This window comes from Ambystoma mexicanum, chromosome 2p (genome assembly GCF_040938575.1).
Source record: "Ambystoma mexicanum isolate Mex_15411 chromosome 2p, UKY_AmexF1_1, whole genome shotgun sequence".
NCBI lineage: Eukaryota > Metazoa > Chordata > Amphibia > Caudata > Ambystomatidae > Ambystoma > Ambystoma mexicanum.
The window spans coordinates 155,077,463-155,365,820 of NC_090923.1; the positions used below are offsets into that span (position 1 = coordinate 155,077,463).

Genomic DNA, 288,358 nt, shown 5'->3' on the forward strand with positions numbered 1-288,358 from the left:
CTGTGAGCCGTCCTATTTCATATACAGGTTCGGTCCATTGTATACCTGTGGGTTTCCCCCATCTGAATTAGTGCCCTGAGACACTTGCGGCAGGGTCTTCTGGGGTTGCCCTTGTGGTACATTCCCCATGTTCAGTGGTTGGACCACTTGCTGTGCACCTTGCTGCAAGCCAGCTGCCTGCTGCTGCACGGTATAGTTTTGTGCATTGCCCTGTTGCGGGGTAGCAGGTTGATTCACCATGCCTGTCCCCATCCCTTGGTTGTTCTGCCACATGCCTTGGCTTCTGCACATGTGCGCCACATGTCCTGTCACTTCACATAGCCAGCACACTGGCGGTGGTCGGGCCATCTGTCCATCTGACATAGTTGGACTGCCCATTGGTGTGCTCTGGATACCACCTTCAACATTTTGAAAACCTCCTTGGTTACCTTAAAGCCTCCCTGATTGCTCTGCCATCCTCTTCCTCCAAATCCCCTTCCTCTCGGGTAATATCCTGCTTTACCCTGATTGGTCTGCGGCGGGTTAGTTGCACGTTGTGCATTTGATTCGGCTGGGCTTGTTAGCATGGCTCCCTCGAGAGCATACTTTGAGAGCTTCCTTTGCACTAGCTTCGCCTCCTCTCCCTTACGTGTTGCCTCTTTCTTCTGATTCTTTTCTTGCAACAATCTACAATAATGGGCAATCGTCAACTGGATTTCGGCCCATGGTTTAGCTTCTACTCCTACCAATTTTTTTAGCTGTTTCTGCGCTGGTTCAGGCAACCCTTGGCACAATATACGGTACAATACAGGGATAGATTTTGTACAAGACTCATGCGTTTCGAGCACCCATGCGTCTTGTGAATTCTGGATATAAAGCAAATGATCCTCTGACTCCTTCATTTTTTGAGTCATTATAGCTCCCATATCAGATGTGTCTGGATATAGCGTACGCAGCGCTTTCCACACTGCTGCTCTACAGTTGTTAAATGGCGCTCTGTCATGGGAGGTGTTAGTTATGGTTACCCTGGGGTATCCTGCCCTTTTCCACACGTCGTCTGCTCTTTCACCAAGTATAGCAATTAGAAGACTCTTAATGTCCCCTATGGCTAGAGTGACGCCCCCGTCATTTTCTCTAGCTCATGTATCCACTTCCCGGCTCCGAGGTCAGCATTGGAAGCTTATTTTTAAGATTCTCTCGGTCCATGTGTGGCCATGGAATATACTGCGGTCTTGCTCCCCCCTTTTGTAACAGTGGGAGTTGGAATGCACAATCCTCCTTTTCCTTCTCTATCCCTCCTCGGTCTGTTGCCTGGGCGGCGTTCCCGCCTTGCCTTCTTCCTGGCAATGCCCTTAGCCTATCTGTATAGGGAGGTACCGACGCCCCCCTCTGACTGTGGGGTGTCTCTTCATGTCGGCTGGACTGTCCAGTGGACTTCGGTGTCCTATCTATGGACCCGCTTGCATCTGACCATCATATCTCTCGGTTCCCTGGGTGCTGCTTTTCGCACCGCCTCCCTTCGTCATACGCCACTTCCTCCGCTTCTCCATCGGAGTCTGACTCTGAATACTCCCAGTTTACACAGCTTCTTGCATCAACTTCATTCTGCCCAACTTCTAGTCTATCTAGGGAACGTCTCCTACTCCCACTACTTTGGGTGACATCCTCAGTGTCATATAGCTGAGTGCTCTCTGAGCGCTCATCTTCCCTTCTCTCTTTGGAGATTCGTTCTAGTCCCATCTCAACATATATTTTATCAATCACTTCCCCGATGCTTCTGGTGTCGAAGTCATCATCAGTATTGTCCCGCTTGTACCTGGTACCGCATCGCTTGCAGGGAAGAACTCTTCTATGTCTTCCCTGTCTATAATAGGATTGGGTTTTTTCACTTCCCGTTGCAAATATTCTAAATCTCGCGCCCTTTGCCTGCGTTTACGTTCTGCTTCCTCATCCATTTCTCTTCGCTTCTTCACTTCCTTTCTAGCCTTATCACCTTCCCTCATCCGTTCATCTCTACGTTACTTTGTCCTTCTATTTTCCTCGTCTTCTCGCTTTTTTACCTTTATTTCGTGCACTCTCTTCTGTTCCTCTAACCTAAGCATGTTCTGCCTGTACTTTTCATAGGCTGCATATTGCGGGCCACTGAGCGGTATACCTTGCTCTTCGCGATATAGTTGTTCTTGCCGCAACCTATCCTTCTTTCTTGCCCTTTCGTTTCTTGTGTCCACTTCTTTTTCCCTTTCCTTTCTTTGCGCCTCATTAGACCATTCACTCGGCCTTGCACCATCACTTCCTTTTCCATCTAACTTCAACAGTATCTGCTCTCCCATCCATTCGTCCTTTGTACATGTTAACTCATCGGTTCCTTTCCGCTTCTTTCCCTCTCTCTCCCTATCTAGACGTTCACTTGTTTGTGTCTGGTCCTTCCTTTCCTCACCTTGCCTCTCTTTTCCCCATGGGACTGTGGAGGACGAGTCAATTTCCTGTTCCTTCTCTTTCGTCTCGTCACTGCTACACGCAGGTGACTCATATGCAGGGTTGCTATAACCTGTGGCTGCCTTAAGCTCTCTTAGTGGGTAAAGACCCTCCGACGTACTTTCATCAACAACTGGTTCCGGTGGGGCAGGTGGCGCAGTAGGCGTCTCACCTCCCTCCGTACATACATTTAATACCCAGTCTGCGGGGGGTTCTTCTTCTTTTGCTTGTTCAAACATTTTCCAAGCTCGAGAACAGCAAGGCGTTTTTTGAGCTTCTTCCCGCTATATGTGGCATGTAGGAAGGTGGTCATGTGCTGTAAAACAGCCTTTGACAATGACCCATTTTGGGGCCACGGAATAAACATTTTATTTGCGGTGCCCTTAACCCACTCCTGGCTATATTTCTTCAATTTTGTTGCGTGCTTTGGCAACTGCTTGCATAAGTGTGCAAGAGGGGTAACTTCCTCCATTCTTAGTTTTGTCATCAACAATGTTCATACAGTTTTTCAACTTTACGCTATTATGAGCAAGCACCACATACGCGAGCTCCAATCCAATTTTCCCGCAAAATTTTATACCAACATTTTTACTCAAAACACATCAATTCAGTGGCGATTCCCTCTCATTTACAGAATCGCGTAAAGCAAAAATACATTGCCATCAATTAATAACACAATTATTCCACATTCAGCATACACAGGACATTTAGGACAGACGTTTGACAGACTAGACGGACACCAGCTGGTCATACGTATACCTGCCTTCTAATTGTTACCCCGTCATGGGATTTGAACTAACCCCTTTATGACGTCTTTAAACGTCATCGTAGCCTAAAGTCCCCCCTCTGTGGGCTCTGGGTTCAAGTTCCTTCTGACCACTCTTTAAAGCGCAGGAACAAGGCGAATTTTACAGTTTCTCTTGGGTGCCCCCCGGTATTCCTTACAGTTTTAATCTCAGGTGCCCCCCTGATTTACAGTTTTTCTGTAGGGTGCCCCCCCGGTATTCCTTACAGTTTTAATCTCAGGTGCCCCCCTGATTTACAGTTTTTCTCTCGGGTGCCCCCCCGGTATCCTTTACAGTTTTAATCTCAGGTGCCCCCCTGATTTACAGTTTTTCTCTCGGGTGCCTCCCTGGTATCCTTTACATTTTACTTTCAGGTGCCCCCCTGGTTTACAGTTTTTCCCTGCTTTTAGCTGCTTTATTTTTTCTCCGCTACCCTCCGTTACCTTTCCCCTTCTTACTCTAAGGCCTATAAGACCTTTGCCAGGATAACAAGTTTTCGTTGTTTCACTCACCGATCGCCTCTTTTCCTCTCTGGAGCTTCAGGATCACCGCCCCTTTCTCTTCCTGCTTTTAGGGTTTTCGTCCGATCCGCTGCCTGTGGGAATGAGAAGGGTTGTGGAAATGCGGGTTCCTTCAGACCTACTGCAGATTTTTGGGAGTTTTACACTATCATTGTCCAAGCGGAGCTTCTCAGCTTACTCAGCCGGAATGGCGAAAGGACTCGTGATGTAACCGAAGTCCCAGAGTTACTTTGTGCCGTCGGTTTAACGGTGTCTTATAACTATATTAATCGATTATCACTAATCGATGGTCGAAACCATCCTCACGCTACCAAGTGTTGACGAGGAGAGGAAATTACTGACGGGCCGATTGGTCAGTACTCACCCTCGAAAACTAGTAATACAAGATAGCTGCACCATGCGAGGACAGAGTGCAGGATTCACATACTCCAGCAAGGTTCAATAATCAGGACTCAATAAATTGGCAAAGGGAAGTCTGTTTAATGATACATACATCAGCTTATGGAAATCAGCAGCATCACGAACACCTGTGCTGTCTTTCCTCCACAATCCGTCAGAGGGGTTTAAAGAACACCTTTGACGCTTCCATACATTTTTCTCCTTCTGAGGTGCCTCCCCCTGGAGCTCCATCAATTGAGACTGCCCCATATTGCTATAGGCTTCTGGAGTGTATATAGTTTGTATATAGTCAAACCAATCAATGGAGCTCAAAAATTGATCATTGGCATCGATATATCGATGACATTATTTTCATTTGGACTGGTGATGAGACATCTCTTAAAGAATTCTGGGAATGGCTCAACACATGTAACAATAATATCCAATTCACACTGGAATACAGCAATACGCTAGTACACTTTTTGGATTTACAGATTTTGTGGAATAGGGACAAACTCATGTGCAACCTGTTTAGGAAAGCTACTGATCGGAACACCCTCCTGCATTACCAAAGCAATCATCCGCAACATATCAAACACAATCTCCTGTATGGCCAGTTTCTATGGCTACGCAGGAACTGCTCTTCTCTAGAAGATTTTTATGACAATGCAAGTGCCCTAGAAACAAGACTACGGGCACAAGGCTATCCCAAGAGATTGGTAAAGAACGCAAGCAAAAGAGCCAGGTTCACCAACCGTGACCTACTCTTAACACCGCGGGCTAACACCAACCAGCCCAGAGAAGAGAGAGTTACTTGTGTGATCACACATGGCCCTAATTCTTTTGACCTCAAGAGAGTGATCCGCCAACACTGGCCTATAGTGAGACTACACCTCCCGGATGAACCCCTACCAAGATTTTCCTTTAAGAGAGCAAAGAATATTAAGGATCATCTGGTACACTCAGCATTCACTCGAGACACACCTCGCACAGGGCTTTGGAATTTAGGGAAGGTCACGGGCCACTATCCATGTGGTTCGTGCTCTTCATGTAAATTTACAAAAAAGATTCAAACATTCGAGATTGGCAATACACAATGGACTCTCAAACATCAATCAAACTACAAGAGCAACCAAGTGGTCTATTGCAGCGAGTGCCCATGTGGCCTCCGCTATGTAGGCCAAACAATGCGTAGTGTTGGCACCCGCATTTCAGAACATCGGTCCAGAATCCGATGCAAAAATGCCACAGTCCCTCTGGTAACACACTTCCTGAACCAACATCACACACCAGATGATATACTTTGGTGGGTTCTGGATAAAATCCAAAAGGGCTCCAACATACAGAACAAACTACTCAATATGGAAAAGAGATGGATACATAGACTAGATTACTTTGAAAATGGACTGAATGAACAATCTTCTCTTGGTTAATAGACACATGGGCCCAACATGTGATTCATTCACATATAGCCCTCATCGTTAGGAACATCTGGTTGCCGGCCTCTACATTCCATGCACTATATGCACCAAGGCCACAGAACCCCTACGGTGCTCCCCCAGAGGGGGGTCTCTTCCTGAAGTAACCTTTTGAGTGGCTTAGCATGCACTGTACACGGAATGACCTGGACCTCCATTACTGGGTATCTCCTGTGAGCACACACCGTAACATTGAGATACACGGTGGGAGTTCGTGCTTATAATCCGCCGATCTCCCCCACAGAGACTAAGGCATGGCCCAATGTTCCCCTGTGACAGTTGGGGGTCACACTCAGCCCCATACCTTTGGCCACTGCCACTCTAAAGACAGTGCTCCTCCGTTGCTCTCTGTTGTCCCGGCCCACCATTAGAGATGTGGCCGTGCCTCTGGGCTACTCGTTTTTGTCAGAAAACAAAACATTTCGCTTCATCCGCAGCGGCACACGCCGGCACTCCTCTGTATCATTTCCTTATGCAGAAGGGTCGAGATTGCACCATCCACACCACTGCCCTTGGCAGCCTTGCATCTTTTACTCTGCACGCTGCTGTATTTTCCTTACCTGGTTACCACGGCAACCCTTTGTGTACTTTCATACATGCGAGACACCACGACCTATGGACACCGGGCTTCCCCGGCTCCGCCTGCAGTGCTGCCGACGCCTACCAATCATTTGTCACAACGTCACCTACACGTGACCTTGTTAATGTAGCAACCCCTTTATTTACTTCCGCATACCACAATATGCCGTATCTCTGCGGCTTTTCATTTTCCCGGCCAGAGACCGGTTTAGAGCTTGGAGGTATGAGTTCCATACATGGCATTTTTACTGGTGTAGGTATATTTTTGTCCCGCAGAGAGCCGCTCCAGAGCACGGGTCCAAAGCACAGGCTTTCCGAAAGCTCGGTTTCTGGACTCGGATCGGAGATCTGTTGTTGCTCTCTTACAGTTACCTTTAGACATGTCCAGAAGCATGAGAAAGTTTAGAGATCATGCATTTATTCACATGTCGGTCTACTTAGGGGTATTCTGCACGCCATCATTTTAAACGATTCTTTCATATCGACCCTGCTTCGTAGGTGCATCACACTGAGAGCAGCCCGAGCCTGCTACCATTCATGGTCCCGTTTGAGACGCCGCGTTAAACATAGCAGGCGACCGCTGAGCAAAATCTTCTCTCCTGCTACCCAGGTACAAAAGCACTCTATATTTATAAAATATGGGACCTATCCACTCCATAGGCCATTGACACTGATACTCTTCAATTCTAGGTACCTTAGACTGTGTGTAGCAGCTGGCTATGTATGACGACTCGACATCTAAGCGTCCACAGACTCCTATTGCAATGTGAACTTTTCTTCCTGCATCACATGCTGATACTTGGATATTTTGTAAGGTGAGACATCTCTCGCCATTTTTATCCCTGCAGATCCAACTGTTCTAAATATTTAATGCGGCAACTATCAACTTGTGACAAATTGATAAGGGGCTCAATCTGGAATCCTTGTGGTTGTGCTTGAAAAGGGCTCCCATAGCTAGGATTTTTTTTTCCGTTTGGTGGTATTCATTCTATGCTGTCAGAATGCCACCGTTCAGGGATATCAACATATAGCTTTTTAGTTGTCCCAATTAATAAAATACAAATAGAGATATTTTTAAGGTATATCTCTGTACTTGTAGATTTTCACATCCCCCACACAGGTCAACCTGCTTCGAGGCAAGCGGTGATCCCCTTCCGCCTTCCACACCCTCTCATTAGTCTTTTCTCCCTTTTTTCTTTCTCTTTTTTCTCTCCACAATCACAGGGTCCTGTTTACCACTGCCCTGATGAATGCGGATCTTCCTGACCAAGGACTTGAACGCACATGTTCATACCGCCGAAACGTATGGTTATGAGAGGGGACTGAAGATCCTTGCACTAGACCTTAACATAAGTGTGGGCCACCAGTAATAACGGGTACAAACAATTGAAGGATTATTTCTTCCTTTGCCCCCCTCCTGTGTTGGCAGACCCGATTTCAGTTCAAGAACCTTCTTGGCTCTGGAAAACTAAAGAGGACTGATTTATCTTTTTCTCTCCATCTTAAACCTTTTTCATTTGAATGTACAACAACGTTTGGGTTTAAGAAACTTCCTGTTTAACTAGTAACTGAACAGACTTTGTAGACATAAGCTTTATGCTATGTGCATTTTTTTGTTAATAACGGCCAACTGTAGCCGATGATGCTCACAATTTTTTTTAAGCAAAATGTATAATTATGTTTGTTCTTTCTTCTCTCGCTCATGAATGAGTTTTTTTTTTCTTGACTCATTTGTTTTGTTCTATATATATATTTGTATTTATATGTTTTTGTAAATGTCAAAGTGCCCCCGTGAGTTGGGGCTTATATTTATCTCTCACATTTTTTTGGTTTGATTATCACATTGTATAATTTTTGTGTATTGTATTGTGTTGAAAATAAGATATGACATAATTTATGGTTGACATTGTGTTGTTCTTCATATGAGGGGATATGAATTTAATTCAATTGGGTTGCACTAGGACATTTGATTCAAATGATCTGATCTAGTGACCTACCTCTCCATGTAACAGTCCCCCCCTTTGTGATATAGTATACCTTTGACCCAGACTGTTACATTTTCCCATGGGCAGACCGACGCCACAAGGTAGTGGCCCAGTTTTTGTAGTTTAAGAAAAGAGGAACGCCACCCGTGAATATCAAAGTTACACTGCAGTTGTAACCCTTCACGCAGTGTACCCCATTTCTTTAGGGAAAATATTTTATTTAATCAAAATATCAGTAATGACTTATGACCTATGCAGAACAAAAGGAAAATAGGAAAGTGGCGCTAACGCTGGGAAATTCAATGACAGGGTGCACAGAGAATTCTAACAGTTTTAACAAGTTACCATGGTAGGGATAGGATTGCTTAGAGAGTGAAACAAAGACAAACAGGTCAAGATGGGGTAGACTATGTGTTATGAGATGTGGAAGACTCACAGTTCACGCTTGGGAATTTTGAAACATTCAACAGGGGTTCTGGTCACTGCACCGCTCGGGTCACCAGATAGTGGTCTCTCCTGGCAAAAGACAGACATTCCCCTTTTTAATGAGATTTCAGTGGGATTTTCCTAATCTAGGCCTTTGCTGAAGTAGAGTCAGCTATGCTTTGGCCTAGCAGTGAAATCTGGTCAGCTTTGCTTTGACCTTGTAGTAGAATCTGGAGTCTGGCAGGATGAATCTAGAAGATCGGGAACGCAGGGATTGGAAATTCAGGAGAGAGTGTCTCTGGAGCTCTGTCAACCACTCTTGTTTATAGAGCATGGTAACATCAGAGAATTATTGGTGGGCAGAACTGAGCTAGGCCTACCTCCAAGAAGCGGATAGGACAATCAATGTTGGTTGCCTCCTCAAGGAGGAGTCCCAGTTCATGAGGTTGCATTTTATGAGGTAAAAATCTATCACACAGTGCTTTTTGCCAAAAATCAGTCATTACCTAATTTACACATTTATACATTTATGGCACTTTAACCAATCACATGGGCAGATTACATATTGTAAGTAGAGCACAGCAGTCAAATTCTCACGGTTGTGGGACCTTGTTTTGCCATTCTACCAGTTTTTTGCGCTTTACAGTGAGAATTATATTACTTAAAATTCTATAACTTTATACCTGGGTGTGGATTATCATTAGGCATGTAAGTATTAACATTTGCAATGACATCATGGATACTTTCCTGATAATACTCAATTCTCTGCCATTTCTATTCCCCATGTGTCAGTGAAGCCTATGACATCTTAAATGAAAGCCCCTAAAAGCACATTTGAACTGTTAACTTTTCACATTTTTGCAAAGTCCTGTGGCAAAGATAAAAGTCTTACAAGTTTTATTTATAAAATAGTCTTTGGAAACAAATGTTCAGTATTGTTCCCATATAGGGGCATAGCTTCAAAGCTACTCCCCCCCAAATCCAGGGTTGTCACAGAGATTTCCCTTCGCACATTGTGTCCTGGAAGTTCCATTGTAAGATGGCTTATCCCAGACCCAAGTCTGATTAGTATGTGAAGTTTCTTTGTCTTGGTCAGTGAAAGTTTTCCAACCTAGCAATTATCACTTTCGTGTCGTGGAAGTTTATGGTGGTTCCCTTTTGGGGGAAGCCTTATCTCTGCCAACAGGAATAACGCGTTTTGGGAGCTTGCAAAATCCAGCCCATGCGGTTTAACAGTTTTCTATTATTTTTTGCTGAATGAAAACAAGCCTGTTTAATAAACATCCCATATAGGTTTCCCGAGCAACAAACCCCTTTACATTGCTAGGCACGGACAAGCTTTCATGCTTTCATTGTACTTATTAAAACAGGCATTTTTCTTTTTTTTTTTGGTTTGCACGAGCCCATTTTGACACATGGTAAATGTTGCTGGGATTTCTCTTCCATTTACTCCCTAATATTGTTCTGGATATGCAGCCAGCTTATTTTACACAACAGTTTGTACAAGGCAAAAGTTTTTATGAAATGGACATGTGCACAGAAAGCTATGATTTTCTTTTCAAGCAGTGATTTTTGACATTTTGTAGCAACATTTTAAGCTTTTCCTGTGTAGCTGAAGGAAAGCTTTTGTTGATTTTCTCAGGTTTGATTGGCACAGCCTCTCTTTCAGGAATGAGGCTCTTTTCTGATGGAGCAGAATGTGACTATGGCTTGGCATGACAGGGTCTTTTTGATAAAGGTAGTGTGATGCAGAACAGGGACAAATAGCATCAGAGCGGCATCATTTTAAAGTTGAAATATTCCCCTTTTCAATGGGAATTTTGGGCTTGCATCAAAACAGCGCTGCTTTTTCACTCCATTTCTTTAAAACAGACAAGAACACACCCTAGTAGCCTTTCTCAGGGTGCTCCCTGTTCCATCTTGCCCAATGACACTTGCAAAACAGTGCAGCCATCCTTTTGGCACTGCAAAACGCAGTTTGGGTGCAATGGTGCTCACAGGATCCAGCACAGCCATTTCACTGTTTCTGTTGAAATGCAGCTTGGTGATGTGGGGAAGTACTGCTGAGTGGGTAAATATATTCCACAAGGTTGTTGAGCTGAGAGATAGAGGGAAATCAGCCTTAGTCCTGCTCCTTGATATCTCGGCAGCGTTTGACCTGGTGAATCACAAGGTCCTATGTAATCACCTTGTCTCAGCAGCACACTGCTCTCATAGTCTGGATTCAATCAATTTGAGCAACAGGACTATGAGAGTCTTCTCCCCATCAGCAGCAGCAGATCCTATTCCCATCACTTGTGGAGTGCTTCAAGGTTCATGTGTTTCCCCCACAATGTATAACATATTCACTAAGCCCCTTTTCGATGATCTGGATTGTCTTGGTGTCACCTACACTAACTATACAGATGATACCCAGATTCTCATACCACTTAGTGGGCATTATGATAAGGATTTGGCCTTGGTAAATAAAATGTACCTCATCACCCAGGCATGGATGGTGGCCCATGGTATATGCCTGAATGATGGCACAACTGAACTCATCATATTAGGAACCACATCCAATCTCAACAAACCTGGTCACAAATACACCTCCTTTATTTTTGATGGTAACACTATCAAGGTCTCCAAAGAGGTAAAAACATTAGGATTTTACATAGACTCCACCCTAACATTTACCAAACAGGTTAACTCCATTGCCTCTGCCTCAGTTTATACTTGCAAGCTGATCAGAGCTGGCAAACCATTTCTATCCATAAACAGCTGTATTACTCTGGCCAGAGCTCTGCTCCTGTCCAAATGGGACTACCTAGGAGCTAATAAGTATATTGTCAGAAAAATCCAGACTCTTCAAAATAACGCTCTCAGAGCAGCATTGGGCATAGCAGGAAAGAGCACATTTCCGAATTAAGAAGACAGAACAATTTGCTTTCCACTAGTGACAAAATCCAGCTCAAAACTGCTTCACTAACTCACAAGTGCCTAAACAATGCTGCATCCCGTTATCTCATAGAAAGATTTAACAGAAAATCTTCCAACCGACCTACCAGAACTGCTAATACAAACGGCTTGGCTGTACCAAGATACAAACTGATTAAAGCTGGGGGAGGCAGCTTCCCAGTCAAAGCTGCACAGCTCTGGAACTCCCTGCCCCCCGCTTTGAGGGCAGACCAAACGTACTTGAAATTCAGACAAAACATCATCAACTGGTTTAAAGAAAACGGCCACTAAATGAACCATAAGCTGAAAATATTCCTGTACCTTGGGCCCTGATACCTTCGCGTCTGGCGCGCATTACAAATAAACAAATAAACCTAAAAATGATTGCCTCCTTCAAACCTACTATAATTCCAGCCTCCACCATTAAACAAGTGACGGGCCTCACTGTGTTCCTCAGTATCATCAATGCCTCCCTTGCAGAAGGATCATTCCCGGATACCCTTAAGACTGGTCTCATACGTCCTCTTTTGAAAAAAAACAACCCTACATCCAGATGACCTGGCCAACTACAGGCCCATTATGAACCACCCGTTTATAGACAAAATCTTGTAAAAAGTAGTTGCTACACAACTACTCGCAAGAATCGAACAACTCCACTTCCTAAATGATTATCAGCCAGTGTTCCACCCAAAGTGTAGCATCGAGACAGTCACCACCCAGGTGGTGGATGATGCTCTCCAAATCTTGCATAACGGCGACTCATGCCTCCTCATCCTCCTTGACCTCTCGGCTGCATTCGGCACCGTTGACCACTGCATCCTTCTCTCCTTTCTTGCTGACAGGTTGGGATCCTCTGGCACTGTCCTGAATTGGTTTACATCCTACCTCTAAGGCAGACTCCAGGCTGTCCAGATGAACACGTTGCATCCTAATCGACACTATGTCTCTTGCAGAGTCCCCCAAGGCTGCATTCTCTCACCAATCCTTTTTAACCTTTACATGGAGCCTCTGGGCACTCTCCTCAAAGATCCCAATACAGCCTTCCACCAATGCACAGATGATACTCAGTTGTACTTCAAAGTAAATAGCATGTATGACGCAATTCATCCCAGTGATTACTTAGCCATCATCCAGTTCTTGATGTTAACTGCCTCCCTCAAACGAAACCCAAACAAGACTGAATTTTTCCTCATTGTTCTGCCTGCTAAAAAAAATAACTTGTCCAACATTGGCTCAATGAAATGCACCAAGAAAGATTTCATCCATATTGCTCAGACTCAACAAAATCCTTAGTCTTCTCCATTGATAGTAATCTTTCCTTCCAGAAACACATAGCCAAGAAGGCCCAAATATCCTGGCTCAGAACCTCTACCCTTCAAAAAATCTAACCCTTCATTCCGCCGCAGGACTTTCGGACCATAGTGCAGGCCCTTGTGGTCTCGCACTTCAATGGGGGAAATACTCTCCTGACAGGGCTCTCAACTGCTCACTTGGCTCCCCCAAAAGCAGTCCACCATGCTGCAGCATGTCTTTTTATGGGAGCACGCTAATTTGACTGAATTAACCCCCACCCTATGCGAACTACATTGGCTTCCACTCCAAGCCAGTATACTGTTCAAGACTGCAGGTATCATCTAGCAATGTGATAAGCAGCCACGAGTAGCACACCAGTGTTCCTGGCGGCTAAGCTCCATACATCTGGTGGTGCATGCTCCTTGTGCAGCAAATCAACCAACCAGCTTGAATCACATTTGGTCTGCAAAGAGAAGACCCGCAAACAATCCTTCTCTTGTCATGCATCCATACTATGCAACTCAATCCTGGTATCGGCCTCGGAATGCCCTCACAATTCTCCAATTGAGCAAGTCTCTGAAAACAACACCTGACCAAGGACTCGTTTCAATGGACGCACGTAAAGATGCACAGACCTCACACTACTGCACTACTGTTAAACAATGCCAGCCCAAATGCTGGCTCCCCAAACTCGAGTTAGGTCCGCCCATTAAACAATAAAATACAATAAATAAATAATAACTCCTCCCATTTCTAAGCGCTACACCAATAGTTGTTTATATTACCCAATTGAATAGTAATCCATTCACCAACCTTAAATGGCTGAGTCGGCCTTGCTGAGGTGGAACTTTCTATGTGCATGACAACTCAGTGTCTGAGGCCAACGCTTAACCTGTTAGCAGTCTACCCTCCTGATAACCTCCCCGTTCTTGCAGGAACAGCCTGTCTATGGCAATAAATACCCTTTCAGAGTATGTATTTGGGCATGGAGGGTGGCCACAAAATCAGTGAAAGTTAAAGGAGGCGGGATCAATTCCTGTTGTATCCATATTGCAAATGTTGGTCTCCCAGGAGTTTCTGTACTGACCAACAAACGGTGGATTAAAACGTCTGATTCACTGACCACCAAAGTTGTAGGAGGCAGTCGGGTATTCATCATATCCACAGAATTATGCATTGAAGAATGTACATGCATTTCATTTAGTTGGAAATTCTTAGAAGACTTTCTTGGTCTTTCGGTAAGGTCAAATTAATCTGATTCTTTGGTGAGCCACCAACTCATTTTTTACGCAGCATCACTGGTCATGTGGATCGCAGGACAGCGAATTTGTCCAGGACATGTATGTGGGGGCCAATATTTACCTACCTCCATCTCATGTATGTGTCCTCAGAACTCAGTTTGGTGGATAGCAGGAAGAACGAGGAATGAGGAGGCTGGAAGAGAAGGACACATTGGGCCTCATTACGAGTGCGCCGTTGCCGGTAAAACCATATCGGCACCGTATATCGGACCGGTCAATTCCGACCTTTGATCACAGAAACACCATCACCTCGAAGCCACCCCCGTGGTGACAGCGCACCCTGAATTTGCATCGACAGAAACAGTGCAACGACTCACCGACACACCCCCATTCACCTGCAATGCGTAACAACGTGCCCATTACGAGTAGCACGGACACGGAAACACCGCCCTGAAAATGGCGGAAACACCATGCCCATTGGGGTGGTACCACCGGCACCGTGGAGATGGCGTTAAACAGTGGCAGATGAGCCAAATCAGGCCACAAGTGCACAGAATGAGGCCAGCTGCAGCATGTAGCAACTGGGAGCCTACAAAAGGGTCACACCCACACCCAGGCCACCTTCAGACACAACCATGCTGGCAGCCGCAGTAGCAGCATTTGGGCTAGTTGACCTACAGGCTGCAGTGCACATTGTGGCAGCAGTGGGGCAGAGGAGGAGGAGGAGGTGGCCAGACAGCAAATCCCAAGCCTGGTACCCATATCAAACATAAATGTGCAGCCGGCACAAACTGGCAGGCAGCCTGCAAAACCCTGCATCAGGGCCTCATCCTGGAACCTGACCCCAGGGCAGATCCACACATTATACCAGCTTGACCGTCCATCAATCATGTCCATCGTCTCCCTGATCGAGGAGGACATCAGCAGCCGCACTGGCATCTGGACTGCAATTCCCCCCCTGCTGAAGGTTGTCTCGGTACTGCATTTCCTTGGAACTGGAATATATCAGCACACTGTTGGTGAGCTGCACGGGCTGTCACAACCCTGTTTTTCCAGAATACTTGGAGGCACTGCTGATCCATGCGGCAGAGTACATTGCCCTACCCCGTACCCTTGCCCAGGTCATTGCCACCAAGTTGGCCTTCCATGCCTTTGCAGGCATGCCAAATTGCATAGGTGCATTAGACTGCACCCACAATGAGTTGACAGTTCCACATGCAATGGAGGCGGTGTACCGCAATAGGAAACAATTCCATTCACTGAATGTACAGATGGTATGTGATGCTGGACAAGTAATCACCCATTGCTGTGCACGTGTCCCTGGGTCAACACATGACTCCATGGTCTTGCAGAATTCGACATTGTCACGCTACATGGAAAGCTATGCAGGACAAAGCACATGGCTGTTGGGTAAGTACAGCTGCCAATGCATGACCCATGTGCAAGGGTGGGGTGGCGAATGCACACATGTCCCGTGCATTTGGGTGCGCAAAAATGCCAATGCATGACCCCTGCCCAATGCCATAGTCACCCACCACACATGAACTCATGGGCATCGACCTGTGTGCAACAAGACGTTGCCCATTTCCAATGCACTAAAGTGACCATCAATGTCCCCTGCATGGTTTGTCCTCCAAGTATGATCATAAGATGCCCCATGTAACAGATTCACAAATGGCCCATAATTGTACTGCATCTGATTTGGACAGTGAAACCACAAGCACTAACATGTGCTCTTGCTTTCACTCCCATGCAGGTGATGCAGGATATGCACTCACACCATGGCTGATGACGCCCATACGAAGGCCGAGGAACAGGCATGAGGAGGCCTACAACTGGGCACACACACACACACGTGGCATGATAAGAGCATACCTTTGGATTAATCAAGGCCAGGTTCCACTGCTTGAGCCGATCTGGATGCTCATTGCTGTACAGCCCTGCCAAGACAGGGAAAATAGTGCTGGCATGTGCCATGTTGCACAATCTGTGCATACACAGGAACATTCCGCTGCCCCGGACACAGAGGATGAAGATGATGATGCTGACGACGACGGTGAGCATGATGATGGGGATGGGATGGGTGCACTCCCTAGCAGGGGTGGCCAGGATGGACAACATGCATGGGCAGAACTCATACACAGTTTTTTATTTAAAAGACTTCACATGCACATCATGTCCCGCATGTTATTGCACAACATTGAATCGTCTGAATGCACATGAAATAAAGGATGTCCACTCATCACTTGCATTTTCAAAATAGTTTATTTACAACAAAACGGGGGTGTGGGGACTTATTGGAAAAGAAGTACACAACCCCATCCCAACTGTGCGGACGACAGTCCAATTTTCATCACACTATTTGCGACCACGCTTGTGGGCGTATGAGTTCTTCCCGGAGGGTCCGGTCAGCCGGGAGGACGGCCACCGAACTTGAGGGGGTGATGCTTCTAGATAGCACTGGTGGTGTTGCAGCTGGCACATTGCCCATGAAGGCCTGTTGGGCCACTTGCATAGACTCCGCTATGGTCGACATTACATTGTTCCCCTCCCTCCCCCGCCATGACAGGACCATGTTAGTGGTTGCGAATTTGCCTATTGCCCGAGACAGCCTATGCACAGAGGTGGCAGTGCTCTCCCTCTGCATCCTGGCTTCCTCGCTCTGCAGCCTGGCCTCCTCACGTTGCACCCTGGATTCCTGTAGTTGTTGCTCTACTAGCTGCGTGAGGCTGGCCTGGTGTTGCTCAATGCGCACAGGCGGCCGCTGAGAGTATTGATTGAGGGTGTGGGTGAACGCATCGGGCTGTGGAGTCCTGTCAGACTGAATACTAAGTCCTGTAGGGGAGTGATGTCTCCCCCGTCATCCTGATCCTGTGGTGCATCAGCACACTGTTCAACCGGTGCATTATTGCCGCTACATGCATCCTCCTTAGTGGTTTCTGGACGGGCACTGATGGGTGCGGAAGATGTGGCTGCAGGTGTTGTATCTGTGGCAACATGCTGCTCTGGGGGGGCAATGTGGATGGGGGTGTCCATAGCCACTGTTCGCGGTGCCGATGATTGTGTTTCAGAGGTGCTGGCAGTAGCATCCTGCGATGGACGGATACGTTGGCTCCGTGTGGTGGTACGTGGTGTGGCCTGTTACACTGAATCACTGTCACTTGATGTGCCTGTGGAGGGCATGCTGTTAGTTGTGTGGCAGGTTGTGAATGGGTCCATCAAATGCAACGCAGTCCCCATACTTTGTCCACTTGCATGTACACACATTTGATGGGTGATGCACTCAGGTGTGTGTATCTCGCTTGCACTCAGTTGCACACTGTCTGCCTGTCCTGGGGTGCATGTCTCATGTGCGTGTGGAGTGTGGTGTGGGTCATTGGTGGATGCGTTGGGTCACTCTGGGCTTGGCCGGGGGGGGGGGCAACATTCACACTCATGGTTTTGAACTCTGCGTACTTACCAGCATCATCGCCAGGTGGGCTGACTCCGGCCTCTGCTTCACCTGGCTCCCTTCAAGGAGTAGGACACTATTGCACCTCTCCTCCCATGTCTGGAGATTCAGGGGTGATGCAGGCCCTCCTCCTGCGCTGGTGCTGTGTTGGCGGTGTTCGTCCCACCACTCGTGGAAGTCTGTGCGTGCAGTCACACCTACTGCAGTGCACTTCTGTGCTGCTGCCACCCAGATCTCTTTGCGGTGCTGCTGAGTGCTGCGCCTTTGGTCAGCACTAAACAGCATAGGGGCGTTTTCTACAATGTGGTCCACCAGCACTGTCAATTCAGGCTCACTGAAGCGTGGCTTCCACTGGCGGTTGGCTGGATGCGCGATGCCATCTTCCTTGTGGTGTGTAGCAAGTCCCAGTGGAGCTAGGCCCTGTGGTTGCAGAGGATGGTAGTGGATTGTGGTTTAAGTAATGGCCCCCACTCTCCTACTGGTTTTCGCGATCACGGTGTTTCAGGAACCGGTATTTCCGTTTCCGTGAAGGCAGAAGCGGATATGTATGTACCGCTGCCATGTTTCACTGTGCTTCCGTGTCCGTGGGTGTTTGCGCCCCGGCGGTGACACGGTTTCCGTGTTCGTCTGGTGCGGCATTGCTTAGGAATCATTCCCCAAGCTCATCGACTGAATGTCTGAACTCTCCCTGTAAAACACCTGAATGCCGGCACTCCCCCAGTAAAGCGACTGAATCCCTCCACCCCCAGCTCAGCGAATGAATGCCTGAACTCCCTCACCACAGCCGCTGAATCCCTGAAGTCACCTAGCTCAGCAAGTGACTGAATGCTTGAACTTCCCCACCAAAGTGACTGAATGTCTGTACTCTCCAGCTCAGTAAATGAATGCATGATCTCCCTCTTCTCAGTCACTGAACGCCTAGTTTCAAATGCCCAGCAACTGAAGGCCTGAACTCCCCAGCTCTGCGACTGTGTACCTTAACTCCTCAAGGTCATTGACTGAATGCCTGAAGTCCACCAGCTTAGCAAATGAATGCCTCAACTGCTCAAGCTCAGTGACTGAATGACTGAACACCTCCAGAAAAGAGACTGAATGACTGCACTCCCAAGCTCATTGACTGAACACCTGAACTCCCCCATCCCAGTCACTAAATGCCTGAAATTCCCTTGCTCAGCAACAGAAGGTCTGAACTCACCTAGCTCAGCGAATGAATGCTTGAATTCATACTAGTGCATCACAGCACTTTCTGCCAGAGATTGAATGAAGCGATTCAAAAAGTTGTTTGGGCATGTGCTTTTCCAAGAAAGGATTTGATATGTTGTGAGCTGAGATACGTTTCATTGGTGTTTTTGGAGATCATCTTGTATTGTGGTGCAGTGCATTTTGGCCCGAGATGCTTGGTAACTGCACAGGCCAGAGTCATCCGAGAAACATCTGCGTTTCCTGTTATGCTGCAACATCTGATGCCATCATCGCTTTGCTTCACTCATGCTTTAGGCATTTACAGTGCGACCCACCTGCTGCTGGCTTTTCACAGGAGTAGTGGAGGCCAGTGCCTTCCTTTCGCCAAGGCCTGACCATGGCGATAGTCTTCATATTGGGCGAGCAAAGGCACCCACTGAGCACTCACAAGCCACTTGCCGCCTAATCTGCTTAAATGGGAAAACAACTTAAGATGTGTATTATTTCAACTGGTGAGCACCTGTACAAATAGACCATTAACAACTGATTGCGGAAGCCAGAAAGTCATTAGCTCTGCAGAGACTACATTTCCTATTACCAGATGTCATCATTATATACCTTCCAAGCAGGCCCCGCAACAGGAATTTTCATCGGTTTGGGCCCTGTTTGTGATCAGGGAGGCCAAATTTCCATTGGGTGTGGGTGTAGGAGCACCATAAACACATTGAGCCATATGTCCATGATCCATGAGCCAGCAGGAAATGTTTTCTGGATCAGGAACAAGCCATTTGCACCCTTCTATTGGCTTAGTCTGTTGGACTGCTTTAAGCAGCCTGGATTCAAACCCAGGTTGTTAGGACCATGGGTGAGACACTTACCCCTAAGACTACTTGAATGTCTGATCAGGATGTATTTACTTCTAACGCGCCGGTAGCCCGCAGGCATTAGGGTGTGACACAAACACAAGAGGACAAACAAATAACACGGGATAGGTTCAATGGCAGCTCTACAGGGGTTCCATGTGTTAATATCCCCTAAAAAATATCACACAAGAATATTGCCATATTTTTGCAGCGATATTAACCCATGGAACCTACGGGGGACAACCCTGCAACCCCCGGTCCCATCTACCTCATAAATTATCCCCACTAATAATATCACTTATGGCCTTACCCACCAACCATATGTATGGCGATATTATTGGTGGGGATAATTTTACCTGATACCGTGTACAGGGACCAAAAATTTACTTGAGTAGCAAGGTTTTTAAGGATTTTTTTAAAGTCTGAATATTGTGTTTTCGTGTCATAGGAAGAGGGAGGGAGTTCCAAAATTTGGCAGCTTTGACCTGGAAACATCTTCCCAATCCCTATTCTCTTTTCAACCTGGGACAGGTAATGTGCCCTTTACTGGATGAACTCAGTGCTCTGACTGGGCAGTACTGCAGAATCAATGTTTTCAAATAGGATGGGGCCTCTCCATACACACCTTTGTGAAGAATGGTGGCCACTTTGAAGTTAATGCGCTCTTGAATGGGTAGCCAATGCAGCTCCCGTCTATAGGGAGCAATATGCTCACGCCTAGAGAGATTGTTGACGACGCGCACTGCACTGTTCTGTAGTACTTAACATCTCATAAGGTTCTTTGCAGAGACTCCTATCAATAAGGCGTTACAATAGTCCAGTCTTGCCAGAACAGTGGCCGGGTGACAGTAACAGTATTAACTTTGGAGATGTGTGGCATTAAGTTTTTTAAAAGGTGAAGAGAGTAATAACAGCCCTTAGCAGGTCGAAATGGACATTAGAATTTAAAGACACCTCTAGAAAGGTGCCCAGTGTTTTTACTCCGCTGAGGACAAGAATACTGTTTCTGTGAATTAGAAAACTGAAGTATTCAGGGAAAAGTTTGGCTTGTGCTGCCTTTGGACCGCAAATCAATAATTCGATCTTATTGCTGTTTAAACAGAGCCAGTTAGAGGACATCCAGTCAACGATCAGATGGTAAATAGTGGAGAAAGTGGTGGAGTCTGACAAATAGTCTCCAGACACCTCAATGACTGGTTGGAAATTGTCTGCATAGCTGGTAAAAAACACCCCTTGATTATGTAAAAGGGTGGAGAGGGGACGGATGTAAAGATAGGATTGCACTCAGGGGCAGAATGAAGGAGGGCCCTGTGTTGGCTGGCTATGGGGGTAGAGCTTAGGGTGGGAGTAGTTAATGGCTGTCACTAGTGCAACACATGTTCCATGCTTTTAAGTGGTTTTGCTGACAAAGTGAGTTCCCCAGGATCACTCAATTTATTAAAATGGAAATCTTTCCCGCCTCATCGGTGCATCAATTCCAACATCAAATGCTCTCCAGTACCCTTACAGTGGTTTTCTCTCCTCTTCGATCTACTCCTTTCTTCCCTTTCATAAACTCCCACACTACTTTCACTTTTCATTTGCAAATCACTTCAACTTCCCTCCATTCCCCCTTCTCCATAAGGAAAGCTGTTGACAAAGCATGACACATTAACAACTGTATACTGCAGACTCCTGAACAACAGCCTAGGAGGTGAATCACAATTACTCATGCCCTATGAACAAATGTTATGTTTTTTTTTTATTTTAAATGATATAAATGCGTTATAAAAATCAGTACAGAGAGAAGGAGAAGCAAGCACAATAGTGTGGCAACAACAATTTACCTATCTTCCCTTCCTTTCCCATCGCGTCTTCCCTTTCTATTATATCCACTTCTCTTTCACCTTTCACCCTCAGTCACCTTCCATGAGCTCTCAGTGATCACCAATCAGAACTACTGCTACTCCCATCTTCCCCCACCATACCCTCTTGCCTGGCTCAGAGAATCAAGGATGATGCCTCATCCTTCTCTGTGATGGCAGAGCAACAAAGCCAGCAGTACCTATTCAATCTCAGATGGTGTTCCCTCAACAATGCCTCCCTGAACACTGTGGCGACTCCCAGCAGGCCACAGAGGAGGTGCTTGTGATCTCACCATCTTTTTGTGAAACACAGAACCCCCTCCAGAATACTGAAGCAAGGCACAGGACATTTGATTTCTTCCAAAATTACATTTTGCAGAACAACCTTTTATTTTTTGATGCATTTTTGCAACACATTTTAATGTAGTTGAGGGTGTGTGGGAGTGTTAGCATGCATGAGAGAGAGCCTGGGCAGGGGGAGCAGGTTCAGGAGGCAGATGTTGCAGGTTGAGGGGTGTCTAGCCTCCGGGTATAGCTCCAGGTGTGGCGTCGCAGGGAGGATGGGAGATATATGTAATTGTCTGGTACATACTGTCTATAATATGCAATTGTCCATGATGAATTCTTGTTTGACGTGTTTGCTTTGATTTTATGTGGAATGTCACAATTGTGTTTAATAAATCCAGCCTTATAGTTTCCAAAGAAAGATGTGTGTGTGTGTCCTTGGCAGCCACTGACACTTGCACTGACCATCTATTAAAGCATGAGTGAGGCTTTATTTGGAATAGATTTTACTGCCAACTGAATCAATTCTAGGGGCACCACGGTTTGGCAGGTGAGGCACAGTGGCATTGAATGATTTGCCCATGATCATACACTTTGGTTAAGTAGTAAAGCCAGACTTTGAGACTAACCTTTCATTTAGGTGCTTGATCACTCATCTTTCCAACTCAAGTTGGTACAAAAAGTATGGTTTTGAATACATCAAATAATACTCAGTTGTATACATATTGCTTTACAAATGCACAAATCAACCTAACAACGCATCACTGTAGAAACATGTTGATGAAAGAGTAAGGGGGACATTTTGTTTTTAATCCTGAATTGGACGGAGGGGAAGGACCACTCCTGTTAGCACATGGTTACAAAAGGGCAGCTGCATGCAATTTTAATTGTTTGCACCAAGTACTGGAAAAGTAATTAGTAAAACGCAGGCAAAATTGCCTTTTTTGCCAGGTATATAAGTGGGGCAGTTTTCATGGGAATCCATTGATTTTCCACCAGCATAAAAAACAGGCTGATGGATAACCAATCACATTTGGCAGGGGACCTGTAAGAGCAGGCAAAACGTGTTAAGTGAGCTCTCCTCTCCAACATCGCCTGCTAAATCATACAAAATTCTGCTCCACATGAAAATTGTTGGTAAACTCATTTAGCATCACTTTGACCACTCCGCTTGACTTGAAAAATGACCCCCTATGATTGTAGCTCTGGAAGCCTACAAGCTCCTGCAAGCAAGTTAATGAGAATTTACAGAAAATCTCATAGAGACACAAAGTGAACTGAAATGCATGTCGAGGTTATGGTTTCACACAGTTTGTTCAGTACCCCATAATTTATATTCAGACAAAAATCACACTTAAATAGCTTATAAAAATCTGGTAACTGGTAAAGTAAGTTATCTTTTCCAATCTCAAATCACTTCCTGTTGTAAATAATCTGCTGCTAAGGCACATTAAAACGATAAGACCTCAATGGGAGTGCCTGTTCAGCTCTGGCTGTTTGTTTTTGAGGGAAGAGAGGCAGAGCAGCAGGGCCACCTTGGGCATGTGTCCCTGGACTTTTGAATTACCTCTGATTGCACTCTGGGTACTATTTAATTTTTGCTTTTTAGGTTTAGAAGATGTGCCCGTTTGATACTTTACCAACTCCATCGCTTCGTTATTGTGTCTTTTTCCAGGAAGTCATGATTCATCTTCTGAAAGGCAAATGTTTATTTGAGGGTGGGATCTATCCTCCCATCTCTCACCTCCCTCCTTTAATTGGTGGGATACACAGTAAACAACTTCCATTTACAACACTGCCTAAACACCCAGCTCCCAGCACATAATACCTTCTAAACACGATGGACAATAAACACGATGGACCTCATTAACGATAATGATGTGTGAAAATATAGCACTTACACTTAAGTGCTCCGTATAGAACAAATATACATACAATATCACCCAACCTGGGACCTTGCCAGGAGTCCAACCTGCAACCTGCAGATCACACACACATTGCAGCAGCGAGCGTTCTACCCACTGAGCTATCTTACCAGCTATAGCTACCAGAAAACCAGCCACTCCAGAAACAAAGAGCCACATGCTGCTGGCCACAGCACAGGAACCTAAATTACAAACATAAAATAAAATGTTTTTTTAAAAAAATGAATTTTTAGGGTAGCAAGGGAGACCACAGGGGTAGCAAGCGAGACTTCAGGGGTCACAGTTGCGACCCCTGGCAACCCTTAAATGAAATCCCTGCTACAGAAACACACGTTTAGGAGATTTGTATTACATCAGGAGCTCCTTTACAGTGGTATTTAAGTCATTACACACTGCTGCGCAATTTAGCGGACACATTGATGTTACTTTGTGATAGATCTTACTCAGAGTTCCCAGTAGGGTATGTTTCATCAGGGAGGGGCAGATAGTTAGTGGGAATGCCATAAGGCTTAACATGGCAATGGTTATTCAATGAGTTTTTAAATGACCAAATGCACCCATAAGACGTGTGTCCCACCGCACATCCCATCTCCCTCCTATCTGTGTTTCAGTGTAAGATCTTTGGCTTACACCTAACTGCCAAAACTAAAGAAATATGGATGTAAGTCTCTGAATCAATCATAACCACTGGCCTTGTTTTGGTTAACCTTCCAGGCCATTGTTTGCAATCAGCCCTCGCCCTGCCACTAATGAGAAACGCTCTGCCGAAACTGCTAACCCACAAGGCCTAAAAATGCCTGCCATGGCTTGTGTACCAGGTATGGCCTAGCAGTTGAGGTTGCACTGCACTTTATTGTGGTGGAACCACCAAGACTCATTTGCTAATGGGTCATCCCCTTTTTAATGGCAAAGACATACTAATGACTTATGGCATGGAAGGCTTCCAAGAGGACTCTCTACACTCTCTCCTGGGAGCAGTCACATCACCTGCCATTTATTGTTTGTTAGAGTTAACCATTTTATTAAGCATGACGGGAATTACTGTGATATTCCAACAAAAAAAACATACTTTAAATAACAGAAATACATTTGTGGTTCTAGGTTTGAGAAAATAGCTATCTTGTAACTGAGATGGTGGGAATGTAGGTAATATGTATTTTACAGTTAAAAACAAAAGCAACACCGAATCTTGCTAGATAGTTGTAGGAAGCCTGCTTGAGCAAGTAGGTGTAAATGGTCCCGTCTCCCTGTTCATTTGTGCTTTCATGGCTGTGGGGCATACATCACTGTCCAGGTCAATTAAACAAACCCTGGTCAATCACACTGACGTTTCTGCAGCATGTTTAGAGTGAAATCCCCCTTGCCGCCCCACTTCCCCCCTGACAGTGGGGTTTAACACCACTGGTAAGGGCTCCATTCTAGGGGGTGCAGGGTAGGCCTTAGGGGGGGCCTGGCCCTCCTATGCCCCCTGCTGGAGCCGGGCCTTCTTCCTCAACCCTTGAATTTGTAGCTGGGAGGTTGATGACTAAACTGGTCCCATCTCTGGCCCCAGGGGGAGAGAGCCTCATCTCTGGATGCAGCCCTCCTCCTCGTCAACATCAGACTTGCCCCCTGCTTCTACAGTTCAGGAAGAACCTCTTTGTCAAGGAATGTGTCCTCTCTAACAGGTCCACACACCCTCTGTGCTACCCTCTGCTTCCTCCACTGGTTGCTTGTAGATCCCTTGCTGACAAATTGCTTGCCCCACCCCCATTATTAGCTCACTGCTCCCTTATTTCACTGCTTCCGCACCATGTTCTACACCTTATGATTGTAAATTGCTCCGTTTCAGAAGAGACTGCTATGAAATGCCAAAACATAACATAGCATAAGGTACCACAACATAACAAAACATGCCATCAGGTATGTGTAATTCTTCTTTAAGGACGTCTATGCAGGTAAGGCTGAGCATGCATACAGCACAATATACTGCTGAGGCCTGCATCCTCTTTCAGCCCTTTTCCTCCTTAAATATTATGGCCAAGTAGGATGGCAAGCCCCCATTTTATCCTTACATCCAAAAGCTGAGAATGTCAGAATAAATGTAGATAGTCCGTATTTACAAACACTTTAATGTTAGGATGAATGGTGAAAAGTTAAATGAGTCCCTTGCCCAGAATGCATTATGTTCTTGGAGATTCAAGCATATAATCCTTTTATTACAGATTTACTTATCATATACAAAGATCTTTGGTTCTTCTTATGTTGCCAAAAGATGCTTCGATTTTATGCTACACGGCCAGACGCCTTCACCGGTGCCATTTCTCCCCTTCCCCTTCTCATAGAGGTATTTCTCAAAATAGTACAATAGGAGTCTGATAGACATTATACGCATTAGCTAACAACCTTTTTCCTAATGCATCTAAATCCAAGATGTTAGTTTCTCAAAGGGCAACAAAATGAAAACTAGATACTGGGTGATGGGTCCTGAAAAGGTGGAACAGGTACTTTCAGTGAGCTATTTGGGATACAATCTCACTAATAAGGTTACTGTGGAAATGTGGAAAACTCTTCTATATGCTAAGGTTAGGCAACTGGCCCCCCAAATGAATTGTTTCCTGTCTAGACTGTGTACATTTTCCATCTTGCCAATACACCTTTTTTATTTAGCTAAGATAGAACCAGTGATCCACAACGGCCTATATATGTGTCTTTATGACCTGGGGAACTTGCTAAACATCATACAAGGCAAGCTGTGGAAGGAAGACTTGGGTCTTTCTTTGGTTTTACCAAACACAGTTATCAGACACAAACTATGCCTATCCTCTCTGAAGGGCCGTTGTGTGTGGAAACAACTATCGACATGCAAGAAAGTCCTCGATCCTCTTGAGAATTCACTCTATGAGAACATAAACAAAGTCATGAAGTATGAATCTACCATCTTAATAAATTCCTTCGGATTGAGGATGCATGACATACTATGTTCAATTGGGGTGTCCGAGCTAGACCTAATACAGCGACCTGGAGTCGTAAAAAGGTGTTTGCTTAGGTCGGACTGGGCTGAGACTATCGACAGTATTGGAACCTATGCTACATACGGGGATTATTCATACTTTATTGACTCTAGAGAATTTATTCGTCAGTACTTGCAACGCTTTCCCTGCGACAAGATACATGCCAACTACATGCGTTTTAGGTTAAGCCAGTTTCATACTAGGGAAAGGATCAAGCACTGGAAAGATTCCATGCTAAGTGGTAATTCTTTTTTACATTGTAGATTGTGTGGCAATACAAACACAAAAGAAACAATGAAACATTAGGTCACCGTATGTGCGCATTGTGCCACTACTAGGTTGTCCTTTCTTAAGGGCAAACGTGGTGACAACTCTATTTTAGATGAATTGAAAATCAATGTATGATTTTATGTTTAATTGTTATGAACTGTATGTAATTCTTTCTTTTTTAAACATATATGTTGTGTTGTGTTGTTTAAGGTTTCCTGTAAGCCATATATGCAACAATAAAGATTGCAGCCATTGTTCTCTGGATCTGTACAAAGTGCCTGGCCGAGACGCGGCTTGCTTTTTCCCACTTTTTTATTCAATTGAAGCCATCCTATTGATCTTGCAGTCCATTGGGGCTGGTGCTCCTGTTGAGGCCTGAGCATCTTCATCATGGCGGTCGCCATTTCCTGGAGGGGTGTCCCTCCACAGCCAGCCAGGCCTATGCTCTGATTGGGCAACAGAGCAGCCTTTAGGCCAATCAGACAGCTGGCAGGCTAAGCCACACCCTCACCAAGGGCCACCTCTAAGGCCCCGTCTGTGCCTGTATAGCCCTAGAGGGGCCCCCGACCTCTTCCCCTCTTCAAACTATGAAGCAGCCTCCTGATATTCTTCTTGCTGCCCCACCAATTTGGACCACAGCACTTCTATGGTCTCTGCTGATCAACCAGTGGGTGAATGCTGAACTTTTTAATTTCCTCCTCCACTAACAACTTCAAACAAAAACTGTGCCTACCTCATTCTGCCTTCCTTGCCTCACCTATTCTACTCCTTCTTTCAGTGCATTTTGTGTCCTTTTTGAAATTCAAATTTATATCTGTTTTTTTAACATCTTTGCCTCCCATTTTGCATTGCATTTTGTGTCCCTTTCTAAATTTGAATTTAAGTGTGTGTTTTTTAACATCCTTGCACCTCATTTTGCATAGCATTTTGAGTCCTTTTTGCAACTACTAGGCCGCCTGGTGAGTTTGTGCTAGAACTGTGTTGTGCAGCCATTCCTCTTTCCTTCAACTATCCTCTGTCACTCCTATGGCACTCACCATCTCACCTGTCTTCTCTAACTCCTACACTATCAACTATCCTCCCTGTCTCATGAAGTCCGTAAGAAAAAAGCATAAAAAAGACATCCTGACCACAAACCTTCAGTGCAACTTCCAGACAGGTCTTCACTGACATTCTCTTCTCTGCGCCTTCCCCAGATCTATGGACTCCTCATCTAATCTCTACACTCTCGCCTTACACATCCTCTATCATTAATGGTAGCCCCAAATGGGAAGTCCTCTTGGTGGGATTCGCATCATCCAGGTGCATCATTAATGTCTATAGTACGGGCACTATCTTGGTTCAGGGTCCTCAATCCAACCTCCTTCTCTTTGACCGGCGCCTGCCATCCCTCATCAACATCCTTCCCACCCCTGCTACTTCGTCTTCCACTCTCTCTGTCCCCCCTCCTCTGACTGGTGTACCACACCCTGTACCGCTCCTCGGAAATCCTTCAAAGGTGGAAACCTCCTGCATCATGCCACACTTAATGCTCGTTCTGCCATCAAACACTCTGACAACATCTGCCTCCTTCTTGAAGACATTGACCTTGATATCCTTGCTCTTACCAAAACGTAGTTCAATGCCAGCTCAGTCACTGCTTTTGACTCCCTTGTCTCCAATGGCTTTAAGATCATCTCCAAACCTGACCCTAACCGTGCTGGTGGTGGAGTTGCTCTGATCTTCCCTGAGTGGGTCCCTTCTTCCTTCATACCCACACAGGCCTACTCTTCCTTTGAGAGCCTGGTCTGCCAGCTAGTCATCTCTCCTTCCCACTCTCTGACCATTGCCACTATCTACAGGCCTCCTGGCTCCACCAACCTGTTCCTCTCTGAATGGGATGACTTCTCCTCCTCTCCCTTCGCAACCACTTCTAAACTCCTTCTTGTGGGAAATTTCAACATCCACCTTGACTCATCAATCACTTCATCTACTCTCTTCCGGGACCTCTGAACCTCGCTCTCCCACTCCATCCTTCCCTCTGGTCCTACCTACTCGACTGGACACACTCTTGATGCCTTCATTCACACTGATTATTCACTCTCCTCTCCACTGATACTCCCAGTCTCCTGGTCAGACCACTCTCTCCCCTACACTCACCTGGGTACTCTTGGCCCTCTGACCACTCCCCTTACCAACCTCGTTCACGAACATCCACCTGAAGAAACGAGTGTCGGCTGCTGCCTTCGCATCTATTTTCATCCCCTGCTCTCTCCCTACTACATACACTACTTCTGACTCTGCTCTCAGCAACCTCCAACTTGTCATTACTAATACCCTTGACATTCTTGCCCCAGTCCTGAGGATCCGCCTCAAACATGTCTCCAATCTGGTACGACTCTGAACTTGCAGACCTAAAACACAAGTGCAGAGCCACAGAACGGAAGTAGCAGACCTCAGGCTCACCCCCTGACAAACTGGCCTGTCGCCTGCTGAAGAGGCAATACAGGCTCTCTATCCGTGCCCAGAAAAGCCCCCATCCAGGCTCGTGTCTCTGGTGCATCTAACTACATGGCTGAACTCTTTAAAATCTGCAGGGAACTAGCCAAATCTTCTGCAATGTCCTCCTCACCTCTTCCCTCCGAGGCCCTCTGCAATTTATTGGCCTCACACTTCCCTGCAAAAATTCAGGTCATCCTAAGCATCCTTGCATCCTTCCGCCTTCCCGTTCTACCACCATTGCCTGGTACGGCCTCGCATCCTCCCTCTGCTTTTCTCTCGTCCTTCTCTCCTGTCACACCTGATGAGGTCACCAGAGTTGTCCGCTCCTTGAAGGTCTCCTCCAAACAGGTCTCCCCCTGCTCCTCCAGGATCATTCAGGACAACGTTGGCTCTCTTGCCCCTGCACTTGCTGATTTCTGCAACCACTCTATTTCTACTTGATTTTTCCCCTCCTCCCTCAAGCACTTGCTTGTGTGCCCCCCCCTGAAAAGACCTTCTGCAGAACAGTCTTGTCCAGCCAACTACTGTCCCATATCTATCACCCCCTTGCTTTTGAAACTCTTGGAGAAATTGGTCTTTCCCTGAGTTACACAACACACTGAACTCGTTGGTTGCCTACACAACCATCAATCTGGATTCTGAGCATCCAGTGGCATAGAACCTGCTCTTCTGAACACCTGTGAGGAACTGATTGCAACTCTCCAGCTGTTCTCATCTTACTTGATCTCTCCTCTGCATTTGATATGGTCAACTACTCCACCCTCATAAAACGGCTCCAAGATACTCTAGGTATCTCGGAGCGGGCACTGGATTAGCTGACCTCATTCCCTTAGTGACTGTCTATCCCAGGCCATACTGAGATCTTTCTCCGCCCACACGTGTGTCTCCACCTGCAGTGTCCCCCATAGATCTAACCTTTCTCCTTGGCTTTTTAACAACTATCTTGCCCCACCTGAAAACATCATTTCCACCTTCTCCCCAAACTTTCAGTGTTATGCAGAATGCACACAACTCTTCTTAAAACGTCCCTCTGATCTTCTTCAAATGTGCCATCCAGTCCTGGTGTTCTTTCAATGATCTCTGGCTCAACGTCAGCAAGACTGATATCCTTCTTATCAGGACTCCTACTCCCTCTTTCTCTCCCTTACTCTGTAAATACTAAACAACACAAATTGATCAGGGCGGACCAGAATAAATTATGACACCAGAACAATATTTTTGATTGAGTTGTACTAATAGAGTAGTTAGAAAGTAGAGATCACAATTGCATATTTCATATCAGTACCCGACGAGAGTCAAGCGGAATGTAACACACATTCTGATTGGCTCTCGCCGCGTCGTTACTCAACCGGGAATCCCTTAGCAGGGATTCCACCACCATTGTTCCTGGTGGGGTATAGGGGGCGTGGCAGCTCCTCAGCCAATGAGAAGGCTCAAAGCGGGACTATCCCCGCTCCGAGCCTCCACACGGCTGAGAAGGTGCCATCGCCCCCTGCTGGGGAATCAGGTATGTTTTTTTCTTTATTCCCTTTCCTCCGACATCCCCACCCTCCCCGCACTCCCAACCCCACTTACCTTCTGACTGCTTTGTCCCTGGATGGGGACGATGCCAGCCTCCAGCCATGTGGAGACTCGAAGTAGGGCCATCCCTGCTCCGATCCTCCACATGGCTGGAGGTTTCCATCGTCCCCTGCCGGGACCCAGGTACGTTTTTGTTTCGTTTTTTCCCCCTCTCTCCCTCCTCCTCCCAGCCTCCCAACCCCACTTACCTTCTTCTCTTTATTTTTCCGGGAGCGGACATGCTGGGAACAGAAATGTTCCCAGCGTGTCCGCTCCCGATGGCCACCATGGAAAGGTTTTCCCTTCCCCGGCAGCCAGTTTCCCAGTCATTATTTTTTTTTTGTGTTCTGAAACGCTGCAGCGTTTCAGGGCCAAAAAACTGGTTTTAGTACCCCTGTCTCGCAGATCTTGCAGGCTGGGGTACTAATAGCAATATGCCCCTCGTGGCAGGGGCATTACCGAGTCGGGGAACTATGGTATCGGTAAGCTTGCCGGTACCTTGGTTCCCGGACCAGCAAACTATAAGTTCTGTGGGCGGATGCCTTCCCGACCGCCAGGTCTGACCTGGCGGGCGGAATGGCACCCGCCCACAGACCATGTCGGATGCTCCCCATTCCCATTGAGTCCTATGGGGCTCGAATGGGAAAATGGGAGCATTTTTTTCCGGCGCCCCAGAATGGGCGATTACCGGGTCCGGCAAGGCTGTAATGACCCGGTAATTGGCCATAAACTGGGCACCGGAAAACAAATGATACCGACGCCCACCGTGCCTGTATTACAGGCATGGCTACCACCTGTCTTGTAATGAGGCCCAATGGTTATATCTATTTTACTGCCATGTTCCCTCCCTGTTACCCTGTGGATGCTTTGAAACACAATTTACTTGTATAAGCGCCTTACAACGGCCCAACAAATAAATAAATAAATAAAAGGTAGCCGAGGAGCTGATATGCGATACGTATCTTTGAGCAAGTGCTGAGGGGAAATTGAGTAATGCAGCACAACATGACACTTGACACCACTGTTGTTACTGAGAAGCACAGGTAGCATTTGCATGTTTAGGAGGACAAAAGAAGTGTGTTGTCCCTCATTGAGATTTTAACAAGCGTTTTGTTAGCGCAGTGTTTGTCATGCAGGCTCTACAAAGCCGACGAACAGGGTGTGCTTGCAGAGTTCATCAAAGCTTCAGTACGAATGATGCAGTGGCGAGCGTGATAAAACTGCATGGAGATTTTAACAGCCATGAAAGTGTACAACAGGTTTACTGTTTCCCGATTTACTTCCCATGCTTTGGCACATTAATGAGCTGATTCTGAGTTCAAGCAAACGTATCATTCTGTAACACAATGACACTTTCCCAAATGTTTTCATGTTATGTGCTTATAGTTATATAGTTAAAGAATATGGAGCAAATAAAACATTGTCCTTCCATCCCTGAAGACACTTTCCCTATACAGGAAAGGCCTCATTAACATACGCACCAGAAATGAGCATATAACAAATTTAATTCCCCAGGCTTTGTTAAACTGAACCAAGCGGACAGGACGAATGGGCGTTTGGCTTTCATAAAAAAGAACACACAAAAAATAACCCACGAGAAGATTGATGATATGCACGTTTCAAACCCAAAAATGAACGCTGTAGTCCCTGGAGAGCACAGTCCCAATATGAGACATTTAACTTACAATAGGTTTTATTCTAATAATAAAAATAATAATAATAATTGTTCCTGTATAACACGCATAATACCAGCGAGTTGCGCTATGTTGCCTTGCTTCCAAGATAAACGCATTGCCCTCAAGCTATCCTTTCTCCCCAAGTCATCTAGTCATGTGGCGTAATCGAGCAGCTCCTGACCTGAAAACTTGGCTACCATGGTTCGATTCACGAATTCCCCACTGCAAACACGGATTATGCTGTAAGAATTCAAAAACTTGGAGCAAAATATCTCTTTTTACTCAAAGCCTCTAAAATATCCAGATGCAGAACACTCTTGTGTACGCCCATCTTGAGCCCAGCTATTGGCTAAAGCAAGTGCGCTGTGATTGAAAGATCCTGCATGGATAGAAAAAGAAAAGTCTGTGGGTAGCCAGCCGTGCTCGTTACAGGGAACAGTTGGGATCTGAAGTTCTTTTCTAGCTTGATTTTGCACATGAGAGAAAGTTGGTACTAAGCCTGTCCATTTCACAACGATAATCTTCTCTCAGGAAATAATTTGTATGTTTACTCTAGGTTTTCATAATGTGCTTTGCTTAGTATGAAAAATGTAGCATTCTTATTAGCACCCTTCTGGAGTGGATGGGGGATCCAACCAATCAGGAGGCTAGGAACATGGCAGAAACTGCCGATCTAGCCCACGTTCCAAACCACCTGATGGCCAGTTTCCCCGTCTGCCATCTTCCCCTAACCTCTGCACCCTTTATTTCAAACCCCCTCCCCACTTGCCTCACTGCGGCAGTCGTGGCAAGTGCCGCCACCGCAACTGCTGCTCCTTACCGCCTTGCTCCATTATGTCGCCATTTGAATGGAGGAAGGGCTCTGTACGGAGCCCTGCCTTCCCAATCCATGGAAGCCATCTTGGTACAGTATTTTCTTTCCGTGAACGGCAATCTGCAAGGCGACCTGTTCACGAAATGAAAATACTCATAAATTAGCCCCGTTCAGCCCGTGGAACGGGTGCTAATAGCGTTAAGTCCCTGTTCCATGGGCTGTACTTGGTGGTATCATCCCGGGGCCCTCATGAAACGCCCTCGCTACACTCAGGTCTTTAACTCAGACCTGTGCTGATACCACCCAGTACAGCCCTTGGAATGGGTACTTAACGCTTAATTATAACACTGGAAGTGATCATTATAAAGGAAAACGTGATATTCAACAGTTTCTAATGTAGTATAATTCTTTTTTTTATTGTTATATGGCAAATCAGCTTTATCACAGAATAGGAATAAACATTTGTAAAATATAAGTTGAACAATCAAACAATAAAATAAATATTTAACAATTTGTTCCAAAACAGATGATATAGTAAAGTAACCACTGCAAACACCATTGAAAAGGTCCGACTAGGCAGGCAGTCCTTGCAGAAACAGTCACTTTCAATTAGATTGTACATATTAACAAATTTACTAAAATGCCCCGTGCGTTTTCCCATAAGGGCTGGACAAACAGTAACCAGATGCTTTAAATCTTTATATTCTGTACCACCACAAAATCTACAGGTAGCAGATTCAGCTGAGCATAGACCATATCTTGACATGATCTGTTTGGTTTGGATGAGATTCCAGCAAAATTTTAGGAAGAATCTCCTCCCAAAACGATTGTGATGAATCGACAAGTAAGGTGCCAGCGTTCCACAATTTTTGTGTTCGTTAACAAGGTGTCACACAGATTTATAAGTGTGAATTGTATCCTCTATGTCAACCCAGTCTTGGGTATAAAGTGTTAATTTCACTTTCACTGGATTGCCAACCAAGTCCTCTTGTGACATCTCCATATCGTTCAGAAAACATCTACAGTACTAGGACTATTCATTCAAAATTTCCAGGTTTTTTGGCACTAGGCAAAATGGTAAGGTCGGACTATAGTGACTTTGGGGCCAGATCAATGATGTTCCTAAATAGAGAAAGGAGCCTCCTCTTTGCCCTTCTCAACAGGAAATGAATACCAAGTTCATATTGGATTGCCACAAGAGGAACAGAATTCTGGATTTTAAGAACACTGCGCCAGAAATGACCCTCTAGAGTGTGAAGAGTTTCATGTACCAGGAAGTAATGGACCTCTATCCCATAAAAAACTCTGGGAAGGATTTTTCCCTTATAGAATTGTATAATGGGGATTAGGAAGAATTTAACAAAGCGAGCTTCTAGCCGCATCATCCGATTTATCATACCAGAAGTACGAGTATTCAACCATTCTCTAATTTGTCGTTTATGCCGTCTGGACACAATGGGAAATCTGAGGTACCAAACGCTATTCAACCTTTCCAGAACTTCATTTTGTACTGGCCATTTAAAAGAGCCCAGCTTCCTCTTTAAAGTGCATTGCATAATGTTAGTCTTTGATTCATTAATATTTAAAAAATGTGTTAGAAGTCTTTAAAATACATTGGGGACCAATCTCAGTGCAATCAAAAAACAATCAGCATAGCTCAGTCAAGCGACTTTCATGTTTCCCAATTTAGGTGAGGCAAGTTGGGAATGCACCCATGTCGGACACTCTCACAAGTGGGAATTTGTGCAGACAATTCCCCATCAATGTTTAATCTAACCTGCATTACTGTCTGTTCATGCAAGCCTACAGAGCATAGGGTAGCCCCCGTTTACGCAATTTAGTCCATAGCAAATTTCTGTTTACTGCATCAAAGGTAGCCAGTGGGTCAATTGTAGCAATGAAAATGGAATTGTACTTTTTGTTTTACCAAACCAACGATTGTACACAATTAATCACTAAACCATTAAAGTGATGAGCTCATTTGTTTATGAAAACCTTTCTGCTACCTGTGAAGATGATCTGTTTCAGCAGCCAATAATTTCAGATGCTCAAGCAGCAAAGCGGCAAAAACATTGCTGTCATGAAGTATGGATATTGGTCGATCATTTCCTGGGTTGCTTCTTGCACCTCTTTTGTAGATAGGAACTATGTGTGTCACACGCCATGACCCAGGAAATTGATCATCGTCACAGATCTGCCGAACAGTATTGATGAAATTAAGGACCAATCCTGTAGAGCATTCTTGAACAGGATATTAGACAATGTATTGGGACCAGAGGCTCAAGAAGAGCTAATATTACTCAAAATGCGTTCAACTGATTATTCACGGGCAAAAGCATAGAAATGCACCTTTTTGCTGCCTTACAAAACTAACAGACACATCTGGGTTTTTCTCTCAAAAGACTTGTGTAAATAGGGACACTCAGTCTGACTCTGAGACAGAATTCAACTTAGCACTGGCTTCTCTGTTTACATCATCATTGATGATTTTCCAGAATTCAGTCAAATTTGTATTTTTAAATTTTTCTAACATGTTCTCATAATCTTTTTGGACCAACAGTGCTCGATTCTTCAGCCAGTCCCTATAATATATTTTTGCTTTCTTAATTTCTGTGAATCTGGCAATCAAGTCCAAATAATTTCTGCATTTTAAGATTTTAATACAAGCTCTCATAAGATGTTTACTGTTCGCAGATATGGGATATGGGTATGATTTTGATGAGCCATATGACAAGAGGAGGACACTATTTAAAAAGGGGTCAAACAAATCCACTGAGGAGGTCATCAAATTCCAACGTAGAGGGGTTGTTACTAAACAGTGGGAGACCACCTCATTCACCAGACCAATATTCCGAGGATTATATGAGATTTGGAGAGGTCACGCGGGCCGGTCTGGACTATGCGCATGACCCCTAGGTCAATTTCTACGAGTTGCATACAGTGAGCGCTCAACGTAGTTGGCAGTACTGTTGATGAAATACATCAATTAAAGACCCAGTTCCCAGCGAAAATATAATCAATGGTAGAAGAGGAGATGGAGTTGCTCCAATTGAACATGGGAGGAATGTCAATAGGAACCACACCATTGAACATTTTAAGATTAAGCCAGCATAGTAGTAAGCCTGCCTATGCAGGGTAATTGAGTCAATATCAATTTGCATACAATATGGATTGAAGTCGCCCAGTAACACGAGATGCCTCCTCTCAAGGTATTACAAGTGCTTAGAAAGGCACTAGGTTTCCCCAACACAATCGCATAATCTATGATCCTGTTGTGTCATTATACATTTATACATAAGAAATCAAATGTCTGGTTACCTTTGGTCAATCTGACATGGGAAGCCAGAATACCACTACAAATCTAAAAGGAATTTAAAGCAACAATTCTCTCATTGGATTTAATTAAAATTACCAGACCCCCTAAGGGTCGACCAAGAGCACCTTTACATGCTGCTAGAAAATGTGAAATGTACTCATCAGACGAGGGTTCTACCATAAGCCATGTTCCTTGTAAAAGAAATGAGGTGCTGTGATTTTAACAATTCCCCCAAAACAGGGATGGTGAACAAATTACTGAGGCCTCTGGAATTCCAAGACCAAGAAAAGATCTTCCACAACTAAAGCATCATTTAGCCAAGACCAGTCATAGTTACTATCTAGACTATGAGTATTCGCCTTGGCCAAAGAGACACCCCTCCCCACATTCCCTCTGAGATCAGTAAAAACTGGAATCGCACATGCTAAGTTGGCAAACTTGAAGGTGCTGCAATTAGAACTTAAGAGAGCATGATAAACTGCCACACCACCTCTGCTGATAGCAATTCATATTTCTGCAGCCGTTGTCCAAAATAAAAGTCTCTACGATCTTTCAGTGCTTGGCAGTATAATAACATGTGTTTCAAAGTTTCCAATTGGTCAATACTTCAGCAGAACCTGCAAGTCCTTTGAACTTGCAGTGTCTTATGTCTGATTCCAAGGATGTCACGCGTCAATACCAAATGTAATATTAATCGCATTGCCTGAGCACGCCAGAAAGCACTTGGAGACTTAATCAAGTAAGCCAAACAAACTTCAATAGGTCTCACTTCAAGGAGTAAGTCAACATATAAATGATATAGTCTGACCTTTCTCTTTGCTTTTCAGTGGGGTTCGGTATAACCTATGACTCAATATACTGTATTCAGAGCTTTTCTAACACTCTTTGACCCATGCAGATAATGAAGGCCAGTAATCTTTCTCCATTAACACTTTAATAATCTGTAATATCCATGCAATTCTACCTGATTCCGAAGTTTGAACGAACGTATCCCCAATACAAAAAATGTGGGACACATTCCAGTTTTACTTTTCACAGAAACCACTGAAAGTCTCTATATTTTGGTTTCATTCCAGGTCTAAAGTGGGATCATTTCGATTTAGTGCCATTTATTAACATATCATTGGCCCTAGTGTAGGAGTCCAGTGCCTCCAACTTGTATTGCAAACCAATCGCGGTGTAGTCGAACATTGCTAATCGCCCTCGTATAATAGGTAATTCAAGCTTGAATTTGCAAAGCGTGCAGGAAAGAATTAACATTTTCAAAAACATAATTGACATCCGAAATGAACAAACTAAAAAGAAGCGGGCCCAAAATGCAGCATTGATAAAGGGCACAACTTGTAGCAATCAATGATAACTTTCCCCAGTTGTTCAACCTAACACGCACAGAAGTATTCGAATGCAATGCCACGATTATCTGCAATAGGCTAGCTGGACAACCCCAAAATTGCAGTTTATTCCATAGAAGGCTCCTGTTCACACTGTCAAAGGCTATGGTGAAGTCAATAAACAATATATAAACAAGTTTAGACTTAACCATCGCCTCTTGTTTCAACAAACCCAAAAGAAAGGCATTTACATGAATCCTGGTCCCCTTCCTAAACCCTGTTTGCAATCAATGAAGTCTCCTTGCTCTTTTAGCCCACTGAGACAAATCTTTTAAGAGGAGAGAGCCAAATATTTTACCTGGAATATCCAATAAGGCTATTGGACGATACTTACCTGCTACGGTCCTTAACCCCTTCTTATGTATAGGTTCTATAATTGACTCAGACCAGGATTCACGAAGGCACTGAGTTGATAAGATCACATCAAATATACTACCCAGTAGACAGGCCCAAAGATTCAGATTTTCCTTCAGGGCCACGTTCGATAGTCCGTCTGGGCATGGAGGCTGTGCATTCTTCCTACAGTTAATCACCAACCTGATGTCATCTTCGTCAAAGTTTAACTTCCAGGATTCAGTGATGAACTCAGTTGTAATCTGCCCATCATTGTCACTCCCCAAGTACACTGACCCAAAGTGCTCAATTCATGCTGTTCCAGATATCAGATTGACCTGAGTGTATGATAGCGATGTTGTTGCTTGGTTAATCGATCTCCAGAACAGCCGGGAATCCCGGGTCACTATCTGCTGCAGAATGTTATGAGAATCTTTCAACACCATTGCGTAATGATGACACCGCACCCACTCCCTATATGCAAAGTTAAGTGTCCTCACTTCATTTAACCCTTTATTCTTACAACGTTGTTTCCTCAACTCCTTCTTCTTCAATTGCACCTTGTGGTCCTACTCATGGTTCTGCACCACACAGACTTTCAACTCCTTCTTCTTCAATTGCACCTTGTGGTCCTACTCATGGTTCTGCACCACACAGACTTTCAACTCCTTCTTCTTCAATTGCACCTTGTGGTCCTACTCATGGTTCTGCACCACACAGACTTTCAACTCCTTCTTCTTCAATTGCACCTTGTGGTCCTACTCATGGTTCTGCACCACACAGACTTTCAACTCCTTCTTCTTCAATTGCACCTTGTGGTCCTACTCATGGTTCTGCACCACACAGACTTTCAACTCCTTCTTCTTCAATTGCACCTTGTGGTCCTACTCATGGTTCTGCACCACACAGACTTTCAACTCCTTCTTCTTCAATTGCACCTTGTGGTCCTACTCATGGTTCTGCACCACACAGACTTTTGCCTGTTGCTGTGACATTAATGAATAGATCTGATCCAAAACTTGTGGTAAGGAATCCGGAGCAATATGGCCTCAAGGACTTCGAGTGAATACAGGTTATCTAAAATACAATAAAATGATTTCATACTGGGTCTATTCCAAGCCACCCGGTTTTTAATCATTGTGTAACAGGGATGAGAATGTCCAATTCAATAGGAGGGGAAAATCATCACTCATATTCAAGGGTAAGACTGAGAGATGGATAATGTCCTGAAAGATTTCCCCTGAAACGAAGAAATAGTCCAGGATACGTTTCGAGTCACCTATCTGCCATGTATGCCTTGGTGGACAGTCCCCAGCCACTATTCCATTCCAAATGCTAAGCCCCCATGCACCTATTAGCACTAACCAAGCTTTCCTTGATGCAATAAACTCCAGATTATGTTTGGTATTTGCACTTTGTGCTGCTAACTGGAGGCAGGCTGCATTTCTGTCCCCACAAATTGGCACAGAGTTAGTGTTCCTCGTAATTTGCCACGAGAGGATTACCTCCTCGACAGTCTCAAAGAACGTGGGTTGCTCCATTGCCCCTGGGTTCCAGTACAGATTTAATATTAAAGTTAAACTCATTTCTGGGTACACTCCTCTATCCCACTCTAGTTCTACTGCTTGCATAAAGGGGTTATACGGAGCCAGAGTCATTGCAGATACACCGATGTCATTCCTCACACCAAAAAGCAACCCTGATGCACGATGCCCCTTACCTGCCTTATAAGTTGAAGAAAGCAGAGGCATATACCCATCCATAGCCAAAGAGTTGGGTCACCAAGTCTCTCGGAGACATAAAATATCCACACCAAGAAACATAGAAGTTGACTCTGCAAACAAATGGGAATGGCCCCTACTATTCCATGAAACGAATTTGAGAGTATGGGAGCTGTTTCCTTGAGGGGAGACTGGAGGCTAATATTTATGCGAGTGTAATGTTGCAGCCAACCAACTCCAATCATCTCTCCTTCTCATTTCATGCCTACCATCCATAGGATCTGCTACTTGCCTTTTAGTAGAACCATCTAACAGACACCTTATCATTAAGGATGCTAGTTGGGGAGGACCACAATTCGCAGCTCTCTGCACTTTAGGTTCTGGTGCGGAGCTAGGAATAGTTTTCTTAACACCACTTAAGGTGACACAGAAATCCAACAACCTCAAGTGTGGAGCAGCCTGAAGCACTTGTTCCATTACCAACCGGGAGTTAAGATGCAAAAATATTTTGTCCAATCGTACAATATTCCACAATTCCACCAAGTTAATGTCAGCAGAAGTAATGTGTGTTAAAATTGGCACTTTCTTTAACAGATTCACAACACAGGATCTATTTAAGGTCAATTGCACTCTAGCCTCCAACAACCGTTCAAGAATAAGACTCAAGTTGGAGATCTCCACCCTAGGGCAATTTTTTATCTCATATTGACCAATCTGTCTTCTTCTTTCCTCCAGCATAAGGAACACTGGGTCCTTAGATGCCACATCATTTAGAGTTAAAGCCCCCCCCTCCCCTTAGCCACATGAAAATCTACCTGTCGAGGGGGCCTACACCGAAATGACTGCTCGTGTGCTCTCTCTTCCTTGTTGGTTGCTCCCTACAATCTCCCCCGTTAGAGCAAAATCAGTTTGAGAAGGCCCCTCACCCACAGTCAATGTACCATCAGAGTGGTGTGGGCCAAACTTTTTGTTCACCTCAGCTTTACTTGAAGACCTTTTATGATTTATGTTGGATTTATGGGATGGAAAGAGATTTTGGGGGAGCACCAGATTACGCAAAAAGGCTCTAGGACCCTTGGAAGCATACCTTTGCGAATTCTTCCGGGTTTTGGAATTTTTGTTTACAGGATGTAGGCAGTTCAGGTTCTTTTTGATTAACTTTTTATTCTTTGGCCTTTCTGGGTCAAAGATCACAAGGTTCCCTGGTTCGGTCGGCACACTGTCTAGAGCATCTGCTTCTATATATAAATCTTCCACCCCCCCATCCACCAACAATTCTTCAGCTACCAAGATTACACTTGGATGAATGGGGGGGGGGGTTGCTCCACCAACCCCAAAGGGAGATCATCAAAAAAGCTTATGGCCTCCTTGGCAGGTAACTGAGAGCCACTACCCCTTCCCCCTGTTGTCTCCTGATCCAGAACCTCTATAACTGCCAGTCCATGTGGAGCTACAGACCCTTTGCTTTCAGCAGAACAGGAGGGTGGGTCTGTAATAGTTCTACAATACAGCCCTTTCAAAAAACCCTCTACAGATGACAACTTTTCATTTAAAATGGTAAGAAGATTCGTATTTGCTCTAACTGCACAAGACACCAGTTCCTGCTGGTCATATAGTGCTGTGAGCTCTTTAATTCTGACATGATAACCCAACGGAGGAGCGCAGACACCCTGTATTAATGAATCAAGAGTTTCTTTTAAAGCAGGAGAGGGAACACTCATGCTGGAAGATGATTCAAAGTTCACCTCCAGCTGGCCACTCAGGTTGGTCGGGCTTCCAACTGGCTGAGCCTCCATTTGCTGAGGAAAGTAGGTTGAATTGTGTTGACGTTCAATTATCTCTACCATAGGTGGAAAATGGTGAGGGCTCAAACCAGATTGTTCAGCCAAATCAGTTTTATCATGTTTTGTCCGTTGTAGCAAACATTCGTCCTCGCAGCAGGAAATGATCTCCAAGTGCGTAATTTCCTTTAAGATTTCATGGCTTTCTGTCAGAAGCATCATGAAAGAGTCGTTTATGAGAGCCTGCTTTCCTGCGACTTCAGAGGTTACTGTAGATTCAGTATGCCCTCCTATTGCTACATTACTTCTTGCAATGTGGTGTAAGGGAACCTTATAACACTGATCATCCAAGCATGAGTCCTGGTAGTTAAATTAATGGGATTGCACTGATCCAATCTGAAAGATACCGGCCTCCTTTCGGCTGCACGAGGCCCGCAGCGGGGACGACTCAGAAACTCAGCTGTTGCCGACAGCAATTCGGGAGTAGAGACAAACAAGGAGGCATGAAATCGCACCTGTTTTAAATGCAGAGAGAGTAAAGGTGCAGCGAGCAAATTATGAAGCTGGTGATAAAACCTCAGGCATAAAAGACCCAGGCTGGTCGATGCTTTCGTTCAAAAACTCTTTGCTCACTTCACATTCTTGGGGACTGCTGACAGCAGGAGCCAACAAACACACCGCCGTGGTCACCTCTGCCATTCTTCCCCAGCGGTGTTATAAGATTAAAAACCATGTTTAAGTTTGCAGACAGAGAAACATTTGTTTTCAACTTCGACTTAAGGTTTAGTTTCAAAATCTTTAATGAGAATGGCAAAAGCGGGATGTAGGAAGCTCGCAAGATGCGTAACCGCCGTATGCTCATGAAATCCTGTCCCGGAAGTGCGCTGAGTTGCACAAATCGGCTAACAAGCAGTGCAAGGCGCCAGAGATACAGAGCTGACGTGCTCCTGGCGCTCCTCCTATTTAGGGGTCCATAGACTGCCACAAGGCCACCAGAACATCCTGGGGATCCAGAGACTGCATCCAGCATCCAAGCAGCGTACCAATACTTTATGGACCCATTTCCAGTGATGTCAGTTGCTGCATGTATGTGAGTTGAATAAAGCTTGTTGCTCCAAGTTACTTGAGATCTGATTATTATACCACTTGTTTAGCTATGAGGACGGGATCCTGACACCCACACATCATCATGCAAGGAGCAACGCCTCCCCCACCGTTCCTGAAAATACCAGGTAGAACTGCCATCCCATGGCCACAATGGGAACCCCTATTCACGACGTAAGTGGAGGCACTAGGAGGTGCGGGCTATACGCATGCGCGACTCAGAGCGAACTAGGAGGTGCGGGCTATACGCATGAGAGATGCAGAGCGATGTTATTGAATGCCCTGTGAGTAGAAGGATAACATGTCTTCTCTGGCCTTACGCCTGAAGCAAGTGCAGATGAGAACGACAATGTGTACAGGGAGGCAGTGAGGAGAATCGTGAAGCGGTTTGCCAGCAAGGAAAACACAGTGCTGCACAGAATTAGATGTTATGGGCGCAAACAAGAAGCATCAGAACCCGTGAACGATTATGTAACCAAGTTGCAAGAATTAGCTGCCCTATGCAACTTTGGCAACAATGCTGAAGGAGTGACCTGCAACATGTTAACGGTTCACACCAACAGCAGAAAGGTGCAAGATAAGTTTATATTGGAGAAGCAACTTCAACTCGATAAAGCTGTAGAGATAGCGAGGGGCCTAGAAGAGACTGGAGGGTGACGGAAAGAGTTCACAGGAAGCTATGTGTCAGCAGAAGTCCAGGCGATAACGTTTAGAAACAGAAAAAAATAACAAGTGGCCGATGCAAGAGAAGGGAAGTGGGGAAGAAACGAACCACTAAAGTGTCACAGATGCACAAGCCCAAAACATCTAGCCAATAGCAGAGAATGCCTGGCAAGGGACAAGGAGTGCTGTGTGTGGAAGAAAATTGGACATTTTGTATTAGTCTGCAAGTGGCGCAACAAAAAAGTGATGACCACTGTTATGATTAGCTCTGCCTGCAAGAGAGTGGAATGTTGAGATGGAAGGCAGAGCGCAGAATGTTTACCCATGAGTGAGTGTTCCAGGGTGGTCAGTTGAAAGATGTAAGCCCTGAGAGAGGATGCCGGTGGGTGTCCTATTTTCCCCATGACTTATCTGACATAAGAACTGTAACTAATAAGCCCAAACTAAGTAAAGAACTTATAGTTAACAAGAAGTTGTCAGAGTCATTTGTAACCGGACCCAGAACTTAACAGTGGCGACGAGGATGATGCTGATTTTGCTGAGGGGACAGCAGCACCAAGGAAGGACACCCACCGGCACCCCCAAGAGAAGAAATCCTCTCTCAGGTAAGGGCGCAAATTGGCAGAAAGGGCGCTGTGATGTGAGGTGTAGTGAGAGCAGCTTTGACCAATAGTGAAGGGCTAAAAATGTATTGGAAGCTGCAGATGCCCATTAAAGTGCTCCAACAGCGTGTGAGACCAGAGAAAGCCAGCGCTATAGAGACAAGGCAAAGTGGCGCTGCAGGTCCATTGAGAACAAAGGTTTCAGAAGCATTTTGCTACTCAGAGCTGCCTGTTGTTTTAAGTGGCATTTATGTCAAGGAGCGCAAGAATTGGCAAAATGACAGTCAGGGAAGCACTTTCAGTTTCAACATATGCCACACCTACCAGCATGATTATATGACTGGTGAGACTGTAGCCGGCCTGTGGGGAGAGCGCTTTTCAGGCGAGTTGTAGGTGGCCCTGAAAGGACAAGTGGGCGTTCGTCAGCAGAGTTTGTTGGTTCAGAGAGCTCTGTTTCCCTCAGCTTCCCAGTCTGACTGATGACGTCGGGTGGAATGCTGGAGGAGTTTGTGATGGTGCTGGCATTGATTGGCTGCGAGTTTAGCTGCTGTTCTGGAGCGTAGGAAAGGAGAACACAGCAACGTGCAACACAGAGGTCCGATCACGTACAACGTTGCGCAGCGTTATTTGTTTGTTTCTCTGCAAGGTGCGCAGAATTAAGTAAACAACATGAGAACGACTGCCGTATAATAGGAAAGGGAGCCAGACATTGAAGTGGTTTCTCTCTGTGCCGTTTGAGGAGAGAGCAGAGCCAATGGCAACTTGAAAGAAGCATGTTGCATTTCAGTTTGATGTTCGGCATTTTTATGGGACTTTGGAGCAATTAATCATTTGGCTGCGCAATGAGGAAAACATGTTGGGAGTGGCTGCAGTTCACTGACAGCAGTGATTTATGCAGGCAGAGAGGGCCGTGCGCCCCACATCAGGTACCTTTTGTCTAACGTTAGTGCCAGCATGGAGCAGGAGGAATGCCATTGAACTTCCCATATCTATGGCATAGAGGTTTTCCATCATGACAGTTTTGAACACGTTTTAACAGTTGTTCACTAATTTGTGAAATGGAAAGTGAAAGTGATTTTACAGAGGAACTCATGAAATGAAATATGTTCTCATGTAATGCTGCATATTTTAGTGTTAATGTACTGTGGTTGCATTACAGGTGTCAGAAACAACGTTTACAAAGCGCAGCTGTGATGTGAGGCCTGTCTGAGTTACTGTAATGGAATTAAAGTATTTGCTGTGTACTGGTGTGCGCTGGGTTCGTATGTGCAAGCGCTATGGCCTTTGTTGAGTTATGGTGTGAGAGTTTTAAGTGGATGTCGTGGCCTCTGTTGATAGGGAAATGCAGTGGAGTTTTTTTTTTTTGGAACACCAGGAAATGTTGTGTAGTTTCGTTTTCTTAGAACATCCCAATTGCACAATTGTGGTTAATGTTTTTTTACAGGTAACATCACAAAGGACTTTGTAGCCAAATATGATGAACTCAATTGATGTTTGTACACTTGGGTTTCAAATATTTTGTGCGCAAATTGCCAAGTGTGTGATGTGACTCTGTGAGAGAGTGGAGGTGTGCAAATGGAAGGAGGGATGAGACTCCCGACACTTTTGGTGTCAAATCTTTGGGGGATTGTGATTCCCGACACTGGTGGTGTCAAACTTTTGGGGGATGTAGAATCCCGACACTGGTGGTGTCAAATCTTTGGGGGATGGAGAATCCCGACACTGGTGGTGTCAAATCTTTGGGGGATGGAGAATCCCGACACTGGTGGTGTCAAATTTTTGGGGGATGGAGAATCCCGACACTGGTGGTGTCAAATTCTTGGGGGATGGAGAATCCCGACACTGTTTGTGTCAAATATTGTGGGGGATGGAGAATCCCGACATTGTGGTGTCAAATATTGTGGGGATGGAGAATCCCGACACTGGTGGTGCCAAATCCTTGGGGGATGGAGAATCCCGACACTGTTTGTGTCAAATATTGTGGGGGATGGAGAATCCCGACGTTGTGGTGTCAAATATTGTGGGGATGGAGAATCCCGACACTGTTGGTGTCAAATATTGTGGGGGATGGAGAATCCCGACACTAGAGGTGTCAAATGATGGTAGGGATTTAGATTCCTGGCATTAGCGGTGCAAAAGTTTGAGTAATGCTATCATAGCTTTAGGCTGCGTGGGGGGTTAAGAACCCTGAATTGTGTTTTTTTTTGTGCACATTTTGTTGATGGTGGATGGAGGAAGATGGTTGTGAGTGCAGTATGTTTGTTTTGGATGATAGTTGGATTGTGGGCTGGTTCCCTGGTGTCGAAATTCATGGTAGGCCAGCTATGAAATAGTTGTTTTGTCCTGGTGGGAGTGTAGCTATGTGTTAGCTAGTATATGGTTCAGTGAAGGGAGAGCTTTTGCTCGGAGCGTTAGCTTGGTAGCAGTGGTTTTAGAAGGCCAGTTAATTATTTTATTATTTATGCTCTTTGAGCCTTCCCCTCTTCTGATATTTCCCACTAGTTACATCTTGGTATTTAATGTGGTTGGTTGTCCCTATAGGGGGAAGATGTGTTATGATTAGCTCTGCCTGCAAGAGAGTGGAATGTTGAGATGGAAGGCAGAGCGCAGAATGTTTACCCATGAGTGAGTGTTCCAGGGTGGTCAGTTGAAAGATGTAAGCCCTGAGAGAGGATGCCGGTGGGTGTCCTATTTTCCCCATGACTTATCTGACATAAGAACTGTAACTAATAAGCCCAAACTAAGTAAAGAACTTATAGTTAACAAGAAGTTGTCAGAGTCATTTGTAACCGGACCCAGAACTTAACAACCACCAATACAGAAAACAACTTGGAAGCAGAATCCTCTTCGGAAGAAGAAGGGAGACCAACTGTTTTAATGGTGAACAGTTCAACAGCCAGAAGAGAGAAAACCCATTGCATGATCAGGGTGAACAGCATGAGGACAAGAGTGATGGTTGACTCAGGATCAGATTTGACCATAGTAACCTTAGACACGTACAAGAAAATGATGGGAACCAACAGAGTGGTAGCACTCAGCACGCCCCAGAAACCCACCGTGTTTGAAGGTGCATCAATGAATCTTTTAGGGTATATTAATGGCGTTGTGGAGTTCAAAGGAAGAGAGACCACAACAAGAATGTACCTGTCCAAAGAAGGTCCGGCGGCCCTAGGATGGGACGAACAAGCCAAAGTCAAAATCAAACTGGACCCCAGCACGGAATATCAGGTATTCGCAGTCATTACAGGAGGAGGGCTGGTGGTGAAAGGAGACTTCCCTAAACGTCCAGGGAAAATTCAAAAGGTTGTCTACAAAATTATGCTCAAGCATAAAGTAAAGCATAAAGTGCGGCCAGTACGAGTGACCGCCAGGGACATACTCAAAAGCCAACTCAACAAAATGGTGGAAGAGGGGACCATCGAGGAAGTGGAAGCCTCAGAGTGGCTGATCCTGGTCAAGCTGATCAAAAAGCAAAACTCAGAGGACTTGAGAGTTTGCATAGACCTTCACAGCCTCAACCTGCAGGTCATTTCAGGCAGCTCCCCTCTCCCCAGTATGAATCAATTAATCTTCATGATGAAGGAGGCCAAAGTGTTTTCAAAGCTGGACATGAGGGATGCATATCAACAAATCCACCTTCACAAACACTACAGGCCCCTCACAGCGTTTATCACCCCATTTGGGACATATTAGTTCACAAAGATGCCGTTCGGCCTGTCATCTGCAGCTTCGGCATTCCAGCTCATGATGGACTCACTACTGTGAGACATAGGAAACGTCTCCTATTTACAGAATGATATTCTGGTGTACGTAGATGACGAGCACACAAACAACATCACATTGAGAAAAGTACTCAACAAATTACAGGATGCTGCAGTAAAGCTGAGGTATGAGAAGTGCATTTTAAGGGCACAAAAAGTTGAATACCTGGGGTACAAGATATCCGCCAGATTAATTAGCCCCAGGCAAAACCTTGTGCGGGCTATAGTAAAGGCTCCAGAGCCTGCCAACAAGGATAAAGTAAGATAATTTCTGGGACTTGCAGAATATTACGCCAAATTCATCCCAAACCTTTCACGAGTCACTGTACCGCTGAGACAGCTACTCAAAAAGGGAGCAGAGTTCACCTGGTCCGAAGCCAAGAAGGAGGCTGTAGAAAGCATGAAAGGACGGATAGTGGAAGCACCATGCATACACCTGTTTAATCCCACATGGGTCACGGTCATCACCACGGTAGCCAGCGCATGCAGATTAGGGGCCGTGCTCATCCAGAAGAAAGGCGATACAGAGCATGTGGTGGCATTTGCCTCCAAAGCCCTATCTAATGCTGAGCGGAACTACTCAACTGTAGAAAAGAAAATATTAGCATGTGCGTGGGCAGTAGAGCACTTCAGGACTTACGTATGGGGCACCAAATTCAAATTCGTTATGGATCATAAGCCCCTTATCCACATGTTCAGTCCAGGAGGAACAAAGTCATACACACCCCGCCTGGCATGCACTGCAGTAAAACTTCAAGAATATACGTTCGAGATGATTCACATAGCCGGATGGAGGAATGCCCAAGCGGACTGAATGGCCAGGCTTCCGAGAAACAAAGAGAGAGCCACCACATTCCTGCAGGATGAATGTATTGTCGCATCCATCCAAGACCTGAGACATCCAGAGTTCTTAGAGATGAGTAAAGGTCACTGGAACGAGGAGGACTCCGCCATGGTGAGACTCAGAGACTGGGTCAGGAGTGGGTGGCCAGAAGAAAGATCCATCCCAGAAGGCATGAGGCCTTACTGGAAGGTGGCAAAAGAAGTATTAGAGGCAGAAGGTCGGATCCCCAAGGGAAACCAAGTAATACCCCCAGTAGGAATGAGAAGAGTCATCCTGTGCAGAGCCCACTCAGGGCATTTGGGAAACACCATGATGCGCCGGCGAGTAAGAGAGGCATTCTGGTGGCCCCAAATGGATCAAGACATCTGCTCTATGATTGAGAGATGCCATGAGTGTATGAACAGTGAGAAACGTTTGAAGACCAGACAAGCCCTGATGATTCCCTCAGAAATCCACAAAGCAGTATGGTTCAAAGTTGGACTGGATGTCATTGGTCCATTAGAAGCGATGACTCCCGAGCATCAGTAAGCTCACCGGCATCATTGTATCCGGACCGGCACACTACAACTCTGCGGTTGGGTGCCGCCCCGCCCGACAGGTTAAACCTTCTTGGCGAGACGGCACGCGCCGGCAGAGTTTTCAGGGGAGCACCAGCACTGTTAGCAACAGTGCCAGTGCTCCTGTGTCCCCATTCCCATGGAATCCTATGGGACTCTATGAGAATGGGGACTAACGAAATTACCGGCACCTGACTTCCCGGCCGCTGGACTTGGAATAGCCCGTGGCACTGGGAAGTAGGGTGCCGGTCAGTGTTTGGAGGTCTGGCGGCAACCCGCCGGTAGCACCAGCAATGTTACCACCAGACCTGGCCCATTGTCACAGACAACGGGGTCCAATTAGTGTCACGCAAGATGGAGTCATTTATGCACAGACACAACATAAAGCAGAGAAAGGCCATGTTGTACCACCCCCCCTGTGAATGGATTGGTTGAGAGGGCGAATAGATTTATCAAAGGGATGATTCAGCTAGCAACGGCTTCAGGAATGGATCCCCTAAAAACTGTCAAGGAAGACGAAGCGGCTCACAGATTAACCCCCAATGTCGTCACCCAAGTGTCACTGTTTCTCATGCTGAGGGGGAGTAGAGTGGAGTCCACACTGATACCACCATGTTTTGATCAAAGTAAAAGAAGATGATGAAGTAAACATGGAAGAGGTTGTGTGGAGATTGGAAAATAACAAAGCGTGAATGAAGAAGTGGAGCGACCAGAGAAGAGCGACCCAAGGTTGTGAAGTCAGAGAAGGAGACTGGATAAAAATTCATCTACTATGTAAAGACCAAACAACAGGGTCAACGTTCAGCAAGCCCATAAAAGTCATACACAGAGGGACCAATCACATCCGCACAGAAGATGGCCGCATGTGGAACATGGATCATGTGGCAATGTTTGAAAGGCCTCAAACCACAAAGAGAATGCAAGACGAGTTCAATCCCTGCAACCACCAAGACAGCGATACAACAAGAGAACAAGAACTAGAGGCATCGATGAGGGATGTCGTAGAAAATGAGATCGAAAACGAATCCGGAAGTGTCCCATGAAACGATGCAAGCACCGGACGCAAGGAGTGCAAAGGAGAGTCGTCCAAGGTGAGAGCACAGAAGATTTTCTGTGAAGTATGATGATTTTGTTATGGAATAGACATCATTGTTGTTCGAAGGTGGGTGTCTAGGAAGCACGCGAGAGGCGGCACCGCCGTAGTCTCGTGAGATGCTGTCCTGGAAGCACGCTGAGCCATGCAAAGCAGCAAACAGGCGGTGTAAGGTACCAGAGACACGAGGCTGACATTCTCCTGGCGCTCCTCCTGTTTATGGACCCATAGACCATAGACTGCCACAAAGCCAGCACAACACCCTGGGGTCCCTGAGTCTGCATCCAGCATCCAAGAAGTGTATCAATACTTTATAGACCCATTTCCAGTGATTTCAGTTGCTGCATGTATGTGAGTTGGATAAAGCCTGTTGCTCCAAATTACTTGTGACCTAATTATTATACTACACGGGACCAGACGATTTCTCAAATCGTAGCTGCGTCCAATTCCCGATTACACAGTTTGAAAAAAGGACGGCACACAGCATAGCAATACTGAGGCTTACTGGTTAAGAGTCTACAAAACACACACGTATAAACTCACCCCCTTTGCTTCAATTAGAGGTTGGCATCAGGCTTCCAACTCGTGTGCATATCACTGTACTCACCACGGACCATCGCATACCACTCTCACTCTACGCTCTGCACAGGGAGTGGGATTATTTTTCTTCCACACACAGCTCATCCTACTCCAACATGGAAAGTGAAAAAAGACTCTAGGTTTCTTTGTTTCAATTCAGCAGCAAGGTGTCACAGCCACCGCAGACCATACTCCCCTTACATTCTCAATTATAAACAAATGTGAACTGCAGAATGTGGGTAACTTAACAGGCTAATATGTCCTGCACGGTATCTGGCAAGTGAGTCCTGTCCAAATGCCAAAGCTGTCAAACTGCTAAACGGAAACGCACAAGTTTCACACCGCACACGCTCCACACACTGTGTTGCAGGTTTTGTGTGCTGAAGTCCTCACAAAGCCCATCCTCCAGGTAGGTGCAAGAAAAAACAGACTGCATGATCTCGGTCCGCTCTCAGAAAATCTGTGGGGCTTCTGCTCCTGTTCAACTGCAAGGCACACGCTGCACACTGCAACCTTAGTATAATTACATAATTTCCTTTTTTTGTTAGATTCTTTTGCCAAAAATACACATTTTGTTTCTCGAAATGTACTTCATACTTAGTATAAAACCAATTATGCACTTCTCCAATGAAACCTTGCAAAGTTTAATTGTGCATGAACGCCATTCATTAGTAGTGCTGCTGAACCAGTGATTTGTTACATTATGAAACACTAGTAATTAACAAAATATAGAATGCTGAAGCCTGGCCGTTACAAGTTCTGATAGGGCCACAGCAACCCCCTCAGAGACTATCCATGTCTACATTTAACCATAAAAACATCCGTCCCCCGCCCTCCTTCAAGATGTCTATGTTTGTCTGTGGTCTAATTCCTGTGAGGAATGGCTGGAACGGTGCTTGAAAACAGGCTCCTGACACCACGACTTCGGCTTAGAGAGAGATGGGAGCCCGAGGCATACAGTGAGAGTGAAAGAACAACAGAGAGAAAGAGAAAGACAGAAAGAAAGGTTGAGCATAGAAAGGGTGCGCTTGATACACAGGGTACATAGAATCCTATAACATGGCATTCCCTCCCCTACAAGAGTAGAGCATATCATACTATAAGATGTGATACTATAACGGAGCAGGAATAACATAAAATAACAGTATAGAATGTAATTTATTGTATTAAATAGCATAACATAACATAGCACCGCATAGCATAACACCCATAAACTGCCTAGCACCCCATATCATACAAAACATAAAACAATTTAGCATATCATTGGTTTGCATATTCTGACATACGCCCAGCATGGTATAGCACAGCATTGCCTATCAAATGAAAACATATAGTGTTCCAAATTTGCCTTCATTACACAAAAGGCCCTTGTATATCTGGCAATGTGGCCCCGCTCCCCGCTCCAGCGATTCTGTATGCTGATTTGGTATTATGACCTGTAATCTAATTTAACATTGGCCGTTTCTTTTTTGCCAGAGGAATCCGGATTTCCCTCGCAGACTGTGGCATACGGGAAGCTCCATTGGCACACCTCGCAGTGGTCGAAGTGGGCGGGAGCGGCTGGGAGCGTTGCTCCTCTACTTTTTTTTTAATGAACTATTACTGTTCCAGTGCTTTTATTTTAAGAAGAAACTGTTCGAAATGGTTTAGTTTTAAAATAAAAGTGTATTAAGCAATTGAGCCTTGCACTTCAGTGTGCTGCACTGAGCGTTCCCTTAAACAGCAGGCGCATTTGTTTGGGGGTTTGCATTGAGCGTGGGAGGGGCTCAGCTGTGGGGTTTGTGAGGAGCCGGGCAGGCCAGCGGGGGACATAGTTCCACTACTTCTTTTCATACACTTCGACCACTGAACACCTGGCATTTTTGGAGAGACACCACAGAAATCTCGCTCAGTTAGAGAGTAAAGTAATATCCCGTGAACCACGGTGGCAACATTTTAGGGTGCACAGAAAAGACCATTTTCTCACCCACTCTTTTGGAATGGAATTACTTTTTGTAACAACAACCTACCCAGTATTTATTTACTGGACAGGCATATGATCTGCCTTCGCAGAGAAGTTATTCTTCTGTAGGGAGAGAACATATCATAATAGATCATGGCATAGCATACTGTAACATTGCATAGCACACAAAAGACATGTCAAGGTGGTATTGCACGTTAGCCTTAGAAATTATGGCCCTCATTCCGAGTTTGGTGGTATCCCGCTGGTAATTCCAGCGGGATGCCACCAAAACAGAATTAGCATTCACGCCGCCTGATATTCTGGTATTACCAGCATATTATAGACAGCGGGAATGAGGGTAACTCCCCATCCCATGGAGTCCGATAAGACTTCATTGGGGGAATGTTCACAATTACCGCAGCGGTAATACCGGTGCTGGTAATTGCAGCATTTTATTTGCTGGTGGGGGACTGATCTACCGGCAGGCCAGTCCTAGAAGTCGATCCGTGTCCCCCATCTGCAAACTTGCGTTTCACCAGCCAGTAAAAGTGCTGGTGCCGGAATTACCAGCATTTTTACCAGTATTTTTTCGAGACCGGGGAAACTGTAATGAGCCGTATCTGGCTCCTGGGCAGATGCAGGCACTCCTGACCTGAAGAAGTTACCATGAGTAACTCTGATTTACTCCTTACTTAAAGAAGTTAGCATGAGTAACTCTCATTTTCTCCTTACCAAATCAAGTTACCAAGAATAGTTCTGACTTACTCCTGACCTAAAGAAGTTGCCTTGAGTAACTCTGAATTACTCCTGACCTCATGAAGTCAACCATGAGTAACTCTGATTCACTCCTGACCTAAAGATGTTACCATGTGTAATTTTGACTTACTCCTTACCTAAAGAAATTACTATGAGTAACTCATATGCACTACTGCCCTAAAGAAGGTATTATGAGTACCTTCAACTTAATACTTACCTATAGAAGTTACCATGAGTAGCCCTGATTTACTCCTAACCTAAAGAAATTACCTGGAGTAACTCTGAATAACTCCTTCCCTAATTAAGTTACCATGAGTAACTCTGAATTACTCCTTACCTAAAAAAGTTGCTATGCAGGATTCTGACTTACATCTTACGTATAGAAGTTAATATGAGTAGCCCTGAGTTACTCCTGACACAAAGAAGTCACCTTGAGTAACTCTGAATTACTCCTTACCTAATGAATTTACCTTGAGTAACTCTGATTTACTCCTTACCGAAAGATGTTAGTAACACAAATGTACTACTGACCTAAAAAAGTTACCTTGTGTAACTGTGATTTACTCCAGACCATGCATAATTCTGACATACTCTGTTCCTAAATAAGTTACTATGAGTACCCCTCACTTACTCTTGACCTAAAGAAGGTATTATGAGTAACTCTAATTTACTACTTACCTAAATAAGTTACAATGAGTAACTCTGAGTTCCTCCTTACCTGAGGAAGTTACCATGCGTTACTTGAATGTACTAGTGACCTAAATAAGTTACCATGAGTAACTGTGATTTACTCCTGACCTAAAGAAGTTACCATACATAATGCTGACTTACTACTTAACTGAAGAAATTACTATGAGTAACTCAGAAGCACAACTTACTTAAAGAAATTACCAGGAGAACCTCCAGCTAACTACTTACCTAATGAAGTAACCATGAGTAATTCCAACGTATTCTGCACCTAAAGAAGTTACTATGAGATAACCCTGACTTACTCCTGACCTAAAGAAGGTATTATGAGTAACTCCAGCTTACTAGTTAACTGAAGATGTTACCAAGAGTAGCTCTGATGTATTCCTGACATAAAGAAGTTATCTTGAGTAACTCTGAGTTACTACTTACTTAATGAAGTTACCACAAGTAGCTCTGACTTACTCCTTAACTAAGGAAGTTACCATACGTAATGCTGACTTACTCCTTATCTAAAGAAGTTACTATGAGTAACTCAGATGCACTACTTGACAAAAGAAATTACCATGGGTACCTCCAGTTAACTACTTACCTAAAGAATTTACCATGAGTAAACCTTTTTTACTCCTGAACTAAGGAAACTACCTTGAATAACTCGTAATTACTCCTTACCTAATGAAGTAACTCTGACTTATTCTTGACCTAAAGAAGTTACCTTGAGTAACTCTTAGTTACTCCTTAACTAACTAAGCTATCATGAGTACCTCTGACTTATTCCTGACATAATGAAGTTACCATTGATGGCTCTGAATTACTTATTAGCTAATGAAGTTACCACGAGTAGCTCTGACTTAATGCCTTATCACGAGTTGGGCGGTATCCCGGCGGTATTACCACTGGGATCTTGCCTGGGCTAATAGCATTATCACCACCCGGTCCAGCGCTATTGGCGCCGGATCAAGGGTTGGGCAGTAATGGGTATCCCCATTGGGTCCATTGGAACCAATGGTGCATTTTTGGCACAATTAGTTCACACTAATAGAGCAGTGATAATTGTGTCTGAAAATTGGTGTTAACTTGCTGCATTTACCCCCAGCTTACAGCTGGGGGTAAATGCTGCCAGACTTGTGATTGGGCAGACCATTAAATGCGGCAGTAATAGCGTTACTGCCGCATTTAAGTGCTACCGCCCAACTCGTGATGAGACCTTTACTCCTTAACTAAAGAATTTTATGTGAGTTACTTAAATGTACTACTGACCTAAAGAAGTTACTATGAGTAATTCAGATGCACTACTGACCTAAAGAAGTTATTTTGAGTACTTCCAACTCACTACTACCTAAAGAAGTTACCATGAGTAACCATGACTTACACCTGACCTAAAGAAGTTACTATGAGTACCTCCAACTTACTACTTAACTACAGAATTGACCATGAGTAACTCTGCATTACTCCATACCTAATGCAGATACCATGAGTAACTCTGATGTACACATAACCTAAATAAGTTACTATGAGTAACTCTGGCTCAATTGAGACCTGAATAAGGTACTCTGAGTAACTTACTTGTTATTGATATGAAAAAAAATACCCTGGTTAGCTCTGAGTTACTCCTGACATAAAGTAGTTACCAAGAGTAATAACTACTGTTGACTTAGTAAGAGTAAATCAGGAGTAGGTCAGAGTTGCTCATAGTAACTCTTTGTGTGACTCCAATAGCCTGCTACAAGTTTAAGTTAAGGGTAGGTCAGTGAACGCTCTTTGTAAATCGCCACGAGGAGTTTGGCAGGAGCAAGCTACAGGCACCTATCAACCTTTGGCCATAAGATGTTACATGTTTACTTGACGCTCGAGGAAGTGAGGACGGTCTTGCATTCTGCCTCCTCTTTTAGGTGAGATCACGCGTTCACCTCCCGCCTTCTTTTTTTTTTAAGCTTCTCTTTGGGTTGTTTATTTATAACCTTTGCTCTCGCCTCAGGAGGCGGGGAGTGGCTGAAAATAAGTGAGTACTTCTGGTGACAGGATAGACTCGTGTGAATGGATGGCAGCCAGCATGGAAAGCATGCTGTCACGTGGCCAAGCACTGTGGAGTCAAGCCCTTGGCAAGGTCCTGTTGCTTCTCACTGAGTAGCCAGGTATTTATGTCCCTGCATGTGCTGAACTAAGGAAGACATGGTGTCACTTACATTCAAGGGACACTTAATCCCTATTTTCACTCCTAGTGGTGGATGTCATGGTTTCATTAACTGTTCCTTTTTGTGCTGTTTCTCTAAAGCATATCATATACATTTGTTCATAGATGTTGTTCCGATTTGTGAAATTATTGTGTGCAATATGCACCTATATTCAGACATGCCAGATCAATATACAGATAACTCGACGGGAAACATGGCCTCATTACGACTAGTGCGGAATGGGTTTAACTGCGCTGGTAATGGTGCCGGCACCGTTAAAGCCACTCCGCGCTATTATGAGGTCCCCTCCCGGGACCCGCTCTGGACGTCTGGTTTTTCCAGACGTCCATAGAGGGTCCTGCGAGGGGGCCCGGGAGCTAACAACAGGCCCGTAATTAACGGGCCCGTTGTTAGCTCCCTCCCCATTCCCATTGAGTACTATGGGGGCTCGGATGGGAATGGGGAAGGACCGGGCCCGGGTTCTCTGAAGGAGGATATACCGGGCCCTCCGATGTCGGAAGGGCCCGGTATTTCCCCATTCAGGGAGCTCGGACCCAGACACGATTTTGGAGGCAGCCACGGTGCTAATAGCACCATGGCTACCTCCAAAGTGGTAATGAGGCCCGTACCTCTGTTAATACCACCACTCTGAATTACCATCTCTGTCAATGGAGATTACATTTCACCGCCTGATTATGCATTTTAGACACTCCCCAGTGTGAGTGGGTGTGGTAGTGGTAGTGGCGTGGAGGTAATAGTTTTACCTGACGCATGCGCCTGCAGCAGTCTTGCCCACGCGAACATCTGACGTACATCAAGCTTGGCTGGAGGACTTATAGGCAGGTGCTGCCCATTTCCATCGGATCCTCGCTCGGTATACAGCCACCGATATGGGCCCAGTCACTCAACCAGGCATTCTCCGGAGCACTCCCTGGATTGACCCATTATCATTCTCAAAAACCTTTTATGGAAGCAGTGGGCAGAGTTTGCAAATGGACATAGCCACGACCCCTCGACACACCTGCTCAACAGCAAAAAGCTCCTAAGAATGGCTGGCGGGGGTGCTATGAAATTTGTTTAAAGTGCAGACCTAGCCTTGAGAGCAGCGGAGCACTGTACATGGATTGGGAAGCCAGTGCTTGAGCTGGTGTCTTTTAAAATTATCTCAGTACAGTGAGTAACAGTCTTCGCGTCAGTCTGTGCCTCCATTGGGATTAGTCCTGTGTTGAAAAAAAAGTCACGTTATGAAAGATTTGTGAAAGAGAAGAATTGTAGTAGCCTTTCATGCTGATAAAGGGATTAAGTTCCAGAGGGTGGATGCATGACATGAGAAGGATTGTTTGCAAGTCCTCTCTTTGTAGGTGAGTTGCGATTCAAGCCTGTTTGTCAATTTGCAGCTCAAGGGGTGTGTGCCACCAGATGTGGAGGTTATCCAGCAGGTATGCTGGTGTGCTACTTGTTACTGCTTTGTAAATGATGCATACAGTCTTGACAAGAATCCTGGCCTGAAGAGGGAGCCAATGTAGTTTGCATAGGACATGGGTGATTCTGTCATATTTCTGCATGCTGTGGCATGGTGGACTGCTTTTAAAGGAGCAAAGTGAAAAGCTGTGATCCCCGTCAGGAGGGCGTTTCACCCATCGATGTGCAAGACTACAAGGGCCTGCACTACGGCCTGGAAGTCCTACGCCCGGCTGAAGGGTTTGACTTTGTGAAGGGTGGCGATTTGGAGCCATGCCGTTTGGGCCTTCTTGGCTATATATTTCTGGAAGGACAGGCTGATGTCGATAGTGAAGCCTAGGGATTTTGTTGAATCCGAGAGTTGCAGAACAAATCGTTCTAGGCACATATCATTGAGCCAGTGTTCGACGATATTGTTGTTTAGCAAGGGGATCAAGGAGGACAAACTCATTCATATCCATATTTCCAAAGTTGCAAACACTGCAACATGTCTTCGACCTGCAGTTTCTTATTCATACATTTATTTTGATGCAAAGTGCAACACGTAAGAAAACACATTGCATTGGCCTCGCCCCGCCATTCCGCCGAAACAAAATGACCAGTCTGCCTGCCCCTTTGTGCTATGAATCTCCCATCCCAAACCACCCTCCACAAGTAATAACATTCCTCATGTTAGCTTCGACCAAAATAGCAGCCATGCCCGTGCCTGTGCCCCAGCCATGCGCACACACATTAATATCCATTCGCTTAGCAGCCAGTCATCCACTGGGTTTGAGGGACGTTTTCTTACCTCCACCAAATCCTGCTTTAGCCAGACAAAGGGCCTCATTACGACTTCAGCGGTTGCCATGCCGGTGTAACCGGCACGGCTGCCACTGGAGTCATTCTTTTTCTGCCGACCTGGTATTACAACCCTGGTGGACCCGGTAATTGCCCATTCCCGGGAGTCGGAAATAATTGATCCCCATTCCTATTTGAGTCCCATTGGACTCAATGGGAATGGGGAGGCCGGACGCACCGGCACCATTCGTGAATGGTGCCGGTGCATCCCACATGGTCTGCTCGTGGTTGTCGGTCAGACCTGATGGGGTGAAAGGCACCTGCAAGCAAAACTCGTAGTTTGCCTGTCTGGTAACAACGGTGCCGGTAGCTTCCCGGCACTGCTGTTACCGGACCAGCAAATTTGTAATGAGGCCCAAAATGTTTTTACTAATGAGTTAAACTGGTGCATTATGCAGCACATTTCAGTGAAAAAAACACCAGACAGTTTGCAAATGGTTTTATAAGGTATATCCAACAGATGCAACTCACCAACAGTTGACAGGTGCATTTCCCAATGCATTTTCATGATGCCTTTACCCACAAAATATACTGTGCCCGTGCATGTCCATAATTCCTGCACCGATATCTGCCACTATTCCCATATAAGGACATACTCATGTTTGCTTTGTGCATAATACAAAATAAAGATCCAGGGTTGCTCTTGGAAGGTGTCCAGTCATTTGGTCGAATTAAAACTGGTCGAATGACATTTGGTCGACGCAATTTGGTCGAAAACCAAATGGTCAAATTTTTTTTTTAAATTATATATTTATTTTTCGGGTTTTCGTTTTTAAAAAAAGGGTTTTTTAGAAAAAAAAAGGGGTTGGGGGGTACCCCCCCCCAAAAAAAGGAGTGAAAATAATAAAAAAAAAAATCGACCATTTGGTTTTGGACGAAATTGGTTCGACCATTTGTCTGGTCGACCAATTTTTTTCGACCAAATGTCTGGTAACCCTCTTGGAACAACCATATGCTCTTGCGTGTCTCTAAAATAGCAGTATTTATATTTCTATGTCTTTCATCCAGTTCACAAATTTGTTTCAATTGACATTTTGCTTGAGTACTAGTTACCACAGTGATTTTTTAATTCATAATATGAGGCCGTGTTTATACAGAGGTTCTCATTAGCCAATGCAGTTCAGACCTCGTCCGTCCTCAGGGCTGAGCACTACAGATATTCTAAGTATAAACAAATAACACATAAACATAAAAGCAATGATCCAAATAATAAAAAAACAAACCAAATGAAAGACAAAAAAAATAGAAAATAACTAAATTAGTTACATAATCATGTATTGAAATCGGAGAACCTTCCCCCTTTCAGCTCAACATTAGTTTTCCTGTGTAAGCACACTCAGATTTTAAAAACTAAACATGAACAATTGGAGAACCCGTACTTGTGACACACAAGATGAACATCTATTTTGCGAGCTTCTTGCATTTGCATACAAGCTCAGTACAAATATAAAAGACCATTTGCTCAACACTAGACAAATGGTTAAAGAACCCATAACCAAGAAAACTGGCATGTTTCGATGCCTGCATTGCTCTAACTGTGGGTTTGTAACCAAAGGCAACACAGTGAACCACCCGAGATCAGGAGAAAAGATTAAGGAACACAGTTTTACAACATGTGACACAAGTAATGTAATTAACACCATCAAATGCCCCTGCGGAATGTATTACATTGGGCAATCCAAGAGACAGTGTAAACAATGGCGGAATGAGCAGCAAGCATGCTTTTGGACTAAGAATGTGGGCCTCATTAGGATCCAGGCGGTAAGGGGTTTACGGCGGCGTAAACAGCGCCGACCCTTACCGCCTGATTCCAAGGTCCCTTAGCGCCATGGAGGTTTTAACACCTGCCTTTAGCAGGTGTTAAAATCCATAGCGCTAAGGGACCTTGTTGTTAATTACGCCACCGTAATTTACGGTGGCGTAATTAACGCCTTCCCCACTCCCATTATGCCCTATGGGGCAAAAATGGGAATGGGGAAGGGTAAATGGGTTAATGGGGACTTACCGCCCCACTCACCTCGGAATGGGGCGGTAAGTCCGCCAACCACCATGGCGTAAACATAGTTTACGCCATGGTGGTAAAGGTACGACCCAGGCGGTAACTTACCGCCTGGGTCGTAATGAGGCCCTATGAATTCAGCAGTAGCACGTCACTGGATTGAAATGAGAAAGGAAATCTCCGAGATCAGATTCCAATTGGTGCATGTGGTTAAAAGGAGAAACAAGATAGGATCAGAGAGAGACTTTATGGATTGAAAGGCTTGATGCTATGCATGACTCTAATGCAATTAACGAGGAGATCAACTTTATGGGCTTTCTGTAATTATCATGGCCTTTTTTAGGTCTACTCATAATGGTTGGTTTGATTCCCGCCACAGGTTCTACTACAGCATTTTGTTGAGTGCGAGATAATGGTGTTGTGTGTATGTGTGTGTGTATATATATATATATATATACGGTAGTGGCTGTGTAGTTGTGCTTAAGTTGCTGTTTCCATAGGAAGAGCACTTTTTGGTCGGTTTATAACTTCGCTCCCCCTGGACGAATCCTCACCAAACTTTGCAAAAAAAGTATATGGCCCACTCTGAATTTTTTTTCCAAAGTTTGGTGAGGATTCGTCCAGGGGGGCAAAGTTATAGGGATATATATATATATATATATATATATATATATATATATATATATATATATATATATATATATAATGATTATTATTAGGGAGTCCTCTTAAATTGGGGTTCTAGTCATTCATTGGTGACGGTTCTACATTAATATATTTTTCATGTAGTCAGATGATCGGAACACTTAGGGCCCGATTCATGTGATATTTGCCCGGTTCAAAGTGAATTTGGCACTGCTGAAAAGTGACTTTGCACTGCCGACACAAACCCTGATTCGTGGTGTATTTTTGTCTTGCAAAGTCATTTTGTACTGCAGAAATTACTATGTGCTGACTTTTCACGGTTCCAGAAATCAGGTTTGGTGTCGGCAGTGCAAAGTCACTTTTCAGCTGTGAAAACTAACTTTGAACCGGGCAAATATTCCATGAATCGGGCCCACTGTTTTCACACGTTCCCTAAAAATAATAGCCTGCAGAGCTGTATTTATTCATTGCATTTCAAAATATATACCACTGTGAGCACAATAATGTCACCTGCCTTTTTAATCACTCGGAGAACCGCCTCATGTATGATTAAATATAGCGTGACTCCAGTTCAAGCAGGTGGTTAAGTATGTGCACAGTGTGTTCTTTGCGAGTCAGAAAGTTCCAACTGCGGACGCACTCGCGGGATGTTGTGTATCTGTTTCACGGGGGTGGGGAAGTAAAAACTGTCCACGCCAAGTGCATCCTTATTGATAGACAAAAACGATCGTTTTTCCCCATGGACTAAACGAAATTGCTACTTTTAAGAACGGACGGTTTTCCACTACGTTTTAATCAATATTGCAACTATGATTATGTGATGGCAGTGGCATATCTAGTAAAGGAAATAATGGCTTACGTTGTGGGTACATATATGAATTGTTCCAAAAGACATGGCCCTTGCCCAAACTACCATCAGCAGAAGTATGCAGCCTTTTTGACTCACAGAGAAACGGCTTGTAAACGGTGGTACAAATCCCCTTTGCCCTTTTGCCTGCATGCACATTGCAGAGAATGTGCAAAAGTGATAAAATATTATAATGAACACCCAGCATGAAAAAGAAGAGAATTGTGTAGTTCTATGAGTGGCTGGTTTTCAAGTCAAAGAGGTACAGAGCCCCGCCCTCTTTTCACCACTCTAGGTGGACAGCCCTTACCCAGGTACCGCTCTCATGTAGTTCAGGACTTCTCTCCCGTTGGCCTCAGGGAGTCCCTGTTCAATTGTAGATGTGGCGCAGGCGCAGTGCTTAGTTTGTGAAAAATTAAGTGCCAGGGCCCAAATATTTTCTAGCACTCCTGTGACACTATGGGTGGGCAGTTTCCTACCACTGCTGCCACCACCCATAGCTTCTCCCCACAGTGTGGACATATTTGGGGTTACATTACAGCGCGAGCCTGCTCATTGTTGTTGATAGATGCACTGACTATCACCACTTCAAAATTAAAGTGAGTCTGAGAGAAAAAGTGCCAGGGCTCAAATATAAGTCCCTGGGCTGTGCCCTAGGAAACAACCCTACAGATTAAGCAATGTGCAGGGCAATGCTGCCTTGGCCACTTGGCTCCATCATGTTGGTTTCCTGGTCCTGCACAAGGGGACCACAGTCTGGGTTTAGCACAGGTGCGATTGCCAGGTCCTTGGCGACTGCCCCCACATTGGCTCATTCCTGCTTCCCCACCAGCGCAGAATGCCAATGCAACTCCAGTGTGGGCAGTGCATCTCAATGTGCTCCTTTCTGCACACCAATCTCTTTGCTTAAGTTCCTCGTTAGGGCTTAGTTCCTTCTGTCTTGTGCCCCTGTTTTGCATCTGCCTTATTCATTCTGTTCACATGTTGTTCCCCTCTTCCTTTAAATTTTCCTGTGGCCACTACTTTTCCTGGCCTTTCTCTTAGCATTTCCATTGCTGCCTTTGTTTTGTGTGATCTTTTACCATCCATTGTTTCTGGGCAGTATTTCCACCATGCTACACCCGTCTATACGCAGTTTCTCCACTGGTCCTACTCCACCCACGCTACGCGCGTCTAGCTAAAGCCCGTGAGTGGGGAGTGAATGGGGTAACTGGTGTCCCTATCTGTTCTGTGCTGAAGAGAGTCCACCAGAAACTTCCTTCACACTTGTACCATTCTCTTCAGAATCCTCCATCATGAGGAAAACTACATCCAGCAGCCTCCGAGATGCCCCTCGTGAAAACGCAGGTATTTAGTGGAAGGGCAGTGTAGTGTTTGCTAGACACCTTTGGGGTTATGCACGCCCCAAGGGGGGCTATACAAGAACTACGAGATGAATTAAGAGCTTAGAGGTGACAGCTTGTAACCAAGAAATCAAGACCCTTAAGGAGACTCCAGGCCATGACCCAACAGCTGCAATCAAGGAGAGTGGCATCGCTGCCAGGAGCTGGGTTCTCAGGTGGACTGAATGACTTCTTTCAATCTTCACTGCATTAACCAGACGATTGGGCAAAAGGAAGTGAGGCACACCGAGCTGCAAAGGAAGCCTACAGAGTCTTTGCAAAACTGAAACAGATACACCACCTAAAGAAACCCCCCAAGGAATAGTCCCCCTTGTAAATATATGGTTTGTTTGATACAGGAAGGAGGTGTGCTCCTAGGAGTTGCATAGGGATGAAGGAAAGCTGCACTGCAGTAATGTGAGCGCCACAAAAGAGGAGTTGGGTGGAAGCCAAAGTTGTGATGAGCCCAAAACTGCTGCAGCCAACATTCCAGAAGTGTAATCCAGGGGCAAGTTTGAAAGTTCCAAACTGCAATAACAGCAAAGCAGAAAAAGGGAAATCCAAGTCGACTCCAGTAACCCAGGCCGAGTCCACAACACCAAGGACTACAAACAGGTAATACCAGGTACTAAGACACAATACGTGAAGACAACGAAATACAGGAGAAAGAAGCTGAGGTCAAAAAATGCACACGAATCCAACAAAGTCAGGATCCAAACGCCACTCGAAAGACTATAGCCAGTTTGAGAAGAGCCGGGTCTCTAGAGGGCCAGGTTTAAATCCATGTACCCCAACACAGTTTATTAACATGGCAGGCAGTGTTATAGGGGAGTCATAGGCTGTACATCTTTGATCAGAAGGTCTTTTGGTGGTGTTTGGGGCACTCCTGTAACCTTCTGTTCAGACAGCAGGTCTGTCAGTTTCCTATCGACTTAGTAGAAAGATGGGACAAGATCCCAGTAATAGCCTGCTTCTCAGCATTACAGGCAGAGCCCATTTGCCCTTTGTTTCCATGTTTCAGCTTCTGGAAATGTGCCTGCGGGGCTCCTAGTTGCACGGGTTGTCCATTTCCATCCCTTGCCAGGATCGTTCATATAGTGGTCGGAACTAGGGCCAATGGCCTCATTGGACAACCCCAGGAATTGTCCTGTATTTGTTTCTTGCTTCAGTTTTCCATGATTCGATGCGACCAAGCATGAATCGCTGATGGTCTTTCCCCTTTCTGTAATGGCTTGGCAGGCGAAGAACGATGGTCTGGAGGGTTGCCCAGAGCATTTGCCAGACGTTTGAGAGTAATTCTAAACCTTCCAGCCATCCCCTCTTTGTTTTACCTGTCTCTTACCACCATTCTCCTCTGCAACCTACTCCAATTTGGATCTTTGGACATTTGGAGTATGAGGTTAATGACATCTTCCTCGTCATTCTTTCTGTTGTCAGTAGTCTTCCTGGTCTTACTCTCCCAATGTTCCCAGCAGCCTTTGTGTTGTCAGATCTCTTACCATCAATGATCTGCGGGCAGCATATCCCACTTGCCACAGCCACCCATACACAGTGCCTGCATGGACAGCTGGAGACCCTAGAGTGGGGTAACTGGTGGCCATATCTCTTAACTTCTGAAAACGAGCAACAAGAACCTTGCTTAATTGCATCAATCGCTCCAGAAGGCGCAAGCTGGATGAAAACATCACATCCACCAGCATCCGAGACACCCATTGTGAAAAATCAAGTATTCAGTGCTAGAGGGATGCACTGCTTGATAACTTGTTCGAAAAATGAGTAACAATTAATACATTTTCACTTGATATAAAGTACATCGATTTGTAAGCAGATTATGTAATTTATTTTATTTATTTCACATTTATAAAGCGCTCACACAGCCCGCAGGCATCGAGGCGCTGTTACAGGAATTGTCTTTTTTTTTTTTCTTAGTTGCGTAATTGTGTGTTTTTTTGTTTTCTTAGTTACGTATTTTTATAACGCGCTTAAACACCCAAAGGAAGCGCGGACCCGGGGATCGAACCTGTTGTTGCTCCGTGTCGTCTTGCTTCCAAGACGAGCACGCTGCCGCTGAGCTATCCTCCCGGGACTGTGATGCATGATCTGGCGACATGTGTCCCTGGCTAAATTGATAGAAAATTTAAGCAACTGTGGTTCAATGTGGTTTGACCATATTCACAAGTTCAATCGATACTGTGTACCTTGTGATGCACACTCTAATTATATCACTGACTTGTTTCTCTTCTAGTCAGTTATATCGCCCATTCAATTGTCAGAAATCATTTGATATCATGAAATCAAAGACATAAAAAAATACTTTTGTGCATGCCCATTAGGATTACAAATAGGATATGGAATGTTCCAAGTGTCCAGCATGAACTCCAAATAATAATATAGTATGTGATCAATTAAATCTCCAACCAAAATTGGAGTTCATGGTAATTAGTATTCCCCCTTTAACATTCAGTATTCAATAGGTACCTCTATATCAATGATATCCAGTCATCCTTTTGCAGGAATGAGTGAGGAGGTAGTGGTGAAGCAGGTTGAGTCCGCCGCGCCTCCACTCGTCGCGCCAGCAACAGCGGCGCACAGTCCTTTTCAATATCACAGAATCACATATTTGGTTAGGTTTGAGGGCATTTCTCTCAGTATCTAGGCGCTTGTGAAACTTCTTGGAGTATGTCAGACTTCTAAGGCTCTAAGCACTTTGCCAGGCTCAAGGCACTTTGCCAGGTTTCTCAGCAACGCTTGCAGCCTACAGATGCATTTAGGGCTCCAAGCACACTCTCATTCTATGGGCACATTTCCGGGTTCTCAATGCTGCTCTCATGCTCTGGGCGCTTCCCAATGTTCTCAGGGGACTCAAATATTAGCCCCCAGAGCAGCAACTAAGTACTGGGAGTCAGCATCTGTATCAACAGCCTGATGCCTACTCTACCTGCTCCAGACAATAGTAATGTCCCCATAATGTCCTTTGCTCTCTGATTTGTAGGGAGCCCCTCCCAACCCCCGCCCTTGCTATCGCATTTCATTGGCTCTGGGAGGTTTATCTATGCCCCTTTTCCCAACATGCTCTGCTTTTTGGCTCCTACCACAAATCTGTGGTAGGTTAGGCGATATACACTAGGTTTTCCAGCTTGTATTCCTGATGTATTATTGTTGAAACTGCTAGGTGAAGCTGAAACGTTGTGGGAACTCACCTTTTCCTCTTCTGGGACTATTGACACTTTGTCACATAAACCTTCCTCTGTTAACTTCGACATCTTCATGGGGTCTACAAATGGAGTGCTGAAGACTTCCAGCCTATACATAGGTCTCCTTTTTAAGTTTTGAAATTCTAAAAGGGTTCATTTCTTGTCCGCCATCTTGAAAATACCTGTGAGAGGCAAACCCTGGTGCTGTTTGATGGTGGAGAAGGAGATCACCAATGAAACTAATATTCCATTCCGTGGCCACACGTCGCCTTCTAATAGCACTAAAAACCTGTGGTACATATTAACAATGCGCAAATGGCTTACGCCTGTGTTTTACACTTTCGTTTACAATCCAGAGGACTATAAAATGACCCCACTGGTTATTCCTTTTTTTGTTCTTCACTTCGAATGTCGTACCAGGCAATCTTAGTATGATAGTGTATTTGGAGTGCGCAAGAAGAGTTTTAATTATACTTCTTATTTCCCCAATGACTGGACTACAACTCCCACAATGCGTGGTGGGTGTTTGAGATGCAACTCCAATACTCTCCAAACAATTTCTTCATGATTACCTGGGTTTAGCTGGTAGCGAAGCTAAATCAAGACCACGTAAGTCTAATATTTCTCCAGCTGCCTGGGTGCGTCGGCCTGGCAGTCTAAACAGACATCAAGTGGGGTGCTGAAAAACGGAGCCAGGAAGGCGCGTGCAGCAGAGCAAAACCTCTGGCAACCGCGCAGCGCTTGGACGCTCACTTGGCAGAGAATTGAATTAAATGAAGATGAATTCTCCAGTGCATTTCCTGGCATCTCAGTGTCCTTCAGGTTATATGTACCAGGCCTTGTTGCTATCAACAATATGTGGGCATCACAGAAGAGATGTTGTAAAGTCAGGACCTAATTTATTGAGTGTGGCAAGTATACACAAAAGAGAAGGCAAAGGGAGCAGAGTTCACAAAAAGCAACTTGCCTGCGTCAAGAGCCAGTTTCATGCCACCCGTGCGATTTGCATAATAGCTGAATACCGTGGCAATGCCAGGAGTGGTATGTCAGAAACTTTGCATAAGTGCAATTAGCAGAAGGAACACTATTAAACGAGGCGCAGGTTGTCACAAAATGCAACCTCCCTGTGCAAATATGCAGGATTTTGCCACCCAATGGAACTTGGAACATGCAAGCATATGCAGGGGTTTATTGCAGAAGGGCTGCGTTCCAGGTTGTGCCAGGCCCTGCCCTTTGTCCTCTGCATGTATTTATTCATTTATTGTTTGCTTGTTAGGCTCTTATACGGGAAATACATTCTGTTTGAAAGCGCCCACAGGGCAGGGCGGGAAGATGAGATAGCAGTGCAATTAAATACTAAAAATACAGAGGGGGAAGGGACGGCCGAACCCACTATGCCGTGTGTGCATGTGCAATGGCACTTCTACAGGGGAAATGTGGCGCACGCAGGGATCTTGCAAGTCCCTGCATTTCTCTGCCCAAGAGGAAAATGCTCAAGCCACGTGTTATTCCCACTCCCACACGCGTTCCAGAGATGGAAAACACACACACACCTTTGCTGAGTGCACATGCATATATTAGGGAATGCACTCAATACTTGCAATGCATAGAACAGGAAGGTGCGCTGATCGCTTGTACCCACAGCCGGTACCTTATTCTGAGCACATTTCCCCCGGAAAGAATCTGAGAACTTGTCTGTGGCGATGTGGAAGCAGAAAGGAGGGCACGTTCCCAGTGCTGCACAACCCTGGCAAATGTTCTGCAAACTGGGGGCAGGACCTCATGACGAATATGGCGTGGCGGTAACAGAATTAGCGCCACTTTTCCCGCTCTGCCATACTACGAGTGGATCATTTACCTCCAGCATCATGCCGGAGGCAAATCCTACCACTTACTGCTGAACAATCCGTGAAATTGATGGAAGTAGCGTGCCAGTAATTCCACCGGTCGTAATTTCGCCAAAATCCCCAATGGACTCCAAATTAATGGTGACTAATAACACAGCCGGACCAACTGGTGGTAACGGTAATTCCATTGTGCGGTATTCCGGCTGATTTACCGCCAGAATACTGACCAATTTATAATGAGGGTCAAGGTGGCTTGTTTAATTTACAGAGCATTAACTAAAAGGTTGCTGTGCATTTTTTAAGTATTATGGCTCTCATTAAGAGTTTGGAGGTTCGATAAAAAGAGACAGCAATTGTGCGGGTAAACGATTCAACCCCATCAAAATGCCGCAGGTAAACCTTCTACCTTACCTCGAAATTTTGCAGATTTACTGCACAGAAGAACCACTCATGGTAAATCGGCCACAAATCCCTGTTTAGTCCTATAGTAAGGCAATAGCGTCAAGTTGCGGTAACGGTACATGACTTTGGCGGTAAGTCGGCAGCTTTACTGCTGATTTACCTTCAAAGTCATACAGAGGCGTGAGATCGCATGTGTGCTCACGGGATTATGTGTATGTATGAATTTTTGGGATTTTACCTGTAAACATGTACGTTTTGCATCAAATATTGTGCCAGCACCAACCAGAATAACTCTTAGATAAGGTCCACTATGATACAATGACCTTTGTGGGTCTGATTTTGGAAAGACTGTCATTGGTTTTCTCGAAAGAAAATATAATGCCTGCTGTGGTTGGAAGTATTTTATTTCCAGACCTTTTATTAGTGAACAGAAAGCACTCAATAAAAAAAAAAGTTAGTTATAAATTCTCTCTTGCGTTTGGTGACTACACCAAATTTCTGGTTGCAATATGGAGCGATTTGAGGGGGCACTTGGAATAAGTTTGCATCACCTGTATATAAGGGGATGTTATATCTGGTTTACGATGCATTATTGGGCATTTGAGGCTGTGTTTCCATTTGATGCTGTGACTTACCACACACATTAAATTATTATTTGCTGTTAAGGCTAGTGTTTTCATTGAGATCACGTCAATAATATACTTGTTTTTTCTTCTCTCTCTTGCTTCTCCTCTCCCCATCCATTTTCCAGTTTTACTTCACGTGTATAATATTAAGTCTAAATTGATGACATGATGTAAACTTTATTTTGCGTCATACTTAGTTTGATCTTCTATGTTTATTTGAATCAGCCTTGACAAAGCTGTGGTAATGGTAAAACACAAGGACATGCAAGAGTGTAGGCTAGATCTTCATTTGAAATAATTCAAACAATTAATCATTAAAATGTGTAACAATTTTCATCAATATTTTCTTTTCCTTTTTATGTTTTGAAACAACACAGCATGGTTAGTCCTATTCAACACATTGCTACCCTCAAGCATTCTTTACAGTTTGACACGTATTGGTTGCCTGGTGAAGATAACCACCCACATTGTTACGTGCTGTAGAGAGTCAATTATGTTTAGATATAATGCTCTTTACTTTCTTTCTTGCTAAATAATTTCTTGAAAATCTGGAACAGGCATGCCGTTTAATGCTCTTTACTTTCTTTCTTGCTAAATAATTTCTTGAAAATCTGGAACAGGCATGCCGTTCACCACTTAACATATCTTTTTATAGTCATGTCAGCAACTCTAGCAGCCGCACATTGCAGGTCAAAAGGACCACTTACAAACTAAATAGAGATGATGATACTAATGTGCTGCTTGCCCCAGGATGTAGCACTAGAGATGCTTTTAGACCCAATATCACCATACATCAAACACTAGGAGAATGATTTGTTGGACTTCAGCCCTTATCAATAAAAGAAATTAAAACGTATTATGAGAAAGCTAAGATGTTCAACTACCTGGAAAATTAACAAATCCATAGAGGTTTATATATTCTTTAAAAATGTCAACAATCCAGAGGATTTTGATCTTGCAGAACAATGGGAAGGTAATCTTAATAACAGCTCCAAAAGAATGATAGAACGTTTAATCAATATGCAGATAGAAAACACAGTAGGACAGAAATAGAGATTGAAAAAGTGACTTAAGAAATCCATGATATGGATGTTCCAGAATCTACAAAAAGGAAAACACTTTAGAATAGTAGATGGCATATTGATATTACATCAAGATGAGGTAACACTCAGGAAATTGAGAAACGTTTTTAAAGATGACCATGACTATAGAGAAGGTAGGGATTACACATATCAGCTGAAATATGATGAATCGAAACATCTCCTTCTGGAGATAGTACATCCGGTACATCACCAACTAGTTCTGATGTTGACAGTGCTATTGATAAACACAGAGAATCACGATCTTCAACCGTGAATGCATCAACTAACAATGTATCAACAGGTACAGATACCAGCAGAAAGAGCAGTTTTGAATACAAAATCTGGAGGTTTCACAAGCAAACAAAACAGACCACAAAAAGTCAGATATCAGGAGCCAATCCATTCAGCTATCTCAATACAACGATCAGATTTAGAGGAAGAGGGAAGAGGCCATAGGATACCTCACATGGGAAGAAGAATCCAAAGTGAACACACTGTCAGGATACAGGAAAGAGAGAGAAGAGAGCGTTTGTAAATCTCCTTCTTAATTTATCTGAAAGGTTACTTGACAATATGAGATTAATGTACTCAATCATGGTTTATCTTTTGCTCTGAAAAACAATTGCATATATATTCAAATGAAATTTTTGAAATTTATTAGTAAACTGAAAATCAAAAAAGACTTTCATTACTTGTAACTCTGACATCGGACAAGAAACATACCTTCAGAGAATTATTGAACTCACTATTAAAGATTTAGTAGATACAATGCTGTTTATGACTTTGTGTGCACAATAGAACAATTTATAAAAGACCTTGGGCCTCATTACGACCCAGGCGGTAAGGGGTTTACGGCAGCGTAAACAGCGCCGACCCTTACCGCCTGAGTACGAGGTCCCTTAGCGCCATGGAGCTTTTAACACCTGCTTTTAGCAGGTGTTAAAATCCATGGCGCTAAGGGACCATGGAGTTAATTACGCCACCGTAATTTACGGTGGCGTAATTAACGCCTTCCCCACTCCCATTATGCCCTATGGGGCAAAAATGGGAATGGGGAAGGGTAAATGGGGATTGGGGACTTACCGCCCCGCCAAGGTCGGAATGGGGCGGTAAGTCCGCCAACCACCATGGCGTAAACGTAGTTTACGCCATGGTGGTAAAGTCACGGCCCAGGCGGTAACTTACCACCTGGGTCGTAATGAGGCCCCTTGAAATCGATTCACATACCATCATGGACAACAAATTAAAAATCAAATCCAAATTTGGGCCTCAGATGCCGAACAAGAATTTGATAGATACTTTCCATAATTCAGTGATTAGGGATAACCATTGTATTATGGATTCAACAAAAAACATAAAACTAGAAGAGTCAATAATTAAAGTCCCTTGGAAGTAAAAACACTACCACGACTATCTAGCTAGGACAATATCATAATTAAACAAACTGATAATAGCAATATCATTATTCTCATTAAAAATGAATACATCTCATTACCAAGTGAACACCTTCAGACACCTAATTGTTACACAAAAATCAGCAAGAATAAAATACCTCAGATCATATCTCAGGTTAAGGACCTAGTTCTTTTTTAGTTCAAAAAAGGACTTTTAACATATAAGGACATTCCATTCTTATTACAGACCATCCCACCATACCAACTATATACTTCCTTTCAAAAAGTACATAAGGCATTTGAAAAACTACTGATTGTAAGTGGTATTGGCTGGGCTACTGAACACCTACATATATTAACACAATCCTCAGACCTAACGTATATAGATTTGACCCATATACTCGGGACACCATGCATGTGATGTCCCTGAGATATTTAACAACACAATATGGCAAAAAGATCTCTTAGTAGTGACTATGGAAGTCAAATCCTTGTACACATCAATCGTTTACCACTTTGCTCTCTATACTCAAGATTTTGTCTTCAAATCAGCCTACCACTATTTCTGTGTCAAAATGTTAAAAACATTTCTGAAAATCACACTTCAGAACACATTTTTATCTTTAATGGTGATCTCTGCAGTCAAACAAAGTGCTTAGCCATATTTTTTATTTGCACCCCCACATGCAAACCTATTCATGGACGAAGTTTAAACAACCCATGCTTCCTCTAATACAACATACACCCAACACATCACCAAAAGGATGAGACACATTGATAATATGTTGTTAATTTAGCAATGTACAACAATGGAACAAAATGACTTTGCATTATGTATTAATGCAAATAGTTTTGGTCTAGAAATAACATGCCAATATAACTACAAAAGTACTACCTTGTTGGGCCTAGTTATCTACTTTAACTAGGACCAAGTACAAACCAGGACAAATAGAAACCTGCAGAAGTTAACTCTATTCTCCATGTCAAGAGTTGTTATCTCAATAACACTATTAAGAACATACCATGAGGAGAATGTATACAACCTGTAGAAATTATAGTGATACAGAGGAATATGAATCATAAAGATTAGCAATATCTAACACATTCAAACAGAAGTGCTATTAAACTGGGTCAATCAGCCACTGTCTTAGCTTAAACTAGACCATGCAACAAACGTCTAACTCACAAAATCAAGACCACTAGCATCAACGAACCAATCAGAATGATAGCGCAATATAGTTATTACACTAACAAGATATATAAAATACTTAAAACAGTGGTATTTACTGGAAAAGGAACCAATCTTAAATATCATATACATAATAAACCTACGATAGTTTATACTAAGGCCCCAACACTTAGAAATATTCCCAGCCTTAGTTTTATGTGAGAAAGCCCCAACTCGCTCAAATACAACACTTTAGTGACATATGGGTATAAGGTTTTTACAAAGGTGACACTTGTAGCATGTGTAAATACGCAATAAACAATGTTCATGTTCAAACTTTCAAGTACAGTGATAATGAAGAACTTTGTATTGATCAACATGTGAACTGTAGAACCAAGTATGTCATTTACATTATTCAGTATGTCTGTGATAAGCTCTACATCAGCAGAACAATCAGAGACCATCTAATATGTATCAGAGAATATTTTAGTACAATTAGAACTAAGGACAGAAAACTACAGTGGTGTTTTGTCCTTCCTGGATGCCTGAGCGAATGCTGTCACTGGAAGAATGTTGAGTGAGTGCTGAGAATGTTTGTATGTGAAAGGGGTAACACAGCCAGGCAATTGGAGATGGGAGCCTGAGTGGTGGGAGCCAGTGGGCTCTTGTCCTGTATCCTCTTACCCTGAAGTGTACCTGACTTGATCTTAACCTCATGTGGCCTGACCCTGAATAATGAACTTACCTGCTGCCTCCAGGAGTCTCACTTCATTGCAACTACCTTCAGCTTTCCATTGGCAACAAGAGCGTCAACTCAACAATAAAGATGGAATCAGCTACGTGGGAATAAAACACATAGAAGCCGACCCCAGAGGAAGAAATCGTGAAGCCACATTGTGGAAAATGGAAGCACGTATTATATGTAAGTTGCGGACTATACAACATGGATGTATGTTGCAGTAGTCCAGCCTAGAGAGAACCAGAGCTCTGGAGACAGTGAGTTTCTGGGGGAAGGAGAGGAAAGGAAGAATACCTCTGAGGAGGTGCAGCTGGTAATGTGACTTCTTAGAGACGTCAGAGATGTGAGGAGGGAAGGAGAGTGTGGTGTCGAAGATGACCCCAAGGATTTTAGCCTCACAGGTGGCAGCAGGAAACGGGCCAAGAGAGGCCAGCCAGAGAGTAACAGGAAAGGAGGGAGCGGGTGTGTCGATGAGGAGAATCTCTGGCTTACTGGCATAAGGCAGAGAACATTGGCGGCACACCACTCTTGGATGGCAGACTGACAGTCAGAGATGAGAGAAGGAGAAGAAATGGCAGAAGGGAGCCTGAAAATGAGTTGAGTGTCATCCGCATAGCACTGAAAGTTGAGGCAGAGAGTGGCAATGTGGTGGGCAAGAAGTGCCAGGTATTGGTTGAACAGCCAGGGAGAGAGGTTATACCCCTGGGGAACACCACACGTAGAGAAAGAGCTGGAGGAGAGGACGGACCTGGGAGGGTCGATCAGAGAGGAAAGAGGTCAGCCAAGGCAGGGCCTGATCAGTGATACCGAGGTTATCACAGAGACGGTTGAGCAGGATGGCATGGTTGACTGTGTCAAAGGCAGAAGAGCGATCAAGTAAGGTGAGGACGCAGGGAGTGTTGGAATCGAGGTTGGAGAGCAGGTCTTCACGTATGTTCAGAAGAGCAGTTTCTGTGCTTCTGGCAGCTCTGAAGCCAGACTGATGGTCATGAGACTACCAACAGATTCAGTGTGAAATTAAGCTAGGAGATGGGCAGCTTTTCCAGGAGTTTGCACAGGAAAGGAGTGGTGGAGATAGGGCGATAGTTAGCCGGGCAGGACGTGCCCAACGAGGGTTTCTTAAGAAGAGAGTGCACAAGGGAGTGCTTCAGGCGGAAGGTGTCATGATCTCTGCTTCCAAAAGGTCAGGGTTTTCCCAACTCCCTTGGAAGCAGATCCATAACCCAGGTTCCGAGTGCCAACCAGTCCCAATTGGGACCTTTTGGACCCAGTCCTGGCGCCAGTGGCACCAGGCTCATAAATATGCCCAGTCCCAGCGCTGGAAGCGCCGGGCTCATAATGCTTGGGTGGACTTACCTGCAGCAGACCATGCTGCTTACTTGCCTGCCAGTTGAGCCTCTGATCCTCTTCTGTTTGGAACTACTTTTCCTGTTGGGTGGGGTAGGAGCCACTCCCTAGATTCAGAACACTGGAACTCTTCTGGAAAGCAGGAACTCTTTTCTTACTAGGCGTGGCTGTGGAAGGAGACACCTAAGCACTACAGGAGGCTATTTAAACCACACCCGATGGATGAATCTTGCTTTGCGTTATTCTGCATCCTCTGCAGCAGAACGCTCATCGTGTCTTCTGCATCTGATCCTGGGCCTAAGGAAAAAGGCTTACCATCCTGAATCCAGTCTTCAGCAACACCTATAAAGACAAGAAAGAACAGGTTAGCATTACGGTCTTCAGTGACAGCTCTTCACTTACCTGGTCCATCGGCTGTCACCAATGCCTCGCGGTGCATTCCGGCATCTGAAGGACAAAGGCTTACCTACTCTTCGTGCGCTCCGGAGGTCTTCACACTGCATTCCGGCATCTGAAAGACAAAAGCTTACCAACTCTTCGCACGCTCCGGAGGCCTTCGGCGCTGCATCCCGCATCTGAAAGACAAAACAAGGTGCGTTTAAAGACATTGGGGAACTTTAATACTCACGTGCCATTACTCCTTTCCACATCTAACCCAGTGGGTATTCCGGCACCCGGCAGCCGCTCCGAACTTGTACCTGCAAAATAAAAAGACAGTTAGAGCGCATCGTGAAGCAGGCAACAAGCGCTTACTTACGTGCTTCCAGGCGCTTCTATTCATCACACGGGCTCCATCTTCAACTCACTTCAGCCCGTCATCCGCCATCGCCGGAACCCTGCAAAACAAGAAACATCATTACTAAAGACTTTAAAGACATTAGAGTTACTCGAAACTTACCGTTCGTGCAGTAAACGACGGACAGCAGTCCTCTGAAGTCAAGAGGCCTGCTCTCCTTATCCAGTGAAGAAACTGGTTACAGCACCCTGCCCCGAGGCAGATGGAGAGCACGGCGTTCACTTACCTAAGCTGAGAGCGTTAACCTTTGGGGTTCTACAGGAGAAGAGAAAGGGAAGAAGAGAGAGACATTCAATAACCCAGTTCCTTAATCCCATATTTTCTATCTGCAGACATCTCACCCTTCAAGTCAGGCATACAGTGCACAGAGATCCAGCCCAAAGAGCCAGCCGTGTGTTGCACATCACCTTTGAAGATACGGTATACGCCCAGTCAAGACCGGCGCCTCTACGGGAATCAGGTGAGCGTTACAGAACGCAAAGCCTACCACAAAACTCCCGTCCAGGCGCTATGGAAACCTCGGATACCGACCAGCTAGCCCAGTTACTTGGGGAACTAAGGGCAGAAGTCCATGCAGCCCGTCAGGAAACAAACGCTCTAAGAAGGGAACTGATTATTTCCAAGGAGCTAACAGATGATCTCGCTAGACAATTGCTACAGTCACAAGCCGGACAGACCCCGCTACCCGCATCTGGAGGAAATCTTCCTTCTACATCCTCTATGAATCCAGTGCAGATCAACCTACCTGGGAATGTACCTCTGGCTCCGCCCGAACGATTTTATGGTGACCCAAAGAGGTTTGCAGTATTTATCAATCAGTGCCGGTTGCATTTCTTATGCCGGCCAGCAGCCTTTCCAACTGATCAAGCTAAAGTAGCTTTCGTGCTTTCGTACCTTAGTGGCAATGCGGCAGACTGGTCGATCCCTCTAGTAAATCAAGATGATCCGGTCCTCCATGATTTTCAAGCTTTTCAGCTCAGTATGGAAAAACTGTTCGCAAGACATTCACAGGGGCAGGCCTTGGACAATGAGCTTCTTTCGTTGCGACAAGGTAATCAAGACCTTTTGGCTTATATTGCGTCTTTCAACAGACTGATAGTGGAAACTCAATGGCCTAAGGACAAAAGGATTACGCTGTTTTATAGAGGTCTACGTGGAGAGCTCAAAGATGTGTTAGCCCAAGTAGTGAACCCCCCACAAGATTGTTCGGACTATATAGACTTAGTCGTTCAAATAGATCACAGACTGCAGAACAGGAAGGCCGATCGTTCCAAGTTTGATGCTCGAGTATTTTCCAAACCGCCAACTCCTTCCAAAGGAGTAGACTCCGGGGAACCCATGCAAATAGGGGGTCTGAAAGGTCCTCTAACACAAAAGGAGCGGGAAAGGAGAAAACAGTTGCAATTATGCCTCTATTGCGGAAACTCAGGGCACTTTCTTCGAGACTGTCCGGTGAAACCTGCCAAGAAGGCAGTAGGAGCTGCAGTTACCAAAGTTACAAACTCTGAGCAGGGAAACGACCTCGCCCGACAAGAATAGAGGTCCTCTTGCCGAGCGTGAAAACCAGTTCCGTGACCTCGCATTTCGTGATACCTATGGTCCTCATTAGCCCTGATAATCCGGATCGATTACATGCAATTGAAGCTTACGTCGACAGCGGTGCCATCGGCAATTATGTGGATCACGAAATGGTTTTGAGGATGAATCTAACTCTTTGTCCCAAGGCTGTAAAGGACGTCATTACTACGGTGGATGGTACGGAGATAGCCTTCGGGCCAGTAACGCATACCACTCAAGAGGTGACGCTAGTAAGTCAAGATGGACACCATGAGAAGATCGTGTTCAATGTGATCAAGGCCCCTCAGTTTCAGATTATTCTAGGAATACCTTGGTTAGAGAAACACAATCCTCTGATCGATTGGCGAGCAAGAACGGTCCAGTTTCCAGAATGTGTCTCTACTTGTCACCCTCCACCTGGTGTGGCACTGGCAGCAATTTCTTCAGAGACTCCCCAGTTACCTCCCGAATACCTAGAATACCAAGATGTTTTCCGGAAGGATCAGGCTAACTCTCTACCTCCTCATAGGTCTTATGACTGCCAGATAGACCTGATACCTGGATCTACTCCTCCTTGTAGTAGAATTTATGCCCTCACCGAGCCTGAGAACCTTCACCTTCGACAATACCTGGATCAATACCTGGCAAATGGGTTTATTCGTCCTTCCAAGTCCCCTGCTTCTTCAGCTTTGTTCTTTGTTCCAAAAAAGGAAGGAGACCTTAGAACTTGTATAGATTATCGCTCCCTGAACCAGATCACCGTTAAGAATAGATATCCGTTACCTTTGATCCCTGAACTCCTGGACCAAGTCAGAAAAGCATGCATATATACAAAGCTGGATCTTAGAGGAGCTTACCACTTGGTACGAGTAAAAGAGGGCGATGAATGGAAGACGGCCTTCCGCACCAAGTATGGGCTATTTGAATATCAGGTCATGCCCTTCGGACTTTGCAATGCCCCGGCCGCCTTTCAATATTTTATGAACGATGTCCTCAGAGAGCTCATAGATGTGTGTGTTGTTGTTTACATTGACGACATCCTCGTTTATTCTTCATCGGAATCTGAACATCGGAAACACGTGAAAATGGTCCTCGAAAGATTGCGTCAACACAAACTTTTCGCTAAGTTGGAAAAATGTGTTTTCAACGTGACTGAAGTTGAATTCTTGGGATTCATATTATCACCTGGCAGAGTGCGTATGGATTCAAAGAAGGTCGATGCAGTTCTCAAATGGCCATCACCATCCTCCGTAAAAGGTGTGCAAAGCATGTTAGGCTTCGCTAACTTTTACCGCAGGTTTATCCCCGAATTCTCTCGAATAGTCCAGCCCATCACTGCCTTGTTAAAGAAAAACAAACGTTTTGAATGGTCTACCGAGGTGGAACAAGCTTTCCAGGATTTGAAGACTAAATTTATCTCTGCACCAATCTTAAAACACCCTCGCCCCGAACTCCCCTACATCGTGGAAACTGATGCTTCAAGCCTTGCCATGGGGGCAGTTCTATCACAAAAGGATCCGGTAACCAATCAGTTGCATCCCGTGGCATTTTGGTCCCGCAAATTCTCGCCTCCTGAAATCAATTACACGATTACTGACAAGGAACTTCTGGCTATCAAGTCTGCCTTTAAGGCTTGGCGACATTATCTGCTGGGGGCCCGACACACCGTTCCTGTGATTACGGATCACCGAAACCTGCAATATTTGAAAACCGCAAAAGCCCAATCCTCTAGACAACTCCGTTGGGCATTATTCTTTGCCGAGTTTGACTTCATAATTACCTATCGACCTGGTACAAAGAACGGTAAAGCTGATGCCCTTTCTCGGATGGGAGTGGAAGAACACTTGATCAACCCTAAACCTGTACCAATCATTCCCGAACAAAGAATTCTGGGTGTAATCGCCACAGAATCCATAGAGGAAGTTAAGGATAAAGCCAGGCAACTTGTAACTCCAGCAGACATACAGAATTGGCATCTGCAGGGAAAGGACTTTGCAGTAAAGGACAACTTATTGTATTTCCAAGAACGATTATACCTACCCAGCACAGATTTACAGAAAAAAGTAATCGCTTGTTATCACGATTCTTTAATGGAAGGACATCCCGGTATGGCCAAGACCTCAGAAAAGATCAAGCGCTACTTCTGGTGGCCGTCTTGGAAAAAAGATATCAGAGACTTTATAATGTCCTGTGGAGTATGCGCCCAAAACAAGAGTCAAAAGGAAAGACCAGCAGGCCTCTTACGCCCTATTGACATCCCACCTCGCCCTTGGCATACGCTTTCTATGGACTTCATCACTGATCTACCTCCATGCTCCGGATACAATACGATTCTAGTAATCGTGGACTTATTCTCCAAGATGGCGCATTTCATTCCGCTCAAAGGCTTGCCAACAGCAGCAACTATGGCCCGAGAATTTCTCGAAAACATCGTCCGACTGCACGGTTTTCCTTCGGTTCTAATTTCGGATCGAGGTAGTCAATTTATTTCTCATTTTTGGCGAAGTTGCTGTCGGTCGGCTCAAATTGATGTGAGACTATCGACCAGTCACCACCCTCAGACCGACAGACAAACCGAGAGGACCAATCAAACTCTGGAACAGTATTTACGCTGCATGCTGCAACAAACTGAAAAAACTTGGAAAGACATCCTTTGGATAGCCGAATATGTCTACAATAACTCTGTCCATTCGGGAACTGGGAAAACCCCGTTTTTTCTTTTGTACGGCAGTCACCCTCGTACCTCGGAGTTGGATCCCCTCCAAGATCTTGAAACACCAGCAGTAGACTACCTGCATTCTACAATCACCCAAGCCTTTAAGGAAGCTGTTTCTCACCTTCAAAGGGCTAAAGAACAATACAAGAAAGGAGCAGATCAACATCGGAAGGAAGCCCCTCAATATCAAGTAGGGGATCAAGTCTGGTTATCCACCAAACATCTACCTCTAAAAGGGCCACGCACATTCAACCCAAGATACCTTGGTCCCTATTCCATCACTACCATAGTAAACCCAGTAGCGGTCAAGTTGGACTTGCCACTGCACATGAAGATACATCCGGTCTTCCACGTCTCTCTATTAAAACCCGTGCAACCTCAAACCCGACTAACTAAATCTCCAAAACCTAGTTGATGGAGAACTCGAGTTTGAAGTCAAAAGCATTCTGGACTCCAAGATCTCCAAATCTAAACTATTTTACCTAATTGACTGGAAAGGCTACGGCCCCCAAGAGAGATCCTGGGAACCTGCTGAATATGTCCACGCTCCTCGCCTAATCAAAAGATTTCACCGAACATTTCCTGACAAGCCAAAACCCCCGGAGGAGCCCGGTTTGGGAGGGGCCTTGAGGGGGGGTACTGTCATGATCTCTGCTTCCAAAAGGTCAGGGTTTTCCCAACTCCCTTGGAAGCGGATCCATAACCCAGGTTCCGAGTGCCAACCAGTCCCAATTGGGACGTTTTGGACCCAGTCCTGGCGCCAGTGGCACCAGGCTCATAAATATGCCCAGTCCCAGCGCTGGAAGCGCCGGGCTCATAATGCTTGGGTGGACTTACCTGCAGCAGACCATGCTGCTTACTTGCCTGCCAGTTGAGCCTCTGATCCTCTTCTGTTTGGAACTACTTTTCCTGTTGGGTGGGGCAGGAGCCACTCCCTAGATTCAGAACACTGGAACTCTTCTGGAAAGCAGGAACTCTTTTCTTACTAGGCGTGGCTGTGGAAGGAGAAACCTAAGCACTACAGGAGGCTATTTAAACCACACCCGATGGATGAATCTTGCTTTGCGTTATTCTGCATCCTCTGCAGCAGAACGCTCATCGTGTCTTCTGCATCTGATCCTGGGCCTAAGGAAAAAGGCTTACCATCCTGAATCCAGTCTTCAGCAACACCTATAAAGACAAGAAAGAACAGGTTAGCATTACGGTCTTCAGTGACAGCTCTTCACTTACCTGGTCCATCGGCTGTCACCAACGCCTCGCGGTGCATTCCGGCATCTGAAGGACAAAGGCTTACCTACTCTTCGTGCGCTCCGGAGGTCTTCACACTGCATTCCGGCATCTGAAAGACAAAAGCTTACCAACTCTTCGCACGCTCCGGAGGCCTTCGGCGCTGCATCCCGCATCTGAAAGACAAAACAAGGTGTGTTTAAAGACATTGGGGAACTTTAATACTCACGTGCCATTACTCCTTTCCACATCTAACCCAGTGGGTATTCCGGCACCCGGCAGCCGCTCCGAACTTGTACCTGCAAAATAAAAAGACAGTTAGAGCGCATCGTGAAGCAGGCAACAAGCGCTTACTTACGTGCTTCCAGGCGCTTCTATTCATCACACGGGCTCCATCTTCAACTCGCTTCAGCCCGTCATCCGCCATCGCCGGAACCCTGCAAAACAAGAAACATCATTACTAAAGACTTTAAAGACATTAGAGTTACTCGAAACTTACCGTTCGTGCAGTAAACGACGGACAGCAGTCCTCTGAAGTCAAGAGGCCTGCTCCCCTTATCCAGTGAAGAAACTGGTTACAGCACCCTGCCCCGAGGCAGATGGAGAGCACGGCGTTCACTTACCTAAGGTGAGAGCGTTAACCTTTGGGGTTCTACAGGAGAAGAGAAAGGGAAGAAGAGAGAGACATTCAATAACCCAGTTCCTTAATCCTATATTTTCTATCTGCAGACATCTCACCCTTCAAGTCAGACATACAGTGCACAGAGGTCCAGCCCAAAGAGCCAGCCGTGTGTTGCACATCACCGTTGAAGATACGGTATACGCCCAGTCAAGACCGGCGCCTCTACGGGAATCAGGTGAGCGTTACAGAAGGGAAGACTCCTGTGGCAAAGTAGTAGTTACAGAAGTCGGCCAGAGCAGGAGTCAGGGTGCAATGTGGTCCTTGGTGGTTTTGAGAAACAGGGGTGAACATGTTTTGACGAGGTTTTCATAGATCAGACTTTTCTAGGAACCTTGTCTGGGGAGAACAGGGGAAAGGCAGAGAAGGAGGGAGGAGAGGTGGCCGAAGAAGGCCTGGAGGAACAGCGGGAGGTAAAGGGGACAGGAAGAGAGAAAGAGAGGGAGGACAGGATGTCCTAAGTTTTAGAGATGAAATGAGAAGCCAATGCCGTTCAGAGGGATAGGGAGGGGACAGGAGATGTAGAAACTGCAGCAGGATTGGCCAGTTCCTTGAAGATTTTAAAGAGTTTGGCTGCGTTTTTAGATGCCGCAGAGACGCGGACTTGGATGTGGGCTCTCTTCTTGGTGCAGACAGAGAGCTGGTATTGCCTTTGGAGCAGGCGGCAGGCCAGTTTGTCAGAGGATGTACCGGAAGGACGCCATTTTTCCCTCAGCCAACCTGCACTTGTGTTTACGGGTGGCGAGGTCTGAGTCGTACCAGGAGTTGCATTTGGCTTTGGGCTTCAAGCGGATCCTCATGACAGGGGCAAGAACATCAAGAGTATCAGAGATAGAAGAGTGGAGCATGGAAAGGGCTGTGTCAGGATGTGAATCAGCTAGAGGAGGAGGAGGGGGAGAGAAAGTGGTGGAAAAACTGCATTGCTGGAGTTGGCTTGGCCTAAGGGGTGCAGGAAAGGAGAAATTCATCACTCCAGGAGAGAGGAGTGGTGAGAGGGGTAGAGAGGGGAAGGACGGTAGAGATCAGAACGTCAAGAATGTGCACTGCAGAGTGAGTTGAGACATCGGGGAGGATAGAGAGTGAGAGAGAGTCACAGAGGTTGCGAAAGAGTCCAGAGGAAGGACAGGAAATGGTACATTCTTCAGAAGGAGGAGTTGAGTGGTTGAGACCAGGAGGGAAGAGGAGAGGTCCGCCGACTCAGAGAGGAAGGAGGAGATCTGACCAGGTGGCTGATAGAGGGTAGCCACAGTAAGGGAATGGCTGGGAGAGAGAAGGAGCCTGCAGACGAGGCATTTGAAAGAGGAGTAAGCCTACGATAACATATGACACTTGTAAATTTCAAACCTAACCCACCCCGCTCCTGCATGCAATGCAATCGAAACAACTTGGAAATCTGTTACCTTCCATAGATAACTATTTAGTGCGGTTGCTATCCCATGGTGGTCTGTATTTGGTGAAAAATGGAAGCCAGACTCTCTCTATATTTGTTCTCAATTCATCCGATAAATGTGTTAGGTACTCCATATCATATATGGCCCTCACCTTTTGAACCCACTCTTTTTCAGTCAGGATTTCGTCTCTTTTCCAATGTTGCGCCATTCAGCTTCTATCCACCAATAACAATGTGCGCACTATATCGTCCTCCTCCTCCTCTTCGCCCTTCTCCACACACACCCCAAATAACAATAACCATGGCGATAATTTCATTTGCATCCCATCCAGGGTTTTAAGCCACGCAAGGATTTCTGCCCAGTACCTCTGTATGTGAGAGCAATCCCACCACATATGGTAATAGTCACTCTGTGGCTGCCTACATTTCCAGCAGTGCACATCTGCTCCTGAGTACACTGTAGCCAGTGCAGCAGGGGGATAATGCCATTGAGCTTCACAGCCTGCATTCTGTATTGCCGGGATACCGTTGACTGCCTTGCCCTCCTACAAACCTTGGACCGTAACCGGTCCATAATATCCCCGTACAAGTCTTTAGCCCATTTAGCTCTTGTTGGCAGACGCCAACAGTATCATTTAGTTGGAATTCCCCATGCAGCTTTGCTATCTGGCCTTTTGTTTTCATGCACTGCAACAGTATTCTCTCAGGGGTGAGATGCCTTTGCAGATTGTCCCCCTAGCATGGCTCTCTGTAAGTACACCTTTGAGCTGCATGTAGTGAAATATCGAGAGTTTACTAATATAGAGATATTCTTCTAGTTGGTTTAGTGATAGAAAGCTGCCCCTTCCCACATTTGTCCTGCTATAGAGAAGCCTGCTTTATACCAGGATTCGAACAGTGATGGGTCACCAATCAAGTTTTTCGTGGGGGGGGACTCAAATACAGCAAGGGGCACATCGACAACCAACAGGTGGTGCTGTTGTCCCACCATATCGACCAAAAAACTTTAATTATGGAATGAATCAGTACCCTTCTGGGGATCTCCTCTGGGGAACCCATAGCCGTTCTCCCAATGTTTCCGGCGCAAAGACCATGTTGTCCATGTGAACCCATTGTTTCCCTGACTTGTGATCTAGATGGTCACCATAATGTACAATTGCATGGCTTTGTAGTATGTCACGAGGTCTGGGAATCCCACCCCTCCCTCTTCTTTTAGTAGTACAAGTGTCTTCTAGGCCACCCTAGGTTTTGCCCCTGCCCATAGAAGTCGCAGGACTGTGCACTGAATGGTTTCAAAGAACGCCGCTGGGACCACTGCTGGGAGCATCTGGATAGAAACGAGAATTTGGGGAGGACTGTCATTTTAATACAATTTAACGTACCATCCAGGAGAGATTTAACTGTCCCCAGCGAAGCAGGTCTAAATGTATCTTATCCCAGAGGTAGTACTTACTAAACAGGTCCTTGGTGTCTTCCTTAATGTCAACCCCCAGATAGCGAAACCCCTCCAGTTGTATCTTGAAGCCTAGGCTCCCTATGTAGTCCATGTCTGTCTGGCTCCAGGTCCCTGTCAAATATGCCACTTATTCGTCTAAATTAATCTGAAAACCCTGCCAAGTCACTGTATGCAGGTTTGTAATATAGAGTAGCAAAATGGTCCCCCTTGTATTCCATTCCTCCCATTTCCAACCCAAATGATTCCCTTGTCAGCCCTCAGTCCAATCGCCCATGGTTCCATAACCAGCACATGCAGCAGAGGCTATAGGGGGCAGCACTGCCCGATACCTCTGTTCAGTAACAGTGTCCTTGATACTCCCCCATCCACCCCCCATCCATCACCACTTTGGCCCTACGAGACCAGTACAGGGCAAAGATCCATCCCATTCACTTTGCACCCATATTGATTTTCTCTAGAAACCCCTTCATGAAGGACCAAATAACCTGATCAAAAGCCTTTCTGTCTTCAGGGATAAAATCTAGGCCCCACTTTGCCTTACCACTGGTGCATTCAGTATGTGAAGGGTCTTCCGCAAATTGTCTGAGCCTTGCCTGTTGTAAATAAATGCCGGCTGGGTTGGGTGGATCAATCTAGGGAGGTGTATTTCTAACTGGAATGCTAATATCCTAGTGAATATCTTGGCATCAACATTTAGTAATGAGATGGGCCTGTACGCTGAACATTGTGCATGGAACTTGACACACTTGAGGATAACGACAAAAAGTGCTTCCAAAGTGTGGGTGGCGTATCGTCGTTAAACACTTTGGCTAGGGGACCCGCCAGGGTCTCCTGGAACTGTTTGTAAAAATCTTAGGTGTAACCATCCCCCCCCCCCCCCCGTGCTTTACTCGGTTTAAGTTGGCCTAGAGTTTGGAGCACCTCTTCCTGCATTATTTCTGATTCTAACATGGACCTTTACACCGTGGTCAGCTGTGGGATGGGAAGTGTGTCTAGATAATCCTGTTCATCTGCCTCCCCGTTGGTGGGGGGTTGTGTGTAAAGGTGTTCATAGTATTCTGCAAAATAATCCGGCATTCTTTCCTGGCCAGTAATCAGGTTCCCCTCTGAGTTGTGAATCCGGTCAACTATTTTCTCTACTCTATTCTCATGTATCCTATTCACCAGCAAGATCCTCATGGGGTCTCCCCATTCATAAAACCTGTGCTTTGAAAATATAATCTTTTTTAGTACTTCCCCTATAAGGAGTGAGTGTAGCCTTTTATCTCTCATCTCACTCACTATTCCTTGTTCGGTCAACTCCAGGTTTTGTTAACTTTGCCCCCATGCCCCGTATCTCTTCTCTTAGTCGTCCCTTCACCAGACCCTCTCCCACTTTTTCCATGCGCCATCTGCTATGAGGAGGCTCATACCATAGCTTTAGCTGCTACCCACACATTTTTCAGATGTACGTCTCATTGGTTTTGAAATATTTGCGGATCTCTTTTCACAAACATTCTTTAAAAGTCAGGTCCCGAAGGAGGCTGTCATTGCAGTACCATAGCAGTGTCCCTTTTCTCCCCTCCTCCACCCACCTGTACGTCATGACCATCTTGTCAGCACAGGGAAACAAGGAGCTGGCTTTCATCAAATTCGGCGGGCGGCCATCTTGGAATAGTGAAACCTCGTGCAACATCTGCTGATAGTGAACCTCCATTGCCATCCACAAGGTTTCACTATTCCAAGATGGCCGCCCGCCGAATTTGATGAAAGCCAGCACCTTGTTTCCCTCTGCTGACCTCCATGTGGCCACTGATTGGCTGCCGTTCCGTTTTTGAGGCCCAATAGAAACCGGGAGGCGCGAGCCAGCCCTTCCCATGAAGGCACGACCCACAAAGGCTCCCTGTCCCTAGCCTGTCCACAGCCTTCCTCGCCGTTCGCCTGGACTCCATGCCCAATTTACCCTTGCTACCCCTGTCATCATTTGACCTACTGGGTATGGTGCTGACTACAAACTTGGACTCTCTACGGTCTGCTACCTGATCCTGATACAGTAAGACTGTCCTGCGCCATTAACTTTACTTGCTTGCAGCCACATTATATGCATTATGCTTCTGTGTATTACGTGCGCACCTAACTAAGCTGCCGCCTGCCTATTGAGTATAACTGTGTAAATCTCCTCCTGCGAGCATCGACCCATCCGCTGCACCAGCTTGTACAACTGCCTTACGTGCGTACTGTTTGCTGTCCCACCATCGCAAACACGCGCGGCTACGTCACGTATACGGTCGCTCTCATGTGCAATCCGTCCTCCCTGTCTCCCTAAATCATTGCCTCCTGCCCTCACCCTTCATGCTGACCTTTGCTGTAATGCTGTCAGACTTGCAATTACAACGCACCATCCTAACCTGCTGTACGCACACCTAATGATCGTGCCTCTGCCCACATTTGTTATGTTTTCTCTGTTGCACTGTTTCTGATTGGCCATTATAGTATACTGGCGGTCTCCTGATGCATGCTGAACGTTCGCGCCTGATATTCACTCTAAATTGTACTTGTGTGCCTCCTCCCCAACGCTGTGCCCAGGCCACCTGCTGCTTTACAAGTATATCTGGTCATCTTAAACTTTGCCTCACCTCACGCCTGCGAAACGCATGATACATTGCAGCTTGATTTGTGCCTCATGTATGTTGCATTGCTCTTCGCCTGATATGCCCACACTTGTTGCTAGCCTTAGTGTATTTGCATTGCCCAACTTGTAGCGCCACACAATTGATTTGTGCCCCATGTATGCTGTATTGCTCTCTGCCTGATATGCCCACAACTACTGCAAGCCCTGGTATCTGCTTTGCCTTCTGGACTTCTGATTTGGATGTGCCCCTACTGCCTAGCCTGCCGTACTGATACAACTGAATCCCAGTCTCAACCTGTCTGCCTGTTGTGCCCATCACTAACAAGTAATTTAACCTGTGAGCTTGCACTGCTTAGCCCAGTAGCTCTTGCAACCGCAGCCAGCGATTCCTACACAGTTGTCGTGCCCCACTACCTTTCCAACTCTGGTAACATGTTAACACGCCTGTCCACCCTAAGGTCTCTGCTCTCCTTATTACGAGCACCACTTTTAGTGTGGGTATCTACCTGGACGTTTTACCTTTCATCAAATAATTTAGCTGTACTCAGCACCTGGCACACTACATCCATGGCCTCCACCGTCTTGCTGATACCTATTCAGGTACTGTACCTCAGAACCCTAACATCTATCTTAATGCTCCTGCATTATGGCTTGACCATTTCGCCAAAAAACCCACACCTAACCAACCTTGCTCCACTGCCCTAAGAAACCACCATATGTACCCGAGCCTATATTTGAAAACCCAGACGCTTAGCCCGCCCCACCATACATCCACTTCACCTACGCCCCAATGCCTTCAGACCAACCTTGCTTCAACAAGCAAAATCGGCTTAATCAAGGCAGCTCTGATCAACGCAAGGTCCTTAGCTGCTCACGCTCTGGACATTGCTGATCTTATCAAGACTCAGGAACTTGACCTCATCGCCATCTCTGAGACTTGGCTACATGCTGCATCAGGCCCAGCCCTCTCTCTGGCCATGTCCACAGATTACTCCATCATCAGATGCGACCGCACTTCTAGAGGTGGAGGAATTGCATTTATCTACAGAAACTCACTAGGTCTTAGAACCATTCCAAGCATGAATGTGGAATCCGCAGAGTTACTCTCTGTCAAACTCCAACTTTCAGCCAACCAGACGGTCGCCATCCACCTAATATACAGACCCCCTGGTCCTCCTACATCCTTTGTGGATGACACCTCTGCCTTAGTACTTGATAAAGAAAGCGAAACCTAACTCTCAAACCATCATCCTTGGTGACTTTAATCTAGGCTACCAAGACCCTAATGATTCCACAGCCCTCGACCTCGCCAACACCCTAACAGATCTAGGATTTTCACACCATGTACAGGAACCCACCCACATCAAAGGGCGGTCCCTTGACTGGCTTAGTGACACCAACTGCAAGATCTGCGTACTCTCGAACACCCCATGCATCTGGTCTGATCACCACATCATCACCTTTAGTATTGAAGCAGTCTCTCTACCCACGCCTCCTGTCGCCCCAGCCACCCTCACTCGAAATAAAAAGAACATAACCACGGAAAAACTACTCCCCCTCATCCTTCCCACCCTTAATAATGCTCCTGACACTTGTTCGGACCCTACTATGTTAGCCGACATCTACAACCAGTCCGTGCTTGCAGCCATCAACTTTATTGCCCCGCTCAAACTTAGGAGACCTAAACAATGCGCTCACCTCAACTCGTGGTTCACTCCGCAGCTCAGAGTGTTCCGCAAAGAGAAACGTATTGCAGAGTCACATTGGAAAAGCCACCCTTCTGACACCCATAAGGACGGTCTTCTATTAGCCACCCTTAACTATAAAGAAGCCTTACTACAGGCTAAAAAAGACTCCTACAACAACCGTATTGTGTCAGCCCAGTTGAATACCAAGGAACTATTAAAAATTCTTAAGGAACTTGAGACACCTGCAGCCCCCCCGACTCATGCACCAAAGATAGTACTTGGTGTACAAATATTCAGACAGCACTCCTGGGTAAAATTGCCACCCTCTCCAAACTAAAATTAGAGATAAACAAAAATCCCTACAGTCTGATCAACCACTGACCACACCCATACCTAATTCTCACCAAGCCAGTCCCTCTCATAAACCATTCTCTTTCTCCCCGCTCACCACCCTTGAAGTAGAAGGAATCATAAACAACCTCAAACCGTCCAACTGCCAAGGTGACCCTTGCCCGGCACCTATCATCAAGGAAGCATCGCACGACTTAGCCCCTTTCATCACAGCATTCATAAACGCCTCCTTCAAGACGGGTATCGTCCCAGACAACCTTAAGGATTTGTGGGTAATCCCACTTCTCAAAAAACCTTCCCTGGACCCTAACATTCCAACCAACTTTAGACCAATCACTACGGTCCCGTTTCTGCTCAAGATCCTGGATCGTGCAGCCTACTTGCAGATTCAAGGCTACCTCGAATCCAACAATCTTCTGGGGTTAAGACAATCAGGATTCCGTCCTAAACATGGCACTGAATTAGCCCTGATTGATTTGAAAACCCAGTTGGAGACACTAAAGGACAATGGGAAGTTAGCACTACTCCTACTCCTTGACCTCTCCGCGGCATTCGATTTGGACAAGCACCAAATACTCTGCCAACATCTTAAATCTGCGGCCCACTTCTCAGAGTCTGCCAATGCCTGGATCTATTCATTCCTGAGCAACAGATATATGAGGGTCTTTTCATCTACAGCATCAGCAGACCCCTCCCCTATTCATTGTGGCGTTCCTCAAGGCTCTTGTGTGTCCCCTACATTGTACAACATATTCACCAAGCCCCTCTTCGATGTGCTTGAATATCTGGGTGTCTCCTACACCAACTACGCGGACGACACCCAGATACTCAATCCCATCACCAGGGATTGCACAGCAGACACTAAAGCCACGAATGAAGTCTACCTGGTCATTCAGGCCTGGATGGCACATCACAAACTTTGCCTTAATGATGAAAAGACTGGGCTTTTATTACTAGGATCAAGCCATCGTCTTAACAAATTAGATCAAACTTACAAGTCCTTCACCATCGACGTCAATGATATCAAGGTCTCCAAAGACACTAAAACTTTAGGCGTCTATCTGGACTCCACACTCTCCCTGAACAGACAAACAAACGCAGTAAAGTCAGCTTCAGCCTATACCTGCAAACTTATCACTGCCTGCAGACCCTTTCTAAACTCTCTTAACTGCATCACCCTCGCCAGAACACTCATTATGGCCAAAATTGATTACTGTAGTGCTCTCTACCTAGGGACCAGTCAGTACAAACTCAATAAATTGCAAAATGTACAAAACAATGCCATAAGGGCAGTCTTAAACATCCCGAGACGATCCCACCTCTCCACCATCAGATCTGACCTATGATGGCTCCTAGTAAAACAAAGAATTGCCCTGAAAACTCTAGCCTTGACCCATAAATGGCTGAATAACAATGCCCCACCCTACCTCTCCTTTCGCCTTACACTCCACACCTCCTCTCGACCTACTAGATCAGCCCAAATTCACAGCCTCACCCTGCCTAGATTCAAACTCCAAAAAGCGGGTGGTATGAGCGTCCCTGTCCTAGCCTCAAAACCTTGGAACACTTTGCCTACCTCCATCAGAGCCAAACCATTGTTCCTAACTTTCAAGAACAACGCCAAGTCTTGGCTGTTCTCTCATGATTTATGAGGCCCCTTACTCTGTCCTGTTTTCCACGTGTTATATAAGTTATGTGTATATACACCCCATAATGTACTTGTATTTTAATCTGTAATTGGTATTTTGCTGTATATTGTGTATATTTGAGTACATTTATTATGTATTTACTGTTATTGTAACCTGTTTTCAAGAGTATGCACCCGGTTGCTCCTGGGCCTGGTTTGCACTTTACAAATAAACTAAACTTCAAACTTCAAACCTCTACTTTAGGCCACTGCCAGCTCTCATCCATTCACAGAACCTTACCTGCTACAAATACGCAGATGATATCCAGATCGTGTTCGAAATCCCCAAGACCCTACCCTCCAGTCTTCCCCACCTTGCCTCGTGCCTCTTGGATATCGACCTATGAATGACAAGCAACTACCTAATCCTCAACCCGGCAACTCATAAATCCTAATATGCAGCAAAACTGCTCTGATCCCCTAACTAATTGCCTTTGGAGCACCACCTTCCGACCTCCACCTCGTTAAAATTCTTGGATCCACCATGGACGCAGACCTATCTCTCTACAAACGCATCAACTCTGTATCCAGAACCTGCCCTTCCACTTGCGCATAATAAAACAAATCTTTCCCTACCTCTCCGATCCCCAAAGAGTCTCACTACTGAACATCATCATCTTGCACCAAGATTACGCCACCTCCCTCTATTTTGGCGTCCCGTCACGCCAGCTCAGAAAGCTTCAATGAATCCAAAACACCGCAGCCAGACTTCTCCTTGCCCAGAGAACACATCACCCTTACACTTAGAATATTAGACTTACTCCCTGTTAGCCTCAAAACAACTTTCAAAGCCATGTGCATCACACAGAAAGCCCTCCATAATACAGGACCTGAGTTCCTTCAGAACACAATAACCCACTACAAACCCCCAAGAAACCTCAGATCGGCCTCAGCTCTCCTCCTCGCTATTCCCCCTTACCATGCAACCAGAGGTGGAGGCTCAGCCTTCTCTATCCTACCTCCAGCCATCTGGAACACTCTTCCTCTGCACATCCGCCTCACCAAAAACTACTTTTCCTTCATAAAAGTTCTCAAAACCTGGCTATTTGCTGTATTAACCCGAAAGCCTGCACTAAAAAAGTCTAATTCCCAATCTGAATTTAGAAACACACTGCATCAGGCAGCGCTGGCTGCATTCACAGCGACCCGACCACTCAGAACCTGGCACCACCGGCAGCTTTTGCTGTTTCCTGGACGACACACACCAGTATACACCAATCATGACCCTGGCTTCCCTCGCGCACCACTGTCCAAAGAGTCCTTTGTTTTCCACTAACAGAGCAAGGAAGATCAGATATTCTTGCAGGAGTCCCTCCCTGAGATCTGGTTAATTTCTTTCCTGTTCCTATTGCCTGGTAAGGCTTTCTACAATTTTTTTGGGCACTTTGGCCCATCCTGCCTACCGGGGCCTCATGCCTCACAATATTCTTCTTGGGCTCTTATGTTGTTTTTGGACACTAGCGACACATTTTATGTATATCATTAATCTTTGTGCATGATTGAAATACCTATGGGCTGATGCATCAACAGCATCGGCTTGGCCTTCACCTCATGGCTGCCTTGTTTTGCGTGTCCCAGCTAGCCTGCATGGCCTAAGTCTGCTCCTGCTCCCATTGGCTGGCAAACCTCATCAGCCAACCAGCAGAACTTGGAGGCGGGAGCAGGCCCCCTTATTTAAGGCCCACATCAAAGGCCCCTATCCGCTTCCGGTTCAGTGCGGGAGGTCCCCCTGGACCCTTTCTATGCACCTTGAAGATGGTGCTCTAACTTTTTCCTGAAACACTGAACTACCTTGACACTATCACCACTGAAACCCTGGGTTAGTCACCCCTATCTCATCATTCTACACCCCCAAATATTTCCACCTTCACCAATCTCACCCTTTTGCTCTCGCTCATGGCCTGTGACTGGTCTGCATTTACAGCCTTTGCTGCTGTTCTGAACCTAGCTGTTAGTAACATTTGCTGCTTTTTTGAACTTAGCTGTTGTAACATTTGCTGCTGTTTTGAACCTAGCTGTTAGTAACATTTGCTGCTGTTTTGAATTTAGCTGTGCCCAGAGACTACCCTGTGCTATCCCTTCCTGTTTTTCCCCACTTCCTGTCTACCTCTCACCCTCCCTCCACTACTCTCTCTTTCTTCCCCTCCTCCACGACACCTATGGCACTCTCTGTCTCTCCCATTTTCTCTTTCTCACCCATTAATGGTGGAACCCATTGGGAGGCACTCCTGGACCCCTTCCATCCTCTAAGGTCATCATATATGTCTACCTGAATGGCACCGTTATGGTCCAAGGTCCTCGGGCCAACCTTCCCCTCTTTGACAGATGCCTCCTATGCCTCATCAATTTCCTGTCTTCTCCTACTGTCCCATCTCTCCCTTACTCTGCTTCCTTGCCTCCCCCATCTGCCTCTGCCTTGGCTACCTTGCCCACACCTCCTTCCTCTTCTGCCCCCCCCTTTGGCTTGTCCTACACCTCCACAGGGTGTACTTCTGATTTGTACCCCTCCCCGGATGGCAACCTTCTCCATATTGCCATGCTCAATTCTCGCTCAGCTGTCAAACACTCTTCTGACATCTGCCGCCTCCTGGAAGAACTTGACCTCGATGTCCTCAGTCTCATGGAGACTTCGGTACACAGCCAGTTCTGTCATGAGCTTTGAAATTCTCCTCCCTGAGGGCTACAAGATCTTCTCTCCACCCAGACCCAACTGTTCTGGAGGTGGTGTCGCCCTGATCGTCTCGTAGTCGATTCCTGCCTCTGCTATTCCTTTGCAGGCTTACTCCTCTTTTGAATGCCTTGCCTGTGGGCTTGCTCTCTCTCCTTGCCACTCTCTTACCGTTGCTACTATCTATTGGCCACCTGGTAGATCTCCTCCTTCCTCTCTGAGTGGGCAGACCTCTCCTCCTCCCTCCTGGCCTCTACTACTCAACTCCTCCATCTTTGAGACTACAACATTCATCTTGATGCTTCCTGTCCCTCCCCTGGACTCTTGCAACCTCTGCGTCTATCTCCCTCTTTCTATTCTCCCCTCTGGTGCCTGACTTATTCTGCAGGACACACTCTGGATGCTCTGATCTCCCCTTACCTCCCCCTCTCTATCCCTCTGATCACTCCTCTTTCCTGGAGTGATCACTCTCTCCTTTCCTCCCATCTCTGCCTCACTACCCCTCAGGCCAAGCCTTCTCCAAGACTTCCACCTACCTTCTTGGTCATTAGACCCATGAAGCGTGTGTCAGTTGAGGCATTCACTACCACATTCTCTCCCCCTCCTCTACCTTGGGCTGACACAGAGCTTTTCGCACTCTACTCCTCTATCTCTGATACTCTTGATGGTCTTGCCCCTGTCATGAGGATCTGCTTGAAGCCCAAAGCCAAGTGCAACTCCTGGTATGACTCTGAACTAGTCACCCTTAAACACAAGTGTACAATGGCTGAGAAGAAATGGCAGGCTTCTTGTGAATCCTCTGACAAACTGGCCTGCCGCCGGCTTCAAAGGCAATACCAGCTCCTTGTCTGCACTAAGAAGAGAGCCTATATCCAAACCCGTGTCTCTGCAGCATCTAACAACTCAGCCAAACTCTTTAAAATCTGCAAGGAGCTTCTGTCTCTACCTCTCCTGGCACCTTGCAGGCCCTTTGCACGTCCCTGGCCTCTCATTTTATCTAAAAAATACAGGACATCCTGTCCACCCTCTCGCCCCCCTCTTCTCTCGCTGTTTCCTTTGGCCCCCCTGTAGCTGCCCCCCCCTCCTTCTCACCTTTTCCTCCGTTCTCCCCTGACAAAATCTCCAGACATGTCCAAACTATGAAAGTCTTGTCAAAACAAGTTCCCTGTTCGTCCAAAACCATCAAGGACCACATTGACACCCTTGCTCCAACTTCTGTAACCATTCCATCACGTCTGGATTCTTCCCTTCCTCCCTGAAGCACTCTCTTGTGCACTCTCTTCTCAAAAAATCCACAGCCGACCCCTCTTGCCCGACTAACTATCGCCTGATTTCTATCACTCATTTCCTGGGCAAACTCTTGGAAAAGCTGGCCATCTCCCAGCTTAATCTTCACACGGACTCTGTTGGTTGTCTCCATGACCATCAGTCTGGCTTCAGAGCTGCCAGAAGCACGGAAACTGCTCTCCTAAACATCTGTGAAGACTTGCTCTCCTACCTTGACTTTAACATCCCTTCTGTCCTCATCCACCTCGATCTCTCTTCTGCCTTTGACACGGTCAACCATGCCATCCTGCTCAACTGTCTCTGTGGTAACCTGGGTATCACCTATCAGGCCCTGGCCTGGCTGACTTCTTTCCTCTCTGATTAACCTTCCCAGGTTCAACTTGAGTCTTTCCTTTCCACCATCTCACTCTCTACTTGTGGTGTTCCCCTGGGGTCTAACCTCTCTCCCCAGTTGTTCAACCAATACCTGGCCCCCCTTGCCCACCGTATTGCCGCTCTCTGCTCCAACTTTCAGCACTATGCCGATGACACTCTGCTTGTTTTCAGACTTCCCTCCACCACCTCTTCTCCCTCCCTCATCTCTGACTGTCTGTCTGCCATCCAGGAATGGTGTGCCGCTGATGATCTCTGCCTTAATGCCAGTAAGATGCAGATTCTCCTCATTGGCACACCTGCACCCTCCTTTCCTGTCACTCTATGGTCAGCCTCCCTTAGCCCTCTTCCTGCTCCCACCTGCGAGGCTAAAAACCTCGGGGTCTTCTTCGCCTCCACACTCTCGTGTTCTCCTCACATCTCTGACATCTCTAAAAAGTCAAACTTTCAACTGCACCTCCTCAGAGGTATTCTTCCTTTCCTCTCCTTCCCCCAGAAGCTTACTGTCTCTAGAGCTCTGGTTCTCTCTAGGCTAGACTACTGCAACAGCCTCTTTTTAAATCTGCCTGCTTCTAATCTCCGCCCTCTGCAACTCATCCAGAACAGGACTGAGAGACGTGTCTTTGGACTCAAGCCCTGGGATCATATCTCTCCAGCCCTGAAATCTCTTTATTGGCACCCTGTGGCTGCAAGCGTTAAATTCAAGAACATCTGCATTGTCCAAAAGGCTTTCTGGGGTCCAGATCGAAAATACCTTCAACTTGCCATCCATAAATACCTTCCCACTCAAGCTCTTGGCTCCTCCACCTCCACCTCCCGCAGGGTCAGTCGCTTCTCCAAGGAATGATTTGGGGGTAGATCTCTTTCCTCGGCCTCCCCCTGGAACAGCCTCCCTGCCAATGTGAAACTTGAGGAGATTCTGGAAGCACCTCAAGACCTTCATCTTTGCTTCTGTCTTCGCTCTTCCTCTCCCATGCTGATCTTTCTGATTTGGCTCTGTGCACCTGGTTTCCCTCTGATTACGGGCCGAGGTCCCTGCCCACCCAGCCACACACCTGCACTGTCTCTGGCAACCCTTGCCCTTAAGGCTGTATCTGTAACCCTACAGTCCCCTTACCTGCACTTATCAGACACCCCGTGTCTACGCTTTAAACCTTGCACTTGCCACCCTGCTGGCTGCACTACCAGTTGTTTCTATTTTTATCCCTTGCTCAGCACTTTCCACCTATCCCATTTCCCTTGCACTTTCCCCCTTCCTTCTCCCCTGCACTTGCGCATTCTCAATGTCACTTGGCCTAGTAAGATCGTTGTTTTCGTCCTCCTGTGGGATATTTTTACCCATGCCAATGTGCCCCACTGCACCCCTTGGGTCACAATCACAAAAGGCTGCACACCCCTGCCACACACAGCCAAAGTGGGGGTGAAAACAGAACTCACTACAGGAGCATGCCAGCGGGTGCTGTTACATTTAACATGAAGCACAGAATTGGGCTAAAAACCGAAAATGCCTTTTAAAATGCAGCTTTTGCAATCTTCAAAGTGCTGTTTTGGCGCTAGATCCATTCATTTTTCAGTGAATCATTGAGAGTAAAAGAATTACAGATCATCCAGTGTGGCCAGAGAAGCCGGGCCTCATTGACTGACAGCAGCTAAGAAATGTATCTCATGAAAAAGGCAGCCCAGCAACATTTTTTTCAGTTCCATGGGGAAAATGCGCCTAAAAATGGCAAAACATGTAACAATTTCAGCTGTGCAGAGAAAACTCCAAGCAAAGGCCGGATACTTACTTCCAGACTGCAGACAAATTCCAGCACTTAAATGAAGAACTGGTGCTGAATAAGATGTGTGTGCTGCAGGGGAAACTCTGACGTAAGGATTCAGTTTAAATGTGCTTTTGCCATGAAGAAGTGCAAAATCGCCTGTTTAAAAGCATGTTTTTGTGAAAGGCCTAATTCTTTAAATGTCAAAATCCCCTATATACTGTGTTCATTTTTATATGTTTTAAATGAAAGATTTAGGTGAATCTTAAAGTCAAAACCCAGTCTGGAGTTAATTAAATAATTAATTCTGACTTGACAGTGCCCAGCCTGGGAAAGATTGACACTTCAGGTTGACACTCCACTGCTAGCAGGAAGGCTTAATTGCTGCAGGAGGTTCTCGCATACTTAGAACAAGGAACTCATTAGACATTCGTCTGGGGCCCAGCCAAGGACAATGGCAGGCTGAACTCTGATCCCTTCAGGGAATGGGCAGGAAACCTCCCTCTGGACCCCTTTCATTTTAAAAGTGAAAATTCTCCCAAAACGCTCTTCTCTCTTGTTTGAGGAGGGAAGATTGCATTCAAACTCTAGACACTGTTTTTCATTTCTGAATACCCGCTGCTTACTTACATCTGTGTAGAATTGTTCATTTGTGAATTAAGAACTTTGCAGGGGAAACCTTAACCTAAGCGCTATCATTTCACAAGTCAAAACTGTTCTGTTTCCTGTGTTTTCTTTTCTGTATTGCTATAAGTATTTTCAGTTGCTTTACTTACTTTCTGAATTGTTTTGTCACCACATTGGTGATTGCTGCCTCATATAAATATATTAATTTATGTTTGATTTGAATTTTAAATAAATAAATAAATGATACCTTTACCAACCAGCCTGATTCCTGGTCCAGTGTGACTTGGGGGGTATTTTGTATTTTGAGAAGGGTGTGATAATATGAGTGCTATATCACTCAGAATATTGAACCTATAGACACAATAAATAAGTATTTCATCTGTGCATTACATGCTAGGCGAGACCCGGGTGTATTGCCTGATTGGAATCCTTAACACTCCCTTGTTCCCCTCCCTTGCCTCGTTGCGCTCTGAAACACATGTGTATGAGTGCTATACAAATACTATATCATATCAGATAACTAGCTAAATCACAGCCCTTCATATATGAAATGTCACAGGATTGATGAATCATTGCACATGGCATATATGGGAAAACAGGCAAATTGTACTCACAGTGGTTGTGATAGAATCACCACCATCGCAATCAGACAAATTGGGATGAACTGGAGGGAATTGTCAGGGGAAGATGAGTGCCATGGACATGACCAACACCAATAGGCCCGTTGGGGGTCCCATGGTCAATACTCCAAGAGGGAAATCAGGAACCAGCCCCGGAATCACGCTGGAAGGAGAGGGGGATGTTCAGGTAATGCGCATGTATGAACTATAGGAAGGGTCGCCCATGTTAACTGTAACAACTAAAATGGTTCAGTAAGCACCCAATAACCGGGTAGGCATGCCATGTTGTCTGCCCAGAACAACCTGCAAGTACAACCTGTGCTTCTCTTGCTGCAAATTGTTGGAGCATCCATTTCATCGCAAGCCGCAAGAATCGACAGAAGAAGCTAATTACCTAAGTGGACACACAAACAACAAATCACCACAGAATTCTGCCAGGTACATATAACGCACCACTCGGGTGGACACTGGCGGCAGGCATGGCTACCCTCACACATCAGAATACAGCCAGGACTATGACAAAATGCGCTTGTGCCGTTCACATAACTCTCTGCCTACTCACACCAGACTATGCCTCAACATCTCTGACATCAGAATGCAGTGTAGACCTACGAGAGATTCGGGCATGCTGCAAAAATAGCGAGTCTATAGCACTGTCGCCATCTGACTCCTCTCAGCAACCACCCACATGCCTGACGAAATGGTTCGCTCTCTACCGGAGCCTGGCCAGCTCTGCTAAGCCTTATTCATCTACAAGCACACAAGCATCCTAATTTTACTCCATGACCTCCAACACTCTGGAATTTGGTCCTCCAAGGAAGTTCTCACTAACAGTGCATTGAGACTATCATAATGGTCAAAGGCGCTCTATAGATGACAAGTACAATACAGTAAAATACAACGCATCACTGACTAAGTCAATGGGCCTCATTACGACCGAGGCAGTAGAGTTATAACAGCGCCGGTAGAGCTGCCGGCACTGTTATCACTCTACCACCTCATTACAAGGTCTGCTTGCGGGTGCCGGACTGCACATATGGTCTGGCCAGACATGCATACCAGCACCCGCAAGCAGAGCAGGATGCTAACAATGGACCCGTCATTAACGGGTCTGTTGTTAGCATCCTCCCCATTCTCATTGACCCCTATGGGGGCTCGAATGGGAATGGCGATGTACCGGGTACGGGTCCAGAGAAAATGAAATTACCGGGCCCGCAGTAGTCAGAATGGCCCGGTAATTTATTTTTTTCAGGACCCGGACCCAGTACCCGGTTTGGGGGTAGCCATGCCGGTAAGAACGGTATGGCTACCTCCAAACTCCTAATGAGGCCCAATGTGTTGAGATGGCTTTGAGTAATGGGGGTCTGGCAGGCCACTCTATGCTGTGCACAGATAAAGGGCACGAATAAAATAGGGTCTGGGCTCTGAAGAAAACACTTTATGATTGTCGGCAGGAGACATGGGATTTGGTGGTGTAGTTTAAAATTATTCAAATCGTGAAGAAGTATGTCCTCCCATACGAGTACCTAAGAGTCACCAGTCTGCCAATCACCATGCAAACCATTGTTCAGGTTGTGATGTACCCTTTTCAAATGGGCAATATTATGTGAAAAGGGCAGAGAACTGGCCGGGTCTTTGTTCATCATAGAGCCACCGTCGTTGACACTGCTTATGTAAATGTGTTTTTACTTCAAAAGTGTTTTGTAGAAATCGAAAGCTCGTGTAAAGGGGACATATCAAATACATACCAATCCTAGCAAACATGGAGAGCAGGCACACATCTAATTACAGTTTTTTATTTTTGGCAATGGAGAATGGGGTGTGAGGCCAAACTATGTCACAAAATCTCAGTGATGAGTGTCACTGACATCTCTAGTTTTGCTGACACCTAAACATGTGAGACACTCTATCCAGTAGCACGTTTCAGTTGGCTGCAAGATTAATGCTGTCGTCACCACACATTCACAGCCTGGATCATTTAATTCAGTGCCATTGATTTGGGTAATGATGATAAACATTTGTACAGTGTTTAGAAGCAGAAGCAAGGCAGTACATAAACACACTACATTATCAGCACTATACATTAATATATACATTTCAATCTTTTCTGTGATTCTCTTATGGTTTTGGTAAAGTGCTTGCTTGTTCTGATCACCTATTTGTATTATAAAATGTTCATGATTATTCTTGAAAAATAATATTGACCATTTACAAAAATGAACTATCGGCAAAATACACGTTCATTTGCTGTAATTTATTAAATCGCATTTCATTCTAAGTCTGCCAGTCGGGATTTAACAGTGCCGGTAAAACCATACCGGCACCATTTTCCGGACCGTCAAACTACGAGTTCTGCAGGCGGGAGCCGTCCTGCCCACCAGGTCTGACCTGGCGGGCGGAACGCCACCCGCCCGCAGACGACGTGGAAACCATTACCGCATGGTGCCGGTGTTTCCACTTCCCCATTCCCATGGAGTCCTATGGCACTCAACGGGAATGGGGAGTAACGGAATGCCGGCTCCGGAATTATCAGACCACCGGGGCTGTAATGCCCCGGTAAGTCTGGCAAGTCCAGAGCCGGTAAAACCCTTTGGGTCCGGTGGCAGCCTGCCACCTTTACCAGCACAGCTACCGCCAGACTCGTAATGAGGCCCATTGTGTTCAGGAAAGTTTTTCAACATTGTCAACAAGTCTTTCACACCATGTAAACTCCCTCAGGACTTCTTTACATATTATTTTGATTATTCTGAGTGGGCCGAGAGCATTAGTCTTGCTTATCTCTGAAAATAACGAGGCATACAAATTTCCCTCAAGAGTATGAAATCAGTCTATCTGGTCTCTAGTGTGAGGAAGTTACTAATACTCGTGCCTCAGTGGTAGTAGTTTCTGAGACTCAGAATAAACTAAATAGTATGTAATCAATAGAGTCAAGAGTAATTATGCATAAGCTCCAGTCTCACATGCTTACTAAAACAACAGCACTGCTTTGCCACCTTTCTCTGAGTTTGTTGATATTTATAAATGTACATCAAACAACTGAGAACAAACTACACAATATATTTTTCCTAGATGAAGAATGTCAACTCAGCAGCTTAACCTACCTAAGGATTCTTAATTGGGTTTCTAATCTCCAAGTGGAGGCATTTTGATGACCTTGTGGGAGGGACTGACCCACTAGGCTCTGCCCTGCGACATCACTGTGTGCTGGTGGCACCAGAACCAGCAAAATGGCCGCAAAAAGCCCTATGCGCGCTAAACCTCTGAAAATTGCGCAGTGAAACCGGAAAATACGGCTGCCAATCTACTTTGCCTGTGTCAGTGGTGGAACAGGAGACCACACTACTGAAACCTGTCACTGGGCTGCCCACAGAGGGAAAATGGAAACTGCAGGAAAGGCAGTGCTTTGTTTGCAAGGAAACCCAGAAGTGCTCCGAAATCCTTTTTATAAATAATGGTTCAAAACATCAGAAAATATCCAACATCCTTGCTGGGTGTTACCCATCACCTTATTTAAGGAATCCACACAAGCACACAATGTCAGGAAAAGAGAATCCATCATCAGAATATCCACATTAAAAAGTGTGCTTGTCTGTGAAAATATGTCCAATATGAGCGCAGTACCACCAGCCGCCTGTATGACAGCTGTCATTTAATTGCCTTAGAAGCTTAAACTTGTGCAGTTAAAATCAAATGGTTGGAATTAAGTGACTTGCCATCAAAAGTAAGATAGGTTGCAACTATTTAATCTCTTTGTTTTAAAAGACTGAAATTAGAGTTCTGTTTGCCTGTTTTGAAATTATAAGTTTATTTTAATCAAAGAAAAATTTAAACAAAGTGATTTTTAAAGTAACTGATGCCAGCCAAATAACTACAAAGCAAATTCCACAGCTTGCCCCAACAAAAGGCACCTCCCTGCTCTCTGGCCCAGGAACTCACATTCAGATGTTAATTAAGAGGGGAGGGGATTTGAGCTGCTGCTCCTGGGAGAGACAAAGGACTTCCTTGATTGAAAAGATATGCAGATGCCAGTGTCAACAGAAGTCCCTGTCAGAGGAAAGAGGTGGGGATAGCTCTTGAGCCACCAGAAACTTTGGGGGCGGGAGCAGACAGTTTTGTTTATTCTTAAAGCACAGATAAGTATATTTTTGAAAAGGAGTGACAAAGGGCTGTGCAAATTTGTAAAAATTGTAAAATTACAGTATTGTTAATGTGAAATTTCTGGGTACGTTTTAAAAGTACTCACAACTCTGTGCTATTTTCTGGGACCTAACTGCAGAAATTGTGGTTTTGCAGAAATTGTGGTGATGTCAGAAACATGAAACATCATATGATTATGCCCAGATATCATGCGCACATATGTGTAAAATTGTGGACAAATCTGACATTGGGTACCAGACCAAAAGTGCGACAGATTGCCAAATCTAGACCCAAGCTTTCACCGCGACGGGGCTTGGATGAATACTTGCTCCACAAAATCTGTGATATAAATATGCTATTGCTATCAAGTTTGTAAAATTGTAAATATGCGTTATATGAAAAGTAGATTTCATGTGCACAAACAGAGGGGAGTTTTCCCTGGATCATAAAACACATCGTCATGATGACACTCTGTTTTCTTCTCAAATCAAGAGAGAGGAAAGACTCTAACCAATAGAATACCTAGGGGTGTGCCTAGTATAATTCAGCATACCCACCCCTTTAGGAAATCGATAAATAGAAATAGCTTAGAATCTAGAAAAGGACACACACACATTCACCCACCAACCGATTGCTGGCGGAGCACTTTGCAAGAGAATTCCATATTCCAGACTCCAGACTCCAGACTCCAGACTCCAGACTCCAGAACTTTGAAAGCAGAAAGGCCCATTTCCAAAGCTGAACCTTTCTCAGCTTGGCCATTAAAAATCTAGAAACCAGATTTTACCCCAGACCTCTAAGGGGAACAAGAGAACAGCCTGGCTGTGCTGTGCTGCTTTCTTGCTAAGAATTCTTGCCAGAATCCAAAGATCCAACCCAGTAGAACCGAGCTGTGACCAGATAGCTGTGAACCAGAACCCGTCTGATCCAGTCCAGTCCCACCGTGCGGTGTCCAGAGTGCCTTGCTGATTGCAGAACCAGAGCGCCTTGAGTCCAGTCCGGTGTGCAAGCTGAATTCCTGTCCAGAAAGTATCCCTGACCAGATCCCTGACGGGTCCATTCCAAACATTGGTAGTGAGTATCCATAGCATAGGATTGTCACTAGCATATGTATTATCCATAAGTTATCCTATCCAAACCCATTCTCTTATATCCAGAACTGCATTGTTAGAATATTTTGTCTTGCCTGAGCTCTTTCTCTTACCCTATAGTCCTTTGTAATAGTAGTGTTAAAATCATATTTGCACTGATATATTTTCTGAAGAAAGGCGAGCGGCTCGACAGGCCAAACCAACCAGTGATATCCTGGGCTGGTGGCTGTGCTGTCGTGTAGTTTGCATCATCATAATCTCCCCTAGTGTAAAGAAACCTTGTTTGTTAATTTTAAAAAGCGCATTCTTGTTTCGATATTTTGACTCTTTCAGAAAATACGACCTCCACAAAAACCTTCATAACTTCTTCACCGTTTATGCTAGAAACGAGAAGAAACCTTATAGTTTTACCACAATCGTGCTTACCGAGCACAGAAAAGTTTGCCACAAATTTTTTGTTTGGCTCAAATCTATCACGTGTGAAATAGCTGTTCATTGCATCCAACCTCAGAATTAAGTTTTCTACTTGCTAGTTACTCAATAATCATTTCTAGTGTTTGTTTGAAACCATACAAAGCGGCTCCCACTAGTATTGAAACAATTTTAGTGAATTAAAACCATTTTCAGTGTTTTCACCATTCATGCAAAGCCAACTTTAAACCATTTTGACAAGTTTACAATCAATTCTGTTTTCTCTGTGTTTGCTGGGGGAAATTGGGATTGATACTCCTTTGTAGAATTCTGTATTCCTGAAACCTGTTTTCTCTCCTTCCATCTCTTTCTATTGCATATTGGGAGGATTGAGTAGTGTGCAGGGGGAAAGAGGGATCACAATGCATTTTTGATTGAACACACAAAAGTATTATTCTGTGTTGCATTATTTTTCCTATCATTATTCCTTGTGATTAAAGAGATTTATTGTGACATCACCCCATTGGTGATCATTGTATAACCAGAAAAATAGTGTGATATATATATATACATGTATATATATATATATATAGTGAAATACATAAAATAAATATTTTTAACTTTGCAAAACAGCCTGCTTCCTGGTTCAGTGTGACCGGGGGAATTCAAAGATAGGGGCATGATATAAGGGTACATCATTCAGAAATAAAAGAACTTATAGACATAAATAAATAATTAAGTGTTTCATCTGGCTGTGCATCACACGCTAGGCATTGACTTAGGTGGAGTGCCAGGTTGGAATCACTTACAAGATGCACTATAACTGTTTCATCAAACCAGGGGCATGCACCTTTTAGCTCTGCAGGGGTTGTATTACAGAAACTTTGCACCAGTACAAGTGCCAATTTGTACCATATTAGCACTAGGGAAAAGTTTTCTCTAGTGAAATAACATCGGGCCATGTTCAAAAACATGTGCACTGTGACAAGTGTAATTTTCCATGGAATAAGCACTGAGCAAAAATGTCCGTAGTGAAAAAAACATGTGCCTCCAATTCACTTTTTCACCAGGACAAATGTTGTCCTACGGCTAATACCATTCTGTATTAGCACTAGGGCATACTTTGCCCTGTAGCAAAAATGCATTGAAAGGGTATGTTTTTTGTGCTAGGGCAATGTTTACCCTAGTGCTTATGCCATGAAAATTGCTCTTGTCACAGTGCATGTTTTTGTATACATTGCTGCAATGTTTTTTACACTAGGGCAAACTTTGCCTCCAGATGTGTTGCCCTACAACTCCCATCAGCATATCTAGCATAGTAAATGGTGAGGGATCATTAGAGTTGTAGTTCAACACATCTTTTGAGCCGCGTTTGCCACTCCCTCATTTCACTATTTTAGGTAGGTAAAATGATGAGGTCGCGTTCATTGAAAACCACCTTTCCCTAGCTCATCATTTTCAAAAGTAGAATTACTGACTGTATAGGCAGGAGGGGGCTACAGCTGCCATACAGGCCTATGAACCTATATCACAAAGCTGGCAATCCCATTGAAAAACACTTTGTGAATCGGCCAAATATGTGCAATGTTAACGTATGCAGTTGGAATTTTTAGCACTATAGACACCATGGGCCTGATTCACAGAAGTGTCTTATAATGGCACAATCCCATAGGAAAACTCTCTGTGAATCAGGACCCACATCGTTAATGGCTTGTGCAGCCTCCGTCCATGCCTCAAGAAGGAGAGGAGCCTGGTGGACCTCTGACGAGGGGTTGCCGGAACTTTTAATGTGGCTGCATGGATTGGAGATTGGAGTGGACTGGGTAGTTTGGCTGCAGCATACTGTTTGTGGAGCCTGTCACCCAAAGCATCATATATATATTCCAATCTGCTTCTCCTGGTGCTCACTTTCTGTTCTTTTAGAACTTTTTAAATGTGGCCTCCCCAGTCTAGAGGAGGGTTGTCCAGAAGGTACAACAGCCTACAGAATGATCCATGAACATCATAAGAGGTGATCGAATTGAAACATTCTATGAAGCCAAAACCCAGCTTCAGGCAGTGATATCATCAACAGACTAGAAGCGGCCATCCAACAGACCATAAGAGACCAACCAGTTCACAGCAAGCCAGTATGTGCAACATCACATAGATTCAGACCGGAAGCCGACTCTGAGCTGCTTGTCAGCCCTTCCTCAAATACCCCTATATGCCCCATTATTTATCTTTTCGTTGTCATCCTGCTTCCCATTGTTTAACTCCTGAATTAGGGCCCTATCTACCGGATTCAGGCTATCAGTCCCTTACAACCTATCCTGATCTTTCCCTGTTCTAGCACAGTCCTTTGTTCATGGTTTTAGAAGCTGTGCAGAGTCAGGTATCTCTTGAATGCAGGGGTATCCTTGTCTGGAGTCCCGCTGCCCATCAGGTGGTGAGCGCAGACATTCACAGCATGATGCTTCCAGAGGCTACACAGCTGTCACTGCTCCTTGCACCATGGTGTGCAGCTGATGAGCCTGCAGCAAATTCTCAAGTCCTGTTGTCAGCTTGTGCGCCCATCCCACTGCTTCAGGGTTTCCTTGACTAGTAAGGGTGAGGATCTGGGACAAGTAGTAGAGGTTACACAAGCACAGTTGCTATGGTCAAGACGCTGCCAGGACATTCTGATGGATGTTGTGGAAGAGGGCCTTCAAACAGAAGAATTGGTGCTGCCACCAATTAGATCACTTGGCCACCTCTAAATCGAGTAGTGGTTTCTGCTGATCTATTTGGAGAAGGCATTGGGGTGCTGAGGCCAAAGCAGAACCTCTATCAATGTTGCGAGAAGAGACAACACCTCCTAAATGTGGCTGGGCCCACAGCAAAATAGGGCCTGCATTGGTTTTCAAAGGAACCTGTGAAGTACTGTGGAAATCTCAGTCCTACCTATTGATGGAGTCTCATGCCACTCTGCCATTGCTCCGTGCCCCCCATAACGGTGTTTGCCCCAGAGCAAGAATACCACACATTTGTTGTCCCAGTTCCTTGGTGAACCCCATAACACAATCAATAGATTTTCTGATAGTGTTTTCTCTGTCGCTAGGCCGTCCTTCAGGTGGGGCAGGAGCTAAAGCCTGGGTTTTCCACAGTATTTCCATTGTTTGCACTAGTCTCATGCTACTATGTGTACATATGCACTTGCACTTCTACACTTACCCTTGCACTTGCCACCAGCTGGCCGTACGTTACTTATTGTTTATTATTCTTATCCCATGTACTGCACTTCCCCCCCTCCCATGCACTTGCGCGATCTGAATGAACCCTGGCCTAGTAGGATTGCTGTCTGTCTTCCCTCTGTTCCCCCTCCCTTGCCGCATCGCGCCTTGAAACACCTGTGTATAGGCGCGTTATAAATGCCATCTCATATCATCTCATATCATATGATGCGTGCGCCTTTGGAACCCAGCATTTCTACCGAAGGGGTGTGGAGAGTACTTGTCACTGCATTTGAGACTTTAAGGCATCTAAATCCTTCTTTCAGCTACTTAAAATATACATGTATGTATGTATATGTATGTATGCATGCATGGGATTTCAAAAGCTGTACATTTGGGACACATATAGGGGATCTAGGTAAGGTGCAAGGTTAGTGGAAGTTATTGTGATGGTTATGATGAGTTGCTGGAACCAAGAGACTTCCAGAGGTGGAAAAGTACATGTTTTTTGGAGATGAAAGTCTTTAGTTCATATTTCATTCGGCTGCCTCCTCTTTTGATAGCCAAAGTCCAGCACTATGTTCGCACCTGCTCATTGGCCCCAGCTGAATTATCCACTTATGAAGCGGTGAGCAGACAGCCAATCAATTGCAGACCGGGCAGCCAGATTTCCACTAAATATCTGAGGCATCGATAATCATCTTAGATGTGTCAATAAAAGGCTGTTTTTCCAATAAACCGTGTGAGGTGTCCCTCTGCATTCGTGGACACTGCTGCTTCGCAGCCTCAACAGGCCATGTCATTGGGATGTGAGGTGCAGTGGCCTTCTCTCCAAACGTTTCAAAAGTGGACTCTTGGCTCATGGCACTTTGATCACCACGGCACTGGAGGTATACTTATAGATGGGGGCACATGGGTGGGCATCTGGGGAGACAGAGGTGGGCAGGGTGTAGGAAAACCCTTATGAAGGGATCCTATCATTATACAAACGAAGACAGTGACTATATGGCATCAGTGAAATTGCCTCGACCAAATAGCCCATTTTAAAAATGGCGGTGATGAAATCACATAGAGTAGTTAATAACATTCAATGCCATTCATATCACCCGTAGTCATAACATGTTCATGCCCTGCAAACTATTGGGTTGTGGAGATGGGCAATGCAATGCGTAGGGATCGTTCTCTGAAGTGGAAAATACCTTTTCCTCGCCCAAAATACCCAAGCAAAGCTCCAGTGAGGGAGCACCCATTTCCAGCGCATGAAGGGTCACGGGAAAGTCCTGGCAGTCCAACCTTTGCCAAGTGTTGTGGATCATGCCTGTTAATGAATTCTTGAATCCCGTCTCTCGCGCCCTGGGTGGATCATGGTCTGAGGCAGCAGGTAAATGATCTGCAGTCCCAGACACCTGCTCCTTTTCCGAGGAACCTTCAACCGTGATGTGGGAATCTCACTTGGCCGGCAAAACAAAGCATGCATGAATTATTGAACTTTCGTGGTCAGTGAATAGCAAACCATTTCAGCAAGGTGCCATTGGATCTACTTCTCTGGGCTTCAGCCACCTCCTCCTTTTCTCATGAACCTTAAACTGTGATGTGGAAATCTTGCTCACCAGCAAGGCAATGATTTAACAGCGCCTGACTTCCCGGAAACACAGGGGTTTACAACCCCGGCGGTCTGGGAAGTCAGGCACCTGCTAATTGTCCTATGTGACTCCATGGGAATGCGGACTACGGAAGCACCGGCACCATTAACAACAGTGCCAGTAAACAACTTGCACATACCTCAAAAGTTCAAATCAATGCCACTGCTTTGTATAAAAAAACATTTTGTTCACTATTTTACTTTTATATATCTAATGCAAACAGTACACTTGATTCCCTTAGTGCCTACATTGAGGTACATTTAGTGTCATCTGTTAACGTGCTAACAATGGTCCCGTTAATGACGGGTCCGTTGTTAGCATCCTGTTCTGCTAGCGGGTGCCACTCTGCACGTTTGGTCTGACCAGGCGTACAGGGCGGCCCCGCGAGCAGAACTCGTAACGAGGTGGTGAGGTAACAACGGCGCCGGTAACACTATCGGCGCCGTTGTTGCCTTACCGCCGGGGTCGTAATGAGGCCCCATGTCTTGTTACAGTTATAGTGCTTGAACCCTTTATATATTTATTTGCATTTTTAAAGCGCTCACACAGCCTGCAAGTCTTCTTTCCAAGGCGAGCAAATTGCTGCTGAGCTATCTTCCCGGGACAATAATAATAATAATGCGTGGTCCTTTTGTCCTTACCTCTTATTGCAGTGTTTGGGTAACCTCCTAGAAAAGGTGTATACTGTGCATGGATTGAGCATTAATGCCAGGTCCGGCCGTCCTGATATTCTCCCTGTCTGTTGGCTCGGATAAACTCGAATCTTGGACTTGACAGGAGTACCACCCTTGTCAAGGAGATACAACCACAGCTACATAGTATCAGCACTCGGCCTTACCTTGCTTCACTGTGTTTGGTCAAAAGTGTAGAGGTAATGCCGGCCCTAGTCCGTAGCCACTTTGCCTTTCGATTCTTTACTATGGGAGGCTAGCGGGCAAGCATAAGAGCCGTCCTCCATGAAGGGGAAAAAACCCAGTAGGTGATATCGCTGTCCAAGTTGACAAGGGAGAGAAAGAACCAAAATGGATATTTGGGAAGACACCAGCAGGACATCAGGAATGGAAGGTAGCGCCAGTGGGAATTAGGACGAACCCAGGCAAGAATAGGCAAGCAGCCGGGTAACAAGGCACAGCCGCAAAAGAGATAGGAAGCAAGGGAACAGCCAAGAAACAATGCAGAAGCCAGGGAGAAGCAGGGAAACAGGGACATGGCTGTAGTGCAACAGGCCACGTTTCGATGCCAAGCAGTCCTTGCTCCAGTCGCAGAAGAGGCGTCCAGAAAGGTCGCACCAGAAGAGCCATGAACACTAGGACTGCTGAGGCATATATGCGGAAGCGTTATGGCTCAGCGTGTCCTCTGTGTCCCCAGCCAGCGATCCTTCAGATGCCGCAGAGCAGTGGGGCCCTACACATGTAAAATATGTGTTCAGGAAGGAAGGACACTGTGGGCCTCATTACAAATTTGCCAGTCCCATTGTTTCTGGACCGGAAAACTATGAGTTCTGTGAAGGGGTTGGCTTTCAGCCCGCCAGGTCTGACCTGGCGGGTGGAACGGCACCCGCTCGCAGACCTGGACGGATGCACCGACACCATTCATGAATGGTGCTGGTGCATCCGTCCTCGCCACTCCCATTGAGTCCAATGGGACTCAAATGGGAAATGGGGAGTAATATTTTCCGGCACCCAGAAATGGGGAATTACCGGGACCGCCGGGGCTGTAATGCCCCAGTAAATCCCCATTGCCGGGTGGCGGAAAAAATATATTTACCGGCACAGCTACCACCAGAGTCATAATGAGGCCCTATGTCTACTTAATTTAACCATATACAAATCAGAGGAGCAATAACTAATTTTGTATTCACTGTGTTTCTAATGTCAAACATAGATTGGAAATCTTGCCTCACTATTGTTTGATCTTTCCTCTAGAAGCCAACACTATCCTGATGAACTTGGATGAAGTTTATAGGGATACAATAGGTGCCTGTGGAGAGAACAGACATCAAATCTGATATGTCCCTGAGAGAAGTATTGCTGTGACTTCACAGTGTACACCAAGATCTCAATGTTGCGTTAGAGGCCATAATTCACTTTTCGCTGTTGACTCTGAACCCCATGCCTGCCAAAAGAGAGACCATAATCTGGAGGTGGTCCCAAAGCTTGAACCTGTCCTGTGCTCTTAGAACAAGATTGTATCCATAGACTATTAAATGCTCCCCCCTTGAGCAAGCACAAGAATGAGGTAACCAGTAGCAGTAGCTAGGAGATACACCAAAGGGTGTGGTGGGCAAATTGCTCCAAATTAAAGCGGTACCATTATGGAGCAACAAGCCGCAAAATACTTTGCTCCAGTTTCAAGTCCCTGGCGTTGTGGAGGAAGCACGTGTTCCAGTCTGCTGCATCCGTAAACTTCGTTGAGAGATATTAAAATAACATTATCATTAAAGACACCAAGAAATCTACTTGTAGTTTCTTGGTAGATTATGATACATTTCCCAAACGATTACAGTACTTGAGACACTCAACTTTAAGCTGATGTAATGTCCTGGAGTAAAGCTGTTCTGAAATGTAGCCTGAGCCACTTCGCATTTCAACAAACTGTTTTCATCAGTTAAAGGTCAGATCCGGATGCAGTGGCCACGTATGCTTCCCTACAGGACTAATTTCATGACTTCAAGAGCAGTGATCATGATTACATTGCTCTAGAGGAGCACTGTTGCGGGAGGATAGCTCAGCGGCAACGTGCTCGCTTTGGAAACAAAACGACACAAAGCAACACTGGTTCGATCCCGGGTCCGCGCTTAGAAAACTTTAAGCGCGTTATACATACGCAGCTCAGAAAAGAAAAAAAAGACAATTATGCAACTAAAAACAAACAATAACGCAACCCAGAAAAGTAAAAAAAAGACAATTATGCAACTAAAAACAAACAATTCCTGTAACAGCGCCTCGATGCCAACGGGCTGTGTGAGCGCTTAAACAATTAAATAAATAAATAAATAGATCTCTCTCTCTGGTGGTTATGAACAATTTTCGAATGGCTTAACACTGATTTGTTTCCATGCTGCAGATGACCACAGATTATCAGGACTAACTTCAAGACTTCAAGAGCAGTTATTTGTATTTATTTGCATTTATACAGCGCGCACACAGCCCGGGGGCATCGAGGCGCTGTTACAAGATAATGGCTTAGTTACAATACATAAATGGGCAGCTAGGTTACATTAGCCCAGAAGATGACATGGCTTAGTTACCTTAATTATATAGGTGGCTGGGTTACATTAGCCCCCACCTGCGTTTAGGTATGAAGGATTGGTTACGTATGCAATAGTGCAGCACAGGTTACATGTTGAGCTGCATAGCATCATGATTACGTTACTCTGGATCTCTTTGGTGGTTATGAATACTTTTCAAATGGCTTAATACTGATTTGCTTCCATGCTGGAGATGACAAGAGATAATCACATTTTTCTTCAATTCCTATAGAGCTATTTTGAAATGTGTGGGTTTGTGGCTTCCCTATAAAAGTCCACACTGTTTCACCAATCTGCACCAAATTTTGCACAGTCACCTGTTTGGACCCTACAGACATTACTGGCTACATGACCTCTGGACACCCCACCTTTTCCCCGGATTTCAGCAAAAGTGAAAATGTGGGTGTGGGTTTGTGGCTTTGCGTATGTTCCCTATACAATTCCACACCATTTCACCAATCTGCACCAAATTTTGCATGGCTACCTGTTAGGGCCCTCTGGACATACCTGGCTACATGACATTTGGACACCCCACCCTTTGCCCGGATTTCAGCAAAAGTCTCTGGGTTTGTAGGTTTGTGGCTTTGTGCATGTTCCCTATACAATTCCACACCGTTTCACCAATCTGCAACTCATTTTGCAGATTCACCTGTTAGGACCCTCTGAACATTATGCCCTAAATGACATTTGGACACCCCACCCTTTTCCCCGTATTTCAGCAAAAGTCAAAATTTGTTTGTGGCTTGGCAAAGCATTGTTCCTTATACAATTCCACATCGTTTCACCAATTGGCACAACATTTTGCAAAGTTACCTGTACCTATGTGGGAATGAAAGCCTGGGAAACGCCAGGCATATCAGCTAGTCTACAATAAAATACATGGAAAATATGAAAAGAGCACAATATTTTTTATTTTGGAATTAATAACAAAGATAACTAGTTAAGAATGCCCTGCTGAAGGGTTGGTAACACTTGAAACATGTAACAACCCAGGACGTGATTAAACGTTATGAGGTTTACTACTCAGAGCTAGACAACACATAATTTCCAAAAAAACACAGAACACTATACCAGAATACTGGGAGAGGCAACACATAATTTAGCCACAAGGATAGAGTGTCTTTACTAGAACAGATTGGTACAGGGTGGAGTAACAGTCCATGCAATCTTCATCGGCATTGTCTCATCAAATTTTATTTATTTATAATTAATGTGTAATGCGTCGGTACCCCACAAGTATCGGGGCGCACACAGACACATGATAGCAGCAAGAGACGTGACAGGAAGTGAGATCTGGAAGAGGAAGAGGGTGATGATTTATTTAAAAAGTGTTGTTTTTAACATTTTCCTGAAACACAAAAGGTTCATTTCCTGCCTTAGGTTCCCAGGGAGGGAGTTCCACAACTGGGCAGCGTGGACTGCAAGAGAACTGTCCATTCCCCTTGAGAGTTTGAAAGCTGGGCAGGAGACCAGGTCCTGGTCTACTGAGCGCAGTCATCTACCTGGGGAGTAGTGAGTAACCACTGTTTTGAGGTAGGACGGAGCGGTGCCATACAGGCATCGATGAACAATGGTGCATGATTTGAAGTTAATGCGGTCCTGTATGGACAGCCAGTGCAGGTTTCTCTGTGTTTGGAGATGTGCTCCTTTCATGGAATCCTTTTAATGATTTGCACGGCATCATTCTGGATCCACTGGCATCTCTTTATACTGAAAATTATGGCTCTAAGGTGTAGCTCCAAGGAGTAGCGCATTACAGTAATCCAGCCTTGGTAAAATGACTGCACGGGCGATGGCAGCCACGTTCGCCTCTGTTAGGAAGGGTCGAACGTTCCTAACGAGACGAAGGTAGTCGTTGCTATTGATCATTTTAATTTGTTCGGCCGCATTTAAGGAGGCTTCAAGTGTGACTCCCAGGCCTTTTACCTTAGTCTAGACGGGTATTAGAGATTTGTTTATGGCAAAAGCATCGTAACATGTGCTAAGCTTGCTCCTGGCTTGGGAGGTTCCGAAGGTAAGAAAGTCTCTTGTCCCTAGAGAAGGGTGGATAAGTCTTATGAATAGTTCCCACTAAGTTCCATGACCAGTTGGGTATCAGTTGATGAAATACATAGCCAGGCTCTCTAATAAGACACATGGTGGCTGGATATATAAGTTGAACAACACAGGTGATAAGCTGGCTTCCTGGGGCATGCCACAAGGGAGGGTGGTAGGAGGAGAGAGAGCATTTCCCCAGTGTATCCTACATATACAGTTGTTCAGAAAGGATTTGAACCACTCAATGGCTCCACTTGAGCCGTTTCCTCTGGTCTCAAGAATTTGTAGGAGTCCATGGTGGTCAAGCAAATCAAAAGCGGCTGAGAGATCTATTAGGATGCACAAACCTGATTTTCCCTTCTCTGTGATCCCCAGCAAATGTGATTTCAGATCTAATAGTGCCGTTTCTGTACTGTGAGCCAGCCTGATATCAGATTGGCCTCCATGCAAGATGTTGTTGGACTCTATGGGAGTTTGTAGCTGCAATGTGACAACTTTGTCAAGTATCTTAAGGGGGAAGTGGCAATTTGTAATAGGCCTGAGGTTTGCAAGATCTCTAGGATCATGGACATGTTTTTTTCGGTAGTGGTGTATCAGTAACTGCGTTTATGGAGGTCGGAATCTGTTTATCTCGAAAAGAACAATTAACAAATTGTGTTAGAAGAGGGGCAAAGATGATGCTGTGCTCTAGAATAAGTTTAGGGGTAGGGGTTTTTTCCACACACGACGTGGGTTTCATGCTTTAAAGGATCTTTTCCATTTTCAGGTACCATAATGGGATATAGAGTAAATGTGAGTGTGTTGGAAACATCTCTTGAAACCGTCATGATGTTACTAAGGGTTTCACAGGTGTTTTGTGCAGTTAGAACTTGGTCCCTTGCTTTGGTAATCTTAGCCTTGAAGGCCACCTGGGCCACCTTGCAGACCTCCACTGAGGGGCATGGGCTGTGGCAGGGGAAGCAGTTTTTTCTAGAGATGTAAAGATTACAAAAAGTTTACTTCATTTGTACGAGGCCTCTTCTATTTGTGTTTTAAAGAAGTTATTTTTTAGTTTCGACTATCTTGGATTTGTAGGAGGCGTCCATGGCTTTCCAGATTTCCTTGTTTTCCTTAGATGAATCGTTCAGCCATTTTGTCTCAAGTGATCGTTTGGTTTTCTCGAGGATGGACAACTCTGGGTTAATTCAATCCTGATGGATTAGCTCTGAAAAGTCTTGGTCTGAAAGGGGCAATCTGGTTGATCATGTTTTGCATAGATTTGGTATAGATGTCTACTAAGATGTCAACGTGGTCGTCATCTGAAGACTTTTGCATAATCGTATTTAGGCATAACTCAATGTCATGGGTGGTATTCTTCTTGTAATTTCGGCTCATAACCCTCTTACAGGGTTTTGGAGATTTTTCAGAGTTGGCCTTGCAATCAATGGAAAATTCAATTAGGTAGTGATCAGACAAGATACCATGTTATCAAATACTGTTCAGGACTCAGTGCAGATGACACATTCCCTAGTATCATATATCCTATTAATCTGCACAGAGCTAGAATTGGATTGGAATTCCCCAAAACCTAGATCTTGCAAAAAAGAACTCCCCGGGTTCTGGTTTTGTGGGAAACAAAAAGATCATGCCAATACCAGCATACATCACTGCACCACAGTACCACAGTGAAAAGAGGTGAGGCGGGTGCCACCAGGGCAGCACCAGCTCTAGGGCATTTTCTTGGGGCTGGCAGCTGACCTATGTACAGGATAAGCTGTTTCCAGCCTTCTTAGTACCTGGAGACTAACTGTTAAGGCCAGAATGAAATAGCTCAGCTTCTGTTAATCAATTTTCATTTTGCATTTAAATCTTAAAGGCAAGAATAAAATGCCAACAGTGTGAACACTGGTGGTCTGTCAGAACATCTTCTTAAATGGCTCTTTGTATCATCAGAAGATTTAAACAGGAAGCGATTAGTTATAAATAGATGCAGACGTAGCAGTGAGAGGGTAGGTGGGAGTGACTATTGTCTTTGAAAAGTCCTCCAGGAAGTGGGAATGGTGAGTGATTAGAAATGAGGGGGTGCATAACAAGCTGCATGCAGTTTGATTCAATGACTACATGCTGGTGATTTTATCAATCATATTATTTCAGAGCATGACTTTCATAGTCGATAGTGCGGTTTTAAAATGTATAAGAGATGTTTAGGCTCATTGGGCCTCATTACAACCCAGGCGTTAAGGGTTTAACGGCGCCGACGCCTGATTACCATTTTAACGCCTGCTTTTAGCAGGCGTTAAAATGCAAGGCGCTAACCCGCCTTGGTGCTAATTACGGCACTGTAATTTACGGTGCCGTAATTAGCGCCTTCCCCACTCCCATTATGCCCTATGGGGCAAAAATGGGAATGGGGAAGGGTAAATGGGGAATGGGGATTTACCGCCCCACTCACCTTGGAATGGGGCGGTAAATCTGCCATCCACCATGGTGTAAACAAAGTTTACACCATGGTGGTAAAGTAGGGAACTTACCGCCTGGGTTGTAATGAGGCCCATTAGCTTGAATGCTATTACATGTAGGCTTTCTTTCAGGATGGGTAAAATAAAGCTACAATCATATTCTTTTGATTTTCAAGTTACTATAAACATTTATCTACCATCAGATTGTTTTAAAATGTAATCTGTGAACTTAAGAAGGCATCTGTAGAAAAGCAAGGGGTTATTTTAGCTCTTGTACTATATCTCCTATATCTGCTAACTAACTGTCTAACTATTCCTGCCCCTCAACCATTCTCCAACTGCTCAGATCATATTCACACCCCAGAGCATATGGTACTTACTGTAGTGTGTGTGGGCGTATGGGGTTCATGTGCCGCCTACACAAGAGGCCACACGGGGCATGCCACAGGCAGATGACTCCCTCCAGGAAGAGGAGAAGTTAGTGATGTCTTCAAAATAGACATGGCAGCCTACATGTGGTGTGAGTGGCATACATTATGAAGAGACAATGGGAAAAACAGAAGGGTTCAGGAGGCTGGGTGAGCAGGGGAAAGGCGGCTAGGTAGGTTTGGTAGGTGGGGGTTCCAGGAGGCTGACGTTCAGAATGGGCTGCTGGCTGATAGGGATGGATTAGTGGCAGGGGTGTGTTAAGGTGATTCAGATGGTGGAACCCCTGATGAGAAGCGAGACAATGGTAGGGGGAAGGAGATGGGTGGCGGGGTGAGAGTGCCCCAAAAAATCACCCTAATTTCTGGGTGAGCCCCATCGGGTGACTAGGCGACTCTGAACTGTGCATACACACATGCACGCACGCACAACACATACTGAGCATTTCACACCTACTGTAGCACTCAGGCAAAGTGCTGTCAAAAAGTATATTAGTGAGTAGTTAACAACAATGTTCCCAGATCACAAAGACAGTGGGGCTCAAGTCAACAGACCTTGCTGAGCCTCGAAGAACAACGCATCTATAGGGCAATGGAGTTAAATAAATAGGACTTAGTAGAGGCAAATGTGTATGTCTGTGGCAGGTTTAGTGAGAAAAAGGTGGAACTAGTCTCATGTCATCAGAAAATATCAAGTATGTTCATGTTGTCACTCTATGATGCGTGTGTGAGGAAATGACGTCTGCCCCGTAGGAGTACAAGTATGAGTAGTAGTATTATTAATCTGCTTTGTTACGCTTGACATGGGCTCTCTTTTTCTTATAAATGTATTTTACTCAATTTTCTTATAAAGCATTTGCATATTAGGCAGCATCATATTGCTTCCATCATGTCAATAGACAAATTGATAGACATTCAAATTCGAGCAAGATAGTAATTTTACCAGACTGGCAAACTCCGAGTTCGGCTCGCAGATGCTTTTTCTCCTGCCAGATATGACCTGCCGTGCGGACTGGCACCCGCGAGCAGACCATGTCGGATGCACCGGCACCATTCCTTTCTAACGCCAGGCTTTTAAACATGGAAAGAATAATGTTTGGGGTGTGGGAAAGAGCAGATAAGAGGTTGGGGGTAAGGAAGAGTTAAAAGGGGTGGGTGAAGGAGGGTTTGGAAGGTAGAACCCTATAAAAAGAAATCGATGAACGTTATCGTTGTTCTTTCCACGTTGAAACCAGAGGCGTTAAAAAGCCTGACGAAAGAACATGGAACCATAGGGTCAGGACACTAAAAAGAAAAAGGAGAAGGACACAATTAGTAACTAATAACAGTGCCTATTCCGGACTGCTTCCAGTCATTTCTGTCTTATGGGAACTAGGTGGGGAGAGGTGAGGTTATTTTTGAGTCTGGGTTGTCGTGCGCGGCCGCTCTGTCCAAGTGTTCACCTTTCGTGCATTAGATGTGATTATATTAAGGGATCTATGTTATGTGAATATCTGGATTTTGTCAGGGTGGTTTATCATCACTTCCTCTTCCCATTGCATCAGGGTTTAGTTTGGGTCTTGCTATAGGTGTCTTGTCGCAGTATCGACTCTTCAGCCCTTTCCCTTCTTTCCAGATCAGATGCCCATACTTTGGGATTTGGGGGGCTATTTGACTTCAAAGCCATAGCTTTCCTTCTTAGTGTCAGGACCATGGCTAATATAAAACATGTAGCCAGTCCCCCGCTTGTCCCCGAGCTGTGTTTGTAGGTCTAGCAGGCAGGCTCTTGGTTCCAGGGGGGCTCTTTCCACCCCAATGTTGTTAAGTGTGTGAAGCGTCTTCTCAAAGAATGTCGCAATGTGTGGGCACTTCCAGAAAATGTGTATCAGGTTTTCATTTAGGGCAGTGACGCAGTGTAACAGGGAATAGGCAGGAACAATCTCTAGGAGGTGAAATCCCCTCTATGTAGAAGACTCTACTAGATTAGCTTAAAGCGGTGGTTGCGCAATACCGATTTCGAATGCAGTAGCATGCCATCTAGCATCAGACTGTCTTCCCACTCCTTCCTAATCTTTAGTTCCACTTGGGTTGTCTTGTCCACATTGGCATTGTACATTTCCGTTATTATTCGAAGTCCTTCCCCTCTTTCGTACAGGGTGTTTAGTATTGTGCCCTGTGGGGTCTCTTCCAACAGGTCTCTCCAGTTTCACCTAGCTGTTCTACATAACGTCTTGTAGGTTAAAAATGGTCCTGGTGGTATGTCATGGGTACGTCCCAATTCTGTGAGGGTATGCAGTTGGCCGTCCAGAAACATATCTCCCCATTTGGCCATACTTTGCAGATCTGATAAAGTGGTATTGAGAAGTGGTAATTCTACGCAAGTCCTGCGTAGTATCCCTCCCTGGAATAAAGACAGATTAGTCAGTCTGCACTAATTGTGGAAGTATCAGTTTTAATCTGTTGGCTATCAGGCTTCCTAGTATTTTCGTATCTGTGTTTAGTATTGAGAGTGGTCTGTACGAGTTGCATTGCAGGGAATCTTTTCAGAGCTTTAGGATCCGGACTAATAATGTCTCTCTCATGGACACAGGCAGTTCAATTTTTGTCACAGATGCACTGGTTTTTAAGAAGGGCCTAGTATGTTGATTTTGTAGGTCTTCCAGAATTCGGCTGGTTGGCCATCAGCGCCCAGCATCTTTCCAACTGGTAGTGTGGATAATATTTCATGTAATTCCAGCGTATGCCTGTGTTAGGGAGAATACTCAGGAATGGCTAATTTCCCTCACCCACTAAGTCCCTCAGCAGCTTTGCTGGAGCCTCACCTGCTCCACAGGCATCATCATTTTAGTGTGTGTTATACAGCACCTTCAGTGCAGTGACACAGGGTTGTCTTTTAGACTTCCCAACTCAGACACTATTTTCTGGGACTGATTACTGTCTCCCAGAACACATAAAGTTGCATTAACTTTATTAGCCTCTGTAAAACCACAGACCCAGTACAAACCATTTTACATGGAGTACTGGAAAGGGTTAATACGTATCCCTTTTTGTCTGTTTCTCTTGGAGCATTGTTTTGGTCCCTTTTCATCAAGACTTGGCTGGTGGCAGAGGTAACTACCCTATTTTTCCTACCGCGGTTATCTTAAATAACTTTGGTATTGTTTTAGGCTATCTTGGTAGCTTCGAACTTAAACCCGCCAGACCATATATGTTTTATTATGGTTCTGGCTGGGTTTATTCGCCATTTCTTTTTGTAAAAGTCTTTCTCGTGTTTTACTCTGTGCGCCAAACCTGGTTTGATTCCTTTGTTCACCGTCTTTTCGTGGGCTTCTACGCAGAAGCCCTCCTTAAGCACCTGTATGTCTGGGGGGGACAGGATGTGAGGGATGGGTTTAGGACTCCCGGCGGGACAGTCACCCTACTGTGTGATTGACAGCCAGGCTGTTTGAATGGGGGAAAACAGCATAAAAACCAGGCCTCTGGGTCTGGAAAGGCAGAGTCGCCACTGGAACTAAAGAACCGACGAGGAGCTGATGGAAGAGGACCCCTACCACGACTGAACCGCCCGGTGAAGTGCTGCTGTAGGTCTGAATCCTCGAACTCCAACGACAGAGAAAATCCTCCAGGAATCTTCTTCCCGTTGAGCTGGTGGGACCAACCAGTTCGCCCAAACTGCAAGCCCGGACTCCCTCCTCTGGTCGAATTTGCTGTACAGAGCTACAGTGGTCCGGATAGCCAGGAAGGTCGAACCCTGTATGGGTTTTAAGGAGCGCATCTTTTATTTGTTGCTTTGCTCTGCTGTTGGTTTCTTCCCTGGGTAGTGCAAGACCCTCCAGTCTTCCTACTTCATGTCAGTCCGACAGTTGCTTCAGGAACCGTGAGCCTGCAGGAACTGCCAGGAACGTCCGCCTCAGCTACAGCTTCTTCTCCATTTAAAGGTACTGTGCAAATCCGGTTGTGCGTTTCGTTCAGCCGTGTTGAAGGTGTGTGAAACCTTCAGCCAAACCAAGGGCTTGTCCTTCAATTCTCTTTAAACTAACTTTTCTGCTGACCAACTTCATCCGGAACTCTTGGCAAAGACTTAACCGTGAACTACCCTGAACTATGTGATCTTGAGCAAAAGACTTTTGTCCTATTGACTTTGGCCCTAAGCCTATTTGATTTGATTCCATCACTGTAGTTCCTCTTTCTAGATTACCCTGCTTACTTACCTGTTGGTGCTGCTCAATTTCTGCCTAACTTGTCTTTCCCTCCCTTTTTAATTACTATAGTGCCATTTTGCTCCCACTTCATTTTGTGAGCTTAACTTGTCTGGAAACTATTGGGAGTGGTGTGGTGTATTAGTAACGTGATCTTTCATCTGCTTTACTTTAGTGAAATGTTGTACAACTGATGTGTAAATAAATGTATATTCTTTTACTCAGAAACCTCGAGTCAGTGTTTGTTTGAATCATAGTAATTGCTGTCCTTTGTGTAACTATTTGATACTGCTCACTTGCTCTTGAGATAAGTCTGGCTGCTCAGCCATCGCTACCACTTTTACTGTGTAGTACAGGCTTGTACCAAAGGTGAATTTGTACTGTCACTTGTAGTCTTAATTGTGTGTGGTGTTCCCAAAGGGTACTGCATATATTTCTGCCTAACAGCCTGCTATAAATGATGAGCCAAAGCTGAGAAATGCAGAATTAAGTGTAAGGTGGAGTAAGTGTTGAACAGTACTGTATAATGAAGCACAGGGAGTCGAGGATAGCACAGGAGCAATGCACTGTTCTTCGAAACAAGATCACGCAGAGCAACATAGATTCGAATCCGTGCTAAGAAACCGTACCCAGGTATGGTATTAGGCGCGTTATAAAAAACAATTACACAACTACTATGGGTTTTTCACCCTGAGAGATTTTTTTTAAGTTTTCAACTTTTTTCTGGATTTAGAAATCGTCAAAACATTTCTGAACTGAAATACTGGTTGTACAGCCCTCTGCATGTTTCATGTAGTGGAGCTGGTAGTGCCCATATACAGCAACCATCCATATTCAGAAGAGAAGGCTTCTGATTTCTAGAAATATGGCCTCATTATAACTTCCTCAGTCTGGAAAAATGTTGGTAAAATTGCCGGTATTGCTGCATTTTTTTTGGACGGGAGAAACACAAATTTGTTGGTGGGGGCAGTGATCTACCGGCAGTCCTAGCCCTACGGTAGATCAGGTTCCTTACCGGCAAAGAACTGCCTGAATCACCGGCATTGGTAACACCAATTGGCTCCATGGGATGGGAACGTACTGGCGTCTCTACTGCTCATAATATCCTGGTAATATGGGGATATGGGGCAGCAGAAACGGTAAGGCAGTTTTACTGGTATCCCGCCGGAATTACCGGCGGGACGCCATCAAAAGTTGAATGTGGGCCATAATGTTGGTATTTTTTCATATATTTTTCATAGTTGCTGCAATGTTACTAAACCAACAATTCCTTCTGCAAGATAATCTGTGCAAGATAATTGCTGTTGCTATTAATTGAGGAGAGGATCCTGTGGCATAGCTGTAATCTACTGTGATCGCCGGGCTCTGGGCTACAAGTGAAGGACTGCAAGGTCAGTAACAATATATTTCGGTGGTAACCCGGACATTGTTGAGTTCTTTTATTATAACAAAATGTCTGTTTCTGACTCCTTGGGCTTCAGTCCCCCTGTGCAATATGTTGGGTGTTAACTAGGACAGTGTCGATTTCTTTAATTATAACTGTGACTATTCTTATTCAAAGAGCTCCCCTTTCTGGGCATTATATTTGTGTAGTAAGCAGGACAGTGTAGATACATTTTATTATAACCCTGCCTTATTTTGATTCTGCAGGATATGACCAATCATACACAACAACATTAAAGAAAAGCAGGTGGTCCATGGCAAGGCCTGGATGGAGGCATGGAAAGACTTTGCGGCTATCTCCTTCACAGACAATACTACCACCACCACAACATAGTGAAAAAGTATCACCTTAAGGGGGAAAGGACACGTTTCGAGCAAGCCCACCCCAAAGCATCCAGTCAAAGTATATGTCTGAAGCAGCATTGCCAAGAAGCGCCTGGGGCCCATTATTAAGTTTGGGGGCATTAAGCACTGCAGCAGACTTTATTGTGGAAAAGGGACTCACTTGTATCTGAACTATCTTTGAATCTCCTAAGCTAAACGAGGCTCGTATCAGTTGCTAAGCAACCTGATTGTATTTCCCGCAGCATGCACGGCCAGTAGGCGGAAGCCGTTGGAGGAAGGCCAGGAGAAAGGCCCTGTTTGCCTCCTGTTCGCTAAGGGGCGCCGCACGCTTCTACTTCAGTCTACTAAGGTATGATACCCTCAACATCAATCCCTTATCATTAAACAAAGGTTATCTTGCTGCAGATACCTGCTGTTATCACGCCACTTAAGCACCCGCATGTTGACTGTTACAAAAATGCTATGATCTTCCATGCTGCCTCTCACGGCCGCCCAAATCTCTGCATATCACATCGCCACGGCTCGCATATGTCTCATGCCTAAACCAACAATGCAACCTTCAGTTCCTGTGACCCAGCCGCTGTGTCACTCGTTTGGAGCGCTATTACTGCCACAGTGCAGTAACGACATTCCAACCTATTACTAGCTTTCCATTTTACTTGTCACTTGCGCACATCGAACCGTATGGCATACTGCGCATATATGTCAGCTAATTGTACACTGAACTAGCCTACTGCTTATCTGAGCTGCCCAACTGTATCTGGGACTAGCCTATTGCTTAATATGAGCTGCCTAACTTTATTTAAGACTAGCCTACTGTTTATTTGCCCAACTTTATCTGGGACTAGCCTACTGTTTATTTGCCCAATTGTATCTGGGATTAGCCCGCTGTTTATTTGTGCTGCCTAACTGTATCTGGGATTAGCTACTGTTTATTTGAGCTGCCTAACTTTATCTGGGACTAGCCTACTGCTTATTTGAGTTGTCAAATTACACGTGGGACTAGCCTACTGTTTGTTCCGCATTATTTAACTGCACCTCAAACTTGTCGATTGCTTACTACTTGGCTCCAACCACATTCTAATACCCGCTAAACATACACACCAATATCCATAGCCTCCACATCGTCAGTATAATAATTATTACCAGTCTCTTAGCACACAGTGACTGGCTCCTTCCCCTTAGGGCACAAGGACCACGTATTCTGACCAAAATGTCTCTTTACAGTCCTCCTATCTCCAGCCAACATGTCTACTTGAGTATAATGAGTTCACTTGCAAGCACTCCTTGCACCTTAAATTATAGAAACTCCAAACTTCGCTCCAGATTACCCAAACTACATGAACCCCTCACAGGATCATTGCCACAGTCAAATAAGAAACTGAACCTCCATTCTTGTAAAACAATGCTAACCATGCTACTATCCCGCCACAACCGCTTGTCACCTCCATGCTTCATATTATGTATAAACCTAAATTAGTTGAGTTATCACCGATCCTACATACTCACGCCACAGCTAATATGGATGCTTATCCACTTAAAGGAGCCCTTATAAATGCTAGGTCCCTGGTTGCACATGCAACAGACATTTCTGACCTACTAGTGACAGACAACTTGGATTTACTGGCCTTCTCTGAATCATGGTTAAATGATGCAGCAGGACCACTGCTATCACTGGCTGTCCCGGCCGGCCATACAATAGTTAGACAGGACAGAAATAAAACACAAGGCGGAGGCATCGCCATTATATCCAAAACAAGCCTCTCTCTAAGACCTGCTCCCCCACAAATTTTGCCATCTTGCGAAGTCCTCACTGTTAAACTCCCTATAATCAACTCCCAGACCCTCACCATCCAATTAATCTATTGACCACCCGGCCCACTTGGAACTTTTGAAGAGGACATCTACACCCTACTTTCCAGCAACCTTAAAACCACCACTCAACTGCTATTACTAGGCGATTTCAACCTAGGATTCAATGATCCGCTAGACAAGTACGCTTTAACTATAGCCAATATTCTGTCCGAACTTGGACTTTCCTAAAAAAATCAATAAACCAACTCATAACAAAGGGAGAACCCTAGATTGGGTGGCTGATTATAATTGTACGGCTAACATTACCTCCATCTCCCCTCAACTGAGGACAGACCACTTTCTTGTGTCCTTCACACACTATCCACTACTAGACCACTCCCGATAGTCACACCAGTTGCCCCACCCATGCCTAACAAGAAATAAATAAAACATTACAGTGGACAAAGTGATCCCTGCCATTCTCCCGACCCTTAACTCTCTGGCTGACAACCTGGATCCTGGCACTTTGGTCAACGAATATAACATAATTATGCTAATTATGCTAACTGTACTTGACAAAATTGCTCCACTTAAACTCAGACTGAGCAAGACCAAACTCCACGTAAACAAATGGTTCACTCCCCAGCTAAGGGATCTACGACTCCTATAAAGGAGTTGTGAAACAACATGGAGACTTCTCCCTTCAGAAACTAACAAGTCCAAATTATCTAAAATCTCCTCACAATACAAAAAGGAAATTTGCCTTGCTAAACGCAATTCCTATAACAAACGAATCTCTAATGCCAACTCTAGTATGAAAAAATTATTTGCCATATTAATGGAACTTGAGTCTCCTATGTCCACACCCGATGTTTGCAACAAAAACAAAACAGGGTGCTCAGATATTCAACAAGCGCTCTCCACCAAAGTAACTACCTTACAAGACAAAATAGCTCTAAAAAAGCCTCCCTTAACTCTCTATCCCAATCAAACATCGCAAACTTGCCCACTAATGAATTATCTACTGACCATCCTGCCAGATTTAACTTTACTAAAACTTCCACACTTGAAGTAGAAAAAGTCATCCTCTCACTTAAGCCTTCCAATTGTCAGGGTGACCTATGCCCAGCATATATTATAAAAGATGCTGCAAGAGATCTGGCCCCTTTTATTTCTAAACTCATCAATGCCTCCTTCTCATCTGGTACTATTCCCAACAACCTGAAGCAATTCTGGGTGCTCCCTCTGTTAAAGAAGCAAACCTTGGATCCATCAATTCCCACTAATTTCCGTCCCATTACAACGGTACTCTTTCTGCTCAAAATACTTGACAAAGTGGCTTATACCAAGATCCAAAAATACTTGGAACTCCAACTCGAACTTGGAACTCCAACTGGGACCTGGGAGCAAGACAATCAGGCGTCCCGCCCCTTTCATGGGACAGAAACCGCCCTCATCGACTTCAAAACCCAGGTCGATGAATTAAGAGACAAAGGCAAAACAGCCCTCCTCCTTCTACTTGACCTATCGGCCGCATTCGACCTGCTGGACCATACGGTCCTATGTGGCCACCTGGACTCTGCAGCCCACTTCTACCCAGAGGCCATTTCATGGATAGAGTCTTTCCTCAGCGATAGAACCATGAGGGTCTTCTACCCTTCTGCAGCGGCGGACCCTATCCAATCATATGCGGTGTCCCCCATGGCTCATGTCTCTCCCCAACTTTATACAAAATATTCACCAAGCCCCTGTTCGATGATCTGGACATTCTGGGTATCACCTACACTAATTACGCAGATGATACTGAGATTCTCCTCCCACTTTCCGGGGACTACGACAAGGATTTGGCATTGGTGAATAGAGTGTATCTCATCATCCAGGCATGGATGGCCACTCACGGTCTATGCCTGAATGATGACAAGACTGAGCTTATCAACCTGGGCACCCATTCTAACCTTAAGAAATTAGGTCAGGATTATTCTTCCTTTACTATTGATGCGAATATCATTAAGGTGGCAAAGGAGGTAAAGACCCTAGGTTTCTACCTGGACTCTACCCTCTCCTTCGATAAACAAGTGAAATCAATGGCCTCCACTACAGCCTACACCTATAAGCGTATTAGGACTGGCAAACCCTTTCTGTCCAATGACAACTGCATGATTCTGGCCAGAGCTTTACTACTTTATAGGTTAGATTATTGTAATGCCCTCTACTTGGGCGCAAACACATCTATTACTCAGAGGATAAAAATCCTCCAAAACAACACCATAAGAGCTGCACTTGGTGTTATCAAAAGATCACATATCTCTGCGACTAGGCGCCAACACAACTGGCTCTCTACCCACAATAAAATCCTTTTGAAAACCTCATCACTCACCCACAAAGCACTGAACAATGCCGCCCAAACTATCTCACGGATAGATTCCATAGGAGAACTTCAACCAGACCTACGAGCCTTGGTAATGCCAACTGCCTTACCATCCCTAGATTTAAGCTCGCTAAGGCAGGAAGCAGCAGTTTTCCAGTGAAAGCTGTTCAGCTCTGGAACTCTCTCCCACACCAGCTCAGAGAGGACCTACCTTACTTGATCTTCGGATGCAACTACATTAACATGCTCAAATCATCTGACTTGTAGGCCTGTCTGTTATGCTTTGTGTCACACCTCAGTATTGTATCTATACCTTCTACTTAGTACCTTTTCACATGACTGTTGTATATTTGTATATATACTTGTATTTGTATATCTGTAATTTGTTCTGTGTATAACATGTATTTATGCTTATTATCTGTAACATTGTAACCTAAGCCGTGCATTTGCTTTAACTGTTGCACCCTGATACCCCCGGGTCTGGCCCACATTATAAATAAATAAACAAACAAACAAACAAATTAAATCTTATTGATTTGATTTGGATACAAGTTAAGGGGTATCCCAGGCATGTCCATAAATTCACAAGACAGAACTCTTTCATGGCATTTCAAAGTTTAGATGGCAGGTTCTCACCCAGATACATCTCAAGAATGATACACCTCTGTATGATGGTGCTCCCCATGATCATGCAATGCAATTGGGCAGCAACTAATATTTGAATGGACTCTATGGGCCTAATTACACGGTAGGCGGTGGACCAAGTTGCTATTAGCACCTTGGTCCATGCCGGTAAAATACCGGCACCGCCTTGGAGGAAAGGGGAATTACCGCCCTATTCCAAGGTTGGCGGGGCGGTAATTCCCCCTTCCCCCATTGCCTTCCCCCATTCCCATTTTTGCCCCATAGGGCATAATGGGAATGGGGAAGGTGCTAATTACGGTACCGCAAATTGCGGTACCGTAATTAGCACCCTGGTCCCTTTGCGGGTTGGTTTTTAACGCCTGCTAAAAAGCAGGCGTTAAAGTACCAACCCGCAAAGCGACCTCCTAGTAAGGCGGTAAGGTTTGATGGTCACCGGTACCATTACCGGTGACCGTTAACCCTTACCGCCTTCCGTGTAATGAGGCCAAATGCCCTGAATGCACATACCATCATGATATGTTATGTTATTCAGCTTTAATATTGCACCAATCACCAATAAATACAATCAATAAGTGTGTACTATAACTGTGGGCAAAGGTTTTATTGTGGCATCAGGAGCAAGTGCAGCACAGCATGGTAACTGTGTGGGAGTTTCATGGTGTCAAGACCTGTTCCTATGGGACATGACCATACCAGACATAAAGGTCATAATATTATTATTAGGTTATTTATTGAGTGTGGGCCGACCCTTGGGAAGCAACAGAGTGCTTTATGGTGATAGGTGGAAGTACACTGCAAGGGAAGCAGATTGCAGGGGATCAATACAGGGGAGTGGGAGCAAATAACAGATGAGGTTTGGCAATTCGGCAACAAGAAACTACAAACAACCAGGGGCAGAAATAGGGGGAGCAGTTCAACCAGTGTTAGGTTAGGTGGGGAGTGCAGGGAGTGTGGTTTTAAGGGGTAGCCATTCCTAGAAGAGGAGTGTCTTGAGCTCCATTCTGAAACATTGAAGCTAGGGGGCAAGTCTGGTGTTGGCAGGGAGGAGTTTCAGAGTCTGGGACATAGAAAGAGAAGGTTTGTTTTCTAGTTATTTCCTTCCTGCACTGGCAGAGTTCATGTCTGCACACGTCCTGACTGCTAGTGGATCATTGGCCTCCAGAGATGCTGAGCATCTCGGTAAGGTAGCTTAGGGACATGAGGGTGATGGCCTTGTAGATGATGCTGCAGGATTTAAAGGTGATATGTACTTGCAGCAGACGCAGTGCCTGGGTTGGTTATCGGAAGGCCTTCCAGGTGAGCACTGCTATCTTGCAAGTTTGAGAGGATGAACGGTTGGACAGCAGAGCTGAAGTTGTTTGCTGGGAAGAAGGGTTGTATTTAATGAATGAGGGAAAGTTGGTACCAAGACGTGTGTATCTCCCTTGCCATGTACTCTATTAAGTAGTGCTGTCTGTCAAAGTAGAACCCGAGGGACCTAGCACAGGTGGGCATTTCAGATGTAAAGTACTTGTGCTGTACCAGGTCTGGACGTCAGTGTGTTTGGTGTTGTTGGTCAGTTAAGGAATTTGGTCTTGGAGGGGTTGAGCATCAGGTAAGCGCTGGAATTCCAGCACTGTATCAATGTGAGGCAGGCCTTGACAAGTGGATGTCTTAGATGGGGGAGAACTTTAGGTAGAATTCTCTGTCATCTGTGTATTGGTGAAGGTGGAAATTGTTTGGAGCAAAGAGGGTTTTGTGCGGTCCCATGAAATGGTTGAAGATCAAGGAGAGGATGGATCCTTGTGGCACTCCACAACAGAGGGGTACATTTACTGACTTAGAGGAATATATGTGGACACATTGCCTGCAGTTAGCAAAGTAGGATTTGAACCAGATTAGTCTCCCTGATCCCCATACGGTAATGTAGAATGTTGGTGAGTATCTGGTGGTCTACTCTATTGATAACAGGAGAGAGGGCGAGGTCTAGGAGGCAAGGATGCCAATTGTTGAGTATGTTAACTGTATTGCCGATCCCCTTGATGGCGGGCACTAATATGCTACATCTCAATCTAAAGCCAGATGGGTAGGACAGAAGGAGGTTACTGTACTCCTTGCACACAGGTCAACACACCCTCCACTCCCCACAAAACCTAAAACCAGGCAAACTGCTCTCCCAGTTTCCTCCACTGGTTGCTTGTAAATCCCTTGCTGTCAAATTGCCAGCCTTCTCCCTCACCTTCCCTGATGTATTGGCCCTGTGATATCTCCTTCTCTCATCTGCACATCTCTCTCTGACGTGTAGAGCACTTGCTAGGTTTTTACATAATAAATATGTTAATAATAATAATAATAATAATAATAATAATAATAATAATAATAATAATAATAATAATAACCATAATAGTCAAATGTGTTGGATGAGTTTCATGGAAACTGCATTCTCAAGGATTTTACCTGAGAAGAAAAGATGCACAATGGGGCGGTAGTTTCTGGGGTCATCGACGTCCAGCGTCTGTTACTTATGAAGTGGGAAGATTTGTATGGTCTTGAAGGTTGAGGTGAAAGGTTCTTGAGTGAGTGAGCTAATGATGATTTCCAGGTAAGGGAGGAGTCCTTTAGGTAGAAGGGTCTTGAATACAAAGGCATGGAGGATGTTGCCTGCATATGTGGCCTTGAGCTATGCTAGTGTGGCAGTCAGGTCTTCCATGGTGAGTGTCTTTAAAGTTGTCCAAGTAGGGGTGGTTTTGTGAGATGGGCTGTACAGTGTGCTGACAGTTATGGCATTGGCGTCGATGTGCTGGAGGATCATTCTGGTCTTTTTGATGAAGAAACAGCTGATAGCTGTGGATTTCTCAATGGAGTGCTGTACCAGTGGGTTGGGTGGAGGGTAATTCAATGCTTTATGGCTTTGAAAGAGGGCTCTGATTTTATTGTTACCCTTAGGTATTGTGTCCTGGTAGTAATTTACCTTGGCAGTGGTGATCAGCCACCTGTGTGTAGCATGCAGTTGCCAGGGGAAGCACTGACGGAAGACTACATCAACCTCAACCTCACATTGGCCGATCTCAGATGAACTTAGACTGTGACTCACTTCGGCAAGATCTCAACCAAACCATCACAACCAACATCTACCTCCTTGCCCCGATGAAACAAAGCACCCTCAATCCTAAACCTTCCACACCCTAGTAAACTCAAGAACTGAACCTCAGCAACAACAAAAAATCTGAAAACTAGAAAATACTTGGCTATAATCCTGCAGTGCAGCTGACCTCGCTCTGCTCAAGGAACTGCATGCTACATACAGATGGCAGATCACCACTGCCAATGCAAATTACTACCAGGACAAATGGATTGCTGGATACTAGACCAAAGAGGCAGAAATTAAGAGGTTTGATGGAGGGTGACTAGAGCAGTAATGATGAGGTCCAGGAAATTATGTTTACTGTGTGTTGGGTGTTTTGTGTGCTGTGTGAGGTTCAGAGTGCCAAGATGGCAGTGGAACTCTTCCTTCATGCACTTGGTTGCTGGGTTGCCAGGGAAGTTGAAGTTGCTGAGGTAAATATTGTTGGTATGCATGAGAGAAAGGGTGGTATTCAAGTCCATAAAGTCTCCTATAAAGAAGGTTTTGGGCTTGGGTGGTCTGTAGATGAGTTGCAAGCAGACTGTGCCCATTGCGGAGAGTGGGAAGTGGCAGGAGAGGTTTTCAAAAGATCCAATGTTGGTGACTTGTGTGCAATCATGGCGTGGCCTCCACCCATCTTGTTTGGATGGTTTCTTTGCAGAATGCTGCAGCCCTTGGGGATGAGGACAACTAGGATGTGGATGGATGTGGATATCATCCTGGTCTCAGTGATTACGATGGCATCCAAGTTATGTGTGGTAATGAGGTCGGTGATGTCTGCTGTGTGGCTGATTTCTTAGCGGTCCTTTTCGACCGTCAGTTTTCATGTAGTGGTGGATGATATAGTGCTGATGGGGGCTATGGTGATGTGGCTGAAGCTGCTGTGATGTGGTATCCATGATGCTGCTGGTGAGTGGAGTGGTTGATGGTGAGAAGTGATAATGGGGAGAGGCTTTTGGTAGAGAGGGAATAAACACATATTTGAGGGAGCTTACCTGATGTTTGAGGAGCAGGGGTTCATGTCCTGGGTCCTCCCGGCTGATGAAGGTCGACACAAGAATTTACCTTTTCTTTGTCAGCCCTTTGCTTCAGATTCCTGGGTGAGAGATGCCCTATGATCTAACAGTTAAACATGGAAAGCAAGGGACAAGGTTAAGTAGGTGGGTGGGGCAGAAGTCATGTGACCTAGATCCAATTGCACCAGCTGATCAACTGCAAAACAAGAGGCTGCAAGTCTGCTTAAGGTGGGAAGAAAGGAGTGTCAAAACAACAAGGTACCAAAAGATTAGCAGTGATTGATAGAGGGATTTCAGGGGTCAGGATAGCTAGATCCACTTGCCCATGTTAACCAACTTCAAATACAATTGCAGGCCCTATGCTATGGTGTCAGACCCTGGCTGTGGACACTTTGAAGGGTTAATTAGGATTAATATGGCTCTTTAAGGACTGTGGAGAATTATCAACAATATTATATTGTCCATTACTACCCGGCGAGGGTCAATGAACTGTTACAAGCAAGCTCATTGGCCCTTGCCCAGGCCTTAACTTGCGGATAAAGCTCTGAAGCCTCTACTTCTCCGCTGCGGCATCACAGAGTGACTACCATAGAAAGGGAGAAGGGACTACATGTACTGAAAGACCAAAGAAATATAGATGCTTCGTGCCACAAAATGAAATACGCCAATCATGGGTCGAAAGATACAAGTATCTTTATTTCTGTACATAATTCAAAGCAAAACAGATAGCTATCTGGCTCCCAATGCCTTGCAGTGTGTACCAGCAGACACAGTGAGGGGTGAAAGTGCTGGACATCTTAATGTGGGCTCTTTTATACATTTTTCCAATCATTATCCAGCCCCTCTCAAAACTAATAATTTACATGGTAGGGTTCGAGCCCAGTTCACATGACAAATATGACAATATTATTTAATGGATTTAACATGTCCATGAAGTTACAATGGTATATTGGGTCTCTGGCTCATAGTAAGCCTAGTTTCAAGAAAGAACACAATATATTACAACCAAAGCACACGGTTTGAGTTTGCTCTACATTGTTCCGCTGTTTATATGAGGATGAGGCTTGTGAGCGCAGACAACACTTGGATTGCAGTTCATATGATTCACAAGGTTTCTGTGCACAGAACAAACAGTCTGCTCTCGGTCAGCCTAAATGATAACACAACTCAAAGGTCGTTCTGCTCGGTTGCACTTGAAAACACAGTCATCTATTTTAGGACATAAAGCACGAGTTAAAATCAAAATGGCGGATGATTCTTAAAATGGCAGCGAAGTTGATCAGAAATGTGAGCTTTTCTAACACGGTTTTCTGTGCAACGCGAATGGGCTTAGACCAATATTCATAACAAGCCGGTTTTATACGAATACAGTTTAACAGTATGTCCCCTTCTCCCCTTCCATGGCGTCCATTTTATGTGTTTATTTTTTTTACATTGGTTTTAATGGCTGACATGCAAAGGGAGAAAGGACGTACTTAGTTGCGTATGGTAATACATCTGGTTTCTCTGGTTCTTTTTCTGTGAAAAAAAACGGTATAACTTGTTAAACAAGATAGTTTAAAACCTTTAATTGCATATGATTGTACATATAGATTTATTTTTTTGACCCTCACAAATAGTACATTCTATGTACTATGTTTGGTACAACATTAGTCTGTGGTACACTGTTGTTGTATTGACATGAAATAATGGTGGGGTCAGTGGGAAAAAAAATCCACAGTGGATTAAAAAAACCCTACTGTAATTACATACCGTTTTTTGGCATTTAAATAGTTTTAAACAATGTACATGTTACATAATAGTTGTGTGTGATAGCATGCATATATTATGTGACTGAAAGTGTGATACAATGTTTGTTTGAAGTGTGTTGTAATTAAGGGTATGTTTAAAGTAGTTAGAAATCCCTTGGCGTATTCTAACTATGTTGGACTTTACAAGACGTTTTGCAGTAACACTAACTGTGATGGCATATTTGAAGTGTATTACCATGAAAGGTATTGTTAAAGTAGTTACATACCCGTTGGCATATTCTAACTGTCTTGGATTATAAAATGACTTTTGTAGTTCTATGGTTGTAGCTAGCTACCCTTTGGTGAATTCTAACTGTGTATTGTACTATATTGAGCGCCTGGGGACCAATTCTGTTGGTGACGGTGCGCGGTACAAATACCTTTCACATTAACATTAACATTATACTTTAGCAAGTATATTTGGGTTGAAGGAATATTAAGTAGACATTTTTTTAGATTTGCTGGTAACCTATGGTCTGGAGTAACAGAAGTGTTGTTACATTCAAACCAACCACTTCTTTTTTAGACATATGCAGTATAGTGGCCTGAAGTGGTTGTGGCACAAGTGTCTTAGATTATGCCTACTGTTGTGAAGGTTTTCTTGCCAAGAGATACTTGGTCGTGTGTTGAAGCTGGTAGACTTCCAGTTATTTTTGGTACCATCTGCATTGTACCATATTGGTCCTGTGAGTTTATTTGTATGCTGGAACAATTGTCTAATTTGCAAAAAGGGCATACTGTTCCATGATATGCATTTTGCAGAAGCTAGTGAAATGGAATGGATGCACAATTTGGTATGGATACATACACAAATCGTTCATTAGTGATGTACTCTTGTGAAACGTGGTTGCAGAGAGTGCATTGCATGTTTCTACATTCGTGAAATCTGGAAGATTTCATTTATAGGGATGTTTTTGGTTTCTAGTACTTGTAGTAAGTACGTTAGGAATTCATGTGGATCGTCCTGTGTGTTTATGGTGAATTTCACCATTCCTGTACAGTTGTCCAATTCTTGCCTTATACCTGATACACTGTAAGTGCTGTCAGGATTATTTGTGGTACTTCTATGAAGGATGAGCATTTGCAAACCCAACTGGTATGTGCCGCTTCAGTACATTTTGTGAACAATTGGTGTTAATTGGAAGAGAAGATTGATTGCTACATTTGTATAGCAATTTACTCCAGTTGTGTTGCGGAATTTAAATGGACCAGAGAGCTGTGCCTTTGTATAATAATTAATTATATTTATAATTGGGTATTTATAATGCGCTTAATAACAGAGGTTTCTAAGCATGGAACTTGGGATCGAACCTGTGTTGCTCCGCATCGCAGGCGAGCGTGTTGTATCCTTTGATGGGCCTGCAGTTGGTTTTTGAGAAGACACATTTTTCTCTTCTGATCGATGTGTAGTTGGTTTTGGACTAGAGAGTTTTGTGGTTGAATTATTTGATGGAGCAGCAGTTGTTCTTTGTTTTTCAGTGGTATTGCTGGGAGATCTGCAATAGGTTCTGTTTGTATTAGTTTTCTTTTTAAAGGTTTTGTTTTTACAGGTACAGTGTACATATCTAGATGGGGGTGTACAGTGCGTGTAGCCCATTGTATTCTAGGATGCAAGGAATATCAGCGTTGACTTTCTTTGCATCCAAGTTAACTAGGAATAGACCATCGAGTGAACGGAGATGTAAAAGTGCTACGTAACTCCTACCTTCTTTGAAGGCTGTACTGCTAATGTTGATCAATGCGTGGTCTAAGGTTAGAGCTTGCGATTTGTGAATAGTGACAGCATATTCAAGAGAAAGAGAGAATTGTTCTCGGCGTATGTATTGTCTTTGAAAAGAAGGAAACTTGCTATTGGTCAGTCTATTATTTCAACTTCTCCAAGTTTGTCAAAGTGGATGTTGACAAACTGACCGTTCTTGTCATGTGGATATGTTTGGAAGCCAACTACTCTACCAATTGCTACATTCACTAATCCTTTTTGTTACATCAAGGTTATGTTTTAGAATTACTCTGCAGTTTAGACAAAAAGTTAATTCTTTTTCTAATCCAGCTGTGTTGGAGATACATTTTTCTAATCTATTTTGTCATGCAGTTGCTTGTGGACACAGAGGGAGTATCATGTAGTGCTTTTCTTGTTTGTCTGTGTGGCTGATATGCAATATGGGTTACATTTCCTTTTTTAACATTGTATCATTGAATTGACTACAGCTTGCACGGGTTGGCATTAAGAATATGCATTTTATATTTTGTTGAGTTGATTGTTCCATGAGATCAGGGGCAGATGTGTTTTGCCCACATAGTCCATTGATTAGTTTTTAAGCTCACCTGGTATCCACGGGAGCGCCACATGATACTGGAAGGAGGTCTAAGCGCTATCCTGGACCCCTCTCAGCTTGGTTATGTGCCAGACGTTGGGTAGCGCCTATAACAGGAGAATGGAGGGTTACGCTACTGGTTCTGTGATGGGTGGACTCCCACCTCCCTCTGTTCCAAATTCCCTCCCTTGGGGTTATTGCTCACCTTAGGTTTTTCTGCGTTGAACTCTCCATCCTGCTTCTCTGTGCAGGGGTGCGTGGTTGGTGCGGGTGTTCCGTGGACCTAGTTGCATCACTGGTCCATGTGCCCTTATGTCGGGTCCAGACTGGCTGTGACTCTGCTTGCTGTCTTCCAGGTGAGTTATAATGTCTTTTCTGTCTTTATTCTGTCTCTTTCATTCCCTCCGTTCTCTATGTCTTCTCTGCATCTTGCTCCACTACGCTGTTCCCTAACAATGTCTCTTTTGTTTTCACAGGGATGGTTGCGATCTCGGAGTTGCCTCACCAATGGCGAAGACCACGGTGAATTATTGATGCCAGGAGCGCTGCGCTGTTTATTGGTGTTAATTGCTAACCTGTGTTCTCTTCCCTTCTTTGTGCAGGTTGCAGTGATGTTCCAGAGTGATGAGCGATTGAAGTGTTGCTTGCCCAGGTAGGTGCTTTGTTAATGCTGACCTTGTTCCTTCTCCCTTGCTGGTTGCGGTGAAACCCGAAGATCGGCAAGGTAAGAGAAGCGCAGGGTGCTGCCAGGACTCGCTGCTTTCCCAGGTAAAAATTGTTATTAATGCAGTACTTGTTTCTTTGCCTTTGCAGGTTGCGGCAAACTCCAGAGATGGTGGAGGTAAGTGAAGTGCAGATGGATTCAAGGCCGGTTACTTCACAGGTAAGTGTTCTTGCTCACTAATGCTATTCTTGTTCTTCCAGGTTATTAATGGAATCCGGATCTAGGGCTTCAGGACCGGGGAAGCAGATGAGCAGGAGCTGGACACAGTGAGTGTTACGCTGCAGAATAACGCAAAGAGTGTTCTGTATTTTGGATGTGGTTTAAATAGCGCAGGTAAAGTAGTTCCAGGCCAAGTAGTTCCAGGCCCAACCACACCCAAAACACTAGACCGCATGGCTTGGTTCTAAAGAACTGAGCTGTGTAATAGGCCTCCATGTTGGATTAAGGTCCAAAACTGGTATTACTTTATTACTGATAATGAGCCTGGCGCCAAAGGTGCCAGGGCTGACTCCATGTATGTTTCTGATGGAGTTTTAAGGCCCTTGGGGCAAGTGTGAAGGACTTTAGCCCCACTGCTGCCAGGGGGCTGTTATACCTGAGGGGGTCAGGGTCATGGATCGTGACAGGACTCCCCCCTAAGGCCCCTCTCAAGATATTTCCTCTGTCTGGCCCTGATTTGGTCGGGTGGTTCCGATGAAATCGTCTTACCAGGCGTGGGGCATGGACGTGCTCGCTAGGCTACCATGTCCTGTCCTTAGGGCCATATCCCATCCAGTCCACTAAGTAATATAACTTGGACTTGGTGAGTTTAGAATCTAGGATGTCCTTGACTTCAAATTCGGGTTCTCCGTTAACCAGTACCAGATTTGGTGGTGTTTTGACCCGAGTTCCAGGCTGAACAGGTTTTAAGAGTGACACGTGGAATACGGGATGGATCTGCATATTTGGTGGTAAAGCTAGTTTTACTGCCACATGATTTATAATAGCCTTGATAGTATAGGGCCCTAGATATCTGGGGTGAAATGTTCGAGTTCCTCTTATGGGCTCGTGCCGAGACGCCAACCAGACTTCATCTCTGACTTGGTAGTCTGGGGCTTTTCTTCGGTGTTGATCAGAGAATCTTTTCTGTCTTTCTTTGGCTTGGATCAAGTGTTCCGCTGCCTTTTTGAAGGCTTGAGTGATGGGCGTATGTAAAGTCTTCACCGCGGTCATTTCCAAGGCCATGGGGGTATCTAATTTGGAAGTACGTGGGTGCCTTCTATATACGGTATAGAATGGACTCTATCCGGCACTGGTGTGTAGCGAGTTGTAGGCATATTCAGCTATCCACAGCACATCTTTCCAGCTTTCTTACACTTGAAGTAACATGCACCGTAGGTATTGCTCTATTGTCTGATTCGTCCACTCTGTTTGGCCATCAGTTTGGGGATGGTTACTAGTGGACAGACGAATATCGATTTGGGCAATTGCACAACTCTTCCTCTAGAAGTTAGACACAAACTGACTCCCTCGGTCAGAAATCAGGACGGAGGGGAAACCATGTAATCGTATGATTTTCTCTAAAAACACCTTTGCCAGACTGGATGCGTTTGGTAGACCCTTAAGCGGAATGAAATGGGCCATTTTAGAAAATAGGTCAACAACCACTAGGATAGTGTTGAACCCTTGACAGGGAGGCCGATCTGTGATGAAATCGAGGGAGAGTGTGTGCCAAGGTGCAGATGGAATTTTCAGGGGTTGAAGAAGGCCCGCAGGTCTTTGTTTCTGGGATTTATTCTGTGCACCAACGCACATGACAGAATAAACTGCGTTATGTCCTTTCACCAGGTAGGCCACCAATAATTTCTTTTCACCTTGGCTACGGTCTTGGCAATTCATGGCAGTCCTTCTATCAGGGGGTCATGATAACCAGAAATGACTTGTTCTTGTACTGCCTTATTCGGTAGATATAAACGCCCTCTGAAATACGGGAGTTGGTTCTTTGTTGTGTAATGTTCACCTTGAGTGGTCCAGTCTTGTAGAGCCTCAGTGTTCATTAGGAGCCGAATTTCCTTTTGCAGTTCGTTCAGAGATAACGTTGTTTTCAGGTTCGGTGAGTGCATAAATTCGACTATACAGGATACGTGCACCAGGTACAAGGTTGATCTGACAGTCATATGGCCTGTGAGGGGGTAAGGTATTAGCCTATTCTTTTTGGAAAACGTCTTCGAAATCATGGTATTCGCTTGGTAGTGTACTTGTTACACCTAGTACCAATGCCTCTTTATCTTGGACAGGTGTCTCTGTGTCAGACAATGCCGTTTCCACTGGGTAGAACGCATGAGCACACTCATTGGAGAAGGCTAATTTCTTGGCTTGCCAGTTGATGTTAGGATTGTGAGCCACCAACCACGGCATCCCTAGAATCACCCGGAAATGAGGGGCCTTGATAAGGTCGAAGGCAATGGTTTCCCGATGTCCGTCTTGGCACAGAAGGGTCAATTCTGCTGTGCATTGAGTTACAGGACCAGAAGCTATCTCCGTGCCTTCGACAGTGGTGACCGTCTCAGTTGTCGTTTTGCGACAGAGGGGTAGCCCCATCCTTGTTGCCAGGCCTTGGTCTATGTAGTTACCAATGGCTCCGCTGTCTATGTATGCCTCCACAGCATGCATCCGAGACAGTTGTTGGTGACTGATCAAAATCACAGGCAGGGCAAGGTGTGAGGTCCGTGGCTCTTTTCCTTTACTCGACAAATGGACCTCTACGCTTGCTGGGCCTGGAAGTTTTCCGACTCTTGTTCTCCTTCTTTCTCTGTAGCTCCAACTGTTCTCCTAGGGGGTTTTACGTGACATTATCTGAGGAAGTGCCCTGATTTCCCGCAGTACAGGCATACTTGTTGTCTCCTTTTGTCTCTTTCGGCCTTCGTTAATGGGCTCCGTACCCCCCAATTTGCATGGGTTCCAAAGTGTTTTCTGATGAACACTGACTATTCTCCTTTGAGCGTACATACACAGTCCGATTGTCCGTTCTGGCTCGATCTGTCCTTCGATCTTGCAGCCTGTGGTCTAACTGCACCACTAGGTTGATGAACTATGCACAGTCTTTTGGCGGGTTTACTACCTGAGCTAGGACGTCTTTCAATTCCCCCCGTAATTCTTGATGGAATAACGTTGTTCATTTCTCCTCAGGCCACCCAGTTTCAACGACAAGTCTGTTAAAAGTGGCGATATATGTTAACAAATCTTCGCTGCCTTGGCGGAGGGACTGAAATTCGTTATCCAGAGCTTGGCCCTGGGTATGTCGGGCGAACAACTTCTCCATCTCCTGTTGAAACCCCCTGAAATCCCGCAGGAGTGGGTCATCCTGGCTTACTAATGGCATGGATCAATCCGTGGCAGTGCCACTCAGATATGACAGAATGAAGGCAACCCGCGACTGATTGTTAGGAAACACTCCGGGTCTACAAAGAAAATGGAGGCAGCACTGGTTCATGAATACTGCATATTTTCTTGGTTCCCCTGTACAATGCTCCTGTCAGGTCAAAGGAACTGCCCCAGGGAGGACCACCTGCACTGGATTGACGGATGTGGCTGGAACGGACGGAATACTTCCTGGCAACGAGCCTGCCCAGCCTGTGTTTGGAGCAATTATCTGGCTAATTCATCGGTGCAGTCCTTCGTGACAATCAACTCCCTCCTAAGGGCGTTGGTTTCTTGCCGGGCGGAGTACACTTCGGACCGTAATTCTCCCAGTAACTGGGCTAGTTGGTCAGTCTCGGATGTTTCCATGACGCCCAGGTGGGTGATTTAATTGAGGCTTCACGTTATGTTACGCTCACTTGGTATCCACGGGGGCGCCACATGATACTGGATGGACGTCTAAGTGCTATCCCGGACCCTCCCTGCTTGGTTATGTGCCAGTTATTGGGTAGCACACATAACAGGAGAATGGAGGGTTAAGATACTGGTTCTGTGATGGGTGGACTCCCACCTCCCTCTGGTCCAAATGCCCTCGCTTTGGGTTATTGCTCACCTTAGGTTTTTGTGCGTTGAACTCTCTGTCCTGCTTCTCTGTGCAGGGGTGCATGGTTGGTGCGGGTGTTCCATGGACCTAGTTGCATCACTGGTCCACGTGCCCTTATGTCGGGTCCAGACCGGCTGTGACTCTGACTCTGCTTGCTGTCTTCCAGGTGAGTTATAATGTCTTTTTCGTCTTTATTCTGTCTCTTTCATTCCCTCCGTTCTCTATGTCTTCTCTGCGTCTTGCTCCACTACGCTGTTCCCTAACAATGGCCCTCATTACAACTGAGGTGCTAAGTGCACCAACTTTACCACCATGGTGTAAACTACGTTTACACCATGGTGGATGGCGGATTTACCGCCCCATTACAAGGTGAGTGGGGCGGTAAATCCCCATTTCCCATTTTCCCTTCCCCATTCCCATTTTTGCCCCATAGGGCATAATGGGAGTGGGGAAGGCGCTAATTACGGCACCGTAAATTACGGTGCCGTAATTAGCACCAAGGTGCCTTAGCACCATGGAACTTAACGCCTGCAAAAAGCAGGCGTTAAGGTGGGAATCAGGCGTTAAGGGTTAACGGTGGCGTTAACCCTTAACGCCTGAGTTGTAATGAGGGCCATTGTCTCTTTTGTTTTCACAGGGATGGTTGCGATCTCGGAGTTGCTGCGCCAATGGTGAAGACCACGGTGAGTTATTGATGCCCGGAGCGCTGCGCTGTTTATTGGTGTTAATTGCTAACCTGTGTTCTCTTCCCTTCTTTGTACAGGTTGCAGTGATGTTCCAGAGTGATGAGCGATTGAAGCGTTGCTTGCCCAGGTAAGTGCTTTGTTAATGCTGACCTTGTTCCTTCTCCCTTGCCGGTTGCAGTGAAACCCGGAGATGGGCAAGGTAAGAGAAGCGCAGGGTGCTGCCAGGACTTGCTGCTTGCCCAGGTAAGAATTGTTATTAATGCTGTCCTTGTTTCTTTACCTTTGCAGGTTGCGGCGAACTCCAGAGATGGGCAAGGTAAGCGAAGCACAGGATGGATTCAAGGCCGGTTACTTCACAGGTAAGTGTTCTTGCTCGCTAATGCTGTTGATGTTCTTCCAGGTTATTAATGGAATCCGGATCCAGGGCTTCAGGATCGGGCTGCCGGAGAAGCTGATGAGCAGGAACTGGACACAGTGAGCGTTACGCTGCAGGAGTGCAGAATAACATGAAGTGTGTTCTGGCCATTGGGTGTGGTTTAAATAGACCAGGTAAAGTAGTTCCAGGCCAAGTAGTTCCAGGCCCAGCCACACCCAAAACACTAGACTGCATGCTTTGTTTCTAAAGAACTGAGCTGTGTAATAGGTCTCCATGTTGGATTAAGGTCCAAAACTGGGATTACTTTATTCCTGATAATGAGCCTTGTGCCAAAGGTGCCAGCGCTGACTCCATGTATGTTTCTGATGGAGTTTTAAGGCCCTTGGGGCCAGTGTGAAAGGCTTTAGCCCAACTGCTGCCACAGGGCTGTTATACTTGAGGGGGTCAGGGGCGTGGATCATGACATTAGTCTAGTTTCTAAGATGGATTTTACATCTTTAGTATGGAGACCAGTTCTAATGATTTTTAAAATGTTAGCAAAGATGAGATCTGCAGACTGACGCATGTTTTGAGTTAGTTGGCTGTAGCAAAAATGTTGCCAGAGATTTACATTTGCAATGCTGCCGAGTGTGTTACGGCTTTGATTGTGTCCTAATGTTTTGAAAATAGGTTGACCCTTTACAGAGGTTAACTGTAGGAGGTCTCCGAAAACAATAATGTGTTTTCCTCCAAAGAGTTCTTTGTAGTTGGTTTTTAGGATTTCTTGCATTCTGTGATGAATTAAAGCCAACATGAGGTTGGAACCATGCTTACTTCATCTATCGGGAGCACTTTCATGTGTTTCAGAATTCTCGGGTACTTCAGTAGCAGCTTCCGCTGATCATTTGTATATTTCACTCCCTATGTTGTAGGTAGCTAAACCTGTGGGGGCTTTTACAACAGCTGAAAGATTGTTGTTTGTTAAGTCTTGTGGAAATTTGCTGATTATTTTAATTAAGAATATTTTACCAGAACCAGCTACATACAGGAGCAGAGGTTTATAATTTTTACAGCTACAAGTTTTAGTTGTATGTTGAAAACCATGTTCAATTTCTTCAGTGACTTCTAGATAAATTGTGAGTTGTTCATCATTTAGCTGTGATTTGAGCACTGACAAGTCTTGTTCAGATTGTTTAGATTGATACATTGTATTTTCTACCTCAGTCATGGCTATTTCTGCTTCATTTAGAATGAGTGGTTCTTGGCTTCCTGTAAGAGAAGGCTGACTGTCTTCAGGAGTGCCTTCCTGAGTGTCTTTATCTAGTAGGGCTTCATTGGCTTCCTCTTGTTGAAGTTCATTGTCCAACATTTGTTTGCTTTGTTTAAAATGGACATTTGTTATACTGCTTTTATTTGCATTTAATGCAGCTTCAAAATAGTTATGGTCACCTAATAATACTTTATCTTTTCTCAAAGGTTTAAAAAGTTTTTGGTGGGCTATGTAATAATACAAACACGGTAGCAGGTACCCCTCTCTAGAAAGAACACAGCATGATAACCTGTTCCGTGGTTTTTACCCACTTTGAGAGTCTGCAGCCATCACTTTTTGCTCACTGTCCTTTTCACAAAGGAGGAATATCCATTTGCATATCAGTGTTTGTCCCGCGCACAAGGGCTGTCCAGCACCAAAATGCCAAGCAAAACCTCCTTCGAACAAGAGTACCAATAGTAACCCCCGACACGTGTTTCAGCCTTGTTGGGCCTCATCAGTGAGGTGGAGCTGTTCCTCTCTAAGCACAGCGAGCAAGGGGTCCACGTCTGGTTTCCCCCAGTTAGCTTAGGGTGACCAACCCAAAGTATTTGCAAAAATACAAAAAAGGTAGCAGGCGCCCCTCTAGGAAGTACATCTGTGGGGTGAAATATAGCCCCTGAATGCCAGAAATAATGAGGACAAAGTGATATGTAAAATCCATTGAATATAAGGCCAGCACAGAAATGGTGATGTCAGATATGAGGCATATTGAACTGACAACAGGCCTAAATCTCAATGGAAAGAAAGTGGGCTTAAATCTCCAAAGTGCAAAGATATGTGCAATGCATTTCAGCAAGGAAAAGAAAGACATGCTGTTTTACTAAATCCATGGAGAGCTGCACTTGTACTTAAAGAGACATACGGCAGCATGTATAAATATCTTTATGCAACATGAGATTGTGATCCTCGAAATCATAATTGAAACCAAGCTTCTTGCATTTACAAGAAATAAAAGAACTTCCTTTTGGTTTTTCCTCATCCAAATGACAGTATGCAGAGAGAAGTGCTCACTAGACATTCAGAGTTTGAACATGGTTTTCTCATATAAATGTCATAGACATAAGGACATTCCAGAAATGATATTCATGTATTTTGCAACTTCCAGAACAAAGAAGTAGATTTCACCTTGATATAAGGCTCAGGTCCTTTTATACAATGTCATATAAAATGTATTTTGTGTGAGTTTAAAAGCTGTTGCTTGCAGAATTACATGCAGCCGGTCATTTCTCCTAAAGATGAAATGTAACCTTCAAGACCTTTCCTCTACTGTCTTGGAGAGGGAGGTCTGGTTGTCAACCATCAAGGCCATTACTTAAAAATATAGAAAGAAATGCACTGCTTAGATTTAAGTCACGGTGGAGACAGATAAGGCCATGCCTGTTTTTTCAGCAGAAGTGACCTTGAGGACACAATTCCCATAAAATGTCCATTAGAGTCGCAATCAGGGCCATCACAGGCCTTGAAGGGGGAGGCGAACATAAACATGAGCCAGCCTCTGGTTGGTCACATGCTTAAGGGTTATTGCAACTTAAGAGAACAAAGGAACAGCTGGAGATTAATTAATAGAAACATACATATTATTGCATAAAAAGCGTATATGCCACAACGGTCATTTCAGATTTTTATTAAAGGTGACAATAACCCCCTTTGAACCATGCCAAACCGATTTTGGTGTGATAAACATAACTAAAGCTATTAATACACATTTGATTTGGGCCTTCCCTTGATTCCGAGAGATGTGAAAGCTGGTGTGAGGGTGAAGGAAATGATGAACATGGGCACTATGAAGTGGCATATTTTTCACTGCTACATCTCATAAGTAAATTAAGAATAAATATATCTCTGCATAGGAAGGGTGTGCCGGCTTCAGATTAGCATCATCTGTTTTGCCTTGAAATGTAGTTCCTAAAAATACATGCATACAGGTAAATAATTTGAAAAATTAGGGACCTAACCATGTTGATAGATTTTTAGAGTTTTGAGCATGCCACACCCAAATGTGAGGATGAAGCTTTCTCCTCCCACAGCTGTCCTAACTCACACCCCTCATCTCCTTGTCCAAATAAGCAGACAAGTGGGAGGTGGGTAGAGAAGACCAAGCAATCCATTCCGCTGGAATCATGACAAGTGGTGATGTCATTTGCCCTATAAGTAGACCAGTTTGTATTAGAACTGATTTTTTCACTTATTCTGGGAGGTAACCTGCTGCTGAACTCCTGCGAGAAACATCCAAGCATAGAGGCCCCAAATCTTGCATTGGAGACAGGAACTTGTAGACATAAAAGCTGCCTGGGACCCCTTGGAGGATTCATAGGAAACTATCCTTGACTGACACCCTTGCTGTCCCAGAGGTGCCCTGCTGTTCCCTGATGTCCATTACAAGGCCTCTCCTGTAAATAAAACTATTCCCAAAGCCATAGATTGTGTAGGCCTTGCATTTTCCAGCATTGTTTTAGTTATTTCCGCATAGCAAAATGTCCTGTTTGTCTGTGTAGATCTTTAGCATATTTAATTAAAGTAAATCAATTAATTCCCCTACAGAAATCACGGGATGTGTTTTGTTGGCATTCAAAACCAAAAAGCTCTTCCCAGTGTGTTTTGAGCCGGTAAAGACATAACGATTTGGCAAAAAAATTAATCCCAAAACTCTGTTTCCACACTTGAGTCGGCAGGGTGCAAAACAAAATTCCCCATTGATCCCCTTCATTTTAAATCAGAAGTGGGAAGCTTGGTATTTCCTTTGCACTTGTGGTAAAAAAAGGACAATTGCCCCTTTGTTCCCCTTGTGCTCTGACCAAAACCACAAAGCCCTGCCTGTTCTTTTTAGGTGTGGCAAAACAAATGTTCCCAGTGTTTTTCTGTCCCTCATATTGCATCTGTGGTAACAACTAGGAAGACAATTTTCCCCTTGAATCCTTCTTTCCAATGAGTCAATTTTATCAGAATCCCAAAACAATTTTCCCTTTGTGTTCCCATTCTCTGCCACTGGCCTTCAATTCAGAGTGGCCAAGTCTAATTGATTTTTAGAGGGTGGGGGGGGGTACTGGGAGAAAAAGTATTATAAGCAAATCAGCAATCACGGTGTGTCTTGAATTGTTCTTTTTCTGTATTAGTGGGCGATTTGAAAAAAAAAGCTGCTGCAAAGTGTGACTGCATATCTCAGTGTTCTTTTTGTGTTGGTGCCATTGCGGAAGGCATTGATGTTCTTATGTTGCCACAGCAGTGGTGGCTGATGTTAGTCTGTTTGTCAAATTGAGTATAAATATATTAATAGAGTTACATTCTTACTACACACTGGCCTGGTTCCTAGTCCATTGTGGCATGGGGTATTTTCTGGGGTTGGGTACGAGACGGGTTGAAGGCCTTACCAAATAGGACTTGAATCAAAATAAAAGTGATCTGCTGTGCCCCACATTCATTGGGGGGGAAAGGAACTCCCTGAGTTGAGTGTGACTGTGTAATAAACCGCGACAAAACTGGGGGCTCGAGCTGGGATTGGTAGAGAGTTTCCACTCATGACAGTGCAGTAGCAGCAGACTATTCATTTAGGTGTAATTGCATTTCAGTGGATGGAAAGTTATATTACATTGTGAAGGCGCCATTCAGACCTGCACCATGGGTTTTAGAGCCTTGTGTAGATAAAACAGTGGTGATTTGAGTTGTCATTGTGAGTACAAACTAAGTAGTAACAGGGTTGAGATTTTGCCATTGCTTAGAAAGCATATTAGTTGCAGAACACATTTCAGAATAAGCACCGTAGAAATCAATATGGCCAGTAAGCACCTCCTATCCAAATTGTTTATTAAAGGTGAATGGGTAGAAGAGAAGCATGATATGTGGCAAGCTAGAATGATGCAGGAAGTTCCCTCTGCAAATGTTAATATGTGGTAGGATAATGGGCTGTTACATCAGGTCCTGACAGATTTCTATATGACACGGACCAGCAGAGATGATCAAATTAAACTGGCTCAGCTCACAGCATATATGTACTTCCATATGATGATCATGGAAGAAAGATACCAGGATAGAGTAGCCTCTGTGCAAAACCAATCTGAGCTTTTGGATCAAGCACAGAGAGAGTTGAAACAATTAGAGGAACAAGTGCAACAGAGCCAAAATTCAGAGTTAAAATTAGAAAACATCATTCAGCAGCTAAAAGATGAGTTAGTGATACAGCAGCAAGTGAATTTAGAGTGAGAGGCTCAATTTTCTGCACCGAAATAGGAGTATCAAGAAAGTGTTGAAAACTTAAACATGAGTCAACAATAATTAAGTGAGCAGGTTGTGCACAATAGAGCCTGTTTGGAGGACTTTTTTGCATTTCAAATTCAGATTAAACAACTGAAAGCTGAAAATAGCCAGCTAGTCATTAGGGATGTCAATTCCCAGGGCAAATCCAATTCGAAGTGCCAAGATCTGAACACTTTTCAACAACAGAGAGAGCAGCTAAGGGAAGAGAATAGCAAATTGTGCCAGGAGAAAAGTGCCCTGTTTCAGGAAGTGCATCAGTCAAGGATGGACATGGAGAAAAGTGAATTATGTTCTCAGGAACTGACTGACATTAGGATAGAAAATGAAAAATTAATGGAACATGTGAGGCAAACAGAGTTTCACATAGAGGAGGGAACACAGGCCAAAAGTGCACAAAGGGAAGAGATTAGTGCACTCCTGCAAAATTAGAGGTCTGAATATGCGAACGCAATACAAGCTTCACAGAAGGAACATGAGTCCTATTGTAAGGAGAACAAGGGACTCAGTGACCAAGTATTGGCACAACATGAAGTACTAGAAGCTACTCAAGCACTGGTATCAGAGTTGAAAGCTCAAGCATCTATGGATCACCAAGAGATAGGGGCTGAGAAAAACAAATCTTAGAGATTGGAAAAGGAAAAAGCCAAATACAAACAGGCTTTCATGTACCCCGACCAGTTAGATTATGGAAATGCACCCCCCGATCACAGAGTGATGACTTCCTTACCAAGGACCTTAAGCCAACTCACCACATTACATGTACAGGGTGCTGCTAGCTTCATGCCTGCCAGTTTGCAAGAACAGGGAAACATGAGGCAGCTGAACTCAACCAGGCCTAGTCCAACTGAGCCAGAAGGCTAGTCCTTATCAGGCATTGACGGGTATTCATCTCTACCCAGATTTAAAAATACCCTAGCATGTACTTCTGACCAGGAGGACTCCTATGATGAGAAGATCAGGGAGTTATACTGGCAGAACCTAAAGTTACAAAGGCACCACCTGGTCCACTTTGCAGACAGAAAAGAACCAGAGTCCAGGCCTCAAAAGAGTATTTTAAAACCCTTCACACATTCAGGGAGGTGTGGGGAATTCTCCACCATACCCAGAAGAAGGGATGATGAAGATGAGTACTCCCTTGTGCGAAAAACCCAGTATTTTCAAAAAAGGTAGCAGGCGCCCCTTGCCAGAAAGAACATGGCATGATAACCTGTTCTGTGGTTTATTCGCACTTTGAGAGTTCACAGCCATCACTTTTTGCTCACTGTACCTCTCATAGATGGGAATTCTCCATTTGCATATCAGTCTTTGTCCCGCCCACATGGGCTGCCTAGCACCGAAATGATATGGCAATTCCCTAATTCCCTTCTGAACAAGACTACCAACAGCAAACCCATACACATGTTTCAGCCTTGGTGGGCCTCATCAGTGAGGTGGAGTTGTGCCTCTCTGAGCACAGTGAGCAGGGAGTCCACAACTGGGTTCCCCAATGTAACTCAGGGTGACCAACGCCAAGTTCCCTTCAAAACATTTTCAAAAAAGGTAGCCGGCACCCCCCTCCCGAAAGAACATGGCATGATAACCTGTTGTGTGGTTTATTCCCACTTTGAGAGTTTGCAACCATCTCTTTTAGCTCAATGTACCTTTCATAGATGGGAAATATCCATTTGCATATCACTCTTTGTCCTGCCCACATGGGCAGTCCAGCACCAAAATGCTATGGCAATTCCCTTCTGAACAAGAGTACCACTAGCAACCCCATACACGTGTTTAAGCTTTGGTGGGCCTCATCAGTGAGGTGGAGCTGTGCCTCTCTGAGCACAGTGAGCAGGATGTCCACATCTGGGTTCCCCAGGTAACTCAGGGTGACCAACCGCAAGTTCCTTTCAAAACATTTTCAAAAAAGGTAGCAAGCGAAAAAGGGAGTACAGGGAAGTGACCCTGAGAGCCCACAGCACCACAGGGGAGAAGAGACCAGACCCCATCATTCTGGGAGGGTTTCCCAGTCTCAGAGAGGTAGGGAGCAGCTAGAGGACAGGGAGTGAACCAACAATTGTAGCAGCTCTGAGTCAGAGGGCGAGTGGAAAAGAAATTCTGCCAAACAGAAGAGTGGTGTTGTGCAAGACCCAATTCGGCAAATAAAGGCCATAACGAGCTTTATGACTCCCTACCACAAGAATGACAAACACTCAGTATGGGAGCATCGAGAACTGTATGACCAAATGATGATGTCATTTGGTATTAAGAATGATCAAAACTCCATGGAGTTCGCCAAATGGACATTCTCCCCGGAATACAGCGTCTTGGCAGTTCTGGAGGACCAAGATCACTAAAGATGGTCCAACTACAAGGCAGCTATCTTAAAGTATTTCTCCATTCACAGGAACCCTCAGGAGGCCCGCAAGGCGGCCTACAACCTGCAGTGTGGGGAAGAACAAGCACCTAGAGAGTTTGTGCAAGAGCTGAAGCGGGCATTTGCCCAGACCTCTAAGCTGGTGAACACAAATAGCCGGGAGGTCATTAACACTTACTTCCATGCACTCCTGAAATACATTATGACCCAACTAGTAAGGGACTTCCATGAATGTAGGACCCTGGATTGGGTGATAGAACAGGCCATCCGGATTTATGAAGTACAAAAGCCCTCAGAAAACAAAAATAATCCTGAAATCCCCAAACCATCAACCACACACACTGTCACAAAGGTGGTGGAGGTGAAAAATACCACCATATTGGACTTGGAAATGGGGGGGCACTAAAAATACTCCTCCCGCTAACACTAATAAGCAGAATGAGAGGCAGAGGAGATTCTCTGATTCAACCAGGCAGGGTATCTGACCAATGCTCCATCTGACCCTGCCACTTATATTAGTCCTAGATACAAGGGTAACCGACCCATCTTGGGGACTCCCCCGGCACAAGGGGGAGGCCAAATAAGGTAAGTACTACCCCAGGAAAACTCCCTCAAAACTTCCCTCAGAACTTTCCAGAGGAGGGAAGAAATACACCCCCCAACTTAAGTTTCTTTCCCAGATACCCTTCAAACCCCAATTTCCAGAACAACCCTCTTCTCTCTCCCTGCTTTCAGGACAACAGATTCCCAAATAAGGGAGAAGGGAGACCAAGGATGGAGGGTTATCAGGAAAACTCTCAATACCCAAGCTACTCTGGGAGAAGGGACAGCTACCCTTTCCGGGAGCAGCAAAGGTATGAATCCAGACCCCCCCTACCAACTAGAAAGGATTTCTTAACTGGAGCACCAGGTCCAACATTTGACACAAGGCCTGGGTCGCACATTGAGGTCTCAGCAGATCCCTCAAATGGGAATTTGAGCAGCTCAACACCCAGGTCTGGGGCCCCGGAGCAATGACCGGAAGAAACCTCCGACAACCAACATGTTCCAGAGGAGGGGGTGCTGGGGGGAAGGGAGATGCAAAACCCTAGAGAAAGCTTCCTTTCTCACCAGAACAAAGCCCCTGGACACCTCTGAACCTAAACACAGATCTTCTACCCCCGAAAAGCTGGAACCTAGGGAACAGAGGGTAAGTAGAAGAAATCAAGAGCAAAAGAGAACCCACTTTGTGGATGAGGTCCGCATCATCCCTTTCTAAGAGGAAGGATCCCTGGAGGATTCAGGGAACAAAATCTTGTCTTTCAGCATGGAGCGATCCCTTCCAAGGAAAAATGGGTTCCAAAAGACCCTGATTTAGACCAGGTAAGTATGGAGACTGACCGGTTCTATATAATAATGTCCCCGCAAAAATGTCTCCTGACAAAAAAATTTCGCAGTTTTTTTGTGGAGATATTATTACATTGAACATGTGGGGGACATCCCCGCAACCTGTCCCCATACATAATGTCACCATATATGATGTCACCAATGGCTTTTCCCGGCGACATTATGTATAGGGACATTATGTATGGGGACATTATTACCTGATACGACTAACCCAGAGCAACCAATTCTTAAACCCCAACAATATTACCCAGATAATCCTGAAAGCAATGAGGGATCCTGCCCCCAAACCGGTTCAGGTAACTGTCTCCAGGAAAAAGGGGGACAGCGAAGAATCAGGGGAAAAGGGGACTCCCCAATCCCACAGATACCTGGGTGCAAAATCTTCTTTACAGATTCCCGGACCTCTCAGTGTGGGAGTGCAATATCAAAATATTAACTGCCAAGCTGGCACAAAATGCACATTTTCTTTTAACCCCTTGAAGAGATAGAAGGAAGATTGTATGACTCCTTCAAGATACAGGGTCAATGTACATTATCAGCGCTGGTGGATACTGGCTCCCAAGCTACCCTCCTGTCCTAAAAGGCCTTTGACCAAATAAATTCAGGAAGGGGGAGAGTCACAAAATTCCCCTCACACCTCTTCCTGGACAACTCCAAAACTTCGATAGAAATTATATTTCTGTCGAAAGGACTGCAGATCTGGAGATCAAAATTGGGGGACATAGGGTGAAATACCCGGTGATAGTCGTTACTCCATAGGGCACACCTTGTCCACTGGGGAATTACCTCTTTTGGAGGTTATCACCCCTGATATACTGCGTGAACAAGGTCCTCTGGACTCAGACTAACCGGCCAATCAAATTAAAACAAAGTACAAATTATGAGAGATTAAATGGCACATGGCACGTGATTGACCAACGGTCTGACAAAATAGAATTCCACTTTAGGAACAATCAAGACCCAGACATCACTGTCATCTCAGTAAGAGAGCAAAGTGGTGATGGGAACCCTTCTCCATATTTGAAAATTAACTTTCGTCCCAGTTTTAAGTGGCATTCCACACTGGGAGGAAATACTGCGAAATGTTACACCAATCCACAATCAGAAGGAAACCCAAAACCTATGATAAAAGATTATGAAAAACCAGCTCAAAGTTTGACCGACATCCATATAAAGAGTGAACAGCTGTTTTTCCCCATTCAGGTAAATGAGGGGTGGGAGCCAGTTCTCACCAGAGTATGCCTGAATAAAGAAAGAAGCTTCATCAGCAAAGCATTATTCAGGAAACTCCCAAAAGATCAGACCATTCCCACTTTTAAGTTGATTGATACGTGGAAAATGGGCCTGGAAACTCCAAATTCTAAACATCTCCTGCATAGCAGGTGCATGCTAAAAATGTCCATTTGCGACAAAAGCATAGAGCATAATCGGTGGGTTGTGAGAGATGTCCCATCCACCTTTTACTTAGGCAGTGACATTCTGAATCGATTCGCAATTAATTTGGACCTAATTAATTACAAAGCCTGGTCCCAACTGGGGGGTAACCCCATGGGCTTTGACAACACTGAGAAAGTATTTTGGTCAGCTCAATTGCTGCCATAGGCGGTTGAGGTTCAAATGGGAGAAGAGGTCCCCATCCAGGACAGGTACGACAATTTACAATTCCCCTAAAAATTAAGCGAGGACAGAAACTCAAAAACAAGAACACTTATCAGGTTTGCATTTACATCTGTCACCCCTAGTGGACCTAGAACATGACACCATTCGAATATTGGTGGATAACAGTGACCCTAGAAGTATCACTCTGGGTGCAGACACCTTTATTGGAATGGCGGTTGATGCCCAACATTATTCTATTGACTTTGGTAATGAGAACATGGGACCAATTCCAAATGACCGTTACAATTTTGATGACGATATCCCTCCGGAAATGATTTTCACCCAGCAAAGGGGGAATTTATAGGCCTACTCCTCCTGCCCTTACGGTCAGGAAGAGGTGACCTGTGAAATGAGGAAGGATGAGGTGGTATTTCAAGTCAACAGTGACTACCTCCCATCCTTAAAACCTCATGTCCAGGCCAACACCATAACACGAAATCTCTCCACCCAACTGGTGGATACCTCCAAAATGACCAAACACAAGGTCTTTCCATGCTTTAAGCAGAAGCTGAAACAGGTGTTTTGGGATTTTCAGGATATCTGTGGATTCATACAACTGTGGAGGCACAGGGATATATTCGACCTCCATACCTGGGGACCCTGAAATGGCTCCAGTAATTGTGAAACAATACCGGTTGCCTCTTGCGTCTATGGAGTCCCTCACGGATATTAAAAACTTAGAATCCCGTGAGATAATTCGTCCAGTCCACATTAACTTTAACAACCTGGTAGTGGGGATACTCAAACCCAATGGCCAATGGAGACTTTGCGCAGACCGTAGGGAGTTAAATAAAGGGGTTGACATGTCAAGATGGCCCCTTCCCTACATTGATCAGGGACTGGCCCAGATCCAAGGGTCAAAGGTGTATACCACCACTGGCCTGACCAACGGTTACCGTACCGTACCCGTGAGTAGGAAAGACCAGTACAAACTTGCCTTTACCTTCAGGGTACAGTAGTACACGTGGACCTGAACCCCCGTTGGATACATAAACTCTGGCAATGAATATAACATCTTCTTACATAAGGCCATGCCTGACTTGGGCGGAAGGGGAAACCTAGCCTATGTAGATGATGCCTTAATCAAGAGCTCAACTCTGGAGGAATATTTATCTGAAATACGCTATGTTCTGACCCAGTTACAGAAAGCGGAGCAAAACTGTCCTTTCAGTAAGACCCATGTGAACTTCTTAGATCATGAAATCACCCTGAGGGTCTCAGTCCCTAGGAAAAAAAGGGGAAGCATTATTGAAATTGAAAGATCCTACTACTCTGCGTGAACTAAGAAGCCTTCTTGGATTCACAAAATAGTAGTAAATTCATAGAGGACTATGCAGAGGTCACATGACCGTTAGTCCAATTATTCAAGGCAGGGGTCAAGTGGGAGTTGCGTCCAGAACAATCTGAGGCGGTAAAACAACTAGAGAGAAGCCTTCCCCAAGCGCCTTGTTTGGCTTACCCAATAAAGAACAAAGAATTCTTCTTGGAAACAGGGTTCTCAAATACTTGCTTAACAGAAATATTATAACAAAAGCATGACAAGGTCAACAAAGTAATCTCTTATGCGAGCAAGACTTTGTCCTCTGTGGAGGAAGAATATTACGATTGTGAAAAGGCACTCCTGGCAACGGTGTAGGAATTGAAGAATTATCACCCATTCATCCAGGGGGAGCACATCATTTTCGGGACTCCTCACCAACCCTTGCAATGCCTCCAAAGTGACCGAATCCGAACAGGGAATGTGAGTAATTCCAGAATTACTTTCTAGATTCTGTCCATGCAAGGCTTTCTTATGGAGGTTAGATATGGCCAAAACAACAAGAGTCCCCGAGCGCAAGGTTTAGCTGACTTGCATGACTGTGCTCAAAAAAAGTGTCTTGAGGACGAAAGTCTAAAGACCAAAGACAACATGGAGTCATACCTTACTTCCCCGCACAAAGTCTATGAGGAAGACACATGCCAGGGGATACCCACAGTTTATGTGGATCAGTGCTTCTACCATGTTTATAATCACAGGAAAAAAGACCTAATGGCTGGCATTGGGAATGCCTGGGTGAATGATGCCCCAGACCCATCTACTGGGTACAAAATGGGTCCCCGAAGTAGTCAGGGGGCAGAGTGGATGGCGGTACATCAAGCCATCCTCACTGCCGTGCAACACCAACTCAAAGAACTGGTCATAATCACATATTCAGATTATGTCTTGAATGGGTTAGTGGAGCACCTGATTAATTGGACAAATCGAGGGCTTGCTGTGTGAGAATAACAAACCGCATGGGAAATTAATCCAAGCAATTGATGATCTGGTCACCTCTAATGAGATGACCATCTATTGGAAAAAGATCAGAAGTCACTCCAAAATAGAGGGACCAGACAAAACTGGAAATTACTTGGCTGACCAGTTGACCAAAACTGGAGCCATCCACAGGGATCTCATAGAAACCACATCCCTGTTGGGGGAAATCCAGGTTGCTGCTGTCACCAGGTCCCAAACACATGCCCAAAATGAACTCACAACTGCCCAGTGGAGCAAAGAAACCCCAGATGCTGATTTGATTACAGCACAAAAAGTGGAGCCGATTATTAGGAAATGTTGTGAAAATATTGAAAACCCTGTGACAGAATCTGATTATATTGGGAAAGAGGATCTCCGGGTGTTAATGAAGTTTTCCAAAATGTTCTGAATCCAATACAGTTTGTTGGTACGGAGATCCATATCTGATGTGACCAGTGAATGGTACCTACCTCATTCCAAAGCCTGATGTTAAGTCACGCCCATAACGCTACCACTGCTGATCATAGGGGGTTTCATACAACCTTAGAGATCTTGCGAGAGGTTGCATACTGGCTACACTTGGGTCAGGACCTCGACCTATACTTAAAGGGGTGTCTTGTGTGTGCTCAATTTCAGCCAAGTTACTTCACACACAGAGCTCCGGTCCAGAAAAGGGGAATGACACTGCCTTGGTCGGATTTGCAAGTCAATTCTTCGGGCCAGTGATTCGCTCCTCTAGATGAAACAAGTACGTGTTGACGGTGACATGCTTGTTTACCAAGTGGGTGGAATGTCTTCCGGCCCCAAATTGCAAGGCTGAAGGGAATTTAAAATTAGCTTATTTGCAACGGACGTGCTATTACACATCAAAGAGCCAAATACATCCTTCCCACAAATAAGAAAAGTTATTCTAGCATATGGGGGTGTCTCTGGCTTAGGGTCAACCTAGAAAAATCTAATAATCGAATGCATTCCCAGTTGGTGAACTCAAGGAGCAGGATAGTCAATACCTGAAATTGCTCCACTTAACATACAGGAGCAAGGAATCAGGGACTTGGGGGTCTTTATTTCCAGGAACCTTACAGACCTGTATTGGAGGAACTTTCCGCCTTTATGAGAGACAATAAGACAAGCCATAAATAGGTGGGAAAAGATGAATATGTCATGGATGGCGCAGCTAAATTCCATTAAGAAGAATATCCTACTAGGATACTATTTTTCTTCCAGATGGTGCCAGTCAGAATACCCCACTTTTCTGTGGATGGTGAGCAAGCCCATGGTTGAATTTCTCTGTTCCAAGAAGAAGCCCAGAATAGCATACGAGGTGCTTACACACCATAATGAGGAAGGGGAAATAGCCTTCTCAGACCTTGAGGACTACTACAAAGCAAAACAATTGTGAATCCTGGCAGACCGCCTAGATCCCCCTCCACTAAACAGTGGATGCACTTGGAAAACTCAGTTCCAGATCCAGCCCCTTTGGGAGAATGGATTCGGGTCCCACAGAACAGAATGCAGATCGGGGTCAAATATATGTATTTTGCCATACAGCTATCTAAAGGAGATGTTAACTGATAAGCGGTAGGGGGAAAACCTGCATAGGACCTAACCTCTTTTGAGAAATCGATACTGACCAAACACGAATCAAGAGGCCTGTTTGCATGCTTATATCATGAATTAATAAGGGTAGAGCCCAAGGACCCTCGACGGGTATGCACCCAATGTAACAAAGATATGGGGGAGGAAATATTGGATGTAAAATGGGCTCTTCTCTGTCTTAAAGCATACCAAACCTCAAGCTCTGTACAATATAGGTGGCAGGCACTGAAAATCCTGAATCGCTGGCGAGAATGTACAGGGATGTAAAGGTGACCTGTTGGAGGTGTGGGAGAGGGTGTGCAGGGTACTGGCATATGTGGTGACAATGTGAGGTGATTGCTAACTTTTGGAAGGAAGTCTTTTCTTGGTTCAAGGAATTGGATGGAATTACTCGGCCACTGTCTCCCATGTTATTTCTATTTGGGATTGGGGAAGAGGCGTAGAATGGGTGTGCAAAGCATGGGACATATTTACAATGGAAAGTCTCACCCACTTGTTAAACAATTCTAAACAAATAATAGAAGTATGGCTACCATTCTTGGGGAAATACAGGCCTTCGGAGATGACACCGTAAGGCAAGTTTATTTGCCTATAAACAATAGTACAAGTGCCTTTTGTTGGTTTTGGAAGTGGGTGAGAAATGGGGAAGGGCTGAATTAAGATGAAACACAACTGTTTTCCTGGTGGGGTGAATACAGACCTTTGTTTTGTTATTGTATGAAAATGCCAATAAAATGTAATTTTCAATCATAAAACAATACCCTTTTATAATTTCTCGCAATGAAGTATGCAAGGCTATTAACCTCCAAAAGTAAAACAGCAGCCCAGGATCAGATTCGATACTTGTTGACTTATTTAGAAGGCAAGGGCTATGAGTTCCTATTTTAACAATTTAATTTAGTACCATAGCAGCAGATCATGTATTACTAACTTCGTGGCATAAGGCAATCATTGTCCTCACCCAAATCTTATCAGCCCATATCCTTATTTGACGCACCCATAAAATATTTGATCCTGTCCTTTATTCCCACCTAACAACCTTGTTAGCAACAGAGAACCATAAGGCGAACATAACATTGGGGTTCACAGAAGGCATAGGGACCTGCAATCAATTATTAAACGTGCATCATAATATATCAAAATATCAAACCCTAAAACAGAAAGAGTGTACCCTTTCTTTATGAATCTAATAGCAGCTTTCAATCTGTTCAAATGAAGAAAACTATGGAATTCTAATAAATATGTATCGTTGCTGGTCTCGTAAAATGTTAATTGCCCTTCAGTCAGACACTCAGGTAATGTCAAGATACGATGATCATGACAGGTGCATTGAGACATGCGAAAATTCACTTTGGGCAGTTAGAGGCGTAGACAGGGCTTGAGCAGGCCAGGATCCCTAAATCTGTAAATGCACACTTACCAGCGCTGTGTGGGCATTTACAGATGTTAATGTCACTGAGTTGGGCCCACCTACATGTGCTTCAGGCCCCACTTGTTAAACAATCCTGGCTACGTTGGGCTACGTCAAGGGTGCACTTTGGCATTATACAAGCTCTCTTCAATTGGTGATGAAGGACTTAACCGCCAGATGTCCAAAGTACAGCAACCGAGACGAATTCCACCTTTAGCCCACGCGGATGACACGACCTTGATAGCCAGGAACTCAAATACCTTACAGCTGATCATTAACTTGTATGCGTAATTCATGGCGGCTAAGGCCCCCTTACAAATAAATGTCAACACATCCTGCCCAATGCTAGGGGTTTCTTTTGTAAGAAATCTAGACTTTTTACTATTGGGAACACAGCACTCAGCAATGTTTTATCGTTTAACGACCCCATGTCCACTAATATGAGAGGCATTGAGTATATTACAAAAACAAGCCTCCTCAATCACTGAAGTTAAGAGGTGCATGTGAAAACTCAACCTGCAGAGCGAACCCTCTGTCTCTGCTATTGAATGGCTCTGACATTTGGGGATTTGAAGTTCTAACACAGCTTCAGTTGATAGAAATCCCTGCTTTATCGGGTAGTGCACCAACCTTTGCAGTCTACAGGGAATTGAGTACTCCATATTGGCGGATACGTTTATTTGATCACCAGTCCTATGGTGGCTTGGTCCATAGTTGGTCTGACAGGCATCCCTGACAAAGAAGAACATTAAAGACATCAAACGTTGGGTCCCATGTAATAATGTCCCTTCAAAAATATCGCCTTGCAAAAAAATCGCTGAAAAATTGCCGTATTTTGTTGGCACATTATTACATGGAACATGCTGGGACACCCCCGCAACCCCCAAACCCTTTTTAATTTTTCATGGGGAGCGGGGGACACCCCCGCAACCCCTGCTGCCCTTGTCCCTATATATATGGTCACCTATATAATGTCACCACGACCTCGTCCCGGCGAGATTATATACGGCGACCCTATATATAGGGATATTATTACCTGAAACCCAAAAGTTGTTATAACCTTTGAAAATACAGAATCAGCAATCTCTCTGACTTCTCCTCAGAAACTCTTCCCGTCACGCAACTCAGAAGGTTGCGGATAGGCGAGCGAGCTGGAGATATTTGCCATACATACAGCGTTGGAATTATTTATTTGCAAACTGTTCATACTTTCTTGCCACCCAATAATATAGGGCCTTCTTCCCCTAAGAGGATAACACATACATGAAGCGGATCAGCTTCCAGGTAGGCAGCCTTCATTACACATTTTAAATCATGGTGCATGGTGGATTTTTGTATTAGCTGTGTCAGAACCTCTGGGGGGCTTGCTCAGGGGCTGTTACACAGTGCCGTTTATTTCATTGCCTCAAACCTTCATCACATAATCCTGACACATGTTTAAATTGCATACTCAAGTACCAACGTCCATATTTATGCTTGCACAGAGGCGCCTCTCCTACTGTAGGGGTCGCATACAGGCTCAATACCAGAGGCGTTGCTAGGAGGGGGCTAAGGGGGCTATAGCCCCTGGTCTTTTGGTTGTAGCCCCGGATAGAATCTCAGGAGCTACAACCAAACGGCTAGCTAGCCCCCAGTCCTGACAGTGCCGACATCAGGGTAGCCCCAGGTCTTTTCCAGACCTAGCAATACGCCTGCTCAATACAGATTGTTCTGGTGACCACATGTTTACATGGGCGTTATAACATCATGCCAATAACACTGGGCACCCCTTTGCTATCACCCACCCCACCCTTAATACAGTTAGACCCTGTCCTATCTACCGCCAGACAACACACATCTCTTGAACCTTTAATGCATCCCCTAAAACACTATAAAACAGCACTCCCTACTGAACAACGTGTAATCATTTATTTATGTATCTATTCATAATCAAACTTATGTGGTGTCAAAACTGAGTGTGTTCTCTGAAAGCACAAGTGTCGAGGGTGAGACCTGTAGGCAATCCAAAATGGTCACGTCACCTGACATTACTGAACATCAAGGGTAGGCAAAATGACACCTGTTGAATATTTAAGGGGGGCATGGGTGTAGTGAGAGGCCTACCCCCATTTTTGATAGTAGGAAACAGCCCAGTCTGGCAAAAGTAACTGCAGAGACCACTACATAGAGCCCCAGGCCAACAATTTCCTTCAGCGCTATTCACTACAGTCAAAGTTGAGGGCTGATGGAAGTGGCAGACTAAAACATCTGGAGAAACGCTGGTCGAGTAAACCCACTGTTAACCGTGGTCAAAAAACATGGAAATAAACAGTACATTAAAGTGAAGCCAAGCCCCACCCCCTCCAGCATTATTATTATTATTATTATTGTATCTATTGAGTGCTGGCCTAGCTTTGAGAAGCAACAGAGTGCTTTACAGAGGTATACGAACAGATACATAACAGAGTGTTTTACAGAGGTACACAGCAGTACAGATACATGACGGAACGCTTTTCAGTGGTAACAACAGAACATATAGGATACAGAGGGACACAGAGGAGGATTACAGCTGTATGGGTGTTAGTGAGGAGAGGGGTGGTCAGCGTCTTGCAAGTCACGTGGCACGGGGTTAGGTGATGACCTAGGTATTGAGGAGAGACTCCTTGAAGCAATGGGTCTTGAGTTTGTGTCTGAATTGTCGGAGCGTGGTAGCAAGTCTGATGCGGACAGGGTTCCATAGTCTTAGGGCGTAGGCAGAGAAGGCTTCTTTTCTGATCCTCTGCTTTTTGCAATGGCGGATTTCAAGTCTTATGGTGGAGTGCTGAGTTTCTCCGCGAGATAGATGGGTGACTTGACGGCGACTGTCTTATAGATGATGCCGCAAGACATGAAGGCGATTCATGCATGTAGTGGGAGCCAGGGAAGGTCGATATGTATTTATCCAAAACTGCCAAGAAAAGCAAGACTATACAATTCACTTTGTCTGGTCACTGTGGAAGCATAAGTATGTTGCTTATCAAAATGAGTCTGGATTATATGCAGACAGCTGCTTGTGCATCCAAAGCGTTCTATGTTATTTTTTCGACAGGAATTCTGGCAAAGTACTTTACTTTGCCTGAATTCTGCTGAAAAAAACTGACAGATTTTTTATTTTTTTATTTAGGTCGATTCCCCCAAATTCCACGTTCCCTACATTAATCCCCCTAACCCAGGCACCTACCCACAAGTTGTAACCCCTGATCCCCCCACCCCTATATAATTAGATGACTTTTTTGGGCAGAATTCCGTGTATCTGGCCCAGCCACCAAGATCCCAAATCTGAGGAATACACAAAAAATAGCTAGTCATTCTCAGAGCACACACCACTGATGTATGGCCACTCCTCAAGGGGCTCAGACCAGGCAAGGGTTTAACTGACACCAACCCAATAGCCATTGCTGCAATCCATGCTGCCATGTTGTGTACACCCATCACTGCATTCATCAATGGCTCACTACAGACAGGACAAGTCGCCAAAGACCTCCAACAGTCATACCCTTCCTGAAAAGCATCCATGGATCCCAAAGATCCAAACAAGTACTGCTTCACTGAAGGGCCCTCGCAAAGATCTGAGACTCTGGAGAATCTAATCACTGCACAACTCCAGACACAAATAGAATCTAACAACACGCTGGACACATAACGGTCATGAATCCACACCAGCCAGAGAACACAATCCACACTGGTCTCTGTGTTGGATCCCCCTATTAAACCCAGTAGACCAATGGTCGCTTAGAATTCTGATTGTACTCGGCCTAGCTACAGCTTTCGATACAGTGAATACTCCATCCATTTGCACCACCTAGATCACGTGGGCAATGGCTCGCCTCCCACACTTAGACGGTTCAAGTTATTCTTGTTTGACCACAGGTGATAATCATCTTTTCTAGGAGAGTATTTTCCAAATGTGGTAAAGAATATCAAACCACATGATGCATATTATGATCATTAAAAACCTTTTCTGGATTTTTTGATGGTATAGCCAGCTGCTAAAATATCCTACAGATTGGTGGCCAGGGCAATCCTGACTATTTTATTTACTGAACAGGTGAATAGCTGAATATAGAATGAAACCTCACATCTCCACATCACAAGATACAATTTAATAAGATAATGTCTAAATAAGTCAATTTATACTTAGCAAGTCCTGATGGTCCAGAAGAAAATTAGAAGATGGGAGGGGTACAAGGTTCCATGCACTATGAAAAGCATTATTACTTTGAATACAGGGTTGTGAGATTACAAATGTCCACTAGAAATACTATACATCAGCAATTTCACAACAAGGCATAATCCCTCAGAGTTCCATGATTGTTTTGGTTGGAACTCCCTAGATAGAGGATTCTTTTAGACTCAAATAGCAATATTTTATTCAGATTTCTAGTTAATCTGTTTGTACCCTCGACAATGCACTGCCCGCGATATCAATCAAAGTTGACAAGAGAATGGTGATCAGGCATCGTTGTTTGAACATGCCAAAATACACGAATAATAGATATACTAATAGGATCATTATGATTCATACTAATGGCAAGTCTCTACTAAAATATGTCTCTAATGTAAATCTCCAAGTAACAAAGAGCAATGTAGGCCTAACCTGGGTTTGAAAGCGTCCACTGCAATCGTTAGCCTCAGGCCACATGTGCATATCATTAGGCATTAATGAAACAAGTGATGTGCCACAGGCTCCTCTCACCAAATCATCCTAATGAGGGTACTCAATTTACACAATCGAATCCCCTCATTTCTTATCTTATCCAGACTCATAGTCTCATGCACACGTGAACCTGATTCCCAGACTCAAAGCTAGACCATTAACATGACCCAACAAATCAAAATGCCAGGGCGGGGAGGGGGTGGGGTTGGCTTCTAGGTTCCCTAATACAAACACAGCGAAAAACACAGAGACTGACTTAATAAAGATGTGATGCGGTCACAACACTTAGCCATAGTTCCCTAGACCAACACACATGAAAAGGAAGCACATCATACCTGATACTAAGCGCAAAGTCAACGAAAGGTGGGTATAATGAACGCTAGGTAAGCAACTACAAATAACCCTGATATGACTACCATTGAGAAATACAACTTCAATATTTGAAGAAATTAACCTTGATGCACATGTCTCACCTGAATCAAAATTCACTATACAAACATATTAGACAGAACAGGAGGATGTGATGCTTTGATTTCCCTGGATAACTCACAGTGTGCCTGGGGATAACTACTTGACAACTGAGTGCCATGTCCAAATGCACCCTTAATGCAAATTCTACTGCAACCATCCTGGAGTCTTTTAGACACATTTTGATCAGGCCACACTTTGCCTGTGTTGAATAATAGAGTGATCGTAATGGGTAAACTGAAGCTGTGGTTGGATAAAATCTCAATTAAACAGACCCAAACAGTCCTCACAATTAACCAATCTACAATATGTGCATGGTCCAACCTGCAGATATCTGTTGTTGTTATGCTTATGGAATGTTGTGGTGTGAGTGCCCCTGTAAATTCCAAGAATGGTCAGTTGGAGTGAAGCAGAATGTGATAGAGGAGGCCGGTGTATGTCTCTTGTGTGTCTCCTGTCTGCCTTCACACTTACGTACCCTTGGATTTACCTGATGTACATACCTTATCACTGGAACTTAATAAAGAAGTTCACTTCCCTTACCTGAGTATCAGACATTCATTTCGACCCGCAACAATATGCCGTAATCTGGATGTAATTTCACTACGAACATTCCTGTAGTAGACATGCCTATCTCAAGCCTACTTTAAATGGAGAACGAGCTAATTAAATCAACACATCTAACCAAACCAAACCAAACAAGAAGGCTACTTCCGGTTGTTCAAGAGCATTGATAAAGAACACAGTGACTCATCCAACTAACTTGTCGGCTCAACAAGTCCCCCCACTTACCCCCTCTCTCTCAGATACTTACTTGGACACAGCCATAGGCAAATCACTATGGAAATGGACAAACCTGATTTTATGATACTGTAAAACAGGATAATAGCCGAACTACCAAATTAAATAATTAAAATAAAATATGAATACCAAGAAACAGAAAAGAGAACAAGAATAGCCCTGTTTTAGAACTCATTCAACTGCTGATAAGTCTTGCATGTAGAGCAATACAAAGGGCATTTAGTTAATAACACAAGAATCGGAACAGCTACTAACAAATCATCAACATACATTTGACGTCATGGTGAGATGACAAAACTGATTGCCATGGACCAGCCACATGTTATCAGAAATGTTGGTAAATAAGATATTTTCCTTCAAGGATAAAGTGGATACAGTTGGATGTAACATCCAAGAACAACATAAGGACCAACACTGAAACACCTGAGAGCACACAGGAAGGACAGCTTGCTAGACCAAGGGAGAGGAAGGATAGCTCATGGGCAACACGTTTGTCTTGGAAGCTGGTATTAAGCGTGTAATTAAATAACTAACTAAATAAATAAGTAGACTGTGCAGCAAAAGGCAAGAGCCTGGTATCATATAGATACCACAGAAGATCTACACCAATCTCTCTTGTTCATAAAAGGCAACATATAAAACTGGCCAATAGCAAATTACCAATCAATTGCCAACCTCTGCATCGAAGCATACTATGAGCACAATAATTGTTACCCTTCACATACAGGCCTACATTAACTATTTTTCCATGAGTATCAGGATAGTGTTAGACCTGATAGAAGTACCAAATCAAATATCCTGGAAAATAAAGAGGAAATCCTCATGGCCTTAGACAATAACAATAACCAAGCTGCAGTTCTAGTCCTCTTATGACATTGTAGTCACAAATAATACATAGCTGGATTCAGAACAGTAACTTCTGTCTAAACAGGACTACATCTGAAATTCTACTATGCAGAACACCAAATATAACTCTTTCCTTTGATTCTCCACCTGCATTAGGCCGCTCCATAACTCCAGTGGAAAATGCCAGAAACCTGTGCATGTCTTGAGGCTCCAAAAAGGGGTTGCTCACTCAAGCAAGTAAACTAACAACACACACTGCACATGGTGAGAAAATACCTACCCTGTTGTGCTCTTAATAGTTTGAGGTAGACTCAAATCAATTTCTGGTGGTTTGTGATCCCACTGTCTCACTCTGATTCAGAAGAAATAGTGTAAATGGCCTAGCAGACAAAAGAACCAAAGGAGGCCTGGCTGATGTCCAGCTGAGGGCCCTGTATTTTTTCGTTAATAATGGATGGTGTCCACCCCATTAGAAATAGAAACAGTGTTTATAAAAGAACACATTCTAGTGTGGATGCCCTCACTCATGGGAGACATAGAATACTTTTCTTATTTCTAGAGAGGGTGTGGTGAAGCATGGATGGCACCAGAATGACGCACGGGTGCAAGTGGGCAGCATAACCAGTTTGGTCCTGCTGGGCCATGGGGGTTTGGGTATTTTGGGGGAGGTGGCTGAAGGTATGTACAGTATTAACCACCCCCCCCCCACTTATCCACCTTCTTTTGTTCAGCATATACTGAATGTGTTATAAAGTGCCAATGTATCTCGAATGCATGAATCTGTCATGTGCATTCCATTGCGTGGACAGAAATTTGCTGCGTGCCACTTTAGCATGGAAAGTAAGACCGATGGATCTACCGAATATTCTGAGAAAGTTACATCCAGGATCTCATGAATCAGTTAGCAGGGGAGCTTTCGCTTGGTTTCCACCAACTAGAGGTGTTGTTTAACCTACACAACCACAATTTGGAAATATATCTTCATATTGTTTGAGATATACCGATTGTCACGTCTCCCTGTGCACCTTCTCAATGCGGATGTTGAGGTTTGATTGCCACACTCCAAATGCTTTGCAGGCCCTGGTTCTAGAATTGAGGATTAACATGAAATACCTTTAATCCAAAATAAAGGCAGTGGGTGCAGAGCAATTTCATCTCACTCTCTGTTTTGTAATAGTCAGATGCTGGAGTGGGTAAGTGTCTATGGCTATTTGGGGACTACCTTTTCCAGTGCACTTGATTGGACGTCTCAAGTTCACAAACAAACAATCCGCATGGAACAAGCTGTCTTTCACTTTGCAGATACAACGGACGACCACCCTATTAAACCTATATTGATGGCATACCAGGCTAAATCGGTGGAGAACATATTTTTTTTAAAAGCTCAGTTCTCTGAGTTTTAAGAAAAGACAGAGGAAAGGAGATAATGGAACTTTCAATTGCTATTCGTCTTCCCTTTCAAATACAGACATATTCTGAAAGATACTTGGATTGAGTGAAGAGTTACTCATCACTCTCTCCTCTCCCGTTTAACTAAATGTTGCATCATAATTTGCTTATGACTGTAACCTGCATATGGGGAGAAAATAAAAATTGCCAAGCTCGTGTGCACACATAATCCTACATTCCTGGAGTTTTGTACAGAATACTATGCCTTGGGGAAACAAAAACGTAGCCCCTTGCAAAAAGGAAATGGTTTCACGCAATGTAATCCTGCACTCACTCAGATAAAACGTTAGTGTGGCACGTTTTCAAAATGTATCTTCTGAATGCTTTTTGAATCAGAGGGAAAATATAGACAGTAGGCTTATTGTGTGTTTTTATTTGTTGTCGTTTGTTTTATTACATAACCTTTGTATAGTAAAGTCTTGCTAACAGAAATACATTTCATGATGATGACCACACCTCTCAAGTGATAAACAAATATTCACTGATCACTGATTCTGGAAATGGAGGATCGGTGAATATCAACTGATTACTGAGGGTGTGGTATGGGCAACCACCGAATTCAAAGTGCTTGTTCTCAAAAAGACCAACTATTTTGGTAGACAAGATTACCAAAGAAATGATTCACAACCTCCAACTGATACAGAGTGGTTAGACTTATCTTCAATATGACATAGGGCCTCATTACGACCCAGGCGGTAAGGGGTTTACGGCAGCGTTAACAGCGCCGACCCTTACCGCCTGATTACGAGGTCCCCTAGCGCCATGGTGCTTTTAACACCTGCTTTTAGCAGGTGTTAAAATCCATGGCGCTAAGGGACCATGGAGTCAATTACGCCACCGTAATTTACGGTGGCGTAATTAACGCCTTCCCCACTCCCATTATGCCCTATGGGGCAAAAATGGGAATGGGGAAGGGTAAATGGGGATTGGGGACTTACCGCCCCGCCAAGGTCGGAATGGGGCGGTAAGTCCGCCAACCACCATGGCGTAAACGCAGTTTACGCCATGGTGGTAAAGTCACGGCCCAGGCGGTAACTTACCGCCTGGGTCGTAATGAGGCCCATAAACAGCGCCAAAGTCCCTTGATTATGTCCCAATTTGGAAAAGGTTCTCTGTATTACTCACACAAGAGTGGGGGATAAGAGTCTGGACAACCTGATAGCACGTGAAAAACAAACTATATAGTCCACTAAGAGAGACCTCCTACATCGATCCTAAACCCAAAACAAAGAAGATTGAAGCATAATGAACTTTCGGACGATCCCAGAACTTTGGAACAGAGCGGCCCTTTTTCACAAGCAAGAAGGACAGCCACCACAAATACCGGAATGCCTCAAAGGAATCCTCTTCCAGCAAGCGTTCACTAATTGCGTTGCTGTGTCATGTACCATTACAGACATTAACAACACAACACCCAATTGACTTTGTGAGTACAAGAATATAACCCTGGTTGCAATCAATTTTATCCCACATCTTCTCCTTCTTCCCTCTTATTCATCAGCAACCATTGTTGGTATTCAGATAGTGCCTCATTTCCCTCTCATCTTCCTTCTCCCCAACCTCTTCCACCTGATTTGCTGAGAAGTGATTAACTTGAAGGCTGCATTTCACAAAACACCCGAATAAAGAAACACACTCTGCTTCTGGGGGACAATTAGGTGCTCTTCCAGGAAGCTTTTCCTGACTAAATGCATTTTTACATGGATTGGATTGCATCCCTGAAGTTGGTATGCACTCAAAATATTCCTCTCGTTAACTTCATAAAAGGATATTTTATGACTTGAGTATCTATTTATACACTAAAATACAGAAACAAAATACTTGGGATTTACTCCTTTGCGCTCTACTCTTCCTCTACTGAATGCAGAGTCCCACAGTGATTGCTGTTTTGTCTCTTCTATTCTTGGATATCTATATCAATCCTCCCCATGACCCATTGGTCAAGGAATGTGTTGCGTTCCACCATCACATGGATGACACTGAGATCCTGCTCGGGCTCTCTGAAGCGCCCGCTGACAACCTGTACCATATTAAAAAACGGTTTGATTTAATTGAATGATTGGTGAAAGATAGTGTGCTCAGTGTTAATTAATCAGACACTGGATTTCTTCTCTTTATTTCTAAATCACTGAAAGTAAAAGTCTCGAGCTCTTTACGTCACGTGCCGATCACTGACATAACTATATGTACACAGGAAAAGGGGAATTCCCTGGGACTAATTTTCGATTACTGAGAGTCCATATTAGCATATGGCAAAGCTATTGTCAGTTCATCCAACTACCATCTCGTGCTCTTACGCCACATATGTCCCTGCCTCGTGGAGGATAATTGCGCTACAATAGCACGTGCCATGACTGGTGCCGAATTGGACTATTGTAATGTTCTGTTCCTAGGTGCAAGCCAGAGCACTATACATTACTTTCTGGTGCATCAGAATACAGCCTCCAGAATAGTTACTAAAATCCTTTGACAGGCAACTCACACGTCTTGAAGAAATGCTGCTATCTCCTGGTAAAGGTGGGTATTTCCTTTAAGGCATGTACATTGGTTCATAAAGCCTAATAAGGGCCCAAACCCTAGGTAAATTCTTTGAAATGTTGGTAGAAAAACCCTCCCTGAACACTCCAATAGCAATGAACACCCCTTGTCCTCTATCCTTAACCTTCTCTTCTCTTCTCTTCTCTTCTCTTCTCTTCTCTTCTCTTCTCTTCTCTTCTCTTCTCTTCTCTTCTCTTCTCTTCTCTACTCTTCTCTTCTCTTCTCTTCGCTTCTCTTGTCTTCTCTTCTCTTCTCTTCCCTCATGGAACTGGAAAATGGTTTGTAAAAATGTGTTTGACCAAAAACCTCCTCTGAGTGGTGGTTATTTGATGCACCATGTACCACTTGTAGTGTGAAGTGTAAATAACCTTCACGACCAAACAGAGTGTGATGGGAATACTCCATATGTTTTGCTCTATGGCATTCCACTATACGTGCCTGAGCTTCCTAATCTCTCTAGCTTCATCTACAAAGTGTTGGTAACCATGCTACTAAAGGAGTCAATAGAGGTGAACACTAAACTGCAAGCCTGACTACTAAGATTCATGACAAAGTATCTCTTAGAGCTTCCTGCAGACCACCGTCCCAGTGATTCCGCTAGCGAGTCTGTGAACAACAATCCTGCTGGAGTTACCACCAAAGAAAGGAACACATCAAAGATTCGCCAACCATCTTAAACCACATCTTGATGGTCACCAAGCTGTACCTGAGTGAGTGCCCATTACCACTCCATGGTCCAGATGAAAAGCACCTGGTAATAATGCTGACTGTAAAAATTTAACAAACAATGAAGAGAATATAAATGGTTAATTTGATGTCAAGTGAAAATTACATGCAGGGAACCTCCCGCATGAGCACTTACATGCTATTGGTTCTTGTGCATCCAATTTTCAGCATTTGTAAAAGTAAAAAAGCAAAAGCATGTGAAATGGCATTTACGCTCTGTTTTGTAAAAAATTGAATTGGTGACTGCAAATTATGTTTTGTTGATGGCAATTATAATAGATTCCTATGCCATCTTTTACTTTCAGCAGCTTCTGAATGCAGGCAGATTCCAGAGGAATCCTTTGTTTTACCACCATCATGGAAATATACACTGGCATTAAACCATGTAGTATTTGAAGACAGAGAAGGAATGTACATAAGTCAACTTATTTCTGATTTGTGCCCCTACTCCACCTTCAAATGGAAAGACAATCTCCCAGAGAGGTAATGTAAGATTTAAAGAGCTTTACAAATTGTTATTTGTTGGCCTTCCTTTACTGTTCTGGGGCTTAGTAAAAGTGCCAAAACATGCCTGCCTTCTCGAAAACAAAGGCATGCAGCAATTGTAAATGGAACAAAACATGTATTTAGAAATAACATAGGCACAAAAGTGTGCACCAGTAGTAGAAGTTTGTTTTTACTATGTTTGTGTCCCATTGTTTTTTCATACCTTCCTGACCTAAGTGCCTTTTTCACTCGCAGAGTACTTTGCAAGAAGCATATCTTTGCAACCACTGATATTTTATTTTATTTAATGAACATTCCAGGGAAAACAATGCATTTTTGCCACAACTATGTTATAAAATATTTTAATATTGATTTACAGAGGGGGGGACCATTGTTTATCAACATGGGTGAGATGATGTGGATATAAGACCAGATGATGCAGTGGAGGTAGAAACATGAACCAGCGACAAGCACTGCTATAGGCACAGGTTAGTGGAGTAAGTGCCAAGTTTTAGGATAAGGAGGTGAGGGATGACTGCCATGGGGTTGTCGTATAGAAGTAGGGGGAAGAGAACAGGGAGATGTGGTGGCGTGGAATGCTATTTAAGCGGTTCTTTAGAAAGGAGGAGAGCTAGGGGATTCGATTTAAATAGAGATGGGAGTAGTGTGGAGAGGGAGAGAATTTCAGAGTAAGGTAGTAAGAAAAGAAAGAGAGCAGAATGTGAGTGAGAACAAGAGGTATCAGAGGTGAAAGGTAAAAGAGTTGAAATGGTTTTGAGCAGAGGAGATTGAAGAGAGGATCAGAAGAGAACGGAAGCGATATTAAGAGCGGCGCATGGTGAGGGTGGGCTGTGAAAAGACTTTATTGAAACAAGCAAGTAGCAGCACACAGCAAAGCAATATCTCAAAGGCGAAGAGGCAAAGAGGCTGGAGGAAAGGCTGGAGGTTGTCTAATAGCTGTTTGCCCTTTGCTGGGTAACCCTCGGCTGAGCTGCCCCAATGCAGGATTTGACGGTCATCAACAAAGAAAACAGACTTAGAAACTACAAAGCTGCACAAGACAGCAAGGCACATTTCTTTTTTAAGTTTTTTAAAAATGTATTTATATATGGTTACACAGTAACCTTTATGAAAGAAATAATGGAAAAATCACTAAAATTACATCACAATAATTGACAATCATAGTACATTTTAGTTATGAGTTTCACAGAGAAAACAAAAAAGCTAAAATGAGTAACTCAAAAGAAATCAGTTAAAATACATTTCAGTAAAAAAAGATCCAGAGCGACTCAATTAAACTCAAACTATCCCCCACCGTTGGATTAACATAGAGCCCAACCCCAAGCAAAAAAGAAATCCCCTAATACGATACAGACTGTTACCTATTTACAAAGCATCAATATTAGTTCCTATTTTACAAAAAACTCTCAGAAAATGCACCACAGCAATCTGCATTTTCAATCTTTTGCCATGGAGCATGTCTAACCAAAGACACTCTAAATCTACATATGCAGTATTCGCCACAAATTTACTAAAGCAATTAATACGCTCCATTCCTAAGCCATCACATTCGACTAAAAGATGCTTCAATGTTTCCCGAATATCAGGCTGTTTACAAAATCTGCATAAGGATTGTTTTTCAGTATTACCTTTTCTGATATCAATTATTTCACCTGTATTCATCACATTAAAGCGGAAGTGCATAAAATCCTGTCTCTACCTCCTGTCAGCAAATCGCACGAGGTAAAATTCAATTACTCCAAATTGTTTTCTCACCCCAGAAACCAAGTGCCTATATGATTTATAATTAAAGACTTCTTCCACGGTTAAATTCCAATCAAAATATTGTAATCTACGACTATGTAGATTATGTCATTATATTATTGCAACCGTACAACATATGTTAACCAGCTGTCCTAAATGAATGGTTAATTATGAAGATAGCTACAATTCTTTTGTTCACAGACATGTGTTTATTGAATCTGATCAGTTTTGGGGAATAATTTTTTCAGGTGAACCAGTGATTGTTATGACAGCTGCCTTTTATGTTTGGAAAGTGGTTTTAGATAAGATTTGTAATATGAAGACGCTACCGTTCCTTTTTATTAAAAGCATACTTCAATTAGCATCTCATTTTAAACTGCCATGTCTTTTTTGGATTAGTATTACTGTAGATATATTTGTGAACAAAACTGGTTTTGGGGCTTAAATGTATCTATTGTAATGAATGTTTATGAATTGACAGCTTGATTGATCTGTTTCTCGTGTGTTCATTTTATTTATGTGTCTAAGGTTTGTAATAAAGCACAGGACACAATAGTAATAATAATAATAATAATAATAATAATAATAATAATAATAATGGCATTTAAACCATTTTCCCTCAGTTGCCATGTTATGGCCACGTATTGCCATCATGGCGAAGCAGGACGCATGCCTCCCCATAACTATACAAAATCCCAAACTGTTGGTTTTGAGAAGACTTATCAAGCAGCAGACGTACATTTCTAAAACTGATTCAAAGTATATTTAAGAAGCGCATATTTATTTATTCAAATAAGCAGTTTCTTAAGAAGATGCTGCATTTAATAGTTACAAGCTTTGGGAAGTGATGTTGAAAAGGTTGTGCTAATATTTGCTGAGTGAAGTCCTGTGAAATATTGCTCAGGAAGATGGCCGCTCATATAAAAGAAGATGGCCGCTCATATAATGTTTTCTGGTAGCAGCAGCCGTAGAGGCAGTTCCCGCAGCTCTGTTTGGAGTCACACACGTCTGCTGAAGGATTGGTGCAAGCTGAGGAGGAGGATTTCTCGCTAAAAGACGGCTTGGCGCAGGAGTCAGCGCAGCGGAAGTCCTAGAGGCATTTCCTGTAGTTCCACATGGGTTTGCGGGGTCAGGTTGTGCACTTTCCTTTGGGAATTGCGGTGGAGCCGTTGAACTCTGAAGAGATAGGGTTCTACTGTTGAGGAATTCGATGAGCCTGTTTCTGCTGCTCGGGTTTCCGGGTCAGCTGACCTCTGCAGCCCCATTGATGCAATTAAGCTTTTTTCGCAGAAGAACCGAGCAGACTCTCTTCGGCCTTGAGATCTAGGTCCTATGAACTTAGGATAAGAGCCGGCGTCCTTCGTGGATGGATTACCTCAAGCTATTCTGGACCAGGCTCTAAGCTGGACCGGTGGATTCTACAGTTTAAGTAACTTTTTAAGGTATTACTTTAGTCACTTAGCATCTGATAGATATTTCCCACAGCACTTCTTTTGAAAACTGTTTGCTAGGTCAAACATGAAAGGAGGCAAAGGCATTAGAATTTGAGGAGTAAAGAAAGCAAAACTCCGATAATCCTTTGTCAATAGAAACTGCCCGATGGAGTCGAAGGCTAAAATCACCTCTTTCTTTTCTCCAACACGATGTATTATCCTATAGTCATGTGGTTGAGGGGGATAATGCAAGCAGGGCAACTGACCTTGGAGGAGTTCAGGGCACTTCCTTAGGTAGTAAAGTGCTGGCTACTCATTACTCCAATATCTTCCACAAAACACCTCTTTGGTGGATGCATGTCAGAGCTTCGAAGATGACATCTCAGATTTGCGGTTCAAAGCTGGCCTTAAGTGCATCGCTGCTCTACGTGCTATCTAACAATCCAAGTAGACAATGCTTGAGTAGTTTGAGGGGAGTTGGAAGTAGAAAGTAATAGTATACTCACAAAATTGATAACTATGGCATTCCATCATCAACTGAAGGTACCTCATTGGGCTCTAAATATGGTCCAACAGTCTATTATGTTACTTTATGATAACATAAGTGGTGAAATTGAGGCAAATATATTACAACTATCGAAAATTGCGAGAGCTGTTAAATCACTAAACTGAATCTGCTGAGTGCATTCTCCAGAGATAACATGCAGCAGGAACATTAATGTAGTAGACGGTGGTATGGTCCAGGTCCAGTGAGCAGCAGAATAATGCATCCATCACAAAGGGCCAGAACCTGAGAGCAAACGATTTCTTACAGGGAGAAACATACCTATGTGTAGAGCAGGATCACCAATAACCAACAGAAGAAAAAGTCTACACATCTAAATATTATTGCCGGATCTAAACAGAAAGGCTCCCTCAATGTTATCCAGGCCTCCTCCACTATCTCCCAATCTACCGATAGGAATGGGGACTTATTAACTGATGAAGTGGTTTTAAAGAATCAATTTAGCAAGACACAGAAGAAACAAAAACCTCTGAAAGTTATCAGGGCATTTTTGAACACAGACCTGTTATCAGTGGATGGGAAATAGCAAGGGGCAGAAGAAACGCAATGAGGTCACAATATACGATTCAATGCGTACTCAATAGCAGGAGAGTGCCCTTGATGGCACACCAACAACCTGGGCAGTGATAGAAGTCTACCAAAAAAGTCGTGGAACTGTGACTCCGGCCGGGGACAGAGTAGGAAGGAAGGGAGCAACGTGCAACACATTTTTTAAGGAGTGCAGTCATGCTCGTTGACAGCCAATTGAGTTGAAACGGATTTCAGTTTAGCCCTAAATGATATCCGATGATAAAATGGAGAAGTGTGCTTTAACTTTACAAAGAACAGGGAATGGTGAAAATAGTTGTAAAAAGTAATAGAGCTGTTAACAGTAAAAAATAAAATGAGTGGAACGTTGCTCCCGACCTTTCCCGCTCACTTCGACCACTGAACCTGGGTGGATTTAATGGTCCGTCAAAATAAGGAAAACACCAGTGATAAGGCGCAGATTTTGCATTGTCAGCAAGATGTTACACAAGCAGATGAGTGATGGGACATCTTGTGCTTACATTTAGAATCTGTCTCTAAAGATGATCAGAACAAGAGTTTTATCACATTTTTTTGTATTCTAGCTCTGGCTGCTCTCCCCCTCGGTAGATGTCAAGCAGGTTGAAGGGTCTGCATTAAATAAAGTAACGCTGCACTTTTATTCTTAAATTGTTGTTTCATTTGTAAAAGTGGCTTACGCACCCATCTTCTCGGGAGGATAGCTCAGCGGCAACGTGCTCGCTCTGGAAGCAAGACGGCACGGAGCAACACAGGTTCGATCCCCAGGTCCGCGCTTAGAAACCTCTGGGTATTAAGCGTGTTATAAATAACCTATCATATCATACTACCAAGAGGTTATCACTCTTTTTTGCCAGCTTTAAATGAACAGGAACTCTATGGAAGACTATACAATATGGTCTTCAATTGACATTTGAATGAAATGAAAATCAAATGTTCCTTTTTTAACATGGGGTGTTCTGCAAGGCGGGAAAGTCAGAGCGATTGGTCGTGGCTACCCTGAGCACTCCATATGTCAGCTGGCACCTGGCCAGGTTGCGCTTTGAAACACAATTTCTTGATGTATAAGCGCCTCACAAAAGCACATTAAAATCAAATAAATAAAGTATTGTGTGTTGGGGCTATTATATTGGAAAACCAGGTGCTTCAATAGTTTTATTAACAATAAAGTTGTAAGATCAGTTAATCAATGATGACATCATTTATTTACAAGAATGGCTGACAGAATTACTAGTTCTAGATGGTTTCAAATTATTTTGTCTGACAAAAGCAAAAAAAGTAAGAGGGCCTTTTAATTGCCATAAAAGCTGATTTTGGTGCAACATTAATTGTTCAGAAATGCAATTCTGCATCAATTCTAGTGGTAGCTTTAGTTAGTGACCTGGGTATTAGACATCAGTATATTATAAGCATTAATTCATTATTAATATATACTGTAATCTTAATGTTGAAATGATCAGTCCTTAGAAATATAGCCCACCAAGGCAAGGGTGAGACCTTGTAAGCTTTTATGGCAAATTGTGAAGGCTATCTCAACATAGATGCCAACATAGAGCTTAGATTAGCCTGTGAAGAGCCAAGAATAGCGAAGAAGAAAATAAAGGAGCTAGACATTATAGAGAATTCGGGTTCTTTAACTAAGCGTACATTATATAAAGACACATCAAATATCCTTATCTATTAACATCACACATGGCCTATATGAAAAATGCCCATGTCCAATGTATAGATATTGGTATTTAAGATTTAGAGTTCAGTTTTATTACATACATTGGAGTTGGTAGCTACACGTATGACTATTCACCACGATTTGTGTGTAATTGTAGGTTATACAAGATTTAGTACAAGCAATCTTTGAGGAATTTAGTGATACAGTATGCTGCTTTGTCTGGCAGCAGAAGAAGACACTTTGAAAGATGTATTCACTCTGGAGTGATATGGAGTCGCTCTAAATGAGACTCATGAGTCGTAGGCAACTATCCGGTAGCCTCATATCTGATTGTCTGTCCGCTACTCAGTCATGGTGTGCGGCAAAGGACCTTTGCCTTAATGCCAGTAAGACTGAAATTGTTTGCATTGGGACCCCTGCTCTGGCCTTCCCACTGTTACTCGGGCCGGCCTCCCTTGGCTCTGCGCCCATACCCACCTGCGAGGCAAAACACCTTGGGTCATCTTCGACTCCACTCTCTCCTTCTCCTCTCACATTTTGGACATCTCCAAAACGTCTATCAGCTACACCTTCTCAGAGTTACTCTACCTTTTCTCACTTTCCCCCAGCGGCTCTCTATCTCCAGAACCCTGGTTCTCTCTAGGCTAGATTACTGCAAGAGCCTCTTCCTTAAGCTCCCTGCCTCAGCCTTGCACCCTCTGCAACTAATCCAGAACAGAACCGTGAGACTTATCCTTGGCCTCAAGCCCAGGGACTTCATCCCTCTGGTGCTGAAATTCCCGCACTTTCTCCCCATGGCTGCAAAGATCAAGTTCAAGACCCTCTGCATTGTCCACAAGGCTTTCTGGAGCCTGGGACTTACTTATCTGCAACGTTGCCTACATAAATAGAGTCACTCCCGAGCCATCCGCTCATCCTCCTCCAACCTTCTACGAGTGAGCCAGTTCTCCAAGCAGAGATTGGGAGTGGGAACCTTATCCTCAGCAGGTGCCTCCCTCTGGAATAGCCTCCCTGACGCCCTCCGTCTTGAGCCTGATCTTCTTAAGTTCCGGAAACTCCTCAAGGCCTTCCTCTTCTCCTCGTCCATCTCTCTCCCTCTACTCTGCTAACCTACCTCTATGCTCTTTTCCTCTCCCCCTCCTCTTCCTCACAGCTGGCTGACTAGCTTCCTGGTGTACCTCAGAGTCTCATAGATCCCAGGTAGCTCCGCCAGTCCTCTCTCAGACTTGTCTCAGGGCCCTGCACCCCACCCACCTTCACTGCACTTGAGAAATAACCTAAGAGAGTGTCCCTCTCTGCACTTACCCCAGTCTCCACCAACCGGGTGCACTTGGGTCCCACCTCCCTGTATCCATCTGTGCACTTGCACAATCCGAAATGTACTCTGCTGGAAGATCGTTTGTCTGCTCTCCCCAGTCTTCACCCTTTAATTGCACTGGTAAAACTTCATAATCGCCATCAGGCCTATTTGCTGTGCCTCAACTGTAACTGTATTATATGTGCTTACTCTGCCTGTGCAGACTATTATCATGTCAGGATTTCAAGGGCCCTGATTCGACTGCTGTCTTTCCCCAAGTTTCCACCCTCCTTGAAACACTTGCATTGTGTATAGGCGCTTTATAAATAAACATTACCATTACCATTACCATCCCTGACCATAGCTCTGGTTACTTTCCTGAGAGAGATTTGTACTGCCCTGGGAGAGGAAACAGGGTGGTCTGTGGTCTTGGGTTAGAGCACCTGATATTGCCTGCAGTCTGTAAAGGGATTATTTCATACAATACCATATTTTCTTTATTTGTGGCGCAATGTGTGAAGTTGTGATGTTATTCAGTTCTATACAGAATGTGATGCTGTTTTTATATGATGTTATTAGATATGTCATTTTTTTCTTTTTCCCTTTTTAGTTCATATGTTGTAGATTTGGTTAGAAATATTTTAGTAGATCTTAATGTCTACATTTGGTACTTTGTTATCGTATGATCCTGAATTTTAGGTTTTTGATAAGAGAATATGTTGGCTCTTGAAGCTCCAGGGTTGTTTTAAAAGTTTAGTGATGCACATGTCACCTTATAGGTCTAAGCACTTTAGGCCTGTATGGGAATATTTGCTATTTTAAGGGTGGAAGCATTTTAGCTTATGCATTTTGTTTACTTCATTTGTTTATGAATAATCCTTAAATCTTTATGAATTTTGAATTGTATCTAAATTTAATTTAATATAGTGCGCATTCATTGCATGATAAATGATTACGTGTGAAAGGTGTACATTGATAAAACAATAACACTGTAAAATAAAATAAACACTTTTTTTCTGGAAACTGCACCAGTAGCTGCCAGAAAGGAAAACAATTAGAAACAAATTGTTTGTAAAAAGCAAACAGACAAATTATACAACACAGACATTGCAAAATAAGTACACACACCATAGAAACAGACGCGATCAACAAAGCGCCCAGCAACCATGACTTCATAACACATTGGGCTAATATGCAACGTTTCTTTACCTGTGGGCTCGCAGGGCACTTGCAAGTGGAGAACATGCACACATTCTGCTAGTACTCGGATTCTCAATTGAAATTGCACATGCAAAGAGCTTTGCACACGCATATTTACTACTGCTGAGCAGAGCACTGCACCCACAGAGTATAGGTGGGGCTGTGTTGCAATTAATGTGGAAGGGGGATTGGTGCAGGAGGGATTTCCACAGTTGAAAACAAACCCTAACACGCAAAGAGATGAGCATGGCACTGTGGAAGTTCTTGCATTCTTTCGGCTGTGCCCAACCTCCACGGTTGGTAACCAGGGGCTGAGGAATGCACCTTACTACCCGGGATGTTTTCAGACCGGTGGAAGAATGGCTGAGCCTCAAGGAGAAATGCTTTGTTACTGTAGATTTCATTGAATACCATTTTACCTAATGAGATTTCACTGAATTTATTTCACCGAAAATGGTAGGTTAAGTGGTATATGTGTAATGCATAATAGGGGTAATGGCATAAGTTAGGGTAGGAAGGGGTGAAGGGGCTATGGGAGGTCTCCCCCCACATTATAAAAAAAAAAGTAGAAAAAGTGAAACGTTCACTTCGTTTTTCGGTTAAATGGATTCAGTGAAACCTCCATTAGGTCAAATATTTTCGAAGAAATTACATACATCCAAATGCTTATGCGTGGCAAGAGTTGCATAAGGGTTTCTTTTTATCTTTTACATTTCTACCTCTGAAATAGAGATAGAAATATAAAAATAACGGTTTCAGTGAAACCCCTTATAAGCCCCTCCACTAAAAAAGTACTAACACTACGCAACGCAGGTAGGCATCTGGTCTCAACCTCTCACGCGCCTGGGGTCGGTAAGCCAATGCCTTGCTAGGTGTAGGGAATTTACCTGAGACTTTATATGAATAGAAGGGCTGCAAGCAAGCCCTTTGCCCCCACAGTCACTCCCATCACCTGCACAAAAAGCCCTATTGTGAATCAGGAAAAGGGATTTCAAACGGGAATGTTCTATGTTCTATGTTTGGTGGAATTCAGCAGACACTCAGACAAAGAAAGGACACATAACTTTAACAACATAAACATTTCAGAGCCTTCCTCTAATCCAGGACCAACACCTTAAGGTCATGATTGCTGTAATCCTGATTGGAAACTTCAAATCAAGGCAGGAAATTGACATGATATGATATGATAGTCTATTTATATAGCGCCTATACACAATGTGTTTCAAAGCGCTTCAAGGCAAGGGAGGGAACATGGGAAAATACACTGACATTCTTACAGACCATGAACAGTAAGGATGTGAAATTAACTATCGTACTCGGCCTGATGACATTTCTGGTAGAGCCAGAGAAAAACAAAATGTGAGGGAGAGGGGTGCAGAAAGGGAGGGGAGGAACAAAACAGGCAACTATGGCACTAGGCCTGACAACATTTCAGATAGTGCGGGAGGGGGGTGGGGGAAGAAGTAAGGTTAGGCGGGAGGAGACAGACGAGGTAGCTATCATACTAGGTCCAGGGCCAATTGTGATAGAGTAAGTGCATAGAAGAAAAAAAGGGGAGGAATAGAGGAGATAGGAAAAGACAGAAAGTGAGAGAAGGAGAGAACAGAGAGTAAGCAGTAAAAAAGAGTGGAGAAGCAAGAGTGGAGAGCAAATACAATTTCAGAAGTCATTAGCAATACAAAATGTTGCAGGCCAGGATACAAGATGAAGATGGGAACAGCATGATTCAGGGCCACCATGAGTACAAGATGCAAAGGAAGTCCAGCATGAGAGTTGAGAAAGGGTGAAGCACCGTGAATCAATGAAGCCCATAAAAGTAAAATCCAGTACTTGTATACATTAATATGATGCAGATTCCGGCCTCTGCAATCTGCACTGAATATGGCCAAAGTTTGTATGTCCAAATACAAAACATGACACCCCAACTTTCAGATAGTCTGCAAAACATTATTTGAGTAGTTATGGATGGAAAGATAAGAGCTGTGAACATTGACAACTGCTCTTTTTTTGTAGCCTACTGTGTCATTCCAGAAGTCTGCCTGGTCGCCCCTCAAAATGGACTGCCCAATTCAAGCTGCTAGGCAACATACCTACTTCATGAGATCATCCGAAATCCCAAACATGTTTAGGCCTCACTAGGCACCATCAATGAGGTGAAGCTTGACACTCCAGGCCCAGCAGTCTTGCACTAGTTTCCGGGCCTACCTGTTCCACTTAGGGTGATTCATGCAACACTGAGTGTGATAGATGTCATTATTTAAATTAACTATAACCACTGGCATTGCTCTGGGCAACCTCACTCCACAACATCATTCTTCAGCTTGCTGTGCCAATACAGAAAAGAAGAAACACATCATTGTTGTTTGAACCCAAGAGGAGCAATTCAAACCAAACTACAAGGTCACATCCTTACTCCATAGTCCCACAAGCAACCCCATGCGTGTTTCAGCCTAATTGGGTGTCATGCAGTGCTTAACCTATGGGGGTATTTTCCAGGGCTTAGCTCCAGCACTTACTTATGTGCCTGGCATTCATTATCTCAGGTTCGGTTTGATTATGATGTGATGTTTTTGGAAACTTTATTACTTTAAGGGTCAGTCAGTCATAGCCGCACAACAAACAACAACAACAGTGTGCACTGGCAGGGGTCTCTGCAGCCTTAGCCGGTCCATTGTTATTCATGTACCTGATGTCTCAGGTGGGTATGGCAATACTAGATATCCATTTTCAAGGATATCCATGAGTTGGAAGGTGGCACTCAATCCTCGGTGTGTGCTGGCCATACCTGCACATTGCTCCATTTAACCTGCATGACATTGGTGCAACTCCACTGCTGCAATAATTAGGGGCACTGTCACAGCTGCATGGGTTGACAACAAGAGGACAGGCACTTGCAAGCAGCACCCATAAAGGTTCAAGGTCAGGGAAAAGGCCACTGCTAAAGAGGGTGGGCCTCCTTACATGGATGGCACTAAGGGATTACCGGCACCGGTAAGGGCACCGGTGCCGGTAATCCCTTAGCGCCCTACTACGAGGTCCCTCAGCGGGTCCTGTCCTTAACCTGTGGCCAGACCACACGTTAAGGAAGGAACCCGCTGAGGGACTTCAGGGAAAATAACGGTACCGCTAATAGCGGTACCGTTATTTGCTCCTTCTTCATTCCCATTGAGCCCTATGGGGGCTCAAATGGGAATGGAGAAGGGCCTTGGTGAATGGGGAATTACCGCCCCGCCAACCTTGGAATGGGGCGGTAATCCCCCCATTCATCAAGCGGAATCGGTAAAATACTAGCGCCATGGTTACCGCCGTCCGTGTAATGAGGCCCGGTGGCTTTTCATGAGTGCCAACCTATACAGGAAGATCTAGCCGCATGGTTTGACAGGCATTTTCATCAGTTCAGTAATGGTTTTTCATCAGTTTCCTGTAGAGAGAAAGCACATTTGCTCTTTGGTTCTGTGGATAGCTGGAAGCATGTTGCACTTGCCACTTATAGAATCAGAGCCACATGATGATGATGTGTTCAAAGACGCTCTTTAGTAGTTCTGTTTCAAGATACAATGAGTATGCGACGCTATTTTGGCAACATGACCCGAGGAAAGGGGGCATTACTAAGTCAGGTAATGCCCCAGAGGCCGTAGTTAGAAGCTCGACCCAAGCAAGGGTTTTAACATAGAGTACAATCAGAATAATTGTGCGTGACTATGATTTTCCTATCCTGCCGATCGTAATTTGCATATTATTATGCAAGGGCATTATCACAAGGGCATTAACATCGGGATACTTTTCAAAACAAATCACCCACCTCCTCTTTTGCAAAGAATTGCTCTGAAAGACTGATGAATGCAGTGCTGAGTAATTAAACCGTCCTTTCTTTCCTCGTCTTAGTAAGCCTGTATTTTCCTTTAATGCAATGTAAATCGCATTTATATTTAATGTAGCAAATATACATTATTGCTTCCACTTTTGCTGTTATTAACAAACATGTATTCCTTTTCGCACACTGTAAGAGGTTTTCAGAATATGTCCCAGGAAGGAAGATTTGGTGACTGAATATTATGATATAAGTGCATCCATGGGTCGGAATTGAGGAATATTTTCACTGATGTAAGTGCATTTACATCTCGAGCAATAATTGTCCTATTGCAAAAACATATTCCGTCAACATATTTGTGCTCAAGGACAATATCAATCCCAGTTGTAGTCCTTTGCCATGATGCAAACATGTAATGTATGTTTTTGCTGCACTAGGGCAGTTTTTGACCTGGTGCTAATTGCACCTGCACTGATGGAAAATTTCTGTAGCAGCACCCCTGCTGTGTGGGATGGAAAGAGAAGCAGCACATGTCTGGCGTGTGTTCATTGGCGTGCAACACTTGACCCTTGGAAGCGATTTAAAGAAGACTTCCTGGGGGACACAGCGGGCACCGGCATGTGATTATTTCTATTTCCTGCAGGTGCAAGGCGAACAATATCCACAGGCACTCTGGGATAGCAGCAGGCCCTGCGGGAAAACCAGGGCTGCAGAGTTGTTTTTCTGGTGCTTTGGGATTAAAAGTGCTTCATCTGGTGCCAACGCATTACTGATGTCACCTTTAATCCTGCTTTCTTTCTTTTGATGGGGGGGGGGTTAGACGTATGTCATTGGCAGGTCAGTTCCGCTGGCCTGCCCCAGCCAACAGAGCCGAGGGCTTTCAAGAATTCCTCTTCACAATCACAGCTATAGTTGGTTAATCTTTGAGAATGTAACACATTGGTTTATTTTTTAATGGGCACTAATGAATAGGTTGCCATAAGTCATATTTGGAAAACAATGTTCATCACTATGGAACAATAAAACATTTTTTTTCCTCTTAGTCTAATTATTTGTCAAGTGAGGAGTTGGTTTTGATGCCATAGGTGACAGCAGGGGAGTACATGCACACACTACTTAAACCATTAAAATGTGCAGCAAATCATGGATTTTACTTTTCAATGATGAATGAGGGGGTCTTGTATCACTCGTGGTGTCACCACGAGGAAGTCAAGAAACAATTCTGCTTATGTGTACACCTATTGATATTGATATTTTATTTGTATCGCACTCGTACACACGTGTTTCAGAGCGCGACGAGCAAGGGAGAACGAAACAACGATCTTACTAGGCCCATTGACATTGAGAACGCGCAAGTGCATGGCAGAGGGAAAAAGGGAAGGTTCAAGGGAAAGGGGAGAGGTGGAAAGTGCTGGACAAAAAGGAATACATAAAAACAACATGAATAAATAAATAATAAAATCGGCATACAGTGGTAGTGCAGACAGCAAGTGGCAAGTGCTAGGTTGAAGGAACAGGGTGTGTCGATAAGTGCGTAAAGAAAGGGGGTGGACTGTAGGGTAACAGATACCGTCCCCAGTGCAAGGGATTGCCAGAGGCAGTACAAGTGGGTGGCAGGGTGAGTAGGTAGCTGGGCTCGATATTTAGAGGCTGACCAGGTGCACGATGCCGGGACAGAACAAATCAACAGGGGAGAGGAGGAGAGACAGCAGAAGCAAAGAGGAAGTCCTTGAGGAGATTATTCTCCTCAAGTTTCAGAGTGGCAGGGAGGATGTTCAAGAGGGAAGCCCCCAGCCGAAGACAGAGATCTGGCCCCAGCTCGTTTCTTTGAAAAACTACTAACCCTGAGGGAGTTAGAGGTGGAAGAGCGAAGAGCTTAGGAAACGAGGGACAGCTGAAGATATTTTGGACCCAGGCCCCAAAAAGCCTTTTGGACGATGCAAAGGGTTTTGAATTTAATCCTTGCAGCCACAGGGCGCCAATGGAGAGATTTCAGAGCTGGAGAGATATGATCCCTGGGCTTGAGGCCAAGGACAAGTCTCGCAATCCTGTTCTGGATAAGTCACAAAGGGTGGAGAGTAGGAGCAGGAAGATTTAGAAACAGGCTGTTGCAATAATCCAACCTAGAGAGAGCCATGGCTCGAGATACCTTGAGCTTCTGGGGGAAGGAGAGGAAAGGCAAAATAACTCTGAGGAGGTGCAGTAGAAATTTGACTTTTTAGATAAATCAGAGATGTGGGCAGAGAAGGAGAGCATGGAGTCAAAGATGACACTGAGGTTCTTAGCCTCGCAGGTGGTGGTAGGGGGAGGGCCAAGGGAGCCCGGCCGGAGCGTGACAGGAAAGGAGGGTTGAGGTGTGCCGGTGAGGAGGATCTCCGTCTTGCTGGTATTCAGGCAGAGATTGTTGGCAGCACATCAATCCTGAATGACAGATAGGCAATCAGAGATGAGAGAAGGAGAAGAGGTGGCCGAGGGAAGCCTGAAAATGAGTTGAGTGTCATCAGCATAACACTGAAAATTAGAGCAGAAAATGACAATGCAGTGAGAGTTGCCAGGTATTGGCTGAAAAGCCAGGGTGAGGGGTTTGACCCCTGGGGAACACCGCAATTAGAAAGGGAGATAGATGAAAGGAAGACCCAAGTTGCACCTGGGAGGGTCGATCCGAGAGGAAAGAGATCAGCCATGCCAGAGCCTGATCGGTGATACCCAGGTTGTCACAGAGACGGTTGAGCAGGATGGTATGGTTGACCGTGCCAAAGGCAGAAGAGAGATGGAGAAGGATGGGGAAAGAGAGGATGTTAGAGTCAAGGTTGGAGAGCAGGTCTTCACAGATGTTCAGGAGAGCAGTTTCCGGGCTTCTGGCAGCTCTAAAGCCAGACTGATGGTCATGGAGACAACCAACCGTATCAGAGTGAAGGTTAGGCTGAGAGATGGCCAGCCTGTCCAGGAGTGGGCACAGAAAATGAGTGATGGAGATTGGACGATAGTTAGCCGGCAAGAAGGGTCAGCTGTGGATTTCTTGAGAAGGGGATGCACAAGAGAGTGCTTCAGAGGGGAGGGGAAAGTTCCTCAGGCAAAGTAGTGGTTGCAGTAATCAGCCATGACAGGAGCGAGGGTGTTAATGTGGTCCTTGGTGGTTTTGGAAGAACAGGGAGGCACCTCTTCATGAAAAACACTTCATGAAAGGTTAATATCTTTACAAAATGTGGGGCAACATAGTCTAAAAACAATACATGAATATCTGAATAAGCATTCCTTATTAGTAGTCCACATTTCAAAAGGCATTCAAAGCTTTCACTCAATGAAAATAAGGCTCAACAATGTAAAGTGATGTGCCCAGAATCACACATCTTTGCAAAGTGGGAAATCCATGATCTAATCTCCTGGTCCCAGAGTCTGCAACTCAGTCAGTGGCCCATGTCTCGATCGGTCTCGAGTTGTACACAAACATGCAAAGGCTTTGTGCCTGGACATATTTGAAGAGCAAAGTCAGTAGTCTGTTTATTGAAATGGGCGTGTGTAGTGCACACATGGCGTGATAAGTCAACCGGACAAATATATACCAACTTATTAGAAACAAGTCAGGGAAAAGAAACATGGTGTAATCTCAAAGCAAGCAGTGGCGCATAAGTAGCTGAATATAATTTAATTGACTTGGCACTAATTCAGGTATTTGCACGAATTATGGTAATAGTAGTGACTGTTCCATGATGTTTGTAGACATTTTGTAATAGCAGACAGCAGCTTGTTGTTCTAAAGCCTTGCGGTTCCATGCAGGGCACATTATGTTGAAATAACAGTACGCAGTATGCAACTTCGGCAATGTCAGAAATCCATCTTGGCATCACTGGTGCAGAACACTGTTGTAGGAGGAATAAACATTCAGCCTGTTTAGAATATGGAATCTCTCGGTAAATACCATCCATGGAGCAGGATATCGTACAATTCAATTGGCACAACAAATCAATCCCCAACAAGTTAGCAGGTGAACATGGTCTAAGGAGAAAAGCATGTTGGCTAGACATGGCACCCTTTGAAACAGATACGCTATTTGGCACTGAGTGTGGGCTTGTTGTCCCAGACATTCCAATAGCTTTTACAATTTGACCAGAACCAGTAATATGAGGAAATTCAGCAGCTCTTAAAGTGGACCGGCGGGCACCAGTGTCAATTAAACAATTGACCTTTTTCCTCTAAATGTTACACAAGAGATAAGGAGCTGACCGGTTCAGGGGTAGCAAAGCAGCCTACAGCACGGCAGGTTCCCTCAGTCAATGTCATTGTATTCAATATAACACATGCGTATCTTGGGAACTTCTGCCTCCTCCCAGGATAAGTCATTATCCTCTCCTATGGCGACCAACGTTGGTCTAAGACAAGGCTGCGGAGGTGCGGAGGGGCAGAGCAGGAGCCCAATTTCCAACTTTCAGAATTATTGCTCGGTTGTGCCAGACCACGGTAAGGATTTGTATTTCATCTTTGTAGCACATACATTGACTACGACTCGTGAGAGACTGCAGGTAAAGGTTGCCTTTGATCTCGCGAGTCATTGTTAACTCTATTTATTATTGCAAGTTACTGTTGGTATTTCCACACCTGATAAAAGGACGTACAGTGTTTAAGAAATTAAGAACTGTGCAATGCCTGCTAAAGGGAAAGCAGGCCGACAATGGTATAACCTTAGGAGGGGTGGAGAGTCCCAGAAAACCACGCCCCTCCTAATAGAACACTCAAATATATGAATGCTGAAAAGGCGGATAAGGGGAAAGGAACTATCCCAGCATTATTTAAACAAACTAAGCCTAAGGAGAAAGAGGCGATTGTTGTGATGGAAGAACCTGCTACTCCACAAAATCAAATTCAATCCCTAGACATAACAAGCTATGCAGATATTGATAATAATTCTTTGCTTGACTTATGTCTATCAATACAGAGAACTATGTCTGTGACATCTAATATGGCTCACACCCATAAAGAGCCAGAAATGTCAGTGGAAGCACAGGTATTACAATCGATGGGAAGCCATATCCCCATGACTCTTTCTCCTAGACTGTCAGCATCCCCTAACTTGTCAATAGACATTGAAAAACAAAAAATTCGGTTGAGCCAGTACTAATATCGGAACACAAGAAAATTCAACAGCAATTGCTGAGTTACAGGCTTCAATGAATTCAATGCAGTTTGCAATGAAAATAATGTTAAAGTTATGAGGGAGAATTCATGCGAACACAGTGTTGCAATTGAATACTTCAAAATCTAGCTGTGATTTAGCCTTGCAAGAAATTGAAATAGCTCCGTCTGTGAATTGAAGAACACAACAAGAATTAAAATCGAATCTAGAAGGAGCTAAGGAGATAAGCGAGGATTCAGTTATCTTTTCTTCTCGAAAACCGAGATGTTTGGCTAAGAGAGCTGCAATGCGACTGGTGCCATGTGAGGTAGCTTCTACACTACCCGCCACAGCCCCACTCCCAGGAAAGAAATCAAGAAGAGCTAGGAAGAAGGCTAATAGGGCTAAAAAAACGAAATCTTAAAGGCCCTGGCACTCTTACAAGTTGGATTATTCCAGAAAAATCTGATACCATGACATCTATGATAGATGAGGAACCAGAATTGGAATTGCCACAACCATCTGGCCCAAATGGTGGACAAGCTTCAACCCCACAAAGGAGGACCGTGATTACTGAAGATAATAATATGCAATCTATAGATGATGAATGGCGAGAACACAAATAACATCAACTACATTGAAGATAAAAAATGTCTTATTAAAAATTTAAATCAGAAGTCAAACAATAGTTGGATACCAAGATCGGAACTCCTTACTAAACTTCACGTCATTCCGCAGCTACTTGTGATAAGATCGGAGGACTTTGACTTTGTAGAACCTCTCCATTGTATCAATCAAAATGTGATAGCATTACATTGCAAAGTCCTCGCCACAAGAGATCTGAGGCGGAAACATAAGAGGAATCTTATACAGATTGGAATTGAAATAGATACAAATCCGGAAGAAATTGATCTGATTCTAAATCCCAAGAATGAAAAGTTAACTGTAAATACATTACCTAATGTCAATCTATCCCAGGAATGAGTGATATCCAGACTATGCTAAAATGGTTAGCGGAATCCCTGCCTTTGGCAATCCAAAATCATTGAATTGAGATATTACCATTCTCCTTTACTTCATGGAATACCCGGGGTTTTCACATCTTTTATCTCAACCCGGGTCTTTACCAGAAGTAACTCTTTCCTCCTGTTTTTTTCTCCAGGAAACATGGCTGGTGACCCTGATGGTAATTGATGGATACCATTTATACCATAATATGGCTAAGCAAGGGCCTAGAGGGCAACCATTTGGGGGCCTCATAATTGGGGTATCCACGTTATTTCCATCAAAAATACTCTCTGGATTCCCCACATATATTATGTCTCTAGACATAATATATGTGCTGTGGAGGTTGATCTGGGGATTGGGGATGAGATGGTTAAGCTATTATTAGTCAACATATATAATCCCCCGGGAGGACAGTTTAGAGAAAGAATTCAAGAAGTACTGCATGAGTTTCTAAGTGGCTGGAGCTATGCTAATAACAGTAAATACATCATTATGGCTGGGGACTTTAATTGTCATATCACTGGAGCAAGAGGATATGCGACCAACATAAAGCTGCAAGAATTTTGCACGAGACCGGATATTGAAGGAGATTGCTGATTGAGTTTTTTTAATGATTGGGAATGTGAGATTATTAATGGACGTACTAGGAGCGATTACCCAGTGAAAGCCACGTGTACTACAGGCTTTACTAGAAATACTCTAGATTATATATTTGTGAGTGAGGGTGTGGCAGGAATGGTGGAAGATATGCTTATAGTAGACAATGATTGGAGTGATCACGGTATGCTACGCATGTATCTTAAGGATATGAAGATATTAACCCCACGTAAACAAATAGGAAATATGACAACTAACCAAACAGCTAATAGAATAGTATGGTCTGATATTAATATTGCAAAGGCACAAAAAAATATATTAACAGATAATCAAGATCTTCTGATCAAATGCAAGACCATGACAGCTGAAGCTATTGAAAGCTGAATAAGAGATTTTTCAGGGGTCCATGCAACACTTAAAACTCATATTGCCCTTAAAGGGGAAATAATGGAGAAACCATTTGATAGAGAAATTAGAGATGCAAAAAGATTACTACGAAAGAACATTCACATTGCTAAAAACTCATTCCATGCATGGACTACCATCAGTAAAAGTATTAGAATATTGAAAAATAAGTATAAGCAATGGCTAAAAATAAGGAAAAGTGCTAAAATTAGGGCAGCATGGCAGCATACCGTAAAAGTTATGTGTTCCCGAAACTCCCACTCCATTTGGGCCCTACTGGGTACTGCAAGGGGTAACACTAGACAAAGGATGATAAACCCCATTAGTACAAAGGAATGGGAGGACTATTTGGAACAGTGTAACCAGATGAGATCTGAAATAAGTGATGGATTTGCTCCCAAGAGACCACAGACAGGATTTATCGAGGTTGTAGAATCTCACCTAGAAAATAAAATCAAAAATCTGAAATCATCCAGGGCCCCTGGCCCGAATGGACTATCTAATGTAGTTCTAAAGAATAACCCTGCATTCTGGGCAAAAATATTGAAAATTCTATACGCGAAAGCGTTAAGAGAGGGGATAATTCCTAATAGTTGGAAAACAGCTATTTTGATTCCAGTGTTTAAAAAAAGGGGTGAGGACTGTACCGGGCAATTATCGTTTACTCTCCTTACTTGATGTATCTGGTAAATTATTTGCCCCTGTCTTACTTGGTGAACTACAAAGATGGGCAGGTAAAACGAGAGTATTAGATAGCTTTCAATGTGGTTTCCGAGCGGGATATTCTACATTACACAATCTATTAGTCATGAACCTACTGAAAAGCTGAGCATTGCAACCAAACAACCCACCTCTATATGCAATGTATATAGATTTTAAGGCAGCTTTTGATATGGTTGATAGAAATAGACTCTGGCTAAAGTTATATAATCTGGGTTGTCCAGAGGACTTGCTCTACTATCTCAAATTACTGAATGAAAACATGACAGTAAGACTGAAACTTGATAGCGGGGGCTCTATGACTAAGATGGTGACCCAAAATAGGGGGGTAAAGCAGGGCTGCGTCACTGCACCGCTGCTATACAACCTATATGTGTCTGATGTACCGCAGTATATATCGGAAGCTCAAAATATTCCTCCAAAGATTAGGAACAAGTCACTGCGCTGTCATGGCATATGCTGATGACCTGGTTATTTTCGACCACACTTTTAGTGGTCTCAAGAGAACGCCTGAATGCTTATGGCAATTTGCAGATATAAACAGTTTGATGATTAACCATGATAAGACCAAAATCATGGTTTATTCTACCAGAATGATTGCTAGATTGCGCATGTACATCAGATCCCATGAAATTCAATATGTGGATACCTACAACTATCTTGGAGTTCAGTTTGATGTTCGAAGGGGACATACTCATTGTATTCAAGCTCGTAAAGTGAAAGCGGCCCAGTTAACTGCCATGATACATCAATTTACACGCAACCAGAGTGGGTTTTCAATCTGGGGGGGGCGAGACAATTATATGTACAATGCTTGATCCCCATGGTTATATATGGGCTTGAATCCCTGTTAGATATGGATTTCGAATGGTTGGAAGCGCTTGAAGGTAAATTTTGGAAGAAACTACTGGGGTTACCACAATCAATCCCAATGGCTATTTTAAGATTGGAATTAGGATTAATATCCTTAAAGACTAAAGTGTTAAGGAAGAGGGTGGAGATTTATATCAAGATTTACCACAGCACTACCTCCAAGCACAACCAACCAAATCAACTCCTGGCTAGCTGGGGGAAGAGTGGGGTACACATAAGTTAGATGGGCTTACTAAAAATATGAACCATCTTTTTGAAGAACTAAACTGGGCTCCGAAAAAATGTGACAATTATGAGACGAACCAAGCTCTTCTAGGTAAATATATTGAGTTGTGGGACTGGCAACAAAATTTCCGACATCTGGAGAAACTCAAGAGCTATAGATATGTAACTTATATGTTATATACGTTTAAACAGGCACAAAAATATCTAATCTTATGCCCTTAAGCCCAGGAGATTTATATTATTATTAAGACTCAATAATCTTCCAGTTATGGAAATAAGGGGCAGACAGGAACAAATTTATTATGCCCAACGGATTTGTAGATTATGTAGGATTTGTAAATTATGTAAAACCCGGGATCAAGTGGAAAGTGCTAAACATATATTAACATTACGCCCCAAAATGGTAACTACATACATAAAACACTATGGGAAATATGTACACAATTTGAACTACATCAAAGAGCTGGAATTCTGGTATGAGAGCATGAATAGCCTGAATCCTAGTCTCCAAATTCCTTTGCACAATGTATATAACATATGGTGTACATACCTGGAAGAAATTGAGAAATAGAGAGATTAAGAAACTGAAGAAATAGAGATATCAAGAAATTGAGTAAGTTAATTAACAGGCCTGGAAATAATAATTGTGATATATAATTTTCATATGAAACTGAAACGAAATGATATGTAATGAAATGAAAAGGGGATAATGGATATGGAAATTTTAGTGTGCAACATGATTAATGTGGTATTTTATCCTAGTTTATCTATTTTATGACTTGATGTATTAAGTTGTTGATTTTATTTTTTCTGATTTGTCAATTTTATTTTTTTACTTATGATTAATTATATGAGTAAAGTTTTAATTTTTAAAAACTATATCACATTAAATTAAATAAAATAATTATGCAGTGAAGACCCATTGGGTATTGAATCAGAATTTGATGTTTATAAGTGTGAACATGTAATATGAAATGCATGATGAAATGTGCCGAAATCAATTTTTAGGCTTTTAAATCAAATGGATTTTAAAATTGAATTTAATGTTTATTTTTGACAAAATCTGTTGCTGTCACTTAAGAAATAGTGCTATTAAGTTCATGTGAAATGTAAAGATGAATTATAATGATTTTAGTGTAAAAGGCTGATGGCAGCCTGAGCACTTAATAAAGCAAAACAAAATATAGGAGTGACTGCATTCCTACTCCATAAGAACACCTGAAAAGCTTGGAAAGTGAAAGAACATCAGAGAAATAATTGTGTCATTTCATCAAGCCTTGGTGAAGAAGTCAGTGTAGATTCAGAGATGTCAGTGGCTTCCCAGAAGTTCTTTCAAATGTCCATTATGGACGACAGTAACCCTGCAGAAGTCCAGATTAAGTTCTTCTTGCAGGTCCTGGACTTAACTACACAATCTGAATAAAGAAGTAGATCTCTTATGAAATTAGGAAGTCTATTAAGATGTCAGACAGGGCCTGATGGCTCACATAGCCAAACTTTTAATAAACATAGAGGCTCTGTAATGAAAGACCTATATAATAACACCATGACCAATTCAGAAGGAGAAAGCTCCTAGGACAAAGCCCCAATATTGTGCATTTTTAATCCAGATAAAGATCTTTTTTTTATTATTATTATTATTATTATTATTATTATTATTATTATTATTATTATTAGATTATTTATTGAGCGCAGGCCTAGCGCCAGGAAGCACCGGAGCGCTTTACAATCATAGGGTGAAAAACAAGGTTACGTAACCAAGAAACAAGGGAGTGGGGATCTAACAACAGGGGAGGGAGGGTAATTGTCAGCAAAGGATCTACAAGTAACAAGTGGGGAAACAGTGAGGATCAGAACACCCAGTCTCGGTATGTTGGGGAGTGGATGGTGTTTGGACCAAGGTGTAAGGATCTACAGGATTATCTTTGCTTGTGACGTGGTGGAAATGGCTAACTCTGCTTTCATATTTCAGGTGGGAGGGTTTCTTTCTCGTTTTCAAAACCCACCATACATTTGCTGGTATTTGTTCGACATGCCCAAATTCTCTGGTCACAAGGGTACAGACTCTACTGATGATTAATTCCTAATTAATGTGAAACATGCTTGGCATTGGCTGAATTCTTGCGAGCTGTCTGCCTGCCTGTCTTCTCTCTGAAAAAAGCTATGTGTAGACTAGCTATGCCGTATAGACTAATACATTTTCTATGGAGCAAAAACCCCCTCTAATTTTGCCCCCTCCTGACAAGATGTGACCAAACTTTGCAAATACATTCAAATCTTAGTCTATAATCTTTTTTCAAACATTTATGCAGATTCGTCAAACGGCTTCAAATGTATAACCTTTCAAATATTTTGGGACCCTTTCTAATTTTGCCCACTCTTGGCGAAACAGCACCAAGCTTAGCATAACCATTCAGGGTCAGGTCTAAAATGATATTGCATTGATGTTTCATTGAGTGTTGCTAAGTTATAAGCTATCCAAAAACTGCTTTTCACCGACCCTGTAATGCAGAAATATGCATGGATGTCTCTGAACTTCTGGGATGTTTGCGAACATCACAGGAATTCCCCCGAACATTTGAGATGTTCGCGGACATTAGAGAAGGAAAACACCCGATTTGTAGCTTGTTATAGCCATATCCCATCACATCCTCATCACCCCTCACCTCCCTAGACAAACCGGACAATCTGGCTGCTGGCCATGACCATGAGGGACCGGCAATGGGGTTAAAGTGGACATGGCCACAGGGGCCAGCTATGTGGTCAAGATTTTCGAAATCGATATATGTTTGAATTGGAAAAGAAAATCTGCTTGTGGTTACAGCCCGAAGTGCTGGACAGGATTACAGCAAACATTCTCGAGGATCATCAGCAAGGACCTCAAGCATGGTTTTGCAAATCTGTCCGGTGTTTTATTTTTTCTAAAGTGTCAAAATGTAAGTACAAAAAATTGTGATATAACTTAAGTGCCTGGCAATCGGCCTGGCCCTGAGCAAGGACAAATGCATACTCTGATTTGCTTATTGGGGTATGCTCCATGACCGAAGCCCTGGGTTTGAATGGGAACAAATATTCTACTTGCTTCTACAGCCTGAAGTGCTGGACTGGATGAAAAACAAACTTGCGCAAGGATCATCAGCAAAGGCCTCAAAGCATGCTTTTGCAAATCTGTCTTTTGTTTTATTTTTCCAAAGTGTCAAAATGTAAGTACTGAAAATGGTGATATAACTTTGGTGCATGGACAGTGGGCCTGGCCCTTGGCAAGGGCGAATTCCTACTCTGATTTACTTATTGGGGCTTTAGGTTTCAATGGGAAAATAAATTCTTCTTGCTGCTGCAGCCCAAAGTGCTGGACGGGAGACCAGCAAACTTGAGAAATGAGCATTAGCAAGTACCTGAAAACATGCTTTTGCAAATCTGTCCTGTGTTTTACTTTTTTGAAAGTGTCAAAAAGTACAAAAAATGGTGATCTAACTTTGCTGCCTAGGCAGTGGGACTGGTCCTCGGCAAGGACAAATGTCTACTCTGATCTGCCTATTGGGGAATGCGGCATGGCTGAAGCCCATGCCCCATGGATTGTGGAGACTGGCCATGTCTGCAAGTCTTGAGCACTGGCCATTGGTCACATTATGCGGGCACAGTGGACACTGAAGTAGGATGCAGGGTAGGTGCCGTGGATGATGGGGGTGGTTTGGTGGGGCTTGGTTGATGGTCCCGCCTCATGTCCTAGGCAATTCAACCATGATATGCATCCCCAGCGTGCGCTGCTGATAATGGCACACATCAGTATGCGTTGCAAAAAAGATGCTTCTTAAAGGAGGCTTACAGTTCTTTGATATATGTTAAAAGAGGAATAATTAATAACTTATATACAGTGATGTAACATCATGAAACATTTTCACTCATAAAAACCTCTGAAATTCGCGAAAAGAACTTTATTAAAGGGACATTTTGGTTAAGTTGCACTAATAAAAACTTATGAAATTCAGTGAAAAAGCTTTGTTAAAGGGACGTTATGGTTGCAAGCAAAACCAAAAAAAAAAAAAATAGATTTGCCAGTTATGGTAAGCTAAGCAATCATAACTCACGCTACCACCGTGAACTGGTAAGACTAACACCCAGGACATCAAAGATAACATCACACATGTCATTGATGATATCACTGATGACATCACATACCTGGAACACTTGTTTTTGTTCACTGACATATTTAAGCCAGCTGGTTTTGTTCACCAAAGTCAGTATAGTGGCCACAGTCCTTTGGCTGTGGCCACTATACATCTCTTTTGGAACCACTAGCCAGGGCCTTCGGCTGTGTCCACTTTATGTTTTAAAACACTAAAGACTAGCCAGGGTTTTCGACCATGGCCAGTGGCTGAGGCCTTTGGACGTGTCCCCTGTACATGTTCCCCCAATATTGACATGGGATGGGGTTGTGCTCCCTAGCTTCACTCAATGGATTGATCATATTCAGAGTGGCGTCTGCGATCATTTCACCCAATGAAACACTGCTCTCCCGCTGGGGCGCAACAACCTCACAACGCGCAGAGCGGGGAAACCTCCCTTCCAGAAGGTAAGGAGTTTCATATCCCTGATGTGCTCGCCACGCTACCATCTTCCTGATACGCATGACCTGCGCATATGGCCATACAATCATTCCCCGACTCAGTGACCTTTCTTCCGACTATGAATCTCATCCTGCACCGCACCGGTAGCCTGCCCGGCACCCACTCGATTTGACATTTGATGCAGGCAGTATTGTAGCCGCCTCTGACTTACTTATTGTGACTTTGCCTTGCCCTGTATATGTACGCTGCCTGATACCTTCGCTATATATATGTTCTGCAGCTTAATCTTCTCTTACCTGCATACTGCTGTAAGCCCCTACACCATGAGGTGAGGCTTTCCAAATGTTGCATTTTTACCTACGTGTTCCTGCATACTTGATGTAGTTCCCTGCACCACAGGGTGAGGATTTCCAATGCTGCATTTTACCTAGCTGTACCTGCATATATGTCGTAGCCCCCTGTCCCTTGAGGCGAGGCTTCCCAATTTGTGCACCCATTCCTATGTTGCTTTTTTTACATACTTGTACCCCCCTACACCATGAGGTGAGGATTTGCAAATGTTGCATTTTTTCCTACTTGTTCCGGCATACTTGATGTAGCCCCTTACACCATGAGAAGGCTTTCCCAAATTGTGCACCCACTCCTATGTTGTTTCCTCATTTCCAGCCTTGTGGTGTGTTTGTACCTATTGAAGTGCTCTTAATGTACCCTACGTTTCCCTCCCCACCTCCCCCTCTCCCCTGCTTTTCTTTTGCACTGCACTTGCACAATCCGTATGTCTCAAGGCTTAGTAGGAAAGTTGTGTTTGGTTTTTCTTCATTTCTGTTCCTCCCCGACCTGCACCTACCCACCTCCCCTCCCCCGTGCATTTCTTGCCACTGCACTTGAACGATCTGAATGTCTCATGGCCTAGTAGGAACGTGTTTTGTTTTTCTTTATCTCTGTTCCTCCCGGACCTGCACTTCCCCTCCTCCCCCTCTCCCCTTCATTTATTGCTACTGCAATTGCACGATCCAAATGTCTCAAGGCCTAGTAGGAACGTTTTTGTTTTTCTTCATCCCTGTTCATGCCCTTCCTTTGTCTTGATGCACCTTGAAATACCATTTGCTGTGTAGGCACATTATAAATACCCAATAAATAATTATAAAAAAAAGTTTCTTTTGGACCCAGTAGGTGTTTGCCCTTGCCAGTGAGCACAGCCTTCGGCCATTCCCACTTTGTATTTGGAAACACTACCTGCCCACTAGCAATGGCCTTTGGCCGAACATGTTGCATAGTTTCTTGAGTTCTCACTGGCTATGGGATTTGGCTGGGTCCTCTGTGTGTGTTCATCCTATATCTTTCTTTTGGGCCCAGTAGCCATGGCCATTGGCCATGTCAACCCATTACTTTGTTACCAAACCACCCACTGTACCCTGCCCAGTAGCTGCAGGCACTTCGAATTCCTTATTCCTGCGATTATTCTACAGTAATCATTTCCAGTAACAGAAATTCCTGTGGTAGAGTAGTGGTTTGCTGATTCCCGCGATAACGAAAAAATTGCTTGAAATTAAGAAGTTTTCCATATCCTCACAGGCACTCAACATCTGTCCCCCTTCCTTTTTCCCAGTCCTGTCACTCGACTCAATTGTTTTTTTCCTCCCTAACCGGCTTCCATTAACACCTATCACTCATCGCATTGTGTGACGCACATTTGTTTCTGAGTGCATTTGTTTGCTGCAGTAATCTCATGAGATTTTCTGGGTTTTCCCCAGAACAACTGGAAAATGTTATACCCGTAACTGGCTCTCCAACCCACCCCCCAAATCCCTAACTTCTCATGGTGTCTTCTTTCCCACTCCGACCTCTAACCTGATGTGATTGCTATGTCTATTGCTATTGATCTAGCGCCTAAGGCCAAGCCATCTAAACACTGATGTGCATAACAATAACTGTTCTTCTAGAAGTAACTACATAAACAGAGAGTGTTGAGTCTCTTTCTCATGTCAAGAACATTATTAGACTCTGTAAGATCGTGGGGGGTGTTCATTCCAGCACTAGAACAGCAAACCACCCAGTTTGTGCCAGAAACACCAGAAGTGTCGACTAGATAGATGTGTTGGCTATATTAACCACATGCTAAGTCACAACTTGTACACACCCTCACAAAAAACTGTATTACAATTTGTTAGTGATATGAAGACTTAATATGACTGCTCTTGTATGCAACTCCTCATAAATAGGAGGCCGAAAATGGTGATACATACACAGCAGCCATACCAGGCTTTTTAAAGGATTTATTAGAAAATAAAAACTGTTATATATGTGCAAACAAATGTTCGTGCTCTCTAATTGATACATAGATTGAATGTTATAATCTTTTGTGCAACATTATACTACCGGTAAGTGCCCTACAGGTGGGGTAGCTTATGTCCCTGTGTCAAAAATATTATTCCATACCCTCATGACAAGGGCCCCCCGAATCAAAAAAGAGGGTCATACACACCCCTTTTTACTATAGAAATCATTTTTCCTCCTCCAAATAACGTTTTGAGTTCTTTCATTTGCAGATTCTCCCAGTGAGAATGCGGGAATTCCTTGCATTGAGCAACAAAAATAAGATGGCTTTTCATTTCTGCAAAGCCTCCCAGCCACTCTGCTGCAAAGCACTGCAAGTAATATATATATAAAGGCTTACAAGAACAGGGGGGCACTCCCATGTCTCTGTCGAATATTTCAGAAACTACTGGAGGGATTTAACCCAAACCAGTCAAGGTAATTAAGTCAATGCTTTGTGCCCAAACTGATTAGTAATTTGGTCCAAATCTGCCCTGCGTTATTTGCGCTACGGCTGTTAAAAAACTGCATTCTATGGGAAAATTGATGTGAGTAGGTTGAAAACAGCGTTATTATGCTTTCTTTTTTTTAAACATATTTTTATTGAATTTCGATGAACATGGTACATAAGTGAGTTTGTATAATAGTCAACACAGAATGCAAAACCGCATGACATCGAAATTCCAGTTTTGTAATATATAACTGTTATGCTTAACACTGCTGTACAATCAACCAGTACAATCAACCAATGAGGTTGAGAGTGAGGGGAAAGGAGGAGAGGAAGACGATAGAAAAGAGAGGAGAAGGAGAGAGAAGGGCAAGTTAAAAATAAAGTTTAAAAAAAAATAGGAAAATAAGGAAGGATGGAGAAGTAACACGTTGCTAACAGTACAGGATCTCAGCCGTTGAGTTTGCCATTATTGAGTCATAGCTTTGTGAGGTGTTTTAGGAGCAGCGGCTGGAAGAACATCTGCTCTTTGTCTGTCACATAGTCTAAGAACGGCCTCCATGTGCGGGAGAATTTGGGCAACCTTCCTTCTGCCAACGCTGTAAGTTTCTCCATCCCCATCAATTCCCACATCTTCACCCACTAATAGGAGATATGTGGTCTGTCTACCACCGTCCAAAAGCGTGCTTGGGTGATTGGGGCTGCGATAAGCAGCTGGGAGGTCAGTTCCACTGTAGCCCCTGACATCTGGAACGTCCCATCCTCAGGGACATCACCCAGTAGCAAAACTCCTGGGTCCATGGGAGCAGAGCCCCCGTGATATCTTTCATTTTAGAACTTACCTCTAACCAGAACGACTGTATTACAGAGCAATTCCACCACATATGGAAAATATCTCCCTGCTCCACACAACCATGCCAGCATCCGTTGGGGTAGTTTGGATTCATAGCGTGTAAACGCTGATGGAACAAGTTCCTACGTAAACATAATTTAATCACTCCTTCCTTCACGATAGTGCACAGAGAGTTTTTTTGGGCCCTGACCCATGTCCTCTACCAAGACTCACCAGGGATCTCCAGGCCCAGTTCCCTCTTCCAAGCTACCATGTAGGGGAGCTTCTCCTCTGGTGTGGCGCTTTATAGGAGCCTATAACATGCAGCTAATCTGTGAGTCCTTTGCCCTTCAAGGATTTTAAGATTTATCCCTGTTGGGGACCTGGATGCTGCCTGATGTATGGCGGTATTAATCAGCCAGTGACGGGCAGTTTCAAGTTCTCCTTGCATTCTGCGAAGGTTATGGGCACACGGTCATTGTAAAGGTCCCGTAATCTCAGGGGTTCACCCAATGACCAGAGCTATAAGGCTGTAGCTTGGAGGCCTGGGGTGAAAGCAGGGTTTTGGGTAATAGGTGAGAGGGTACCCAGGCCTGGTTTGAATCCTTTCTGCACACAGGCTTTATCCCAGCTCTGGAGTGTCACTAGTATCATATTCAGCCTGATGCCTTACTGTCAACGAGCTTCCTTGGGGAGGAATGGCAGGTAACTCAAGGGGGAAGGGAGAAGTGATTTGCTCAATATGGCACCATTTGGGAGCCTCAGATGCTTCCGTCCACCCCAGCATTACGGCTACTTGAGCCACTCAGTAGTACTTTGGGATCGAGGGTATCCCAAGGCCGCCTAGTATTTTCCCTCTTGTGAGAAGCTTATGGGGGATTCAGGGCTTTCTGTGCTGCCAAATGAATTGTCCCACATCCTTCTGTAGGGCGAGAAGTTCCCGTTTGGGGATATGAACTTGCAATGCTTGAAAGGTTTACAGCAGTTTAGGGAGTAGAGTCATTTTGACAGTGCAAATATGTCCCAACCACGAAATTACCTAAGTCCCCCATCTTTGAAGCCATTCCTTGGCTTCCTTCAAGAGGCCTGGGATGTTCGCCTTCAGCAGCCCGGAGTAGGTGGGAGTTGAGTGGACTCTCAGGTATTCGACCATTGAAAGACCAGGGGGGACAAGGGTCACCCCTGTTCAGTCCCTTTACCCAGAGCTCGGGGGGGGGGGGGGGGGCCAGAGAGAGTTAACCCTGATGCGGATGTTCAGGATCTGAATGTTTGAGCGTATTAGATTGGTGAAGCGTGCGCCAAAGCCGAACCCCCGAAGAACCATTTTCAGATAATCCCAGGACATGCTATCGAAAGCTCTGTGGGCATCTAAGGATAGTAGTGATAGTTTTCCCGGGATATGAGGGGGCAGGGCTATAAGGTCAATAATGCAGCGAATATTATCGTGGGCAAAGCGGTTTTGTATAAAACCTGTCTGGTTGTTATTAATTAGAGTCGGGAGGACGTCCCCCAGGCGACGTGCTATTATTTTACGGAAAAGCTTTGCATCAGTGTGAGCAGTGCAATTGGGCAGTAAGATGTAGATTCCATGGGGTCTTTGCCCAGCTTCAGAATCAACATAGTAGCAGACTCTGCCATAGACTGCGTTACTGTCCCGGTGGACAGAAATTAATTAAACAGTTTAGTCAAATGGGGTATCAGCTCCGAGCTGAATATTTTGTAGAACTTGTTCATGAAGCCATCGGATCCCGTGGCGTTGCCCGTGGGGGGGTCTGAATTGCAAATAAGACCTTTTAATCAGAGATGGGGTCCTCCAGAGGATCCCACTGTGACTGGACGAGGTGAGGGAGATGGGAATTGAGTAAGAAGTCTTGAATAGCTTGCAGGTCGCCATGATGGGCAGCTGGGTGCACCCGGTAGAAGTACTCCATAATTCGGAGTTCACCCCCCTCCGAGATCTCACGCTTCCCATTACCATCCCGTAGAGCTTCTATGTGATTGCGCCTAGCTCGCTTTTTCAGTTTTGCTGCCAACAGCCGGTTGGCCTTGTTCCCCTTTGTGTAAAAGTACTGCTTTGTAAGCAGTAGGGAGTGTTCAACGCACCCTGTGTGATGTGCCTCTAGAGCCTTCCGTGCATTCGCAAGTCACAAAGGGATCGCTGTGATCCCTTCTGCCCATGTGCTGGTTCTTTTCTTCTCAGTTCCTCCTCCAGCTGGGCCTGAAAATGTTTCCTGACTTTTGCTCGTGCCGCAGCTTGGTCTATGATTTGGCCCCGGGTAATCGCCTTCCCAGCAGCCCACACCATGTCGCACCCCATGTCTCTGGTGTCATTCTTCCTGAAGTTGAGCTTTATTGCTTCAGAGATATGGGAGCAAACTAAAGGGTGCTCAAACAGGAACTCGTTCAGGCTCCAAGAGGGCTTGTACGGGGGACTCAGGTAGGGGGGATTCATCATGAGTGGCACTGGGACATGGCCTGATAAGACTTTTGGCAGAATATCAATACTTGTTACCTGTGGGATTAGGGTGTCGGAGAGGAAGAACATATCCAGTCTGGAGAACCCTCTAATCGACAGCCGAGAAAAAGGTATAGTCATGCTCCGCCTGATGGAAGAAGCGCAAGGCCTCGATTAGTGAGTGTTCATGTAAGATTGTGGTAAGGGCTATAACGTTTCTCTTCTTGTTGGAACGCCAGGGGTAGGGATTTGTCGACCAGGGGGTTGACCACTACATTAAAATCTCCACCCAGGATGAGAACTCCCTCCGCAAACTCTCTCAGTGTTTCTGACAAGGAGGCAAAGAATCTTTCCTGATAGGCATTTGGGGCATACACTGTGCATCTGGCCACCCTCTGACCTTCGGGCCCAGGTACCGGCTCCCCTTGCCACCCTCCTGCACTGCATCCAGGCCACCCCTTGCACTGGGGTCTGTATTTGTACCCATACAGTCCCCCACCCACTTTTCTTCTGCACTGATCAGATGCAGCCTATCTGACTAACCTAGCACTTTTTGCCACTTGCTGGCTGCACTACCACTGTTTATCGCATTTATTTATTCTGTTCTCTCCTCTGTTCCGCACTTTCCACTTCTCCCCCCTTCAATGCATTTTCCCCTTTTCCCTTTCCGATGCACTCTTAATGTCACTGGGCCTAGTAAGATCGTTGTTTTTGATCTCCCCTGTTCCCCTCCCTTTGCCTGGCCGCGCTCTGATACACTTGTGTATGAGCATGATATAAATAAAATAGCATATCTTATCATAAAGTCACTTTGCATCCCCATAACATTGCCACTACCATGATATATCTCCCCTCCCCGTTATATATGTGCAAACAAATGTTCGTGCTCTCTAATTGATACATAGATTGAATGTTATAATCTTTTGTGCAACATTATACTACCGGTAAGTGCCCTACAGGTGGGGTAGCTTATGTCCCTGTGTCAAAAATATCATTCCATACCCTCATGACAAGGGCCCCCCGAATCAAAAAAGAGGGTCATACACACCCCTTTTTACTATAGAAATCATTTTTCCTCCTCCAAATAACGTTTTGAGTTCTTTCATTTGCAGATTCTCCCAGTGAGAATGCGGGAATTCCTTGCATTGAGCAACAAAAATAAGATGGCTTTTCATTTCTGCAAAGCCTCCCAGCCACTCTGCTGCAAAGCACTGCAAGTAATATATATATAAAGGCTTACAAGAACAGGGGGGCACTCCCATGTCTCTGTCGAATATTTCAGAAACTACTGGAGGGATTTAACCCAAACCAGTCAAGGTAATTAAGTCAATGCTTTGTGCCCAAACTGATTAGTAATTTGGTCCAAATCTGCCCTGCGTTATTTGCGCTACGGCTGTTAAAAAACTGCATTCTATGGGAAAATTGATGTGAGTAGGTTGAAAACAGCGTTATTATGCTTTCTTTTTTTTAAACATATTTTTATTGAATTTCGATGAACATGGTACATAAGTGAGTTTGTATAATAGTCAACACAGAATGCAAAACCGCATGACATCGAAATTCCAGTTTTGTAATATATAACTGTTATGCTTAACACTGCTGTACAATCAACCAGTACAATCAACCAATGAGGTTGAGAGTGAGGGGAAAGGAGGAGAGGAAGACGATAGAAAAGAGAGGAGAAGGAGAGAGAAGGGCAAGTTAAAAATAAAGTTTAAAAAAAAATAGGAAAATAAGGAAGGATGGAGAAGTAACACGTTGCTAACAGTACAGGATCTCAGCCGTTGAGTTTGCCATTATTGAGTCATAGCTTTGTGAGGTGTTTTAGGAGCAGCGGCTGGAAGAACATCTGCTCTTTGTCTGTCACATAGTCTAAGAACGGCCTCCATGTGCGGGAGAATTTGGGCAACCTTCCTTCTGCCAACGCTGTAAGTTTCTCCATCCCCATCAATTCCCACATCTTCACCCACTAATAGGAGATATGTGGTCTGTCTACCACCGTCCAAAAGCGTGCTTGGGTGATTGGGGCTGCGATAAGCAGCTGGGAGGTCAGTTCCACTGTAGCCCCTGACATCTGGAACGTCCCATCCTCAGGGACATCACCCAGTAGCAAAACTCCTGGGTCCATGGGAGCAGAGCCCCCGTGATATCTTTCATTTTAGAACTTACCTCTAACCAGAACGACTGTATTACAGAGCAATTCCACCACATATGGAAAATATCTCCCTGCTCCACACAACCATGCCAGCATCCGTCGGGGTAGTTTGGATTCATAGCGTGTAAACGCTGATGGAACAAGTTCCTACGTAAACATAATTTAATCACTCCTTCCTTCACGATAGTGCACAGAGAGTTTTTTTGGGCCCTGACCCATGTCCTCTACCAAGACTCACCAGGGATCTCCAGGCCCAGTTCCCTCTTCCAAGCTACCATGTAGGGGAGCTTCTCCTCTGGTGTGGCGCTTTATAGGAGCCTATAACATGCAGCTAATCTGTGAGTCCTTTGCCCTTCAAGGATTTTAAGATTTATCCCTGTTGGGGACCTGGATGCTGCCTGATGTATGGCGGTATTAATCAGCCAGTGACGGGCAGTTTCAAGTTCTCCTTGCATTCTGCGAAGGTTATGGGCACACGGTCATTGTAAAGGTCCCGTAATCTCAGGGGTTCACCCAATGACCAGAGCTATAAGGCTGTAGCTTGGAGGCCTGGGGTGAAAGCAGGGTTTTGGGTAATAGGTGAGAGGGTACCCAGGCCTGGTTTGAATCCTTTCTGCACACAGGCTTTATCCCAGCTCTGGAGTGTCACTAGTATCATATTCAGCCTGGTGCCTTACTGTCAACGAGCTTCCTTGGGGAGGAATGGCAGGTAACTCAAGGGGGAAGGGAGAGGTGATTTGCTCAATATGCCACCATTTGGGAGCCTCAGATGCTTCCGTCCACCCCAGCATTACGGCTACTTGAGCCACTCAGTAGTACTTTGGGATCGAGGGTATCCCAAGGCCGCCTAGTATTTTCCCTCTTGTGAGAAGCTTATGGGGGATTCAGGGCTTTCTGTGCTGCCAAATGAATTGTCCCACATCCTTCTGTAGGGCGAGAAGTTCCCGTTTGGGGATATGAACTTGCAATGCTTGAAAGGTTTACAGCAGTTTAGGGAGTAGAGTCATTTTGACAGTGCAAATATGTCCCAACCACGAAATTACCTAAGTCCCCCATCTTTGAAGCCATTCCTTGGCTTCCTTCAAGAGGCCTGGGATGTTCGCCTTCAGCAGCCCGGAGTAGGTGGGAGTTGAGTGGACTCTCAGGTATTCGACCATTGAAAGACCAGGGGGGACAAGGGTCACCCCTGTTCAGTCCCTTTACCCAGAGCTCGGGGGGGGGGGGGGGGCCAGAGAGAGTTAACCCTGATGCGGATGTTCAGGATCTGAATGTTTGAGCGTATTAGACTGGTGAAGCGTGCGCCAAAGCCGAACCCCCGAAGAACCATTTTCAGATAATCCCAGGACATGCTATCAAAAGCTCTGTGGGCATCTAAGGATAGTAGTGATAGTTTTCCCGGGATATGAGGGGGCAGGGCTATAAGGTCAATAATGCAGCGAATATTATCGTGGGCAAAGCGGTTTTGTATAAAACCTGTCTGGTTGTTATTAATTAGAGTCGGGAGGACGTCCCCCAGGCGACGTGCTATTATTTTACGGAAAAGCTTTGCATCAGTGTGAGCAGTGCAATTGGGCAGTAAGATGTAGATTCCATGGGGTCTTTGCCCAGCTTCAGAATCAACATAGTAGCAGACTCTGCCATAGACTGCGTTACTGTCCCGGTGGACAGAAATTAATTAAACAGTTTAGTCAAATGGGGTATCAGCTCCGAGCTGAATATTTTGTAGAACTTGTTCATGAAGCCATCGGATCCCGTGGCGTTGCCCGTGGGGGGGTCTGAATTGCAAATAAGACCTTTTAATCAGAGATGGGGTCCTCCAGAGGATCCCACTGTGACTGGACGAGGTGAGGGAGATGGGAATTGAGTAAGAAGTCTTGAATAGCTTGCAGGTCGCCATGATGGGCAGCTGGGTGCACCCGGTAGAAGTACTCCATAATTCGGAGTTCACCCCCCTCCGAGATCTCACGCTTCCCATTACCATCCCGTAGAGCTTCTATGTGATTGCGCCTAGCTCGCTTTTTCAGTTTTGCTGCCAACAGCCGGTTGGCCTTGTTCCCCTTTGTGTAAAAGTACTGCTTTGTAAGCAGTAGGGAGTGTTCAACGCACCCTGTGTGATGTGCCTCTAGAGCCTTCCGTGCATTCGCAAGTCACAAAGGGATCGCTGTGATCCCTTCTGCCCATGTGCTGGTTCTTTTCTTCTCAGTTCCTCCTCCAGCTGGGCCTGAAAATGTTTCCTGACTTTTGCTCGTGCCGCAGCTTGGTCTATGATTTGGCCCCGGGTAATCGCCTTCCCAGCAGCCCACACCATGTCGCACCCCATGTCTCTGGTGTCATTCTTCCTGAAGTTGAGCTTTATTGCTTCAGAGATATGGGAGCAAACTAAAGGGTGCTCAAACAGGAACTCGTTCAGGCTCCAAGAGGGCTTGTACGGGGGACTCAGGTAGGGGGGATTCATCATGAGTGGCACTGGGACATGGCCTGATAAGACTTTTGGCAGAATATCAATACTTGTTACCTGTGGGATTAGGGTGTCGGAGAGGAAGAACATATCCAGTCTGGAGAACCCTCTAATCGACAGCCGAGAAAAAGGTATAGTCATGCTCCGCCTGATGGAAGAAGCGCAAGGCCTCGATTAGTGAGTGTTCATGTAAGATTGTGGTAAGGGCTATAACGTTTCTCTTCTTGTTGGAACGCCAGGGGTAGGGATTTGTCGACCAGGGGGTTGACCACTACATTAAAATCTCCACCCAGGATGAGAACTCCCTCCGCAAACTCTCTCAGTGTTTCTGACAAGGAGGCAAAGAATCTTTCCTGATAGGCATTTGGGGCATACACTGTGCATCTGGCCACCCTCTGACCTTCGGGCCCAGGTACCGGCTCCCCTTGCCACCCTCCTGCACTGCATCCAGGCCACCCCTTGCACTGGGGTCTGTATTTGTACCCATACAGTCCCCCACCCACTTTTCTTCTGCACTGATCAGATGCAGCCTATCTGACTAACCTAGCACTTTTTGCCACTTGCTGGCTGCACTACCACTGTTTATCGCATTTATTTATTCTGTTCTCTCCTCTGTTCCGCACTTTCCACTTCTCCCCCCTTCAATGCATTTTCCCCTTTTCCCTTTCCGATGCACTCTTAATGTCACTGGGCCTAGTAAGATCGTTGTTTTTGATCTCCCCTGTTCCCCTCCCTTTGCCTGGCCGCGCTCTGATACACTTGTGTATGAGCATGATATAAATAAAATAGCATATCTTATCATAAAGTCACTTTGCATCCCCATAACATTGCCACTACCATGATATATCTCCCCTCCCCGTCCCGCAAGACATTCAGCATTTTTAAGAGGGGCCCTTGCATATCAGGATGGCGACTCCTAGTTTATCAGGCTGCTGGATGCGCAGAACTTTGTGGTGTACAGCTTATTATTGAGAATAAATATGTCTGAGGGTAAGAGGTGGGTCTCCTGAAGAAATAGGAGGGAGGGGTTAAGGGTAGACATTCTATGAAAGAGTACTTTGCGTTTCAATGGCGAGTTTAGGCCTTGAACATTTGGGGTGAGGCAATTAACACCAGGAGTTGCCATGCCAAGGCTGCTCGGTTGTGTTTGTGAAGCAGTAGGTAGTCCGTTCCCCAAGCTGAGGTGTGATTGCGTCCCGCTTGTGGAAAAGTCTTCTTATAATGGAGAGGAACCAGCGAGACTGAGTGTAAAGTAAGGGGTAGCTTTTGTGTTAGTGATTCTCCCCGTTTTAGGTAAGTCCAGTTGTGTATGATCTTCAGTTTGGATCCCCTCCGGCGATCAGGATCTCTGTTTCTAATGATATTCGTGCGGGGCCTCTAGGAACTGGTAGAACCTTCAGGGGTGTCTGGAGGACTCCGGTCTGTCCTTGGTGTTGCTGGTAAGGTCGGCCGGCTCCTGGCTTTCCTTCTCTTATCTCTCGGAATGGGGTCAAATTGGGGGATGTCTGGCTCTCTGGCCTCAGAAGTGATGCCGTTGTTCGCCTCTAGGATCAGCTCCTCCGCGTCCTCTTCCGAGTTGATGGTATACTGCCGTTATGATAGTCAAAGATTAACTTGATTTTTCTTGCCTGCAGCCATGAGGGAACGTTATGCAGGTGGCGGCGGTGGCTTTCTAGGGTATAGGGCGAGAGTTCCTGGAACAGCGTGAGGGATGCCCCATGGAATTTCACCAGCTGTGACCTTGTAGCTGCTGCCATGATCTACTCTTTTTTGGTGGTAAAAATGCACTTAGGACAGGACGTCTGGCAGTAAGTTGCGTTTCAGGTGGGCAGAGGAGTAGACCTGATGGGTCCTATCCAGGACGAATTCCTCCGAGTCTGGGAGAACGAGCAATGACTTTAAAGGAGCACTTACATATGCCACAAGTTCTTGGTCTGTAACCTGTTCTGGGACCCCAGGTATGCGAACATTGTTCCTTATAGACCTGTTTTACAGGTCAGCCTGTTTCGCCCAGACGTCGTCAAGTTGTTCCTTGATTCCTTTGACTCTCTTCGTGAGCTCAGCATAGTCATGTGCTTGTTCGCAAGCTGTGTTTTTGAGGTCAATAACTAAGGATTCCAGACCCAGCAGATGAGTATTCATGTCCGCAATTGACCGAGCCAGGGAGTCCTTAGAGGTTTTTATTTCCTACTTTATTTTGTTCGTGATGTCTTGCTTAAAGCCCTTCAACATGTCTTTGAGGTCCTTCCTGGAGAGAGCGAAGTCAGAGAGAGGCGTGCCCAAAGGGGCCGAGTGAACCTCAGCCCTCACTGCCTGCATTCCCTATTTTCCAGAATCTTGAGGAGATAAGAAGGCAGTGATATCTCTAGATTTCATTTTCGCTGCTGCTTTGGGCATTGCTGAGGAAGCCTTGTGTGTTTCCACAAAGGGAAAGAGATTACTCCTGTAGTACCAGCTGTGTCAAAAAACAGGGGCGGCGTCCAGGAGTCTGCAAGCGCTGTACCTGCCCTGACTATGCAGAGAGAAGGGTGGAATGTAGTCCCGGAGGGGGGAACCGGAGATCTGAAATGCTAGTGAGGAGGAGCCATCCCAGTAATGAACTGGAGAACCTCTTGCGGTTCAGAGTCAAGGATGCTGTCACTGGTTTTAAAAGACTAAGCACTCCTCAAAGGGACTAGCATGTATTGATGGGTCAGCGCATTCACTGCGCCTATTCCAGGTCAGCCGGTGTCCAGCAGTGGAGTCCTTGAGATTGTGCGGCCATTTCTTTGAGGCAGGAGTTTCCAATATGGTGTTCGCCACCTCCTCAACCTCCCGTGTGTGCCTCCTAGGGGACCCGCTTTATCCAACCTGGTGGCCCTTATTTGGCAGCATGTTTGGGCATTGTGAGGAGCAGGCAGCATTGGTTGGTGAAGCTCTATGAGCACCAGGGTTGTCCAGCCAGTGTTCATCCCTTGGGGTGTGGTGGGCTGGGGGAAATTGAAGCGTGTGTTCTCCCGCTTCCCGGCTCTGGTCATTCGCTCCACTGAGCCCACCCCCACTTTAGTGTACCGCCGGGTGCTCTCAGGCAGCAACTCTTTCCACAGCCGGATCACGGGTGAGCTGGAGCGTGTGGGGGCCATTCAGGGTATCCCCACTGGGATGACACACCTGCATGTGAGAGTGCCCCGGCCCGCTCCTCACCTTCATGTCCAGGTGGACACAGATGTCCTGATGGTTTGTTTCCTGGGCTCCACCCCCCTATTGAATTGCAAGTAATAACGACCAGAGGTTCATGTAGCACTCGCCCGGCACACAACTGTCTACAGGTGATATTTTAGTGTACCATTTTTTATCAAAACAGCTCCTGCATTCTCCTGCAATCGGAGGGGACCCCCATGAGGATTTTCTTTTAAATGTTTCTTTCAACACACACACACAGATTGTGCCATGGGTCTAACTACACTGACTGGCACTGTCATTTTTTGTAAAAAGGAAACACATGAATGGGAGGGTCTGTTGGCAATGTTTTAAAGACATTCCCCATGTGTGGAGCCGTAGAAAAACAGTATCACCTATAAAGCAGAGAGCAAGACAGTGGGTGAAAATATAACGCTACTCATTTACCCACAGCAGATCACCCAAAGGTCCATGAGGCAGCCACATACAGCCCATTTACGACATCTTTCCCATAAACTGTTGTCCTGTACACTGCCATTAATAACGGCGACTTACATGAATTCTTATTCCTGTTTCTTCTAAGATAGCCTGCACCTTACTGCACGTGTCACCCCTTCCACAGTCCAACATACGGGTGGTGGACCAATCACTGCAAGATTATCATAAGCAATGTCTTTTCCACCGTTATCTGGGCCGACCGATATGGACCTGTATGACCATATGCAGTTCCGGCAATAATAACCAACCTGCAAACCTTTATGCTATAAGGCATTACAGAGGCAACAGCTGGTACATTTCCTACCTTGCAAAGAAAATGTGTTTTTCCACACGGCCAACCAAGTACCACAAAGTAATCCTTTTCCCACTTTGCCAGACCACAAAAGACGTATAAAAGTGCACAGATGGCATTGGACACTGGAATTTGTTTGCAAAATAAAACAGTGGTGGTTGCAGCCACCTTACACATTCTCGTGAACATTCTGTAGCAAAATAAAGCATGTGCAACAATTCACAGTGTTGTTCTTAAAGTATAGAAATGTTCTGGAACCGTACTCTCTGTGTGCGCATGTCTTCTTTTGGTTTTGTTTATGTTGTTGGTTTCCAGACCTAGGTGCTCACATGACAGAGTGGGCTACGCTGGGCATGCATGTTGGCAAAGTACCTGGATTGCATGCGGCAAGCAACGACTGTCCACAACTAATGTCCTCTATGCAAGTGAGTGTTGCGATGGTGTCTCGCGCCCACACGTAAAGTTAATGAAAACGATGCACACATAACAATTGCACACATTAGGAACGCCAACCGCATTTGTTGGCCATCTGAAAAAATACTCAAAAGAAAGGTAACATTGAGATGGCCTGCCATCCCGTATATGGCGGGACATAACTACGTAGATGGTTTTGTCTGGTGCAAATGTATGTGGTTCGGTCTGTACACTATCCATATTTTACATGTGTAATGTTAAGTAACTCGTGTCACGTCGTAATGTCTTCTTTCACTCTCAAAGCAAAGGGTTTGATCAAGGGCACACCATACCAAACACAAATGGTGGTAAGTCAGTCCATGAACGTCAACAACTCCAATTACATACACCATGTGCAAGTCCAGGCACTTCACACCACCTCTTGTGGTGTACCAACTCGAAAATGTCCTCCACAACCATTCTGTAATTGTGACCACCCACAGGACAGATGCATATTTCCAAGAGTGTACACTGGAGTTACGTATGGGTATAGCAAAGGACCTAAAAAAGGCAACATTCTGAAACCTACTTCCAACCAGTGGCCAAACGGTTAGGTCCAAGGGCCCTAGCCATGCACACAAGGACGTAGGGGCTTGCCATTCACAACACAACATGGTACACTGAATGGAAATATCCTGACAACATCTGCAATGCACTCCCCATCCCCAATGGGCTCTTCCTGCACTCACCACACAAAGTAGTCACCTGTGAAGCTACCCGCCAAGAAAGTATGTGTGAGTAGCTGCGTAAATGGTCCATATTGCAAAAGTGTGATGGTAAAAAGATCCTTTCATGTCGCAATGTCTTACTGCACTCCCTGAAGCAAGGTTCTGTTCACGGCCACACCATTCCAAACGCAAATGGTGGCATGTCTCACCACTGCTGATGTAGCAAGTCTAACATGTCCTCCACAATAATTCTGCAAAGGTGAGTACCTTAGGACACTTACATATTTAAAATTGTGTGGGATGGAACAAGGTATGGTTATAATAACTTACAGAAAGGAGCGAAGGCAAAGAGAATGCCCTCTGTATACATATGTGTGCAATCCACATACCAATATCACAGTGATCCCATGCATGGCCGCATTGCATTGCAGGGGTTGTGTCCAAGCCCTAGGCTTTTGGGTACATGGAGAGGCCTATGGCCTCTGCTCATGCACCCAAAAGCCTACTCCTTAGGCACACCAACAACAAGGCAATGGAGCCATGCATGGCAACATGTGGCCACATACCGTAACTGACTGCAGTTATATATGGGTATAGAAATTGACCCAATCAAGGCAACAACCTACTTTCAATTTGTGGCCATACTGTTAGGTCCAAGGGTCCTAGCCATACATACAAGGTAGTAGCGCCTTCACACTCACAACACAACATGGTACGTCAAATTCAAATATCCTTATATCATCTGCAATTCACTCCACATCCCCAATGGACTCTGCCTGCACTCACCGAAGAAGGTACTTGCCTGTGCAGCTACCCGACAATGAAGTATATGTGAGTAGCTGCGTAAATGGTCCATGTCGCAAACATGTGATGGTAAAGAAATCCTTTCCTGTCACTATGTCTTACTGCACTCCCTGAAGAAAGGCTGTGTTCAGGGCCACATCATTCCAAACGCTAACGGTGGCATATCTCATCACTGCTGCTGCAACAAGTCTAACATGTACTCCTTAATAAATCTGCAAAGGTGAGATCCTTAGGACAGTTACATATTTACAAGTGTGTGGGATGAAGCTATGTATGGTTATAATAACGTACCCAAATTAGCGAAGGAAAAGGGAATGCACTCTGTATACATGTATGTTCAATCCACATACCAGTATCACACTAATTCCATGCATGGCCGCATTGCGTGGTGTGTGTTGTGCCTGAGCCCTAGACACTTGGGGACATGCAGGGGCCTAGAGCCTCTGCCCATGCACCCAAGAAGCCGACAAGCATTACAAGGCAATGGAGCCATGCATGGGAACATGTGGCCACGTAACGCAACTGACTGCAGTTACGTATGGGTGTAGAAAATGACCCAAACAACCAGTGGCCAGACTGTTACGTCCAAGAGCCCTAGGCATGCACACAAAGCAGTAGGTGCTTGGCAGTCACAACAGAACATGGTACACCGAATGGAAATATCCTGATATCATCTGAAATGCACTTCCAATCCCCAATAGAGTCTGCCTACACTCACCACAGAAGGTGTTGGCCTCTGTAGCTACCCGACAATGAAGTATATGGGAGTAGCTGCGTAAATGGTCCATATCGCAAAAGTGTGATGTAAAAAAATCTTTTCATGTCGCACTGTCTTACTGCACTCCCTGCAGCAAGGCTGTGTTCAGGGCCACACCTTTCCAAACGCAAACGATGGCATGTCTCACTGCTGCTGCTGCAACTAGTCTAACATGTCCTCCACAATGAATCTTCTAAAGTGAGTACCTTTGGACAGTTACATATTTTAAAGTGTGTGAGATGGAGCCAAGTATGGTTATAATAACTTACCCAAATGAGTGAAGTAAAAGGGAATACACTCTGCATACATATGTGTACCATCCTCATACCAGCATCACACTGCTCCCATGCAGGGGTTGTGCCCAAGGCCTAGGTTCTTGACTACATGCGGAACCCTACGCCCTTCACATTTGCTTCCAAAAGCCTATGCCTTGCCCACAACCACTACAAGGCAATAGAGGTATGCATGAGAACATGTGACCACGTACCATAACTGACAAACGTACCACATCCACCGGCACCCCTACCCAATGCCACATCACAATGGAAACCCACAAATGCAACATAACCACTGGCAACCCTAGCCAACAGCACAACACATTGTCAATATCTTCATATCATCTGCAATGCAGTCCCCATTCCCAATTAAGCGTCCATACAGTCACCACAGAAGGTAAGTCGCCTGAGGAGGTACCCGCAAATTGGCGCAGTGTTTGCGGACACCACTCGCACACTACCATCCTCTTTGACCTAAACAAATATATCGTACGCTCCACTTTTCACTCCCCCAAACTTTTCATCCCCTCTTTCACACACCCGATCCTGAAAACCATGTTTTGGAACCATGTTTTGGAACCACTTTTGGCGTCGTACTATCCTCCGATACACCATGGCAGCGTTTCCCAAATATGTTGACACACAGTACGCTTCCCTCCAGCCAACCACTGGCCGTGTCCAATGTTTGCCAACATCACGGCGTACTGCAAGCCAATGAGACTTTTGTCCATGGAGCGAACAGGGTAATGGATCAGCGGAGCAGAGCCAGATATCAATTATTTTTTTTAGGCGTACATTTCAGTTCTTTGCAACAAAAGTACTGCTCGGATTTCCACCAAACACACAAAAGCACACTTTCTGAACCAAGCTCCTGCTGCAAATTTGGTTACAATATGTCCAGCCGTTTGGGCTGTAGCCATGTGCAAAGTTTTTCCCCATTCAGTCTATGGCGTGTCCCCCCTCCACGAAACCTCACCCAAAAAAGCCGGCCCCATATACTTTTTTGGCAAAGTTTGGTGAAGATTGGTTCATAGGGAGCAAACTTATAAGCCGCTGAAAAAGTGGTCTTCTTATGGGTGTAGCAACTTAACCATAACTAGACACCCGCTACTGCGGGCGGTGTTATATATATATATATATATACGGGTAGCTACATACCTCTCTTACAGTGTGACACATTCAACTTCCCATCTACCACTACGTTTATTTTCATGATTAAAACCTCAATTTTTTTCATTTACTCTTAATGTTTCCAAAGATAGTCTATGAACAGAGTTAGAAGAGTTACATAATAGGATGAAACAATCTTCAGTTGACCAAACAAAGACCTTTGTGCACAGAAGTAGGTTGTGGCAATATGGGTGATCCCACTCACACCCCGCCACTGCGTGGTGAAATATTGGAAACGGGCATCAATATAGCGTAATGCCCGGCCAAGCTGCGATATTGTTGCTTCTGAATGATGGTGAGTAAAACTGGGGACGTCCAGGAACACTCATTTAAACTGTTGGGAAACAAACTCACTTGCTGCATGGTGGTCTTCGAGTCCCCTCGGAACTCATAATGCGCAAGGAGAGTTAAATGTCTCTTGGTTTGGCATTTTAATGTGTAAAAAAAAGTTTTCTAATAAACTATAACACAATAAAAAAAATGTGTAATGATTTTTTCAACATTTACCAACCCGGCATACCCTTATGAAACCTGGGGTTTGGCAATTATAATCACAAGTGAAAGAAAGTAATCCACTTAGCTCGTAAAGCACACCGGGGACAAAGGGCTGGGTGATGTCGCTGACAAATATTGGCAGACTCCAAGAGCCATAAAGAAAGAGAAACATACAGGCACATGACTCCCGGATGCAACAACACAAATCCAACTGAAGAGTTAAGCAACATTTGCCCTTTTCCCTAAACAAGCGTCTTTGATCACTGTGTATGGCTCTCCCAGCCACCAATGAGAAGATAGAAACAGTACCCAGACTAAAGAAATAGAAATTGTGTTGTGGACAGGTGGGGGTCAGAGGGGTGCTGGACAGACGCACTGTGCACGTTTAGGAAAGGAAGTTCTATTTAAATAGAAATCTTGCATTCACAATCTTAAAGTGCATACAACATTTTTGCAGCCTTTGACACACTGTCTGTCGATGCCCGCACATTCTGATGCGCCTACATTTGGTGCAACTGCATGGATGTTGCCGGGTTTGCTGCACGGGGTGGAGTGGTCAACATGGCCGCTGCCATTGCACATCTGTGCCATCACCATGGGATGCTAGACTGGTCTCCTTTCAGACACTCTGCAGGGGCCACCTTAGGACGCAGGTAGTAAGGAGGTGGGTGTTAAGTACCAGTGATCCGGAGGACCCCGCACGTGGGGCTGGCACCGGTCCAGGAGGCTGCGCGGCCTGGGGCGCGGCATCGGCAGGAGCGCGGACAAAGAGACACCCACACGCTGTGCTGGGTTTGCCCGGAACTGCCTCCCACAACCGGGGGCGGGGCTTTTATTAAACAGCCCTACGTCAACGCGCTGTGGGACGTAGGGCGGATATAACATTCCTCCTTTATTTCAAATAAACTTAACATCAACACAATCAACATACTCAACTTCAAACTCCTGACACAGTTCTCTTTTCACACTGTACCAGCTCCCCCTTGTGCGGGATGCCTGGCGACGGTGTCCGCTCAGCATACATAGTCATTGTGCCTCGCGGGCGGCCTCGTGTTGGTTCTCAGACTATACCGCTTCATCTGGGGGCTGTCCCCGCTCGGCTCGTGAATCTGCTCACCTTCACTGCAGGTGTCCCCACTGCCGGCCAGGCTCTCTGGTTGCCAGCTGCGGTCCCATGCGGCTTCTTCCTCTGGGTCTTGCGCCAGCTCTTCGCTGTCTAGTTGTAAGTTGTGCAGGGCAGGGGCTTGAACCAGGAGGCATTCCTTGTCACTTTCCGACGCCCCCGGGTCACCGTTATCATGGTCCCGCGCCGGTTGCTGACAGTCCATGGCAGTTCCTCGTACCTGGTGTCTAGCTTGGACTTCGTGGGGTTTCGTAACATGATGACTTGGTCACCCACCCGATGGTCGGACGGCCTTGCTCTTCTTTTGGCACTCATGCGAGCATTGGCACGTTTTCTCCTCATCTCCATGCGGGCATTATCGACGTCATCGGGGGTCCTGCTTGGGTGATGGGGAATCGACGATTTGATGATGGTTCCAAACATGAGGTCAGCAGGTGGTATGCCCGTGGTGCTGTGTGGGGTGACCGGATAGTTCCGCAGGAAGCGGTATAGGTCGATCTTCCACGGGCTGGCGTTTGCCCTTGATACTCGGAGCACCTTATTGATGGTCCTCATAAACCGCTCGACGTCCCCATTGGCTTGTGGCCACCTCGGCATGATGTGGTGGTATTTAATGCCCAGTTCCTGTAGATATTGCTTAAACTCTTCCCCTGTGAACGGGGGTCCATTGTCACTCTTGATGGTTGTGGGCAGACCATGAGTGGCAAACATCTTTTCTATCACCGGGATGACCACTTCCGCGGCGGTGGACTCCAGTATCTCGACCTCTGGATAGCGTGAGTGATCGTCGATTGCCACCAGTAGATGTAGACCCTCTCTGATTTTTCAAAAATCAATACTGATCGCTTCCCATTGGCCCGGCCGCGCTCGGCCGACAGAATCGGTTCTGGATCTGGGGGCCCACCCGTTATTTGGCAGGGCAAACATGTGTTCACTAAGTCTTCGACACGATCGTCGATATGAGGGAACCACACCCTGTGTCTGACCCGGGCCTTTGTTCTTGCGAGACCTTGGTGTCCTTCATGCGCTAGGGCTACTATCCTGTCTTGCAACTTTGGGGGTATGATGATGCGATCTCCCCTTAGCAGGAGCCCTCCTTCGGTGATTGAGAGGTCTTGTCGAACGGTGAACATGCCGGACAGGAACTCCCTAGCCCCCTCGGTTCTGTTGCGGGTGTGCGTCATGAATTCCTTCCAGTTACCTGACATGATGGCATCTTTTACCAGGTCACAACAGGGGTCATTCTGGGTTTCTGTTGCAATGTCCTCAATGTTTACCGCTTTGGGCCTCATGGTGCGAACCACTTGACAAATGTGTTCCTCCGTTTCTTCGGCGATCAGAACTTCCTGCTGAGTGGCTGGTCGTGGGTGTCTCGAAAGGAAGTCCGCCGGGTTGCCACTGCCCGGCTGATAGACGAGTTCGAAATCATATTGCTGGAGGTGTAGAAGCCACTTGATGATTCTGGCTGGTGGGTGCGCCGATGACCCGATGAAGATTGGTAGTAGGGGCTTGTGGTCAGTGATTGCCGTGAACCTGCGCCCATACAGGTACATGTGGAAGTGTCGACACCCCCATAGTACGGCAATGGCCTCCTTCTCTATGTGGGAGTACCTTTGTTCCGTAGCTGTGAGTGCCCTGGATGCATATGCGATCGGTCTTTTTTCGCCCTCTTTCGTGACCTGCATCAGGATTGCTCCAAGTCCTACTGGGCTGGCATCCACAAATAGTTAGGTCGGGAGGTCCGTGTCCTAGTAGGCCATCTTGGTATCAGTCGACAGGGAGTCTTCAATGCTCTCAAAGGCTTCCTGGCATTCCTGCCTCCAGACCCACTTGGTGCTGACCTTTGTTAATTCCCGTAGCGGTTCAGATAGGGTTGCTAGTTTTCGAATGAATCTGCCACAGTAGGTGGCCATTCCCAGAAAACTGCGTACTTCGGTGGGGGTCGCTGGGGGACTAGCAGCTTGGATGTCCGCCACTTTTTGGGGATCAGGTGAGATGCCGGTGTGGTCAAACTTGTACCCGAAGAAGGTTATTTCCGATTTTAGGAACTCGCACTTCTCTCGATGGATTATGAGTCCGGCTTCTTCCAACCTGCCCAGGAGTGTCTTGAGTCTCGTGATGTGTTCCTTGGTGTCAGGTGCATGTATTAGGATATCATCGCTCACGTTCAATACCCCTGGTATGCCTCTGATGACCTCCTGGATGGTCTGTTGAAAGACTTCCGCGGCCGATGAGATGCCGAAGCTCAGGCGCTTGTACCTCCTCAGGCCTAGGTGGGTTGAGAAAGTGGTAATGTAGCGCAACTCTCTGTGGAGCTTAAGTTGGTGGCACCCCGCTTTTAGGTCTACCTTCGAGAACACACATGACCCAGTGAGGTTGGTGATGATTTCATCGATTGTTGGTGTTATGTGTCGTTCCCTTTTTATGGCCGCATTGGGCAGGCGCATGTCAATACAGATCTGGACTTTTCCGGGCTGTTTGGGCTTCCTGGTGACCACCATCGGGGAGACCCACGGCGTTGGTCCCGTGACTTCTTCAATGATGCCGGCAGCTTCCAGTTACTTTAACTCTTTCTCTACCTGTTCCCTCATGTGGAACGGTGTCCTCCGGTGTCTCACCGCACATGGTTGCACTGATTGATCAATGTGTAGTTTGATAGTCTTTACCTTGAGACAGCCTATCCCCTTCTGTAGCTTGGGGTGTTGCCTGAGAAAGTTCTCGACTTCGGCTGCGTAGTCAATGTGGCAGATGAATTTGACCACGCCCAAGTCTTCAGCCGCATCTCCGCTCAGTAGGCATTCGATTCCCGCCTTCACGACATATATCTTTGACCACACCTTCTGTTCGCCATGTTCAAGAGTGGTGCGGAACCTCCCGATGACTGGCAGGGGTCTCTGGCTTCCGTAAGCAAATAGTCGAGTGTCTGTAGATTTGAGCTCAGGTGGTGGTGTAAGAGTTTGGAAGACACTGGTTGGCATGACGTTTACCGAGGCTCCCGTATCAATGGTCATCTGTACGTACTGGCCTTGGATGGAGACCGTGCATTTTCGTCGCCTGGCGGTTCTTTTTGGCGGTACTGGCCCCTGGTTCAGTGCAGATACCAGGTATACCTTTCGGCCCTTTCCTTCGCTCTCCGTGCCTGCCGTTTGCCGTAGGGCTGAGAGATCATCCCCTTCCTCTTCTGTCGAGGAGTTGACTACTGCAACCCTCCTTGCGCTGGCTTGCTTCTTTTTTTTCGGTGACCCCTTTTCCTGAGCACCTTGTGGGGGCTGCAGTGGCGTGTTCGCTGATCTGCACACTTTTGCGTAGTGATCCTTCCTGCCGCACGCTCCGCACGTGGTGCCTTGCGCCGGGCAGTTTCGCCTTCCGTGTCTTTGACCACCACACCACCCACATTCCGTGGGTCCTGGTACTCGAGTTTGCCACCTGTTCTGGGTGTGGCTGCCGTCACTTTCACCTCTCGTAAATGGTCTGTCGGAGATCTGGGTGACCATCGCTGTGGAGAGGGACGGCTGCAGTTTCTGTAGTGTTGCTTCCATGTTGGCGGCCCTGGAGTGGGCAAGCTCCCTCTGTCGACCCAGTTCCAGGATGCATTGTAGAGGGATGCCTTTCTCACTGAGTACGAGACGCCTCAGCTTCTCCGAATGTATGCCATTTATGATTTGTCGTCTGATCTCCCTCTCAGTGTTCGTGAACTCACACGACATGGCCAGTTTCCTCAGCCTCGTGTGGTAGGCGTCTAGAGTCTCATCAGCGGCCTGGATGGTCGTGCAAAAAATGAAAGTCTCATAGTCTGGATTTAGTTGCGGGAGGAAATGTGCCGTTAAGGCGTCCTTTGCACTCAGGTATGTGTCTTGGCCATCATCAACATTCAGGGGGTTGAAGATGCGTAGCACCTCGTCGCCCACACTGAGGAGTAGATGAGCTTTCATCTTTCTGGATGACGTGATGTCCTTGCATTCCATGGCCATCTCAAACTTTTGTAGCCATAACTGCCATCTGGGTCCACTGGATGATGGGTCGGTGAATGGGTCGAAAGGTTGAACCAACGTCGACGAACTGCACAGCGTGCGGGGTGGTGGCAATGCCATCGACAGGTTTGCCGCAATCCTGGACGGCGTGGAGGGTCCAGGAGTTGATGACCCAGCCGCCATGGTGTCACGTACCCTCGGTTTGTTGTTTATGCTGTCGTGCTGGCCTGATGTTGTCCTGCCTCATGGGTTCGTCCGCACATTTCATTGAGGAGTGTTCTTTGGCGGTGAATGTGCCCACTGGCACTTGTGCGCCGACCGATGGGCGCCTTGTAGCATGTGCGCCATGCAGGAGAAATGGCAAAAGAAGAGAAAAGAAATTCTCGACCCCTTTAGGATAGGGTATGAGAGATAATTCTTTTTTTTTTTTTTTCTTTTTGGGGTGGGGGTCACGTGGTCTCGGTGGCCCCCACCGGGTGTCCAAAAATTTGTACGGGACGTCCGTGGGGCGTCCGCGTGTTAGTTGATCTAGAGCGCATGGTTGCTCGCTCAATTCCTCGTCGCCATTGTTAAGTACCAGTGCTCCGGAGGACCCCGTGGGGCTGGCACCGGTCCAGGAGGCCGCGCGGCCTGGGCGCGGCATCGGCAGGAGCGCGGACAAAGAGACACCCACACGCTGTGCTGGGTTTGCCCGGAACTGCCTCCCACTGCCGGGGGCGGGGCTTTTATTAAACAGCCCTACGTCACCGCGCTGCGGGATGTAGGGCGGATATAACAGTGGGAATGCAAACTTGTCCTGATGATCGGAGAGTTACTGTGGAGGGAATAGGCTGTGCGCGCAGTCCGGTTTATGGGCTATCACGTGGTTTCTGATTGGATGGCTCATTCATTAATTTGACACACTTGTACAGCACACTAATGGCCAGGCCCCTCTAGGCACTGTACTGCAAACTGCTTAAGTGAATAGGTAGGTTTTTAATTGTGACCTGGACAGTGCAGGAGACTTGATTGAGTGGCGGAAATAGCAGAGCGCGTTCAAGATCTGAGCAACTTGGACTGCAAAGTGTCTTCCTCTCTCCAGGCCTAATAGTAACGTGGTATGCATAAGAGATGTTGATTGGCTCGTCCTATTCTTTTCTGGCATATACTGATGTGCTTCGACCAATTGATAGGCAGGTGCCACGGAATTTGGAAGCCAATCGCTGTCTGTCATATTCCCTGAAATTAGGTTTTCACACTGTTCTTCAGTGACTCCATGCCCAAAGTCAGGATTTCCTCACAGGAAACGCGATTGGGTGTCTTTTCCAAGCCTGCAATGTTGTTGATAGATCCCGGTTGTGTAACTTTGTCAAAGTCAGACAAAATCAGTCAAGTCCACTTGGGTTGTAGATTGCTGGCAATTCCTGAGAGGCATGGACGTCAATTAGGGGTTTCCCTTGCTACCCCTGTGGTCTCCCTTGCAACCCCTAAAAAATAAATCCGAATAAAATGTTTTTTTTTTTTTTAAATGAGGCTCATGGGATGTGGCCAGCAGCATGTGGCTCTTTGTTTCTGGAGTGGTTGGTTTACTGATAGCTATAGCCGGTAAAATAGCTCAGTGGGTTGAGCACCGGCTGCTGCAATGAGTGTGTGATCTGCAGGTTGCAGGTTCGGCTCCCAGCAAGGTCAATTCAGCCTTTCATCCTGCTGAGGTTGATAAATGAATACCAACACAGGTTGGGTGATATTGTATGTATATTTTTTTTATATGGAGCACTTAAGCTTAAATGCTATATAATAACACATCATTATCGTTTGGCCTTGGACGTCTGCTTGCATTCACAGTAAATTGGTAATACGGGCCTATACGCACTGTTATTAACGATACATATGGTGATCCATTCTTGTATGAAATGTATATCACTTTACAGTGATATCGTAACCATATTTTTCGTAGTGTACTCAGAAACAATGCTTTGTGATGCCACTTCCTGTTTTGTCAAGGGCTGAAAGGTCGTGTTCCATCACTTCCCGTGATGTCACTTCGGGGTGGGGTCAAATGACATCACTTCCTGTGATGTCATCAGAGGTCATGGGTCGTGGGATATCACGTCCGCTACCCCAGGCATTTTGGTGAAATCACGACCCTGCTGAGAGGCCCTGAGGATTCCTCTGAATCTGGACCATCTACAAGCAGTTCTTCGGGAACTGTCTTATACGACAGCATGTGTTAAACTGCAGGACAGTGAAGACCATCCTGGTCAAGTGGAGGCACAGCCCGGGTAGCAGAGGTCTGCAAATGGCCTCCAGCAACAACAGGAAGGTAAGGAGGCACTCCTTTGTGTGTGAGTACACAGGAGCTTTGAAGATCTATTTTAGTTCGGTCTTTTCCAGGTGTAAGGGTCTGTGACGATGCCAGTATATCTTGATGCTTTGAGTCTAGCTTGCACATGGTTGGGATCGGAAAAGTGATTGGTTCAAACAAGGCTTTAGGATTCCAGGATTCAGAGAAGGCTGAGTGGAGGCAGCACCAACCATGGTCTCACCCTTCATAAAGGAAGCCTGATCTCCGCAGACAGAACCTTGAGCTACACATACTTTGGTAGGCTACATTCAAATTGTGCAGGTTTCTTTACCAGAAAACTATCCAAATATTCATTCAAACCTTGATCCAGAGACTGCTGTTGTGTCCTCGACTGTCCAAGAACATTGAGGCTGAAAGTGTCCTGAACATGAATGGACACTTTGTAATCAATTTCACTACACAAAGGAATAATGCCTGGATCTAGGACTTGTGGAGACATGACTACTGCGTGCAGGAGTCTAAGAATGAGTAGTGGTTAAACCGTCTACTTAGCCTCACACTACTACTAATCCAACAGTGATCCCAATTATACAGGTGAAGCCAGGCAGGCTAAACTCTTAAGAGGGCCATGACTATATGTCTATATATATATATATACACTTTAAAAGCACAAACCAATATACAATATAACTGTACCATAAACGCACACAAACAAACACCCCTATGGAAAGAACTCAGAATATGTAGAATGTAGGTGATACAATCACTCTGGGATATGTAGCACGGATGAAAGACCAGAAATCACAAACGATGTCACTTAAAAGAACATTTCTTGTTGAAAGAGGTGTAAATTGGCGGCACAGCAGTCACTACGGTTCAGCAAGTGGAAGAAGGGGCCTAGGTCCTCTCAACTGTAACCTTCTCAGGTATTTGTTGGTTTGATGGGGTCAAACCAGGTTTCCTGATGATGCCTTTCCGGGTCAAACCCGGTTCAGAGGGAACAAGCCGTGCTGGTCCAAGCGCTGAGCTGGAGACAAGTTGGTTTGAAGTGGAGCTACATGCTATTCAAAGGCGGGATTCGAGCACTGCCTCTTGGAGGGCTTACCAGGGTTGGTTTGAGGGCCAGGCTGGCTTGAGGCATTGGTAATCACATGTCGTGCGCTGATTGGTATGATTCTTCCAATGATCTGCATCCCGGTCAGGGAGTTTTGAAGCTGTGATTCTGGTGGTCTGATACGATGTTCGAAGAGACATCAGTTTGAAGTTGTCCGCAGCAGCGGGCTCGTTGTTCGAGTTGAACAGGTGACATGCTCTTCAATGCAGCAACAGTGGTTTGAAAAGGGTTCGGAGAAGTGCCCACAGCAACACCATGGATACTGGTGTTTTCAAAGGCAATAGAATGCATCCGACTATGGTCTGATGATGGTTTGATGCTTTAGAATGCAGGAATCTAGCTGCTTACTTCTTCAAGTATTGTGACTCTGAGTCCATTGGCGCAGGGACATGATTGGTCTTTGTTCTCTTCATTACTAACCAGAAGAGCCTAGCTAGCACGGGCAGGAGTCTGTTAACTACACTGAGGATCCTGGGCACTAGTGCAGCTGGCAGTGAGTGCAGGCCTTGTTACAACAGCAATTCACTGCAATGTGCCATAGAGATGGATAGGGAGCAGTGCTTGCCTGCATTCACATCACAAGTGGAGGACTGTGGAAAGGACTGACCTCCCAGGAGGGTTCAAACAATGTGCCATAGAGATGGATAGGGAGCAGAGCTTGCCTCTGCCTTGGAACACCTGCATTCACATCACAAGTGGAGGACTGTGGAAAGGACTGACATCCCAGCAGGGTCCAAGCAATGTGCCATAGAGATGGATAGGGAGCAGAGCTTGCCCCTGCCTTGGAACACCTGCATTCACATCACAAGTGGAGGACTGTGGAAAGGACGACTGACCTCCCAGCAGGGTCCAAACAATGTGCCATAGAGATGGATAGGGAGCAGAGCTTGCCTCTGCCTTGGAACACCTGCATTCACATCACAAGTGGAGGACTGTGGAAAGGACTGACCTCCCAGCAGGATCCAAACAATGTGCCATAGAGATGGATAGGGAGCAGAGCTTGCCTCTGCCTTGGAACACCTGCATTCACATCACAAGTGGAGGACTGTGGAAAGGACTGACCTCCCAGCAGGGTCCAAACAATGTGCCATAGAGATGGATAGGGAGCAGAGCTTGCCTCTACCTTGGAACACCTGCATTCACATCACAAGTGGAGGACTGTGGAAAGGACTGACATCCCAGCAGTGTCCAAACAAATTCTTCTAGAGTCCTTCAAAGTCCAAAATAAGCAAAGGAAGGTCTGAGCTACCCCTTCCTTGTATGGGTCCAATCCCGGGTAAAGGTAACAAGTGCCCTTTGTCTTCTTGCATCACATGCGAAGGGCTTTGCAGTTCTGGTAGTGGAGGAGACAGGAAGGAATGAGAAGCCCGCAGAAAACCAAGGTGGAGGAACCCTTCTGCATTGCATTCTGCTCCGTCTGGCTGTTTAACCCTGCCTCCTTCCCAAGTCTGAAACTTCAATGAGCCTTTGGTATAAAACACCCTGGAGGATTCCCCTTTAGTTAAGGGTGTGCCTCTTTGAAGCTTGTCTCGCAGCACTACACTGCTGAGAGTTTCCTGGGCTGGAGAGAGGTGTCCCCAGACTCACAACGGATTCAAGAGACACAGCTAAACTAGCACAGACAGGGAGTCTAAAGAGAATACGCAGCCTGTCCTTGGCTGGCATGGGCACACAGTGTTGACATGAGCATTCTGCAAATCAGATGCAGCTTTAGTTATTACGCAAACTGTCAGCCGCCATACCAAAACTCAGCTATGGATTATTTTTCAAGATTACCCTGACACCCAGTGATAGTTGATCATAATTATTATGGTTTTGGGTCAGGGGCATAGATTTAAATGTAACCTTTGCCAGCAATGGCTTTGCTGTCACAGCCACTGTAAACAGGGCACCTGTGACTTCTGAGCCTGATGTGTGCCACTGGAGAGCAGTCGCTGCATATCAGGGTACTGATTCAGCAAGGCACAAGTTTATTTAAGCTTCTGGCATGGCGTTTAACGAAAGGGGGTCTGTTAAGCAGGCCACCTATTCTTAGATGCATTAACCATATCATTATAATAATAAAAATGAGAAAAGACAGGGCTTCCATACACTTTCCAGATGGTAATCTTTCACAGGGTACAGCATTGGATTTAACATGCCTATCGACGTTATGGACACCCTTAAGTGCTGCAGTGTTGCAATCCTTCAAATTGACACAAAGGGCCTCATTACACGGATGGCGGTAAGGGATTACCGGCACCGGTAAGGGCACCGGTGCCGGTAATCCCTTACCACCCTACTACGAGGTCCCTTTGCTGGTCCCTACCTTAACGGCTGGTTTTACCAGCCATTAAGGACGGGACCCGCAAAGGGACCTTGGAGGCAATTACGGTACCGCTATTTCCCCATTCCCATTGAGCTCTATGGGGGCTCAAATGGGAATGGGGAAGGGCCAATGGTGAATGGGGAATTACCGCCCCGCCAACCATGGAATGGGGCGGTAATTCCGCCATTCACCATGGCGGGATCGGTAAATTACCGGCGGCAACCATGGCGCTAATAGCGCCATGGTTACCGCCTTCCATGTAGTGAGGCCCAAAGACTACTACCAAACAATGGAGCCCTCAAAAACAGCTATGTGAGGATATCGGCATATGGAAAGCAGGGTACGGTGTGTGCTTCGACCATGGGGGAAGTTGTAATTTCTCACCGGGGCATAAGGAAGTTACATCTCTGATGAGTACCTGTATTAGGACTCACTAGAAAAACATCTTAAAACCAGTGAAGGCAAAACTGAAAGCGCAATGACACTCCTCAAGAGTGAAACTGTAAGACTTTCAGTCTCATAAAGTTATCTTCAGCTATAAAACATGTACGTTTATAAAGGAATAAAGGGAACTGTAAAACGGGCTTGTGTGACTGAGATGACGAAGCATCACGGACTGGGTGAATGACAGAGATTGAATCAGATTGCAGGAAATTGATTTTACTACCTAGAAACACTAGTAGCTTGTCTGTTTCCATTTCCTTCCCACTCCCCCCCTCCCTTCCTTGTCTGTGTCTTAGCTCTTGCACTATCTGAAATTTCATCAGGCCGAGTACAATAGTTCATTCCATATCCATACTGTTCATGGCCTGTAAGAATGTCATTGGGCCTCATTACGGGTCGGGCGGTCTGGAATTAACAGCGGCGGTAAACCCACCGCCACTGTTAATTCCGGACTGCCCGATCCCGACCCCTGCAGACGGGTGGCGATCTTCCTGCCATGTCTGAGAGGGCGGGTTGAACACCTCCCGCCTGCAGGCGAACGTAGAAACACCGGCACCATCACGAGATGGTGGCAGTGTTTCCACTTCCCCATTCCCATTGAATCCTATGGGACTCAATGGGAATGGGGATTAACATCATTCCGCCTCTGGGATTTCCCAGGACACCAGGGTCGTAATGCCCTGGTAAAACCAGGCGTCCTTACCGGGTCCCGCGAGGGGCCAGGGAGCTAACAACTGGCTGGTCGTAATCGGCCCGTTGTTAGCTCCCTCTCCCATTCCCATTGAGCCCTATGGGGGCTCAAATGGGAATGGGGAAGGTCCGGGCCCAGGTTCCCAGAGGGAGGAATTACCGGGCCCTCCAAACTCGGAATGGCCTGGTAATTCCCCATTCTGGGAACCCGGACCTGGTTTTGGTGGCAGCCATGCCGCCAATAGCGGCATGGCTACCGCCAAAGCCGTAATGAGGCCCAATGTGTTGGTGTGCCTGCCTTTATTTCCTTACTGAGCATTCCAACCATGTGTTGGATACTATCAGTCCATTCCTCAGCCAGCCAATCAATTCCAGAACTCTGGTTTTACCAGGCGTCCTTACCGGGTCACGCGAGGGGACCTCGTAATTTTGTGTAATGGGTTTAACGGGTCCTCCTCCATTAGCCGAGCCCGTTAACCCATTACACAAAAGTTGTAATGAGGCCCATTGTCTTGAAGTGATTTCCTTAGAGAGAGCTTTTGATTACCCAATAAGGATATCTCGCGGACAGTTGGAACAATGTTATCCATACATCTTTTGCTAACAGATATAATGGGATCATGCACAGTGATCTGAGTACCAGTGACACATATTTCTCAATGGGATCTCTGATAGTTTCAAGCTCAAACAAGAGGGTCTGGAACACAGTGACTGGCCTCCAGAGGGACAAATGACACAGTGCCTCCCTTATTCAGACTCCCCTGGATTTTCAGCCTTTGCATCTGCAGCCAAGGGCCAATAGCAAAGGGCAGCAAAGGGCAGGTCTCTCTTTGGGCCTGTTGGGACTAGGAGGGCCCCTGCTCAAGCCAGGACTTCACCAAGTTCACCCTGTATCTGACTTTTGCTTCCACACGCATAGGGATCCATCCACCCATTGACTATCCTTTCACAGCAGAGCTTGTGCAACTGCACAGGACCAAATAAAATTGCTGTTTTGGGTCTCTAAACTGTCATTTTGTTAACTATAACCCTATTCTAGACCAACTCAGAACGCATACAAGTTTCTTCTTAGCCAGTTATCCTACACTCGCCTTTACGCTCACCTACCTACTGTATGGGAGTGAGGGGCCACCAGGCCCCCTCGTGCCGTACACTCCTCAGTACAAAGCTTGGACCACGTGCCTCCGTTAGTGGGGTTGTCCCTTGCCCTTATGTAAAGTTAACCACGGTTGACCGCTATATAGATGGGACTACTGAGCAGGACACGGGGCATCCATCTTTTGTGCCCCCTTTCGACTCCATCTTGGGTAAACAGGCCTCACTGCGATAGTACAGCAAGGCTCAGCTCCCCTTCCACCGCAACAGCCAAGGACAGAGACACACACAAGGCGCGCAGGCAGCTGGCTGGCCCCCACCCTTGCACTCCCCCTACGAAGGAAAGCTCTGCGCTCCAATTCTCACGCTGAAGCTGGAGAAAGTTGCAACAACCAATATGATACAGTTTTCTTCCTCTGAGATCACTGTTGGCATGAGAACCAGCATGTGAACCAGGATGAGCTAAGCACTTTCTGCTCGTTCGTCCCCATAAACGTGCAAGCCACCCACCCCCATTTAGAGCAATTTATTGCCATCCTGACCCTGCACTCCCTGTAAGGTATTTCTTTCAAGTGCCAGACCCTCGCCTGCGCTGCGAAACCCACCCAACACACCCACTACTAACCTTAAGTACTTTGCCACAATATATGTTTTTACTTATACTAATAGGTCTAAAGCTTAGGAGATATGTGAAACACAGCTTGACTCTTTTTACATGCACAATAAAGGTCAAGGCCTCCAATTAAAGCCACGAATGACCCAATTGTACTGACAATAAATACTATGTGTGATTTGTGTAGAAATATGAAAATATGTATAAAATGTTTAGATAATTTCTTATTTAGTGTTTTACGAATGCAACATATTAGTTTAGGTAGTGACCACAGTGACCGGACACTGACCTGCGTGAAGCACAAGATATTTTACGTCCATCATCTCGTCAGCCACTCAGCCAATCAGAAGGAAGAGATGCCACCCACACCTACAGCACGACACCGCCTGGCCAATCGGGTCCATTTAGTATTTTTTGTTAGAGTTACTTTAATTGATATATATGAGTGATGATGTAAATGAGATTGGGCATTTTTGGGTTATTTCCTAGCTGGAGAAATAAACCATCCTTTGAACTCTTGCAGCCGGTTCTCAGTGCCTCCTTCCCCAACAGGGGTTGTGTTGGTTATTTTATTTTCTCTTACACGTAGTAAGACGGGGAAAGGCACCTACACTACCTTCACTCACTCTTGGCTGCACCCTTTATTTATTGTCTTCACCTGCCTATTTCTCCATCATGCATCTTCATTTTGCTCCATTTCTCTTTCCACTCACTCCTCCCCTTCCCTTATATCATAGCTTTCATCCTCAATTTGGTTTGATTTATGCATCAGACTCCAGCCCCCACATCTTCCTCTTTGCCCCTTGCACCTACACATTAAATAAGACACTCTCGTGCTCCTGAGATCTTCAACTTCATCTATCTCCCTCGCCGATTGCACAATATCTGCTGCTATCACTCTTTCACTTGACCTCTGGAATGAAAAATCCATGTGCAAAAAGTCTTCCTACATTACCACTCACTTTGACTCTTTTGACCCTCAACTTTCACTTCTTGCTATCACAGAAACGTGGATCTCCCCTCATCACTCTGCCGCACTAGCAGCTCTCCACACACTGGGCCTCATTCTGAGTATGGCGGTAAGGGATAGCGGCCACCGCTAACGAGAGCGGTGGCGGTAATCCCTTACCGCCATACTCCGAGTTCCCTTTGCGCCATGGTGGTTTTAACACCTGCTTTTAGCAGGTGTTAAAAACCATGGCGCTAAGGGACCTTGATGTTAATTACGCCACCGTAATTTACGGTGGCGTAATTGACGCCTTCCCCACTCCCATTATGCCCTATGGGGCAAGAATGGGAATGGGGAAGGGTAAATGGGGATTGGGGAATTACCGCCCCGCCAACCTTGGAATGGGGCGGTAATTCCGCCATCCACCAAGGCGCTGCCGGTCCGGGTACGGCGTCAACCAAGGCGTTAATAGCGCCATTGGTTAGCGCCGTACTCGGAATGAGGCCCACTGACTCTGCTAACTTATCCCACTCTGTCAGTCCTGTTGGGGAGGGTGGCAGTGTGTGGTTCATTATTAATAAGGCCCTCAATATTGTCCCTAAACCCCCTCTGACATGAACTATTCCTCTTTTGTATATGTAACTATTCAACTCCGTCATCTCATTCCTCTCGCTGTTCTGGTTCTCTATCGACCCCCGGGCCCACTAACATATTATTCTCTGATATGACCCTTCTCCTTGATCCGCTTTCTACCTACATCACCATTGTCATACTGGGGACCTTTAACCTTTCCAAGCCCTCTTCTGCCACCTGCCTTGAATTTAAATCCCTCCTATCTGACAACTTCTTCTAATCCCTTCATGACCAGCATATCCCCTCTGGCAGGAAATCTCTTGACCTTGTCTTTCTCGCTAATTCATCCTCTTCCTCCGGCCTCCATTGGCCCCTCTCCCTCTGATCACGCCATTGTTCACTTTAACATATTATTATTATTATTACAACCTATCTCGCCCACCTTCCTGTGAACTCCCATAGGACTCCATGGGCTTGGGGACACGAAAGCACCGGCACTGTGGCTAACAGCGTTGGTACTTCGGTCAAAACCATGCCTGCAGGCACCAGCCCCTGCAAGCATTCTCGTAGTCTGGCGGTCTGGAAAGGGTACGTTGCTACCGGAACCCTTATTTTCGGACCACCAGACTTGGAATGAGGCCCAACTTTCTCCAACACTTGCAAACTCTTTATCATATCTGTCACATGTTGTACTGCTTCTTCTACTCCTTTTAGATCTTTAAACCTATGTGGCACTAACTTTGGCCACCCCTTCAGGAATTCAGCATATAACTTTGTCTTCCTTCTTTCTGTAGCTGGCCAAAAAACAGGAAATTGCTTATTACTAGTATGAATGGTGAAATGCAAATCAAACTCTGGCAGTGCCACTAACTCTACACATCGATCCATCCCTCGAAAAAACCTTCTTCCTATGAAGCTATACACAGCACTTTCACCTTCCCAACACACCCTGCCACCGACCAACACTATATGTCCTTCAGTTAATTTACTTAAGGATTGCATTGGTGGGGGCCGTAGAGGCCATAACTCACACTTTGAGCCAAGCCTAAACCTAAGATCACAAATCAGTCCCGGGGCAAAGATAAGATATCAAGCAGTTTTTTTTTTTTTGGTTATATTTTTATTTTATTTTTTAAGGTCAAACAAACACACTACAACCGTTTCAAAACATAGAAAGCATCATATTTCAACACATTTTCAAGCTCCCCAACTCCCCCCTCTCCCTTTAAACTAGAGCCAGTTCTCACATATCATTTACGGGAACATCACTGGGTGGCACACTACCTAGACTGCCATCAACCGGGTCCTCTGTTTCGTTGTCACCCTGGTGAGGGTTTGCCAACAAGGCCACCAATTGCCGCCAGGCCAATAAGGGCCCTACTTCTTCTTCGCCCCCCCTGGTGACCGCTTCAAACCAGACTACGGATTCAGCTTCCGCCCATCTCAAGAGGTCTGTCCACCACAACTCCACCCTGGGTCTATGGGTCGCCTTCCAGCCCATGGCGATCCTACGTTTGGCCAACACATAGGCCAGGTCCTTCATCTTGCTTATGTGTTTCAAATGCCGGGGTCTAGGGAATAGTCCAAGCAAGCATGACCAGGCCGATTCCACATCCAGCACTAACGCCCCGCCAGCCAGTTTCGCTTTGACCTTATTCCAAAATCTATGCACCTCCGGGCAAGCCCAAAACATGTGTAGCAGTCCCGCGTTCACCTCCCCACACCTGGGGCATTGCTGTATAGCTGATCCCCCAAACTTTGCAATCTTCCCGGGGGTTAAATAAGCCCTGTGGGTAACATACAACTGAAGCTGTTGGAATCTCGCGTTACGGGACACCTTTTTATGGTACCTCTGGGCCCGTTCCCACTGCCCATCCGTCATGGGTACTCCCACCTCCTCCTCACAATCTTGTCTCAATTGGAGCAACTCCTTCCCTGCCCTTGCCCGCAGGAGCTCATATATCCTCAATATTTCGTGCCCGCCCTCCGATACATTGTACATGGTTTCCAGGGAGGTATCTGGATCCTCCGTGAGCACTGTCTCCGGCCATCTTTCTCTAGTCTTTTTCACCAGCCTAGTGTAGGTTATATATTGGCCACCATGTACTCCCGTCTCTTCCTGCAGCCGCTGAAAGTCCACCGCCTCCCCTTCCTGCCATATGTCCCTGAGGGTGGCTAGGCCTACCTGTTCCCAATATCTGCGGACCGATTCAATTAGTTGGGAGTCGCTCCCACACAGAGCCGCCAAGGGGGCTTGCTGGGTGTATGGTTCCGAGTCCCCCCCATCTTCCATGTCCTGTGCCAGATCTCCCAGCCCAACCTCAGTAACCGCCCCTTGCCCACCAGTTTATCTCTGCTCAACCACACCACTTCCATCAGAAAGTATGTGGCTGTATCTTCGCGCAGGAGCCTGGCTTCCGCCGAATCTTCAGTCGAGAGCCACCTGGCCACGTACTGCAGCTGCCCCGCCAGATAATAGAGTTCGAAGTTAGGCAGGCCTATCCCCCCCCTGTCGCACGGGTTCTGGAGCTTCCACAGAGCCACCCTATTCCTAGAGCTGCCCCACACAAAACCCCTACACACGCTGTGAAGTTTCGCGAATAGGCTTCGGGGTATCAGAAACGGGACGTTTGTAAAAAAATGCAAGAGTCTAGGCAGGACCACCATCTTGAGCAAGGCCGCCCTCCCCATCATGGTCAGGGGCAGTCTGGACCAAAATACCATACTGTTCCTAATCCCCTCTATCGCCTTTTCCGTGTTCTGCTTGTGTTCTGTCTCGATCTTGTGGTAAATGTTTATTCCCAGATACCTAAATGTTACGGGCTGCCATGGTATTGGCAGAACAGGCAGCCTCTGCACCGGGACGTTTCTATATCTGCCCAAAGGGAACAGGCTGGACTTTCCAGGGTTCACCGATATACCGGAGAGGATGGCGTACCGTTCTATCACCTCTAGGACGTACTGTAGGTTTTCTTCTGGATAGCGTAAATAAAGGAGCATATCATCCGCATATAATGATATCAAATGCTCTCCACTGGCCATGTTTCAGCCCACCTCCCCATATTGTTGACGCAGGCATATTGCCAGCGGCTCCAATGCCAGTATATATAGCATTGGTGACCAGGGACATCCCTGTCTGGTCCCCCTGCCCAGTTGCCAAGAATCTGAGACCATGGACCCTGTCTTGACCCTCGCCATCGGGGTGCTGTAAAACAACTGTACCCATCTGAGGTATCCGGGTCCCACTCCATACCCCTTCAGGACCGCTTTCAGCCAGAGCCATCGTACCGAGTCGAAGGCCTTGACCGCGTCTAACGACACTATGGCCAGCTCGCCCGTGTCCTCCTCAGTTTGGTCCATGACATGATGTAGCCTCCTGTGGTTGTCGGTGATGTTCCTGCCCGGAACATATCCCGTCTGATCTGGGTGTATCAGTTTCTTAATCACCCTTTTCAGTCTATTAGCCAGCACCGCCGTGAGTATTTTGCTGTCCTGGTTGAGCATGGACAATGGTCTGTAAGACCCGCACTCCACGGCCGGCTTGCCTGGTTTCAAGAGTGGGATGATTACGGCCTCACAGAGAGACAACGGGAGTTCTCCCTTCTCATAGGCCTCGTTGAAAGTGGCAAGCAGTGGCTGGAGCAACTCTTGCTGGTATGTTTTGTAGAACTCGCTGGGCAGCCCATCCGAACCTGGCGCCTTGCAAGTGGGCAAGTTCCGAATCACTACCTCCAGCTCATCCGAGGTGACGGGTGCGTCCAACTCAGAGCGTTCTAGATCATCTAAGGTGGGCAGCTCAATGTCCCCCAATGTGTCTAGTATATCTTGACCCATATCCTCCCCCGTGTCCTCATACAAGTGTCTGTAAAACTTAAGGAATTCCCCATTTACCTCTTTCTGGGTGTTGCATATGCTTCCTCCTTCGCCCTGAATCTCACTAATCACAGAGCGGGGGGTCTCACTCTTGTACAGCCAAGCCAGCAATCTGCCCGGTTTATCACCCCCTGCGTGTATCCGCTCCGTATATTTCCTGTAGCTGAGTCTGCACAGTCTGTCCCAGAGTGCACCACAGGACAACTGTAGCTCCTCTACTTTAGTTCTGTTATCATGAGCGGTGCTCGCGCAACGCGTGAGCTCCTCTAGCTCTCTTTCCGCCTCCCGGAGCTCCCTTTCAACCCCCCCCTGTAGCCCTTTAACTTGGGAAATAGCTACCCCACGCACCACCACCTTAAACGCTTCCCACAGTGTGCCCACGGAGCTTACGCTTCCCGTGTTTTTATCAAAATATTCTTCAATGGCGTCTCTCAGGCCCTCCCGAAACCCCTCATCCTGCAGAGCCTGGTCCTAAGTCTCCATGTAGGGATCTGCGGGCATGGGGGCTGGTGTCTCCAGTCTACCACCAAGGGCGAGTGGTCCGACAGCACTCAGGCCTTGTATTCTGCTCCTTCTATTTCTCTCACTATCCCGGCTGTTACAAACATGTAGTCTAACCTTGTGTACAAATCATGTGGCGCTGTGTAGTGTGAGTACTGTCTATCCGTGGGATGCAGCCTCCTCCACGCATCCTCTAGGCCTAGGTCTTTCAGTAGGGTACTCAGCGCTTTAGCCGCCGGTGCCATTTTTCCTGCCCTATCCTTGGACCTATCCATACTGGGGTCTACGGTACAGTTAACGTGACCCCCCACACTACCGTACCCCCCGCCAGGGGGCCAAGTTTACCGTAGTGGGTCCTAAAGTAAGCCGCTGTATCGTTATTGGGGGCGTACAAATTTATGATGTGTATTTCTCTGTTTTCCAAGAGACCCGTTACCACCACCATTCTACCCTCCGGGTCCACCGAAGAATCAAGCACTCGAAACGGCACGTGGGGCGCCACCCAAGTGATGACCCCTCTGGCATACGCTGAGTACACCGCCCCCACAACGGTGCCCTTCCATTTCCTCCCGACCACCTCCAGCCTTTCCCTAGTGAGGTGGGTCTCTTGCAGCAGGGCTATGTCTATGCGCATCCTCTTTAAATACATCATCACTTTGTTGCGTTTAAGGTAGCTGTTGAGGCCCCGTACATTCCAGGTCACAATTCTGAGATTACCCAATGCCATCTAGTCGGTCTATCTCCGTCCCAACCCTCCCCATAATGATCCCCATGTAGGGTCGTTTCCTGGCTCCTTCCCTACTATTAACAAACCATACCCCTCTCCCCCTTCTCCAACCTCACACCACTGCACACAACTCTCCCCCCCTCCCCACCAACCCCCAACAATATCCCAGCTCCATCCCTGGATCTCAGGCCTACCCACATCTGGACCCGTCTCGTAACCAAGAACAAGGACCCCGCGGGGTGTCACCAATCTAACAGTGACCTAACTAAGTATACTACTATCGGGTACAGAGGTTGCTCCCCAGGAGCTCCCAGTCATCTGTTTAGGAGAAGTGAATTCAACGGGACCCGCCGGCAGATGCCGTGACTTCCCCCTCACAAGCTCAATATCAAACTATATTCTAGTCCCAATGTCATAGCTATGGCCTCACAGGTGCCTCTGCAGCGTGCTACTTATTCTCATCCGCTTCTGTCTGGGCATCCGATTCCTGTGGTCGACCTTGCATATCGAGCCATTCCATCGCGTCGCTCGGCATCTCAAAGAAGAGGGATCTGTTCTTATGGATCACCTTTAACCTGGCGGGGTAAAGCAACATGTAGCGGTGGCCTGCCTCTCTGAGCCTCCTCTTCACCGTTCCAAAGTTCATTCGACTCCGTTGTACAAGCAGCGTGTAATCCGGATACGCTGTTATATTCGCTGACCCCCTTTCTATCGTGCCCCCTTTCCGGAAAAATTCGAGAATCTTCTCGCGGTCACGATAGTTCAAGATCTTAGCGATCAACGGCCACGGGGGGGCTCCTGGGGCCGGTCTCCTGGTCAGGGCCATGTGCACCCTTTCGACCGCGAACCCCTGGGTCAGCTCTCCGCCTGTGATCTCCTGCAAAAGCATAGTTTCAACGAAATCCGTGGGGTTCGATCCTTCCATTCCCTCCGGTACCCCCACTATGCGAATGCTGTTGCGCCTGGCACGCCCCTCCGCCTGCTCTGCTCTGTCCTCCAAATTGCCCACTCGCTGCACGAGGGCATGAAGTCCTTGGCGTGTGTATTGCACGCCTCCACGGTCGGGGCCAACTCCTGCTCCAGTTCCCCAGTACGCTCCGCGATCGTTCGCACATCCTGGGGCAACAGGTTCACTTCTTCTCGGACCGCTCCTATCTTGAGGTTAAGGCCCTCTTGCAACACTTTCATGGCCAGGCCCAGCTTCGTCTCCCAGGCCACCTTCAGGTCAGCAATTGCTGCCAGCACCTCCTGGATGGTACCCAGTGGGTCCGTCGCCGCCGCAGGGGTTTCTTTGCTCTTGCCCCCTTCCGCGCCCAGGGCGACCTAGCATAGGTCTCCATCGTAGGCTGCTTGATCCGGGGTCGCACCACCTTGGAAGACATCCTGTTGCGTCGATTGGGCCCACACGCCCAGCTGTATCCTAGCGGGTTCAATCTGCTAGTCCGCCACAACCCATGGCCTCTACAGTAGGGGCTCGCCCTTATGTTCTTGCTTTCATCCCGAGGCGCATGCGACCCGTCTATCTGGTTGGGCTCGCCCACGCTCCGACCAACCTTGTCTTCCTCAGCTCGTCGGACCTTTTATGGCCCTTTGTCCACAGGCGGCCATCTTGGGTGCTCCCCTTCCTTTGCGCGACCGCCAACTTCTTCGGGGTCTAGTTCCGTAAATATGCAGTCCCGCCGTTGGGGAGGGCACGCACCGTATGCCCCCCACTTTCATACGCATTTAGATGCACCGTGGGCTCGAAAGTCCACCAAAAACCATCACTTTTTCCCCAGGATCAGGATCGGATCATCGGGAGCTCTTCCAAGGAACGTCCTCTCACGTAGCCATCAAGCCACGCCCCCGTCAAGATATCAAGTAGTTAGCTTTATTTCCCATACTTCATGCTGTGTCACTCATTTATGGTGCACCCTGCCAATGGCATGATGTGATTCGGCTGCAAACAAACATTCTTTATCCTCGCAATACCATCTGTTGTATTTCCAATATTTTCACAATCGCTCTGGTATGCCAGAATCGTACTTCAACATTCTGGCCAAATGTTATGTTGCACATCTACACAGAATGACATAAAAAAAGAGGGGTGAGGCGCGCACTACAGTCCCTGGCCAATATACTACCTGAATAAAGAAAAATAATAAATCGGTTAAATCCCAAAGTGTCCAATTCACTGGGTTAGATCCCAATTGTTGCAAAAATATTCACAGGGTTAGATCCCTTAAGCTGCATTGGTACTGATGATCTCCATCTCCTAGCACTTTCATGTCCCAACACTCTTCAGGGAGGCTGTGTTGCCTTTCACTTCAGGTGAATCCAATTAAATTGCTAATGCAGTCTCTAAGAATTATGGGAGCTGTAGTGAAATCATTAGTTCATTTCAGGTGACCAAGGAAAGACTACCCGCCAGAAGCACACATCTTACCCTTAGCAGGGGGAGGGGGGAAAACCATAACTATGATTCTCCACTGTAGGGAAAAATGTCCCCGGTTCTGCAGCCTCTGGAGTCCGGATCTCCACAAATTACATGTAAAAAAAGAGGGGTGAGGAGCGCACTCCAATTCCTGGCCAATATACTACCTGAAAAAAGAAAAATAATAAATGGGTTAAATCCCAAAGTGTCCAATTCACTGGGTTAGATCCCAATTGTTGCACAAATATTCACAGGGTTAGATCCCTTATGCTGCATTGGTACTGCTGTTCTCCTCCTTCAAATATTCACAGGGCTGGATCCCTTATGCTGCATTTGGGGTGCTGTTCTCCTCCTCCTAGCGCTTTCGTGTCCCAACACTCTTCATGGAGGCTGTGTTGCCTTTCACTTCAGGTGAATCCAATTAGCGGGTCCCTCCTTTAACGCCTGGTCTGACCAGGTGTTGTTGACGGGACCCGTCAAGGGACTTCGGAGCTAATAACGGTACTGCAAATTGCGGTACCATTATTAGCTACTTCCCCATTCCCATTGAGCCCTATGGGGGCTGAAATGGGAATGGGGAATGGTTTTTTAAATTGGGACTTAGTGGTTCCTCCAAGGACGGAATGGACCGGTAAGTCCCCATTGAACCAACCCGGAGGCGGTACCGGTATGGGAGGCAGCCATGGAGCTAATTGCTCGATGGCTACCACCATACTCAGAATGAGGCCCATTGTGAAACACAGCACCTTCAGTGCAGTGGCACAGAGAAGTCTTTTTCATTTCCCAAGGTTTAAATACCTTCTTTTGGATAAACTACTGTTTCCAAGAGCAGTAAAGTGAAATTGACTTTACTTACATTTGTAACTTTCTAGACCCAGCACACACTCTCTTACAATAGGGTGCTGGAGGGGTTGCTTAGTGTCCCTTTTGTCTAATTTCTCATGTAACATTTTTGTTACCCTTTCCTCGATGAATGGCTGGTGGCAGTGGTTTACTTTTAACTACTGTGGTGTGCTTTTACCGCGGGCTGCGTTCGCAGCAGCAGTAAAGCACCCAAATGTGCCATTTTTGTCAAAATGACCCTGGTCTTCTTATTTCGCCATTTCTTTGTGGAACGTTCTTTCTTGAGGTTTAATCTGTGCGACAAACCAAGTTTGGTCCCTTTGTTCATTTTGTCTTTGGCTTTGGCGTGGTTCACAAGTGAATCTCGACTCTGGCTCCAAGGTGTCTGTTGGGGGCAATAAGTAAGGAAGGTGCCCGGAACTCCCTGTGCTTATTCTCCTATAAGACAGGAATGCACACCTAGGTGATTGGCCGGCTGGCTGTCTAGCAAGGACATTAGGCCTGCTGGGTGACTTCCAGCTATGCTGGAATGAATGGGAGAAACCTGCAGTGGCACAGAGAAGTCTTTTTCATTTCCCAAGGTTTAAATACCTTCTTTTGGATAAACTACTGTTTCCAAGAGCAGTAAAGTGAAATTGACTTTACTTACATTTGTAACTTTCTAGACCCAGCACACACTCTCTTACAATAGGGTGCTGGAGGGGTTGCTTAGTGTCCCTTTTGTCTAATTTCTCATGTAACATTTTTGTTACCCTTTCCTCGATGAATGGCTGGTGGCAGTGGTTTACTTTTAACTACTGTGGTGTGCTTTTACCGCGGGCTGCGTTCGCAGCAGCAGTAAAGCACCCAAATGTGCCATTTTTGTCAAAATGACCCTGGTCTTCTTATTTCGCCATTTCTTTGTGGAACGTTCTTTCTTGAGGTTTAATCTGTGCGACAAACCAAGTTTGGTCCCTTTGTTCATTTTGTCTTTGGCGTGGTTCACAAGTGAATCTCGACTCTGGCTCCAAGGTGTCTGTTGGGGGCAATAAGTAAGGAAGGTGCCCGGAACTCCCTGTGCTTATTCTCCTATAAGACAGGAATGCACTCCTAGGTGATTGGCCGGCTGGCTGTCTAGCAAGGACATTAGGCCTGCTGGGTGACTTCCAGCTATGCTGGAATGAATGGGAGAAACCTGCATAAAAGGCAAGGCATTTTGGCTTGGAAGGCAGAATTGACCACTGGATGAAGGAATCCGAAGAAGAACTTGGAAGAGATGCCTGCTGCAACTCCTGGACCATTGGTTTGCCCAGTGAAGCTCTGCTGCTGTGCTGAAGCTCCAAATTCGCCTCTACTAGAGAAGCCCTGCAAGGACGACTTCTCACCTTGAGTTGTTGGGACCAATCAACTCTAAAGTAAGCCACCTGGACATAGTCTCGAAGCTAGTTGAATTTCCACTGCGGTTGCTGCTGGAACCCGTAGAGCCAGGGAGAGGAACACCAGTGTGTGCATTGTTTTTAAGTTGGCCAAGAGCTCCAGGAAGATCCTCCCGACACCCATGAAGCAGGACCGACCGAGCCTGAGCCACTCAACAGAGTGCCGGACCCCAGATGCAAGGAAGGCCCATCTCGACAGCCAGGAGTCCGCTGTGTTGCTATTTGCTTAGACGTGAGGAACTGAAACCAAGGTTTAACTACCTTCTTTTGGATAAACTACTGTTTCCAAGAGCAGTAAAGTGAAATTGACTTTACTTACATTTGTAACTTTCTAGACCCAGCACACACTCTCTTACAATAGGGTGCTGGAGGGGTTGCTCAGTGTCCCTTTTGTCTAATTTCTCATGTAACATTTTTGTTACCCTTTCCTCGATGAATGGCTGGTGGCAGTGGTTTACTTTTAACTACTGTGGTGTGCTTTTACCGCGGGCTGCGTTCGCAGCAGCAGTAAAGCACCCAAATGTGCCATTTTTGTCAAAATGACCCTGGTCTTCTTATTTCGCCATTTCTTTGTGGAACGTTCTTTCTTGAGGTTTAATCTGTGCGACAAACCAAGTTTGGTCCCTTTGTTCATTTTGTCTTTGGCGTGGTTCACAAGTGAATCTCGACTCTGGCTCCAAGGTGTCTGTTGGGGGCAATAAGTAAGGAAGGTGCCCGGAACTCCCTGTGCTTATTCTCCTATAAGACAGGAATGCACTCCTAGGTGATTGGCCGGCTGGCTGTCTAGCAAGGACATTAGGCCTGCTGGGTGACTTCCAGCTATGCTGGAATGAATGGGAGAAACCTGCATAAAAGGTGAGGCTTTTTGGCTTGGAAGGCAGAATTGACCACTGGATGAAGGAATCCGAAGAGGAACTTGGAAGAGATGCCTGCTGCAACTCCTGGACCATTGGTTTGCCCAGTGAAGCTCTGCTGCTGTGCTGAAGCTCCAAATTCGCCTCTACTAGAGAAGCCCTGCAAGGACGACTTCTCACCTTGAGTTGTTGGGACCAATCAACTCTAAAGTAAGCCACCTGGACATAGTCTCGAAGCTAGTTGAATTTCCACTGCGGTTGCTGCTGGAACCCGTAGAGCCAGGGAGAGGAACACCAGTGTGTGCATTGTTTTTAAGTTGGCCAAGAGCTCCAGGAAGATCCTCCCGACACCCATGAAGCAGGACCGACCGAGCCTGAGCCACTCAACAGAGTGCCGGACCCCAGATGCAAGGAAGGCCCATCTCGACAGCCAGGAGTCCGCTGTGTTGCTATTTGCTTAGACGCGAGGAACTGAAACCGCGAAGTGCCACTGACTAGAAGTTGGTCCTTTTCTGTCACCGACCATCCAGTTGCAGTGCAGGAGTCCTCCAGATGTCCTCCCTTTGGCCCCACAGCTAAGGCCCAGGAACACAAGATCTGCAGAGCTGCTCAGGAACAGAAGCCAGCCAAAGCCCTTTTATTCTAACCAAAGGTACTGTGCAGTGTAAGAGAATGTACCTCTTGTTGTGTAACTTCACTTGTTCTCAGTTGAGACTTGTCTTGGTTGCTTTTGCAGAGTTGCTATCAGCTTTTTTTTACCTCAAAGGCCTAATCAGCTTGTGGCCCTGCTTTGATTTCGTCTTTTCTACAAATACTTCTAAAACATTGTGCAAGACTTTTTCCTAACATTATGAAGTGCTTCAGCTCACCTAGACTTTTGCCCAATTGACTTTGACCTAGCCTGGCTCCCTGAATAAATCTTCTTCCCTCTGACATTGTGTTTGGTCTTCCTTCCAGGAAAGGGTAAACTAACTTTGCATTGGGGGGGGTTCCAAAGTTCTAAGCTACTTCAGAATATTTGTGTGATCTCTTGTTTTATTCTAATAATCCCTTTCTTTTCCATACTCCTCAGTATTACTCGAAATGCTGAGTTCCTATTGCCAGGGCGTGAGGGTTGTTGTAGTGCACCCAAAGGGTACGCATACGATCTTGCCTAACACAAACCCACATTGAACTTTAGTTTTTGTACCTTTGGAACTTTGTTTTGTTAAGGAACTTGAAAAGATATTTACTTCTGACCTTACATTGAGTTCATAGTGTAAGGGCAGGAAATCGTTTTTCTGGACATGCCAGTGGACTTACATTTATTTGACATTTTGACCGACCCTTTAGTTTATTGTTTCGAGTTAGGAAAACTCCTCTTAGTCATAGGGAAAGATCAGAATTTTCCAATCCTTTATACTTTAAATAAATGTTTATACAACAAACTATACCACCACTGTGCCTGTCTCTTACCTCTGCACCCTCACAGTACAAATTGCCTGGTAATTTTATGTCATCTAAAGCTTTCTTCAACTGTTGTGAGAATACGGGTGGGGAATCTGTATATCCCTGGAGCAATAAGGCCCACGTATACTGGACCCCCGTATGGGGAAAATTCAAATAAATACTGACTGTCCTTATGTATGGGAACTAAAAAGAAAGTGGAACATAAGTTGAACACCATAAAATGCGTGGCATCTGGTGGAAAGCACAACAATATGGTCACTGGGCTTGGTACCACGGGAAAGGAAGGTATCACCACTGTATTAATAGCATCTAAGTCCTGTACAAAATGGTATACATCCTTCCTGGGTTTCTTCACATGAAAAAAAGGAGTATCACATATACAGTTCGATGTTGTTATATATCGCCAGTTATTTTTTCGAATGAGAATTTTGCTGAAATTTTCTTTTTTTTAAAAACTTGTTGAAATTCTTTTTTTACGCCCTGTTTCCCTATTATTTACTTCCTATTCAACACTCCCCCTACCCCTTATATACCCTAACCCACCCCACCCCTATATTTTTGGATGAGTTTTTCATTGAATGGTTTTTCCGGCAAAAACAAATCAAAAAATATACTGCCGATGTAACAACGTTGTACCACATATACTACTAGTTGGAATGACTAGTCCCTGACTCAAAATGATTAGATCACTGGGGTATTGGGGTGTATGGTGCAACTGTTTAAAAGGGTCTATGTTATGTTTAGTTTGTGTTCCAGAACCATGTGTGGTTCTGGAACACAGGAGCGTTGGAAGGAGAGGCCAGCGGAGGTGCTTTCCGCTCTCCTGCCGAATAAAAACTTGCCTCTGCAAACATTGGTGTGGGCTCCCTCATTAATCCTAACATTGGTGATGAGGAATGGCCAGCAGGGAGAGCGCTGAGGAAATGTGGAGGATCCCAGACGGGGACCAAAGGGACAGCTCCATCAGTTTACGAGGGAACAAGCTCCCGACGGTGATGCCGCAGGTGACAGGGGGGGTGTTGCTGCTCCATAAAGGAAGGCAGCTGCGGCGGTGTGAAGCGGGGTGGTGTCAGCTCCATAACAAAACATTAAAAAGGAAAACAACAAAACAACCATTGAAAATCACGCTCAGACGCAGTGACGTCAGCGTGAACGTTGTCAGGACAACGTCATGCATTGGGGCCTCCAGTGCCCCTTCCCTTCACAGGCCAGCTGAAAAAGCTTTGCCAAGGCAATGAGGACGCTCTGCAGAGAGTGCAGGAAAGAAGGAAATAACTTTGTCAAGGCATGCAGACTTTCCATCGAATACATTTCCATAGAAAGCATTTCCATTGAATTTGTTCCAATGAATAAATATGCATCGAATGCATATTTTTGGGAGTCGGGGGGGTAAAGGGTTAATTTTGTTTTGGGTCTGTTTTTAAGGGTTAAAAACAGGGGTTAGGGGAGAGCCCCAAAAATAAATATTAAATAAAACATGCATTCGATGCAAATATTTTTGTTTGAAATTATTCGATGGTACTTAACTTCGATGGAAAAAAATCAATGGAAAGACTAGTAACCCTTTGTAAAGCGGAGAGCTCATATATATAAAAACGAAAAAACTAAAAAAATATTTTTCTTCTCACAAATACAAGGATAAAGAAGGAACACCACAGCCAAGGAGAACAGAAATAACGTCAGGACAGTGCCCAGCAAACTCACTAAACCCAGAGAAAAAATGATTAGAGAATAACCTACAAGTCAACTGAACAAACATGGCCACTGCAGCAATACCACCTCCAGCCCCATTCCTGCCTGAACATGGAACCCCTCCAATAAGGTGGGAAAGGTGGAAGAAGATGATTGAGATGTACATTGTGGCCATGGGTGGAGATAAATACAATGCTTCAAGGAAACAAGAACTCTTACTCCATAACTTGGGCCTGGAGGGTTGCAGTGTCTTTGACGGACTGCCACAACCACAAGGAGAAGGAGCAGGGGATTTTGATTAGTTTACCCTGGCTATCAGAAAAATCAAGAAAAACTTTGAACCAAAAAAGAATGTGACATTTGAAAGACACAAATTCTTTCAAAGAACACAAAATCCTTTGGAACCGGTGGAAGGGTATGTGGTGGCACTGAGGACATTGAGTCACACATGTGAATTTGGCACTTTAACAAATTCCCTGATCCAGGATCAATTGGTGAGGTGCACCAACAACCCCAGGGTGCAAGAGAAACTACTGGCAAAAGACATGACTTTAGAACAAGCTGTAGTTCTCACCAGAAGTATTGAGCAAATAACACAGTACATGAAAGGAATGAAGGTAGAAAAGTACAGCCAAGAAGTATGTGCAATGAATGAAAAAAGGTGTGCAGGCACAAGGAAAGAGTGGCCCAGGTACAAGTGCCTGGTGAAGAATGCTGAGTGCATCAAGTGCATACGTAAGGGCCATTTTGCACGCATGTCTAAGGAGAACACTATTAACACCGTAGAATACAAGCAAAGACAGCAAGAGATAAGGGCAACTCCTCAGGATGGGGAAGGAAAACCCAAGTAAATAATTGAGATATCGGCAGTGTCTGGGGGGATGGAAGGCCCAGTGGACACCTTTCACATCGATTGATCCAGTGTATCGATGAAAGTTGATAGTGCTTTGCCATGGACAATTCTTTCAATGGAGACTTTCACAGGGACACTGTCAAGAGGAGTGCAGGAGTTAGCACCACCTGAAGTACAGCTGTGTGGTTATGGCGAGACACAGATCAAACTAGTTGGGAAGTTTCAAGGACGGGTTGACTATAAAGAAAGAGAACACATGACGAACATCCTGGTAGCAAAAAAGGGATCTTCTTTGCTGGGATGGGAGGAGCAAAAGAACCTAGGGGTTTGAAAACAGGTGAATGTACCAATTTCTGTGATAATAGAGGAAGTGGCAGACTAATGGGCCTCAGAATTCTCAATGTTGTTTACAGACAAATTGGGGAAGCGAAAGGATTTTGAACATTGCATCAAGGTAAAATCAAGAGCACACCCAATGGTACACAAGGTATTGCCAGTTCCCCACCACATGAAGGAACATCTTCATAAGGAACTTGATGGACTCTTCCACAGAGGAGTAATAGAGCGGGTACATGGCAGAGAATGGTTATCGCCGGTAGTGCTTGTAGAAAAGAGTAATGGGAAGATTTGCTAATGCGTTGACCTGAGAGAACTTAATAAGAATATCTTTGTAGAGAGGCGCCCCTTGCCATTGATATAGCCTACCACCAAGTACCCCTATCACAAGAGTATCAAGATGTTACAGCATTCATCACATTTGAAGGGACCTTTAAATACCTTAGGAGTATGGGTTGGAGTCAACAGAGGCTGTGTTTTAGCGTGTGATGGAAAAGGTCTTCAAGGGTGTTAGTAATGTGATTGTGTTTCAGAACGACATTCTAATTTTTCCAAATTGGATTGAACAGCATGACAGAGCATTGAGCAAATTGTGGGGAAGGTTGAGTGAGGCAGGGCTCACAGTGCAGCGCTGCAAATGTAGGATTGGGGTGTGTGAAGTATAGTATCCGGGGCACAGAATTTCAGCTCAAGGGATTTCACCTGAACAAAATCTAGTGGAAGCAATTAGTAAGGCTCCAGCTCTGCAAACTAAAGATCAGTTGAGGTCATTTACGGGAATGGCAGAATTTTACCACAAATTTGTCAACAATTTTGCTGTCATCTTGACTCCATTGAGATCATTACTGAAGAAAGGTGTGAATTTTGTGTGGTCTAATGAGTGTATGGAAGCGTTTGAGGAGATCAAGGAAGGGATTTCCAATGCACCCTCTTTAGGGGGATTTGTGAGTGGGCGCAAAACGGTTGACTGTAGATGCTAGTTTAATGTGTCTGTGAATGTCTTTGTCACAGTTAGAATGCGGGAAAGAAAACATGTTATAACTTTTGCATCTAGGCCAATTCAGTTGTGGAGACAGAAGACTTGGTGGTATTTTGAGCTGTCATACATTTTAAATTCTTTCTGTGGGGCCATCGTTTTACAGTTAAAACTAATCACAGACTGTTGGTACAGATGTTAAACTGTGGATCACCCAGAATTTCTAAATGGGTGTTAGTATTAGGGTACAATTTTAAAGTGTGCTATTTTCCGGGTAAGAAAACGTGGTGGCGGATTGCCTCTCTTGTCTGCTGGTGGACTGTGGCACCGAAGGTGACCAGGGAGAAAAAAAGGACAAAGAAATGATTGTGGCCAGTATTGAACAGGGTGCCTTAAATGACGAGGGAAGGGGGTCGGCTGAGCAAGACGATTAAGTACTTAGCAAAGTGAGGGAATGGACAGTGGAGCGATGGCCTTAGAGGAGTGATGTGGATAGGAGGTTTGATTGGTTTTTTGAGGTGAAGGTTGAGTTATCTTTATCTGGAGGGAATATCTGAAGAGGAAATAAAGTGATTCCTCCTGAGGGTGTCAGGAAATGGTTAATAGAGATTGGTCATCAAGGACATTGTGGAATGAATAGCACAAAAAGGATGATAAGACAGAGCTATTGGTGGCCAACAATGGATTGTGGAGTTGATAGGGAAATAGAGAATTGTGGAGTTTGTTTGGCAAGTGATAAAAGCAGAATGGTACGTGAAACACCACTTCGCCCTGTGCAGGTACCTGGGGAACCTTGGAAAAAGATTGCAGTGGATTTGATATGTCCCATCCAAGGGTTGGGTGAGGGATTTAAGTTTGTTGTAGTTCTAGTGGATTATCACTCGAAGTGGATAGAGTGGAAGGGACTAAGAGAAGCATCCACAGTGGAGTTGGTTTTTGGAAGATGTGTTTTTTTCGGGAAGGGTTACCCACGGAGATTGTAACGGATAATGGGGTGCTGTTCTGTTCAGGGACAATAAAGTAATTTTTGCCACAGTTTGGCATCAAGCACACATGCACGGCTTTGAATCATCCTAGAGCTAATGGGATGGCGGAATGAGCAAATAGGTTTCTAAAGGGAGGCCTTCAACATGCCAAGAGGTTGGGATTGGTGTGGAGTAAAGCGTTAAAACATATGGTATGGAGTTACTGCATTACACCCCACTCAGTAACTAAGGCGTCTCCCTTTGTGTTACTAAAGGTGAGGCAACCGGGGACAAAGTTGTGTCCTGGTTGGCTAGGGCGGGTGTGCAGTTTGAATGTCAATCAGAAGGAAGTAATGAAGATGATAGAAGAGGCACAGAGTCAGTATGAAGAAGTGTTTGACGAACAGTTCAAAGTGAAGGAAAGAAATCGGAAAGTAGGGGATTGGGTAATGATTAAAAATCCCAGGTATGGGATCAAATGTCTAGAGAGCAGATTTATGGGACTAGTGTGGTGGTCGTTGATGGGGGGGAAGTGAGGTACAAGGGCAGGCTGGCATCAAGTGAGAAGGTGACAGGTGAAGAAGAATTGGAAGGTGGCAAGAATGGAGATAATGGGATGAAGAGTAGCAATGAGGAGTTGGGAGTAAGGAGAGCAGAAGTGGAAATGAAGAGTGTTGGTGATGAGGTGGTGAGTGCGGGTAGACATGTCAGTGGAAGAGTTAAGAATTTCCAGTTTAGTTGAAGAATTTTCTTTGTGCTTGATTATAAGGTTATGACAGCACATTGTTTTTTTTTCAGATAGTAGTTCTTCAGTTTAGTTTTAAAGTTCAGTTCAAGTTGGGGGGTATATATATATATATAGATGAATGTATTGTTTTCTTGTTAAGGGGAAAGATGTGTTATGTTTTGTTAGTGTTCCAGAACCATAGGTGGTTCAGGAAAACAGGAGCGTTGCAAGGAGAGGCCAGATTTGATGCTTGCCGCTGTCTGCACTCTCCTGTCGAATAAATACTTACCTCTGCAAACATTGGTGTCGGCTCCCTCATTAATCCTAACAGTCTACTTTTATCCTTACTGGTACAGTTGTGTGTTTATATCCTACTTCATTGTCATGGCTGGCCCACAGAAACCCTGGTATTAAATCAATTAACTCATGTATGTCCTCTGATTATTTCCTATCTGTCCCTATAGTTCCTCCGTCTGTGTCTTTCCTTCGTGAGGCCATCATTATCACCGCATTATCCGCTGGCACGCTTAGAAACACCCTTTCCAGAGTGCAGTATAAAGTGCATCTCAACCTGCACAGCAAATCTCTTCCTAGCAAATTCACGGGAGATGTGGGACTTAAAAGAAAAGCATGTTGATCGGTAATGATGCCCAATGTGATGGGTAGTGGTCACGTCACCCGATGTATTCCAGGGTATATTCCTACCGATCTTATTGTCTCCCCAGATGTTGAGACGCGTAAAAGGTTATTCATTTGTAAAGCGGATCAGTTCATGCCAATATCTACCAGACATGGTATTGGTATTACCTGAATCTGGCACTGTACATAAGGACCCTCTGGGTCAATCGGTAACATCAGTGCTTTCAGAGTCCCCTTACCCTTCTGATTGTCCATACCCTATTAGAGGTACCCCTTGCCCTTGTGGGTTCTCTGGAATAAAAGTGTTGTAGTTTGGGTTTGGGAACTGAGACATCTGGTCCATGGGCATGGTCGGTCCCTAGACCTGTCTTCCCTGTGGTTGCATTTGTGAGTTACTTGGGCCCATTCCTTCTGGTATCTGTTGTCTTATTTGCAGTCTGAATGGACATTTCTTTTTCAATGTTGCTCCTGTTTACAATAATTACAAATCAATGGATTTAGAGCCATAAGTCTTGGAGTCTGCTGGTTATTCCAATTCCCCTGCACCTGATAACCCTGCCCTCCCCTCAGCTGTTGTTGGTCAAACTGTCCCCATTGCCTCAGTTGCATTACTGCCACCATATCCTCCCTGTTGGTTTTGATTTGTCTGAGGGCTATTGGACCTTCGCCTTTGTCTCTCCCTCCACCTCTAGGTCAGCACCCTCTTTGGGCTTGATTCTCCTGAAAGTTTCCTGTCCCTTCCTGCTGTCCCTGCACCTATCCCTGAAGACTTTGCATCTGTAATGTCATGGGTTTATTATCAAACTTCTTCTTTCTAGGATCTTGGCGAGCAACTCAATGATTCGCCACTGCAACTATCTCTGCTAATGGTTTAGTCTGCCATTCTATGTATACACCCATTCTTAAGATGCACCTGTACTTTTGAGAGTAATCCCACAACAAAAGAGTAGGCTATTGCTTCCTGTGGGGTGCATTTAAGGCCCTAAACATAAATCCCTGTCACCTGAAAAGCTGCATTAAACATTGGCACCAAAAACGGCTGTGCTTTGCTTTCCCTGGCACATTTGTGGCAAACATTTGAACATTTCACCAAGAATGGATGTGCTTTGCTTTCCCTGGCACATGTCTGGCAAGCATTTGAATATTAAACCAAGAACGGCTCTGCGTTTGCTTTTCTTCCCTCTGAATAACAAGAGGTTTTGCACTGCATTCAAAGCAGCCCTGCGTTTGATTTCTTTCATCTGAATACCAAAAGGTTATGCACTACATCCAAAAACGGCCTTGTCTTACTGTTAATTCACATGATGGGCAAAGATTTCAACATGCAACCCGACACGGCTTTTGTTTGCCCTATCATGTGAACAGCAGCGCTCTAAAAGACTGCAAATGAAAAAACGTCTTGACATTCCATGTCAAATCAGAGAACCCTGCGCAGGGGGCCTACCCCTCTGTGTCAATGGACCAACAGAAAATGCAAACTCACTCAAAAAAGCAAATTAAAGAATCCCATGACCTACAGAATAGCATTTAAAATGTTAGATGAAAAACAGTCTGCACACGTGTGAAATAAAGAAAAATGACTTTTAAAAGCCACTGTGAAAGGATAGCTTTGCTCGTACAGAAATGTCAGTGAAATATTTTGTGGGTGGGGTGTTGACTAAAGCCATGTACATTATGTTTTCCCCCAAAAGTCTTCAATCACCTTGGAAGAGGCTCAGAATAGCAAAAAAACTGTTTTTGGGCTCAGGCACAAAACTCAATTGAAAGCCTTGCCTCCCACTGGAAGTCACACCTATAAGTGAACTATTCCACAATGACATGTGAGGTGACTGAGGGTGTTATAATTTCCTGCTCTGCAAGACTTGAAGACAGTAGTAGCAGCGAGGACAAAGAAAGCAAGTGTGGCTAGAGCTTGACCAGGAAGTGTGAGTTCCTCCCGCACCCATTACCAAACTTCAAAGTGTGTAATAAAAATCTCTGGGCACTGGCTGAGAGAGGGGAAGACAGTTGGCCATGGGGGGTGAAGCACTGCCCTCCCATATGTGACAGATCCTCCAAATTGACATTACAGGATTGATTAATTTTAGGCATTTTTCGCAGCACTCAAAATAAGAAGTCATTTCGTTTTCTCCTATTTTTCCATGTGATTTCCAGACGGTTGTTTAGAGACTAAGTGCATGTTCCTAGGACTCTGTAAACTGAAATGGCCAGTAAAGACTAGTTTCTGGCTGATTTAAAAATCTGACAATTATGAGATTTGATGCAAAGATGGAAAATTAGATTGTGAACATGCTTAATCATTTGCAGAGTGATAACTGTTATATATTTTATGAAAAGGAGAAAAATGCACCAAAGTGCCATGCTACCTCATACGGAGTGGGCGATCGGATTACCTAATTCCCTATGACTAACTGAAACCGCAGATCAATTTCTTATGGCATGGCTAGTATAAATATGAAGTTAGGAAACATAACTCAGTATTGCTAAAAAGTTAATCTGAGAAACAAAGAACTGTAATAAATTCCAAACTGACAGATGGTGCTCCCTCACCTTGAACCAATGATGCCAGGGGGCGAAGAGAGGAATGGTAGTACTCCCCCTAGATTGTAAAGTGAATGATGTCATTTGGGCTATATAAGGGGGGACTGTACTAGACAGAGGGAAAACACAGACAAGAATCTGGGGCAACAGAAGAAGGAGTATGGAAAGGAGCTGTCCAGAATCCCATCCAGGAGAGTGCAGAGACCGGACCCCTTTCCTAGCTGTCAAGAGTGTCATGAGATCCAGCTGGCTTTCCAGAATCTCAAATCAAGGCTTCCTTTGTAAGTAGCAGATAACCCCATTGGAAATCCCATTGAAAATCCCATTGAAAGTCCCATTGAAACCCCATTCAAAATCCCATTGAAAGTCCCAAATTAACAGTATAATTTATTGGCTTTTCCATAGAAGAATCTGTATTAGCCTGTGTATGTTAGTGTATTCCTTTGATACATCTTTCAGTTGTCTGTATAAGTCCTTAGTATCATTTTGAAATAAATAAATGAATTACCCCATTGAATTCACATTCAAAATTGTTCCCATTCGAAATCAACAATCTTGTTGATTGTTTTTATTAAGTATAGTAATTAAAGTATAGCCTCAAAAGAATTAGTCTCTGTGTAACTGAAAATCGAATTTGCCCGTGTATTGGGTGCATTAGCCCACAAACTTCTAATTTGCTCTGTTCTATTAAAAACCCCAAACCATAGTCCCATTTAGAGCAATCCCTTTTGCCTATAATCCTATCTGTTATGTGCCTCTGTCCTTGTCTTTGAAAACCGATTTCCGATTTTGAATGCTAAAACCTTTCCTTAGCTACCTGTCATTGTAAAACGTGTGTAAAACGAATTTGCATTTGTAGTTTTTTTTTTTTTACTTTTGCATTTGCTTTCTACGCAAAATTGATTTTCCTACCTCATTTCCACATTGTTCTGTGTACTGATTAGTAGTCTCTAAGCTTCCCTATCTGCTCAAGAATAGCAACACAAATTTCCTTTTATTCTGTCCCCTAGCAGTTGTGAATAGCCGTGCGCATAATAAGCAAAATCCGATTCTGCAGTTTTGCTCCAAAAACGGGTTTTCATTTTCTTTTCTGACTTCCCATCTTGGGGTGGGGGGCTATATTCCAAATCCAATTTTTCTCTCTCTGTCCTTACTCCTTGCCACTGCCTTCCACTCAAAGGAATTAAGTTAGCTGATGTTTGGGGGTGAGTGTTGCAGGGGAGAGTGCTAAATCTTGATGCTATCACTTGATTAAAAACTGTTCTTTTTCCTGTTTTGCCATTAATTATCCGTGTTAACTGTGATAGGCTATCTGAAACTAATTGTTCTGTATGAATCATGTTGCCACATATTAGTGACTGTTGTATTTTGATTTTTTTCCTTTTTCATTAAATAATAAATTAATAAATATCTCACTGATAGTCCATTGTGACACAGGGTGTTTGTGAAGGTTGGGTGCAAGACGGGTTTTAGGCCTACTCAGAAGGAATCTGTAGTATATTAAAGATAAACGTGTTTTTATTGTGGGCCACATTCATTGTCAGGGAAGGAGTCCCTGACTGGAGTGTTCCGTGTTATAAAACCGTGACATTCCTGCACTGTATCTTTTGGTTTTATAATAACTGAGTGCTGAGTAAACACCACCTTCAGTCTATCTAAATAGTTGGTGGGTGATTCACCATTATTTTGCTTACAATTTGAAATGTTTGCCCAATCAGTCTTCCTAGGGCATACCTCTGGAACCATAGTCACTATCCTATCCCTTGCCTGCATCTGGGCTTCCCCTGCGCCTGGATTGGCGGCTGGCAAAGCTGTTCTGTTAATCATTGTCTTACCTCTGGTGGCATCACTAGTCTCATAAGTTGATTCATATCTGCCCACGATGGGTTGTAATATTGCATGTCTGTAATTCCCCCACAAATCATTGTGGGTCTTCCCTTATATCAGGGAATTCTTTTGGCAACCTGGAGCGGTTTTTACCAACGAGCCGGCTCGTCGCTGGCATTTAAAGGGTTAAAAAGAAAAATAACAAACTCTCGGCTGCATACGCATTTATAATACTATAGGTATATAATACTGTTCCTGGACTTCTCGCATATCATGGTTTATTCACCCATTATGATCATAGTCATCCAATAGCCTTTATGGCAACATTTTACAGTACAAATCACATGCCCCCTCCCTCTGGGCCATCAGGGTTAACATGCTCGTTCTCCCTACTCACCCTGCTCCACCAGAATCCATTGCCCATAACAATCAAAGCCAACCCAAGTGTAGATCTCTTGAAATTTCAGCTTAAACTGCAATTACTTCTTGAAGAGGGATCTCCCCATTCCCTTGCCCTCCTCCTCGTTACCTGACTCCACTACTGCTTCCAGTGACGCATAATAATATCGTTTTTAATACTTAATTAGTACCCATCTTAATTTTGAAGCATTTGCCGCATGACATGAATGTTACCTTTGTAAAATCATGTGTTTTATTATGTACGTCTTGTTTCTGTTTGTTTTGTCTTGTCCCTGGTATATGTCCTAATCTTTAACACCATCAAAAACTGGCTCACTACTTGTTCTCATCTTCATGCTATTGTAGAGGCACCATTCATATATAAGTTATTGTAAGTAATTTCTGTTCAGAATTGTCATCCCAGTACTCCAAGTAAATACAAATACAAAAATACAATACTCTGAAAACCTTCTCGACTCAGACGTCATGAGCCTCCTTTATGGCCCCCTGTGGTTCTCGGTGCAGAGAGAATCTTGTAGACATCAAGAAGGAGAGTGTCAAAGCTTGTGACAGAGCTGGCCGTGAACTACGTCTCGGTCAGACCGAGTACATCCAGATAGAGTTCTTCTAGGAGACGGCAGAAGTCAGAGGAGTGTTTGACCGTTGAGCGAGAGTTAAGAGTAGCAATATCGAGCAGGTTGCCCCCTTTGAAGGACTTCCGTGGAGTGGTACAGGTCAGAGGTATGCCCCACGGAAGTGTTGCAGGCTCCGGAGGATGGGCAGAGGAGAAAGGAGGAGAAGGCAAGGTAGCCAAGGAGCAGGAGGTGGGTGGCAGTGGGGTGGCGGAGGAAGGAGGCCACAGGGTGGCTGCAGAAGCAGCAAAGGCAGCCGTGGAGATGGCAGAGGATGGAGGTGGGAGAAGAGCCAGAGATGGGAAAGAAGGGACAGCAGGAGAAGAAAGGAAGTTGATAAGGCGCGGGAAGCATCTATTAAAAAGGATGAGGTTGGCCTGAGGACCTTGGACCAAGATGGTGCTGTTTAGGTAGACATTAATGATGGTCTTGGAGGAGTGGAAGCGGGCTAGGAGGGTCTCCCACTGGGTGCCACCATGAATAGGTGAAGAGGAAAAAAAGAGGAGAAAACAGAGACCATATGGGGGTCCATAGGCCTGGAGAGGGAACAACAAAGAGGATGTCGGTAAGGTTCTGTCTGGGGGGGTTACATGTCTTTCCATTGAATCTATTCCATCGACGATTAATACCATCAAATCTTTTCCATTGAAAAATGTAACATCGATATCCCATACATAAAGTGCAAACTGTTTATCCATCGAAACCCTTTCATTGAATAGGTTTTCATAATATAAACACTTTACATTTTTTGCGTGGAATGTCTATGAAACATGCATAATGTTATAACGTTACAGGGAGATAGCTGTCCAGAGCTGCAATCTATAGATTATTTCAGCACTGGCCAGCTTCCTCTAACTTGTGGTGCTTATTGTTTATTGGGGGGTCTCCTCCTAAACCCCCCTCAACCCCCAGTGGTCCTCCCCCAAACCCCCCACCAACCTGCATTTTCAAAATGTAACCATTGTCCAGTCCTGAAATCTTTAATGTATTTCAGCACTGGCCAGCTTCCTCTAACTTCTGGTATTTATTGTTTATTGGGGGGTCTCCCCCACTACCCCCCCTCAACCACAGGGCTCCTCCTCCCTAAACCCCCCCACCAACCCCCATTTTCAAAATGTCACTCTTGTCCAGTGCTGAAATCTTGAATGTATTTCAGCACTGGACAGTTCTCTCCCATACATAAAGTGCAAAGTGTTTATGCATTGAAACCCTTTCATTGAATAGGATTTCGTCATATAAACACTTTACATTTTTTTGCATGGAATGTCTATGAAACATGCATAACGTTATAACGTTACAGGGAGCTGTCCAGTGCTGAAATCTATAAAGTATTTCAGTATTCCCCCCATACTCCCCTCAACCCCCAGAGGTCATCCCCACCAAACCCCATTTTCAAAATGTAATCCTTGTCCAGTGATGAAATCTTTAATGTATTTCAGAACTAGACAGCTCCCTCTATCTTCTGGTGTTTATTGTTAATTGGGTGTCTTCCCCCAAACCCTCCTAGAGTTGCGAGGGAGTGCACGCAGCCTAAAATGTGAGGGTGCGCACGCAGCCTAGGATGCGAGGGAGCACAGGCAGCCAATGATGTGAGGGAACACACGCAGCCTACAATAGTGAGGGAGCGCACGTGGCCTAGGATGCGAAGAAGTGCACACAGCCGAAGATGTGAAGTAGCGCACACGGCCTAAGATGCGAGGTAGCTCATGCAGCCTAAGATGGGAAGCAGCGCACGCAGCCTAGGATGTCAGGTAGCACATGGTCTACAATGTGAGGGAGCACATGTGGCCTAGGATGTGAAGAAGAGCATGCAGCCTAAAATGTTAGGCAGCGCACGTAGTCTAAGATGCTAGCGAACACACGCAGCCTAGAGTTGCGAGATAGCACCCGGACAAAGATGCGAGGGAGCACACATGCAGCCTAGATTTGCGAGGGAGCGCACACGGCCAAAGATGCGAGGGAGCTCAACTAAGCTGGGGTTGAGGGGGTGTGGGAAGGGGTGAGAGGACAGGTTGTGGGGGAAAATAATGCATGTGCAAGATTGAGAAGGGGCACCAGCTCAGGGGGTGGCTGCTGTTGCGGTTTATTATGCAGTCACATTCAACCCAGTGAGTTTCTTTCCCCTGATATGATATGATATGATATGGTATTTGTAACGCGCCTATACACAAGTGTTTCAAGGCGCGACGAGGCAGGGAGGGAGGGAAACAAGGGGAAGACAGACAAACGATCCTACTAGGCCAGGTGTCATTCAGATCGCGCAAGTGCAGAGGTAAGGGGAAAAGGAGAAAGTGCAAGGAGAGGAGGTGGGGGGGAAGTGCAGTACAAGGTAAGTAGCGTAATAAAATAACAAATAATAAATAATAAATAATAAATAAAAAGGGCCCGCTGGTGGCAAGTGCGAGGTAAGTGCAGAGCAAGTGCTGGGAAGGGGGGCTGTAGGGATACAGTGACAGTCCCACAGTGCAGGGGGAGCCAGGGAGGCAGTGCAAGTGGAGAGTGGCTGGGCCCTGGACCGAGGTCGCTGAGAGTGGCCCAGATGCAGGTTTAGTGCAGAATTCAGTGGGGAGTTAAGCAGGTTTAGCAGGGGAGAGGGAGAGAGAAGGCAGAAGTGAAGAGGAAGGTTTTGAGGTACTTCCGGAACCGGAGATGGTTCTCCTCAAGTTTCAGGGAGGCAGGAAGGCTGTTCCAGAGGGAGGTGGCACTCTATAACGCACTATTTATTCACGTTCAGTTTGGTTGAGACCGCCAACCCGTCTCGCACCCAACCCCAACAAATACCCAACATCACCAATGGACTAGGAAGCAGGCTGGTTTGTAGTAAGAATATATATTTATTAATTTAGTGAACCAAGGTTTGACAAACAGACTAACATCAGCCACCAATGCTGTGGCCAAAATCATAACTATTACTCAGTTATATAAAACCACACAGGTGAAATTTTGAAACATGCAATAACAACCTACTCATATTTAATTTCAATTTAACCGACAGAAAACATTCACAATCGAATGCAGGGTCCACAGGAATGACTTCCTTTGAGGCAATACTTTTCTGACATCATCCCCCACCCTCCAGGCCTCAATTTAATATGACCCCTTTGATAGAAAGGAAAGATGCAGGGAGTGAGGACACAATGAAAAAAATAGTTTTTCTTCTGATTTAAAAAGGCGCTGTTTGGGAAAGGAATGCAATGGGAAAATCATTTGGGGCTTGTTATTTAAAAGATAAGGTTGGGAAAAAGGAACTCTAATGAAAATTGTTCTTCAACACCCTTGAAAATAAAAGGCAGACTTGATAACTTGGGGGTCAGAGAAAAATGGGAAGAAAAAGGGACATTTTGTTGCTGTACCCATAGACAGATGACATGCAATACTTTGTAATTCTGGTTTAATAGGAATGGGGAATCATGTTTTACACCCTCCACAATAACTTGAAAGGTGGTCTTTTATGGATTACTTCTCTTTGGGATTCTGAACACTTCCCCCCTTTCTATGTGGAAGTCAAGGATTTCGGAGACAGTCAACAGGTCTTTGTGGGCTATACCAGCTTTAAAACACTGGGCATGAGCTATTGTTAGTTTAGAATTCTAACACCCCTCATCCAGTGATTTTCTATGTGGGAATTAATTGATTTACTTTAATCAAATGTGCTAATGATCTACACAGTTTCCCCCCTGCCCAAACTTTAAAATGGAAAGGTTTAAGGATGGCTGCACCCAGCCCAATGCAATTTCCACAGAGGGGTGGTTTTCTAATGAGGAAATACGTTTGATTAAGATTTAATAAATTGTGTGAAGGGCCTACCCAGTTTCACCCCACTCTACCCACTAATGGAAAGGGATAAAGGCAAGTGGCGGCTCCGCACACAATTGATGGCTTTGGGATATCTACTTTCATGGGAGGCTTTGGTCAGGGAAAACAGTGGGGCTCCTCTGATGACAGCACAGGTCCGGTCAAGGGATTTGAGTCAGGGATTTTCTCCGGCACCCAGACTCCTTCAGCTCCTCTGGTTTGGGTCCCAGCTAGCTTCTCTATGTCACAGCCATTGTCTCCAATGCAAGAAAATGGGGCCTCTCTGCTAGTTGTTCCTCGCAAGAGTCCAGCAGCAGCCCTATCCCGGAATACTTCACAAAAGCCCAGTTCTGATGCAAACTGGTCCTTTTATAAGGCTAGTGACATCACAACCTTTCCACGATTCACACGGTCAGGATTCGCTACCTTGTTCCCTTCATCTCCCCCCACCAGATCTGTGCCTCTTTTGTTCTGAAAAATCTCATACTGCAATAACTCCCTGGCTCTTTCAAATAAACCCATGATGATGTATATATATATATATGAATTCTATATTTTATGGCAAATTAGACCATACTAATTTTACTTCGGCACGCCCTTCCTGAGCGAGTTACCATCTTTCTTGATTTTCTCATAGACCATACTCACACCATCTTTCAAATCTCTCGGAATCATGGGAAGGCCCGAATCAAATTTTTATTAATAATTTCTGCGATGTTTATCACACAAAAATCATTTTAGCATGGTTCAAAGGAAATTTCTGTCACCTTTAATGAAAGTCTGGGACCAGCTTTGTGGCATATACAATACACTCTTAATACAACAAAATATATTCATCTATTAATTAAACACCTGTCTCACGAGCCTCACTCACTTTCCTATCCCCACCTTTTCCTTAGGTTTCAATTGCTAAATGATATTTCAGGGCATGTGGCTCTTAGCCCATGTTGATTCTAGCTCTCCTCATGAGCTTCGAAGGAAACTGTTTCAGGGTTAATGCACATTTTATGGGAAGACCTGACCCTAGGTCACTTCTGCAGGACATGTTATCAGCAACTAATTGCCAACTAGACATCTTTCTCCTAGAGAGCCCAAACCAACAGGTCATTGGTCACAGTTTCATTTCAGTGGAAATGCCCCTCTGTATCCATGCTTCTCAACGTATAGCTTTAGATCAACCAAAGGTTTTTACCTTTTGACATTTTGCACAGCATTGTGTTTGACCATTTGTATACTAAATTACATTTAAACCGGTTCTGAACACCATATAGTTTTTGCTTCCACAATATTAACCCCAAGGTACATTCAGGATTTCACCAAATAGGCCAGTTAACAGAGAGCACCAGTGTTCACTTTTACCACAAGTAGGCCTCTCCTTTTAAATTATGTCATTTTAATGTTGAAAAGTAAGTGTTTTTATTTATGCCAATTGCACAGTGCTTGGCTTCACTTTATATTTCTGGTTCACAGTAGTGTGCTCCAATGAAGATAATGTACACGCTGCTATCTGTCTCTAAGTATAAAGTGTAGCTTACCCTGTATTTAGAAAAACATTATTTTCAGCCACGTATGTCTTTTGAGATGCATTGGGCATATTCAGCCCTTGAAAGTTTCCAGGCACATTTTCCTTCACTTGAGTGCCTGTTCATTCTGGCAGTGTTGAAAGAGACCCATTTATGTACATGTACTAGGCCTGAAGTCAGAAGCAGAAGTGTTTTGGGACTGCCCTGCATTTTCCAATGGGTAGCACCTGTCAGCTTCACTCTTAAATACTGGCCTGGCCTGGTCTTTTTTATTTCCAACATTCAGGGGCTATATTTTACCCCACACATCCCCCTCCTGGGTCTTTGATTCCAGTGATTAAGAGAAAAGAACAGGAGAGAGTGGGGTGTATGTTTCCTTTTGGCTTTGTGTAATTCCATGAATTTCCTCATCAAAGCATGTCTGCTTGTTTCCCCATCCTGAGGGAGTGGCGCTCTGGTCTGCACTCGGTAGCTCCACCTCTGGCCTGTAGAGGCAAGGATTTATTTAATCTGCCGAGAAAAAGCACCGTACCAAGAGGGGAGGAAATTCCGCTCTTTGATCTGGTTCCTTTGGAAATTGTACAGGTAGACCCTGCCTCCTACTTCATACTCTTTCTTGGTAGTCTTTACGTCGTAGTGGGATTCCATCCCCTCTGCTGACTTTTCTAAATTTCGCTGAGCGTAACCAAAGGCGTGCTGAAGGTGTTTTCATACATTTTCAATGTACTCATTGGTCGTGGACACGTTGATCAGGGTCTGCTCTTGAGTTCTTTAGAGCAGATGCCTAAGTGGTATCATTTTTCGTCCAGTCATGGGCTCGAAGGGAGACATTTGTGTTGCAGAAGATGGTGTAGACCTAATGGCCATCAGGACAAACGGTAATCAGATGTCCCAACTAGGACCAGAGTCTGCCACAAACTTCTTGAAGATGCCCACAATTGTTTTATTGTACCTTTCAACTACCTCACCCGAAGCCAGCGGTAGGCAATGTGGAGTTTTCTCTTTACCCCTAGCATCTCCCACATCTTTTTCATCACCTCACTGGTAAAATTAAATCCTCACTCCGACTCAATCCTTTCGGGAAGGCCAAGACGAGAGAAGATGTGATTGATCATTAGTGCGGCAGCTGTCTCTGCCTTGCATTTTGGGGCCGGGAGGCATTCCACCCACTTGGTAAAGATGCATGTCACAGTCAACATGTACTTTTTTCCTCTATAGGAGCAAATCACTGGCCCGATGAAATTGACTTGCAAATCTGACCAAGGCAGTGTCATTCCCCTTTCCTGTAGGGGAGCTCTGTGTGTGAGGGAACTTGGCTGGAACTGCACACACACAAGACACCCCTTTAAGTATGGGTCGAGGTCCTGACCTCTCGTAAGATTTCTAGTATGAAACTCCCTATGACCGGCAGTGGCTGCGGTATGGCCATACCTTAGCATCAGGCTTTGAAATGTGGTAGTTACCACCCACTGGTCACATTCAGCTATGGATTTACGTACCAACAAACCATTTTGGATTTGAAACATTTTGGAAAACTTCATCAACACCCGGGGTTCTCCTTCTCGAAATAATCAGATTCTGTCCAAGGAGAATTCACGGGGTCTTCAATATGTTGATAGAATTTCCCAATAATTGGGTTCTCTTTTTGTGCAGTAATCAAATCTGCATATGGGGTTTCTTTACTCCACTGGGCAGTTGAGAGTTCATGTTTGGCATGTGTTTGGGACCTGGTGACAGCAGCGACTTGTTATTTCCCCGAACAGGGATTCGGTTTCTACGAGATCTCTGTGAATGGCTCCGGTTTTGGCCAACTGGTCCACCAAGTAATTTCCAGTTTTGGCCCTCTATTTTGGAGTGACTGCTGATCTTTTTCCAATAGATAGTCATCTCATTAGAGGTGACCAGATCATCAATTGATCGTATTAATTTCCCGAGCTTGAGTGGTTTTTTATACGCACACAGCATGCCTCAATTTTTCCAATTAATCAGGTGCTTCAGGAACCCATTCCTGACATAATATGAATTAGTGATTATGACCAGTTCTTTGAGTTGGTGTTGCATGGCAGTGAGGATGGCTTGATGTATCGCCATCAACACTGCCACCTGACTACTTTGGGGACCTATTTTGTACCCAGCAGAGGGTTCTAGGGCATCATTTACCCAGGCATTCCCAATGCCAGCCAATAGTTATTTTTCCCCATGATTGTCAACATAGTAGGAGCACTCATCCACATAAACTGTGGGTATCCCCTGACACATGTATTCCTCATAGACTTTGCACAGGGAGTTAAGGTACACCTACACATTGTCCTTAGTCCTTAGACTTTCATCCTCGAGACAGTTTTTTTGAGCACAGTCATGCAAGTTAGCCAATCCTTGCGCTAGAGGACTCTTCTTGTTTTGGCCATATCTGACCTCCACAGGAAGTCCTTGCATGGACAGAATCCAGGAAGAAATTCTGGAATTACTCACATTCCCTGTTCAGATTTGGTTACTTTGGAGATATTGCAAGGGTTGATGAGGAGGCTCCACAATGATGTGCTCCCACTGGATGAATGGGCAGTAATTCTTCAATGCCCACACTGTTGCCAACAGTGCCTTTTCTCACTCACTGAATGTTTCCCCCACAGAGGACAAAGTCTTGCTTGCGTACGAGATTACTTTGTTGACTTTGTCGTGCTTTTGGTATAATAATGCTGTTAAGCAATAATGTCTCCAAGAAGAATTCCTTGTTCTTTATGGGGTAAACCAAACAAGAAGCTTGGGAAAGGCTTCTCTTTAGTTGTTTTACTGCCTTCGGATTGTTCTGGATCCCACTCCTGCTTGACCTAGCCTTTAATAAATGGACCAATGGTCATGTGACCTCTGCATAGTCTTCAATGAACTTTCTACTATGATTAGTGAGTCCAAGAAAGCTACTTAGTTCTTGCCGAGTAGTGGGGTCTTTCAATTTCAATAATACTTCCACCTTTTTCACCTGTGGATTGAGACCCGTAGGGGTGATTTCATGCCCTAAGAAGTTCATGCAGGTCTTACACTACTGTGCCTTCTGAAAGGACAGTCTTGCTCTGACTTTCTGCAACTGGGTCAGAACATACTGTGTTTCAGCTATGTGTTCCGCCATAGCTGAGCTCTTGGTTAAGACATCATCTACATAGACTAGGTTTCCCCTTTTGCCGAAGTCAAGCATGGCCTTATGTAGGATGATATTAAATTATTTGTCAGAGTTTATGTATCCAAAGGGGGTTTCCCCAGTACCGGGTTGTTAAAGGTACTGTGGACTGGACAGATTATCCCATGGGATTCTAGGATTTTAATAATCTCTGTGAGTGACTCCATAGATGCGAGAGTCAACCAGTATTGCTTCACAAATACTGGAGCCATCTCAAGGTCCCTAAGTATGGAGGTTGAATGTATCTCTGTGCATCCACAGTCATAAGAATCTACTTAAAAGATATCCTGAAAATCCCAAAACACCAGTTTCAGCTTCTGCTTTTGCTCCTTGGTCTCACAGGCATCAGCAAGATTGATTAATTCTTCTACCATCGGCTTAAAGCATAGAAAGACCTTGGGTTTGGCAATTTTGGCGGTATCCCACAGTTGGATGGAGAGATCTCTGGTTATGGTGTTGGCCTGGACATGAAGTTTCAAGGATGGGAGGTAGTCACTGTTGACTCGAAATACCACCTCATCCTTCCGGATGTCACAGGTCACCTCTTCCACACCGTAAGGGCAGGAAGAGTACACCAAGAAATTCCACCCTTGCCTGGTGAAAATCTTTTCCCGAGGGAAATCGTTAAAATTGTAGCAGTCATTTGGAATTAGTCCAATGATATACCTAAATTAATAGACGAATGTTGGTCATCAACCGCCATTCCAATAAAGGTGTCCGCGCCCAAAGTGATACTTCGGGAGTCGCTGTTATCCACCAATATTCGGATTGGTGTCATGTTCTAGGTCAACTAGGGGTGTTGGATTTAAATACAAGCCTTCCTGTTGGAGATGATAATTCAGGTTGAAATAGGTGTCCTTGTTTTTGAGGTTCTGTCCTCAATTAATTTTTAGGTGAATAGTAAATTGTTGCACCTGTCCTGGGATGGTAACCTTCTCCCACTTGAACTTCAACGGCATATGGCAGCAATTGAGCCAACCAAAATGCTTTTTCATTGTTGTCAAAGCACATAATCGGGACCAGGCTTTGTTCTTAATTAGGTCCAAACTAATTGCAAATCGGATGAGAATGTCACTGCCTGAGTAAAAGACAGAGGGGACATCTCTTACAACCCAACAATTATGGTCTATGGTTTTGTCGCCAATGGAAAGTTTTAGCATACACCAGCTAGGCAGGAGCTGTTTGGAATTTGCAGTTTCCAGGCCCATTTTCCACTTATCAATCAATTTAAACGTGGGAATGGTCTGATCATTTGGGAGTTTCCTGAATAATGCTTCGATAATGAACCTTCTTCCGTTATTCAAGCATACTCTGCCGAGGAACAGGCTCCTCCCCCTCATTTATCTGATTGGGGATAAACAGCTGTACACCCTTTATCTGGATGTTGGTCAAACTTTGAGCTGGTTTTTCATCATCTTTCATCATGGGATTTGGGTTTTTTCTGATTGTGGATTGGTATAACATTTCAGAGTATTTCATTCCAGTGTGGAAAGCCACTTAAAACTGGGAGGGAGTTTAATTTTCAAAAATGGAGAAGGGTCCCCATCACCAGTTTTTTCTCCTACAGAGATGACAGTGATGTCTGGGACTTGATTGTTCCTAAAGTGGAATTGTATTTTGTCGGACCATTGTTCAACCATGTAGCATGTGTCATTCAAGCTCACATAGTTGGTGCTTTGCTTTCATTTGATTTGCTGGTTAGTCTAAGTCCAGAAGACCTTGTCCACGCAGTCCGAAGGAGGGAATTCCCCCGTAGACATGGTGTGCTCTCCGGAATGATGAATATCACTGGGTGTTTCACCCTATGTTGCCCGATTTTAATCTCCAGATCTGCAGTCCCTCTGACGGAAATATAATTCCCATCAATGTTTTGGAGTTTTCCAGGAAGAGGTATGAGGGGAATTTGGTGACCCTCCCCCTTCCTGAATTTAGTTGGTCAAAGCCCTTTTTGAAAAGGAGGGCGGCTTGGGATCCAGCACCCACCAACGCTGATAACGCACATTGACCCTGTACCTTGACAGAGGCATACCATCTTCCTTCTCTCTCTTCAAGAGGACAAAGAAAAGGTGCATTTTGTGCCAGCTGGCAGTTAACTTTTTTATATTGAACTCTAACACTGTGTGATCTTGGACAGTTTTCTGTGTGAGAGTCCAGGAATATGTAAAGAAGATTTTAGACCCAGCAGCAAATGGGATGGGGATGTCCCCTTTTTCCCCTGATTCTTTGCTGTCCCCCTTTTCCTGGAGACAGTCCGCCAAACCTGTTTGGGAGGGGAATATCTCAGTGCTTCCAGGATCATCTGGGTGACATTGTGGGGGTTTAAGAATGTGTTACTCTGGGTCATTCTCCATTCTTACCCAGACTAAAAGAAGGGTTGTGAGAGAAGAGCAACAGTTATCGGGCCAAACTGCAAGTGGACATATGGTCCATGTATTTGACTTTGAAGAGAAAAGGATTTAGTTGAATCACTTGTTTTAACTTCGTTTATTAGAGCATATTATATAATAATCTAACAATGATGAATGAAATTCCCTCCTTATGGTTTGTGTTATGCAAGGAAATGATATTAATCTCATTTATCACACTCTTGGATTTTTTATATATGTAGTTGGTATTTTTAAAGGTCTTCAATAGGTTTTGAGTGCCCTCACTGATTATATATGAATATGATGTTAAATGTTTATGTAGATTTTGTATTGTTTTTTGCATATGTATTGTATGTCCTGTGTTGTACAAGGCATTGTGGCTATATGTATATCTAATAAACAATCATTCAGTCAATCAATTAGAGCATATTTGCAATAAAAAGAGTCATTGAAGAACATTTTTAGTAAATAGTCCTTGATTTCTAGATCCTCCACACGTGTTTCTCCAGCAACAATGACACTGGTGTATCGGGAGGAATTGAAAGGACAGATTTGATGTTATAGCTACAATGTTAGTTGAGCTTAATTTCAGTTTGCATTGTGACTCTGAGATTTCTAAACTATATCTGAAAATAAGTGAAAAGAAAGAAAAACAAGTGAAAATAGGTGAAAGGGAAAATGAGCGAAACATAAAGATGTGATAGAAGTGAATAGAACAGTCTTCATTGAATGACAATGATAAAATTGTTAAATGTGTGTACATTTATCGAGGTTGGACAGTAAGAAATGGCTAAACTTACCCTTAGTAGGTTTAAGTCTGTAGTCCTGGCGAGGGGGAACGCATATATGGGTTTGGTGTCAAATATTGGCGGCTAATCCTTCCTGTAGGTGAGGACGCCCTGATGTTAAGGTGTAAATGTAAAGAGGATTTCAAAAAATTGAAGCTGGCATTTCCCATTATTAATGAAAGCAGCATTTCAAACGCTGCAAAAATAGCCACTAAATACAATGGTGTTTCTCTAAATGAGTACCTGTTAACGATAGTGCGTTTAAAGCACACATAGATAGATAAAAATGAATACAGAGAAATAAAGATCTGATAGCTCACCTTGCGAGGATGTGTCCGTTCGACAACGTCCTTAGAGCAACCTCGCCAATAATGCTCAATGTGTCTATGCAAGTCAGCATTTGAAACTGATGAGGAGTTAACTGAGAAATTGAAAGTGATGTCAGTCTAAATCAGGGTCTTTTGAGACCCATATTAACTTAGGAGGAATCCCTCCATCCCTGAAAGAGAAGGTTTTCTTCCCTGTATCCTCCAGGGATTCTTCTCCTTCGAATGGGATGATGCGGACTTTGTCCACAAAGTGGGTTATCTTTTGCTTTTGATTTCTCCTACTTACCCTCTCTTCCCTAGGTTCCAGCTTTTTGGGGGTAGATGATTTGTGTTCAGGTCCAGAGGTTTCCAGCGGTTTTGCTCTGGTGAGAATGGAAGCTTCCTCAAAGGCTTTGCATCTCCCTTCCCCCTGTGCCCCCTCCTCTGGAACATGTTGGTTGTCAGAGGTTTCTTCCCGTCATTGCTCCGGGGCACCAGACCCGGGTGTCGAATTGTTCGGGGCAGCAATTTCCAGTTGAGGGCTCTGCTGAGACCTCAACATGTGACCCAGGTCTTGTGTTAAGTGTTGGACTTGTCGCTCCAGTTGAGACATCCTTTCCGGTTGGTAGGGGGGTCTGGAATCATACCTTTGCTGCTCCCCGAAAGGGTGGCTGTTCCTTTTCCCAGAGTAGCTTGAGTATTGGGGGTTTCCCTGATAACCCTCCATCCCAGGTCTCCCTTCTCTCTGATTTGGGAATCTATTGTCCTGAAAGAGGGGAGAGAGAGGAGGATTGTTCTGGAAATTGGGGTTTTAAGGGTATTTGGGAAAGAAACTTAGGTTGTGGGGTGGAGTATTTCTTCCCCCCTGAGGGAAGCTCTGAGGGAGGTTTTGAGGGAGGTTTTCTCGGGCAGTACTTACCTGATTGGGTCCCCCCCTTGTGCCGGGGGAGTCCATACATACCCCAAGATGGCTCTGTTATCCTTGTATCTTGGGCTGACATATGTGACAGGGTCAGATGGAGCGTTGGTCTAATACCCTGCCTGGCTAATAGCCGATTGGTTTGGATCAGAGGGTCTCTCTGCCTCTCATTCTGCTTGTTAGTGTTGGTGGGAAGAGTATTTTTAGGTCCCCCCATTTCCAAGTCCAAAATAGGGGTATTTTTCACCTCCGCCACCTTTGCATCAGCAGGTGTGTTTGACGGTTTGGGGTTTTTAGGGTTGTTTTTGTTTTCAGAGGGCTTTTGTACTTAAATCCAGGTGGCCTATTCTATCACCCAATCCAGTGTCCTACACTCACAGAAGTCCCTTACCAGTTGGGTTACAATGTATTTCGGGAGCGCATGAAAGTAAGTGTTAATGAACTCCTGGCTATTGGTGTTCACCTGCCGAGAGATCTGTGCAAATGCCTGCTTTAGCTCTTGCACAAACTCCCTAAGCGCTTGGTCTTCCCCACACTGTAGGTTGTAGGTCACCTTGCGGGCCTCCTGAGGGTTCCTATGAATGGAGAAATGCTTTAAGATAGATGCCTTATAGGTGGACCATCTTTGGTGATCTTGGTCATCCATCCCTGCAAAGAAGCTGGAGTATTCCAGGGAGAATGTCCATTTGACGAACTCCATGGAATTTTTATCATTCTTGATACCAAATGAAGTCATCATTTGGTCATAAAGTTCTAGATGATCCCATACTGAGTATTTGGCATTCTTATGGTAGGGTGTCATAAAGCTCTTTATGGCCTTTATCTGCTGAATTGGGTCTTTCACAAGACTTCTCTTCTGTTTGGCAGACTTTCATTTACGCTGCACCTGAGTCCACTCACCCTCATACTTAGAGCTGCTACTGTTGGTGGTCCAGTCCCTGTCCTCTAGGCACTCCGTAACTCAATGAGACTGGGAATCCCTCCCAGAATGACGGGGCCTGGTCTCGTCTCCCCTGTGGTGCTGTGGGCTTTCAGGGTCATTTCACTGGTACTCCCCTTTCTGCACGGGGAAGTACTCATCCTCCTCATCCCTTCTTCCAGGTATGGTGGAGAATTCCACCCACATCCAGGAATGTGTGAAGGTTTTTTAAAATACTCTCTTGAGGCCTGGAATATGGCTCTTCTCTGTCTGCAAAGCAGACCAGGTGGTCCCTTTGTAACTTTAGTTTCTGACAGTCCAACTCCCTGATCTTTTCATCAAAGGCGCCCTCCTGGTCAGAAGTAAATGCTAGGGTATTTTTAAATCCAGGCAGAGATGAGTATTCATTAATATCTGATAAGGACTGGCCCTCTGGCTCAGTTGGACTAGGTCTGGTTGAGTACAGCTGCCTCCTGTTTCCCTGTTCTTGAAAACTGCCAGGTATGTAGTTAGCTGCACCCTGTACATATTCGGTGGTGAGTTGGCATGAGGTCCCTGGTAAAGAGGTCATCACTCTGTGATCGGAGGGTGATTTTCCATACTCTAACTGGTCGGGGTGCCTCAAAGCCTGTTTGTATTTGACTATTCCCTTTTCTAATCTCTCACCTTTCTTTTTCTCAGCACCTATCTCTTGGTAATATATAGAGGCCTGAGTTTTCAACTCTGACACCAGCACATTATTTTGTGCCAATACTCGGTCTCTGAGTCCCTTGTTCTCCCCACAAAGGGATTAATTTTCCTTCTGTGAGGCTTGTATTGTCTGGACATATTCAGACCACTTGTTTTTTAGGAGACTAATCTCCCCTTGTGCAATTTTGGCCTTTGTTGCCTGCTCCATGTGAACCTCTGCTTGCCTCACATGTTCTCTTAATTTAGCATTTTCTAGCCTCATGTCAGTCAGTTCCTGAGAACATAATTCACCTTTCTCCATGTCCATCCTAACTGACACACTTCCTGAAACAGGGTTTTATTCTCTTGACTCAATTTGTTATTTTCTTCCTTCAACTGCTCTCTCTGTTGTTTCAAAGTGTTCAGATCTTGGCACATCTGATTTCCCCCTGAGAATTGACATCCCTAATGACTAACAGGCTTTTTTGAGCTTTCAGTTTAATCTGCTTGAAATGTGAAAATATTCTCTAAGCAGGCTCTATTGTGAACAGCCTGCTCGCTTAATTTGTGTTGACTTGCACTCAGGTTTTCAACACATTCTTTGTACTGCCCTTGCAGTGTAGAAAATTGAGCTCTTGCTCTAAATTCGCTTGCTGTTGTGTCACTAACTCATCTTTTAGCTGCTGAATAATATTTTCTAATTTTAACTCTGCATTTTGGCTCTGTTACGCTTTTTCTTCACTTTTCTAAATACACTTACAGGGAATGTGCTTTTAGCCCATGTTGATTCTAGCTCTCCTCAAGAGCTTCAAAGGACTCTGTTTCAGGCATAATGCACATTTTATGGGAAGACCTGACCCTAGGTCACTTCTGCAGGACATGTTATCAGCAACTAATGGACAACCAGACAACGTTCTCCTAGAGAGCCCAAACCAACAGGTCATGGGTCACAGTTTCATTTCAGTGGAAATTCCTCCCTGCATCCATACTTCTGAATGTACAGCTTTAGATCAACCAAAGGTTTTTACCTTTTGACATTTTGCACGGCATTGTGTTTAACCATCTGTATAGTAAATTACATTTAAACCTGTTGTTCATAACATATAGTTTTTGCTTCCACAAGATTAACCCTGAGGTGCATTCAGAATTTCACCAAATAGGCCAGTTATGAGAGAGCACCAATGTTCACTTCTACCACAAGTAGGCCTCTCCTTTTAAATGATGTCATTTTAATGTTGAAAAGTAAGTGTTTTTATTCTTGACAATTGCACAGTGCTTGGCTTCACTTTGGATTTCTGGATCACAGTTTTGTGCTGCATTGAAGATAATGTACTCACTGCTATCTGTCTCTTTAAGTAGAAAGTGTAGCTTTTCCTGTATTTAGGAAACAGCATTTTCAGCCACATATGTCTTTTGTCACGCATTGGGCACATCCAGCACGTTTAAGTTTCCAGGCACATTTTCATTCACTTGAGCATCTGTTCATCCTGGCAGCGTTGAAAGACGCCCATTTCTGTTCATGTCCTAGGCCTTAAGTCAGAAACAGAATTTTTGTTGGGACTGACTGGCTTGCATTTTCCAACGGGTAGCACCAGTCAGCTTGACTCTTAAATTACTGGCCTGTCCTGGTCTTTTTATTTCCGACATTCAGTGGCTATATTTGACCCCACATTGCATGGAGTATAGCAAGCTATCTCTCCCGCAACTTCTTACCTGGCAGATGCAGACAGAAAGGTGAGGTTGTCCGCACTAACTGTATATGCCGCAACCCCATCGTCGCTCAACACAGCGGCCTTGTCCTGCAAGGGCTTTGCCGCAGGACTGAAGTGAGCTTAAATAGTTCCCATGAAGAGGTGTTTGGGCGTACAGGAACTTGGCTGTCATGGCCATAACCAGGCACCCATTTCTCCCCATCTGTACTCTAATGGAACAGTTTCGGCTTATAGGTGTGTCGCAAGGGTTACCTAATAGCACCAACTAAAAAGCCAATACCATGTATCATGTTTCCCAACTTTTTATGGCGTGACCAACAGGTGATATTAACATTCTTATATTGTTAATGCAGGACTCTTCCATCTTCTCTCAAGTATTAGCCCAGTTGAACGGTACTCAATGTATTGATATTGGAAGGTAGAAGAGCGACGTCAGCCCAGCCGGGCTTCAAACCATGCCTGAAGCGAGCACTTGACTTGTATGCTTGCAGTTTTATACTTATCCCAAAATAGCACTTTTCAAAAGCACGCTTAGGGACTTGATAAACACCTGGGTATGTATTCAATGGCCGAGTAACAAGTAGACCACATACCACTGGCCCCAAAACAGTTGTGCTCCTTCGGCATTGAAATCTATAGGCAACACGTGGAAAAGGTAGTGTGTGACATTAAGATACCTGTGTCAAGCTCTCTAGGAATCCTATTTGAAGATGTCAAATAGATCGCAATCCTTTCACTAGGAATTCCGAAACGATGTGAAATATTCCCGAACGCTATTTTCCCCATTTAAAGCCATGACACTCATCACGTCTCATGAAAACCTAAATTATGTAAAACAAACAATTTTGCACTAAGCAGAACACACACATGCACTATTCTCGTGTCAGGCATTTAAAACGTGCCTGTCAAAGAGGGTTTGGTTTGCTAAAAACGTCACTATCACAGCACGTTCAGAGATAGTGTTCCCCTTCACTAGAAAGTGATCTAATTAATCAGTAATTAAGCAGCCGCACTCCAAGATGAGTAACCCAAGCATTTACAATGCAGTGCTTGGGAGCAACTTCCAATGTATTCAAGTCAAACGGGTGGCGGAAACCCAAGTTTCAAGCAGGTGGCTGGCAAATATTATCCCATCACTACCACCACCACATTACGGTCGCACGGCAGCATGTTGCGCATCCCTGTGTGTTATATCACCCACATCAAGACATAGTAACCGATACGCCGTCTTGTCAGTTACAGATCCCCCACCCCCAAACACATCACTAACAATGCAAACTGGGCGATTGTCGTTGAAGGCAGGCACAAAAGAATCTGAAGAGTGACCGGTTGGCTCCCTGCCATAGATATACCTGACCTATACGTATTCACACTGAAGGGTAGCATAAACAGATATTTCCCAGTTCCCTGCATTCACTCCACTTCCTCTACCAAACTTAGGTCCCGATTCTTGGAGTATGTGCGCGGATCAAAGTGAATTTGCACTGCTGAAAAGTGACTTTGCACTGCAGAAAAGTGACTTTGCACTGCTGAAAAATGACTTTGCACTGTGGACACCCTGATTCATGGAACTGGCAAAGTGTATTTTTGCGTGCAAAGTCCGGGCAAAGTCATTCTGTACCGCAAAAATGAATATGCGCTGACTTACATACACTTTGTATGTGTACATAAGTGAATACACTTTGCACAGTTCCATGAAGTCACTTTTCAGCAGTGCAAAGTCACTTTGAACCGGGCAAATATTCCATGAATCTGCCAATACTCTGCACGCCCCACAGCGACACCTGAGTAAACGGAACACTGGGTCACCCAATGGCCGGCTAGTTCCACGTTGTTGTCTGCCGGAGAGCTGGCTTCTCACTAAACCCACATCAGATAATATACTTCCGGTCTCTCACCTTAATGTGCTGTCACCTATCTTAACTTCCTTTTCCGTGTACCATCGCACATTAGCAACCTGCACCTGCCTCGTTATGCTCTCAACCATTTTTAGACGGTTGTAAGTGTCAGTTTAGTCCATCTCGGGGACGCCTGCATTTACAAGCGTGGTTTCCCCATTCCGGCACCCCATACGTGTACTCACTGGGCCCTGCGGCTTTCACACCCCGAAAGCATATACCTCTCAAATGTGCATCTTTAATGATCGATCGTCCAAAGACACACTACATAATGTTTAATCAGTATCTTGTTTTGCAAGAAGTGAAACTTTGTAGGTTTTTCTGCATACCATCCCTAGTGCATGCAATTAGATGATATGTATATGATCTAGTATTTGAAATCTCTCAAATTAATGTTCATGTTATTAAAAAGCAAGACTGGGCAATGCTGCATGGGCATCCCACAAGCGAGGCAGGGTAACTGCTGTTACCATCGGCAGCTGGGAGAGGGGCAGCCCCAACCGCCCCGCGCCTGCTCCTCTCCTCCCCCCAACTACAGAGACACGCAGTCTCGGCAACACAAAAGCCATGGAAGGGTAAGGTGCAAACAGTCATCGCACCCTTCCTCCAAACAGCAAGGTGCTAAGCGCCATAAGGAAAACAACCGTCAGGCAAGGCCCAGGTTCAAAAGATCTGCCCCCACCAGGGGGTCAGACAGTCGGCTATCCGGTGGGGGCTGCGACAACAGCAGCCCCCACCACATACACAACAAAGACCCAGGGCCTCCCTGGGTCCTATAAATGAGAGCAACATGCTCAGAGTAAACACAATCTGTTTGTGGACCCGGAACGGGGACCCAAGGAAACAGGAGGTTCACTGTTTACTCAGTGTCTTCCAAATCTTCTTGCTTCTTTACCACAGAACCCGCCCGCCCTATAAAAAGGGGAGGAGAACAAAAAGAAGTACAAGGCACAGTACGGTGCCCACAACAAGTCGTGGGACACAAGAAGGCGGCACGGGTCCGAGGGGGTAACCTCAGGACCCGGTGCCCAAAAGTATGATACCATCATGATATGTGATATTGTTATTGCCATAACCCATATCTGTACAATAAAATCCTACAGCCTTTTATTGCCAACACTTGATACAAGTTGTGAGCCTATCATTATGGTTCAGGGTTTGGGGTTCGGCCATTGCTAATGCATGCATATGGGTTCAGCAGTTATTGATTATTCTGACTTGTACGTAGAAAATTACTTTCACATTCAATTCACAAACAAACCACAAATAGGAACACATACAACATCAGTATATAAACTAAACACAAAAGACTATTAACACATTAACCCAGTCACAACAAGAAAACACTAAAGGGCAAGTTCAGACTTTAATAAGGATGATTTTAAGATTGAGAAAGAGTGTGGGAGCCCCTCTTCTGAGAACGAACATGGGTCAAATACCCATTTCTATGGAATTCCTTCTACTCAGGATGGTCTGCAACCACATTTTATTTCACTGCACCTTCAGAGAGGAGGAATATCCATTTGAATATCAGTCTGCTTCCACCCACAAAGGCATCCAGCACCAAAATGCTAGGCAATTCCCCTCTGAGCAAGAGTACCATCAGAAACCCCAGACATGTGGTTCGGTCTTGTTGGGCCTGTTCAGTGAGGTGAAGTAGAGCCTCTCCATGGCACAGTGAGAAATGGTTCCACGTCTGGATCACCCCGAGTTACGTTGGGTGAAACAAGAGTGTGGGAAGCCCCCTCCTGAGAGTGAGCATGGTTGAAAGAACCTGTTATATGACATGTCTTCCACATTAAGGAAGGCCAACAGCCACGTTTGGCTCACTGACACTTCACAGAGAAGAAATATCTATTTGCATATCAGTCTGGTCACACCCACAAAGGCAGACCAGCACCGAAATGCTAGGCAATTCTCCTTTGAACAAGAGTACCATCGGCAATCCAAGGCACGTGGCTCCGCCTTGTTGGGCCTGTTCAGTGAGGTGAAGTAGAGCCTCTCCCAGGGGCCTCATTAAGGGGTTGCCAGAGGTCGCAACTGCGACCCCTGAAGTCTCTCTTGCAACCTCTGTGGTCTCCCTTGCGACCTCTGTCTTAAAATAAAAATGAAAAAATAAACCTTTTTCTTTTCTTTTTTTTGTTTGTTGGAATGCAAGCTCCTGGTCTGTGGCCAGCACCATGTGGCTCTTTACTTCGGGAGTGGCTGGCTTTCTTTTTCAGGCTCCTAAACAAAAAGAAGAAAAATAAGAACAGGAGTGCCACCAGTCTAACACTTTCAGCACTGGCCCTAATTAAGTAAGAATAGGAATACCAAATAATGTGTCTTTCTGGAATTCTCGACAATAATTGCTAGACTCATCAAAGGTATATTTCAGGCACACTTCAGGGGATGAGTCACTGACTTAGCCTGTTCTTAAATGCCTCAACTCAGCCTTTCATCCTTCTGAAGTCCATAAATGAGTACCAACACAGGTTGGGTGACATTGGGTGTACATTTTTCTATATAAAGCGCTTAAGTGTAAGTGCTATATAATAACACATCATTATCATTTGGTCATGGACGTCTGCTTGCATTCACAGTAATTTAGTAATATGGGCCTGTATACACTGATCTTAACGATACATATGGCTATCCATTCTTTTATGAAATGTACATCACAGTATAGTGATATCGTGACCATATTTTTCGTAGTGTACAATGTTATGTGATGCCAGTTCCTGTTTTTTCAACGGGCGAAAGGTTGTGTTCCATCACTTCAGGCGATATCACTTCGGGCAGGGTCAAATGACATCACTTCCTGTGGTGTCATCAGGGGGGTCAAGGGTCGTGTGATGTCACTTCCTCTACCCCTGGCATTTTGGTGTAATGACGTCTCTGGCCTCTCCATGGCACAGTGAGCAAGGGTTCCACGTCTGGAACACTCCGAGTTACGTAGGGTGAAACAAGAGCGTGGTAGGCCCTCTGCTGAGAGTAAGCATGGTTGAAAGAACCTGTCATATGACATGTCTTCCACATTAAGGAAGGCCTACAGTCACGTTTTAGCTCACAGACACTTCACAGAGAAGAAATATCTATTTGCATATCTGTCTGGCCCCACCCACAAGGGAAGTCCAGCACCGAAGTTCTAGGCAATACCCCTCTGAGCAAGAGTGCCATCAGCAACCCCAGACATGTGGTTCGGTCTTGTTGGGCCTGTTCAGTGAGGTGAAATAGAGCCTCTCCATGGCACAGTGAGCAATGGTTCCACGTCTGGATCTCCCCGGGTTACGTAGGGTGAAACAAGAGTGTGGGAGGCCCCCTCCTGTAGTGAGCATGGATGAAAGAACCTGTTATATGACATTTCCTCCACTGAGGAAGGCCAACAGCCACGTTTTGGCTCACAGAGAAGAAATATCAATTTTCATATCAGTATGACCCACCCGTGCAGACCAACACCATGCTAGGCAATGCTCCACTGAACAAGAGTACTGTCTGCAACCTCAGACACATGTTTTGGTGCTGTTGGGGAGCCACCTCTGGATTACCCTGGGTTACATAGGGTGACACCCCAAGTTTCACAAATGGAACAAGTGTGTGGGAGCCCATCTACTGATAATGAACATGGTTTAAATAACCTGATCTATGGAATTTCTTCCACTAAGGACGGCCTAAAACCACGTTTTATCTCACTGACAGTTCACAACGGAGGGGACATATTCATTTGCATATCAGTCTGGTCCCACCCACAAGGGTAGTCCAGCACCAAAATGCTAGGCTATTCTCTGAAGAGGAGTACCCTCAGCAACCCCAGACATGTTGTTTTACGATGTTGGGCCCCCTCAGTGAGGCGATGCTGTTCCTCTCTAAGGCACAGTGAGCAAGGGGTCCACGTTTGGGTTACCCTGGGTTACTTAGGGTTTTAATAACTGAATAGGAGTGTGGATGCCCCTCTACTGAGAACAAACATGGTTAAAATAACCTGTTCTACGGAATTTCTCCCACTCATCGTGGTGGCACTGTTGTCCAGAGGGGAATTTCCTAGCATTTTGCTGCTGGACTGCCCTGGAGCCCTGCCCTGGCTTGAGATTTTAAGCTGTCACTGCAGCACTTAATTATAGCTGTGAAAAGCTTTTCAAATTCCTTGCAGAGTCATTTTCTGCGACACATTGCAGCCAGTAATTGACACCCAACTGTTTATGGTAGAATGTATACATTGTGCACTGATGGAGTTTAAAACATGTGAGCAAGAATCTGCATGTTTCCATTTTTTTGAAGCACAAAATGAACTTTTTTTCAATACATTTCATTAAACTGCTTGAACTATTTTGCTGCAGCACATTCGTAGCTGCATTCTTGCTTTTTTGAAATCCAGGTTCTATATTAATCACATTGAACAGCACATGGAGGATCTCTAACATTTTATTAAGCAAAAGATGAGACATTGAATGGTATAACAGTGTGTGGGCATGTATTATAATTAAGGCTTCCAGTTTTGTGCTATTTATTTTTCTGACATTTCCACCTGTATTTACCCATATTTTTTTCTTCGCCTTTTTTTCTGTATGTATCCACATTTATTTTTTGTCATATAAAAGGATAATTCGCAACCAGTATTTTTCCGCATGTATTCTAATAAAAATGCATTTATTAAAGCACACATGCAGCCATATAGGAAAGAAATGCTAACTCATTTTTTCCCATAACAACACACAGTTGCTCCATTGACTGCTGATGCCTTAAGATATATACTGTCAGCAATTTGACGAATGTTAATGCTATTTGTATACAACTTTTAAACTCTCCATGCTGCCAATCTAAAGCGTGATTGGCCCGTGATGTATGAGTGACATAATGGAGAACGCGACAGAAAGATCTGTTTTTCCGTTTATTTCCATTTTTATAAATGAATACAAATAGAAATCAGATTGATTTCCCTCTGTATTGATGTGCAAAAACGGAAAACTGGAAGCCTTAATTATAATTAATAAATACCCCCTACCATGCATAGAAAGGATATTGCAAGTACCCTCGCAGTTCCAAGACCTTATAAAGGAATTTGACCTTTGACCTCCTTCCTTTATTTGGTCTCGAGCCTCATCAGTGACTGGCAATATCCTTATAATGCACGGTGTGGGGAACATTATCCCATATATATATATATATATATATATATATATATATATATATATATTGTCAATTCTACCATCAGGTAGCCAAGTCGAGCTGCACTCTCCATAAAGCCATGCTTGCCCAATTTCCACCAAACAGCAAACGAAGGGGGGGGGGGGAAATAAAGCTCCACACCAACCGTTTTCCGTTTTGTTAATTTTCTTCTTTTATTGATCCACACGGGAAAAAAATATTTAAAAATCATGGAAATCCATTTCAGAAAATAGAGAGTATGACCCCAGTGTGGGTCTTCCCAAGTGCAACACTCGAGGCGTGACGCGTTTCGCGGCCAACTCGCCGCTTTTTCACAACAAAAAACCTCTCCACCATACACCACTTTAAAACATGAGACTAGGAGGAGGAGAGAGGGAAAGGAGGGGGTGGGCAGGCAGGCAGCTTAGAAATCAAAGAAGGCCCCATTTAGTGATCTGCATTCCGTACCAAAACCATGGCAGACATCTTTGCCTAGTGAGTTTGCCTAACAGGCATACAATCATGCGAATGAGCATTTTGTTCCTAGAGGTAAATTTAAAGTGCATTGTGCATTAGCAGCTAAGGTAAAATGAAATATCTGTGTCCTAAATGACATTCATTCAATCCATTGACTCTGATTGCCTCTTTGTCTTTTACGTCAAACATATATTGATCATACTGGGCAAAGAGAGAGAAAGAAAAAAGGGGGGTATGGAGTATTCACCGCCCAAGTTTTTTACTTTTTTTCTTTCCGATTTTAAAGTGACTAGTGCATAATTAAAAACATCTATACCTACCTTAGTAGGATATAAATGAATATCTAAAACCCCGAAACATGGATCTCTGTAGCTCACCCTTAATCTGTTAGGTCTTATAGTCACTATAATGGTAGTGTCCAGGATATAATCATTTATAATATTAGATCTCTGCTTGGTCACTTGTTTATCTATTTATTTAATGAAGTACTTAGTGCAAGGGAAATCCCAATTCCAGCATAATAATTGAAATCGAGATAACATACTAGATATATCTAACCATAAATGGAAGATTATCCCCAAATAGACAACAACATTAGTGAATCGATATCCAGTTTGCAGACTATATTTTTCTAGTTAAATCTACTTCCCAATTAGCCTCTCCTTGCTCTTCTTCTCCCCTTCTCTACTCCCCCATTACCATATGTATAGAAAAAATAGTGCAGAGCAACAAATGTGCTCCAAAGCAAACACACCATTACCGACACCATAAGAAATTATTTAAAATACAGAAACTTTAAAACCAACTATTTGATCTCGTATATCGTTACGGAGCACTTATTCATTATTTGGGAATCATGAAGGGAATATAAATACTAATTTTGCATAGCATAAGGTAAGCAGAATGAACATATAGTTGCTCTTTCAATGTAGATGTGCAAAAAAGGGGGGGGGGGACAGAAACATTCCTTTAGCTGCCCAAAAAGGTGTATAACTCTTCATCAATGTTATGCCCATTGGGGTGTTTACTTTCAAAATCTAGTATACACCTTGTTTCTTTTTGTCTCAATTGCTTCTCCCTGTCACCTCCCCGGGGGCCCAATTCTATTTTATATACCCCAAAGAATTTGAAACTGTCTATTTCTTTGTTGTGACATTCATAGAAATGTTTAGCCATGGGATAGTTCACATCGTTGTGTGTGATGGCTCGCACATGTTGTTGTATTCGAATCTTTAACTTGCATTTTGTGCTGCCGATGTAGTATTTATGGCATGCACAGGTGAGGGCATAGACTACATAGTCTGTTTCACAGGTGATCCGTTGTTTGATCTCTGTTTTGTGTCCTGTCACTGGATGTTTAAAAGTGTCACCGTCAATTGCAAATTTACATATATTACAGCGTGTGCATTTATGAAAGCCTTTCTTTTTCACTGTTAACCAGTTTCCTTCTGTCTTTTCTTCTTCCTTGGCCATAAAACTGGGGACCAGCATATCTTTAAAAGACCTATTTCTTCTGAAAGTGACTTCGGGATGGGGTTTGAGGCTTTTGGCCAGATCTGGGTCAGTTAGCAAAATGCTCCAATGTTTCTGCAAAATGTGTTTGATATTTTTTGACTGGTTGTCAAAAGTAAGAATGCATCGGGTGCTCTTTTCTCCTTCTAATCGATCTTTGTTCTTGTTTCCAGCTAATAAGATGTGTCTCTCAATTATTCTGGCTTTCAGGAAGGCTCTCTCAATGACTTTTTTGGGGTACATCTGCCTTTTGAAACCTGCTGCCGTCAATTTGCTTTCTCTATCGTAAGACTCCAAAGTGGTATTATTTCTTCTGAGTCTCACGAATTCTCCATAGGGCACACTCCAGATCACATGTTTAGGATGTCCACTATGTGCGTGTAGAGGAGTATTTGAGCCAGTCTTCTTTCGATGCAGCTCGCAAGTTATTTTCTCATTCACAATTCTGATATTAACGTCCAGAAAGGTGATTAGTGTCCGGCTGTGAGTTTCCGTAAATCTTAAGTTTTTTTTGTTTTGGTTCAATTCCTTTACGTACTCTAACCAGCCCTTTGCAGTGCCTCTCCAGATAACAAACAGGTCATCGATGTATCTTAACCATAAAACCACATTTTGCGTATGTACCTGATTCCCATCTGACCAAGCCTCAAGTTCTTCCCACGACCCCATCATAAGGTTTGCATATGAAGGCGCGAAAGTTGTTCCCATCGCCGTTCCTTGCATCTGCTTGAAATATTCATTGTTGAAGAGGAAGACATTGTTTGTAAGGCATAGATTGATCATTTGCATCACCATCTCATTGTGTTTCAGGAAATTCAAAGATTTAGTGTTCAAATAGTGTAGGCATGCTGTTTTCCCATCCTCATGTCCTATCGACGTGTAGAGGGAAACAACATCCATCGTGGCCATTAAATAATCTTTTTCCCAGGGAATATTTTCTATTTTGCACAGGAAATCAGTAGTGTCTTTTACGTATGAAGGAAGTGTGCACACAAAAGGGAACAATACCTCGTCAATGTATTTCGATATGTTTTCCAATGCTGAGCCTATTAGGCACACGATTGGTCTCCCTGGGGGTTGTTGCAGATTCTTATGAACTTTGGGTAAAAAATATATGGTTGGGGTTATAGCTTTACTGATATAGAGAAATTTATATGTTTCTTCCGATATAATACCCATTTCTTCATATTTCTTTAGGAAGGATTTCACTGTTTGTTCTAATGCTGGCATAGGATTATCCTTTAGTTTCGTGTAGCACTTGGTGTCGCTGAGCTGTTTATACGCCTCTTTAATGTATTCTGTTTTTTTCTGCAAAACAATATTGTGTCCCTTATCTGAGGGTTTTATGATGCAGTTCTTCAACTCCTGCAGTTCTTTTAATGCTTTTCTTTCATTTCTTGTGAGGTTATCTTTGAATTTCACATTTTTAGTTTTTCGACGTAAACTTTTTAAGTCTTCTATAACTATATTCTGAAATACACCAATAGTGCTAGCTACGTTTGTCGTAGGATTGAATTTGGATTTCGATTTCAGATTACTTTTTGCCATCCAATCAGTTCTGATCCCTATCTCTGCAAGATCAGTCGATAAGTTTTCTTCTTCCATGTCCATTCCTTTCTCTAGTTCCATAAGATCGGTAAGTATGTCCATTTCCTTAATCGTAATCTCTGTTTTTCCTGTCTGTACTTCCTTTTTCTTTTGTTGCCACATGTTGTTGGCAAAGAATTTCCTGAGGCGGATCTTTCTTATGAAATGGTCCAGATCTATCCTAGTGTCCACATAATCATTATTAGCAGAAGGACAATAGTTTAGTCCCAAACTCAGAACTTTTTGTTGAGTTGTTGTTAAGGTGTGATCAGACAAATTTATTATTTTAAAACTACCATCCTCCTGCATATCAGCCTCGCTCAGTTGCCAGAGCGCAGCGATCTGCCCGAAGTATTGTTCTGGGAATTTCCTGCTCCGTTTTCCCCTCCTCGTTTTTTTCGGGCGCCTCTTCCTCTGCCACGATTCGCACTTCCACCTCTTTTTTGTTTGTTCTTTTTGCCATCTTGGCGTAGCAAACGCATTTCTTCTAAAAAATTTCTGCGCACTTGTGGTTCTTCTGTGTCGCTCCCTGTTATGTCAGACTCTGACATTGAAAGGGATTCGCTTGCACTTGTTGGTATAGTTTCGGTGGTTATCGGTGCTGCTCTGGAAGATGTTAATCTCATCTGATCAAACCTTCTTGCAAAGGTGTATACTCTGCCCATTTCATAATCTTCCTTATCTCTTAAAAACTTTCTTTGTTTTCTTTGTTTTATTTCTTCCTCATACTCAAGCAAATTTCTTTCCATTAATTCTTTCAATTTCTTCCCATCACCGGTTTCTGTAATCAATTTTAATTTTTCTTCCACTTTTATTATTTTTTCCAGTAGCCTCTCACGATCACTGCCTGCATACTTTATAAGTAATAGAAGGAAGGTTTTTGAACATTGGTTGGTGGCCCCACTCCATTCTTCTAACATCAGTGGGTCCTGTTCTTCGAAGGATGGAATTGTTAAAATCCTCAGTCCTCTTGGTATTCGCCCAACTTCTACATAATTTTTTAGGGAGTGCTCCTCCCACCATTTGCTAACCTCCTTACGTTGTAATTTTTCAAGTTCTTTAAGCAGGCCTATCTCGCTGTCATTTTTAGGTATTGCTTCTGTGGGTATATCTTTTTTTGTGGTCGATTTTAAAGTTTCATTAAAAAGTGTAAGGGCCTGTGCCCGCCGTGTTGCTTCTCTCTGCTCCTGGGAGTTTGCCATGTTTTTCAAGTGTCCCTTTGAGAGTAGTCACGAGTTCAATACACTCCAAATACTTTGCCCGTGTGGAAATGTGTGGTTCTTCCCTTGTTTTTGCTGATTTAGAAGTGGAGGGCTTTTTTATTTATGGAACTTGTGAGAAGAGTTTAAATCCACTTCTCAAGTCGTGTTCTTTTTCCGAGTAGAAAAGAATTACAAATGCAAATTTTGTTCGCTTACACGTTACAGAATACAACTGCTGTACTCACCCAGCTCCACCTTACCGCCTGTCCTTCAACCTGCGGTTCTGCGTTGCTCATGGGTTTTCCAGCTGCCGCCTCCGTATTCCCGTGCTTCTGTTGTATTGCCGTAATCCGAGCAGCTACAGGACATGCCGTCAATTTCTCCGTGTACACTGTGCGCTCCTCCTCCGACCTTAACACTGGTGCTCCGCTCCACGCTGACACGATCACAGCGTTTAAAGATATTGTCAATTCTACCATCAGGTAGCCAAGTCGAGCTGCACTCTCCATAAAGCCAGGCTTGCCCAATTTATATATATAATGTGTTATTAGGGGTGTACTGAACTTCAAGTAAGGCTGAAAATTGACCATTCAATTCCAGACGAATCATTTCTTGCATTCGGCCCCGGCAGAATACTTTGTCTTCTCATTTGAATGCTAGGTAACAGCTCAGAGAGGGAGACGTGGAGTGCAGACTGCACAAGGGAAAGTAATTAAATATTGTAAGCATTCCTGATTAAATATAAGAGTATTATGCATATATGTGTCTGTTAGAGAGAAGGCCTGGTGAGGGTGAGTGAGAGGTGAACATGGTGTGTTCCTATAGGAATAGGAAATTCCCATGGATTAACTGGAATTCTTAACGGGTAATAGATATTGGTGGGACTGAGGTAGTTAGGATGGCATGCCTCCCCCCTCCTACCTAAGAGGCCTCTCGGAGGCACTTCATGTTGGGAAATCTCTGCAGTTCCCCTCTGGGCCAGTCTGCCAGTGGGCATCTAGAGAGATAGGAGCGAGGACTTTGTTGGAACATAGTCAAAGAGCTTAGCACTGTTGGTGAAACTGGTAGGAGAAGAGGATGTTTGGAATTCCAAAGACTTCCCAAAAGGAAGGCTTCTTACAGGTTAACAGCGCTGGCGACAAGCCAGTTACATGTCAGGCAGTGTGAGATGCCATCCACATTTTCCAAAGGATACTGGCTTCTTGGGTGAACGTGCTTATTGGGCCATCTCTAGAATAGGGTACTGTGCCCCAACAGGAAAGCATGGTACCTTCTGGTGTTATCGGCTGGAGGGTGGAAGAGTGAGACTTAGAAAAGGCCATACAGCTTTAAATCCTCTAGTGTGGTGCCAAGGAGGTAGGGTAAGTGGATAGAGAGTTGGTATTATTCAGCGACTGTCCAATAGGCAATAGCTTGTAAGGTTCCTACGTGTGATTATCCAGGCTACAACCCTATTGGTCTGTCTAGGAGAGTCCACTTCCATTTCTGACCTATTGCCAGAGAGTTGACAAGGGTGTTCCATCTTCAGAAATAGTAGTTACCCTCTTCACCTACCTCTCACCTACTTTCTAGCTAACATTTTTCCCTTGCCTCTGTCCCTCACTTCCTCTGCCCCCACTCTAGCACTTCACCCATCATGGTCACATTGCGAGCACAGCTTGCCGTGCCCCCTACCTGCACTTACAAATGTCTAATGTTAATTGTCCTTAATCTATATAGGCCCACCCATGTATTGTCTCCGGCGACTGTTCCATGTACTCCCCACCACAAGCTGTCAAACTCACTCCATTTAAAGAAGTTCGCTGCTTCCCGTCAAATCTGATTTCGTACCCATATACATCCTTTTGTGATCGAAAGAGAATTGTTCCTTCCTGCTTAAAAATAAATAATGAATATAAATAAATAAATAAAAAATAAATAAATAAATGTGTAGATTGATAGGTCTAGATTTACAGAAATGTGTTCACATTGCAAAGTCCCATCGAAAACATTTTTGTAAATCTGGCCCTTGTAGTGCAATCACCTCACGTGTACCCTTAACTTGTGTCCTGCACGAGCAGACACACACACGCATGCATTTCTGTGTGAGCTGCAATGAAGGTTTGAAGTTCACTTTCTGCATAAGCTACCTTTCAGCACACAAGAGATTGCAACGTGGGTGATTTGCTGCTGTAGCGCTGTGCATTCATGAGGCCTACCACTTTGAGTAGCACTGGGTTTGCATTGGTGCCATCCGTCTATAGATTTGGTCCCTGCGTTTTTGTTCATTTGTTCTTTCATGGAATGTGTGTGTGTGTTAACCTGCTTTTGAGTAGCCACATCCTGGACTGAGACACGCGCGCATGGTGGACAGCATGTTATTGTCACAGCTCACTCCCTCCAATTGGGTGTCCCCCTCCCTTCCCCTCCCACCGGGTGAGGGGCGGTCTGGTGTTTTTCCAGGGGCTCGGAGTTCCGAGTACTGCCGCAGCCTGACACATGGAGGCCCGGCCGCTTATAAATAACGGAGCATGGGCTGCTTACTCAGCTTATCGCCGAGAGTACAGAGCGGGAGAGCCGTGTCTGCCTCACAGGACCGGGCTGGCACCTATCACTCACGAGCCGGCTCTGTCTCACAAGAGCACTCTCGCCGAACAGCTCTTCTCCCGTGCTTCGCTTGGAAATACCGCTGTAACCCTGACAGGACCCTTCGCTGCACCCCTCGCAGCAGCTGCCGTCACTGCAGCCCCCAAGGGAGTCCGGGCTGCTCCCCTCACCGGAGCTAACGCTTCAGCACCCAAGGGAGCGCACAGAAGCCTAGATCTTGGCACCTCACGCAGCAGCCAGTTCGGCCTCGCACAGTCTGTATAATCTCGGAGCTGCATCACTCACACGAATTGCAACTGCATGTCCCGTTGCAATTTGGAACTGCACCACAAACAGGAGAGAGAGCAGAACTCCCACAGCAGCAGGCACTATTCCCCCGCACAGGAACTAAAGCTGCAGTCCTCTTACAAGAGCCGGGAAGGTCTCCCTTTCGGAACCCAGAGGTACATCCCTCACAGGAACCGGCACCGCGCCTCTGCCAGAGCCGGAGTGGAACTGCCCAACTCCAAGACGAGCTGCACTATCCGAATAGCCTTGGATCCGGTTTCTAACTGTACCCAGAGCAGCACCTCTCACATGAGTCAAGGAGGAACCTCTCAGACAGGAGCCACAGGTGCCGCACTCCCACAGGAGCCAGAGCTCACCGCAGCTCCCAGAAGCCAGAGCGGCGCTTCCCAGAGGAGCCAGAGCTGCACCATTCTCACAGAATCTGGACCGACGCCTCTCTCTGGAGACGGGGCTGCACATCTCCTGCAGGCGCCAGAATTGAACTCCTCTCACAGGAGCCAGAGCTGCTCCTCACTCGCCGAAGCCAGAGCTGCACCTCGCTCATAGCGGCTGGAGCTGCACCTGCCCCCATAGGTCCAAGCGCTGTACGTTTCAGTGGAGCCAAGGTGCACCGGTAACAGCAATACACACTGCACCCCTCTCACAGGAGCCAGGGCTGCACTTCTCACAGAATTCAGAGCTGCGCCTCCCACGCCGCCAGAACTGCACCTGTATCAAAGGGGCCGGTGCTGCACCACTCATACCGGAGCTGGGGACCGGGAAACCGCAGCTCGAGACCTCCTCCCTAAGCGCCTCACAGGTAAGGAGTCGAAGATGGCAAGGGTGGGGGTGCGTGGGTGGGAAGGTCTCCCCAGAACTACAGAATGGAATTTCTGATGCTTTTTCCGAATGGTGCATTTTAAGAAAGTCATGCATTGCAATATGTTGTTAAAACATATCCCTCACCCGTTTTAAATCCCAAATGCCCACATCTGATATCTATTTGCCAAGTCCCCCAGTTCGATGACGACAACCCCCCCCCCCCCAAAATCCCCGGTATCCCTAAACCCCCATCTTCGGATGCTCAATTGGGATGGATGGATCAGCATGGCCGCAACGCCCAACGCACTTTCCCCAGTTTCTTGTGGGGGACCCCTGCACCCTAGTTTAATTTAGATAGGGTTTCATTGGGGTCAAATGCATACGGGGTGTTCTATGTCAGTCAATCGCAGCTGATCTCCAATTGTTTACAATTCTCAGTGCCCGGATGCCCCATGCCCCACTAATATCACAGAGGTGAAACTCTCAGCAATTCTGAACAAGCCGCGGCAGCAGCGCGAGCGCCCCCACGTGACCCCGGAACTATCCGGTTCGTGCGAGAAGTCAACAGTTTGCGCCACAGCCCTCCTCAGCCTGGTCAACAGAACAGCGTGGGCCTGCTTCATGGAACTTTTAGCGCAGTGCAAAGTGACTTCGCACTTGTGCAAAGTGACTTCGCACTGCCAACAAACACCCTGATTCACAGAGTGGTGCAAAGTGCATTTTAGCAGTGCAAAGTAACGTTGCACTGAAAAAGTACTCTTTGCACCGCTCTGTGAATCAGGGTGTTTGTTGGTATTGCAGTGAATTTGCACCGTGCTAAAAATTCCATGAACCAGGCCCCGTGTCTTCAAATGCGTGGGCAGATGGAATGATCATGGCTGGACGAGGCTTGCGCTCTCTCTCCGTAACCATCTTGTTCGCATTATTACAAGCATTTGCACTTTAGTATTTTGAGAATTGTGATAGCTTTACAAATTAAGTACTTTTCACGTAGGAGGGACATTCATTTGCATATCAGTCTTTGTCCCGCCTGCAAGGGCAGTACATACTCGAAATGCCAGTTAAGCATCCTTTGAACAAGAGTACCAACAGAGAGGGGCGCCTGCTACATTTGTTTGTATTTTTAATCAGATGTACACGTGATTGGTGGGCCAGTAAAGGATGAGAGGCAGTGTGATAGATAGGAAACAGGCTCAGACAGCCAGTTTGTTTTTAATACTGCATTTTGCTCAAATCTATCATTTTCATGCTAGAGATATATGGGCCAACGTGTGTTTCGCACCTCACTTCGCGCTTTCTCAAAGCCCCTAACAGCTATTCTACATTATGTTTCTGAGCATGTGCTGGTGTTGAGGCCAGCTTGCTTCATCTGGTGTCTAGTGCGCACAGATCTGGCTGGGACCAAATGAGGCATGCGCCTGGAACATGTCACAATACATGCATGTCTCAAATACTTCTCGGTGATATTAGGGGAAAGCAGTAGAATTAATGGGGTCGTTTTGCCAAGAATGTCCTCGTAGTTTACTTCGGTAGAGAGATATCATTCACAAAAAAGATGTCCGCAGTACCTCCGACTTACTACTGGGAATTGAAGCCTATAGCGCCTTATTTTGAGTTTGCCAGTAGTGGTAAAACAACTGCTATATTAGGTATTTACCTCCACACAAAACCATAATCACATGAGGTAATTTCCACATGTGGTAATGAAAAATCTGAATGTGGTCTGGAAATGCCGCCAAACTTGTAACTACATCCAAAGCGACGATTCAGAAGGACTATCAGTGAAGTCTGGGAACGAATTCGTTTCTCTCCAAGACAAACTCAAATTTACTTGTGGGAACGTTTCTGTACATGCCCAAGGTATGTGTCTATAGTACATGCAGTAAGGTATTTCATTATAAACATGTAAGCCTGGGAGGATAGCCCAGGGGCAATGCGTTTGTCTTGCATCACAGGTTTGAATCCCGGACCTGCACGTAGAGGCTGCTCTACGCCATAGAGCATGATTTAAAAAAAAAAATAATTTAATAATAAGCATATTTCCCTGAGA

The 288,358-nt window shown here is 44.9% G+C and overlaps 1 protein-coding gene and 1 long non-coding RNA gene across 3 annotated transcripts in view; both read left to right on the forward strand.

The window, feature by feature from the left end:
• Nucleotides 1-43,991: 43,991 nt before the first annotated feature.
• LOC138565849 (uncharacterized) lies at nt 43,992-170,799 on the forward strand. The gene is made up of 3 exons (XR_011301659.1): nt 43,992-44,335; nt 123,642-124,128; nt 170,633-170,799. It is a non-coding gene; the product is annotated as an uncharacterized lncRNA (long non-coding RNA).
• A 114,309-nt stretch (nt 170,800-285,108) lies between these two features.
• Nucleotides 285,109-288,358, forward strand: part of SLC6A6 (solute carrier family 6 member 6) — a 466,708-nt gene continuing 463,458 nt past the window's right edge. Inside the window, exon 1 of one of the 2 annotated variants that reach the window (XR_011301897.1) lies at nt 285,109-286,306. The gene's annotated coding sequence lies outside the window, so the exon portion shown is untranslated. The remainder of the gene's footprint in view (nt 286,307-288,358) is intronic. The other variant, XM_069643408.1, reaches the window with a different exon arrangement.